Source organism: Scyliorhinus canicula, chromosome 14 (assembly GCF_902713615.1).
Source record: "Scyliorhinus canicula chromosome 14, sScyCan1.1, whole genome shotgun sequence".
Classification (NCBI taxonomy): domain Eukaryota; kingdom Metazoa; phylum Chordata; class Chondrichthyes; order Carcharhiniformes; family Scyliorhinidae; genus Scyliorhinus; species Scyliorhinus canicula.
The window spans coordinates 143,695,997-143,984,354 of record NC_052159.1 but is presented as its reverse complement, the minus strand read 5'-3'; the positions used below and the strand labels follow the sequence as shown (position 1 = coordinate 143,984,354).

Sequence of the window (288,358 nt, the reverse complement as noted above, 5' to 3'; positions counted from 1 at the left end):
CTTGTACTGATCTCCTCAGGCAAAATTTCACCCGCTCCAATTTAATGAACCCCGCCATATCCGAGATCCAGGCCTCCACGCTTGGGGGCCTCACATCCTTCCACTGGAGCAAGATCCTCCGCCGGGCTACTAGGGACGCAAAGGCCAGGACGCAAATGCAGCACCTTGAACTGTATGAGGCTCAGCCTCACACAGGAAGAGGAGGAATTCACTCTCTCCAGGGCATCCGCCCACGTCCCCTCCTCAATCTCCTCCCCCAGCTCCTCTTCCCACTTCCCCTTCAGTTCCTCCACCGAGGCCTCGTCTACCTCCTGCATTACCCGGTATATGTCCGAGATCCTCCCTCCTCCGACCCACACCCCAGAGAACACCCTATCCCGCACCCCTCGCGGGGGCAGCAAGGGGAACCCCTCCACCTGCTGCCTGGCACACGCCCTCACCTGGATGTACCTAAACATGTTCCCCGGGGGGAGCCCAAACTTCCCCTCCAACTCCCCCAAGCTCACGAACCTCCCCTCCACAAACAGGACCCTCAACCTCCTAACCCCTGCCCTGTGCCAGCCCAGAAATCCGCCATCAATCCTCCCTGGGACAAACCGATGGTTCCCCCGTATCGGGGCCTCCATTGAGCCCCCCATTTCTCCCCTGTGCCGTCTCCATTGCCCCCAGATTTTGAGGGTAGCCGCCACCACCGGGCTCGTGGTATACCTCGTTGGAGGGAGCGGCAACGGCGCCGTTACTAGCGCTTCCAGGCTCGTGCCCACACAAGACTGCGCCTCCATCCTCTTCCACGCTGCCCCCTCCTCGTCCATTGCCTACTTACGCACCATCGCTGCGTTGGCCGCCCAGTAGTACCCACAGAGGTTGGGCAACGCCAGCCCCCCCCTATCCCTACCTCGCTCCAGGAACACTCTTCGAACCCTCGGAGTCCCATGCGCCCACACAAATCCCGTGATACTGCTGTTGACCCTCCTGAAAAATGAAATGAAAATCGCTTATTGTCACGAGTAGGCTTCAATGAAGTTACTGTGAAAAGCCCCTAGTCGCCACATTCCGGCGCCTGTCCGGGGAGGCTGGTACGGGAAAAGGCCTTTGGGATAAGGATGGGGAGGCACTGGAACAAGAACAAAAACCTCGGGAGCACCGTCATCTTGATGGACTGCACCCTCCCCGCCAGTGACAGCGGTAACATATCCCATCTCTTAAACTCCTCCTCCATCTGCTCCACCAATCTTGTGAGGTTGAGCTTGTGCAGGGCCCCCCAGCTTCCCGCCACCTGGACCCCTAGGTACCTGAAGCTCTCCCTGCCTGCTTCAATGGGAGCCTACCAATCCCCTCCTCTTGATCCCCCGGATGCACCACAAACACCTCACTCTTGCCCAGGTTCAGCTTATACCCCGAGAAACCCCCGAATTCCCCATGAATCCTCATCACCTCCGGCATCCCCCCCACCGGGTCCGCCACATATAGCAACAGGTCGTCCGCGTACAGCGACACTCGATGCTCCTCCCCACCCCGCACCAGGCCCCTCCAGTTCCCTGACTCCCTCAGTGCCATGGCCAGAGGCTCAATCGCCAACGCGAAGAGCAAGGGGGACAGGGGGCACCCCTGTCTCGTCCCCCAATGCAGCCGAAAGCACTCCGACCTCCTCCTATTCGTGGCTACACTTGCCATCGGGGCCTCGTAGAGCAGCCTCTCCAACACCTCTCCAACACCTCCCACAAATACTCCCACTCAACCCTATCAAAGGCCTTCTCCGCGTCCAACGCCACCACTATCTCCGCCTCCCCTTCCACCGCCGGCATCATAATGACATTGAGGAGTCTTCGCACATTTGTGTTCAGCTGCCTTCCCTTCACAAACCCCGTCTGGTCCTCATGTATGACCCCCGGCACACAATCCTCTATTCTAGTGGCCAGGATCTTTGCCAGCAGCTTAGCATCGGCGTTCAACAGCGAAATCGGCCTATATGATCCACACTGCAGAGGGTCCTTGTCCCGCTTCAGGATCAAGGAAATCAGCGTCCGTGACATAGTTGGGGGCAGAGCCCCCCCCCCCCATCCCTTGCCTCGTTGAAGGTCCAGACCAACAGGGGGCCCAACAGGTCCAAATACTTTTTATAGAATTCAGCCGGAAACCCGTCCGGCCCCGGCGCCTTCCCCGACTGCATGCTCCATATCCCTTTGACCACCTCCTCCAGCTCGATCGTCGCCCCTAGTCCCTCCACCTGCTCCTTTTCCACCCTCGGGAATCGCAACTTGTCCAGGAAGCGCCCCATTCCACCCTCCTCCACCGGGGGTTCAGACCGGTACAGTTCCCCATAGAAGTCCCTGAAGACCCCATTGACCTCTACCCCCCTCCGCACCACCTTCTCAGCTCTATCCGTCACTCCCCCAATCTCCCTAGACGCGTCTCGCTTCCGGAGCTGGTGCACCAGCATCCTGCTCGCCTTCTCCCCATGTTTGTACACCGCCCCCTGTGCTTTCCTCCACTGGGCTTCCGCCTTTCTGGTCGTCAGTAGGTCAAATCTGGCCTGAAGGCTACGCCTCTCCCCCAGCAATCCCTCCTCCGGGGCCTCCGCATATCTCCTATCCACCTGCACATCTCCCCTATCAGTCTTTCCCTTTCCCTCTGCTCCCCCCTCTCCCTATGGGTTCGGATGGAGATCAATTCCCCCCTCATCACCGCCTTCAATGCCTCCCAGACCGTCCCCACTCGAACCTCCCCGTTATCATTGGCCTCGAGGTACCTCTCGATACACCCCCGAACCTTCCCGCCACCTCCTCATCTGCCAACAGCCCCACCTCCATGCGCCAGAGCGGGCGAAGGTCCCTCTCTTCCCCCAGCCCGAGGTCCATCCAGTGCGGGGCATGATCCGAAATGGCAATGGCGGAGTATTCCACATCCTCCACCCTCGACACCAGCCCCCTGCTCAGGACAAAAAAATCAATCCTCGAGTAGGCCTTATGTACATGGGAGAAAAACGAGTATTCCCTGGCCCTTGGCCTCGCAAACCTCCAGGGGTCCACCCCCCCCATCTGGTCCATGAATCCCCTCAGCACCTTAGCCGCCGCCGACCTCCTACCCGTCCGGGACTTGGATCGATCCAATGGGGGATCCAGTGCTGTGTTAAAGTCCCCCCCCCCATGATCAGGCCCCCTGCCTCCAGGTCCGGAATGCGGCCCAACATACGCCGTATAAACCCCGCATCGTCCCAATTTGGGGCATAGACATTCACCAACTCCACCCGCTCCCCCTGCAGCTTGCCACTCACCATCACGTACCTCCCGCCACTGTCAGCCACCACCTTCAACGCCTCAAACGACACCTTCTTCCCCACCAGGAGCAGGTGGAGGGACTAGGGGCGCCGATCGAGCTGGAGGAGGTGGTCAAAGGGATAGGGAGCATGCAGTCGGGGAAGGCGCCGGGGCCGGACGGGTTTCCGGCGGAATTCTATAAAAAGTATTTGGGCCTGTTGGGCCCCCTGTTGGTCCGGACCTTTAACGAGGCAAGGGAGGGGGGCGGCTCTGCCCCCAACTATGTTTCCCTGTCTCGTTCTTCTGCCCTCAATTCATGCCAGGCGGCAGATGGAGGGGTTCCCCTTGTTGCCCCCACGTGGGGTACGGGACAGGGTGCTCTCGGGGGTGTGGGTCGGAGGAGGGAGGATTTCGGACATATACCGGGTGATGCAGGAGGTAGACGAGGCCTCAGTGGAGGAACTGAAGGGTAAATAGGAAGAGGAGCTGGGTGAGGAGATTGAGGAGCAGACGTGGGTGGATGCCCTGGAGAGAGTGAATTCCTCCTCTTCCTGTGTGAGGCTTAGCCTCATACAGTTCAAGGTGCTGCATAGGGCCCACATGACTGGGTCGAGGATGAGCAGGTTTTTCGGGGGAGAGGACAGGTGTGCTAGGTGCTCGGGGAGCCCAGCGAACCACGCCCATATGTTTGGGCGTGCCCAGCGTTGGGGGAGTTTTGGAAGGGGGTAGCAAGGACGGTGTCGAGGGTGGTGGGATCCAGGGTCGAGCCAGGCTGGGGACTCGCAATTTTTGGGGTTGCAGTGGAGCCGGGAGTGGCAGGAGGCGATAGAGGCCGTGTTCTGGCCTTTGCGTCCCTAGTAGCCTGGCGAGGATCTTGCTCCAATGGAAGGATGCGAGGCCCCCAAGCGTGGAGGCCTGGATCTCTGATATGGCGGGGTTCAGTAAATTGGAGAGGGTGAAATTTGCCCTGAGGGGATCAGTACAAGGGTTTTTTCAGGCGGTGGCAGCCTTTTCTGGACTTCCTGGCGGAAATGGTAGGGAAATAGGCCGACAGCAGACAGCAACCCGTGAGGTGTGGGTGGGGGGGGCCTCAAGGGTAAGGATTGGGGGGAGGGAGAACTGTGCACATGGGTTTGTGGAGGGTGCTATCTCTTTCCCTTTCATTGTCTGGGTGCTCTTTTGTTTTTTTGTTTTTGTTTTTTGTTTTTGTTCTTTCCTTTTGTTTGAAGTTGCTCTTGAAGCTGGGGGGGTATTGTTCATGGGGTGTTACCGCGGTTGTTTGTTAATAGAGTTAAGGTGTTTATATTTTGTGTTTTGTAAAAATTTCAATAAAAATTATTTTTAAAAAAAATTATTCTCTCCTTGCTCAATCATTTCAGGTTTGTCCATTTTATGCAGATACTTCAATATGTTCCTTCCACCTTTTACTGATTAAATCAGGGTTTGTTAATAAAACTCCTATCTCACCCTATTGCTGTTGTTTTCAGTTTTTAATGCTGAATGGCATTAATCTCCTTTGCTTTTGCATTCATCAAGTCTACCCGTCCTAGTCGATCCAACTCTTTGTGTACATCAAACTGCTCTTTTAATCATTGTTCTCATGTCTTTATTCGAGTGTCTGTATTTTAATTTTCCTTCTTCAGTATTGATGTTCTTCAATTTTCTCCTTCTATCTTTTGCAACAATGCAGTTGTCGCTGATGTTTTCCTGATCCTTTTTCCTCATACAATATACCCATACCATACCCATACCCATACAATATACCCTTGACAGATTCTTTATTCTGTTGTGAAACTAATACGGACCTTGTTGAGCTGAGCGGTCAGTGAAAGTACAGAATTTGGCTTTAGAGTGTCAGTTAGGACTAGCAGGAAGGGTGCCGAAACATAGGCAGACTAACACAGCCTTACAAGAGAGCTCCAATTGTGCAAAGTGCTGAGCTAAAAATTAGCAAATAGCAAATGGCTGCAAGCTCAAAGTAACCTGCCTTGTTCCATATTCAAAACAAATGGGCAGAGAGGATGTGGGGATGGGGTTAACCTCATGCATTTCAACAGCACAAACAATGACACAGGATAACCTAATTAAGAAACAGTAAGAAGTCTTACAACACCAGGTTAAAGTCCAACACTAGAATTCAGAGCACTGCTCCTTTCTCAGGTGAATGAAGAGCTATGTTCCAGAAACATATATATTGACAAAGTCAAAGATGCAAGACAATGCTTTGAATGCAAGCATTTGCAGGTAATTAAGTCTTTACAGATCCAGAGATAGGGGTAACCCCAGGTTAAAGAGGTGTGAATTGTCTCAAGCCAGGACCGTTGGTAGGATTTCGCAAGCCCAGGCCACATGGTGGGGGATGAATGTAATACGACCCCCGGCGGGGGGTTGGAGAATCCCCGCCTTAGTCTCAAAATCGGAGAATCCAGTCCCATGTCTGTCATAATATACACCAGTATATCATGGTGCAGACACACACTGATGGACACACACAGGGACCAATCAACATATACCAACACCGCAGCCAATCACCAGTTAGAATACACACACTATAAAGGCAGAGGGCACCACGGTTCCGGTTCATTCTGGGTGCTGCCTCTGAGTGTAACAAAAACTCATCCAGCCCAGCACAGACTCACAACACGTGCTGAGAGAATCAACTGGTTCGGACAAGGCTTAGGTCTCTAGTTTAAATTAGCATTATTTAGACCCACAGTCATCGTGTGTTAGTTAGTTAGAAGTTAGTTAATAAAATTGAGTTGAACCTTCATCATGGTTGGAAGTGTCTGTTCATCTCTCAAGTCCACACTAGCCAACACTTCAATGTCTTTATTTTGATGAAAGGTTTACGGAGCTGAATGGATGTTGTTTGGGGCCATCAGGCTATGTAACAGTGGCCTCCTCCGATTCTTAATTAAGATGTGGAGATGCCGGCATTGGACTGGGGTGAGTACAGTAAGAAGTCTTACAACACCATGTTTGTTTTGAATCCCTAGCTTTCGGAGCACAGCTCCTTCCTCAGGTGAATGAAGAGTTGGGTTCCAGAAACAAATATATAGACAGAGTCAAAGATGCAATACGATAATTTGAATGCGAGTCTTGCAGGTAATTAAGTCTACAGGTCCAGACGGAGCAACTGGAGAGAGGGATAATCACAGGTTAAAGAGGTGTGAAGTGTCTCAAGCCAGGACAGCTGGTAGGATTTCACAAGCCCAGGCCAGATGGGGGGGGGGGGGGGGGGGGGGTGGGGGGGGGGGGGGGGGGGGGGGTGGGGGGGGTGAATGTAATGCAACATGAATCCAAGTACCCGGTTGAGGCCATACCCATGTGTGCGGAACTTGGCTATAAGTTTCGGCTCGACGATTTTGCATTGTCGCTCATCCTGAAGTCCGCCTTGGAGAACGCTTACCCGAAGATCAGAGGCTGAATGCCCTTGACTGCTGAAGTGTTTTCCAACTGGAAGGGACCATTCCGGCCTGGTGATTGCGCATGATGTCCATTCATCCGTTGTCGCTGTGTCTGCATGGTCTCGCCAATGTACCACACTTCAGGACATCCTTTCTTGCAGCGTATGAAGTAGACAACGTTGGCTGAGTCGCACGAGTATGTACCACGTACCTGGTGGGTGGTGTTCTCCTGTGTAATGGTGGTACCCATGTTGATGATCTGGCACGTCTTGCAGAGATTGCCATGGCATGGGTCGTGTGGTGACTTGGTCGCTGTTCTGAAGGCTGGGTAGTTTGCTGCAAACAATGGTTTGTTTGAGGTTGCGCGGTTGTTTGAAGGCAAGTAGTGGGGATGACCCTAGCAAGGTGTTTGTCTTCATTGATGACGTGTTGAAGGCTGCAAAGAAGATGTTGTAGTTTCTCCGCTCCGGGGAAGTACCGGGCGACGAAGGGTACTCTGTCGGTTGTATCCCATATTTGTCTTCTGAGGAGGTCAGTGCGTTTTTTTGCTGTGGCACGTTGGAACTGTTGATCGATGAATCGAGTGCCATATCCCGTTCATACGAGCGCATCTTTCAGCGTGGGCTTGCAGAATCACTGAAACGACTACAGGATGACATCAATAAGTTCCATCCCACCATCAGACTCACCATGGACTACTTTCCAGAATCGGTTGCATTCTTGGACACACTCATCTCCATCAAGGACGGTCACCTCAGCAATTCGCTTTACCGCAAGCCCACGGATATCCTCACGATGCTCCACTTCTCCAGCTTCCACCCTAAACACATTAAAGAAGCCATCCCCTTTGGACAAGTCATCCATATACACAAGACCTGCTCAGACGAGGAGGAGCGTAACGGATATCTACAGACGCTGAAAGATGCCCTCGTACAAAGGGATATGCCGCTCGACTCATTGCATGACAATTCCAATGCACCACAGCAAAGAACCGCACCGACCTCCTCAGAAGTCAAACACGGGATACAACCGACAGAGTACCCTTCGTCGTCCAGTACTTCCCCAAGGTGGCCTTCAGGACGCGCGACAACGCCGAATCGCCGAGCTGAAACTGATAGCCAAGTTCCGCACACGTGGGTATGGCCTCAACGCCAGAGTGGTTGGTGCCGGTATTCCCTCCGGCGTGGGAATTTAGTTCCCACAAGGGAGGATCCCACCCTCAGTGCTGATGCCAGCATCAAAGCGATGGGGTTTTTAGTCCTGAAATTCCTGCAAGAAAGTTAAACAAATTCATAGCCCTGGAGGGGGCGAGCAGGGACCCAGAGTGAATCTCGCAGCTTTTGCTGCAGATTCAGGCCCCCGCACCTCCGGCTGCGTCGTGCTCCATGGCGGACTCAGACCGCGGAGACAGACCCAAGAAAGAGAACCCCCGATCGGCCGAGTGCCCAACCCTCAAACCCCGCACATTAATTGCCGGCCACCTATAAGGTCCCCCCCTGGTCTCCAGACTGAGTCCGTAGCCGCCGCGCGAGCATTCCGATCGGCAGTAGCAGGTTAGTTCCACGCCGTCGATAACTCGTCCAGTCGTGGGTGGAGGATTGCTGAGCGGGCATCTGGCAATGGCCCTCCGGTGGCGCGGCCTACTCCTCGGTGATGGCCCGGAGAATCGCCAAACCGGCGCCGGCCCCAAGTACGGCATGAAACTGGATTCCCCACCCTCGCGCCGGCTGCCATTTTGCCGTCAGGTGCGGAGAATCCAACCCGTGTACTTTGCTATCTCTGGACAATCAATGCAAAGCCTCTGTAATGCAATTACCGTACATAGAAACATACATAGAAAATAGAAGCAGGAGGAGGCCATTCATTATGATCATGACTGATCATCCAACTCAATAGCCTAATCTGGCCATTTCTATTTCCCGAAACAAAGCGCCTGACTATGGGAAATCTGCTATAAACATGTAGACCAATGAATATAGGCCTTTTCAAAATCAGGTCGCCTCGGCACAAGAAATTGGAATTGACAAATAAATTTTAATTTATACGAGTTAATATTCTGAAACATTTTGAGGAAAATGTATTTGACATTTAAGGGGGTTCTAGGAAAATTAAAGGTGCACACACTCAGCATAAATTGGGTCCACAGATAAAAAAAAAGGGGATCTCCTTTAAGGAAAATGTGAATTAACTATTAAAAAAATTGTCAACCCAACAACACTTATTTGGATTTAGACAATTCTGTGGAGTGGGAGGTGCAGTGTAATTCAGAAAGTTACTTTTGAAAAATTATGATGTCATCTAAGGCAATGAACAAAACCAGCAAGACATGTTGATGCCTGGAATCAAACAAAACTGTTTTGATTTCTGTTTTAAAAGATAGTATGAGAATATTGTCATCGACTGTAACATTTGTCCAGGGCTCTGAGTGGGAGGATGGTAACTCGTGGGGTGTGTAAATCTGAATAAGAAAGAGGAAATGAATTGAGGGCAGAAGAACGAGACAGGGAAACACAGTCGCAGCATGCTTGTCAAAGTGAGGAAGTATAAGTAATACCCGAACAAGCAGGGCTCGTCCCAGGTGGACCCCATGAGGCTATTATGACAAGGGATATGTGTATACACGAAGGGCAAGGAGAAATGGAAACACTGATTCAGTTAAAAGGGTATAACGCTAACAAAACAAGTGATCCTAACTCCACAGGTATGTCACAGAGGACGACAGGATGGGAGTTGACTTCTGGGCTCATGCATCCCAATAATTGCAGTAGAAATACCAACCTCTGGTGACCACCTTAATTCACAGAATGATAAGAATGAAAATGCTCGGGCTAATAAACCTAACGGCTGGGACACCTGTTGCGATCAGGCCCGACCCTGGACAATTACCGTTGGATAGCCATGCGGCCTACAGGGGGCTCAGGAAGCCCGCCATTGTGCTGTGACCTTTGCCAACCTAATGCTGTTAGCTGGAACTGATAATAAAACATAAAAACTGTGCTCACTTTGAACCTAAGTGGAGAAGCATCTGGATTGCCCAGAATTGGTTCTCTGCATGTGTAATAAAACCACTGGAACATTGCTATTGGACGTGAAAATATTATATCAGAGTATTCGCTTGGACCCTTCATCAGGAAACTTAGTTCCCGATGCACCTCGGACTTTCTGCGCATTGCGCAGACTGGGAGAGGAGTGCACATGGACAGTTCATCATCCTTACATTCTTCATGGCCAGGACAGTCCCTGCATATTGGGAGAATAGAAGAAGGGTGCAAAAACCCAGGCCAGACGACCAGGGGCTACGCAGAGAGACGTCCCAAGAAGTGTCCCAGAGGCAGAGACAAGAGACAAAGGACAGAAAGGGGTCCCAGAGAAACAGGCTCCATTTAGAGAAAGGGCTGCAGGGAGCAGACTTTCAGTGAAGTGATACTTCGGAGTGTCCCTGTTAGTTGAATAGGATTCAAGAAAAGCTCTGAAGATCCGAGATGGCAGCTGAAGGTTGGAGACTCTGTGCTGTGGGGCAAAGGTACCCCTTTGGAGCAGGTTGTTCTGCTCAGTGAGGCTGAAAGGCATAAATTTTGCATGTACGTTGATGCTTCTGTGTATTGAACAATCCAGGGGAACACAACCCTGGAAGGCGAGTTCGAAACCCTGTGAGGTTGGCCATCGTTGAGAGAATGCAAGGGTGGGATCTTTCAAGGTGAAGCTTGGAAATCCACGTGAGAGAGACAAAGCTTCAGCGAGATTGGCTGACTCACAACGTTTCTAACGTCTGCGTGGGTTGTTGAGAAATCCAGGGAATCCGTTCTGATCACATCTGTCATTTATTTTATAGCGTGGTGTATCCGAGCACCATTTGACTGTTCATTCACATGTACATCATATTTAGCCTGAATATAAGAACATAAATTAAATATTGAAAAAAGTTTTACCTGCCAAGGCACACGTGGTTATGGACCAAGTGTTGGAAAATAGGACTGGAATAGTTAGGTGGTTGTTTCTGACCAGCGATGATGCTGAAGGGCCTTTTCTGTGCTGTAGACATCTATGACTCTATAACACACGGATATTTAATTTCTCCTCTTCTATTTTTTGCTTTTGATTCTCCAACTTTCCTTTCCTGTTCATTGTTCGTATATTGTTCGTATGGGCAGCACGGTAGCACAAGTAATTAGCACTGTGGCTTCACAGCGCCAGGGTCCCAGGTTCGATTCCCTGCTGGGTCACTGTCTGTGCTGAGTCTGCACGTTCTCCCCATGTCTGCATGGGTTTCCTCCGGGTGCTCCGGTTTCCTCCCACAGTCCAAAGACGTGCGGGTTAGGTGGATTGGCCATGATAAATTGCCCTTAGTGCCCAAAAAGGTCAGGAGGGGTTATTGGGTTACAGGGATAGGGTGGAAGTGAGGGCTTAACTGGGTCGGTGCAGACTCGATGGGCTGAATGGCCTCCTTCTGCACTGTATGTTCTATGTTCTATTCCATGATCCTGTTTGTTTGATACTGACGAGCTTGTATGTATAAGGATTTTGCTTAACCAATGTGATACAAATTCCTGGACCAGAGTGTTACCCACAGCAGACCTCACACATGTCAGATCTGACAGTGAGAATGATCAGAGCAAAGGCTGATTTTACTTCGAAGATGGGAGAAATAACAAGTATGCATCAGGCTAAAAGTGTCAATATTGCTGTGTTTGTTGTCGGGTGAGCAGAAGAGTTTCCCTGACTTGTTAAAAATAAATTTAGAGTACCGAATTTTTTTTTTCTATTAAGCAGCAATTTTAGTGTGTCTAATCCACGTAGCTTGCACATCTTTTTGGGTTGTGGGGACGAAGCCAATGCAGACATGGGGAGATTGCGCAAACTCCACACGGACAGTGACCCGGGGCCGTGATCGAACCCGGGTTCTCAGTGCCATGAGACAACAGTGCTAACCACTGTGCCATCATGCTGTCTCGGTTTCCCCTGACCTTACTGAACTTCCATTCCAAACACTTTGAATAGCCTGAACAGCATTTCCCTCAAAGGTGAGAGGAGTGGGCAGCACGGTGGCCTAGTGGTTAGCACAGCTGTCTCACGGTGCTGAGGTCCCAGGTTCGATCCCGGCTCTGGGTCTCTGTCCGTGTGGAGTTTGCACATTCTCCCCGTGTCTGCGTGGGTTTCGCCCCCACAACCCAAAAATGTGCAGAGTAGGTGGATTGGCCACGCTAAATTGCCCCTTAATTGGAAAAAATTATTGGGTAATCTAAATTTTTTTAAAAGGTGAGAGGAGTGCTATTTAAGTAACCTTGGTGAGTTGTTAAGTTCCATTCTGTGGCTCACACGCGAAGCAGCCACAGGTGATGGAGGGAATGGATACTGAGTCCAGAGACAGAGGCACCGATTGAGTGACATGCTCTGTCTTGGATCGTTTGAGCCACTTGAATGTTGTTGTTGCGGACCAATCCCTCACATCCTTGACTTTTCTCTATCAGCGTGTCTGCTAAGTTAAGAGAGAGTACCTAATATTAGTATCATTCTAACAACTCCACCTTCTCTTTAAATGTTCGTTTTTGATGGACATTGATGGAAAGACATTTTTCAATTTTTTTTTTTGAAAATCTGTATTATAACGATGATAATTTTAATCAAAGAAGTCATTTTATAATTATTGCCGATCTTATTCATAACATGTAAAAAAAAGTTGGTTCTCATTATAAATCTGATGAACATGCAACTTACCACGGCCAATGGCTAAGCTCTTCAAAGATCACATGAAAGATTGTATTCACCAATTAAAATGGAAATTTGAATCACTTCAATAGCTAGGAGCAACACTGATCCTTAATATTTTAATCAAACTATTTAACGAAAGTAACGTCATCGGCGACCTTCGTATTCAGAAAATTAAGGCCACGGCTTGGTGTCTGGTGTCCATCGTAACAAGTCAGGTTGCGAATCAGATTTGTACTCGCAATTTACCTCTGCTCTTGCTCTGCAAAGATGCGCAAGAATCGTTGAAGCTTTATAAAATTCAGGACCATTAGAAACCCCACAGTCAGCCAGGGTTAACGTCACACGTAAGTACCATATTTGGAGCAGAAAAACAGCCTACAGATTAAACCTCACAATGGTATTTTCAATATGGGACAGGGATGGCATCTGCTGAAGGATCATTTGTGCCCAAGTTAAGAGGCGATACTTCCCTCTTTGTTAGAAAATCTTATAAACAATTAGATCTGAGGTTGATGGTCTTTAAACTCCCTCAGGAACAAAAGGATGAAGCTTTGTCGCCTAGCAATCAGATATTCGGGCATCTTCTACATCCGTGATTAGTACCACTTGGATGATAAATGGAAAGACTTGAATTTACATCTGACTGAACAAAATGTGTTTGTCATTTCTGTAATTTGCATCTGTTAATGCTTACATTAAAGGATCAATGATTCTAGATGCACTAATTGCGTGTTTGTGATGGTTCTGAACAAAATTAACATATGAAAAACAGAGGACTTTTTCATACCACGTGACACTAATAAGGACCATGAAAGAAATACAACACATGTTTGTAGAAAACAATACAGTGAATTCTACCTGGCTGCTCTCTCAGTTTACAGCCTCACTTGTTGGGGGCAAAGTGAGAAAACACTGGACAGTTGTGACTGACATAGATTGATGAGTCTTGAAGCAGGGGGCACAGTCTCGGAATAAGGGGCAGGCCATTTAGGACTGAGATGTGGAGGAGTTTCTTCAAACTTAGAGGGTAGTGAATGGAATTCTGTGCCCCAGAGGGCAATGGAATCTCAAGCCTTGAGTATGTTCAAGACTGAGATTGACAGATTTCTACACATTAGAACATCAAGGGATATGGGGATGGTGCAGGAAAATGGGGTAGAAATAGAAGGTCAGCCATGATCTCATTGAATGGTGAAGCAGGCTCAAAGGGCTGAATGGCCTACCCCGGCTCCTATTTATTATGTTGCATATGCTAATCTCCACATTGTTTAAGAATATTTCTGTTGGAAGATCTACAAATCCCTGCCAAGCTGTATAAACATTGCTTGAAAGTCCCCTCCCTCTGACACTTTCTGGTGGATTGCACAGCTCACCTTTTTAGTTCTGATTGGTTAGTTATTCTCAGCTGACATATCTATGACTGCTGCTTATTTCCAGTGGCGTTGAAATGTTTCCGTCTGGTCTTCAGGTGACCCTTTGTTTTCCTGCGGTTTGCGATGGGGGGGGGTTTGGTCGGGTGTTTCTCATTGGCTCTTTGTGAGATCCAGACCTGTATTCACCGGAATCTACCGGTCGCGTTGCGCCTGAAAAGCAGGGTGGCCCGGCGTGCGCAACCAGTACATGCAGGGAGATCCCACTTCCGGGATCTACCTTGTTCGCCACGCCTCGCGGGATCTAACAGGATCTCGTGAGACCGCCGCAATGTGAAACCTGCCCATTGTGAACGGGATCACTTTCTGGCAAATCTGCATATTAGATTGAGACAGCTAGTCTCACTATGGAAGCATTCCAGAGATCTCCCCAAGGTGTGGGAGTGAACCCCTCAACTTGGAGACCTCAGGCGAGCGCCATTCAGTGCTGGTCCCCACATAGGGGGACCAGACTAAACGGCACTCATGGGGGTCTCCCAAGGGATTGAAGGCTGCACTGAGTTCCGGTAAGCGGGGCTTCGCAGTGCAGAAAACGGGGCTAAGTATGGCTTCGTTGGGGAGATCCCCTCTGAGGCCCCCGATCTACCCAGATGGGCGTTAGATAGTGGGCGGTTTCTTGCCACTCTGAGCTCCGAGAAACACCCGGCTAATCTCGCGCTGTGAGAATTTACCTCATTCAGGTAGATCGAGCCCTTAGTCATTTTTTGGGGCTGGGAGAGTCTCTCACCAGTCAAGCCCACACTTCAAACTTTTTCTGCAGTGGAAATCTTTGGGTGGGGCGATACGCTGGCACAGTGGTTAGCAGTGCTGCTTCACAAATCCAGGGACCCGGGTTCAATTCCGGCATCAGGTGACTTTTCTGTGTGGAGTTTGCACTTTCTCCCCATCTCTGCGTGGGTTTCCTCTGGGTGCTCCGGTTTCCTCCCATGGTTCAAAGGTGTGCAGGTTAAGTGGATTGGCCATGCTAAACTTACCCCTTAGTGTCCAAATGTTAGGTGGGGTTACGGGAATAGGGTGGAGGTGTGGCCTTAAGTAGGGTGCTCTTTCAAGGGCTGGTGTAGACTCGATGGTCCGAATGGCCTCCTTCTGCACTGTAAATTCTATGATTCTAAACCTGCCGGCCCGACCGGCTCCTCAGAATCGGGAACTGTTTTGAAAGGATGTCCTGATCTCAAAGTGAATTGAGGGTCCTCTCACCCACAGACAATGTGACCCTGGCAGATATGGCCCAACCTTCAACCCCCAGAAGCAACCTCCCCTCATCAAAAAAAGTTAGCTTGAGCCCCTCCATCACCCAGGCATGAGGGTGACCCTGCCTCACACCCATCCATTTTTATGGGCACCGGAGCATCACCTCCCTGTTATGGGGTGGCTGAGGTTCCTCTCACCTTTACAGCCCCCTTTCAACCCCCCCCCCCTTTGAAGACCCAATCCCTTTATTCCCCCCAGCCTTCATAATGTCCCTTAATACCCCTTTCACCCCCACCACCTTCAAGCCCCGTTCACCCCTCCTTTCATGGGCATGGCCCCCCTCAGATCCCACCCCTTGGCAGTGCCAATGTGGCACCCTGGCACTGCCCCTGACATCATGGAAGTGCCAACCTTGTATTCTGGCAGTGCCAAGTTGCCACTGCCAGGATACCATGTTGACACTACCAGGGTGCCCGGGTGCCATAGGGCAGTGCCATGCCTTGTCCCTGACTATCTGGAGGCTCCAATAGCCTCCAAGTCCCCCTGAGGGGCCATCATGCTTGGCCTCCGCTTGTGGAGACCAGTACTAATCGCGCCAATGCTGACTTGTGCCACCAGGGGCTGGTTTCGCACACTGGGCTAAATCGCTGGCATTGAAAGCAGACCAAGGCAGGCCAGCAGCACGGTTCAATTCCCGTACCAGCCTCCCCAAACAGGCGCCAGAATGTGGCGACTAGGGGATTTTCACAGTAACTTCATTGAAGCCTACTCGTGACAATAAGCAATTTTCTTTTCTCCTGATGCCATTGAACTTTTTTCTTTTAACCCCAGGTGTGGCAGATCTAGGGCACTACAATTACTTGGTTTGGAAGCCAAGAAGACAATAGTGGGAAGGGAAGGGTGAATTCAGAGACTTTTTTCAAGCTCATGTATGGAATCTTTTCCCTTCGTTGCTTATTGAAAGACATCTTGTGGTGGTGTTGTAGCACGCTTACCTCTGGGCCAGGAGCCCTGGGCTCAAGTCCAACACCAAGACTTGCTGGCCACGGAAGGAGCGTTCATAACACGGTTTAACAGGCTGATAATCGGCTCAGGAATCCTTTCCCAACTATTCCCCAAAGGAAAAATCTGTGTGTGAAATAATACTTATTTCTTAATTTCCTTACAAGCACGCCACCTGGCAGCCTTTTAGTGCAACTCGTCACAGTAATTTGTCACCTGCAACTATTACTGTGCCCATTATAAAATACTTTCTCATTTTCCAGGTAACTGAGAGCAGGAGCTCGAGCAGAAAAGTACAGAGGGCTGGATTCTCCGCCCCGCCGCGTCGCACTTCTATTTCATCCCACCGGCAGGATGGTCTGTTACGCTGGCTGGTCAATGTGGTTTCCCATTGTGGGGCAGCCCTGTACCATTGGGAAACCCCAGGGCTGCTGGCAAAACGGAGCATCCCAGCGGCGGAGATTCCAGCCCTTGATGTTAAGGTGGCCGACTGTGGTGAAATGTATTCCTGGAGGTGTCATCACCTGACCACCCCCCCCCCCCCCCCCCCCCCTGCCGCCACCCCGTCCACCACCCACCAACCCCGGAAGTCTACAAGGAATCCTGCGCAGGATTTTTTGACATCACCAGCAGAGGGTGGAATGAAGCCGTCAGCGGGCATTAACTCAATTAAAATTTAAGTTAAATTCTGTCCTGCATGTGTGAAGTCCCTGAGAACATTATTAAGGGGCGCAGAGTAGCAAAGAGACGTGAGGAGGGTACTCATTGGAGTACAGGCCTCCTCCACACTGTGTGAAGTCGCATTATTACAATTACACGGCTCTTTCTGGAGACGTTTGCCTGCCTGGTTGACACTCTTTAACCGTAAAGCTGAAGAATGTAATTGTTTCATTGAGAACTTCCTGTCACAGAGGATGCTTGTGGCCAATCCACACCCAACAACTTGCTCTGAAAACCCTGCACACACTCCAAAGCTGTGACCAATTCCACCTTGATGTGGAGATGCCGGCGTTGGACTGGAGTGAGCACAGTAAGAAATCTTACAACACCAGGTTAATGTCCAACAGGTTTGTTTCAAACAGTAGCTTTCAGAGCACTGCTCCTTCCTCAGGTATTCCACCTTAGCAGCTCAGGCAAACCACAACTCTAAAAGAATCAACAACATTCTAAATAAATCAACCCACGACATTTTGAAAAATTGATTGATTTTCCTATCTGCCAAAATCAGTGAATCCTTAAAAAAATTTCACAATCCGGATTTCGATACATATCTTTGCCAAAACCTAATCCATTCTTCCTTGGGCCAGAATCTTTCCCCCTGCCCACTTTAGCCACAGGGGTGAACATACAAGATCAAGAGGAAATTAAAAAACAATAAGTCTCAAGCTATTCGAAAAGGGAAGGAAGTAGAAGTCGTTTAATGCGTGTTGTATATTGGGTACATTTCTTTCAAAGTTCCTGCACTTGGGGCAAATATTTTTATTGTTCTTTCACGGGATGTAGGGAAGGCCCCTCCCTAATTGCCCTTGAGAAAATGCACTGGTGATACCATCTTCCCACTGCAGTCGTAAAATCCATGGGATACCTCCAGCGCAGGAAGTCATTTGGCCCATCAAGTCTGCAACAACCTTCCGAAAAAGCACCCCACCCTGGGCTACACCCTCACCCCATTCCCGTAACCGGCACATCCTTGGACACTAAGGGGCAATTTAGCACGGCCAAACCACCTAACCGGCACATCTTTGGACTGCGGGAGGAAACCAGAGCTACCCCATGCAGACACAGGGAGAACATGCAAACTCCACAAAGTCACCCAAGTGCGGAATTGAACCCGGGACCCTGGCGCTGTGAGGCAGCAGTGCTAACCACTGTGCCACCCATGTGGTGTATAGTGCCAAGCGAGTTCCAGGAGGAATTAAGTGATATAGTTCCAAGTCGGATAGTGTGTGACTTGGAGAGGAAGCTTGCAGGTGATAGTATTGCCCCTCCCCTGCCCTTCTGGTTGGCACAGGTCAGCAGTTTGGAAGGTGCTGTCGAAGGGAGCTGCTCCAGTGCATCTTGTAGATGGCAAACAAACCTTAAGAGAAATGTCCCCAGCCCTTACAAGGAACTAGAGTCCCTCCAGAGCCGGAAAAGACCCACACATGAATTTTACAGTCAAAAAAAGGGGGCAGATTGTAAATATATTGAATTCACAAGAGGGGCAAACAGATCATTATTATCGAGGTTCTGTTTTTTTTATCTCACACTCGCCCCGTTTCTCAATTGTTTCAAATCTCAGATAAATGTGGGCATTTCGCTATTTGCAATAATAAAAGAGTGAAGAGGGCGGAACGTACAACAGGCATTGAACATTAACCAGCAGGCCATCCATGTGACTCGGGCTCGGAAACAGGAACCAGCATCATCCTGTAACAAGGCTGGGGGGCTGGTGTTCAGACACATCAGCCGAGCTGAGGTCGCTGGAGGATGGGGATCAGCCGCTGGAGCGTCGCTTGCCTCTGGCTGGCTTTGCAGCGAGTCCCCAGCGCCAGTGCGGCGAGCCGGGCAGCCATACCGCAGTCATGGCCAGTGCCTTACAGGTAAGGCTGGCATTGCTTCCAAGCTCTGTGCAATGCGGAAGTGCTCCTTCCAGGGCAACTGGGGCCATCGAAAATAAGTTGCAGATTTGGAAACTAAACATTACTAAAAGCACAAACAAATTTTATTTCTAGTGATCTGTAGTGTGGGCTAAATGGTGGCGTTTCAATGTAAAATGTGAAGCCCTATCACTCCCTTGGCCTTTATAAGTTCAATTTCTTCATTTAAAAAAAAAGAAGAAACTTTATGTGGTGTCCTAAAAGTAAACATACTAAGGCGTTTTATAAAAGAAAAATAGATGGCCAAATGTTTGTTCAAAGGGGCAGAACTCCAGGGCCACAAAGAGTTAGCGGTGGGCCAGTGATTGCAACTGGACATGTTAAACAGTAAATGCTGCAAACATTCAGTTGGTCTGTCGGCATCTTGTGGGGTTTGTGTTTCAGGGTGAGGGATTTTTTTTTGCCTGATCTGAAACACACTCTGTTTACGTTTCGGAATCTTTACAACTGGATTTCCATTTAAAGAGGAGACATTTAACTTTTAAAATCCAAAGTAAAAGCTCAGCCAGTTACAATGCTGCAAAAAAAAAAGCCTGAGGTGGCAGTGAACGGTGTGACTGGCACAAGGTGCTTCTTTGAACCAACTATTTCATAGATTTCTTAGAATTTACAGTGCAGAAGGAGGCTATTCGGCCCATCGAGTCTGCACCGGCTCTTGGAAAGAGCACCCTACCTAAGCCCACACCTCCACCCTATCTCTGTAACCCCAGCTAACCTTTTTTGGACACTAAGGGCAATTTATCATGGCCATTCCACCTAACCTGCACATCTTTGGACTGTGGGAGGAAACCGGAGCACCCGGAGGAAACCCGCGCAGACACAGGGAGAACATGCAGACTCCGCACAGACAGTGACCCAAGCAAGGAATCTAATCTGGGACTCTAGAGCTGTGAAGCAACTGTGCTAACCACTGTGCTAATATAATGCGTTTCTCTCTCTCGTGTTGGGGTGAAAGGTGGATATATTGTCGGAGTACATTTATTTTTCCCCGTTGAGCTGCATCTTATTGAGGAATATCAATTGTGCTTTCGTGATCATAATTACTGACGTGTTCTGTAATGTTTTTCCTCCCAAGTCTTGTTTCTAAAGATTAACAAAAGTCCTTTGTTCGGTCAGCTCCCTGACAACAATTAGAGTTTAAGCCGGTCTGTTCATAACCTTTAAGTTTAATTTGATTCTGAGATGATTTCCTGACCTCTTATTCATGCCATCGCTCCATCACGAGCAATGCTTATTCCCACCTCCATAACCATCACCTGACCTCAGCCTCTCCCCGCTCCATTCTACTGTTCCAATTGTCATTAATGCCTTTGCTATCTCTGGACTTGACCATTCCAATGTGCCCCTGGCTGGTCTCCCACATTCTACTCTTCATAACCTTGAGGTCATCCAAAATTCTGTTGCCTATGTCTTGCCTCGTAGCATGTCCCTTTGTTATATCGTCCCTGTGCTCCATAAGGTGCAGAAGTGGACCATTCTGCCCATCCAGTCTGCTCCACCATTCAATGAGATCACGACTGGACTGATCTGATGTGATAATCCACAACTCCACTTTCCCTCCTTATCTCCATAACCTTTGATTCCCTTAGTGAGAAAAATCTGCTCCTTCCTCAGGTGAATGGAGCAGTTGGTTCCAGTGGGCTCCATTCGCCTGAGGAATATCAATTGTGCTCTCATGTTGGACTTTAACCTCGTGTTGTAAGACTTCTTACTGTGCTCACCCCAGTCCAACGCCGGCATCTCCACATCTTCTAAACTCCATGAGGATAGACCACACCTCCTTACTCTCGCCTCATAAGAAAATCCCTCCACTCCCGGGATCAAGTGAACCTTCTCTGGACTGCCTCCAATGCCGCTATATATTTCCTTGGATAAGGAGACGAAAACGGTTCACAGTGTTCCAGCTGTGGCCTAACTCGTGCCTTGTGTAGTTTTAGCTGGAATTTCTTATTTTTACACTCCATTCCCTTTGAAATAAAGACCAACATTCCATTTGCCTTCCCAAATACCTGCTGAACTTGCATGCTTACTTTTTATGATTTATGCTCGAGGATCCCCAAATCCCTCCTGTGCTGTAGTTTACTGCCGGCTTTCTCCATTTAAATAACATTCGGCTCCTTTATTCTTCTTACCAGAGTGCACAACTTCACATTTTTTTACATTAAATTCCACCTGCCAAGTTTTGCCCCAGAGGAATGTCACAAACAGGTTCTTAGGGGCTTTTCACAGTAACTTCATTGAAGACTACTTGTGACAATAAGCAATTATTATTATTATTATTACACCAGGAATTGGAAAATAATTCCTTCTAGAAAAGTCAGGTGCAAGTTTCTTTGTTAAACTCCCAAAATATGTAGGAGTACAGAGGAAAATGAAATCGAGGGAAAGAAAAATGATCTAATTTTACCAAATTGGATTCAAAAGTACAGCATCCTAAAAGTTAAAATGCAATAAGGGAAGTTTGTAAATGACAAACATCATATTCCACCTGCTGTAACTCACGTAACTTGTCTATATCCCTCTGTCAACTTCATTTTAAATAGTCTTCCATAATTTCCAACCTCAGGCCTCATTCATCCCTACCTCAGTAATCACCTCCAGCCCCACAACTTTCTGAGATATTGGCTCTCCTCTAATTCAAACCTCCCCGGGGAGTTAATCTGAAGCTTGGAGTCCAGGTGATTGAAGGCATGGCCACCAATGATGGATCTATTACAATTTGGGATTCACTTCACCAAAACTCAGACTGTGGGTAAAACTGTCAGGCAGAGGAGAAAGAGGGGGCTTGACAACACCACACAGCCCATGAATTGGTGAGGAAAAACCTCTGCCTTTGTGGATGGTTCACTAATTTTTCACATTGCTTCAAGGGTTTTTAGAAGAGAGCCATTTCAGATCACAAAAAGCTAGAAGTTCTCAATCAATTGCTTGCAGTTGGCCAGAGGGTTGTGCCAAATTTGGATGTATTCCTGGAGGTATCATCACAGGGCCTTTTTGTGATCGCTTCATCCAGTCAAAACAGTCCACGTCTGCAATAACTAACTAACAAAACGTTTTAAAAATTGGAAACTAATCCTTTTGTGCCCTCTAATTTGAGTGTTCAGGAGATTAAGCTTTAATCAGTGGACCTCCAGGAGAGTTGGCAATCTTATTTTGCCACAGGATTGCACAGTGGTTAGCACTGCTGCCTCACAGCCACAGGTCCCGGCTTGGGTCACTGTCTGTTTGGAGTCTACATGTTCTCCCCGTGTCTGCGTGGGTTTCCTCCGGGGGCACCGGTTTCCTCCCACAGTCCAAAGATGTGCTGTTAGGTAATTTGGACATTCTGAATTCTCCCTCAGTGTACCCGAACAGGCGTCAGAATGTGGCGACTAGGGGATTTTTACAGTAACATCATTGCAGTGTTAATGTAAGCCTACTTGTGACAGTAAAGATTATTATTATTCCTGATCACCTACCTCTTTTTATGCTGGATCTACGGACAATGGATTTTTCAACGTCCTTTCCCTTAGAAGCGTTCTTGTAAAAATTATTTTACATTACAATACTTGCCTATCAAGTTTTGACTTGCTGTTTGATGGCATCTTACTCAATTCCTTGTTGGGATGTTTATCTTTTCAGGCGATTTGATCACCGGCCTGAACCTGATCCATTCTGCCAGCCCATCTACCCATTCTGCCCCACCGGCTCTCCCGATGGAGAGATTCCTCCGATGAAAGACCGTGACATTATAGAGGTTTATCGGCTTCAGACTCCCGTTTGGGAGTTCAAATACGGAGATCTGCTTGGGCATTTTGTGAGTTTTTACTTCATGAAATGTCTTAAATTAAGAAAGAAAAAGTTATTTTTTGTAATGACCTGACAACTGTACTCCACGTGAATCTGCATGGCTATTCAGCACATATTTTGCAGCTGTCAGACAAGAGTAAGTTTTATATTGTTATTTAATTCCAATATGTGGAGATGCTGGCGTTGGACTGGGGTGAGGACAGTAAGAAGTCTTACAACACCAGGTTAAAGTCCAACAGGTTTGTTTCAAACACTAGCTTTCGGAGCACTGCTCCTTCCTCAGGTGATAGATTATGAGAGTAAAGTAGCTCAAAATATAAAAACAGATAGGAAAATGTTTCTATAAATATATGAAACGAAGAGTAGCTAAGGTAGACATTAGACCTTTGGAGGATGAGAAGGGGGATTTAATAATGGGAAATGAGGAAATGGCCGAGGCATTGAGCAGGTATTTTGTGTCGGCCTTCACAGTGGAAGACACACATAACATGCCAAAAACTGTTGGCAAGGAGGCTATGGCAGGTTAGGACCTAGAAACGATCATTATCACTAAGGAGTTCATGTTAGGCAAGCTAATGGGGCTAAAGGTAGACATGTCTCCTGGCCCTGATGGAATGCATCTAGGGTACGAAAAGAGGTGGCGGGGGAAATAGCAAATGCGCTTGTGGTAATTTACCAAAATTCGCTACACTCTCGGGCAGTTCCGGCAGATTGGAAAACAGCAAATGTGACGCCACTGTTTAAAAAAGGTGGACAAAACGGAGAAAACTAAAAGCTGGTTAGCTAACTTCTCTAGTGGGGAAAATGCTTGAATCTGTCATTAAGGAAGAAATAGTGAGACATCTGGCTAGAAATTGTCCCATTGGGCACACAGAATGGATTCATGAAAGGCAGGTCACGTTTGACCAATTCAGTGGAATTCTTTGAAGACGTTGCAAGCGCGATGGACAATGGGGAACCGGTGGATGTAGTGTATCTGGATTTCCAGAAGGCATGCGACAAGGTGCCGCACAAAAGGCTGCTGCATAAGATAAAGGTGCATGGCGTTACGAGTACTGTATTGGCATGGATAGAGGATTGGTTAACTGACAGAAAGTAAAGAGTGGGGATAAATGGGTGTTTTTCTGGTTGGCGATCAGTGGTAGGTGTGCGCCTAGGGTTAAGTGTTGGGACCGCAATTGGTCACAATTTGCATAGATGATCTGAAGTTTGGGACCAAGTGTAATGTGTCAAAGTTCGCAGATGACACTAAGATGAGTGGTAGAGCAAAGTGTGCAGAGGACACAAAGTCTGCAGAGGGATATAGATAGTCCAAGTGAGTGGGCAAGGGTCTGGCAGATGGAGTTCAATGTGTATAAATGTGAAGCCATCTATTTTGGTAGGAATAACTGCAAAATGGACTATTATTTAAATAGTAAACAATTGCAGCATGTTGCTGTGCAGAGGGACCTGGGTGTCCTTGTGAGTGAATCGCAAAAAGTTGGTTTGCAGGTGTAGCAAATAATTATGAAGGCAAATGGAATTTTGTCCTTCATTGCTAGAGGGATGGAGTTTAAAAGCAGGAAGCTTATGTTGCAGCTGTATAGGGTGTTGGTGAGGCCACACCTGGAGTATTGTGTACAGTTTTGGTCTCCTTGCATGAGAAAGGATGTACTAACAGAGGAGATTCACTAGGTTGATTCCGGAGTTGAGAGAATTAACTTATGAGGAAAGACTAAGTAGACTGGGACTATACTCATTAGAATTTAGAAGAATGAGGGGGGATCTTATAGAAACATAAAATTATGAAGGGAATAGATAGGGTAGAAGCAGGGAGGTTGTTTCCACTGGTGGGTGAAACTAGAACTTGGGGACATAGCCTCAAAATAAGGAGTAGATTTAGGACTGAGTTGAGGAGGAACTTCTTCACCCAAAGGGTCATGAATCTGTGGAATTCCCTGCCCAATGAAGCAGTCGAGGCTACCTCGTTAATTAAGGCAAAGATAAGGGTGGCATGTGGCACAGTGATTAGCACTGCAGCCTACGGCGCTGAGGACCCGGGTTCGAATCCCGACCCTTGGTCACTGTCCGTATGGAATTTGCACATTATCCCCATGTCTGCGTGGGTTTCCCCCCCACAACCCAAAAGATGTATAGGATAGGTGGATTGGCCATGCTAAATTGCCCCTTAATTGGAAAAATAATTGGGTACTGTCAAATTTTTTTTAAATGAAGGCAAAGATAGATTTTTGAATAGTAAAGGAATTAAAGGTTATGGTAAGCGGGCGGCTAAGCGGAGCTGAGTTCACAAAAAGATCAGCCATGATCTTATTGAATGGCGGAGCAGCCTCGAGGGGCCAGATGGCTTATTCCTGCTCCTCGGTCTCATGTATTATTTAAGATTTATATTAACGATGAGATGCTAATTGATTTGTCTCTTTCCTCCCCCCCCCCCCCCCCCCCCCCCCCCCGATCACAGCGTATCATGCATGATGCAATTGGTTTCCGGAACACTATGACAGGCAAAAACTACACCATGGAATGGTACGAACTCTTTCAGCTTGGGAACTGCACCTTCCCACATCTGCGACCTGGAATTGAGGCTCCTTTCTGGTGCAATCAGGGAGCTGCCTGTTTCTTCGAGGGTATAGATGACTCGCACTGGAAAGAAAATGGTTCCTTAGTAAAAGTATCTGAAATAACCGGTAAGCTTGTTCGCTAACAAACCGTAATGTGGAAAGATCAATTGGCTGTTCAGAAGGTTACTTAAATTAACCTACACTTGAAAGGATTCACGCGATTAAAGGATGACATTTTAGAACAGGCTCATTAGCATACAGAAAGTTAATGTGCAGCTTAAAGGCAATAGAAGGTCGACAAAATGTTTTAAAATGTAAGCATAATTCAGTTTAGACCCCAGATCCATTTATTACAATAAAACTGCCATTTGAATCATCCTGTTTGGAACCCACTTCTTGGCAGAATCATAGATGTGTATAGCGTAGAAACCGGCCCTCCGGCCCAGCTTACCCATGCCACCCAGTTTCTATCACTAAGCTACTCCCATTTCCTCGATTTCAAATGCTTTTCCTCAACTTTTCTTTTTTTTAATTAAAAAAAAAAGTGTACAGTTGTTAATATTTATCTTGAACTCCACTTTTCCTACCAGTTGATGTTGAGGGAAAAGCATTTGAAATCGAGGAAGTGGGACTAGCTTAGTTTTAGAAACTGGGCAGTATGGATAAGCTGGACCGAAGGGCCTGTTTCCAAGCTGTAAACATCTATCACTCTCTGAGGTTCCTCCCCCACCCCCGTCCTTTGAATCTCACAAAGCCCCTGATAATTGCCAAGGACATTGGCAAAAAGTGCAGTTTTGTCCCTTGTTGGTCTGGAACACACCCCGAAGGTGCACAACTGGATGGTGGCGAGAATCCTGTACTTTTGTCACTCTTACGGCTAACCTCCGATCAATTCTGGAAGGGGTTCATTGTAGGGTGGCCTCTACAGTTCACCGGGGAAGATTTCCTGTTTCGCGTGCTAAGTTGGAGCTTTACGGTGTGAATTAAGCTGCTTACAATGAGTTTGTTTGTGCATGGGTTGTTTATCTGTTCTGTGGGAATACCGACAGCAGAGCACAGGTAATTATATCAAACTGTTAATGGAACTAAGATAAATTCTGCTCTTCTATGTTGAATGCCTGAAAGGTCCGTTCTTGCAGTGCAGTAGAGTGGAGCCAGATTTTATATACAGTTGTGTCTAGTATCCAGATAATCTTTTATTGTCACAAGTATGAACTTACTGTGAAAAGCCCCCAGTCGCCACATTCCAGCGCCTGTTCGGGTACGCAGATGGAGAATTCAGAATTCTCAGCCAGTATGGTAATTGAACCCGCCCTGCTGGCCTTGTTCTGCATTACAAACTAGCTGTCTAGCCCACTGAGCTAAACCAGCCCTGTCTACAGATACAGCAATCCTGTAGAAAATCTTAAACCAAAGGAATATGCATGATTTTGGTTGAATGATTTAAGTCTCGTTACAAATCACATGCCCAAGTAGCTGCTTAAGCTCTGATCTTGCAATTTAATATCTTGTTAAACGTTTAGATTTCTCTCTTGAGCATCTAGGAATATGCATAATCTTAGGAAGCTTGTTCCAGCATCATGTGTAACACGTTTTCTTTATCTGTGCTCAGGTGCAATATTCAACAAATTGGCCCAGTGGGTGAAGGAGGATAACAGGACTGGTATATATTACGAGACATGGACTGTTCAATCTGATCCTTCACCAAATGCTACAGTGTGGTTCAAATCTTATGATTGTTCAACTTTCGTATTGAGAGCTTACCAGACACTGTTTGAGTTGGGCGCTGTCTTTAAGAGCCCTATACAAACCAACTATACTAGAATATTCCTGTATAGTGGTGAGCCAACCTACCTTGGGAACGACACAACTATCTTCGGGCCACACAGTAACAAAACTCGGGGAGAAGAAATTACTTCTTTTTATTTTCCATTTAGACCACCGCATTCCGTGAAAGAACTGATATCAAGTCTGTTGGAAATAATTGATAAGGTTGTATTGGAGAAAACCTTTTACCTTTACTTCAATTTTGAGTATTGGTATTTGCCAATGAAACAGCCCTATGTAAGAATAACATATGAGGAAATACCTCTGCCATCTAAATGATACAAATCAACCGTTACTTAGCAACACATGCAGGAGAGAAAACAATTTTTGTATATTATTCATCTGTAACATTGCCTACTTTTGTAAGTGCAATCATTTTAATATTTTATTGTGATATCCACTCCCCCAGTTGTAGCAGTTAAGGCTGATTGATTAACTTTATCAAATGGAGCTGCATAAGCATCTACTTCCAAACAGGATTAGACTTTACCGTGTCATATATAAACTGTGCGGGTGTTAAGTACACAGTGAGGCGACGCTGCTGGAGCTGGACTAGAGAGGGAGAGGAATACCATTGTGAATAATGTTTTGGGAATAATGATGTTTTGAGAATGGACTGAAGACATTCCCACCTTTTGTTGTACGCTGACTGGGTTGGACATGGTATCAACCAGCATGAATTCCCAAATAAAGATGCAGCTGCTTTGCATTGGCTCAAGATTCAGAAGGTAATCCACACTGAATAGACACAATTAGTTTGGCCCAATGAACTTTGACTTGTACAGGATAGTATAATGTTCACCTATACTAATCTATACCATCCTTCTGTAACTATGTTAACTGTTGAATACTTCGCTGATTTACATTATTATACATTGTTTGAGCTTCGAAGGTTAAAACTTCCAAAGTTGCCTACAGTTATTCAAGCAGTTGGTCCTACACAGCACTAAAATGCAATTTTTTTTTTACAGTGGGTTCCTTTCTACAATGCAAATATCGCACAAATTGATTAACCTTCTGTGTCGTTAAGTGAACTGACTAAGTACAGAATAAATGTATTTTCTATGAGTCAGGGTCTTTTATTTATTGCGAGCATTCCAGTTGTGACCAGAGTAATTACTTTACTTTATTCTATATTTAACGATAACATATAACGAGGGCTTCGATAAGAGCATGCCTGCACGCTGGTTCACTCACACTTCTCAAATTCCTTTGTGTAGATCTAGCTGCAGAGGGAAGGAAGGGTGTGTATGGCGCACTCTTTCCCCCCCCCCCCCCCCCAGTGTAGAGTGTTTACTTCCACCCTTTGCCACAGTCCATACTTCATTACTATTGGGCCGCGTCCACTGAAAGTACCGAACAATTGTAGGTGTTGTCTTCTATGTTTCAATAGGGGCTGCTTCCCACTTTCAACATGTGTCCCTCCACATGTTGGAAGAGGTTAAGATGGTTCATCATGAGATGGGTTGGATAAGACGTTAAGTGAGAGGCTGTATTTGCACATTCTCCACGTGTCTGCGTGGGGTCTCACCCCCACAACCAAAACGATGTGCAGTGTAGGTAGATTGGCCATGCTAAATTGCCCCTTAATTGGGGAAAAAAAATAATTCGGTACTCCAAATTTATTTTAAAAAGTGAGAGGCTAGCGCAGCACGGTGGCCTAGTGGTTAGCACAACCACCTCACGGCGCTGAGGTCCCAGGTTCGATCCCGGCTCTGGGTCACTGTCCGTGTGGAGTTTGCATATTCTCCCCGTGTCTGCGTAAGTTTCACCTCCACAACCCAAAAACGTGCAGAGTAGCTGGATTGGCCACGCTAAATTGCCCCTTAATTGGAAAAAATAATTGGGTAATCTAAATTTATTTTGAAAAAAGTAAGAGGCTGTAGTTCCTTGTTAGATTCCTGGCCAGAGAGCCGGGAGTCTTCCTTTTCACGAATGACGTATTAGGTGGGACACATTTGATAAATAAGGTGAAAGGCATCTCACAATCATTTAATCCTCCCTAATACTTTTAAAATAAATTGAGAGTGCCCAATTCTTTTATTTCCAATTAAGGGGCAATGTAGCGTGGCCAATACACCTAAACTGCACATCTTTGGGTTGTTGGGGTGAAACCCACGCAGACATGGGGAGAATGTGCAAACATCACACGGACAGTGACCCGGGGCCTGGATCGAACCCGGGTCCTTGGCGCCCTGAGGCAGCAGTGCTAACCACTGCGCTGCCCAATCCCCGCTAATATCAAATGAGTATTATTGTTTCTCAACTACAAACCTTATAAGTAACAGTTTTAGAAGATAATCTAACCAGTGTAATCACAATTTCAGTAAGTCTGTACCCAAATCTACCAGTCGAGTTTTAGCCTTGGTCGAGTGTCAATTCGTAACACAATTCCACCGATGTTTCTGAAAGCTGATTCTTACAATGATGCTACAATGACTTTCAGTTCAGTTCAAATTTTCTCAATTGAGATGCTTTTGGTATATATGAAGTGAACAGCAGTCATTTGAAACCATTGATTGTCCTCTTGTGGTAATTATTGGAACACCATTTCAGTTGAAATTAGTATAATTCAGTAAGTAACCATCAGGCACCAGTGACCATGTTCCAGATAATAATTGATGACACCACTCAATTACGGTTATCCATGGGCGATTTTACATTTGGGTTTGTGAAAATGTTTTTATGTGACAACTCGGGCATAACTTTGCACTGCGGGTGTTTTTTTCCAATGGTGCTTCAAGTAGAAACTTTGCTCGATGCTGATTACTCAGGCAGTGAAACGTCTTGCTCTGAAACATGTCAATGTTCGTCACCTTTTCTGCATCAGCACCTTTTCTATGACCAAATGTTACTCGCGAAAGTAAATCTAGATCACAAATAATTATTTTCTTAATTTGTCCACAGGACGCGTTGTCCTTATTGCTTTTCAACTGAATGTCTTGCTGGGCCCATTTCACCTCTTTAAACATCAAAGGTATCTGGATGGATACCTGAATAGAATTTCATAGAATTTACAGTGCAGAAGGAGGCCATTTGGCCCATACCGGCTCTTGGAAAGAGCACCCTACCCAAGCCCACACCTCCACCCCACCCCCATAACCCAGTAACCCCACCCAACACTAAGTGCAATTTCGGACACTAAGGGCAATTTAGCATGGCCAATCCACCTAACTTGCACATCTTTGGACTGTGGGAGGAAACCGGAGCACCCGGAGGAAACCCACGCACACACGGGGAGAACATGCAGACTCCGCACAGACAGTGACCCAAGCCGGGAATTGAACCTGGGACCCTGGAGCTGTGAAGCAATTGTGCTAACCACTATGCTACCGGGGGGATACAGACCTAGTAAGGGAGAAGGTTTTCTTTTCTTAGGGCATCATGATCGGCATGCTTGGAGGGCCGAAGGGCCTGTAGCAGTGCTGTACCTTTCTTTGTTCCTTGACATGTAGCATGATAGATTTCCTTAGTGAACCAGATGGGTTCCAGACTTAGGGGGCTGGATTCTCCGATTCTGGGGCGATGTCGCCACGCTAGGGTGGGCCTCCCTGAAGCCATCGCGCCCCGTGGGATATACCCAAGTCCAACAAGGCATCAGAATCAGAACTCTGCCTAAAAGGGGCAGAATGGTAGTACAGCGGTTAGCACTGGTGCTTCACAGCTCCAGGGTCCCAGGTTCGATTCCCGGCTTGGGTCACTGTCTGTGCGGAGTCTGCATGTTCTCCCCGTGTGTGCGTGGGTTTCCTCCGGGCGCTCCCGTTTCCTCCCACAGTCCAAAGATGTGCAGGTTAGGTGGATTGGCCATGATAAATTGCCCTTAGTGTCCAGAAAGGTTACGTGGGGTTACTGGGTTACGGGGATAGGGTGGAGGAGTGGGCTTGAGTGGGGTTTTCCTTCCAAGGGCCGGTGCAGACTCGATGGGCCGAATGGCCCCCTTCTGCCCTGTAAATTCTATGACCAAATGGCACTCGCTAAAGTAGATCTTAAACTGACTTCAGGCCTACCTACCTGGTTTCTGTCAGCCTCCCTCGATCTGTAAGCCTCTCCAGGGGGGAGGCTACAGCCGGGTGCCAATCAGTACTGGTCCACAAGAAGATGGGGATGGGTGGGGCTCACTTCGACATGGGGGCACCCTTTCAAAATGGCGGCCCGATCTAGGAGTTCAGCTCCCTGTGCCGGAAAAAATTCTAAGCGTGGGCTATACCGGTGAGAAACTCCTGAGGGCTCAAAAAAGTGACTAAATGTCATTGGATAGCGATGGGGAACTCCCTTAAAAATCTGCCCGCCACAAATGAACGTAGAAATGTTTACATTGAATTCCGCCTTTAGAATTAGACTTCTAACTCCAGATTTTTATTGAATTCAAACTTCATCCCTTGCGATGGTGGGATTCGAACCCTAATCACCAGAACATTGCTGTGGGTCTCTGAATTTCTAGTCCAGTGACTATGCTGCTGCCATCACCCCATGATACATCCAATGGTTATCCAATATTATTCTGACTGCCAAATCTCTGCAGCACATCAAATTAGCTACTCAACATTACCCATAATAGTGTTCAGTGGGTTGTAAAGAAGACGGAATGCTTCGCAACCCTTCATGACCGATAAAAATTAGATTAATTTTTGTGACTTTGCATCGCTGACTGGCACACAGCAGTACGAACAGATAGCTTCAGAGCTCTCCCAGCTATCCAGCTGCCTGTCATCATTTTTAACAACCAATTATAAGGTCATTTAACTTCAACATCACTGGAAGCTCACAAAGCTTTTAATCAAGTTATGCATTTACGGGCTCCTGAAAGCAATATAACGTCACTGCAATGGAGATAGTTGTGCTCCATTCCTCGTAGGGTATTTTACCTGGGTCAACTTAATTGAATCTTGAAGACACGCATGGTGAGACGTCTTTAATTGTCCCTGAATGCAACAATTGCAGCCCGAGGTACAATAAAATTGATGGGGGCTTCTAAATTATTGATACATTACAGTCTGGAGCTCGGCTAATTAATTGAGACAAGTTTATTACGCTTTATCCACACTATCTGTGATTTTGAAATCCAGTACTGGGAACATGTTTGCTAATCTCAGTGTAAATTCAAAGGAGACTGACGCATCGGAAATTTCCTGATCTGAACCGTAAGTGCAAGAAATGTGTGTTCCCTGCCTCTTTCGATGAGGATGAACAGCAGGATGTCTGGGTGGGCATCCTATCCAAGACCAGCAGCTATTAGCCATCCCTAACACTCTCGAGAAGTGCTTTCTTCAACAGCTGCAGTCCATCCTGAGTTGTTAGGGAGGGGCAAATTCTAGGATTTTGACCCGGTAACAGTGAAGAAATGACAATATAGATCCAAGCCTGAAAGAGGAGAACTTTCATGTGGTGGTGTTCCCATTTGTCTGCTGTTCTTGTGCTGCTAAGTGAGAGGGATCACTAATTTGGAAGGTGCTGTCTATGGAACCTTGGGGAGTTGCTGCAGTGGATTGTGTAGATTAAGCTTGTCCAACATGTGGCCTGAGGGCTGAATGCAGCCTGTGAAGCCCCCCCATGTGGTCCCCACGGCCAGGTTTCAAAGTGCTGTTCAAACAGGTAAGTTTGAATGGAAGTACCTGCATGGAGCGGCCCTCCAATCACAGACCACTTCTTTCCCATGTTTGCTGTTCATGGGCTCATAACACCCACAACGCGGGTGAGAATTGGTGGCTGGAAGAACAGTGAGCATCAGCGCCATTGGCTTTGAGCCGTGGAGAGCAAAAAAGGCCCAAGAAGCTGAGTGTCAGGGTGATGAGAGCCAAAGAGCCCAGGGAGTCAAGGAGCAGGACTCAGGAGTGGAGGGCTGTGGAGCTGAGGAACAGGGCCCCAAGAAGCTGAACATCAGGGAGGTAAAGGAGTGGGGCCTGGGAAACAAGGAGCAGTGCTGGGGGTCGAAGCCCAGGGAGCAGAAATGCCAGGGTGTAGGGCCCAGGCAACAAAGGGTCCAGTGAACTGGGACCAGGAGCAGCGATGCCAGGGCACAAGTCCAGGGAGCAGAAACTCCAGAGTCCAAGGAGCAGAGATGCCAGGGCCCAGGGAGCAGAGATGCCAGGGAACAGGGCCTAGGGAGCAGAAGTGCCGTGAAACAGGGTCCAGGCAGGCCAGGGTAGAGCATGAGTCAGCAAGAATTGGAATTTTGAAATGTGAGCCCCCCTCATATAAAAAGGTTGGACAACACTGTTGTAGATGCTACACAGTGCTGCCACCATGTGGTGGTGGACGAAGTGAATGTTGAAGGTGATGGATGTGCTGCTTTGCCCTGGGTGGTGTTTAGCTTCTGGAGTGTTGTTGGAGCTGCACTCATCCAGACTATGGAGAGTATTCCATCACTCTCCTGACTTGTGCCTTGTAGATGGTGGACACACTTTAGGGAGTCAGAAGGCGAGTTACTCTCCACACAATTCGCAGCCTCTTACCTGTACTGAATTTACATGGCTGCTCCAATTAAGGTTTATAGTGGAACCTGAGCTGCTGTTAGTGGGAAATTTAGCGATGGCAGAGGGAGACAGTTAGATTCTCTCTTGTTGAGAGATGGTCTTTGTCAGCAGCGCCGGCCCTAGGGTTGCTGGCGCCCCGGGCAAGCTGAACTTCGGCGCCCTTGGGGGGCGGGGCCGAGGCCAAGGGGGGGGGGGGGCGGGGGGGGGGAGCGAGAGGGGGGGCGAGGGCCGAGGGGGGGGGGCGCCGAGGGGGGGGGGCGCCGAGGGGTGGGGGGGCCGAGGGGGGGGGCCGAGGGGGGGGCGGGTGGAGCGGACCGAGCGGGGGGGGCGGACCGAGCGGGGGGGGCAGATCGGGGGGGGGGGGGGGCGCCCTGAGGGAGGGCGGCCACCGCGCATGCGCTGGTTGGCACCGGCCCAACTGCGCATGCGCGGGACCCGAGTCTCTGGCGCCCCCTAGCACATGGCGCCCCGGGCGACTGCCCGAGTTGCCGGTACCTTGAGCCGGCCCTGATTGTCAGGCCTTATGGAGGAAAGGTAATTGAAGCAGCTGGAAGTTGTTGAGACTACAACAGTACCCTGAGGAGTCTCTGTAGCCATATCATGGGACTGCATTGATTGGTCTCCAACAGTCAAAAGCATTTTCCATGTTGGCTGGCAAGACTTCAGCAAGTGGAGAGTTTTGGAAAACATCAACTTCAATTCTGCTCTGGCTCCTTGATGGTCAAATGCTGCCTTGATGTTAAGGGCAGTCATACTCCACTCACTTCTATAATTCAGCTCTCCTCATAGAATCCCTACAGTGCAGAAGGAGGCCATTCGGCCCACTGAGTTTACACCAACTCTCTGAAAGAGCACCTCATCTCGGCCCATTCCCCTACCCTATCCTTTCAACCCATCTTGGGGCAATTTAGCCTCGCCAATCCACCTGACCTGCACATCTTTGGTCCATGGGAGGAAGCCAGAGCGCCCGGCGGAAACCCACACAGACACGGGAAGAATGTGCAAACTCCACCCAATGACCCAGGGTCGGAATCAAACCCGCTATGAGGCAGGCAGCAGTGCTAACCACTGTGCCTCTCCTGTCCACGTTTAGACAAAGGCAGTAATGAGGTCAGGAGTCAAATAGCCCCAGCAGAACCCTAACTGAGCATCGGGGAATATATTTTGCTGAGTAAATGTGGTTTGAAGTCACTGTCACCGTCCCTCGCATTGCCAATGAGTAGGAGTAAACTGATTAGACAGTAAGTTACCCGATTGTTCAGTTTTTGGCAGACCGGACACACTTCAAGTAGATGTCAGTGTTGGAGCTGTGCTAGAATAGCTTTGGTTAATTCTGGAGTAGAAGTCTTCTGTACTACAACCAGGTTGTGTGAAGGGCCCATAGCCTTTGCGGTATCCAGTGCATGCAGCAGTTTCTTGACATCGTGTGGCATCTGTGAGGCCGGGAACTTGAGATGGAGGCAAGTTGGATCATTCACCCAGTACCTCTGGCTGAAGATGGGTTGGCTTTTGCAAAATTGACAGGAAATTCAGAACCATCATGACAACCAATTACCACCTTTTACTGCAGTGCATTTCCACGAGTACAAATCAGCTCCTTTTAAAGAACAGCACTTATAGCTCTGATCTATCAATTTAGTGTTCTGAATAGCATGACTGAGCAGCTTGGTTGATCTGCTGGATCAGACAAGTAACAATGGAGGTCTGACCTTCCACCTATGTTAATGATTTCCTGGCGCTTGGGTCACAAAATGAAACAGCTCAATACGTCGGAGCTGCTTGCAGGATTTCATGCCTTCATTAATAATACAGTAAGAAGTCTTACAACACCAGGTTAAAGTCCAACAGGTTTGTTTCAAACATGAGCTTTCGGAGCACTGCTCCTTCCTCAGGTGAGGTTCCTTCCTCAGGCTCCTTTCTTCACCTGAGGAAGGAGCAATGCTCCGAAAGCTAGTGTTGTAAAACTTCTTACTGTGCTTACCCCAGTCCAACGCCGGCATCTCCACATCATCGGCATTAATAATAATTGACGTAGTCCCTTACAATTACATATTCCCCATTTAACCTCCCAATTTAACATATTATTTAAGTATTATCTAGCTGAGCTACCAATTCCCTGCAAGGACCATATGGAGCTTTGTTAAATTTTAGCTCATGTGGTTTGTAATTTAATAGTCTGGATTGTTAATCTGAATTACAGGTGAGCGAGCATACTGTGATTACCACCAAGTGAAGACGCAAACCAGTCTCTGCAACACAGCTCGTGAAGTATTCCATTATCCAATATACAACAGAATAGCTACTTTGAATTAAAACAATAATCTTCCTTTTTAAAAATATATTTGCTCTGACAATATTGTTATGTATCAGAGTAACACCATTGGGTGGTGTAATGTCACACCTTGCGCAATGTTGTGGGAGCGCTTCGTCGGCTTTTGTGGAGTTCACCATTGTACCCTGTTTTTTAAAACATTTAGAGTACCCAACTAATTTTTTCCAATTAAAGGGCAATTTAGCGTGTTCAATCCACCTACCCTGCACATCTTTGGGTTGTGAGGGTGAAACCCACGCAGAGACGGGGAGAATGTGCAAACTCCACACGGACAGTGACCCAGAGCCAGGATCGAACCTGGGACCTCGGCGCCGTGAGACTGCAGTGCTAACCACTGTGCCACCGTGCTGCCCTTATTGTACCCTGTTTAAGCAGCATCTTGTGAATAAACCCCTTGCACAAAGTTATGCAAACTCGACTTGTGCCACCTCTGATTCTCTTTGCGGCTACAACAAAGAACACAACCAAAGAAAAACTGGCCACGATATCTGGGCTGAAAAAAGTTGAAAAACAACTTGCAATGTGGGTTTTGTAAGCCAGAAGAAGGAATAGTTGACGGAGATCCAGGCAATCGCGAGAAATATTGTCGACTTCCGAGGCAAAAAGCATCATGGTTGCAAGTAAAAACATATCTCAAGTAATATTTTAACACCGTAACATTTGTAGCAGGGCATCGGTGAATCATCTGGTCGATCGTGACAGCCGCTCGTGCAAGTAAAAGGATTTTTTAAAAAAGCTATCATACAACTGAGTTACTGTGGGCTTACTTCAAATGGAGGATCAAAGCTTTCAGTACACTCACCATTGTAGTGGGTCGAGCTGCAGAGGCCACGCATGAGGCACTGAAACGAGCCGCAGGAACACGAACCTACAAGGCTGCCGACTCTGAGACCTACTGTCCAGGAATTGACAGCGGGGCACAGAAACAGCTAGTCTGCTTGTGCGCTGAGAGTTTGCTTTGAACAGAAAGAAACTAAAAGACAGGGGAGGCAGGCTGAAGACTGAGTGACACAAATTAGGGAGCTGCAATCCAAAAATGGCGGGAATAAAAAGGCGTCATGGACGCGTTTGATGAGGAGCAGGAGACGTGGAACTCTTATGAGGAAAGGTTCCAGTCGTTACTTAAAGCCAATCAGAACCAGCAGGTGCGCACTGCGACCTTTCTCAACTCATTTGTGAGCAAAACATTCATGCTACTACAAAATTAGTACACTTGGCTAAATCTGGAGAAAAGTTGTACAATGAGTTAATGACTGTCGTGAAAGAACATTTCTCTCATAGAACAATAGAATCCCTACAGAACAGAAGGAGGCCACTCGGTCCATCGAGTCTGCACTGACCACTCCCCCACCCTATCTCCGTAACTCCACCCAACCTGCAAATGACTGGACACTAAGGGACAATTGAACATGGCCAATCCAGCTAACCTGCACACCTTTGGACTGTAGGAAGAAACCGGAACACCCGGAGGAACCACACACAGACACGGGGCCATCCATGATTAATAGCTGAAAGATTCCATTTTCACCATCATTCACAGGAGGAAGGAGAAAACATTTCACAATTGGTTATGAATTTGGCCAGGCTTTGGATGATACACTTTGTGACCAATTAGTTTGCGGCCTTAGGAATGAAGCCATCCAAAGAAAATTGTTGACTGAAGGTGCGTTAACCCCAAAATCTGCAATAGAAATTGCAACATCTATGGAACTTGCTGCGAGAGAAGCTTCGCTGATGGAGATCGAGCTAAAGTCCATAAGATGGAGTCTGTGAGAACAGGTCCACCAAGATCCTACCATGTCATCACTGCACAAAGTGGGACTATGGCTGGAGATTGTTGGGAGCGAGGAGAACAAATGAAAAAATTGTGGTAAAGTTGGTCACATTGCCACGGGTCCAGCACAAAATAAGTGTATCAAGAAAAATATTGGAAATTCTGCAGAGCGGGTTTACCAGTTAAGTGATCCAACTGAAGACTCACCGAGTACCAAAGTGTCAAATCTGTGCAATGCTATCTGGATGACATTTTGATCACAGGTTTGAACTATGAAGAGCATGTAAATAACCTAGAAGCCACTCTTGAAAAACTGCAACTACGTAATCTCAGGGTCAAGAAAGAGAAGTGAAAATTCTTCAAATCTTCTCTTCACTATCTTCGACTCATTGTTGATCGAGATGGTCTTCACAAAGAACCTAAGATGATGTCGGAGATCCTGGATGCTCCATGACCACAGGTGACCCACCCAGTTAATCGCTTCTAGGATTATTTAATACTGTGGAATTTGTATTGCACTCAGCAACAATGCTGAAGCCATTACATACGTTGCTTTGTAACAAACAAGCTTGGCTCAGGACGAAAGATTGTGAAGGTGCTTACCAAAATGTAGGGGCTGGTTTAGCTCATTGAGCTAAATCGCTGGCTTTTAAAGCAGACCAAGCAGGCCAGCAGCACGGTTCGATTCCCGTACTAGCTTCCCCGGACAGGTGCCGGAATGTGGCGACTAGGGGCTTTTCACAGTAACTTCATTGAAGCCTACTCGTGACAATAAGCGATTTTCATTTCATTTTTCAAATGTTAAAAAAAAATACAAGAATAAAGTTATTGAACCATACCTTTTTTTTTAAACTTAGAGTGAGCAATTTAGTGTGTTCAATCCACCTACCTTGCACATCTTTGGGTTGTGGGGGCGAAACCCACGCAGACACGGTGAGAATGTGCAAACTCCACACGGACAGTGACCCAGAGCCGGGATCGAACCTGGGACCTTGGCGCCGTGAGGCAGCAGGGCTAACCCACTGCGTCACCGTGCTGCCCCTATTGAACCATAATAACCCAAAACTGAAGCTGCAGATTGCTTGTGACGCATCACCCTATGGGGTAGGTGCAGTTGCCTTGCATATAATGCCTTCAGGTGAAGAGCGACCCGTAGCATTTGCTTCCAGGATACTGACTAGCACGGAGTCCAAACATGCTCAAATTGAGAAAGTCGCTGTCAGCATTATATTTGGTATTCGAAGGTTCCATTATTTATTTGGCTGTCAATTTACTCTATTGACTGACCATCACCCCTGAAGAATCCATGTCTATCATGCAGGACCAGTCGAAGGGCACGCTATTTTGGTCATGGTTGATGCGCAAAGTGGCCGTCGGTTTCTATCATGAAATCGACTACTTCGAAACAGAGCAGAAAGGCTTGACAAGGTCTTTGAAAGATTTGAGTGAACTGAACAACTTGTGAGCGATAATGGTACGCAGTTCACACTTGTTGAATTTGAGGCCATGAAGGGCGTGGCATCCGCCATATCAGATCTGCCCCCTACCAACGGCTTAGCTGAATTTTGTCCAATTGCTCAAGCATGCAGTGAAGGTTTTGAGGGATAAAGACTCTCTACCTAAACACATTAATAGCTTTTATGACATACAGAAGCACTGCACATTCCACAACGCAAACCTCACTGGCTATACTGATGTTAAAAACGAAACGCCATACACTGTTCGAACTTTTGACTCCCACTTCACCTTCAGTCAAGTTACAACATCAGACACAAGGGACTAGCAGGAAACAACATTCCAAAAACAAAGTCTTTGACAGTGGGCAACGTATTCTTGCAAGAAGCTACACCGTGGGTGAAAAACAGACTCCAGCAATTGTACTAGCCAAACCGGGTCTGAATTCACATCTTGTGCAAACTGACGAGCGAATTTGGCATCGCCACCCCGATCAATTATTTTCTGCATGTAGTGAGTGTACAGAATCTGTACCAGATGTTTACACCACAGAATTTAGACAGCGACATGCCATGTTTGAGGACTACAATTGCCAAGATTATGGAACCTGTTATGACAGTCATCCTCACAACTAGAGACAGTTCCAGAGTTGGTTTTGTCAGATGTAACACCAACCAATGTACAGGAAGACACTGCTAGTACCCCTAGGAAAAGTTCCTAAATGTTGTGTTCTGCCAAAAAGAGACAGACCAACCCAAAAGACCGTCTTACTAATCTCACATATATCCATAACATAACAGTGCTGGTTTGGCATCATGTGCTGGATCTGTGTTAAAGAGTTTGATTAAGTAAAACTGCCAGGGACAATAAAGGGGTAAAGTGCCCCAAGGCCTTTTTCAAAGCGCTGGACAAACTCATCATGGCGTTCGTATGGGGGGGTAAAAATGCTAGGATCCCAAAGAAGGTCTTACAAAAAACAAAAACCAGGGGAGGGTTAGCCCTCCCGAATCTACAATTCTACCACTGGGCAGCAACAGCCGAGCGAGTAAGGGGATGGATCCAGGAGCCAGAAGCTGAGTGGGTGCGTGCGGAGGAGGCCTCCTGCATGGGAACCTCCCTCCGGGCCCTCGCCACGGCAGCACTCCCATCCCCACCCAAAAAACACTCCAGCAGCCCAGTGGTGACAGCCACCCTCCAATCCTGGAACCAACTGCGGCAGCAACTTGGCCTGACCAAAATGTCGAACAGGGCTCCCATCTGCAACAACCATAGGTTCAAACCAGCACTGACCGACGCCACCTTCAAAAGGTGGAGGCAGGACGGGGGGACACTGACAGTCAGGGACCTATACACGGACGACAGGATCGCAACACTGGACGAACTGACAGAGAAATTTCAGCTAGCTGGGGGGAACGAGCTACGGTACCTGCAGCTCAAAAACTTCCTACGAAAGGAGACAAGGACGTACCCACAACCGCCACGACAGACACTACTGGAAGACCTACTGGACGCAAGTATCCTAGAGAAAGGGAACTGTAGTGACATGTATGACCGACTGGTAGATAGGGACGACACCGTACTGGACGCAACAAGGAGGAAATGGGAGGACGACCTGGGGATGGAGATCGGGTGGGGACTCTGGAGCGAAGCACTGCATAGGGTCAACTCCACCTCCACGTGCGCAAGGCTCAGCCTGACGCAACTAAAAGTGGTACATAGAGCCCACTTAACAAGAACCCGTATGAGTAGGTTCTTCCCGGAGGTGGAAGACAGATGTGAACGGTGCCAAAGAGGCCCGGCCAACCACGCCCACACGTTCTGGTCTTGCCCCAGACTCGTGGAGTACTGGACAGCCTTCTTCGAGGTAATGTCCAAAGTGGTGGGAGTGAGGGTGGAGCCATGCCCGATAGTGGCGGTCTTCGGGGTTTCAGAACAGCCAGATCTATTCCTGGGGAGGAGGGCAGACGCCCTTGCCTTTGCCTCCCTGATCGCCCGCCGTAGAATCCTGTTTGGCTGGCGGTCAGCAGCACCGCCCAGAGCTGCGGACTGGCTGTCCGACCTCTCGGAATCTCTCCAAATGGAGAAAATCAAATTTGCCATCCGAGGGTCGGACGACGGCTTCCACAGAACGTGGGAGCCATTCATGCAACTGTTCCGGGACCTATTTGTGGCCAATGTACAAGAGGAAGAATAGTCGGGGGAAGGTAGCGGGAGGGGGGGGGGGGGGGGCTACAGGTTCGTTACGGGGGTTCGATGGCTAGCTAAGGCCCAAAACCAAACTAAATAAACATGTTGAGGGGGGGGGGGGGGGGGGGGGCGCAGTTACTACTACGAAGATGCTTACCTGTAAATATGTATGTTAATTTTTGCGTGTTTGTTTTTTTTCTTTTTTCTTTCTCCTAACAATTTGTAATTTGTTCAATATAAAATATGAAAACTGAATAAAAACATTTATAAAAAAAAAAGGGGTAAAGTGGGAGGGGTGTTATTTATCACAGTTACACCATTGGCTAGAGTAATGTCACATGTTACACAATAACATCACTGGAGCATTTCATGGGTTTTTGTGGAGTTCACCATTGTTCCCTGTTTGAGCAGCACCCTGTAAATAAACCCCTTGCACCATGTCAATGTGTATCACCTCTGATTCTTTCTCTTTGCGGCCACGTGAAAGGACATAATAAACACAGAGGATAGTTCTACAAATTTATGTTGGTAGGGATTATAACGAATGGGGAAAAAAAAATCACAAGCTGCGCACTCGGTGTTTACAGACGCCCTCGGTGAGCGTCACTAAATGTCAGGTTGTGGAATAGCTCCTGATATTAGATAACAGACTTAATTTTATAACATCAAACATCTGCTCTGTTTTTATAAGTTTCATAAGTTCTACGATAGGATGGTCAATTGTATACCCGTTGCAAAAGTTATACAGGGAATATGTAATTTCACTAACGGCAAATGCAATGTTAGCATGCATGTTGTGAATACAAGAGCAGGGATATACTGCTGAGGCTGTATAAAGCTCTGGTTAGACCCCATTTGGAGTATTGAGAGCAGTTTTGGGCCCTTATCTAAGGAAGGATGTGCTGGCCTTGGAAAGGGCCCAGAGGTTGACACGAATATCCCTGCCGTGTTTGCTTGGGTTTCGCCCCAACAACCCAAAGATGTGCAGGGTAGGTGGATTGGCTACGCTAAATTGCCCCATAAGTGGAAAAAATGGATTGGGTACTCTAAATTTATTTTTTAAAATGAATGGTCCCTGGAATGAGGAGCTCGTCATTGGAGGAGTGGTTGAGGATTCTGGGTCTGAACTCGGTGGGAGTTTCGATGGATGAGGGGGGGGATCTTATTGGAACTTACCGGATACCGAGGGGCCTAGTTAATGTGGAGAAGCTGTTTCCACTGGTCGGAAAAAATAAAATACGAGGGTCACAGTCTCGTACTGAAGGCACAGTCCTTTAAAACAGAGGAGGAATTTCTTCAGCCAGAGGGTGGTGAAACCGTGGAACTCTTCGCTGCAGAAGGATGTAGAGGCCAAATCAGTGTGTCTTTAAGACAGAAGTAGATAGGTTCTTGATTAATATGGGATCAAGGATTATGGGGAGAAGGCAGGAGAATGGAGATGAGAAACATATCAGCCATGATTGAATGGCGGAGTGATTCAATGGGCCAAATGGCCTAATTCTGCTCCTATGTCTTATATGAAAAGAAATTACAAAAGGTAGCGCAGCCAGAATTTAAATGTGAAAATTTTGGATGATTTTCAAAAGTAGAACTACAAGTTTACCCAAGTGCTGCTACATTATATCAGATATATTCATGATAGCATCCCAAAAAGAACTGCATCATTACAAGTGTGGCAAGGTTGGGTCAACATCAAATGGGACAGAGTTACGGTTTTGGCCGCAATCGATCATCCAGGCAAAAACTGCCCTCGAAATTGCACTACTTTTATAGCCTGAATTTTGTTACTCGGAACTTGTTTGCACTGCAGCAAACTTAAAAAACCCATGAACCAGCAGAATTGAGCAGCATTTTAGAATGCAATTGTTCATTTTCCTTTCTTGTGTTAAAAGTATTCTGTTCTATTTAAGAGTCGTAACCTGTTGGTAGTTATTATTAATGCAGCTGACAATGGATTTCTCACAAATAACCATTTTTAGTGAACATGTAGTCTATCTACTAAGGAGCATTCCGATTTCAAATAACCAATTGATTTTAATGAACAATATCGAACCATTTGCTAGTTCCACTGGCGTTGTCAAGTTTTAATGAATGATGCTACTTCAAAAGCCTCAATAGGTGTCCATTGATGCACTTGCGCCCAAAAATAATTTTAAGGGCCTTCTTGAGGGCCCACACAAATAGGCACAATTAGCTGTGCTCATTAACTGCATCTGGGTGGATTGCCAGTTCATAGCACTTATTTTAAACTAGCACAAAAAGATTGCTGAAACTCAATTTGAATTGGCCATAATTTGCGTTTGAAATCTTTCACAGTGCTTTGGTTGATTTGAGTCACGCTGTGCTAAATAAAATCCCAAATAGAACCTAATAGAAACTCATGGTTAAAGTTTTACACAGAACAACAATCTGCAACATGTTGGGTCAAATGCATTGGTCTTATAAACCAGGGTCACCAGTTCAATTCTCGCTGGAGTCTGTGAATAAAATATACCCCTGCTGTTATTCAGCCATGCAAATAGATGTTGATATCCTCCGTGCTACAGTTGATAATAGTCTTGATTTTGATGGTTGTTGGCTTCACGTCCCACTTCAGAACTTGAATACAAAAATGTAGGCTGCCACTCTAATGCAGCAGAGGCGGCATCGTCTTCTAGTGAGTGGGCGAGGGACGGAGGTAGTGATGAGCACAGCTGCCTTCCAAGCAGTTGACCAGAGTTCGATACCCGGTCATTGCAGTTTGTGTGATTTCTCTTGCACCCAACGATTGACCTTTCAGTCCTTCTACTCGTGGCCATTTCTCCACAAATCACTAAATGCACTTAAGGCTTGAGAAAGCTTCATCAACCACGAGATATTCTGCCATCCCAAGATATTGCTGAATGAAATAACTGAAGGCTTTTAGTGTTTTCTGTCAGGGGTAACAAAACAGTGGATAAATCCCATTATTTGGCAAGCTGTGACGTTTTGATTTATATCACAATGCAAAATTAGAGATTAAAATATTACACATCAATAAAATATACTCTGCACATTAGGTTACACAATAAAAATGACATCACAATTGAGACTGGCCAGCATAACGCTGGGCATGGATGTGTGTTGAAATAGATTCACATCGATGCCAACCAAAACATTAATCGACTCAAACATACTCTGAATGTACAATCTTCTTGCCCAATTAGAACAGAATAGACAAGAAGCTGAGGCATATGTTTGATATTCTATCCTGAGCATGTAGTTCACCTGTAATTGTTTCTTGATCCTTTTCAGTTCAACATGGGAGATCAATTGTAAATCAGGAGGCTTCTAAATGTGCTCTTAACATTCGGTGTGCTATGAAACAACTCACTGACTGGAGGGGGCTAAGCAATGTAACCACTGCAGCTGCATCATACCATCCCTGAAACAAGTCAATGAACATTGAGTATTTGACATTCTCCACTGAGCAGTACACAACATGAGGAAGCAGTGCATTATTTAAGTTATTCCATGTATGAGTAAAATGTTTGCCAACTATTCCTCACTGCAGAGAGCAGTTCCCCCATCAAACAAGTAGCTTTCAAATGTTGCACAAAGTTTAGGCACAATTATGATAGTTAGTTGCAACATAAATTCGAGAAACTCTTCAGTTATATCTTGCTTAAGTGCAAGCCCATAACTTTATCTGTAGCACAATTCAAATTCCAGGTTCAGGATCAACTTTCTCAATTGAGTGATTCTTCAGTTACAAGCCGGTCCTTCGTTTTGGTTGCAGGCCTGTTCCTCTATCCATTGTCTTAATGTCTTCATTGGTTGCAACTAAGGATTTTGTAAATACGAAGGCCAATGAACAGGACAGTTCCTTTGTTTAATTTTATGTTTGCAAAGAACTTGCAAATGGCCCAACATCTCAAATGCATTGAAAATAGTGACCAACGATGGTTGGGAAATAATGGAACCAATAATCCACTAAATAGGAAGATTGGAATTTACACATGTCACTAATACAGCAAATGTCAGCAATTACATTTTGTATCAGTTTGCCAAGATGTACTGACTCCCGCAAAAGTATTAAGACTTCCTTCCTGCCCAAAAATAACACACGGCTGATTTGCTTGGAGGAAAATCTACTTTTGTCATTGTAGTGTGCACAAAGATAACGAAGGAACATTGAGATGCACTGTTTAGTACTTTAATAAACATGTTTCGTCTACGCAAAAGTCCTACTTATATATGGTAAGTTTACAGCATACATGGCAATTTCAACCACTGCAATTTAAAAAAAAACTTAAAACTTGTATGACAAATAGACGAAGCCTGATATTTTTCCTTAGCAGAGATGGATGTTGCTTTGAGGCAACCGTGCAAAGATTGACTTTCTGATTTTACATTAGAAGTGAGAAATGATATTGCCCCAGAAACATAAAGGTAATTCTTCAAAGTTACCTGGGCCTGCTTTGCAGAAGTGAACACATCATTAGCACAAAGCACTTTTCCCAATTAATGATTCAACTCCTGTTTCTGGCTAAAACGCAAATGGTATTTCCACAGGCTTCACGAGGCTTATATATGCGCACATTATGTGACTGAATGATTTCCCATTCACACAACATTTTTCACTGTATAAAAATGTACAGCGGTTTTATTGACATATACATTCCATATGTTTACAGCTGCAAGATAGGAGGCACACCCAGTATTGCACTTCATTAAAATTTCAGGCTCAAACATAACCCTTAGAAGTTTAAATGAAAATTGCAGTGTAACGTAGCAACTTTGTAATACACCTAACACTGATACCATATATACATTATGATATTCATAGACAACAAGCCCTAACACATCCTCAACAGTCTATCAAATGAACAAGAATATACTCTCAACCCGTGACGTGGTTACAATTTCCAAGAATACTGTACAGGGTTACCCAAAAGTCGTACTCTGTGTACTTGCAGCAATTCTTCAATTGTGTAATTTGGAAGCTGTCCTTGTCCATACATCTCAATTCGCTTTTAGAAAAAGCATCTTCTGTCAAGGTACCGTGTCGGTGTGTGATGCCTTACAGCCGAGGATTACAACGGCAGCATGCAAACACTTCACAAGTTTAAAGCCTTTTGAAAAAACTGGAGTCATTTACAGCAATAAGTATGTGCACAAAAATAAAAGTTATTTTCTGTGCACAGCGTTGTTCGTTCATTCAAATGATAGTGCTTCAATCCAATTTGCTGACGTCAGTTCAGCAACTGAAGAGATTAAAAGGCTGGAAAATCCAAAGGAGCTTCTCTGCTGCATGTTTAGAACGTATGAGCATTTCTGCAAACTCCGCAACCCAGAGCAAATTCCTCACCAGTGGTTGGATGGACAACGTGAAGAGGACATTCTGCTCCCTCAAGCTGTTTTCCTTTCGGACCTAGAGAAGAACGGATGAAATACAATTGAGAGTCAGATAGGTAACTATTTATGTAAAATTTGAAGGCTGAGGGTTGAAGCTATTTCAAATGCTCTTGGACTAGGTAGATAATGCCACCTCACGGCTGTCTTTTCAACTTTGGTTTCCATCACTATTTACTGTTTAATCTTTTCTTTTATTCATACTTATGGACATTGTTTCTCTGCCCTTTTTCGCTGTGGATCTTCCTAAGCTGTAATGTCATTAGGTGCTTCATCATTTCTGCACTGAAATCAGAACCCCTACATTATTTACGTAGACTGCTTCTTTCCTGGTTCTCAGACCTGCGATGTTAAGAAAGCCCCTTCCTTCCCTCCGACAATCTACAGGCTTCCAAAACTTAATCTTAGACATCACTTAATCCAATCTTTTCTCCCACTCCTTCGCAAGCTTAATGTTGACTCTTTACCAGTCTCCCACTAATTTAAAAAAACAAAAATCAGGATTCTTAATTTTCAATACTTTCCATAATAAATGTGATCAAAGATACTGAAAGATGTCATGTTAAACTGGCATAGAACCTTAGTTAGATACACTTCCAGTACGGTGTACAGTTCTGGTCTCCATATTAAGCAAAGCTACTTTGCTCATTGTTAGAATGAGCAACTTGCTACCACAAGAGTAGCTGTGGTGAATAGCATAAATGCAGTTAAGGAGAAGCCAGAAAAGCACAGAACGGTGAAAGGAATAGAGAGATAAATTAATGGAATTATATGCAGAGGGACAAGGGGAAACTTGTGTCGGAGGGAAAGCATATGGACACAGTGTGTCAAATGGCCTGTTTTATGTGCTGTAAATATTTTGTATGACACATGGGACAGGTTTTAAAACCTAATGCAGAAGCCCAAAATCAGAGTAATTATTTTCTGCAAAAAAAATCCAAAGGGTTTTAAAATACCTTGCATCATCTTTGAGCATATTATGTTGTGGAGTAAGCCGTTACTCTGAACAGAGGAGAACAAATAAATACCTGCAGGACAGTGGGGGAGTTCTTCTTTAGGAATACTCGTCATTCTCTGGAAGTCATCATGGCAAGCATTACAGAAGTGTGTTGTTCCAAAGCAAAAGAACACAGCCACGGAGCAGCAATACCGACACTTATACTCCAGGAAGTCTGTACCATGTTTGGGACACATCTGTTGAGGTATATCGATATATCACTATGGTATCACTAACAAATTGCATAATTACAAGACTGAAAATTGTAACTTCAATTTATTGATTTGTTTGGTACTGGCCACGGGATATGTATTGCTGCTTTTGAAAATGAAAGATCTGGCATCTCCCTGGTTTTATAGGGGGAAGTGAGGTGGTCTGCTTCTAGACCTCTGTCAAATGGCACTATTAATCCAACCTCTTAGCTTCAAGTAGTGCCTATCCCAAGCTCATCACACACCGCATTATGGTTCAGGGGAGATTGTACCATTTCAAGATTTCTCTTCCCCACTAACCACCCACCAACCCAGGGCTGGTTTAGCACAGGGCTAAATAGCTGGCTTTTGAAGCAGACCAAGGCAGGCCAGCAGCGCGGGTTCAATTCCCGTACCAGCCTCCCTGAATAAGCGCCAGCATGTGGCGACTAGGGGCTTTTCACAGTAATTTCATTTGAAGCCTACTTGTGACAGCAAGTGATTTTCTTTTCATTTCATCACATACAGACCATAAATCGAGTAGAATTTTGTTCATCCTTAATAAAACTCATTAAGCGATGGCTTATGATGTATTCCTTCCAATTATTATCTAATAAGTTAACTTCCAAACGAAGTAAACAACCTCGATAAAAGGTGGATGGCAAATATTCAGCCTGGAGCCCAGTTATCAGTGGCGTACCGCAGGGATCAGTTCTGGGTCCTCTGCTGTTTGTGATTTTCATTAACGACTTGGATGAGGGAGTTGAAGGGTGGGTCAGTAAATTTGCAGATGATACGAAGATTGGTGGAGTTGTGGATAGTGAGGAGGGCTGTTGTCGGCTTCAAAGAGACATAGATAGAATGCAGAGCTGGGCTGAGAAAGTGGCAGATGGAGTTTAACCCTGACAAGTGTGAGGTTGTCCATTTTGGAAGGACAAATCTGAATGCGGAATACAGGGTTAATGGTAGGGTTCTTGGCAATGTGGAGGAGCAGAGAGATCTTGGGGTCTATGTTCATAGTTCTTTGAAAGTTGCCACTCAAGTGGATAGAGCTGTGAAGAAGGCCTATGGTGTGCTAGCGTTCATTAGCAGGGGATTGAATTTAAGAGTCGTGAGGTGATGATGCAGCTGTACAAAACCTTGGTGAGGCCACATTTGGAGTACTGTGTGCAGTTCTGGTCATCTCATTTTAGGAAGGATGTGGAAGCTTTGGAAAAGGTGCAAAGGAGATTTACCAGGATGTTGCCTGGAATGGAGAGTAGGTCATACGAGGAAAGGTTGAGGGTGCTAGGCCTTTTCTCATTAGAACGGAGAAGGATGAGGGGCGACTTGATAGAGGTTTATAAGATGATCAGGGGAATAGATAGAGTAGACAGTCAGAGACTTTTTCCCCAGGTGGAACACACCATTACAAGGGGACATAAATTTAAGATAAATGGTGGAAGATATAGAGGGGATGTCAGAGGTAGGTTCTTTACCCAGAGAGTAGTGGGGGCATGGAATGCACTGCCTGTGGTAGTAGTCGAGTCGGAAAATTTATGGACCTTCACAGCGGCTATTGGATAGGTACTTGGATTAGGGTAGAATAAGGGAGTGTAGGTTAACTTCTTAAGGGCAGCACGGTAGCATTGTGGATAGCACAATTGCTTCACAGCTCCAGGGTCCCAAGTTCGATTTCGACTTGGGGTCACTGTCTGTGTGGAGTCTGCACATCCTCCCCGTGACTGCGTGGGTTTCCTCCGGGTACTCCGGTTTCCTCCCACAGTCCAAGATTGCAGGTTGGGTGGATTGGCCATGAAAAATTGTCCAAAATTCTATGATTAACCTAGGACAAAAGTTCGGCGCAACATCGTGGGCCGAAGGGCCTGTTCTGTGCTGTATTTCTCTATATCTATAAAAGCAAGAACAGAAAATACTGGGCACTCGCAGCAGGTCTGCCAGAATCTGTGGTGAGAGAAGGGAGCTCACGAATCGTGTCTGGGTGACTCTGTCAAAGCTGGAGAGAACTGGAAATAGGGTCAAATTTAGACTTTTTGAGGGGGCGTGGAGAGGTGGGGCTGGATAGGGGAGCCAGCAATAGGTAAACAACCTAAATGATATCACCATCACAAAATCTCCAGCATGAGTAAACAAAGAATACCTGTGGCTCGAGAGACATCTGAGCAAGCTCCACAGATCAATTCCCGTGGGTCATAGTCGTCACCCTGCCCTGCTTCAGCATCACATCGTGCTTCACCACCGAAATAAGCCTACATGAGACACAAATTATTTTTGCAGCTAGTCCTTTAATGTATGAAAAAATAGAAGCCTTTCAAGTCCAGTATACAATTAAGACTAGAGATACGGTCACTAAGTAGGGATATGGTTTTGCAAGTGAAAAGCCTGGACTTATCCATTTCTCAAAGGCACAGAATGCATGCTCATCCTCTCCTAATAAATCCTAAAAACATTATGACTGCTTAAGGTGATTGCGCAACGTTGGCTCAAGAATGTCACAAACCACAAGCTTGCAAAATATTGTACGGCAAATGTGACCAAATTTTGTTTAAATTGCACTAAATATTTCGGTTATAGGATTAGCTCCATTGATGCTTCTGCTTAAAATGTTGACATGGCCAAATGTGAAGCCGGGGAATCACCCCTCCCTCACGAAGTAGTGAACTTTTGAAGAACACTACAGAACTCCAGAACATAGAAATTAAACTACAATGAATTCCAGTAAAACCAACTAATGGTAAGTGAGAAAGAAAATTATTCTGGTGTTGAGATTAGCTGTTGCTAATCTCTACATGCATCAGATATGCCGCTCCAGTATGTTTTAAAAAAAACGAAAGCAATCTGCAATGAGGTTATGATCCAAAATTACTAACGTCAAAAGTATTTAACATTACCACACACAAAGTGACACGTTCCTTATTAAAAAAAATTTTTTCCAATTAAGGGGCAATTTAGAATGGCCAATCCACCTACCCAGCACATCTTTGGGTTGTAGGGGTGAGGCCCACGCAGACACGGGGAGAATGTGCAAACTCCACCCAGACAGTGACCTGGGGCTGGGATCGAACCTGGATCCTCAGCGCCGTAGGCAGCAGCGCTAACCATTGGGCCTGTGTGTTTAGCTCACAGGGCTAATCGCTGGCTTTGAAAGCAAACCAAAGCAAGCCAGCAGCACGGTTCAATTCCCGTAACAGCCTCCCCGAACAGGCGCCGGAATGTGGCGACTAGGGGCTTTTCACAGTAACTTCATTTGAAGCCTACTCGTGACAATAAGCGATTTTCATTTCATTTCATTTCCGTGCCGCCTTGTCACACGGTAGGGCCTGTTCTGTGCTGTATTTTCTATGTTCTACGTTCCTTTATGGGTGCATCTTTGTTACATTACAATACAAGCTTAAAGCTTGCTGGTTTCTCTGTGTTCATCGAATGTGGGCTTTTCCACCATCCCACAGAAGTTCCTCCTACAGCTCCCTGTATACCTATATAAGATCATGGATAGCGAATAACACTCAGAGAGGAAGTCCAAGGCAGAACCATTTCCTGAAAAAGGAAATATCAGGCAGACTCTTTATTCCGACTAAAAATGTAAAACACAGGCCTCAAAATCATCAGCCAAACATGACTCTTCAAATGCGGGCCTACCTTTTTACACTTGTAGCAAACGTAGTAAGCATATCTATTCATTGCAAATCCAGCAGGATCATTGTAAAAGCGAACACCGGGTGTAGTGATGGCATCACTTTTGTGTAAGCCTTCATATTCTAGCCTCATTAGAGCCTTCTTTCTTACGTCTTCGTAAAGGTCTTTGATAGGGTCAAGTAAATCTTTTTAATACTAGATGATTATTTTGTTCTGGAATTACATAAAAATGTGAAGTTTTTCTCAAATTCGTCACTTGTTGATATAGTGCCACAAAGACTCATCCAGGGGATAACGAAATCAGCCCGAAGGATTCTCAACCTTACATATTGGACAGGCCATAAATCCAAAGTTATTCTTGGGCCAAGCCACTGATTTTCAAGAACTCGTCTGCAGCAATGTAGGTGGAAAACATGACTACATTCCAACTAAAGAGAGCAAAACACATGAATCAATCATTTGTTGGGGCTGAGGGATGTCAGAGCTACAAAATGTACCACAAATTTCTTCTAGTAAAATTGTATAAAATGATGGTAATCAGATCGAGATCGGTAAATGGTACCAGAATATTGAAACCTTACGTTCTTGGCTTGTACATTCTTAATGGTCAGGTAAAAGTGTTGGATTATGCTCTCGGATTTGACACAGCGGCAGGGACATAAGTGAGTCAGTGCTGCCAGTAGTTTTGGAAATAACTACTTTGCTGAAAGTGCAGACTTCAACCTGTTCCAATTAGAAACTGTTTTCGTGGGTGAAATGTTGCATTTATGTAGCATTTTCACACAGTTAAATCTCCCTAAGGCACTTGTCCCAGAAGCATTCTCAGTCACAATCTGACACCAAGCCACATGTGATGATATTTGGACAGGTGACCAAAAGCTTGGTCAATGGCGCAAGGTTCAAGGAGCATCCAGAAGAAGGAAAGATGAGAAGGCAGAAGTATGGGGAGCCAGAGTTTAGTACAGCTAAAGGAACAGAGTGTAACGTAAGGAAGTGTTGTTGCAACTGTACAAGGCATTGGTGAGACCGCACTTGGAGTATCGTGCACAGTTTTGGTCCGCTTATTTGAGGAAAGATAGAACATAGTGCCGAAGGAAGCCATTCGGCCCATCGAGTCTGCACCGACTCACTTCCCCCCTATCCCCGTAACCCATTAACCCCTCCTAACCTTTTTTGGTCACTAAGGGCAATTTATCATGGCCAATCCACCTAACCTGCACGTCTTTGGACTGTGGGAGGAAACCGGAGCACCTGGAGGAAACCCATGCAGACACAGGGAGAGCATGCAGACTCCGCACAGGCAGTGACCCAGCAGGCAATCGAACCCGGGACCCTGGCGCTGTGAAGCCACAGTGCTAGTCACTTGTGCTACCGTGCTGCCCCTTTTTCTTTTTCAAATTAAATGTAGTGGCATTGGAGGAAGTTCAAAGGAGGTTCACTAGATTGATTCCAGAGATGAGGGGTTTGTCTTAAGAAGAGAGTTTGAGCAGATTAGGCCTATACACTCGCAAATTTAGAAGAATGAGGGGAGATAAAATTGAGATATACAAGATAATAAAAATTATGGATAAAGTAGATGTGGAGCAGATGCTTCCTCTTATGAGCATTCCAGAACGAGGTCATAGTCTCAGGATAAGGGGTTGCAAATTTAAAACAGAGATGAGGAGAAACTACTTCTCCCAAAGGGTCGTGAAGCTGGGGAATTTGCGACCCAAAGTGCGGTGGATGCTGGGACAATGTGAGTAAATTTAAGGAAGAGTTAGACAGATGTTTAATTTGTAATAGGTTGAAGGGTTATGGAGAACGGGCAGGATGGTGGAGTTGAGGCCATGATGAGATCAGCCATGACCGTACTGAATGGTGGATCAGGCACGAGAGGATAAATTGTCTACTCCTCGTGAGGATAAATTGTCTACTCCTGCTCCTTGTTCTTATGTTCCAAGAAATAACTATTTTGTCTAATTCCACGTTCCAGCTCTTGGTCTGTAGATCTGTAGGTAACACCTCGAGCATAAATCTGGGTATTCTTGATTAATAAGGGGATTGGGGTTACGGGGAGAAAGCAGGAGAATGGGGATGAGGAACATTTCAGCCATGATCGAATGGCAGAGCGGAATAGATGGGCCGAAAGGCCTAATTCTGCTCCTAAATCTTGTGGTCCTAAGGTGTGGAAGGCATGGCTACCAATGTTGGACTGACGAAAATTGGAGAAGGGAAAAACGGCAGGATTCGGGGCATACAGATACCTTTGAGGAAGATACTTTTAAAAATCAAGATGTTGCCAGATTATAAATTAGTAGGTTTAGAAGAGCACATGATCGGATGAATGGGACGTGATGGGAGCTAGGATACGGGGGCAGCAGAGTTTTTGATAAGCTCAAGTATACAGCAAGAGTTTTCCACTGTGCTTTTTGAACAAGGGAATGCTAATTTGGCAAAATTATAAGTAGGCCGCTGCTATCTGTGCAAGAGCTCTTACAAAAAACACTTTAATAAGGGTTTAAAAAAAATCAATCTTCATGTGGCAAGAGTATCTAAACAAGCAAAATTTATTTTTAAATGCTTGGAAATTGTAAATGAGATTAATCTCCATAAATGATATGACCTACCTGGACTGCAGGAGCTGCTGAAAGTGCCTCAGTAAAACATATCATACACATCATCGGCATCTTGCTTAAGACACTTTGTTTTTGTCACAGCTATGTAAACAAGGTAAACAGTGCTCTTCGCCTTTAACCCCGCCGCAGGGATGGCCGCAGGAATGGGTTTTGCTGCAAGCTGTTTTAGAATACTCCTGGTTTCAAAATGATTAAAAGAAACACTCATCACCATGAGAACAAACATTTCACAAAAAGAAACAGACATGAAACAAACTTAAAAATACATCATATGGCCAATTACTCAAAGCGAGAGGTTTGGGTCATCTGTGGTCGACAACATTCTGCACGAGACACTGTTTCACTCACCTGGCAGTCTGTATCAGAGCACACGCTACCCACTGCCGACAGCTCTGTTCCATTTCTTGATCCACAGAAGCGGCATGCTTCAGAACTGCTCGACGCAGGTTTGCCTTAAATGAAGAAATTTGATTTAAAGAAAATCTTTGCCAACTGCTTCGTGTTTTTGGCGAAATAAGTCCTATTTTATATTCTTCATTTACACCGATGGAAATTCACTATCCCCACTTGTATGTTTCCTGTATACGAGGAAATTACATACAGTGGCTTTAACGGATGGCTTCGTTCACACAAGTACGCAGATTAAAACCCACAGAAATGATCAAAGTCACAGAAACATCACTACTGAGTTTACCAGTCAACTCGACTTGAAAACCTACCGTAGATCACAGCTGCCTAAACAATGCTGAGCTTTTTCCGCCACATGTTTTAGTTTTGCATGCGGGAAAAAGAAAGAGCACATGTATAGCGTATGTTCTCTTCCACATTCTTCCTTCAAAAGTCTTCTTTGCTCTTCAGATACAGTGCAGTCTCCAGGATGAGCTTCTTTAAAGCTGCCTTGCACAATATTGTTTCTTATTAATGGCACTCTCCAATTGGATGTCCCGCATGATTCCCAAGTTGAGCCGGAGTGTGCCAGGTCTTAGGTAAGTTAGGTAGCAGACAATCTCGGAAAAGGGTCGCACATTAATGTCACCCTGCATAACGTTGCGTTTTCCAGGAACCAAATAACCACATGAAATGAAGACGTTCTGTATTGAAAAGTCTGCCAGCTCACAAAGATAGATATGCTCTCCCTTTAAATCTGAATATATGCGTATGGTAGCTCACCACTCATGACATTTTGAAATACACCTCTAGTTCTTTCAAGAGAGGAATACCCAAATTAAATTACTGCAAAGGAGCAGACATAAAATGGATAGGTTGGATGTTCTGTGCTACACTTAGACATGAAATACACTGATGATCAGCAATCTAATGTTCTTCCTTAATAGTCAACCCCCACAAACAAACCTAGAAAAGCAGCTTGATGAATCTGGACGAAAGCTGAGTGATCCAATTTCTTCATGTCTCAAAAGAACAAAAGGCAAACTTTCAATTGTAACAAAACTGAAAATAAGCCATTCCATTTCTCTTCACAAAATGGTTGTGAAAAATGTGAGGTGCCCCTTTCACTGAACTTGGCTTCCTTGGTCAAAATATAAAGAAATATTTTTTGCAATTGTTGACTTGACTTTGAATCAAGTCCAGAATTACAATGACGCTCCTGTTATTGTTCATAGTCAATAATTCCCAAAATACTTGGTAAAGCAGACAGCTTGTATGCTGTCCTGACTCTGAGGAAACACTAGCACTTGCACTGCAGAATGTCTTGAGCATCTATGTCCAGTGTAATCACATCCAAGTGCTGCAAAAATCTGCAAAGCGTTCTGGTGAATTACTGCATTGAGAATCTTGCAGCATTGTGTGAAGATTCAAGTGAACTTCGCCCCACATCCTTGATAATTATAAAATGCACCTGCAGGATTCCTGGTCATCCAATATATTGTTCCAGGAATATAAACAATTAGTTTTATGGTCTGGGGGGTACAGGCAATGTCTCTAAAAAGAAGACTTCTGCATTTTGCCTGATATTGGTAGACCACAAATGAAGTCTGGGCAAACAGAGTTCTTGACATTCGTATAGCAGCTGGCATCAGCTTATCCAAAATCATGAACGGTGTATGAGGGGGTGAGGCAAAAACCAGGAGAAAGTGCACCAAGCTGTTCAACGACTAGACCAATAAGACCATAAGCATCAACAACCACATTCCCAGTTATGGACCCCCACAGTACTAAATCGAGGTAATGTGTCCTGATATGCATATCCTACCCTTCTATCACCAACACACAATTGGCCCTTCATAGGAGATGGGAAGGGACCGTTGGAGGCTTTGGATCAAATTATTATTTAAGAGCAATCAACTCCTCAATCTCCTGTTTACCCAAAGGATGGTAACTAACAACCGCAACAATTCTAAAACTCACATTTTCATGGACATTGTGGGCTGAAAATTGGGAGTTAGGAAAGATGAGAATAGCTCTTCAGAAGGATATATTACCCTCTGTTTGTAAGAGGTGACTGCATGAGAATGGTACCTGGCCTCAATTACTCTACCGGTATCAATCATATATTCGCAATTACTTTCAACATTGAAGCAGCTACTTTTTAAAAATTTTTTATAATTTAGAATAGCCAATTATTTTATTTTCCAATTAAGGGGCAATTTAGCGTGGACCTATCCACCTAACCTGCACATCTTTGGGTTGTGGGGGTAAAACCACTGCAGGACATGGGGAGAATGTGCAACTCCACCACGGACAGTGACCCAGGGCCGGGAATTGAACCGGGTCCTCAGCGCCGTAGTCCCGTGCTTTTTTGAAAAATGTATTTGATTACGGACATGTATCAAAACAGGTTTACAGTGAACAAACACCCCGGAAAACATGTTTCCCTACAATCTGTAGAGAAATAGTCTGTACAGAGTTTTCCTCTTTTTCACCCCCCACCGCCGACAAACAGCCTCTCAAACACGGTCACAAACACCCCCCACCTTTCCTCAAACCCCCTGAACCCTGATATCTGCAGATATCTGAACTCACTCTCCCACGGCAGCTCGACCCTCTCCCTTAGCTCCTCTAGACTGGCGAACTTCTTCCAATACAGATCCCTCACCTTGACCAGCCCCACTTCCCTCCACCTCTTGTATACAGTATCCATCCCTCCCGGCTCAAGCTCATGATTCTCGCACAGCGGTGTTCGCACTGACATCCCTTCCATCCTAAAATGCTTCCTCAACTGATTCCATATCTTCAGTGGACTGCACCACCGGGCCCCTTGAATACCTACTTGGAGCCATTGGCAACGCTGCTGTCACCATAGCCCTCAAATGTAGTCCCAGTGCTAACCACTGCACCACATGCCGTCCCTGACGCAGCTACTTTAACCAAGATCAAGGTTTGCATCGGTAGAAATAAATCAATTGTGGAGTTAGTGAATGACCAAACGTTTCATCAAGTTTAGTGCCAAGGTCAATTGATGTACATGCGTATATGAACAAAGAAAACCATCTACTTAAAAATGTTAGTCAGGTCAATCTATACAAGAGATGCTTTGTACGTAACTAGTGATGCCTGGATCTACCTAGCTGAAAATTGTTTCAGGTAACATTTCCACTTTCCAATGGAAACTGGTCCAATGGCATTGCAAAGATATTTCAATGCCCATAATTTTGAATTCTTCCTTGGCAGTGTCCCAATCACAGTACAGTATAATAGGCTTTGAGGTGAATGTAAAAAAAGAAAGAAATGTCATGTTGAGCTGCCATTGTTTTACTGGCTACAGCCAACTTGCTAAACACTTCCAAAAGCCATTGGCACAGATATCCGGCACAGTACAAGTAAATGGTTTTCACAGTCTAGGTAAGCAGACAGCTAGCTTCAATATTGTGCCATCTGTTGCAAGGACTAACAGTTACAATGCACTGTAAGGCTGGCATTTGTAGTGTCAAAAGTATAGGCAGCTGCTGTCTGAAACTTGGTTGCTCTTGTATACCTGCACTGTAACGCTAATGTATCGGAACTGTGATTATAGAGTGGCACAGAGGAGAATGTCCTTGCGAGGCGAGTACAAATTTGAATATTAACAGAGAATGGAAACCAAAAAACACAAGGAAGAATAGTTCAACTATAATAATGCTGGTACAACCAGCTTAAATATAAGGTTTTCAATTCTCACCCGTATGCTCCCTGAACTCTACCATTGCTTTCATGGTTTTTGAGTCTGCAAGGGCCATAAGCCAGAAGAGCTTGGTTCTTCCACAGCCTTCATGAAGGTCCACTTTAATTGCTTCTTCCTCCTCTTTAAACACCTACAGTTTTCAGAACATTGTACATCAGATTATTTCAGTGAGAATTTTTGGGGGATAAATTGTCATATTTGGAAACATTTTCTTTAGAAATTCACAACTTTTATTAGAACCTGAAAGAGCTTAACCCCCAACCCCCCCCCCCCCCCCCCCCCCCCCTTACATTTCAGGTGCTGAAACTGATTCACTTTCGACAAGAGAAAAGAAAAAGGAACTGAGAGTTACAGTGAGCGGAACTGAAATTCATAACATTCAAATACATTTACGAATTGTTTTTAAATGCCATCTGATTTGCTTCCAGCACGTGTAACCCAAGTTATTGAAGTTCAAAACTGCAGAGAGCTTTAACTACCTTGCAGAAGCAAGTAAATTTTGACTCTGAAACTTCTGCTTATGTTAGGCTCAAATCATTCTGCTCATGCATGTAGGAAATTACTGAAATAAAAAGATTCCACCCACCCCGCTCCTCCACTTTTCGAAACAAAATCAGGAATTTGTTCAAAACATTCTACAAGTACTGGTGAGATAGCCTCTCTGAAATTCTCATTCTTTTGCCCACAACAGACGGCAACAAAGGATATGACATTTGCAGCATAAGAAATACTTTGTTAACTGCTAACTATTTATACACTGAGTTTAGAGCTTCTCAACATAATTATTTCACTTCTTAGTTCCCCCTTCTCTGTTCCGCATCAGTCCTTGCCCAGGATGGAGTAGTTTTTTTTTGTAAATTGTGCAAACGCTTATTTGTTTGAGCGGATTAGGATTCTAAAGGCATTTTTTTCTACATTCGCAAAAGATTTCTTCCAAACAGATCGAAAACTGATTAAAACTCAAAAATACTTAGGGCGATCTAATGGCCACGCTGCGCCAGAAAAGCAGCTGGCCACTGTGCAGCATGGCCGATTAAAGCCGGGAGACCCCGCTCTGGGATCTAACCGGCTCACAATGTGATGTACCCGTGCGATGTAAATCCCGCCCAGTGTGGGCGGGATCACTTTTTGGCAAATCTGCATATTAAAGAGAGACAGCTCACCTCACTTTAATGTGCAGACTCCCGAGGTACCCGAGACTTGGGGATTTGTCCCCTTCACCTCGGAGACCTCGGGCTACCGTTTGGTACTGGTCTCCACAAACGGGGACCTGACGGAACGGCACACATGGGAGTCTCCCTGGGGATCAGAGGCCCCCAGCTGCATGCCCTTTGGGCAGGGTGGTACCCTGCTACTGCTGGTGCACCTGGGCACCCCAAGTGCCAGCTGGGTGCCAGCCTGGCAATGCTAAGGTGCCAAGCTGGCATTTTGTGCGTGCGCACAATAGGGCGGGAGGTGCCCTGCCTGGGCATTTGGGGATAGGGGAATCCTCCCATGCTTTTGGGCAGTGGGGCGGGGTTGTCAGGGGTCGCTTCGGGGGCCTCAGAGATCGCGATACCATTTCAAAATGGCGTCCCGATCTCTCGCCTGACTGGGGAGTTCCAGTGAGCGTAAATCCTCGGTGTGCAAAACGTGCTATGTGGAGTCTTAGCTGCGCTTTCCCCCTGAGGCCTCTTGTACAACGCAAGTTGCTGTGAGAATTGAATCCTTGCCTGTCTTTGATGTGTTCTTGTTCTTCTATGGAGATGGAGGAAACGGTCACAGTCTGTGCAAAGATTCCCACACACATTGCAGTGGATAATTGCTGGAGTCTCACCATCGTCATGGTTGTCGCACATAGGCTAAGGAAAAAAAAACTATTAACTTGGGCACCAATGAAGAAAAACAATGCAGAAGGTAAAGTGTTTAGTTAAGTGCACTCTTCTGATGGTTCGAATAAATCACAATAAGATACAACAGAATAGAATGTTTCACTGAACAGGCACATTTATTGGTTGATCTTCACCAAAAGATTGCAGCTTTTAAAATATTAAATTTCCACAGGCAGAATAATGTTCAGTAAGAAGTCTTACAACCAGGTTAAAGTCCACCAGGTTTGTTTCAAACACTAGCTTTTAGAACACTGCTCCTTCCTCAGGTGAATGAGAAAGGAGCAGTGCTCCAAAAGCTAGTGTTTGTAACAAACCTGTTGGGACTTTAACCTGGTGTTGTAAGACTTCTTATGGTGCTCACACCAGTCCAACGCCGGCATCTCCACATCAAGAATAATGTTCAGCTATCCAATAATGTTTATTTTTAAGCTCAATGTTTATTTTCCACATAAACCAAATTACAAAACAATCTGTAAACTGGAGTCAAATAAAAATGTTTGCTTGTTCCATCTCTGCAAAATACAAGATTGACAAAGGTGGCACAGTGATTAGCACTGCTGCCTCATAACACCAGGGACCCGGGTTTGATTCTAGCGTTGGGTGACTGACTAGATTTTGCACGTACTCCCAGTGTCTGCATGGCTCTCCTCCATTAGGAAGCGACCATTAAAAAAGCAAGACATTAATGACATAATTGCAATATGCTCCCTTTGATCAAGGGAGGTGATTAGGTGAACCCCACCCTCCACTGGCCCACATTCATTTGATTTGGCTATATTTAATATTATCTGGCTCAACACGCTGACTATCAAGTCTACTGAGACTACCAAGTCTCTTCCCTAGTAATTTCAACATCAATTGTGTAATAGGTTGTTTATTTTTCGTTTTCCCCTAATGCTTGTATTAATTCTGTCTGCCACAGATCTGCACAAATATGATGCTGCCCAACTCACAAATTCTTAACCTATTTTCTCCAATTGCAATTAATCTCCGAGTTTGACATCAATAAATATACATCGATGCATTGAGTTTGCGCCCAGCTCAGCAATGTAAACAATGGTGGGGTCCTGACATGTTCACAATCCCGTCCCTTACCATTTGCTTTTGCTGGCCATCCTTTCCCATCCATCTGCCGGAGGAAAGCCTATCAACATGGTCTTGATCCAGCACACACAAAGAAGCCAGAGCTAGCCATAACTGTGGAGCAAAAAGATAACCAGAGACAGTTAAGATCTTATCCAACTTCCATGTGCATCCACTTGTTAACTCATTTTATTCTGTTTCAAATATGCTTTACATATAAAATACCATTACCCTCGTTGTTGTGGTGCATTGAATAGGCACTCTGTATTCTTCCTCCATTTTTGTTAGGGCAATAATTGTTTCAGCAATAGCATTTTTTGTGACACGAGACCAGGCTTCTGATAGATGCCCCTAAAAAAAACAATTCTACAAATTAAACAATGTCATCCAAACACACGATAGTTCAAAGAAAGTGGATGCAACTATCTTCTTACTGGATATCAAAATCTTTATATTGTAATTTTTCCCATTGGGTGGTCGGTATCTTCCACTTCGGCAGTAAGTTATTTAGTCAGATTATTTCTTAAAGAGGCCAGCGACACATCAAATGTTGGAAATATGCAGTCGGTCATCTGTTTGCTCATTTCCAACAAACTTGGCTCCCATAAGCATCTCAACTCAAAAATAATATCAACCCTCTCAAAACACAGTAAATTAAACTCTGAACTTCTGATGTTAAAAGGTATAGGTCCAAATCTTCTGGTCCTCGGACCGTCAGAGACCGGGCATACAACCCAAGCTGCATGCCTGGACACCGCGGGGAGTCCTTACATGCTGAACTACACGGGAATTGCCTGGAAATTTTCAACTGCTGGTGTGCAGTTCCCTGCTCCCCAGGACCCTCTGTGAATGCCCGAGTAGAACACCGAGTAGAATCGGAGACTTCACACAGTTCCGATGTACTAACCTGAACAGCTACCCAAGAAATATTAGGCAGATTAAATAGTCTAAATCCTGGGTAACTCCACAACTGACCCCCCAATCACCCACACTAAACCCTGACGACACCCAGAAGGGGTAACTGAAGGGGTTAAATTTATTGCAGTTGCAAGAACCTCAACTAAACTTCTGGGACTGCAGAAAAATAAGGAAACAAAAGGCAAAGAGGAACTTTGATCGCCCACCAGAGTGCCGTAAACTGATAACAGTCAAGGACCCACAAATGGATGCCTGTTTGTGTTATTTAATGATTGGATAGTTTGGGATAGTCTAATTAGGTGCCTTTGTTGTGATTGGATATTATAACATGGAAAATATGTAGAGATTGTAACTGGTTAAATATACTCACGTGACATAAATGAAGTAACCAGAACTACTAACTGTAATCAGATATTGATTACGTCAGAACAAATGGATACTTTTGATTGATATATGCAAATTACTTCAGATAAGCTAAGGTATAATTACTGTGGCAATGTATCATTCTGGAAGTCTGTGAGCCACTGGCTGGTGACAGGCTTCCCTGCTATAGCTTGAATAAAGATCTTGAACGAGAACTCAGTATTGTCTGGTCATTCACTCGTGGGGAACGAAGTGTGTGGCAGCTGGATAGTTGTGAAGCTCCTCAACACCCCTCAACTCCCAACCCCACTTCACCACCCCTTGAACCCCCAACCACCCCAGCTGCTCACCACCCACCAGACAACCCCACTAGAGCAGACCACCATGCACTTACCATCCCACTCACCTGACCAGCCCCCACCTTTATCTTCCTGTATGTAAGGCATTTTGACTTGACAACAAGACTGCTCTACTATCGATAATATTTAGTATTTCAATAAAGTAGCAACGCCAGATGATTATAACTTACTGCTGCCATGTCCTTTATTAGTTTAATTATTATTTCTGAGATCTGTGGGGGTGTGGAGCCTTTCATCCACCAGTGGCTTTCACCTCGTCGAATAGAGCTGTGGAAAGGAACAATAAACCATTAGGAAAATTGTTTTGTCATTTTATTTTCAACTCATTATAAAAATGTTTTGCAATTAATACACAAATGGGTATCTCAACTCCTATTTAGCAATGACAAGAATCCACTTGAGTGAAAAATAGATTACCCACCCAACGTGAAATATTCCCTCCAGAACCCAACCGAGCTGGATTCTCTGTTTCAGCGGCTAAGTGCCAGCTGAAATGGAGAACTCGCAGGCATTTTACGATGCCAAAATCAACACCGAGTCCTCAGATTCTTGGACCGGTGAGGGGATAGCAGAGGCGCCGGGTGAAACTCCCAGCTCCCGCGCCAAAACCAGCCGGAGAATGGCTGGGTCCCTGGCCACGCATGCGCACGGCGACGACCTGCAGCAGTCGCGCCGTAAAATGAGGCGCCAGGTGTGCGTGGACCCAACCCGCCAAATATGGCCTCACAGGTCACCCCCAGCCAGCGGCACGGCTCCAGGCCGAGTGTGGAGGCGCTGGACACAGTCCGCAGCCGCCACGCAGTGGTCCCGATCGCTCAGACCACACGTCAACCGTGCAGTCATGAACTCAGCCCACTGGAGTGGAGCATCGTGGGAGGACTTTCTGATAACGTGGCAACGCCGTTCCAACGGCGTGCAGCGCACGACACGATAACGCCATTTTGGAGGGAGCAGAGACTCAAAAACTGACGTCAAACCAGCGCCGGAAGGGATTCTCCGCCTTATCGCTGATTACGATATTGGCATTGGGCAGCGGACAATCCCGTATACCAAATTTGTAACAACTACATGAACATTGCTATGAAAGAAGCAGCACACCTGAATTATTTTAAGAGCATTTTACAATGTATGAAGTCCCTCATAACTTATCAGGCTAATTTTCAGTCTTGGTGCCAGCTCTGATCAGAAACTCAAGATATTTGTAAGAATCAAACTATCCTATATGAAAGCTCAAATTAAAGACAGTCCTGAACTATACTGGCTTGCTAATAATATTTGTGAGATTAGCAGTTGGAATTAGGGGCAAAGAGACCAGCTGAATGGTATAAGTAATGGCAGCCCTGGCTGTATTTTGTTCACCAGACAAGGAATGCAGAGGACAACTCTCACGTTCCTACTGCAGCTTGGGTGAGAGAAGTCATATCAAAACTGGGATTGGCTGCATTTTTGGCTTAGTAAGAAGATTGCCTTTACCTGGGAACCATGCAGGTGTTTAAATCAGTAGCCTATATACTAATTATGGAGAGGAGCTGGTGTTCAAGTTGCTTACATTATGGAAAGTGCAGATTAGAATAGAATTTCTACAGTGCAGGCCATTCGGCCCATCATGTCTGCCCCCCCCCCCCCCCCCCCCAAAGAGCACTCTACCTAGGCCCATGCCCCCACCACATCCACATAACCCCACCTAATCTTTTGGACACTAAGGGGCAATTTAGCATGGCTAATCCACCTAACCTGCACATCTTTGGACTGTGGGAGGAAATCGGAGCACCCGGAGGAAACCCATGCAGCTCCACACAGACAGTGACCCAAGGTTGGAACTGAACCTGGGTCCCCTGGCGCTGTGATGCAGCAGAGAACCTGGGCTGGATTCTCCCAAAATGAGGCTATGTCCCAGTGTGTAAAAAAGCTGGCGTGTCACTCTGGAGTTTCCTATAAAAAAGATCAGTCGATTCACTCACCTGCAGGGGGCTAGCAGGGACCCAGAGTGATTCATGCACTTCCGGTTTTGAGTTCGCGCACGCGCAAAGTGGCGGCCTCCAGCAGCTGCGCCATGGTGGACTCGGACCACAGAGGCAGATGAGAAATGTAGGCCCCCCCCGATCGGCCTCGCGCCTGAAGATCCGAACGCCCCGATCTGTCCCCCGGTCGCCTATAAGGCCCCCCTCCGGTGTCTGATCTCCCCACCAGGGCAGCCGCAGACTGAGTCTGCAGCCGCCAGGCGAGCTTCCCGAAAGGCAATATTAGAACCACGCCGTCGGGAACTCGGCCAGTCGGGAGCAGAGAATCCTGTATCTGAATCTTTATATCCTGGAACTGAATTTTAAAAAGGAAGTGTTTTCTGAGATCAGGTCATCACTGAGTGTCTTATGAAAATGTCTAGTTTACCAGATGTCTCTGTGCAACAGAATGCACAATGCATATTACTACTAGACCAACACAGCTAATGATTGATCAACAAAATCTAATCATTTGTATTTTCTAGCAACTGATTATGGAGTAGAGTAAAAATTCCATATGAACTAATTTTCTAATATAATGCTGCAATTTACCTAACTAGCATGATCATAATTTTCTGAAATAACAAGTGGGGATATAAAATACAATCATTTTAGTGTTAAAACAATGAAAGTATTTATGTCATTTTTAGTTCCACTAAGAATGAAGTAACAACTTAACGATTCTTACCCAGAGTTGAAGACTGAAGGTAATGTGACAGTGGTTACACCCTTCCCAGCAACTGTGCCAGGAAAACTACTCCCTTTGGCTTTCAGCTGCACAGTGAGGGCTTTGGAAATGCATCCCAAGAACATGTCCAAAATTCCCAATTTATTCAATCTCCTTTCTCGTGGAGTGAATGATGTCGCTGATATCCGCCGAGGAAAGATGATTCACGCCTATTATACTGGCAAGACGCAACGGCGTTACCTCTGGCAAAAACACGGCGCAGTAAAGATGCTCACCTGCAAACATGATAGGTTTGAATTCCAGATGGCTGCTAAATCTATTGCTTCAATTACAGCAGATAATCAAAAAGCATGCAAAAAAATCTAGGTTTTGTTGGTGCTTAAAATTAGAATATTTGGTAACAAATAATTTTCTGCTTCAGTGAAGTTAAATTGATAGAAAAAAAATTGACACCAGCCTGTCTTTGAACTCTCGGTGAAGCAGTATGCAGCAAAGAGAAGAGGTCTTGCAATAACGTGAGCTGCTGGGCCAAATATTGTCTTTCCTACGTTGGAACCACTCAAAGCCAGTACCATAGAGAGCAATTCAAAACAGTATGCATCCGAAGAAGCATCCTCATCGTTTGGTTGAGAATTTGCATTTTCCTTGCTGGATATGGCATGTTCCCATTCTTCTCGTACTCGGGTGGCTTCCATGCGTATGGCTTGAACTATGTGTGCACATACCTGTTTAGAGAGATGATCAGAAGGTTTCAAAGATTGGATCAAGTACGAAGCAGGAGAGTAATTAGAGAGGCTGGGAGAGGTAGCGAAAACATAGCAGATGGATTGGAATGGGGAATTGTGAAGTTATTCATTTTGGTACGAAAATAGAAAAGCACATCATTTAAATGGTGAAGGGCTGGGGAATATTAGTATTCCAAAGAACTCGGGTGTCCTTGTACAGGAATCCCAGAAAGTTTAAGAGGCAGGTACAGCAAGTAATTAGGAAGGCAAATGGCATGTCATACTCCCATCCCTTTGTAATAAAGGTTAAGAATAACAAAGTCTTACTTGAATTATATAGGATCTTGGTGAGACCACACCAGCAGGAGTGTAAAAGTTTAGTCTCCTCACTTAAGGACATCCTTGCCTTAGTGGGAGAGCAGATTGTCGCACAATGAGAGATTGACTAGACAAGAATTATATTCCCAAGAGTTCAGAAGAATGAGATAACATCTCGTGAGAACACAACATCTTAAAGGGCTTGACAGTCTGATGCAGGAAACCGTTCCCCTGGCTAGGGAATCTACAACTGCAGATCACAGTCTCAGAATAAGTAGTCAACTATTTAGGACAGCGATAATGAGACAATTCTTTTACTTGGTAATACGAACTTGAATATTGCTGAAAAAGGGAAACATGTTTCCAAATCTTGACACTGGTCAGACAGCCCAAGACTGTCAAATTTTACTGTATAGAACATAGAAAATACAGCACAGAACAGGCCCTGTGGCCCACGATATTGTGCCGAACTTAGTCCTAGATTAAGAACAAATCAATCTACACCCAGCATTCTACCGTAATCCATGTACCTATCCAATAGCCGCTTGAAGGTCACTAATGTTTCCGACTCAACTACTTCCACAGGCAGTGCATTCCAAGCCCCCATTACTCTCTGGGTAAAGAACCTACCTGACATACCCCCTATATCTTCCACCATTCACCTTAAATTTATGTCCCCTTGTAATGGTTTGTTCCACCCGAGGAAAAAGTCTGACTGTCTACTCTATATATTCCCGATCATCTTATAAATCTCTAGAACTGAGAAGGATGAGAGGCGACTTGATAATGAGAAAAGGCGTAGCACCTCAACCTTTCCCCGTAAGACCTACTCTCCATTCCAAGCAACATCCTGGTAAATCTCCTTTGCACCTTTTCCAAAGCTTCCACATCCTTCCTAAAATGAGGCGACCAGAACTGCACAAACTACTCCAAATGTGGCCGTACCAAGGTTTTGTACAACTGCATCATCACCTCACGGCTCTTAAATTCAATCCCTTTGCTAATGAACGCTAGCACACCACAGGCCTTCTGCACAGCTCTATCCACAGCAACTTTCAAAGATCTATGAACATAGACCCCAAGATCTCACTGCTCCTCCACATTGCCAAGAACCCTACCGTTAACCCTGTATTCCGCATTCATATTTGTCCTTCCAAAATGGACAACCTCACACTTTTCAGGATTAAACTCCATCTGCCACTTCTCAGCCAAGCTCTGCATCCTATCTATGTCTCTTTGCAGCCGACAACAGCTCTCCTCACTATCCAGAACTCCTCCAATCTTCGTATCGTCTGCAAATTTACTGAACCCCCCTTCAACTCCCTCATCCAAGTCATTAATGAAAATCACAAACAGGAGAGGACCCAGAACTGATCCCTGCAGTAAGCCACTGGAACTGGGCTCCAGGCTGAATATTTGCCATCCACCACCACTCTCTGACTTCTATCGGTTAACCAGTTCATTATCCAACTAGCCAAATTCCCCACTATCCCATGCCTCCTTACTTTCTGCATAAGCCTACCATGGGGGACCTTATCAAATGCCTCACTAAAATCCATGTACATTACATCCACTGCTTTACCTTCATCCACGTTCTTGGTCACCCTCCTCAAAGAATTCAATAAGACTTGAGGCAAGACCTACCTCTCACAAATCCATGCTGACTATCCCTAATCAGGCAGTATCTTTCCAGATGCTCAGAAATCCTATCCCTCAGTACCCTTTCCATTACTTTGCCTACCACCGAAGAAAGACTAACTGGCCTGTAATTCCCAGGGTTATCCCTATTCCATTTTTTTGAACAGGGGCATAACATTCGCCACTCTCCAATCCCCTGGTACCACCCCTGTTGATAGTGAGGACGAAAAGACCATTGCCAACGGCTCTGCAATTTCATCTCTTGCTTCCCATAGAATCCTTGGATACATCCCGTCAGGCCCAAAATGCCCAACACATCTTCCTTCCTCACAAGTATCGTCCTCAAGCTTACCAGTCTGTTTCACACTGTCCTCTCCAACAATATGGCCCCTCTCATTCATAAATACTTAAGAAAGTACTCGGTCAAGACCTCTCCTATCTCTTCAGACTCAACCCCAATCTCCCGCTACTGTCCTTGATCGTACCGACCCTCCGCTCTGCATTGGCTGAGGGCATTGCCATAGGAAAGCACAGGGAACTATCGCTCCCCAAGCATTTAAAAAAAAACAGATTTGTTTTATTTTATTTTCTCACAATACAGAAACAAAAGATTAAATAGTATCAGAGTTATAATTGTACACATATTAATCATCAGTGCTGTTATCAGGAATATAAAAGAAACATGGACAGCACGGTGGTGCAGTGGTAGCACTGCAGTCTCACGGCGCCGAGGTCCCAGATTCGATCCCGGCTCTGGGTCACTGTCCGTGGTGAGGTTGCACATCTCCCCGTGTTTGCGTGGGTTTCACCCCCAAACCCAAAGATGTGCAAGGTAGGTGGATTGAACATGCTAAATTGCCCCTTAATTGGGAAAAAAATGAATTGGGTACTCTAATTTATTAAAACAAGGAATATAAAAGAACATATTAACAAAAGGCACTTTTGTTTAGAGAATCAAGTTACATGTCCAGACAAGTGTTTATGTGGCAGATAAACAAGAATTTGACGGTAAATAGACCGTATAAGAGTTACTTCCTTATGTAGAGTCTCAAGCTTCCTGATACACAAATAAGGCTTGAACATTCCTTTGGTTTAGAGAATGGGTCTCTGCGTACGAATATATGTTGCATATAATCCTACGCTAGGACTGGTTTCCCAGCAACAAAAGGATCGTGTTCAAGCTTGAATCACCCATAAAGCTTGGAAAGTCTATCCTTCCCCGTTGCTTACTCTATAGTACTGTCTCAGCCAATCAGACTCAGATTGCCAACCAATCAGCATTCCTTTCTCCTGTAGCATAAATTGTTGTGATTGTTTGAAATTCGGCATTCTTGCGTTTCTCCTGGCGAGTGTAAACCAAAAAGCTTCGGCAACATGTCTCTCTTTTCAGCTGATAAATTTCTTCACTCAAAGGGTTGGGTATCATTGGAATTCCCAAATCCAGAGAGCTGAGAATGTTCGGTTGAGCATTTCCAAGACAGAATTTTTTGGATACAGGAATAGTGCAGGAAGATAGAGCTAAGATAGAAATCAGCCATGATACTGTTGAATGGTAGAGGCTCAAAAGGCCATGGTCTATTCTTGCTCCTATTTGTTACTTTAATTTCTGATATATTTAAATCATGAAATTTGATTTTAAATGAAGTGGGTGGAATTGAAGAGTTGATCCATATTTTGATTAGGGGGCTGTGAAGTGCTTTGAAACATATGTCTATGTTAATGGTGCTAAGTATAAGTATAGTTCTGTGGAAGTTTTAGTTATTGGCCCTTGGAAGAATTTCAATTTGATCAGCAGCACAATTCCGTGGTTACCCCCTGTTCTGATTAGCATGGAGCACTTATAATCTGCAGCAGCTTAAATATTCACTGCTCTCCAGGGCTTTCCAAATCTCTTTAGCCTGGGGTTACCCCTATCTCTGGATCTGTAATGAATTGATTACCCGCAAATGCTCGCATTCCAAGCATTGTCTGGCATCTCTGACTTTGTCATATAAATGTTTCTGGAATATACCTCTTCATTCACCTGAGGAAGGAGCAGCGCTCTGAAAGCTCGTGTTTGAAACAAACCTGTTGGACTTTAACCTGGTGTTGTAAGACTTCTTACTGTTCCAAATCTTAGGTTGTGAATATAGCAGAATTGGGAAATTTCAAATCTGTAGGCCTGCTTCATCCATTATTGGATACTTTAATATTTATTACAATAGAATCTTTCAATTAAGTTGAAAAGACACGATTATATAAATCTAGCCAATGTTCTCCGAGGGTTTTGCTCAGCCACCACCACCTCAGCTGATCAGTGTCTGATATTACTTTGTATTCAAATTTTAAACTTTGTTTGTTGCATACAAGCTTTATATTAGGCTATATTTTCTCAGAGGAGATAGATACAGTTCTGATTTTTAAAAAACGGATTCAAGGGATATGGGGAACAGGTAGGAAGGTGGCTTTGAGACAAGGAAGAGATCAGCAATGATCTGATTAAATGGCAGAGCAGGCTCAAAGGGCGAAACTGCCTACTTCTGCTCCTAATTCCTAGGTTCTCTTGGCTGCAGAAAATCATGTTCCTTTGAAGGACAACTGAACCATCCATGTTGGCATTGTCATGGGAGTGTCCCTTTAAGAAATGTTTCTGTCTGAACACATGGCTTCAGTGATGTAATTGTGTGTGCGCGCTGGGCTGTAGCTATGGGTTTTACTTTCGCTTTGAGTTTTGGACAGGTTTGAATTGCACAGGTTTAAACAAGTGTTTCTCTTGTCTTCATTTTAAAAACTGTTTCCAGACTACTTGGCAACTTGAAATAGATAATTGCTTTCTGGAAGGAATTCAATCCTTGTTTTAAAAGGGGAACAGAGTATCAATAACAGTCTTATACCAGTAAAAATGTTGTGTGCTGGGCCACACTTTTGAAAAAGGGTTTCTGGTTTTACTTGAATTTTGTTATTAAATGGAACAGTTAAGGGGGAATTCATTAATGGTTATATAGGTTACCGTAGCTGTGTGGGGTCTTTATGTTTGTAGTTGATAAAAATTCTTACTGTGTGCGCTTGTACAAATGTGAACTAGATTCGTAGAATAAAGTTTGTTTCTTGATTAAAAGCGCCTAAGAACTCTGTTGAATAATACCTGAAAGGCAGGTTCTTGTGCTCATCGCAACCAAAATCAAGAAAGAATTATAGGTCAGGTGAACTCCACAATATACTTTGGTGTTTTCCAAACCCTGGCCCATAACAGCATCAATATATTAAGAGAAAGACTTTAATTCACAGTGTAGGGGGTCAAGGATGGCCCAAAACCTGCCTGTAGCCAGACGACTAACCCCCTTGGATTGAAAATATTTTTATCCTGAGTATATGAAATAATTAAATACATAACAGTACATGTATTGCTTTGAAAACCAAGTCATTTATTCTTGTACTTGAAGTGAAGTCAGCTGAAGCAGATAGGAAGATGAATAATATGCTAACTTCCCAACAGTTTATGATACGAGATGAATAATTGTTGCAAGCTTACTTGCAATTTTTTCTGAATATTCAATGGCAGCACAATGCTGGGTAACTAATAAGCAATATCTATTATGGAAGAAACAACAGCTTGAAGTAGGCTGCAAATAAATCACAGAACTGTGAAAACAACGCAATACATAAAATGGCTCTTGCATGAAAAATAAATATTATTCATGTCAAACCTGTTTCTGGAGATTGGTTAGCTTGCTTCTGCTAAATATGATTCCAACCATGTGTTCCTTCAAATCAGCATCAGATGCCTTCATCAAAACAAGATGAAAAATAATCACTTTTAAGAATGGTAGTTATTTAAAATAAATATAAACCGAACAGATAACTTTTGTTGTACCTTTTCTTCTCCCTCTGGTGAAGACAAAATAGTCTTATCTTCTTGTTCAGGTGTAGGTTCTGCATCACCACAAATCAGTTTACCAAACACCTGCAACAATTTTTCAAAGTTATCCACATGTTAAATGGCTTCATTTATTCAGTTAGTTTTACGAAATGAAGAACTCGGGCAATTTAGAAAATAACATCACTCGAATTAAAGAAGAAACCTTAAAACCACAGACAAGATACCTTCGCCAGGACGATGTTAGGGGTGGAAAAACTATAGTTATGAGGCCAGATCAAAACAGGAGATTTGGAGCAGAAAGGAAAAATTAGATTTTTAAAAAAGGTTTAAAACTATGAAGAATTGAGATTCGGAAAGGAGGGGCGAGATAATTTATTTTGCTTGCCATAATTAGACAAAAATAACGGAGGAAATGCTGGGTAAATGGCCAGGGTAGGTTTCAAGCAGCATCTTAAAAACAAGTGAGAGATGGTAAGTCAAAGAGGTTAGAGGAGATGGCTAAAAACTGGGAGTCAATGGTGAGGTGAAGAAAAACGAGGGGATGAAGTGTCATAATTGAAAGAGTGCAGAGATCTGTTTAGAAATGCTTCCTAACTTCACTTCTTCAAGGTCTGGCTCTGATTTTTACATTATGCCGCCAAGGCTCCCCGACCAACAGAAATAGTTTCTCCCTATCTGTTCCTTGAAATATCTTGAAAACTTCAGTTGAATTACCCTTAATCTTCTTAATTCCAAGGAATCCAGATCTAAATTATCCTTGCAATTAAGGCTGACAGCCCAGATATCATATGCTCCACCTCTTCCTCAGCCTATTTATCCTTCTCTATGCTGTGGGGCCCAGAACTGCTCTTGGTACTACTCCAAGTGCACTCTAACCAGGTCTTTGTACAGCTGGAGCAGGACTTCCATACCTTGTATTCAGTCTGCTAGATATAAAGGTCTGCATTCCCATTAGCCATCTGGCTATTATTAGTTCTGAACATTTTAATGACTTGTAACTGGACCGTCATGTCTTTTTGCACTTGGAATTTTACTTACAATTCTGCTGCACACGAGAATCCACACGCTCTTGTAAGTTGAAAATACTAAAGTTCTGACTTGGCACAGTCATATTTCACGTCATTATGACATCAGAGATGTGTATTTTGACAGTGGTCAGTGAAAGGCACGACTCCACAGACCAAAATAAGTACAACGTACCTGTTGATGTAATAAGCCGGAAAACCCGAAGCGGTCTCTGTTTCACAGTTCTTCTGCTGAGCAACACTTGCTGATACCTGTCCACCAATTTTGATGCTTTCACTTCTCTTTCCATCCTAAACCTTGACTTGTAGGACTCTTAGTGTGTTCTCACGACCCTTGAGTTCTATTTTATAATATGATTGTCTCCTCCAGGAAGTTCACTGGTTACCCATCCCATATGCCTGGAATCCACGTCAGTCTAAGATCAGGAAGAAAGAAAAGAAAGTGGATTCATATCTTTTCTTGAAAGAAAATTGGTAAATACATTAAGAGTTTAAGCCAATCAACTTGGGATTAAATTACATGAGGAAGAAATGTGCCTCTGTCAGACAAGCATGAATCATAAGAGTCAGAATCACTACAGTGCAGAATGAGGCCATTCGGGCCCATTGAATCTGCACTAACCCTCTGAAAGAGTAGAAAGAGTACTCCACTCTATCCCAATGACCTCTTTACCAAACCTTCACTTTTTTTTTTTTGGGACATTGAGGGGTGATTTAGCTTGACTAATCCATGTAACTGTACATATTTGGGATGAAGGGGGAAACGTGGAGCACCCGGAGGAAACACACGCGGACACGGGGAGCATGTGCAAACCACACAGACAGTCACCCAAGGCTGGAATTGAACCTGGGTTCCTGGACCTGTGAGTGCTAAACCACTGTGCCACCTATTGGAAGGTTTAAGATGCGTAAAAGAAAAGGTTATTCAGCTCACCAAGGTTTATTTTCCACAGTTCATGCATGGGGATATCATGAAAACCCTCCCCTCCAATTCAACATCTCTTACTGTCTGTCATGGGACTAAAATTGATCCACGAGCATTCCTGTAGTCTCAATCCCGATTTCTCACCACAGATTTTTTAAAATAAATTTAGAGTAACCAATTATTTTTTTTCTCCAATTAAGGGGCAAGTTAGCGTAGCCAATCCACCTAACCTGCACATCTTTGGGTTGTGGGGGTGAATCCCACGCAGACATGGGGAGAATGTGCAAACTCCACTACGGACAGTGACCTAGGGCCGGGATTCGAACCCGGGTCGTCAGTGCCGCAAACCCCAGTGCTAACCACTGCTGCCACATGCCCACCCCCGGATCATTTGACGCTGATGCTATTGTTATCTATATGGAGGAACTAACCAAGGTACTGAAGCACGGCTACGGAGCATTAGCAGTTTAAGATTACTGGCGGAAATAAATGCCAAGAAAGTTTGCAAATGACGTGATTCATACAACAAGGGGAAGGGGAGGAGAATATAACATACTATAATGAAATAAGCTTTGCTTCCAAGGAACAATTTCTTCCAAATTCTTACTTGTTTAATTCTGCTTAAGTCTTCAGTTGCTTTGCCAGAAAGAAAGTCATTTGAAGACACCTTTGTTCGGCACGGAGGGAACAAAGGGCATTTTTAGCGTAAACATGGTAGGTCAAGCACATTGCATCATAATTTCATGAACTCCTAACCACGCTCCATCACTCACCACTCAAGCATTTCACCAGAGGTAACTTATGCGAATTGCTAAATTTGTTTCAAACTGAAAGATTGCAAAGTATTAAGTTTTAAAATAATTAGCAAAAAAAATCTGGAGTTGGACACGAGTCCCTTCCCCCCTATCAGTGAGTTGTGATCATGGACTGCATGCGGCTGGTGAAAGCAATTCGATAGTAACAGACAAAAAAATAATTAAAAAATGAACGGTTGTGGTGAAAGAGGAAGAATGCGTGGACTAATTTTCACAGTAAATTCATGCAATGTTAATCTAAGCCTACTGTGACACTAAAGATTATTATAACTGGAAGCTCCTTCAGAGCTGGCACAGGTGTGATGCGGCAGAACTGCCACCGGTGCTGAAGAGACTGGAAATACACAGTGGATCTAATTCTGCTGCAAATCTCTCTCGATGCTGGGTCTATTGTTCGACCAGGACCTATAATCTCTGATAATTCATGCGCTAATTGCTATTTTAGTTCAGAATAAATACGAGGCTGCCAATGGAATACCTTTATTGTGGACTGACAGTAATATGAGAGGATAGAACTGTAAACCAAAGACACAATACATTTGTAATTCTTACCCCCCAATATCTCGATGAGTTGTCCACCTATGAACAGATACATAACGAGCACAAATTCCTTTCATGCAATTTATAGTTATTGCTCTTGGTTTTATTCTTGTCTTCATCTCCTGACTCCCAGAAGGTTTCTGTCGATCCATCTGTCAGGCTACCAATCATAGCTGGCCTGCTGGATGTCTTAATATCTACAATACCAGTGAGGTCCTTCAAGCATGTCACAGTACAAAGCTCCTGCTGCAAAAAGGGGGATGAAGAAACAAATGACTTTTCCCTCTATGGGACATAACATGCAAACATGTCAAGAGCAACAATCAGCTTCAAGTCATGCGCGATAAAACGTACTGACTTTCCTTGACAGGATCACATGGAGGAGGACAGGGGAGATGAGAAAGAATGACGTATCAGTGTAAGAAACAAATTGACAATACAGATATAATGTATTACCTAACCTAGGTATCATCTGCCTCGTAAGTTAAAAAGCAGTCAATATCCACACAGAAATTAACAGTTCATCAACAAAACAGACAACAACAAAAACCCACCACGACAAATATCCCTTTGGGAATATGACATTTTACAGGGGTCATGCAAGTCATTTGCTTTACTTGCTGCCTGAACCCTCTTGTGAAAGCTCAATATCAAAGATTCTAAATGAAATATCTGATATATCGAGATGTTACATACGACATAAGTGTACAAAATGAAATCTCACATATGGGCAAGATTAGCCAATAAAGAAAGAGTGTTTAAAGGTTTGGGCTGTATTTGAATAAAGGAAGCAGTACATCATGTTATACGCCAACATGTGAGCAATGGCTGCAGAATATCCCTCCGTGGTTCGTATATTTATCCAGAAATGCAGCAGAGCTGCAGATAAAACTTACCTGAATTAAATCTAGCATCTGTCTTTGCTATGATGGCTAATCCCAGGTGGGACAGTGAAAGATGCATCATAATGGCCTCAATGCCCAGCAGTTTCAGGAAGAGGAAGTAACCTCCTCGAGTGTTATCCAGTTTTCGAATGTATGTCTGGGTGGGGAGAAGACTGGTTGTTCAGCAATACGGTGGGTACGTTTAAGTGACAGCAATACTGTAGCAACCATTTCTGGTACAAGGCAGCGAGGGGAAAACCACTTACTAGGGTTCACTGTGTGGAAAGAAGTTAATCAGACCCACAACTCCCGTAGCCTCATTTGACACCACCACCTCGAAGTTCCCCTCAAAGTCACTCACCATGCTGACTTTGGAAATATATCGCTGTTCACTCACTGTCTGCTGGGTCAAAATCTGGAACTCCCTCCCCGAGGAGGGAGCACACAGGTGTACCTACGTGGACTGCAACGGTTCAAGAAGGCAGCTCATCACCACCTACTCAAGGGCAATTCGGGATGGGCAACAAATGCTGGCCTAACCTAAAATATATACACACAAAAATGAACTTTACCTGATTCATGGCTTCATAACCAGACTGCACACTGATGTTAAAGCTTTCTTCACTATCTCCATCATCAGATTTAGAGAGAATATTATTGATGTGGTGGAAAACGTTGCTCTGATGAAGGAACTGATGATCAGACTGCTTGAATTTCAGACTCCAGCATCTAGTGACAAAGCCAAACAGTAATAAAATAAATGCTTGTGATTTGAAGACTGTTGTCATATTGGGAACTTCAGAGGGGTGGGGGAGGAAGAGAAGTAAATAAAGTAATTTCTAGAGGGTCAAGGATTTGACTCATGTACTCAGACTGTGCGACCTACCCATCATGAAGCAACCTTCAAGCATTAAATATCACATTTGATCATGTTAAGTGGGTGCACGTTATAATTTCTGGAGAACATAAAAAATTGTGTGACTGCAATACACTGCACAATAATGAAGTCTGGAGCACTAAACTAATTAAATTAGAGAAACATACAACACAGACAAGGCATTCAGGTCCATTATGGCTGTGCTGGCTTTTTTGAACAGCTGTTCTAAGAGGCATCTTATGAATAGCGTCCTCAGGGGCTGGTTTAGCACAATGGGCTAAATAGCTGGCTCGTAATGCAGAACAAGGCAAGAGTGTGGGTTCAATTCCCTGTACCAGCCTCCCCGAACAGGTGCCGGAATGTGGCGACTAGGGGCTTTTCAGACTAACGCTAATTGAAGCCTACTTGTGACAATAAGCGATTATTATTATTATTATAAGGGATGCAGGCGGTATAAAACAAAAAGAAAGAAAAAAATTGGGATAAGTCAAATGGGTCATCCAGCATCTATGAACAGACAAGTTACAAGGTTCCAAATGCAAACTCTTTTTCCAAGCACAAGCTGTTTTGAAAATGGGCTCCACACCAAACTCCTAACTTGCCTCTCGAGTCATTGATGCGACTCATCACTGTGTTCTCCTGCATTTCAATTTTTGTTTCAGATTTCTAGCAATCTGGAGCAGATATTTTGCGTGCACACACTTGAACAAAAGTAAAATAAAAACTTGAGCAACATTGAATTCTGATTAATTCTATTTATAAAATGTTCGGATCACATCTTGTTTCAATTGTTTAGCTTGATAGTTTTGTTTCTCATAATTTCCCGTAAACCTTTGTGGGGGAGGGGACGAGAGCAAGAGCTTGTACATCTATATAAACATTTAAAAACTTTGCCAAAATTATAACATTTCGGAAATTTTAAGCCAAAAATAAGCCTCAAGCATCATCTTCGTGACATTCCCAAAGTCAGTGCGGCACACAATGATTTCTTTTTAAAGAACTTAGTTGGACTCCAGCGATCTGTGATTCCAACAATTCAAAACTTTTTTTCCGCAATCTTGATTAGATGAATATCCATCGTGAATTATGTTCTTTTTCTTCAAGTCATGTTTTTTGTTTAAAAAAGGAAAAGCTCCCAACCCAACCGTTCTTAAAGCTGTGCACAATTCCATGGGTGTCAGTAATCCAGTGGTACCTCATCCAAGTGGCTATTTTAGATCAACGTCAATTAAGTGATTCAACTATGAGGGAGCCAAGTCAAGCTGAATTCTCTCCTCATCTAAGCACCTGCACTTTCTGGGAATTTTCATTAGATAGTTAACAGAAGTGGAATATTTGCACATTTTCTCCTCCACAGGCTGCCTCATTGAGACCAATGGTCACACTTCCACCATTATGTAAACTAATGCCTTCTAACTCAAAGATCATGGAGGCCTCCTGCTCTGCAAGGCTTTTCATTATGTCACTTATAGTCTCATGAAGTACAACGTAGGAGGTTTATCCCCAGAATATTTGCAGGTAATGCAATTACAGGATTTAATGATGATTTAAGGGTGTAATACGTCAAAGTTACATTGGATGGGTAACTGTTTCTCAAGATCTATTAGGCATCGTTGGTCAAGTTGCATAAAAATGACTTACTATTTCTGACTGACGCAGCTTAAGAAACTAAATATTTTAGCAAATAGAACATAAAACATACAGTGCAGGAGGCCATTCGGCCCATCAAGTCTGCACCAACCCACTTAAGCCCTCACTTCCACCCTGCCCCCCTAACCCAATAACCCCTCCTAACCTTTTTGGACACTAAGGGCAATTTAGCGTGGCCAATCCACTTAACCTGCACGTCTTTGGACTGTCGGAGGAAACCGGAGCGCCCAGAGGATATCCACGCACACACGGGGGGAACGTGCAGACTCCACACAGACAGTCACCCAGCAGGGAATTGAACCTGGGACCCTGGTGCTGTGAAGTCAAAGTGCTAACCACTATGCTGCCCTAAATGTACAGTTGAAAAACAAAATCATGTATGCCCCATAACACAGCATTTTGGCAGATGAATTCAATGTTGTCAACTTAATCACTGCACCACTGCTATCCCATTGCTGGAAGACTGAAATTTGATAATTGTCATTCTCTTAATAATGTTGCAGTTTGTAAGATCTATTCTACTGCTTATACATGAGTTACAGCCTACCGTAGAGCCATCTGCTGCAGTGAACTGCCACTGGGAAGTGACATAATCAGGTCTGAAATAGTTTGCAGCAGGCGGTGGAACGTTTCAGGCAAGGATGAGCTGCTTCTCCAGCAATCACGATGTCAGACAGCGGGTGCTCACACACTCCACTGTCTCTTTCCTGTTGTACATCAAAAAATGACATTAGTGACTCATTTTATTAAAAACCCGTGCGAATTTAGCGACGTTGTTCATCGTATATTTGCATTATCATATCCTTGAAAGGGAAGGATTTGAGTGAAAAGTTCAATGCAGGTGATAAGTGCTGCAGCGATAAGGAATCAATACACAAGACTGTGGACGGGGAAGGTCTCGCTATTGGGGAAAATGGTGCCACAAACGTGACAAAAGGCATTGTAATTTTAACAGTGGAGTGCAATTCGTCAGTTGCAGTAAGTGAAATCACAATGGCGGTACACTGCACTCTACTGTAAATGCACGACTGATTGAACAAATCATGCTGAGATTGTACATTAGCCATTTTCCCAGTTATCACCATAGAAACATGTGCCAGGAGCATGATTAATTATCCATAATGGTAACTGGAGTTTGCCGATAACTGTTTTTGCACTGGACTACAGAACGATCACAGTAATCTAAACATATGGCAGTTGGCAAAATAGTACAGGCTTTCTGAAAGGCCTTTACTTGGGTGGAGCTCAGGTGGGAGGGCACTTTCACCTGCATGATGCATGCTGCTGTCCCTCATCTATTTTCCAGTGTCAGGTAATTTATATGTTAATGGTAATTGCCCATTGGGCCTTATCCAGGAGTGCAGAGGGAACAGGAATTAGAGGAGATTCAGGATTTAAAATCTTGCCAGCTGGGTAAGATAACCATATTAATTACGAATATTAGGTAGGAGCCCTGGGGAAAAACAAAAGTAATCACTAAATTAAGTGCACAATTAAAAGCTTGTATTAGAGCACTCAGAAGTGATGAAAAATAGCAGGGGCTCAAGTAGGACATTGATAGCATTTTTGCAAATATAATAAGGATGCACTCACTTAAATAGAACAGACATAGTTACAAAAAACAATTGCAGGCCTCAGCAAGAACCCTTTACAGCATTTGGACAAAAAACTGCTTGAATCAGGAAAGCTCTTTGAAAGCCTAGAACAGTCTGCCAGGGGTGAGCCTAGTCTAGCATACACCTTGAGAAGTGGCTGGGAGGCATCGTTTGCGTTCCTGTGCCCTTCTTTGGGCAGATACTTCTATTAAGGACGCACAAAAAGCCAAGGGTGGGATTCTCCGTTTGCCGACGCCAAAATTGGGAAAGGCGATTGGACGGAGAATCGATTTGTATAACAAGATCGCAGCAGGTGCTGATTTGACGTCAAATCGCAATGCTCTGGCACCTCGACAGCGGCGTCAATGTATTATGGAACGCATGTACAGTATACACAGTTTGCATATCATTAGCGGGCGCCACCCGGTATTCTCCGGGGCCACCGCGATTCCCCGCCTCCGATGGGCCGAGTTCCCGAAGGCATGGTTCACTTGTGCTTTTAAAAATTGTGAACCCGGCGTGTCCCCCAGGGCACCCTCTGGTCCCAGACAATCCATCAGCTGTATGGGCGCGCAGAGCCCAACCAGTGCCATCTTGTTGGCTGGGATGAGTGTGTCGGGGGAGTGTAATGTGTATGTGCGGCTGCAGTCTCCCAAATGTCAATCACGAACCCGGCGACTCCTGCACCATTTTTCATTGGAATCGATTGCATTCCACACGACACTAGTAATAGCCCCTTAATAGTGGCGGAATTGGTTCCGGTGTGGCGCCAGTTTTACTGCCATGAAAGCCCACGAATTCTGCGTTGGCGTCAATACTCAGTCTCAGAAATGGAGAATCCCGCCTCAAAAATCCAGCAACTTCTTGTTTGGAGCACATTTCTGGCACAGTCGTATCTGTTCGCTCTTGCCCAAATTCTGCTTTATTCCAGACACACAAACATCAGAAAGACTAAAATAATGGGTGGGATTTAATGGAAGAAAAGTTTAAAGTGTCATTTTGGGCGAGATTGGTGGGGTGTTTCATTGAGATTGAAGCCCGTATTTAACACCCATGAGCTTCTTGCCATCTGATTCGCAAGACTTGCGCCTCAGTGTTTCGCTGCTAACAAGGGTGAGCTGCTTTTAAATGCTCCCTCACCACTCACTCAATCAACACACAAGCGTGACAGCGCGTGGACCCGGTCTTCGCTTTGATGCCGCCGACCCGGCCAGGCTTCTCGATGCTGCGGATGTGAGTCGGGACATCCTATTTCACTGAGGGGACTCGGAGGACCAGCAGCAGGGTCACCAATAGCAGCTGAGGGGGCACTGGCAGCGGCTGTCATTGTGGGCATGTCCAGGAGGACCACCGTACCATATAGGAAGACGACTAACAATTTCCACTGAGCTGCAAGGGTAAGTTACCACCTCTCTCCTGGCATCAGTTCCGCTTGCCAGCTCTCAAACATCATCAGCCCTAGCCCTCAAGTTCCCAGAACCACCACCGAACCCCCCCCCCAACAAATCCACCTCGCATCCGCCCCACATCCAATCTTCGTGCTTGTTCCTCAGAAACCCCTGCCACCCATCAGGACAATCAGTGCGCACACATGCCACCTGCCATAGCCCACCCACCTCACCCCCGATCCATCAAGAGACTCACAAAGCCCTACTTTTTCCCTGCAGAAGATAGCCCATAATAAGTGGGAAAGAGCCAAAACTGGGGGTCGGAGTACCAGAAATCAATGTTCTTACCCTTTGAGAGGAACAGGCCCTGGAGATCTTGGGATTGACCAAGGTGAGAGCAGTCACCGACAGCAAGGCTGTCCTGCGCTGCAGATGTGAGGATTCACGGCCTTCTTCACGCAGATGACCGATCTCAAGTGAGTTGTTCCTATCAGACAAAAATGATCCTTCTCTCTCATGTCCATTCGCTCGCAGGATCTCCATCTGATCCTGCCGGGTCATCCGGAGTCATCCACCCCCTCCCCGAAGCCCAAAGAAATATCTCAGAGGAGAACTCTGAGTCCACCACCACCGCGACGTCATACCTTTCACCCCCACCTTCCGCCAGCAGAGACATACACCTCCATTATTGGACAGACTTCTGTGGCAATCTGGTGAGCACCACACAGTTGCTGATGCTGGAGGCAGGAACATCCAATGGAGCCAGCAATTGGAGGTCTGCTGGGATCCCAGGACTCTGCAGAGTCCCAGTCAGATGTCGAGCCTCTGGACAAGGTTCTCCCAGAGTTGATGAAGATGCGAGGACATGAGATTCAGGAGGGGATGTCAGTGACATTCCAGCAAGTGTGTAGCAAATTAGAGGAGTTCCAAAGGCTGCGGGCGCTGGAAATGATGCCGACAATGCTTGGCACCAAGTCCAACACTGCTAGGGTGGCGACTGCAGTGGATAGACTGGAGGACAAGGCCAGCATCTTGAGTGGTGCCCAAAGCATGGCTCAAACTGTGCCAACCATGGCGGAGGTACTAGGCATCAGGCCCCATTCACTGAGGGAAGTTTCCCAGAAACATGTGGACATTGCCAGGGCACTGCAGAGCATGGCCCAATCATTGAGAAGTATGGCTGAAGGTGCCAGCACTGCAGAGCGTGGCCCAGCGATTGGAGTATGGCTAATGGCGTTGACACCCATGGTGCCGACAACGGGATATGCCAGGACTGGCAGAGCCAGATGATGCAAAGGCCTCAGGAGCTCATTCCAGATGCCACTCCGTCCCATGGAGACCCCAGGGCCCTAAGAACACCATCAGGGAGGACCAAGTGCTGGATGCCAACCAGGGGCCTGCCAACAATGAGACAACGGCGGTCTGCAGTCCTTTGGAATCCCCCCCCCCCCCCTCTTGACACCAGCACATCTCAAGGGCAGAGGGCAGAACAGAGTGGCACAGCGATGGCAGTGAAATTGGTAAGTCGGCGGCGGCCCTCCGGCTCCAGGTCCTCCAGAGGTCTTCTGCCATGGGCATCAAAGACCACAGGGCGCAAAAAGCAGCAGGCTGCCTCCACCTCAGATGAGCATCCTGGGGACACACCTAGAGGTAGCAGTAGACCACGTTAAGATCAAGAAGTCTAAAGATCACAGAATGGACGCTTGGGGGAGAGGGGGTCACAAACTGTAGCTGGGGGAGGGGGGGGGGGGGGGTGGGTGGAAATGTCCAATGTTCACTATTAAAACAAATTACACCCGAGACATGTGAAGCCACTGTCACCTTAATCTTCACAACGGGCCTGTCTGCACCCCCACCCCGATGCCTTCGCTACCTGCACCCCCTGCCCACAGGCAGTGGTCCAAGATCAAATGCACCGATGCAGATCCTGTTCAGAGGATGGGTATGAGGTGCTGTCAGCAGAAAGACAGGAGTAAGACTTTAGCATAAATTGAGGAGCACCAGAGTTTACTCCACAGCGAGTAACCATCACTCTCCTGCCTTGTACTTTGACGAGCTGACAGTTCCAACACAGCTGGTGTCACATAGACCTGGGAGAGTGGAACAGGGTAGTCGGGGAATGGGGAAGGGAGAATGTGTTGACGGACAAAACCTCGTCCTATGAGAAGCGGGAGAGCACGAGGGCCTTCCTGGTCCTCAGGCATACGGACTCTTGCAGCTGCCTGTGATTCACCCTTCAGCTCCTCTCCCAACTCGTCCACCATCTGCTCCCGGTCCGGCTCGTCCTCCTCTGACGAGGACACATGTCCCTCCTCTTCCAGCATGTTATCCCACTGCTGTGCCAGGTTGTGGAGGGCACAATAGACCATTAGAAAGCAGGAGATCCTCTGGAGGGTGTACTGCAGTGCACAACCTGAGCAGCCCAGACATCAGAACTACATTTTGAGACGGCTGATGCACTTCTCAATGACGGTATGGGTGGCAACATGGGCTGTGTTATATTGGGTCTTCACCTCAGACTCTGGCCTCTGCACAGACACCATTAGTAGGAGCTCAGTGGGTACTCCTGATCCTCCAAGAGCCAATACGACATCCTGGGGTGGTTCTTGAAGACATCGAGGATCTCCAGGTGTCTTGCATGCTCCCTGGGAACTGCATAATCTGGAGGCAGTGGTCACATGAGTTGAACATTCATGGAGTAGAACCCCTACCTGTTGATGAAGGGCACTCCCTGATGCCCTGGTGCCCGCAAGGTAACATGCATGCCATTGATTACCCCCTGGACCTGGGGCACCCCGGCAATGGCAGAGAATCCTGCAGCCTAGGCATCTTGGTGGACTTGGTCCAGCTCAAGGTTGATATAGCCTCCTATCTGGGCATGTGCACATGTGGGCTGTAACTTGTGAAATGTTGCACAAGTCCCCGGTCGAGCCCTGGAATGAACCAGTTCCATAAAGGTTCAGGGCTGCAGTGACCTTCACAACCGCCGGGTGTGGGTATCCTCCCCCTCCACGGGGAGCTCAGTCCGCAAGAACATGGCACAGGGGCCGCACTATCTCTTTGTTGAGAGAGTCCCCTACGGCACATGTTGTCCATCATCTCTTTGAAAAGCCAACGACTTTAGTACACCATGGGCCGTCGCTGGTGGCCCACTCTGGGTTCCTCCTCAGCCTGATGGGTGGCACGGGTTTCAGGGTGTGCAGTGGCCCCTGCACATGGGGTGCTGCCTCCAGTCTGTGTCGATGTTGCCACCTTCTCAGGCATCTTCCTTTCTTCCTCTAGCTATTCTCAGGCACCAACAGGAGCAAGCAGCAAAGACAACCTGCAGCTGCGAAGTGCTCTCACAACAGCACGGCAGCATGGTGGTTAGCATAAATGCTTCACAGCTCCAGGGTCCCAGGTTCGATTCCCGGCTGGGTCACTGTCTGTGTGGAGTCTGCACGTCCTCCCCGTGTGTGCGTGGGTTTCCTCCGGGTGCTCCGGTTTCCTCCCACAGTCCAAAGATGTGCGGGTTAGGTGGATTGGCCATGCTAAATTGCCCGTAGTGTCCTAAAAAAGGTAAGGTTATGGGGGGGGGGGGGGTTGTTGGGTTACGGGTATGGGGTGGATATGTGGGTTTGAGTAGGGTGATCATTGCTCGGCACAACATTGAGGGCCGAAGGGCCTGTTCTGTGCTGTACTGTTCTGTGTACCAATTCCTTATTAGCAATAGCCTTCAGCTGTGAACTGGAGGCTGCTCACAGTCAAAGGGAGTTAAAGTGACCATCAACATATAACCAAGAACAGGGGTCAGTCCCCTGAACTTGAACGCTTCAGCCCCATCTCGCCAAGCCCAACCCACCTGATGTGCCAGGCCCCCCCTCCCCCAGGGCAGCAGCTCCATCGTCCTTGAGCTACATATCCGAAAATGGGAATCGCCGCTCACCTACTCAGTTCCCCACAGCAGCCATGGCACCAGCTTAACATTTTTGAAAAGTACTAAACGACACCTGTATGACTTCTCACTGGGGAGCCGGTTAATTCCTGGGAGGCTGCTATATTCGACTTTAATCTCGCGAATGAGATGGAAATTATTGCAAATTGGGGTTAATGATATGCTCGCCATATTTGGCCGTAATCCGGAACTCGCCTTCGGGAGCGGGCCAGTTAGATAGCAAACTGATTTGCGCCGGCCTTTCCCACTATTTAACCTGTGCCCTCAGATCTGAGCCTGGCGCAAAGCGGTGATTAAATCAAACCCCATGTGTCTAATTTCTTAAATCTTGTTTTAATAATACAGATAATCCAAACATAATTTCCTTTAGGATGAGACAAATGTTCTGAGGAACAGCAATCTTTAACCAACCTGTTCTATATTCTCTTTGTTCACCTTGTTATCATCAACTTCTTCATCTTCAGATTCCAAGGGAGCAGGAGTTAGGGATGCCACAAAATGCCACAGAATATCATGAAGAGCAGTAGTCTGAATTACGCTGCACAATAGCCAGTTGAAGGCCTGTTTAAATTGAAAAACAGCCACGAAACATTTAACCTTTACTCTCGAATCAAAATTTTCAAACTCATAATTTAAATCAAGTAGAACCAGTTCAATGCCTTAATCATTATTGTAGGTAATTCCTGACTATTTATCCACTGAATGACTAAGCAAGCAGATATTTGGGTGCTTAAAAATATATACATTGATTATTGGCACTGACCTCCATCGCATATACTCTGCAAGCAGATTTCCTTAGAGCATGTCTCATCGCCATTTCCAATCCTTCCAGATCATGGTGTTGTATGACGAACCCTAGGACAGGCCACTGGAAATTTCGTTCTCCTTTGGGCAACGAACTATGAGCCGAGATCAGGCGGGACAGTTCAGGGGATGGATGTCGAAGGAGAGATGATCCTACTTCTGTTAAAGAAGACCATTTAATAGCTAAAATATTTGAAAATAAATGAGGCATTGTGATATTAAAAAGTTAAAAGCTCTATTGTAAAATGCATGCTTTACTGAATCACACATATAATCCCTGTTCGGGAAAGGCCCCCCTCTATCGTTTCCAACAGAAAAAATAGCTTTGGGGATTCACCACGTCCTGGCAGATCCGTTTTCAAGTAGCAAATAGACAGGTTTCCATATTTCTGTAAATTTAGTAAGAAGTCTTACAACACCAGGTTAAAGTCCAACATGTTTGTTTCAAACACTAGCTTTCGGAGCACTGCTCCTTCCTCAGGGCAGCACAGTGGCGTAGTGGTTAGTGCTGCTGCCTCATGTTGCCGAGGTCGCAGGTTCAATCCCAGCTCTGGGTCACTGTCCGTGTGGAGTTTGCACATTCTCCCCGTGTTTACGTGGGTTTCGCCCCCACAACCCAAAGATGTACAGGGTAGGTAAATTGGCCACACTAAATTGCCCCTTAATTGGGAAAAATGAATTGGGTACTGTAATTTTATTTGAAAAAAGTATTCCAGGTAAAGACTTTCTACAGAGCACAGCCCATAATTTGCGCTAATGGCTCAGCAATTAGCACCTGCTATTTATTTTCAGTTGCCCATGCCCATTTAATTCCTGACATTTTGCCCTGTGGGCAGCTGGAAGGGGAGATGAAAAATTCAGTGAATAGGGCCTTAGCCAACCCGATTGATGGACTGTGCATTTAAATGAACAAGGACAGAGAAGGAAGTGTAGTTGTAGATTGGTGAATTCAATGTTAAAATCAGGTTCAAAAAGAGAAAGAGGGAAAAGAGAAACAATAAATAAAAACCCCCAACAATAATTTAAACCTAATAGAACGTGTCTTCACAGTTGTAATATAGTTATTTTTCACTGCCAAAGTTGTTGACTGGCTGTATTTAACACATCACGTTGTTAAAAAGATACAGCTTCACATGGAATGCAATCAAAAGCCTGTCTTTGCAAAGATAACAGCACAGTAGCACTTTAACACAAATACTCAATTCCCTTGCATTTGTCCTTCCCTAAAATTGCTGTTTGCACATTAATCACGGCAAGAACCATTATTATTGACAGCAAATTATGAGTCAATAAATGCTCTCCAGTGTTCAAGGACCCCCCCCCCCCCCCCTCCCATCCGAGGTGAAGCAGATTTAAGTGTACTTCTTCTAATTTAGTGGACTGTATTCTCTGTTCATACGGCACTCTCCTCTACATTGGGGAACCCAAACACAGATTCAGTGACCGACATCTTCCTTCAGTCTGCAAGCACGACCCAGAGGTTCTGGTGGCCTGCTGTTTTAATTCTTCATCTTGCACCCATACGGATATCACTTCTTTTTTTAATCTACTGCACTGTTCCAGTGAAGTCTAATGCAAGCTTGAGGAACTGCACCGTATCTTTCGATTAGGCACTTTACATTTTTCAGGACTAAACATGTTCAACTATTTCAACAAGAATCTAGGTGTCCATTTTGTTTCCTTTCCTTTTTTGATACTTCTTTTCTGATACACGCAGTCAGCAATACACCTGTTCTAGGCACACCTTTTGTTGCTTTTCTTGCCCCTTCACCTTTCTCTTTGACCCTGGAAGACAGACTGCTCTGTCATTCAATCTCTCCTGTCTTCCATCCTATCACAGGTCTTTCTTTTGCCCCTAATCACCTCTTGCTCAAAATCTATTACATTTAAAACTTTTCCAAGTTCGAATGAAAGCTCACAGGTCTGAATTTCACTTCACAGATGCTGCCATAATGTGAGTATTTTCAGCATTTTCTGCTTTTATTTCAGATTGCAGACATTAGCTTGTCTCCAGGATGTTAATGGCCATACCGAGCTATGATATGACCGTGAGTGCTTTTGAGACACAAAAAATAGAAATAAAGTAAAAATATTGCTGAAAACAATGCTATATGTCATCACCATCGTAGCCAGAGACGTCTCACCTGCATCACCACTGTTAACACGTCGCCTGGGAATAGCCTTCACACGAGCAGGTGAAATAGAGTGCTGTTTGTCATATTCTGATGCAACAACTGAGTATGATCGTTGGAAGACGCTACGCTTTGCTGTATCATTTTCCATTATAGGGCTTGTTTCAAGACTGTAAAAACAGGTAAAATGCATCATTCCACAGACTTGTGAAGAAAAGAGTTTTGTTTAACAACATTCATCTTTAATACTACACACTATAATAAGAGAATTGTTTATTCGAAGTACCTATGAGGCATTGATTTCAGGTTGGTTTCGGGCTCGTCAAATACATGAGGGCAGGCATCGGGCGTGACCGATATGTATGGCGCTGGTACAGAGGTGGAACGAAGGTATCTCATTTCATCTTGGAACAGGTGATCATCGTGGTAGCTGGTAAAGTTCTCTGAATGCTGTCTATGAGGCAGAGTTTCACAACTGTGAATTACAGTTAAATTGCAGCGGCAAAAGATTTTCACATGGTAATACCTAGTCAAATATATGCTACACCAGAGGATTGCAAGAGGCTTGCAAAGAACGTTGATTATATATTATTTTAAGCTTTGTACACACGGCAGCTTGCCCTTAGCTCTACTGCTATTTTTAAGAGCTTGTTGGATATACACTCCATTAAATTTACCACAGAAAATTAGGGCTAGAACTTAACAGTGCAAGTACCTTTCAACAACATAAGGATTGTTGATATGCAATGTTAATCAACCTTTCTGATTCACCAAGATAGCCCCACAGACAATGGCTTAAATGGTTAATTTACTTGTTTTGGGTGATCCATTCTTTATTAGTGCCGTGGCATCTTTAATACCCAACTCAACAAGTATATGGGTCTGGATTCACCAATCCTGAGGCTAAATGCTGACACCGGGGTGGGAACGAGGGCGTTTTATGACTGAGAAAACAGCGCAAAACGGCCACCGATCTGGTGGGAGGTTAGCAGGCATGCAGCGTAGAGCACCTGGCTCTAGCTGCGGACACGGCCGGAAAATTGCCGGGCCTGTATCCACGCATGCGCATGGCGGTGGCCTACAACGGCTGCGACATGTAACATGGCGCCGGCTGTGCGCGGATACGGCCTGCTAAATAGTGACCCCCTATGGCCACTCCAGGACCACCCCCACCAGTGGCCCCAGACCCCGCAAAAGCCCCCCCCGCTCGGGGATCGGCTCCCCCCCCTCCGACTGTGGCGGCGCTGGACTGAGTCCGCAGCCACCACGCCGAGTTCCCGGAAATAAATACCACACGCGGCCAACGGCGTCGGTAACTTGGCCTATCGGGGGCCGAGCATCGGGGGCCGAGCATCGGGGGCCGGGCTTCGGAGGTAGAGCATCAGGTAACGTCCTGAGGCCGTCCCAACGGCCTACTCCCACAGTACGTCGTTAGGAGGGGGCGGAGCATCACAAAAGCGGCACCACCCCGATTTCGGCAGCCAGACAGAACAGTTTTAGTTCAATACTATACTACGGTGTCAACCTAGATTGTGTGTGTACACCTCATGTCTTTAACATACACAAGTGCTATCAACTAATCTGAACTTGCACAATAGACAAAGTTGCATCAAGTCATCCTGTACTACAAACTTAATTCCTTAATTTGTTCTTGTATAATAGTATACTGTCCTGCCCATTAGCAGATTTTTACTGTGTAGAAACCATTGACATTGTTGAGCAAATCTGTCATGCTGTACCTTGCAAGAGTCTGTAGATAAAGGCATGGATATTTACTGGGTATCTCATCAGAGATGCCCTCTTTCAGACTTGGGAGATGTGAATGAAAAGGCCTTGGAGTATGGTAACAAAGAATATTTGGTTCGGCTGCACTACTCAGCGAGAGCAAGAACATAGCGTTTGCTTTAATCACTTGATGAGCTTCCATAGAGGGCAAGGCTCGTGGTGTCTTCACTTGCACCGGTTTTTTTCTGGCTTGTTTAACCTGAAAAAGAAAAGCACTAACATTGATAGAGTGCCTTTTCCCCAAATTAAAACAAAATGGAACTCAAAGCGTTTTTCTTTAAAACTCAAAAAGGTTAATAAAGTTTAACCAATATTCAGTATTGATTATCACATTTTATAAATAAAATCACACATTTGATAAATAAATCACCAAGGCAGAAATCTGAGTAATTTATTTCGATTCCAATCAAAGTAAAACAAAAAGTGGCAATAGAAGCATCTACATTACTTTTAAAAGCAAAAGGCTTCAAACAATCAATGTTCTACAAGATGCATACTTCAACTAAGAGAGTAGAATTCATCCAAGAGCACACTTAACATTTACTGGTAATCAAGGGCAGAGCACTGGCTTTTCTTCAAACTACTTTGAATGTTTTGGATTATCCAAAATAATTTGGATTATTTTCATTGGAGTGTGACAAACTGGTGCTTGGAAATAAAATCACGTATGCACCAAAAATATAACTTTATTCATCATTTCCGCATGCAGTACTTAAACATAGTCATATTTATGTAATGCAGGGTGCTAGGGAAAAGGGAAATATATATAATAATGTTATGGGCCAGGGAGAGAACCCCAAAGTGTATCATGGAGTTCACCTGACCCACAACTTTTAATAGATTGTGGTGTGGGGAACACACGGCCCACTCTACAGGTGTGGTACAGCAGAAATGGAAATGTATTTTTAAAAGCAAAACAATATTTATTCTATGAACTCAAGTTAACCTTTTTAAAACATACAGTGAACATCTTAGCAACCATCAATTCAAATACAATCCCCAAAGACTACAACACAAAGTAATCCTTTAAGCTTTCCTTTTAACATCCATAAGACTTAAAAACATAACCTTTAACAGAAGCACATCAGGTTAAATTCACTACTGAGAGCAGTTATTAGTTTTAAATCACCAAAGGATCGATTTACAGTTTTTAAGATTAGAGAGAGAGAGACTAATACCCCTTCTGGCTGTGATTGCAGCTATCCAGCTCTGAAAACAAAACTAAAATGTACCCTGCAGCAAATAGCCTAAAACAAAAGTAAAAAGCTGACAGACAGCCCAGCTCTACCCACACTCTGACATCACTGATAAATAGCCATTTCTTAAAGGTACGTTTCTTAAACACCCATTTCTTAAAGGTACTCTCAAATGACAATAATAATCTTTATTGTCACAAGTAGGCTTACATTAACACTGCAATGAAGTTACTGTGCAAACCCCCTAGTTGCCACATTTCGCCACCTGTTCGGGTACTTTGAAAGAGAATTCAGAATATCCAATTCACCTAACAGCACGTCTTTCGGGACTTGTGGGAGGAAACCGGAGCACCCGGAGGAAACCCACGCAGACACGGGGAAAACGTGTGTACACTGTCACACAGACAGTGACCCCAAGCCGGGAATCGAACCTGGGACCCTGGAGCTGTGAAGCAACAGTGCTACTCACTGTGCTACCATTATAAGTTCAGACACTAAGCATGCATCTCAGTTTTGTAGGATTGCAGAATGTGTACCAAGTCACTTCACTGTTTTTCCAATGATAAAATATTGTATGTGACAAAGTGTGATTCTGAAACAAAATATATACCAATTATACTTAAACTTGAATTATTGAACTTCAATGGAATTCATTCTTTTAACTTGAGTTGCACAGCTCTTCCGAAACCACCACGATCATATAGCTCATAAATGCTCCAGAGTCTTTCGCGTCTCAACACCATTGACGAGAGCTTTGACTAATGCCAGTTATGTTAGCATTCATAGCTAAATAGAATACTGTCAAACTGGAAATACTTTCATTTTTGGTTAGCGTTTAAGCTTCATGGTGGTGTTGAAAGCGTTATATTCGGTTATTTATTATTCTGATTAACTAGTTGCCAATATTGAAGGAGGACCACAACACACTTTCAGCATTGGGAGCTAGCTGTAGCTCTGACTAATGGAATGAAAGTCTTCCCTTGTTCAATTGGCTGCAAAGATTCCACGTGAAATTTTGCACGCTCAAATCAGCTCTTCATCAACTATAAACTGAAATTAATTTAACAAGTTGAAGAAAAAAAACAAGAAGAATGATGAATACATGGGAAAGATGTAGGCTTAGTTAATTCTGCTGAGGTTAATGTTTCAGATCTGTTGTTGAGGCAAGGTCAATACAGTATTAGTTTTACTCTGAAATCTAGCTTTCCCGCTGATTTGGATGCCTATGAAACAAAGCATTCCGCTTAGAATATTGATAGTTAGAGCAGGGACAGATTTGCATAGAATATACCCTTGCAGGGAATTCCCTTGCAGGGAAGAACTAAATCAGGTTCAAGGATTTGTATTTGTCAGGAAACTGGTCTTGAACCATTTGAAGAGTAATCTATTCAGCACAACACATTTTAAATTTATTATATCAAATGTGGAACATATACAGAATTGTGTTGATTCATAAGTTTTCTCAGAAACTGCAATTAGTGAGGCGAGTGCCTGAAAATCAGAGGATTACAATGCTCCATAAAGCTCAAACAACCCTCACCAAAAATGTTTGTAACTATTTCCACCCACCGAATCGAAACTAAACCCATGAAGAGCTCAAGCTATGCACTATGAAGCAACATGGTGAAATATTTCTCCGCAGTGTGCGGCGAAGATTGCCTTAATTGGGCATAGGAATTAATTTTGACTTGTGTACAATGGACTATGTACCTTTTCACGAGCTGCAGCTTGTTTCTCCCGAAGATATTTTTCTCTGCAACGATCACATACAAGATACCAAGTGCTTCCTCCAACACCTCCATCACCACAGTTCCCTGCCCAGCCGCCACAGAAGTGACCAATGCTATTATAGCCCTGTCCTCCAGCATAGCGACCACAACCTTTTGCAAATGAAAACAGACAGTGTTCAGTACAGTTCTTACAGATCCAACAAAAAGTTGATTGAACTTCATATTCTTCGGATATCAAATTTAACGGCAATCAAACTGTTTATATAGAATTAATGATAATCACAGGGCACATAGTAACAGGCATCAGGAGGACATAGATTGGTGAAGTGGGCAAAGCACATAGCAGATGAAATTTAACACTGATGTATTAAATACATTTGGTCATGACAATAAGAAAAAGCAATATGAGCTGAATTGTATGATTTTGAAGGGGGTGCAGGAACAGAGAGTCCTGGGGTTGTATGTACAGAAATCTTTGAAGATAGCCGGACAAGTTAGGAAAACTGTTGAAACAAAACGTGGGATCTTTGGTTTTATCAAGAGGCATCGAGTACAAAAGCGGAACCATTATTCTCACAAAAATCAAGGCTCAGTGCAGTGCTGAGGGACTGCTGTCCATTTGAGAGTTATCATCTGTTGGAGAAGCCATCTTTCAGAGAAGATATTAAACCAAAGTTCCATCTCCTGTTCTGCTGGATGTCAAAGATTCCTTGGCACAACTCTGAAGAGGAGTCGGGAAATTATTCCCAGTATCCTGGCCAATAATAGTCAATATACTGAAACAGATTATCTGGTCACTACCTCATTGTTTTTGTGGGAGATTGCTCAACAGTGATTACAATTCAAAAGTACTTAATTGACTGTAAAGCGCTTTGAAATGTCCTTAACGGATGGGAAAATAACTTTATAAACGCAATTTAAAACAAAAAAAATACTGGTTAAGCCTCAGTTGCAGCATTATGTTCAACGCTGGGCACAAAACCTCGAGATTTACTAAAATGGTACTAGGGATGAGGGACTGTTATGTGGCGAGATTGGAGAAGCTGGGGTATTCCTTGAGGCAGAGAGGATTGTGATAAGATTTGAAAGATGCAAAAGAATGGTTTCAATAGAATGGATGATGAGGAATTGGTTCTAGTGGCAGAAACCAGTAACCAGAGAGACAGAATTAAGGTGATTGACAAAGGAACCAGAAGTGATGAAAAAAACTGACCTTGATCATGACAAAAGAAGCACTGGATGAAGTGCAGAAAGGTGTCAGAGTAGATGGTCAACTGGTGAAGGTAGTGAGATGTGTGGAGGACTGGGCCCCAGTGGCTACTCTTCAAATGCTAATAGACAAAATGAATGAAGTGGTGAAAGTTTATGCAATGAAAATTAATGTAAAAATAGATGGGGGTCATGAAGATTTGAAGAAATAATAGTTGGAAAGCAGAGGTCAAAATAAATGGTCTGCAGCTGGAACAGGTATCACAATTTAGTTGCCGAGGAGCATCTTGTTAGAAGATGGTTACTCTCTCTCTTTCTTCTGGGACCGTGCCCTGAGAGAGCATTGACTACCATGGACCTCCATGTTAATCTTGCTCTGGAAGTGTGGTTCATTAGTGGTACATACATACACACTGCAAGACTCTTGAACAGAGATTACTTTTTGTCTACCTTGATCTCTTTTAGCATCAGCATCAGATTTTCTAAATCATGACTTAAAATGTGGCCCAGAAATTCCAACTGTCTGTTCCTTATATTGGTCAGCAGAATTCTTTTGATCTCAGATTTTCCTAGCACCGCTTCATTGGTCGTGTGACTTGTCCAAGATGTTGTTCTTCTTCGCCACAAAAAAACACAACATGGCAGCCTCAATTCTTCTCTGCATTGCTTCAGTGATCAGAGCTAGAACAGCAATGGCAAAGAATGCATTCTCCAAACAAAGAATTGTTCAGCATATGAGTGAGTGTATATCTTAAGAAGGGAATGATTAAGACTGAGATATAAAGTGTCTCATCACAAAAAAGTTGAAATGTGGAGCTTGGGAAAAAGCAGATAACTAAAGATTACAAAGTTGTAAAAATGTGGTTCTGGAGCAGAAGGGAGTGGGCCAATTGGAGAGAACACAAGAACAATGAAGATTTTCTCAGGATTGTGGGGGAGGAAAGATCATACATACGAACATATGAATTAGTAGCAGTAATATGCCATTTGCCTGCTTGAACCTGCATTGCTATTCAATAAGATCACTGTTGATCTGACTGTGGCCATAACACCACATTGTGCCTACCCTGATAACCTTTGACTGCCTTGTTAGTCAAGAATCTATCTATGCCGTAAAAACATTCATTGACTCTGCCTCCACCACTCTCTGGGAAAGAGAATTCCATAGATTCTTGACTTACAATAGAAAGTAGAATCATAGAATTTACAATGCAGAAGGAGGCCATTCCGCCCATCGAGACTGCACCGGCCCTTGGAAAGAGCACACCATTTAAGCCCACACCTCCACCCTATCTCCGTAATCTCACATAACCTTTTTGGACAACAAGGGTAATTTAGCATGGTCAATTCACCGAACCTACACACCTTTAGACTGTGGAGGGAAACTGGAGCACCCAGAGGAACCCACGTAGACACGGGTACAATGTGCTGACTCCGCACAGTGACCCAAGCCAGTAATCAAACCTGAACCCTGGAGCTGTGAAGCAACAGTGCTAACCACTGTGCTACAGTACTGCCCATCTTATCATCTGTGTGTTAAATGGGACACCCCAAAAATGTGTCCCCTAGTTCTAGTCTCTCCCAAATGAAAACATCCTTTCAGCATCCACCCTGTCATGCCCCCTTAGGAGCTTAGAAGTTTCAATAAGGTCACCTCTCAAACTTCTAAACTCCAGTGAATACAAGCCCAGCGTGTCCAACCTTTCCTCATAAGATAACCCCTACGCCCCTGGTATCAGTCGAGTGAACCCTCTCTGTACTGCTTCTAACACATTTAAATCTTTTCTTAAATAAGGAGACCAAAGTTAGTATTTAGGTGCAGCAAGTACCTGTACAACTATAGCAAAATATCCCTACTTTTGTATTTGATTCTCCTTGCAATAAAACAATATCCACTTGCTTACCTAATTACTTGCTGCACCTGAATGGCCGTTGGGAGGGGTGGCAATCAGGGCCAGAGAAGGCATTTCCTGTGGGGCTGGGGGGGGGGAAAACAATCTGGCCCTTCTTGGCCAACTTACCATGAAGAGCCAGCAGCTTGGTTCAGCTACCAGCATTTCTGCAGTTCAAGCCTAATCCACACACACTGTTCAAGTCAGTGCGATGACTTTAATATGCAAGTTAGTCCCCTCCCTGCTGTTTTTGGGGAGTTATTTCTGCATTTTTAAAAAGGGATGATGGGGGCGGAGAGAGAGAGAGAGAGAAAGAGAGTGAGAGAGATGCTGGGTTGCACTATCCTTATATTTTACATCGTCCACCACATCACCACCGCCCCAGGCCCGTTTGTCAGGGGTTAAAATCAAGGCCCCAATATGAAATGCTTTCTTGAGTTACTAGAGGACTGTCTCCCCAACCTCTGTGCGACACTTTTACTGGGCCTGGACTTCCAATGTAACCTCCAGAGCCTCACCCTCAAATTCGGCAGACCCTTACCACCATTCACCATTTGCGGCCTCACAACCCTCAAGGTTGACCCTCCCTCTCTCTTTGCCAATCTGGCTGCAGATTGCAAACCCGTCGCCACCCGGAGCAGATGGTACAGCACCCAGGACAAGACCTTCATCAGGTCCGAAGTCCAGCGGTTGCTTAGGGATGGTATTATCGAGGCCAGCAATATCCCCTGGAGAGCTCAAGTGGTGGTGGTTAAAACTGGGGAGAAACACAGGATGGTCATGGACTACAGCCAGACCATCAACCGGTACACGCAGCTCGACGCGTACCCCCTCCCTCGCATATCTGATATGGTCAATCAGATTGCACAGTTCCGGGTCTTCTCAACAATTGACCTGAAATCCGCCTACCACCAGCTCCCCATTCGTAAATCAGACCGTTCCTACACTGCCTTCGAGGCGGACGGTCGCCTCTATCAATTCCTTAGGGTTCCCTTCGGCGTCACTAACGGGGTCTCGGTCTTTCAACGAGAAATGGACCGAATGGTTGACTGGTACGGATTGCGGGCCACGTTTCCGTACTTAGATGTCACCATCTGCGGCCACGACCAGCAGGACCATGACGCCAACCGTGCCAAATTTCTCCACACCGCATCTCTCCTCAATCTAACTTATAACAAGAAGTGCGTATTCAGCCGTTTCCACCTGTACGTTCTCCCCAGCCTCTTTTATACCGTTTCGTGTTCCTGTGTGCAATTGTTAGCGCATCAATTTATTAACATGAGATTTCCCTAATCATGGACATCAGAATAAAACCCGACCGCCTGCAGCTGGATCCGCAATCGCCGAACGCCAGGAAAGACTTTAACACTGGCTGGCTGTCTTCGAGGCCTACATCACCTCCGCGGACCCTGCACCATCGGAGGCTCAGAAGGTACTTCTTCTTTACTCCAGGCTGAGCTCCAGCGTGTTCCCGCTGATACAGGACACGCCAACCTATGCCCGTGCTATGGAACTGCTCAAAGAAAATTATGTCGAGTTGACGAACACTCTGTTTGCGAGGTATGTACTCTCCACTCGCGTCCAGCAACCGGGTGAGTCGATTGAGGACTTTTGGAAGTAAATGTCAGCAAGAATCAGAACCTTCAGAAGGCAAGAATGCAGAGCAGCCAGAATAAAAAGCCAGTTGAAAATGAGAAACACAATCAAAAGCTCCTGTTGAATTTAAGGTTAGGGTTCAGTCTGAGCATCCTAAAATTGCAGAAGTGAAGCAGCTATACTCAAATGAATGAATCTTGAAACATATTGGCAACTGATCGAAAAAGAGCAAAAACTGATCCAAGTATTATACACAAAACGGATGACAATTTGCCATTTTTGTTCATTTAAAATTCAGCAGCCTTTTGAGGTGAACCCAAAAACCAAGGTGTACTAATGCAACTACACTGTGGAGATAACTAAAAGATAATTTACTTAAGCTGTAGATACATATGATCTTTTTAACTGGGATGAGTAAGAAATAAATTAAGTTACCTGGATGAACTTGTCTCATGTGATATGTTACAGGATATTGATGGGATTCACCACACAGCTCACATATAGTGTCTTTCTCAGGGCCTCCCATTGCGAGCTGCGCCATTTCTCCAAAAAGGTTTCCTCTGGGTCTTGCCTCTGCTTTGTCTTTTTTCTTCTTCTCTTTCTTACCCTTTTTGTTATCTTTTTCATTCTCTTTTTTCTTCAGGATAGCACTTGAACCAGGGCTGGGAAAGATCATGTTCTGAGTGGCTGCTTTTATGGTTGCCAGTGAGATATCCTCCCAAAAGGCAACAAGGTGCTGCAAAGTAAGAGGCAAAGAGGACCTGCTCTTCATAGAATGAAGGCTCAAAGTTTCATAGGCTGTTGAATCTGCTTTTCCATCTTCATTTTTCTCAGGCAGTGGGGGTTCTTTGAGCATTGAGAGCACCTTATTTTTATTAATACTGCCCATTTTAGATATGTCTGGACCATGAGGAGAAATATTAAACATATTTAGAGCAGATGATATTTCCAATGAATGCCTGTTCTTCAGTTTAGTCTCTCTCTCTTCGATGCCTTGCTGGCTGTGAAGGCTGCTTCTCATTGGTGCATATTCTTTACTGAGGTCAGGGTTGAACTTCAAGAAAGATGAACACGCCATTGCATCGTGGACAACCCCTTCATGCCATAGGAAAGATGCAAACACTGCACGGGCACATTCTGCGACAGAAGGAGACATTGCTTGTTTTGGTGGCTCAACAGATGAATTACTCTCGTCCTTGAAAATAGTTCCCATTTTCTCCTTCTTGGGTCTAGTGTGTCTGCCAGGACTCTTACGACTCATCTTAGGGGATGATCTAGTTTCTTGTTCTTCTTTGGGTGGAGCCTTTCCAATGCTGAAATGGACCTTTGGAGAGGAGTCTTCAGAGTTTTGCATTTCAGCTATCTTTTCAGAGACTGCATCTGAATTACTGGTTGTTGTCAGAGTACTAGACGTACAAATCGCAACTATCTCACTGTGAAGATTTTCTTGCACTACCTGGGGGGATGGTGTTCTGTTCTCTGTGTTGGCTGCAGTTTTTGCCTCCTTGGGTAGTAGTTTTGGTTTAGGTGAAGTTGACCGCCCTCGTAAAGGTTCCACGAGAGGAACCTTTTTCTTACGAACTGTATCCGGGTCCAAAGTATACGAGTCAGATTTTGATCTCTCGCGTGGTGGATCCAACCTAATTTTTGCCGTTGTGTTGGCTTTATGAATTAGAGGAGAAGATGGCCTCGGAGAATTGGGACTTGATGGGCTGCTTTTCCCAGATGATAACTTCTGCTTTGACAACGCTGACCGTGATCCTGGTGTTGGTGACTCCGCTCTTAGCCCAGCAGCAGTCTTCTCATCCGTTTTTAGTGACTGCAGTGTGTTATGATTTGGAGAAAGGGATCTACTGTGAGAGTCTGATCGCAATTTGGCAGTGTCTGATTTAAGCATGAGGGATTCACTTGCAGACAGATTTTCTGCATTTTTTGTCTTTGTCTGTTCTGCAGCAGCCTTACTGATCCGACCTTCCATTTTTTGTAAGCGATTTTCAGTTTTATGTTTACAGGACAAATCAAAGTTTCCAGGTGGTCTTCCAGTTACTACAACATTTCCTTTATCACCTGAAAATCACATTTCGAAGAGATGGTCAGTCATTTATATACTTTATATTCAGAATAAAAAGAAGCTATTTCATTATATTTCCCAATGTTCAGCAGCAAAGATGGATGGAATTGCAGCACTATTCCTCAGATATGGTATTTTAAATAAGTAAATTAAATATACAGGTTATTTCCCACCTCCCTTATAACAGTAAGGAATAGGATGTTTCTCAGTCCACACTTCATAAATAATGCGCTGTTCTTTTGGTTCAAGACTACAGCAGCAAAGAAAAACCAATAAAAGGGGTGCAGTCATTGTTAACATTATAATGAAAATAAACAAAAATACAACTATGAACATTAAGCTAGTTATCATAATGATTGATTAAAAAGGTCAGAATCACTGCAAAACTGGTAAAGTATATTTTTCCAATGCTATTTTCCCATCTAATTTCCAAATAAATCCAGTCACAAAACTGCAGATTTCCTTTACAATGTTACCCAGAAGATTGGACTTAGCTAAGTGACCACAGGAATATTTTTAAAGACAGAAGGTAAAAACCTTCCATGTTTGTAGCCCTTCTGATCCTTGGAAACAAACATTGGATGAAGCTCAGTGTCTTCCATTTTAAGTTTAACAAATGAGTCTCAGTCTGCATAACTGTACGTCAAAAAAAGATTGCCATGGTTAGGCTAATGTATTACTCCCAATTCCATAAGTCGCATACAAAATTGGTAAACTGGTCCCCAGTTTTAACTGGAGAAGTAACGGGATTTTTCAGTATAAAATATATTTAACTGCACAGCTTGTTCAATAAACAATCGTTGGCTTGCCCCAAAATTTTCAAAAGGAGTACATTTGGTAGTTTTGTTCATTAGCTCCAGAAAAATTCTATATTGATCAATTTCTAAATCAAGAATGCCCTCAAGAGTCTCAAGAACTTTGTGTGAAAATACAGTTCAGCTCTTCAGTACAAACTAGTGAAATAATTAGCTCCAAAATGTTTTAGAAGGAACCAGTGTATGAAACAATAAATAATTCTGCACGGTAAACACGGACCATGAAGTGCAAAAAAATTAAATATACGTCAATATGAATTTATAAGCAAGAGCAAAAGCAGCACTGTTGTCCTCTGCAGGGGTCCAACAATCATATAATCAGACTTTTTTTTTCATCATTACATGCATACCCACCCTTTGACTTCAGAGACACAGAACAGACACCTGACCCAGGGCCTGCGGAGCTATTACTTTTGTATGCATGCTCACGTGATGCAAGGCTGCGGGATGAAGTGTCTACAGAGGAAGACAGTGGCAGATAAGCAGCAGAGATTCAATGACAGAAACGCTTCAGCAGCAAGAATAAGCAAAGAAGCTATTTACAGGTACATTTACAAGTTAGAATAAAACAAACTTAGCTGTATGCTTTGAAATTAGATAAAACTTGGGAGGTTTTGTTTCTGTTTTGACTTCTGACAATTCAGCACATGTTGCCATTTTGTCAGTGCTAATGCAATGGAACCAACCATTTGTTTTGAAAAAAAAACTTTGATAATAGTAAGGAGCATCCCGGTCTGCACAAGTTACTATCAAGTAACAAAATGCTGTAAAATCTTCATCAAAAGACAAGTGCTTCATAAATTAGTGTACAAAATTAAATTTACCACAGTACTCTATTGATGGAAGAGAGTCTACAGAACAACAATAGTAAAGCAACAGGATGGAATATGATAGGCAGGTGAGACAGACAGACTTACTCAGAAGCTGTGGTTGAGACTGCGGCAAGGAAAGGGGCTGTCCAAACACAAATGGGCTGTGAACAAGGGAAGAGGAAGGCTTTGCAGCTTGACCAAAGACGCTAGAAGCTGGAAGGAAAGGCTGTGACTGAATGGTATTCAGTATGGCACTCAGCTGGTCACCTGTAGCAGGCAAAATTAAGACTATGTTTGGTTCCTTAACTCCCTCAATTGATATTTTCTAATGATATTTCATTGGCATGAAAGTCTGAGGAACATGAAGCTAATTTTCAAACCACCCCACAATTATCCAGCAAGTTGAAAACATGCATAGTGAATGAATCACACATATAATCTGGCCTCAATTGTTGGATACCTGCTTTTAAAGCATGTGTGAGACAATTCTTCACGGCTAGGGTAAGCGGGCAATCATTTCTAAACTATAGGGAGTATATTGCAGTAACATAATTCCTATAATGTGGAGATGCCGGAGTTGGTCTGGGGTAAGCACAGTAAGAAGTCTTACAACACCAGGTTAAAGTCCAACAGGTTTGTTTCAAACACGAGCTTTCGGAGCGCTGCTCCTTCCTCAGGTGATAATTCCTATAAATCTGGAAGACTACCTTTCAAAATATATACGCTCACAAGTAGCAATATTCTTGAACTGTTATCATCTTTGCCTTGAAAGCTGAGTTCTACATAAAGTTCAGCATGGATTCCACCCGTTTTGCTCTTTTGAGGTGCAATATTAAGCACCAAGTATCCCTGGTCAAATCGGTTTTTATAATCTTGTAAACAGAATTTATGAACATCCATGAAAAGTACTATTATTGGAGTATTCTGCCATGGGAAGATTCATAAACCTTGGGTTGATTTCAATGAAAAACAGATACTAATGTTTCCCAAATCTCCACAGTAGCCAGTTTCAGAACTAGGATCTGCTTTGTTTGCCAATTCTCAGACGTGCGTCTCTCTTCTGACTAACCTGCTAATTCAGAGGACCTGCAGTTATTGGGCACAAGACAGCCTCTTTCAAAGTCCTTGCTATTTTTCTTTCAGAGGTCCGTTATAATGAATCATCGAATGGTGATAACCGAGGAAGAGGCCACTTGGCTCGTCCTGTCTCTGCAAGGTCTCTACAAGGATTTGGCTAGTCTCACTCCCTAGCCTTTCTCCATAGCTCTACAAATTCCATCTTCAGGTGCTTTTCCCTTTTGAAAGTGCAGAGTCTACCTGCCTCCACCAGACTCTCAGGCAGTGCATTCTAAATTCTTACCACCTGCTATGTAAAAAAGGTTTTACTCATGTCACTTTTGCTAACCACCTTAAATGTGTTCTCTGGTTCCTTACACTGACGGGAACAGTCCCTCGAGATCTACTCTATCTTGACCCCTCAACTTTGAACACCTCAGTCAAATCTCCTCTCAACCGGTTCTCTCGGAATTGTTCCAGCTTCGCTAATCTATCCAGTTAACAAATTCCTCATTCATGGAACTATTTTCATCAATCTTTTCTGAATCTGCTCTAAATCCTTCAGTGTGGTGCCCAGAATTGGATGGAATATTTCAGTTGAAGCCGAACTAGAGGTTTTTAAAGCTTCATAATTATTTCCTTGGTTTTGTCCTCTTTGCCTCTATTTATAAAGCCCACGATCCTGTTTGCCTTTTTAACCACTTTCTCAACCTGCCCTGCCACATTCGACAATTTATGCACAAATAGTCCTACACCCAATTTTAGAACTGTGTCCTTTAGTTTATTCTCTCCTTGTTTTTCCTACCAAAAGTTGCATTAAATTTCATGACTGAAGAGTTCTTAAAAATCTTTTTGCCGATTCATTTCAAGCAAAACTATCCTATCTTTTAATCTCCCTTTCCAGTGCCTTCAGCATTCATGGTTATCCTTGCTGAGTAATGTGCAACTTTCAAGTCAGCTTGGCTTAGCAGTGGCACTTTCATCCAAGTCGGAGGCTGTAGATTCAAGCTCCACTCCACTTGAGCACATGATCTCAGTTGACACCGCAGTGAAGGAGTGGTGCATTAGCCACTTGTCGTTCAAATCAAACACAAAAGCGAGGCTCACTGACAAAAGTCAGTGACGCAAACTGCTGATTTTTGACACAACGTAACACCCCACACTTTGGTTGACAAACAATCCAAAAACTATACTCAAATACAGGTAACTGACCACTGATCCGAAGACGTTTGTCAAACCTTTGAAGGCTGCAAGAAAATTGTTGAGGATTTGACCATAGGAGAGTCTAATTTAAATACATAGAGCATAGATTTGTCAGGGTGCTAACAACTGAATCAGAAAGATCTGTGCTCCAAAAGAACAGTGGATCTCAATTTTCTTTACTCCCCCCCCCCCCCCCCCAGGCTGTAGAGCCTCTATACCAATTCTAGTTTGCCATCACTGACATACAGTACTGATATTCAGTTTGATATAGCATCTATTCAGGGAAAATGCTTCACCACAGAAGTTTCCAAGAAACTCCTGGTTAACAATTATTTCCAGGGAAACCGAGGAATGTCCACATTCTCAACCTCTCAAGGAGGAGACACCATTCAGAATTAGCCTCCTGGAAAGGATAATTCCCAGAGATTATTAGTGGCAAACCCTCACTAGTGGGGAGGGTTGCCCTCCCCGGATCAAAGATTGCCATTGAGGCAGATTCGGGATCTGCAGATCTTAAGGCAGGTAGGGCATTTGTTGTCATGTGGGAGTGAGAAATTATGTAATACAAGATTGCACTACAGACGAAATTGAGATTTCCACAAATTGCTGAGAAATGGAATACTCAAACATGGTGGAAAGTTCAGTGGTCGACATTCACCATGGTGCGTAAGAGAGGTATAAATGGGGATAGACACAAATTGACTGCTGCCACAGAAAGGCAATCCTGCTCATAACATGGAAGCAAAAATTTGATTAAAATTTGTTGTTTTATAAAGACTGTATACAAATAGTGTATTTTGACATTTCCCAAGTTGTGGATGAATTGCAAAAATGGGAGCACATCCTTCAGTAAAACTACGTGAAGCAAATGTTGTTTGTATTTCGAAAGAAGAGCTTAGAGTAGAGGATTGGACAAGAACCTCACACTAATTGTGACCAAAAACAAAACCTCTCTCTTGCCATTTGTGAAACTCATTCAGCACTAAAGGAAAGCCAGTTGTTCAAGAGCCTTGGTTGAACTTAAAAAAATTACTCCATCATTGGGGCATCCTGAACCATGTACACAGACAGATTTACTAGGAGAAACCCTGCCTGAATTGTATGTAGCTGTAACCTTGATTCCCTAGCCCAAGCACTGGCTGCAGTGCACATCCATAGATCCCAGAAACATTTGGCTCCTTTGCAGTCAAGAGATAACATCACTGCTGCGTGGCTGAAGATTCACTTCTGAAGTCATTGTGCAAAAGGCTTTTCTGGTTAAATCCTGGCTTGTAATTGGCTGCAGTGCCCTGTGGCCCCTAAAGAACAGCTGGCCGAAATAATCTATTCCCCACCACCGCCTTCATTTTGGAGAGCGCCTCAAGAGCGGCAATTTATACAGAATCTGATACCTGGTGTGCAAGGTGATTATTCTGCACAATGGCTTTGCCAAGCTTCTGCTGTTTCAGGACAACGACTGAAAAATCACGTAAAAAAGCTTGAAGCATTTCAGAAGCTGCTGGACATAGGCTAGATACTTTGGTTCAGAGGATCTGTAGGCTGGTCTTTAACATAACCTCCTTGCACTTACTAGCGGTTGGTGTGAAAGAGACCCTCCTCCTTCATACCTAAAAACAACCTGAGGGATTTTAAGATGCCCGACACCTGGGGAAGCATCTCACGAAACCTTTGGACCAGGCAAAAGAGGTAAAACCAAGAATGGGATTAACGAACCATTGATCTCCGAATAAAAGATGAAGAAAAACTCGATAGAAAAAAAATGCTTCCAGGTTCCATTAGGGCCTGAGCAGCTCTTGAATTTTAAACCACACCACCCTAAAAGGAAGTGTGAAACAGGGTTTCACTGCTTCTCTGCAAATAAAAAGGGGAACAATAAGAATTCCAAGTATTGTTGAGCAATCAACCGTACGATTTCCTGCAGAGCTCACAGTGGCCAGTTTTAAAGCTGTACTAGTCTGAAAATGTGTCAGTTAAGACCCTTGCTGCATTAGGAATGGCGTTGAGGTCATTAACTAGGGAAAGGAACAAAATCTACTTGAAGGAACTTGGGGGGAAAAAATTAACAGAGCAAAAAGGCAGCATGCTGGGATGCAAAAAGGTTACACAAATGTTTGATAGATAATTTACGCACGACTGAGGTACTCAATCTTGATGAATGCACAGCTAGCTGGTTGAATTATGTTGTACTTAAACTATTTTCCATAAATAGGAGACAAAGGTAGAACCTTTACATTACAGTTCATTCATTCTGGAAGTCAACGAACAGTCATTTTTCGGCAAAGTGATTAGACTGCTAAAACGTGTCACTATAAATGTGCCAAGTGAAAATGTGGACTGTTCAAGAATGTTTTATTCAAATGCAAAATGAATGACGCTGCAAGAATGATCCATAAGCTACATTATTCAAATTATAAGTTGGGCGTTGAGCACTGCGTTGTACTCCACCAATTTTACAATTTTTCCGGGCAAATGAAGCTCAACAGATTCCATTGAATTAGCAAAGAAACAAGCTTTGTTTTGGAAAGAGAATGGAAAATGTTAACTTGTTACAGTTGTTAAGCAGTATTTCTTCCTAGCTGTATTTTAACTCAGCAACCCCCCCCCCCCCCCCCCCCCCCCAATCTATACTCCATAACATTGCCAACCACAACATTCCCCACTTACCAGGCTCCGTAAAGGACTCTAAATCAAGGTCTGCATTCATTTCATCTTTAAAAAAGAGAAAATTGGGATATATTCAGCATAAAACCTCATTAATTCAATGCTGTCAATTTACTAATGGCTAAATTGCTTTTTTTTAAAAAGCACAAAATGGAAGCAACTGAACTGAATGAGAAACACGTCAACAATTTGACTCAAAGCACTTGTATAGGAATAAGACACCACTGAATTTTCAACATTTGCCTTGAAATGTGCTATGGCAAATGTTAAAGGCTCTGAAGGAATGCTCCTTTATGCTGGTTAATATCGAGGCAGGAAGCCTCATTATTTCATACCCTCATTCCAAGTAATTTCCTGTTTCAAGAGAAGGGGCAACAGGATTTCATTTTTTTTCCCCCATAGAATTTACAGTGCAGAAAGAGGCCATTCGGCCCATCGAGTTTGCACCAGCTCTTGGAAAGAGCACCTTACCCAAGGTCAACACCTCCACCCTATAACCCAGTAACCCCACCCAACACTAAGGGAAATTTTGGACACTATGGGCAATTTATCATGGCCAGTCCACCTACCCTGCACATCTTTGGACTGTGGGAGGAAACCGGAGCACCCGGATGAAACCCACGCACACACGAGGAGGATGTGCAGACTCCGCACAGACAGTGACCCAAGCCGGAATCGAACCTGGGACCCTGGAGCTGTGAAGCATTTGTGCTAACCACAATGCTACCGTGCTGCCCCGATTTTCAACAGCAATGAACTTTGATTTATCTTTTCCCTGGAACTGAACACAAGGGCTTGGATTTCCTGATTGGTACAACACCAGTTTAACACCTGTGGTAATTTGAGGCCAGCGTTAAAACACTTTTAGGATAAAACTAAACACCTTACTAACATGGTGAAAATTTAGGTGCCGGCAATAAGTGACAGGAATCCACTTTGATGCCAGCCGTTGCATGTCAAATAGAAATAATGGTGCATATTAAGTATGGCTGATTTACCCTGGCCCTACAGTATTGAACTACACTATTATTTTCCGTAGTCATTAATTTATGACATTAATGCCATTCACTTTCCAATCCCTCACCTAAAAAAATGGATAAGGAGAATGCTAATCACAACATTTTATGCCCAATGTAGCAAAAACCTCTTTAAGAATGATGTCTAATACATACATTGCATTCGTACAGTCATCTTAAACTACATTGAAACAGTTGAGGCCACCCTTAACATTTCAAAGTTCTTGAGTCTTCGAGGGGCTGATTTAGCACAGTGGACTAAACAGCTGGCTTGAGGCCAGCAGCGTGGGTTCAATTCCCGTACCAGCCTTCCCGAACGGACGCCGGAATGTGGCAACTAGGGGCTTTTCACAGTAACTTAATTGAAGCCTACTTGTGACAATAAGCGATTATTATTATTATATTTAAAGAATCGTTTCGCTTTTTGCATTTCTGAATCATTGCAACCAAGATACATGAACATTCTTCCAATAAATTGTCCTGGCGTGGGCAGCATGGCGGCGCAGTGGTTAGCATTGCTGCCTCCCGGCACCATGATTCCAGGTTCGATCCTGGCTCTGGGTCACTGACCCTGTAGAGTTTGCACATTCTCCCTGTGTTTGCGTGGGTTTTGCCCCCACAACCCAAAGATGTGCAGGGTCGGTGGATTGGCCATGCTAAATTTCCCTTTAATTGAAAAAAAATGAATTAGGTACTCTAAAAAATTTTTTTTTTTTTAATTGTCCTGGGGGCGCACGGTACTCCAAGACTCGTAAATAATTCAAAGAGTGGCGCAAAGGATTTACCACTGAATGGTAGGGCACAGGAGGAATGACAACATCAACCACTGGATGAGCTAAACCGAGATATCTTCAATAAGGAGTAGTGGAAAATAATTTACAGCTTTTGGACACTCAGATGCCTGATTGCAGTTACAGAAAAGTCAACTGTTTACACAACTTGTCAGTTTTTAAAACAATAATTCCACCAACACAGAAAAATCCAAGAAATGGATCTCTGAAATGACAGCCAGCAGGTGGCAGAGTATAAAAGTGAAGAGAAGCCAATTGGTGAAAAAAAAACCTGAAACCAACATTAACCGAAATTGCCGTGCATGTCTATTCCTCTTGTGCCAAAATCATTTTGCTTCAACCTTTTAAGGTTCACACTAGGGTACATCCTTCCATCTTTTTAAGTTACAAAGCAACTTGTATTTATGCAGATTCTTTGCCTTTAATACATTAAAATGTCCCAAGGTTCTTCAAAGGAGCATTATAAAGCAAAAGTCCATCACAGAGCCACATCAGGTGATAGATTTAGGGCAGGCAACCAAAAGCTTGTACAGAGGGATAGGTTCTAAGGAGCATCTTCAAGGTGAGAGAGATAGGGAGGCAGAGAGGTTATATGACGAAATTCCAGTGCTTAAAAGGTTTTATATCAATAAGCATATTTGTAGAAAGATTTTGGCATTCCTGTGTGTTACAGAAATGCCGACTGCATTTAATGATGTCAAAAAGGAGCAGGATCAGAGAAATTTTATTTCTAAACATTCCTATTAATTAGCTTAAAAGCACTGAAAATAAGCTTAGGCTAGTGCACAATAAAATCAAGACAGTGCAACGTTCACAGTATATGGATTCCCTCCAATTAATTAAACAGATGTTTACATACCTTTGGCATTTGCAAGGCTGTAGTCAAATCCTTGAGAGTTATTGCCACTCGCACTCCTGTTGAAGGCAGGAGCTGTAAAAGGACTGGAAGGAGGTGTCTGAGGTGCCTGATCGAATAGTAGTTGTTCTGTGAAGGAAAACTATTTTAACCGTTTTTGCAAAAAATGTGAATTTAATGAGAATAGCTCACCTCATGTTGAAAACTGCACTTGCATTTGTGGTCAAAATTCATTAAGCGTCATGCTGACTAAAACAGAGGTTTTCTGCAGCATTTCATCTCCCTCAAAAAAACGTTTGGGGTTACAAAAAGATTTAGAGGCATGAGCTTTTCAGTTTCTGTTAGAATTAATCCAGAATACCTTCTGGCTGGAAGGGTGGTGGATAAAGAGGAGAAAAGAACAAAGCAACAGAACAATCCAATTTGTGCTTAAGGGCCCTAGGCCTTTTGACAGATCGATGAGCTTTGAAACAACTTTAATGGTGAATTCATATTGGGAAAGTGTTTTGCATTTGAGGCCAAAAAACAATTTTATAAATTTGGTTTGCACTCTTGGTAACATATTTACTCAGTGAGACATACCTGAAGGCAGCATGTCCTGACTTGAACAAATTAGGACAATCTTGAAATAAAACCTGTCGATTCTTTACCCATTTATAATTACCCATTCATATTATTAAAAAAAAACAAGTGGTAAACAAATTACATCACTTCACCTGGCAGGCAGCAATGCAAGCTGAGGGATGTTCTCTAAATAGAAGAAATCCACACTTCACAGCCTTAAATTTTGGTAACAACCAAGATGAAGAACTGTAACAAGTTACCAATTGCAGGGTCGGTTCTCCAAAGGTGCCCATTGCATAGCTATGGATGGTTCTGCTGCCTACTCTATCATGGTCAGACATCCTTAAACAGTGGCAGATCCATTACTCTAGTGTTTTGGTGCCTTCAAGCAACTCTTTCAAAAGAATAGAAGACTCTGCACTCATAACATGCCCATTAAGATATGCAGACCTAAAATACTGGATTTGAATTCAACGATTAAATCGCTGTTTATAGCACACATTCCCACAACATCTCTGTCCAAAGTAAAACACTGAGTTTATCCTCCTCCAGAGGTCAAGTAGGGCAGGAGTGTTAGCTTCGCTTCCAGACTCACCCAGCCCCAACCTAGCACCTTGCTATGTGTCATTGCAGGGAGATATTAGGAACTTGTGTCCAGAAACGGGGCCCAAGATGCAACAGGCAATTTAGGGGTTTAAAAAGACTGCTAGCAGCCGAGTCAGAGGGATACGGCCACAGCCTAGTTACCCTTTCCCATTCAGACATAACCTTGTTAGAGGGAATACATAGGATGCCCAGGTTCAGCCAGTATGATCCACTCAAAATATATAGTAATTTGGGACAACTTTCTCAACCTGCCCTGCCACATTCTATCCTATCAGAGTCTGATGACCTATTTGTCCGTCAAGGGATTTTGTATAAACGGGAGTGGGCAACCAGCCAAGATAATGATAAAGGATTCAAGTGAGGCCACCTCAGGGGAGAACCTTTGTTTGAGGGGGTGGGCAGAGCTTAGAGGGAGAGGAAGAAATGCTTTTTTGAACAGTTACACAAAACAGGCTGTGGAAACCAACCAGGGAGATTATGTAAGTTGCCACTGAGGCAGGCTTTGGAAAAGAGTTCAGAATGAATACCCCTACCAGAAGGAAAGTTGCTTCGTAAAGTATTGCCTTTGAAGGCCTGTGAAAGTGGTATGAGAGTTGCATATTCTGTTACAGTGTTGTCTAATGGGAACTAGTGCCTTAAGGGTAAGAAACTGCATGTTATTGGTTAGTGTTAGAGCTGAAGTAAACATTTCAATATTGTTTTCTTTTCTTTTAATAAAGTTTATTTATAAAATAACCAAGCCCTATTTCTTATATTATCACTCCTAGGATGAATCGATCTTTCCGCACCGCATCAAAAGTTTAAAAAGTTATGGCCTCTTGTCCAGCCTCTTAGCCATTGTTGAGGGCAGAACAGGCGTCCCTAACAAATGTGACTGACCAAATAGGTATGGTGTGTTCTTGGTGGGGTCCCCATTGCTAAAGGAAGGCTGTCACTGATCTGATGGGAAATGCTGGCAGTTCTGCTGCAGTACTAGGGCAGCTGAAGGGACAACAGCATCCTGACGCCTCATGAGATCCAATTTGTACATTTATGTGCAAGATCACAATGAAGAACAGTTTAACCTTTCAATTGAAAATATATTTTCAAAATAGTACTGTGGCCAGAACGTTTCTGAATGAAGCGACTGAATGAATTATGAGCACTTACCTTCTTCATGTCTTAGGTACTGGTTACCACCTCGGTCTCTGGCCAAGGACCAGGCCTCACCATCACCGCTTTCACAGAATTCCACCATACTGTTCTTATCAAGCTGGATCCACGTACCCTCATGATTTGCCACCTATTACACAAATGACACTTTTTGTCCCGCTCCACATTTAACAGCAGAGTTTGGGTGTCTGCAGAGTTGAGGGCGTTTAAATATTTAACATCTCAGAATTTAAAATTCCTTAGCTGTTGCAGCTCGCAATTATTTGGAAAATCCTTTCTTAAACCTACAAAATGGTTACAATGAGATATAAATAAAAATACTGAATACTTAACTAAATAAATTTGGATCGTGATAGTTTATTGATTTTCTCAAATTTTAACCATTGACTGCTTAAAGGCTACTCTGAATTTAAACACAATGGGCTGGAATTTGCTGGAGCAGGGCATTTCATTGCATGATGGGTTAGTTCAGACTTCTTCCTGCAATCTTTAGCTCAAAATGTTTTTGCCCTGCAAGTTGCTGGAAGTGTGAGCTGATGATGTGTTCAAGGGATCTTGCCTTCGCTGACTGGCTCAGTAATTACTGTCCATCCCTAATTGCCCTTGACTGACTGAGTCAGTGGGCCATTTCAGAGAGGATTTAAGAGTCAACCACATTGCTGTGGATCTGGGGTCACATGTGGGCCAGACCAGGTGAGAATGGCAGAGTTCCTTCTCAAAAGGACATGAGTAAACCAGATGGGTTTTTACAACAATTGACAATGGTTTCATGGTCATCATTAGACTTTTAATTCAAATTCCACCTGCCATGGTAGAATTCAAACCCAGGTTCTCAGAGCCTGGTCCAGTGACAATACCACTGCAACACTGCCTTTCCTTAATTACTATGAAAGGATTCCGAAATAAACAGAGTAAGGACAGAAAAAAAAGAGGATGAATTCAGTACCAAATTAGGTACAGGAAGAGAAATAAAGGGAGGGAAAGAGAGAAAGAGCAAAAGTAGAAGAAAACAAAATTGAAAATTTGACATTTTTAAAAGCTCCAACAAATCACAACCCAAAGGACAGACACTTCACACTTTTAATTGTTAACTTTTTGGGTCTAAGAGATTGATTGGCGGTAATGTTCCCCTGCAGGCTGGAAATGCGCAGTCAAGCAGTGACCTGGAAGGTACTGCATAGGCTACTCAAGATGTTTTGACATCTAAGATACTTGCTGGAATTCTCCGGTCGTTGCGATTCACTTTTCCCCCAGGCAACGTACCCATGCCCGCAGAGTTCCCGGCGGCATCGGGTGGTTACAATGGGAAATCCCATTGACAAACAGCGGGAAGGCAGAATCCCTCCGCCAGTGAGCGGCGCGCCACCGATAAACACTCGGCTGGGTTACGGGAGAATCACCCCCACGTGAAAAAATGTAAAGGTCATGCCCACACTGAAATAAAGTGGTTGTACACAAAGATTTGAGGGGGGACAATGGTTGGCAGCCATTAATTATTATACAAATGACACCTCTGTCCCTTTTTATACATAACAATAAATTTTGGGTGTCTGCACAGTCGAGATTGTTTAAATATTTTACATTGCTACCTTTTCTATCATTTCTACCTGTCTTCAGCTCTGAGACCTCAAACGTCAACTCAAGCTTCTCTCCGCAGATGCTGTCTGACCCAGCATTTCCTGTTCTCAGCAATTATTCTTTAAACGGGTATCTACACTATTATTGGGCTTAACTATGTGGCGAGTGCAGTGGGCAATTAAGTACGGAACTGCAGGAAATTCCTGGAGATTGGGCACAAGATGCCTTTCTCGCAATTCAACGGTTACGTCTTCCTTGTCACGGGTTGCTGGCTGATTTGTGCATCGACAATGGTTTGCACCATTCACGTGCCGTTATTTTCTTTGCAAATTCCAGCCCAATAGATTTTTTAAGATTGTGATCTGTTAGAATTGTTTTTCATGTACACACCATTCTTAAATACTTCTTAAAATACCACAGTTAGAAATAATAAAGATTTGCGATAACAAAAATTTGATCAGAGTAACTACAGGATTTGAAATGTGTGAATTATAGTTTTCACTGTTGCACTTGCTTACTGCAACTACTAAATTTAGAATAAATTTGACACAGTTACATACACAAAAATGTCAGATTCTGCAAAGTAATTTCAGTAAAATCTATCTTATAACACAATTTAGATACCTAGTTTTGGCATTCAAATTATAAAAGGAACAGCCAGAAGACAAGAGATGATTGCAGCAATTTGTATAATACACAGGAATAGAAGATTGTATTAATGTGTCATTTAAAGAATGTGATTAACGTGATTTATAATCAGTTAAGAAAAGTAGTTTCTGAAGGGTAGAGTACATAAAAGTAAATCAAAGCAACAGGTCATATTGAATCATAGGATTTTGCAGTTCATAAGCAGAGTATGCACCTGCAGATCACCAAATTTGGTAAGCATGGTATAAAAGCTTCTACGGTTTGTCATAGTACCCAAAGGCATCAATGTCTATTTTCTTTAAATGAAGAAATTATACCAATACCAGATGTCCTCCTATAATATTATGCAAAAGCTTGAGAAGACATCAGTTTTGCAGCATTTGCTCTAATGTGTTGATTGGTACCTGCAATAACACACTTTCGTGAATCCATACCTCGCCTAATGCCTTGACTCTGTTCCCAAGAACTAACATTCCAATGGGGATACCTCTAAGGTTAGGGCAGCTCCTGATGTTGTGCCCTGAAGGCCCAGTCTTCACTACCTTATATACTCCTGGTCCGCCTTGCAGGAACATCTTTTCCTGCTCTTTCAACACTACTTCATGGGACCGACGTGAATTTACTTCTCTGAAGTAATCATCAGTGATGGATTTAGGCTCCTGGAAACAAAAGCAGATATATTTATTGTGCTAAAGCATTTGAATGTATTTTTTTTTAAAGCAGGTGTATATCATAACACAAATTCTGGGATCCATGATTTGAAGCAATGTGAATAGCATTTACACCACAAAGCATTAGAAGAAAGTCTGTTCTGTAGGGTAGAAATTAACTCTCTTTGCTATTCACATGCAAACACAAAATAAACCTGAATATCTAGAGTCAGAAAGAAACCATGTGGCACAGCAAAGTACCCTAGGATCCCACTAATTGTTTCTAAATTGTCGGATTGTTCACCTGACATCCACTGCTGGATAAGTCGAAATTTCTTCCAACTAAATACTGTGAAGGTCAAAGTCATTGTCTTCAGTCTCGTCTCTGCCACTGAATTCAGCCCTCTCCCTGAAACTATTTTCAACCTGCGCATATTTGGCCCCAAAATGGGCTTTCAACCATATATGCCTGCCATCATCACATTGCCCAACTCTGCATTAGCCCATTTGCTGCTGAAATTCTCATTTATGCCTTTGCCATCTCTCAACTATTCCAACTGACTCCTGCTGGGTATTTTACACCCTCTTACCAAGACCTGTTCACCCCTATACGAGCTAAGCTAAAGTGGCTCCCAATGGCCATTTTTAAATTCTCTTCCCAGTTTCAAATCCCTCCATAGCCTTGTTCCTCCCAATTTCTAATCTCTTCCAGGCGTCCAACTCTCTAAGCTGTCTGCAATCCTCCAATTCTGGTCTCTTGAGTATCTCTAATTTTAATTGCTTCACTGATGGTGTCTATGTGTTTTCAACTGCCAAGGATCTAAGTGCTTTGGAGTTGGGTGGAAAAACAGGGAATTCAAGTGGTGCAGTATAAGGGGATAAGTAGTAATTAAACTTATCATCAGGTCTTAAGTTGGGCAATCAAAAGCTGCTCTTTTGGGTAGTTACATTCCTGAACAGGAATCAGCTGAGTTGCACATAATTGTAGCTAGTAAATTGTCCAACTGGTTGAATCTAGTTTCCAGAGCATTGGAATTTGAGGCCTATAAATGGGGAAGCCACTCAGTGCTGCTTGTCTGCACTGCGAGTGCTATTTGGTAAGAAGAGAGTGCTTTGGAGTTGGGTGAAAAATTAATTAGTTCTAGATATGGCAGTTAGAGGGGTAAAATGCTTCACTTGTGAGATGTTGGAGGTCCGTAAAGCTTCCAGCATTCCGGACAACTACACCTGCAGGATGTGCATCCAATTGTAGCTCCAGGGTCCAGGATTTTTCTGAACAGGCAGGGGGCATTCTGAAGGGGGAGGGTAAACAGCCAGATGTCGTGGCACACCTTGGTACTAACCACATAGGCAGAAAGAGTGACGAGGTCCTGCAGCAGGATTTCAGGGAGTTAGGTAGAAAGTTAAAAAACAGAACTAGGGTTATAATCTCGGGACTACTCCCTGTGCCACATGCAAGTGAAGCTAGAAATAGGAAGATAGTACAGCTAAACATGTGGCTCAACAGCTGGTGTAGGAGAGAGGGTTTCAGATATCTGGACTGTTGAGATCTCATCCGGGGCAGGTGGGACCTGTACCAAAAGGACGGGTTGCATCTAAACTGGAGGGCCATAAATATCCTGGCTGAGAGGATTGCTAGTGTCACTCGAGAGATTTTAAACTAGTGTGGCAGTGGGTGGGAAATGGAGCAATAGGTCAGAAGGTGAAATATCCGAGGAAGATGTTGCAAAATACAGCGGGACTGGTGATCTGAAATGCATTTATTTCAATGCGAGAAGTATAACAAGAAAGGCAGATGAACTTAGAGCTTGGATTAGTATTTGGAATGATGTTGTTGTTGCCGTTACAGAGACTTGGTTGAGGTGGAAACACGATTGGCAGCTGCAAGTTCCAGGATTTAGATGTTTCAGGCAGAATAGAGGGGATGTAAAACGAGTGGGGGAATTGCACTACTGGTTAAGGAGAGTATCACAACTGTACTGCGGGAGGACACCTCAGAAAGCTCATATAGCGAGGCAATATGGGTAGAGTTCAGAAATAGAAAGGGTGCAGTCCAATGTTTATTGCAGCCTCCCAACAGCCAGCGCAATATAGAGGAGCAGATATGTAGGCAGATTTCAGAAAGGTGTAAAAGCAACAGGATTGTTGTGGTGGATGATTTTAAATTCCCCAATATTGACTGGGACTCACCTAGTGCGAGGGACTTGGATGGGGCAGAGTTTGTAAGGAGCATCCAGGAGGGCTTCTTGAAACATTATGTAGATAGTCCAACTACAGAAGGGACCATGCTGGATCTGGCATTGGAGAATGAGCCCGGCTAGATGGTCGAAGTTTCAGCAGGGGACATTTCGGAAGTGACAGAATTCAGTAAGTTTTAAGGTACTGTTGGATAAAGGCAACAGCAGTCCTCGGGTGAAGTCCCCTCTGGTTCTTGACCCTTAAAACAATGAGAACAATTTATCTCTAGTTACTAAGGCTCATCAACGTTTGGAGCGCCGATATCCATTTCCTCTCAATCTTCTCTAAGAACCCCAGCATCATAATCTGTCAAGATAAACCAAGTACTTCATCCTTGAGATCATTCTAGAGTGTGTACCCAGAATTGGACACAATATCCCAGCTGAGGACAACCTGCATTTTATAAAGGTTCATCATAACTTTGTTCTTGTACTCTATGCCTCTATTTATAAAGCTCAGGATCCCATATGCTTTTTAAAAAAATAACTACTTTCTCAGTCTGCCCTGCCACCTTCAACAATGTGTACATATTCCCCCAGGTGTCTCTGTTCCTCTGCCCCATTGGAATTGTACTCTGTGATGTATATTGCTTTGCCTCATTCCTCTTATCAAAATGTAGAACTTCACACTTATCTGCTAGCTTCTTTGACTAAAAGCATCTATAGCTATTATAGCAACACAATTTTATGACCAACTCCTTTCCAGAAAGTTAGTTGCACCACTTCATAATACATGTAATGAGTAAGTAGCTAACATCTTGGAGATGACAATATTATGGATATCCAGAAACTTTGGGTGAAATTTTTACAGCGGGGGTGGGCCACAAAATGCAAGGAGCCATTCAAAGCTGCATTCACTTTTGCGGGACAGGAAAATCCTGCCAGCGGGAAAGGCGAGATAATTGCGGCTTTTATGCTGTGCTTGTATATCAAGGAACAAAAATCTGACGTGAAAACCATGATCAAAGTCATATTGTACAAAACAAATGTCAAGATTATCAATATGTAGGTGTATCATGAACTTATTTTTAGCAAGGTTGATTTTTTTTAAAAACCATTTATAATCTTTAATTTGTTTAAAAAGTAAAAGATACTTTCTTTGAGAAGCCAAACATTAACCACTCATGTTTAAACTTACCTGATACCATTCAGTCTTGGAAATCCATGAAAGGATATCCACCTCCCTGACGCCTTTGCTAGCATTAAAGACAATCTAATTAACAAAGTTTAAGACAAACTTGGATAGGATCCCAACTAAGATGCCAGGATATTTTGATGAAATTTGCTAATTTATTTAAAGCTTTCATCATGTTCATGCCAAAACATTCAGTCCTTTTTAATTGAAATGTTCACATTATATGCCTGATCAGGGAACAAATCCTAGCCAGTGAATCGAACAGAAATCCAACCAGCCGTATATCTGGCTTCCATCTGTTCTCAACTGGTTTACTAAGTAAGGTAGCATGACTGAAGAAATTTAATGGCACATTCTTCATCTTGGAGCAAAGCGTCACCCTCCTGTAGAGTAAGCAACCAATAGCACCGGTATCCAAAACTATTGTGGCAAATCACCTATCCACCCTCCCATTTGATTAAAGATCAAAAATGCTGCAAAAGCAAAGAGATGAGATAAAACAGGGCAAATAGAAAAGACAGGTTGAAAATATAAATATTGTGAAATAAAAATTCAATTATCAGCATTTACTTTTATCAGTATACAAAGCAAAATTATGAACCATTTTTTTCTTGCCAACTCAGAATCTGCTAGATAATGTCAGTTTTGCAATATGCCACGGGTGGAGGAATTTCTTCGCTCAAAAGGGTTGAGTCTTTGGAACTCCTTGCCACAGAGAGCTGTGGAGGCAGAGTCCTTGTGCATATTTAAGGTTAATATCAATAGATTCATATCAGTGAGGGAATCAAGTGTTAGGGGGAAAGGGCAGCAAAGTGGACATGAGGAATGTCGGATCAGTCATGATTCTATTGAATTGTGGAGCAGGCTCAATTGGCCAAATGGCCTACTCCTGTTCCTATTTCTTAAGGCCTGTGTGTATGGCAACTGAAAGCTCTAGATAGATCTCGATGTTACATAGCTTGCTTATCTTGTCTGATCGGCTCAAGCTCACACTCAACAGAAAGCTGAGTTTTTCATTCAAAGAAACAAAACCAGAACCAATCACATCTGTAAGAATGGTTGTTTAGAAGGCAGCATGGTGGCACAGTGGCTAGCACTGCTGCCTCACGGCGCCGAGGTCCCAGGTTCGATCCCAGCTCCGGGTCACTGTCCGTGTGGAGTTTGCACATCCTCCCCGTGTTTGTGTGGGTTTTGCCCCCACAACCCAAAGATGTGCAGGCTAGGTGGATTGGTCACGCTAAAATTGCCCGTTAATTGGAAAAAATGAATTGGGCACTCTAAATTTGAAAAAAAAAAGATTGTTTAGAGCCCTCGCAGCATTCATCTTGGCTTCCCAAGTACTCCATTCTAAACCCTGATACTTAATGCCTTAACATTAATTTTTCATAAAGAAATAATTTTTAAAGGGAGGAAGACATAAGGGAATCACAAAACATACCTCATTCCTAAAACAAGCTTTTCACTGCATGGACATGCACCATTCTCAAAAGGCCTGGATGAATCTGTTGTATTTCTTTTGCCCAGGCCTTAACACTGCTTCATTCAAGCATGTGGCCTTCCGGGCATGCTAACATCCTGCATCCCACCATCCCTCAAACATATTTGGGCTTCACATTCTAACCTCAACCAGGCTGCTGCCAAGAGGGCCCAAGGTCTCACCTTTCTTACTTCTGTGGGCCTAATCCTGTGTACCAACAGCCTCTGTCGGAGTTCTCGGAAGTCCCAGGTCACTCAACCTTTCAGATCGGATCCATCATCTGCAATTCCAGTCTCAACCTCTCCTGTTCACTACTTTATGTGAGCAAATCCAAAGGGAAAACCCCTCCTTCACACCCAAGTCCAATCTTGCTTTTCCAACCCTTTCACCCAAGTCCAATCTCACATTCCCAATAGCTCCTGGTTTCCTAACTTTGCCTTTCCCATGTGTGTTCACATAACTTCAAGACAATGAGTTCCAGAAGATCCAGTATCCAACTCCAAACTTCTTGTTGAGTGTTCTGATCTTTGAAAAGTATAAACTACAAATTGAATACATCACGAAAGAGGTCAGAGCTAAGTTGAGAGATTGGGGAAACCTGGACATGGATACAGCAGAAACATGTACACAAAAAATGAGACAAATAGAAAAGGGAAGAGAAGTATGCAAGAGAAAGGAGAACAGAATAGCTAAGTTGGATGAATCAACAAATCAGTCACAAGAGGTACAATTTTAATTCGACTTTTCTCCATGAACGGCGTGGGAGATAATTAGAATTCCAAAAATTGTCAATCATTCAAACTTAGTGAACATAGTAGATTTGAGTAGTACATCATCTTCAATTATTCATGGTTGACAATAAAAAAGGACAAGTTTTTTGTTTTGTGTTACTAGGTGCGAGATGAGTCAACTTCAATGGTGACGATTCAGGGAGGAAGAAAATAATACAGGGTAGAATACTTCAGAGTTTAAAAATTATTCAGAGAAGCTTTGAAAAAACAGACAAGAAAAGGTTAAGATGGAAAGATAAATTTTAGGCTATTGAGGAGAGCTACCAATCAAATGGCAATAGGTTTTCATGGTATCCAATGCAGAAGTGGAAGAAATGTTCTGCAAGAATATAATTTTTTGGCAAAGACAAATTACGTATTTTTCAGTCCACTAATTTCAGCACAGCAATATCACTTATTCAGCAAATCATATACCTCAAATAAACTGAAGAGAATACAAGGTGAGAAAACTGTAAGAGATTCAATATCGTCAAACTTAAACATGAACTTGGTGCATTAGCATCCATATGGCCGTTAACACAAGTCACAATTGGTGTACGACGTATCACGCGATACGAACTATGCACAAATTCAATAATTATTTTATTTAGAACAGAAATGTTTAAAAACACAAGTTAAACATTTTCTTTGCAATACACATATTAAAAAAGGCAGTTATTTCATTGCTCCCCTTCCAGGAAAGTTACACTATACTGGAAACGTCAAGGTGAAATCTATGCCCCCATCAAAAGCAACTTCTATTTGAATGTCCTTATGGATGAAAGCAAATGTGAAAGCAATTTGCACAAAGTAAATAATATTCAGGAAAAAACCTCTCAGTAATGCACATAATTGTTTGAAACAAACTGTTGAAATTTAAATTAAATTCTTGCTGATAAAATGAATAAAGCACAATATTGTACAACACTGAATGTACTAAACTAGTACCTCTCTTTTGACTTTTACTTGACAAAACCAATTACAATGTAAACCTCAAATCTGTCATTTTTGCATTGCACATGACACAATCTTCCTCTAATCTTGCAACACAGAAGTGCCAATATTAACAAAGAAAGTCATATGACATGCACACTAGATACCTGTAATTGGACTGCTGGTAACAAACCAGAATAAATGTGACTTCCTTGAGAAAATCATAATCAACAGTAGTAGTGTTTAACTTTCACTTCAAAACACCCCTGTGTTGCTCGATTCCATTAACCCGTATGCTGCCATTGGTGAACAATTTGTGAGTTTAGATATTCTTACTAACAATAGTGTGTTTTACTGAAGATTGCTTTACTGCATGAAAGCACAGTTTAATTTCTTAGATGTTAGGATAAATTAATTCAATTCGTGTGCGAACAAAAATTAGTTGCAAAAAATACACTACATGCACACACAGCATAAACATTTACAAAAATGCAAGATAAACTATATTAATTTTGTCTGTGGCGGATTTAAAGCTGAACAGGGACACAGCTCAAATTTTTTTGCTTCTAAAATAATTCAGCTTATATTACAGTATGATATTGCCAAAAGTTATCAAAATGAATTGCAAGTATTTTTATTTCACAAAAGACTTTAACTAGTTGAAAATACTTGATTTCATTCCTCTTGGCATTCTTTTGCACTCCTGCCATGAATATTGGTACAGGTTAATAGCCCAAGCTGCAGGTTACTAAAAGCCCCATCAGGGTTAACTGCTGCTAATACACTTATTCAAATATATTGCGCTGCTCTTTATTATTTCTGTTTTAATTTCTGGATTGCATCTTTTCTTCCTTTTTAATTTCACAGAACATGAAGCCATTCTACAAATAAGACTTTGCAGTGGAAACACATATAACTGGGGGCATATGCTTTAATATTGTACTTATCCATGATTTATCCTCTTCTATGACTGTCAGGAAAGATGTGGCACGGCTGATAATACACCACAGTACAAGACCATATAATACTAGTCTTGGGAAGGAAGGGGAACAAGGGAAGAAGAGGGAGAGGATACACTGCCTTTTTTAATCATTTTAAATACAGTCCAAAGCCATTTGCAATCCTATGTATCGATTATCATGCAAATATCCAATGAGTACTTTTCCCATCAAATAGCAATGTATTATTTACACTGTAATTCTGGGAGCAAACCAGTTAAGGCAGTTAGGGCAGCACGGTAGCATTGTGGATAGCACAATCGCTTCACAGCTCCAGGGTCCCAGGTTCGATTCCGGCTTGGGTCACTATCTGTGCGGAGTCTGCACATTCTCCCCGTGTGTGCGTGGGTTTCCTCCGGGTGCTCCGGTTTCCTCCCACAGTCCAAAGATGTGCGGATTAGGTGGATTGGCCATGATAAATTGCCCTTTGTGTCCAAAATTGCCCTGAGTGTTGGGTGGGGTTACTGAGTTATGGGGATAGGGTGGAAGTGTTGGCCTTGGGTAGGGGGCTCTTTCCAGGAGCCCGTGCAGACTCGATGGGCCGAATGGCCTCCTTCTGCACTGTAGATTCTATGCAAGTCTATGTAAACAGTGATGAGTTTGTGGGGCAAATTAAGAATTTTACCCGAAACTTAAAAGTCTTTATTACCCACCAGACCTAGTAACGATAAACTGTACTCTTCCCGCACTCCTCCTTCCATGATTAACATATCTTCAACACAAAATATTGCCCAACCCTTAAATGGGATGCTGCACTAAAGTAGTCTCTATGAGACCACTCCCTGCAGTATAAAAGGTATTGTACAATGAAGCAGTGATTTGGTTGGCCAGCTGATCAAATATTTCCTTGAAAATATTTAGTCCCAGTGTAGCCACTATTACAGCCACTGGTATGTATTCAACACATCATGTCTCTTCATCACTGCTAAACGTCAGAACTTGAATAAGCAGTTTATATTAATGAACCGTGAAATCATTTTCCTTCTCTATTCTACTAAGCAATGTCAGTATTCGTGCTAAGTGTTATCTGGTTAAATATTGCATTAGTTTTGTGCAGCATTAATTCTCCTGTGTTTTAAAACAAAAAAGTCCCTTGATGGAGAGAACATTCTGTCCTTTCCATCAATGAGCTTTATGTCTCATTGAAGCATAGCTTCCCAAATGAGCGCTCTCTTTGCTTCGGAACTAAAGAAATTACGGTATCATCCAAATTGTAACAGTTAAAAGTTAAGGCTGAAAGATACAAGCAAATAAATTTTAATTAATGCAGATTTTAGTAAATAGTGTGAAACAGTGCTCACAGACAGCAAAGGGGTTAAATTGCCATAACAGGCATTTCTTATCATTGGCACCTTTACTTACATCAACAGGGACCAGAAGGCTCTTGCCCAGGTGTTGGTTAAAAGAGAGGCACCAGGCTTCAGTGTAACCATTCATGTTGGGTACATACTTCTTTACAGTCTCATCATTCAGTCTTAGCCATACACCATCATCATTGTGGATCTATGGGAAACAAGCAACAAAAACGAGCCATGCCCTCCTGTAACTGCCCCAGAGCTAAAAAGGACTATGAGGCTCCAGCCTAGAGAGAAGGTGGGTATCAGAGGCTACATTTTAGCTTTTAGTGAATTGAAGAACAATCTTCTTTACATGAATGGCAGACTGATAAGCAAAACAAAGCTGGGGTCAAATCTTTCATTCTACAAATAAATGCTAATCTCACTTCTGCTCAAACTGGCCTGAATAGATGTGAGGAAAGAAACCCATAAGGATGGTAACATGGTACATAGAAACCAGTAATGACAGTATAAAGGAAGGTCAAGGAAATAAATTGCAACACACACTTGTTGCACAATGCACTCTGGTAACTTTGTAATTTGCCCTCACTGCTGACATAAGATTAATGCTTTCATTCAGTTTTAATGTACTTTGAACAAGCACAATTCACCGTACTTGCTGAATGCATTAAAAAAAACTTCTAAAACCCCACGATGTGTAATTGTTTCCATTGATCCAAAATGCTAGAACTCACTACCCAACTTTGGTTCTTCCAATTCTAACCTAATCTGAATAAAATACTTCATTTAGTCTGGAGGAAGTTGGAAAAAGTATCAGTGTTGCTGCATATGCAATATGTGAAAGAAAGTCTTCCATTGCGATGGCGGTTAAGATAAATGTGTGGAAGGCTCCGTTTTAATGAAGAGTCCAATTGTGTTTCTACTATTCTATTCTTCACCTGTGTATATCATTGCCAATATCTAGATCACCCATTTATATTTGGAATTAATTTCTATACAATAGAATGTGACAAGTTTGAAATCTTTCAAATGAAAGATTTCTTCTCAGTGCCATTACTAGGTGCTGATAACACATATACATCTGAAGACCTACAAAACCAAAACATTCCTATTCTGCATGAATATACAATGAATTACTGTTTTTAGTACAGACCTTGCCTGCAGTCAAAACAGAATCTAGAATCCAAGTGATAAGCACTTCCGCTCACAATTGCATCAATTTATCTAAACTCAAAAATTGCACCCGATTTTTTTATTGGATGACTGTACAAATGGACAGAAACGTTGACAATATTCTCTCAAGTAGATAAGAGATGTTCCAGGATTTTTTAAAAATTTAGGCCACTTTAAATACATATCACAACAATCACATATGAAGTGATATATTGCAAAGCCTGCATGTCAGCAAATTCTTAACGATGCCCACTTGCAGCATTTCCAGACTGCAGCCTCAAAGTTACTTGCATGTGTGTCAAAGCAAATCAAAAATGAAACTGCATATACAATCTAACTGTTCCTGCAAAAATTACTGAAGCTTGTGATGTACAGGCTGCTAACTTTAATATACTATTGCTGATGAATGTTAACTCTTTAAAAATACTTCCCCGACATTTATGCAGAACTTTTTTAAATTCCTGGTCTACGACACCTCCTCTTAAGTAATATTTTTTTTACCTCATCATTGAAAGTGATGGTTCCATTGACCTTCACTATGCCTATCTGCTCACTCTGAAGAGAGGGATGGCTACGTATACGAAGCCCTGCACTGTCCTTTGTCACAAATTTGCGGACCTGAGAGAAGTAATGAAACAGCAAGACAAAGATATAAGAAAAAAGTTGTTCAGATTAAAAGCAATAGATTAAACAGGTAAAACAGCTGAGGATTAAAAAGTTGACACTGACAGAGAGAGATTTATTTGCTTCAAGGAGGAGTTACAGGACATTGGCTAATTCTCCGATTCGATAAAAAATTTGCTCCAAGGACATGATTGGTCCAATCGAGATCTAGCAAGACAAACTGATACCCTTGCATACAAAAGCAATACCTTCATGCTTCAAGTTGCATGTAGAAGTGGTCATCAAAATTTGTTAACTTCATACAGGCAGGAACCAAACAGTACACAAGCATCACAAATTACCAAAGTTTGCAAAGAGAGCACAGCCATGAATAGAATATGTGGATACAGTTATAATGCAGGAGTTATGATTTGACAACCTTTCTTATTGCCAATACTAAAATAGAGTGAACACAAAAATCATCTTCTGTTGTTCACAATACCTTCACAATGAGAAAAACCGAAGTGCCAGCAATCTTATTGCAGCAAAACCCAGTTATGCTGTTATTTTATTTGATAATTCATACGCAACAACATACTTTGTTTGGTTGCGGTTCAGCCTTTGGTTTGACCATTTGAGATCCTGGTGGTATCATCCCTTTTGGTGGGTCTTTCACTTCCACTTCTAGGCCCGCATCTGTCAAATGAGAAGAAACAACAAACTTCAACGGCCAAACATACTACACATCAGGAAGAATTCGAAAACTACAAGTCACTCTTTTTAAAAATCTAGGTATTGCAGTAAGAGGATGTGGAATTTGGAAATACAGACTTAAAAATGGTTTAGAAAAGCAAGTGATTTAATATAACGAAAGACAACACCATCGAATCAGCAGATAATCAACGCAAAAGTCGTAAACTGGAAGCAATATCCTCAGTGAAGAATCAGGGGTGGGTTTCTCCGTCCCACTGTGCCAGTGTTCTGGTGTGGCATGCCGTGGAGATTTGCCGTTTCGCCGATTGGTCAATAGAGTTTCCCATTATGGGGTAGCCCCACACCATCGGGAAACCCCCGGGCTGCCGGCAAAACGGAGAATCCAGACGGCGGAGAATTCAGCCCCAGGTTTTCATGCTATACATCACAGAAAATTAATTACTGCCGATCTAAAAATAGATCCAAAATTGCAAAACGAAAAATCGGCCTCAAAGGAATGCTGTATTTTACTGGACCACACAGTGCTTCAAACTTCCAAAGTTCTGTTGGTGGGAAACTTAATGCAACAATCTCAAGATGCAGCATCAAAATAAATGGGTAAAAAGCAAGCTGAAAGTAGTTTCAAATTCATCTAAAGGCCACTAAGGAAATTGTCTTGCATTCCTGTACTGTATTCCTAGATTGTGATTTGCCTGTAGCTATGAACGTAACACAACAAATTTACCTGTTTCGATCCCATCTATTGTGACATGGATACTGTAAAGACCTACAGCTCCAGGTGTCCAGTTTGCACTGTAGGTTCCATCATTATTAGCCCGAATTAACATATTTTCACTTGGCCTGAAAAAGTTAACCAATAAATCAGTCAATAAAGCCATTAATTTTGGAGGCACTTTGGACCAATATTCTTTGGTTTAAATTTGTTGTCTTAATTTTACCTTTTAGGGGTGGGAGATGCAAATCGAAGTTCTTCAAAAGAATAGTTTTCATATGCCTGTGTGAAGAGCAATATAACATGATATCTACAAAGTATGTAATAAAATGGTTCAAAGGGCGGCACAAGGCGCAATGGTTAGCACTGGGACTGCGGCACTGAGGACCCGGGTTCGAATCCCGGCCCTGGGTCACTGTCCATGTGGAGTTTGCACATTCTCCACATGTCTGCGTGGGTTTCACCCCATAACCCAAAAGCTGTGCAGGTTAGGTGGATTGGCCACGCTAAATTACCCCTTAATTGGAGAAAAAAATAATTGGGTACTCTAAATTTATATTAAAAAAATAAGATGGTTCAAAACTACTAATAAATCAAACTGCCCAGAGTCAGGTCACGCAGGCAAAAACATGTTCACACCAACTCACAAAACACTAGCTTTCCATTTTAAACCAGGCCAGAGAACCAAACCTAAAGGGATAATTACTCTGCATCTCACTGGAGCCAGTTACCTGGGCGCAGATCAGTTTTGGATACCTGTTGATGAGGAAACGGTTTGTGGTGATATCAAAATATTGACAAATTATATAACTACCTTCATCATAGTGATTGCAGTATATCGAGCTTCTTTTACTATCATTGGTTCGTAAGATGCTTCCAATTTGGGAGATGGCAATCCACCAAATGTCATATCCATACTTGAAACAGAAATTGGTGGACTGCCAGGAATACGATGCAGTTTTTTAGTGTTCTCCTGCTGCACAGATTTCTTTTGAGAAAGAGGAACAGCTTTCACCTCGACCTGTTAAAAGAAAAATGACCAAAATTACAAATTTCAATTATTTGCTCAAATTCCAACCTGGCACAGTTTTCATCAGGGGAGCTCCTCATTTTGCATAATGAATTCCAATAGAGGCGAATGCATTGTAGTTTATATTACACTGTTCCCATACATTGAATTGAACATCCAGGACGAAAAATAAAGAGAGAAATAAAACTGGGCACCATCTTAAACGTTGTTTTCCTCCAGTGTTGTGCAGCACAAGAAGCACCGGTGAGCTGCATTTATTAAAAAGCAAGAGCTGTTGTGGCAATCAAGTTGGAAGCTCACATACAAGGCCAATTAATTATGGCATACTAAATTTCCAAACTATAACATATAATTCACTCTCCCACCGAAAGATAGATGACAATTTATTTTTCAAACAACCAGACCCCACATAATGCTCCAAAAATCTACCCGATTACTGGGCATATTAGTTTTTAATTCAACTCGCGATGATCAGAGAATGCAAAAAATCTGAGTCGTCAAGTCAGACACAGAATCCAGGTCCCCCCCCACCCCCCATCACAAATTCACCATGCCCTGGCCCTCCTCAGTTCTGATCCTGGTTTTAAGAGACATTTCAGATATCTTCACTTAATGCTGATCTTATTTTTAAAGAATAAAAGTTAAAAAACAAAAGGACTGATGTAAATCTGCTAATTTAATATAAATGCAAATGTTTCTCAAAGCAGGATATTTGCAAATCCTACACGATTTAAAAATTAATGTTATCCCTTTGAATGAGAGGTCACAAAGGTTTATCCAAGACTGTCCTGGATAAATACATGGGCGGCATGGTAGCACAGTGGACAGCAATGTTGCTTCACAGCTCCAGGGCCCCAGATTCGATAGCCGGCTTGGGTCACTGTCTGTGTGGAGTCTGCACGTTCTCCCAGTGTCTGTGTGGGTTTCCTCCGGAGTAGCTCCGGTTTCCGCCCACAAGTCCGAAAAGACATGCTGTTAGGTAATTTGGACATTCTGAATTCTCCCTCTGTGTACCCGAACAGGCACCAGAATGTGGCGACTAGTTTTTCACAGTAACTTCATTGCAGTGTTAATGTAAGCCTACTTGTGACAATAAAGATTATTATTATAAAGAATTGTTAACTGATGTGCAAGTTGCACATAACCATGAACAGCTATAATTACATTATCTTTCATTGTAAACTCCAACAGTGGTGCATGAGTCAGCCACTCATCTTTACAATACTCATTTCATGAAAAGAAAAAAACCCAGGTGCTTGAAGAGAAACACCATTTGCGAATCTTCAAGCATCATTGGCTCACAGGACCTGCAGAAAATTCTCACTATTGAAATTAGGAATTTCTGTTTAGGTCCAAGGTGTTTTCCCATTCCCTTGTATCATCCGGGTAGCATTTTCCAATTCTTATCAATATATGTGGATTTTTAAAAACATATGTAACTTTGTGTACTCAAAACATTATTAAATTAGGTTTGTGCTTTGATCATCCTGTTTCCAGATTACTTTATACCTTCAGGTTTGGTACATGCACTACATCTCCATATTGGTCCTTAGTCTGAACGGTGATGGTAGCAGGCCAGCCGCATCTGATGTAGTCCTTATTCAATATCAAGGAGGTTTTCTGAGGATCTGCATAAGAATCTGGTTGAAGCCACCTAACGCCATAAAAGAAGTAGTAACAGAATTTGCAAATAAACTTTAACAATGGCACCATATCCACCATAGTATTTTATGCATTAAATCTATGTATTACCTTGCAAGTCGTCCACCACTAGACCCAGATAAGCAGGCAATGAAGTCCTCTAGGAAGGAATGCTCATTGCTCTGCAGTTGGAGGGGAAGATTACCTTCTAGTGCCTCCAAGATAGTCGGTGAATGCGACAAAGCCAGGCCCTTTCCTAATAAACCAGCATGATTTTTACAGATCTGGTAAAAGGAAGACACAGGTGAGTAAGGTTGAGAAAAATGATCAGTAATTTAAATATAGCAACTGAGAACACACCTGTAGAGCTGATTCTTCAAGAATTTCAAGATCCTCCTCTAGTTCATTGCCTATTCAAACAAAGATGATTTAATAGAACAGCAGTACAATATTTCTTGCATAATTAGCTTTCATTATTACTCTTGGCTAAGCTGAAAGACATTAAAACACAATCAATATCTGCTAAGGCCTATTATCCACCAATAATCTCTACCGGATCCAGAAAAACAGTATAGTCAAAACGTTGTGCAAAACCCATATTTTTGACCGACAAAGTAAGCGTCCATACCAACAGGGAGTGCAAGGTCTTTTTTCATTAGTGACGCCGCACACATACTTCCAAGGTATGCCAATTCCTTTTCCAATTGTAGGATTCCCTGCAAAACAGACATTTTTGACAGTTGTCTTGGTTTCAGCAAATATCCAACTTGAAGAAGATTTACCATGGGAGTAATAATAATTGGAGAGAAATAAGGATCAGCAAAGTTGGCGGTTTACTTCGCCAAAGAGCTGGTGTAACCTTCAGAAGGTTTAGGAAAACTGAGTTTAGAAGGTAAATGATGAAATGAAACTCCTGCCAAAAAAACAGATTTTAATTACAGATCTTGGAAATTTTGGACGGCCACAATATGCAACAGAAGTAGGTAACATTTTGCCCTGTATGAATGGACACATGCGGAGACAGGAAGGAAGATGCATGTGCACTTCTTGATTCAGAAGGCTGCCGAATAGGGTTAACAATACTATTTGAAGATAATCCTAGAGGTTTGGCCAGATGGGATCCGACCATGGCCACCTGCCTTCCGATCCTCATCCCACATTCCATATACTCCATCTAAAGATTGGTGGATTGAAGCTTATTTGTCACAGTTTTAACGTGCCACTTTTATCTTGTACCATCAAAGTTATTTGGGTCACTCAATTAACTGTCTCTTTTTTTTTTTTGGAAGTAGCAGTACAGATTGGAAAATCTTCCATTAGTTCACTGGTCTATTTGTGTTAGGCATGGAGGAATATTCAGTAAAAGGTATGTTTTGCAATTTAAGCAAATAAATTCTGGTTTGTTTTTTTAAAAACATTTCCTACTTTGATTAGTATTCTCCATTCATTTCAATGCAGCATTTACGGATGAAATAATTAAAGTTTGATTTCTTTTAGATGAAATGTTAAGGATTTGGCCAACTCAATTACAGAATGCGTTCTCATAGACGATATTCCATCAGGTACACTTTGAAAAATTACCTCATCAGGTCCAGGACTGAATTCGTAACCCACAGCAACACATTTGAAACCGTAAAAACAGGACTTCTCATCTTTCACATAGTCTGATGCTGTCTCCAAAGAGAAAATCACATCGTTTCCTAGAAAAATCACATTCAAGTCCAAATCTCAAAATCTAATTTTGCAAAGTAAAATCCATGACTGCTTACATGTATTAAAACTCAATTAAATAGTACAGTTTCCACAAAACAGTAATCCTCTTTTCTTCCCCACACACCCACCATCTTAATTATATTCTTAGGGCACAGTTCTACTGAAGGTAACATTTGGTTTTGATGGAGTAGAAGGCTTTTCAATATTCAATTTCTCAAACTTTTTCATTTTTGTAAAATAATGTAGGGAATGTTATTTCAATATCTTAATGAAGGCAAATATTAAAATACTACATTCATATCCAATTCTTGGAAGACGTGTCACCTCAACTGCTGAGATCAATGAAGGTGATACAAGGAGTGTAGAGTAATCATGACTGTGTTATACAGTTATAAAATAATGTGATAAACCAAGTAAAAGGATGCATTGAATGTTAATATTTGACAAAATTGGAATTTGGGAAAGTGTATGGGTAGGTATTAACATGCTACATACGAAGCACTTGCTTTGTTCACTTTTTAAAAAACATTTCCCTGTTATTCACCATTCCAGTTTCAGTTTTTAAAATATTGCTTTGTACTCTCCAACTTTCACCCTAATCTCTAAGATATCTGATTTTCCTTTCATTCGACCCATGCATGGTGGCCCAAATTCTTTATCAGAACATGGTGCATCCAGTGGAGACAAGGCTTTGACAAGGGATAGTCAAAGATGTCAAATGAAAAAGCTCTCAAAAACTACTAGGTCCGATTGGACTGAAGTTTCTATTGTTGGCCACAGAGATGTCAGTCAAGCGTGATTAAATGATATTTCAGACCAGCCAAGGTCACAAAAGTAGCCTCTGCTTGTGGTGTAGGGCTTGGAGAACCAGTCAAATTGCAACTGAATTTATTGACGTATTGTTTTCCTATTAATGAGAAGGCCTATGAGGCTCTATCATATCACGGCAATGATTCAACTGTTTTTTTCCTGCGACTCGCAGTGGGAGTTTTATTACCCATCCATTACAAACTAAGCAGGGCCCATATGAAAGATAAAACAAAGCGTGCATCTGTTAAAAAAGAAATGCAAAATTTTCTTCCCATACCTGGCAAAACAAGGACTGTTGTAGGCCATCCAGTAGAACCAGAAAACTTTTTCAATTCTATCCACGAATTAAGACCATCATGACTTGTATTTTTAGGCCCAAATCCAGAGCTTTGGAAAGTTTTATTTGGAATCAGCAAACGGAGCACATCCTCTGGCTGGGCAGTACCACACAATGGGTCAAACTCAATAGTCATCCATCTGACACAATCTGGAAAAGTTACCTAGGTAAGAAACAAGCACTATTATATTGATGTTTGAAACAACAGGTATTTGAAGGATCTCGGGATACGAGTTTTAGTCCAACCCAAATGAATAGGATTACTGCCTCCATAAGGATTTTAGTTAAAATATATTTGAGCAATCTTATAATTTTCTTCTAACTGTAATTAAGCACAACTTTCACAGGTCAGATGAATGACGGTAAAACTATCATACTCCGCAAAGCACGAAAAGGGATATTTAGCACATCAAGCCCATTCTTATATAATATCAGGCAATCTGCTCTTTTACATTAGTTAACCTTTATGATCATATGACCCAAGAGTCTACATTTATTCTTTCAGTCAATCCAAGACATGCTAAGCAAATTCTCAGGTCTAACTGTACATCCTGTACCAAGCACTTTAGCTGTATTTTTACATTTCCAAAACCTCATCAGGTCAGCAACTATTACATTTGACACTTAAGAATGTGAGGAATCAGAGCAGCAGGAGGCCATGTGACCATTCAAGCTCAGTCCATATTAACTATGATCACTGCTGATCTTCTACCATAATTCCACTTCCCCCACCTATCCTCATGTCCTTTGATTTCTCTGATGCCCAAAAGTCGATCAATTGCAATGTTGCATATACTTGATGCTCAAACATCCAGAGGGCTCTGGGGGTAGAGAATTCCAAACCCACTTAGTGAAGAAATTGCCCATCGTCACTCTAAATGGCCCAATCTCTTATCCTGAGACTATGGCCCTTAATTTTAGACTCTCTTAGCATCCAAAAATAAATCAGTTAGGTCTGTTCTTATAAATCTCATTTTTTTTAAAAACATCAATAAAAAAATTCTCAATCCACTTACCAGATATTTATCAAGGGGGGTCACCAATACAAGGGACAAAGAAGTTTAATCAATATTGATAAATTTGCTGCTATGGGCTCAAAAGATCTGATATTATGCACACCCATTGGACAGAGTTTTTTGTTTAGAAGATTAGTTTTTACTTTTGAAATCACACGTCTGCAGTACATTCCTTTCGCACATACCTTCAATTGGCTGATACAAGCTGGTTTATAAGGATGATCACTCTCCACCACAGCGTAATGGCTAGAAGTAGTACAAGCAGAAAGACCTTGATCAGGCTGATTCCCTGTTGCACTGTCTGTGGACTGATTAGGATTGAAGGCGGGCGGAGCATACTTTTGGTTTAATGTTGCGACTGGAGGCAACAGCTCTTGTACGAGACCAAAAACTTCAACTGCAGCCTATTCAAAAAAAAACCATGCAGCAAAACTCAGATAATTTAGAGAATAAAAATAAGCACATAATGATAAAATCGTTGATTATGCTATTAAAAAAATCATGACTTACCTTTGGGACGTTCGCAGCCACTGGTGCAATGTAAGCCAAAATAAGCGGAAGCAGCATGGATAACAGACTGGAAGAGCTGAGTAGTTCTGGAATATCCTCAGCTAGATAAAAATATAAATCACTATCCATTCTCAGTTTGTGAATAAAACGTAACAATTTGCTGATTTTAACACAAGTAAACAGCATTATGTAAAAAGGCATTTATGAACTCGGAGGCTTTCTGGTTTCTCCGCAGCCTATCTCAGTTTCCTGATAAGTGGCACATATAATGGCCATGGTTACTATTTCTACTGCAATGCCACATCCAAATCAAAAGTAAGTTTGCCATTAAAGGTGAGGTTTGCTAATCTCTTTGCCAAAGCACTGTTAAAAGCTATTCAGAACTGTTGTGCAGCTTATGAGTATACAATTACAGGGACATGCATGTTCACAGGTATCCCAAGTCACAGAGTTTATTTTAATCTCATCAAGAGAGACAACATCTCACTTTTGAATCTGTCCTGACAATTTTAGGGAACAGAGCATTATCATTTTTAGAACACTGGATTTCCCCCAAAACTATGTTGGCACTCTCAACAGCACCAAAATAAAATAACTGTCTGAAATGTCTTCTCATGCATAGAGTGGTCATGGAGAGGATGTTTCCACTTGTAGGAAAAACTAGAACCAGAGGACACCACTTCAGACTAAAGGGACGATCCTTTAAAACAGAGATGAGGAAGAATTTCTTCAGCCAGAGGGTGGTGAATCTGTGGAACTCTTTGCCGCAGAAGGTTGTGGATGCCAAATCACTGAGTGTCTTTAAGACAGAGATAGATAGGTTCTTGATTAATAAGGGGATCAGGGGTTATGGGGAGAAGGCAGGAGAATGGGGATGAGAAAATATCAGCCATGATTGAATGGCGGAGCAGACTCGATGGGCCGAGTGGCCAAATTCTGCTCCCATGTCTTATGGTCTTCAGGGGAGTCTTGAAAAATACATGAATTGGATGGAAATGGAGAGATACAGACCCCGGAAGTGTAGAAGGGTTTTGGTTAGATGGGCGGCATGGTCGGCGCAGGCTTGGAGGGCTGAAGGGCCTGTTCCTGTACTGTACTTTTCTTTCAATGATAAATGTGTATCACTTTGCTATGCACTCGATGAAATTAAGCTCAACAAGACTGGCGACAACACTTTAACAAAGAGCAATCAAGCAGCTGCCAAACTCATTTTCCTCAGATCAATTCACCCATCGTGCTCAGGTCACATATTTTCACCTTATAAACCAATGGCAAACTTTTCAAGTTACTGATTTTAAAAACTGCATACGCACCATCTACAGCCAGGGCTCTGTGCAACAAATCCTTAGCCGCACGAACAACTGCAGAAACAACAGAAAGGGCTCGGCTGCAATTTTTATCTTCCTCGTTGGCTTTGCTAAGCAGCTGAGATTGTAGATCTCCATCGAACTCACTTCTAAAAGTAAATGAACACATGTTACTGGTGTGAAACACTTCATTGGATTTGATTCTCTGCACCTTGTAATTACCAAATCTATTTAACATGAATCCTTCTCTACAAACCAGAAGACAGCCAGTCAATGCACTGAAGAGGACTTACTGCATTTAGTATAGCCAAAAAAATTCCTGCATGCTTTATTTTAACGTGGTGATTACAGCTGATTTAAAACCAAAGTTTACCAGACAAAATGTGACTGATTGTTCAAAGGGAGTAAATAAAGTTTCAGGAAAAATTATTTTCTCAACATTATCACAGCAAGTATGATTGGGCTCCAAAATGAATTTATCAGAGATCAATCTAGGCTTTGAGGTCTCAGGTCTTATTCCCAGTGGCATAGCTGATCGGAGTCCTATGGCAATATCTTAAAATTTGTGATGGTGCTGCTGGGCTAGGGAGAGAAACATCCACTTGCATTCCTGCTCCTAATTGCTAATCAGCCATTCAAACTGTAAACGCACGCGCATGGATATCAATTAAAGAGGTCTTTGCCATTGTTTTACTGTTCCACTGCCTTTCTGAAAAATCAGCCAGAACTTTCACCATCTAACAGGAAGATCAAAGCACCAGGAAGATCAAAGCACCATGAATATCAAACCTGACCTCTATTCCCTCAGCTGCTTTTCCGGCCCAACGCCCTTGCAGTCTGCCTTGTCCAATCCTTAGCTAAACTTTGGACCCTACTAAAAAAGAAGTGCCCATTTCCATCTCAGATATTGCCCCCTTCCATCCATACCTCAGCCAATCACTCCTGAAACTTTCAACCATCCCTTTGCCATCTCACTGTTCTATTTATCTAAACATCTCGACAAACTCCCGAGCAGCACCGAATAAAAATGTCACTCATCTGGAACTTCACCATCTGTATCATAAACTGTACTCAGGTTATCATCCAGTACCCATCCTTCGCCCAAGGCATCAAGATAGAAATTCTCACCGACTAATCACACCATGGTCTCTTTCCACCTTTCCCGCTGCAGTTTTCTTCATTCCACCTTTCCCGCTGCAGTTTTCTTCATCCCATCTTTCCCATTCAGCTTTTGTGTTCATACATCCTCACTCCATTCCACCATTGCATCACAGAATTATTATGGTCCATAAAGAGCCCATCGTGCCAACACTGGCTCTCCAAATGAGCAATTCACTTATTGCCATTCTCCCACCTTCTCCCCATAACACTGCACATTCTTTCTTTTCAGCTGACAGTCTAATTTCCTTCTGGATGCTTCAATTGAACCTGCCTCCAGCACACCCTCAGACAGTGCCATTCAGAGAACCTTCAACTTCATGCTCCCTGTAATTCTTGACCTATAACGCTCTTACTCCATCTCATCCACCTTGAAAATCTTTCTAGGTCTTTAGTTACCTCATAACTCTTCTCCTTATTCCTGTGGTAGGGCTTGGACATAAGGTTTCCATGGATAAATAGCCTGTCAGCACAAGATAAGCGATCACAAATGATGGGCACTGGAGCAATACTGTCTTGTGTTTATGGAAACATATGCAAAGCCAAGTGTCAACTTCTTCAGGAAATTGAACAAAAGGATTCATCCCCTTCAACCACAACTCTTCACTCCTTCCAGCGATTATGAACACTGTCATAGCATGTAAACTACAGTGGAGATTTTATGTTAAATATTCAGATATGCAAAGTTTTTAGTGGGATGAATTTAAAACTTCTCAACCTTATCCGGCATTCAGACACAAGCCACTTTTACCACCACTGGATAGAAACTAAGACAACTATGGTAATTATTCATTTTACCGACTGATGGACTGTATCCTTATCACTACCTAGTCAGCTAACGAAGTGCAGATAAAGGATAAAAGTTGACACCTTTCAGTACTTTGTCAGTGTTACTTTGTGACTTAGATAGGGTAACATCACCACCATTGGGTTCAGAATACTTGCTTTATTACAGTGAGAAAACGTTAAGGTGGGGGTTGGTGATTATTAAGGGGATCAGGGGTCATGGGGAGGAGACAGGAGAATGGGGATGAGAAACGATCAGCCACGAATGAATGGCGGAGTGGACTCGATGGGCCAAATGACTTAATTCTGCTTCGATGTCCTAAAGTCTTATGGTGGGGACTGGGGGAAGAACCAATACAAACAAAAGGAAGTGTAAATACTAAACACATACCTCATTAGTAAACAAACAAATATAAAGGGATCAGCTTTAGATACAAAGGGCAAATAAAGGTGCAAATAATAGTGAAAAGATGCTGGCGAGGTCCACGAGTCATATTATAAAAAATACTGAGGAATTTTCTTTTTATTCCGTCTTGACAGTATTTTGCCCTGTCTCATTGTCTTATTTTATCTCCTATTCCCATTTTGATCTTTCTCTTTGATTTCCCATAAAACTCAATTCAAGCTTCAGGAAAAGTATTTCAATTTTCTGCTGGACATTAAGCAGGCCCCTAAGTCTGGATATTGCCATTAGTAACTTCAGATTCTAATTTCGCCCTCCATTTTTTTTTCATAGCAGGGTTCTGTGATTTGGGAAGGGAGAGAGGTCAGATTAACATTTGATTCAAGAATTCTTCGTCAGGGCTCAGCATTGCAGAGGTTTGGGTATTTGATGAGAACCCACTACTTTTCCTTCACCTATAGTTGACAGATTTGCAACTTTGGGCATGCACTTTCTAATTTAATATCAGATCCTCTGCATTTGCAGATATTCCCCATTATTTCTCATGTTTTTACAAAAACCTCTCTAGCATCCTTTTATTCTCCCCTCCGATACTTTCAGACTCTTTTGTCCTTCCTACTCATCCGCAGTATCTTACTAATAATTATTTTGCAGCGATCCTCTGTTCAGCAGAATGTAAATCATTTGGACAGTAACTCACTCTGATTAGTGTACGTTAGTTCTCTTGTCCCACATTCTTTTTTTCCAATCTTACTAAAATAGGTCACTCTTAACCTTCAGTCTGATAAAGTGTAGACATCTGAAATGTCACAAACCTTTCCTCTTTATGGATACTAATTAGCCCACTCTGTATTTCCATCTCCATGATTTTAATTAGGATGATTTAATGACTTTGCAATTAAAGCATTATACTTAGCTCGAGGGAATAGGTGGTGCAGCATTGGCACACTGGTCATTTACATTTACTGCCTGGTTTGGATCCAGTCAACCAAGACTGATGGTTTCTTCTCTAACTGCTATTCAGAAAGGTTTTCTGCAAATTGAGATTGGTGGACAACAGTGCTTCATTAGGATGGGCTCATGAGCACATTGTTCCTGGTTCAGTGATAACTGGCAAAATGTATTCTCTGTAAATGGATTGTACCAAGCTCCCAACTGAAGAAATACCTTCCTCGTGCTATAAACTGTTCAGCAGAAGCTTTTATTTAGGTATTAAAGAGGCACACTGGGGCACTGAAAAGATAAGCTTTTTAATCACAAAGACAAGAGTTTAAATCATAACATTCTAGCTGGGTTTCTTTCATAAGACAAGACAATGTGTTTCTCATCCAGCTGCTTTTTTCTGCCATAAAATGGTGATTTAAAATATCAGCAAGCTGAATCATATAGCACAAATTACTGCATCTTTTACTCATTCTTGAATAGGTTTTTTCATGTTTTGGTGTATGTTAAAATGCACTGGGACGATAATATTACTCTATAATATATGCAACAGCTACAGGTATTTCTTGGTAGATGGAATACCTTTAATAAATATTTCATAAACATAAAGGCACTGAATTATTACATCACTTGACCAGGAAAGCTTAATTAAAAATGGAAGTGCATATTCTTACCTATAATAAAGTACCTGCGGGATCTGACCTCGAGTTTGATTAGTTCCGTTACTGCTGAGGCTACAAGTACTAAAAGTGAAGGTTACACCATCTGGACATTGAATCGTAGTTATCCCTCCATCTCCATTTGCAGTGCGACTTCCATAGTTCCTCAGACGTACTGCATATTTTACATTTTCCTGGAATTGCAATAAATTCAGTGGGCATTACACAGAAACCCAAAAGCTAGGAAATTTATAATAATTTCTCAGTAGTTTAGATCTGCATTTGCTTCTATGACACAAGTGCTGGCCCATTGAATCTATATGCTACATAGCCCAGACATGTTATTTAAACTTTTCAGAGCCAAGGATGAATTGCATATAAATTGCTTCCTACCTTTAGAGGGACTGCTTTATCCAGTCTTATTTCTGCTGTGTCACTGGAGGAGTCATCGGTGCTGTAAGTCCCTTTCACTAGTTCTAAGGAAGTCCACCTGTGAGAATGTGCTGTATCACCAGTGTGCTCACTCTGCCAAAACAATATTTGATTATATAATCAAAGGGCTGTAGAATTCCTCAGAATAACATTTACTCAAAAACGTCAACAATTCATTATTACAAGTTTAAAATAGAAGTAATAAACCTACGTCATCCACCAACACTTCCAGCTCATATTCATGAATGCCACCACCTCCGTATACATGGTACCCGACCACAACTACCCCAGGTTTGTCTACGGAGAAGCAAATTGCATCTGGTGACCCATTACCGGTGTTCCAACTTCGTCCTTGACTGGTTTTGGCAAATCGGTTTGGTGTGGCTTTAACAGAATGGAGGGAACTCAATCCATCAACCTGTGAAAGCAAAGATGGTGCTCAAATGACTAAACTTTAACTAAATACAAGTTTCGCTAGTCTACATTGTTTACAACACAAAAGCAGGCCATGGAATATCAAACATTGCTCATCCTAAAATAGCTTTGTATCAACGTCACTTTCCTCTTTGATGGATTTGGTTTTTATTCTTAATATTACAATAGCTAGGGGGCAGCATGGTGGCACAGTGGTTAGCATTGTTGTCTACGGCGCTGAGGACCCGGGTTCGAATCCCGGCCCTGGGTCACTGTCCGTGTGGAGTTTGCACATTCTCCCCGTGTCTGCGTAGGTTTCGCCCCCACAACCCAAAAGATGTGCAGGACAGGTGGATTGGCCACACTAAATTGCCCCTTAATTAGAAAAAATAATTGGGTATGCTAAATTAAAAAAAATATATATATATATTACAAGAGCTGGAGGATAAACCGATGCATTACAGGAACTTGGAAGATTAATCGGGTCCTGACGTACTGGAAAATATTCTTCCTCACTTTTTTGGTTCATTGTCTGCCTGCCATCTCTGACTTGCATCTTCAGCAATGTGGGTGTAGTGTAGGACAAGTCATTTCTTCCCCTCAAATATATATTGTAACATTTCATTCATTTTTAAAATTTCTCTTTACAATTACAGCATGGCCTGTGATGTATCCAATGACAGTGGCTATTTCATAAGGCATCTTTATACGGACGTTGGTGCAGGCAGATGTTTAATGCTACATCCGAGTGGGACTTGAACTAATAACCTTCTGATTTAGCAACAATGCTATCAACTGAGTCATGGGTGGCACTGAGTACACAACAGAGTTAACAGGTTACTGAAAGAAATATTTTCAGGCACAAGTACACAGAATTGACAAGCTGAACAATACATTTTAAATATAGATCAGTAAAATCAAAAAGGCACGCTCTGAGTAGGTCAGCGCAGGTCTGGACCCTTACCTCAGATCCCAGTGCTGACGCAGTGAGTTCACTCACTATACTGGCAAGGAGACCACAGGTATTGGACACTAGAAGAGGAGAGAAGAGTTCTACCTCTCTTCTGAGAGTCTTTCGAACTGGAAGCACCACAATGACCAACATTTTTTCCAGCACTTCTCGAAAACTAGTCATACTTGTAATATTTTCTTCACTCTAGGGGAAAATAAATCATGATTTTATTCCATATCCAATTAATTTTTACTATTTGTTCAAGCTCTTTTCAACAAAACACTTCAAGTTTCAGTATCCAAAGAGAAAATGTTGGAAAATCTCAGCGGGTCTGGCAGCATCTGTAGGGAGAGAAAAGACCTAATGTTTCAAATCCAGATGACCCTTTGTCAAACTTTGACAAAGGGTCCTCTGACTCAAAACGTTAGCTCTTTTCTCTCCCTACAGATGCTGCCAGACCTGCTGAGATTTTCCAGCATTTTCTCTTTGGTTTCAGATTCCAGCATCCGCAGTAATTTTCTTTTATCAAGTTTCAGTATTCCATGTTAACTATGTGGTATTTTAATAAGAGGTCATAGTACATGGACCCTTTAAAATTTCAGTCGTACAGCCAACTATACTTTTTTCAGAACTGTAAAAGAGGTGGATCTTTGGAAAATCTTTGATTGGGTTTCTGTGAATCTGATTCCTGTTTCAAACTCAGGTTGTGTTGGGCAACTTCTGGAATTGTTGCACGAGTGGTGAGGCAGGAAACTAACTTTTTCAATTTCACATTATTCATCAAAATGGACAACCAACGTCAGCAATTCTGCAACAGTATTAAGGAGAAAGTATGATCCACCACAATTTTGTACTGACACTTTCGTTGGTGTCAATGGAGGGAGACTTATTTATGCATCAACATAGACTGCTCAACTGGCTAGTGCAAACTTCAACCAACGGGAAACTCTGAAATACAAGCGACAAAAACTTGCTTGCTTGTTCTCACCTGGCTGAGCTTCTCCATATGAGCCACTAATAGGGCAAATCTGTGAACCATAGCCGATTCATTCTCTGTGCTACTCTGCTTCACCATAGACCGAAGCAGCACCTCACCATCATAGGCAATGGGAAGGATTGTTGTTAGCTTGACTGAAGAGTGGCACAGTGCAGACATGACTGCTGCAAGTAACCGACTACTTGACGTCTTGAAGTTCGCTTCCTGTATGTCCTAATAAGAAAACAGAGATTTATTGCCAAACATGTCATTCTTAAAAATACAGGAAATGTCCCTGTCTGCTGAAGACAAGGCTGCAGGTGTTTAATTTAAGATCAATTTTCATGATCTACCTGTCCTCTAATCTGGGGGCTGTCCCACTCAACTGGCTAAATGAGGAGAAACAAGGAAGGAGGATTGCGTGGTTGACAGCAGAAAGGTAAAAGGACGAAGAGTGCACCACGGTCACAGCCAGTGTCACTTGTAACTTTATGAGGGCAAATCAATGTCCTGGCAGTGTGAAAACCGGACTGAAAAAGTTCAAATATGAAGCTGTGGGAAAGATGGATAGGCAGTTGGGAGGCAAAACACATTAAAGGACGTGAGTGTGAAAGAAGATTGGATATGGGCTGTATTTTGCCAGGACAAAGGGTTCAAGGGAGAATTTTGAGAAAGGAGCTGAAGACGGTAGTTCTGAAAGGGACGGAAACAGTATGCGAGAACAGGAGACTGTTTAAAATATCAGGTAGAATGAGAACCAGGCAGTAAAATTGGCTGGTCAGCTGTTTAATGGAAAAAGAATTGAGAAAGCAGAATGTGGGTCTCATGCAGGGGCATGGAAATGGCATGAGGGAAAATAATAATAATAGTAATCTTTACTATTGTCCCAAGTAGGCTTGCAATAATACTGCAATTAAGTTACTGTGAAAAGACCCTAGTCGCCACACTCCGGCGCCTGTTCGGGTACACTGAGGGAGAATTCAGAATGTCCAAATTACCTAACAACACATCTTTCGGGACTTGTGGGAGGAAACTGGAGCACCCGGAGGAAACCTACGCAGACAGAGGGAGAATGTGCAGACTCTGCACAGACAGTGACCAAAGTCGGAAATTGAACCTGGGACCCTGGCGCAGTGAAGGAACAGTGCTAAAAATAGAGAAACTAGGAAGATACAGGTTAATTCAATAAACTTGGGGAAAGTAAGGCTCCGTGAGCAAGGGATAAGTGGTGATGCAGCAGAATGGTGGCAATAATGAAGTTCAAGGGCTCTTCACACTCGTAGGTCAAAGTGGAGAGGGCAAGACAGATGGGTTAAATGGAGATGGCTGGTATTGTGGAAAAATGCCAAAGATGATCTTTCACTTCAGGATGAGCCAGGGATAGTGAACTATGGCACTGGAGAAGAGGGCCTGGTAGTGCTTGATATGATCCAGTCAGGTCTGGCAATGAAGTGTGCCCAACAAAAACTTTTAAATGTACCACCCTAAGACTTAGGGAAGGAAAGGCTACGGCTGCACTAAACTCAAGTTACCATGTTTACAAAAACGGGTGAAGAAAGTACCAATAGATTCCTACTTCACCCTTCGGTGAACTAATTTGAGACCACACAACTAATTTGAGACCACACAACTAATTTGAGACCACACAACTAATTTGAGACAGTTCTTGTCCAGCTTGAAGTACAGCTGGTAAAACAAAAACCAAACCCTGGGCTGCAAATTGCACACTCCCTTGAACTACAGAACTCTATTCTATAGCAAATACTTTGCTTTATTAGCCAAGTACAAGTGGGTGCACCCACTTTCTCATAACACTGAAGTCTCAATAACAAGACCTATAGAATGCCCAGGAGGTCAGGCAGTTTTTCCCCTCCCCCAAATCTGTTGGCTCTTGTTATACTTCACATGGTGTCAAGCGCAAACAATACAAGGCTCCCTATCACTGGCTATCTCACACATTTAGTTTAGTGCATTCAGAGATAAGGATTCAATTCAGAGTTTTCTGTCACTTGTACATTCGTAAATTTACTGTACTTCAATGGAAAACATTAGCGACAGAAAGATTTAAAACCAAAATTCAAACTTCTGAACAGACACACACGCATATACAAAAATACAATGAAAGTCAATAGGTCTCCATTACAAGGGAGACTGATCAAATTTAGCTTTCAGTGCAACAGAAAATCATCAGATTTTATTCCAGTAAAAATAAACCTGTTATTTTAATTAAATTCAGAGAGACTAAAAGTCAGAAAAATTAAACTTCTATTAAAACATCAGCATAATAATCAATCTTCTCTCCAACTTACCTGGTCTAGGCAATTAAGAAGGTCACAAAGACAAGCCCACTGCAATCCCGGGGTAGGATAAAAAGAATGAAAGCAGGCTGTAAATGTGTTGTGGCATTCTTGAAGAACTGCTTCTAACAGAGTCTTAGGTTGTGAATGGTAACCGTGAGGGTCATTGTCAAGCCTCAGCATACAATGATCGATTCCTTCTGATAAAATCTTTCTCAGGAGAGATCGGGTCTTTCCCACACATTCTGCCAGCTTGCTGGTTTCCTCCACCACTGCTTTAGCACCAGCTGCAATTGAAAATGAAAAGCAAATCAGCGTATTCTGTTTCACTTGCCATCAAATCAAAATTGTCACGTCCATTTTGGTTGAACTGGAGGACGGCGAATGCATACTAGGAATTATGCATCCGTGATCTGAAACAGTAGTGATCATTTTTTAAAACACTTGAAGCAAACGTGGTCAACCCATTATTTATAATTCATTACAAATAAAACAAAGCACCAGAGCCACAGTTTTGTTCAAAGAACAGCCAGTTACTAATGTTGTTTGCTCTCACACTAACACCACCAATTGTTCAGTTAACTGCTGAGTGCAGGTACTGTAAGGCACTTTGACTTAAGTAAAGCAGTCACTGCACAAAATTGGGAGAAAAATGAAAGGAGCAAAAGAAATGCATAAAACTGAAGAAACAAATGTTCAAACTGAAGATTAAAGTGCCATTTAAAAAAAAGAATATATAGTGCACAAACCGTAAAGGAGTGAAGACCAGATAGTGACCTTTCCCTCATTCTCTTTAAAGTGAAGAAATGTTTGGCATGTCAAATGTAAAAGCAGAAATTCCCAGCCAAAACATTTTATCTCAATGGCATGGGTTACCAAAAATATGAGGTAGGCATTATTTAAAAAAATATAACTAGCCAACATATTACTGCATTGAGCCTGTCAGAATACCACTTTAACCAATCAGATCTTGGACCAAGTTTGATCCTAGAATAATTTTAAAGACATTTTTAATTGGTTGAGTCCATAGAAAAGTTACAGCACAGAAGGAGGCCATTCAGCCCCCTTGTCCATGCCAGGTGAGGATACCCAGGTGCCTATTCTAATCCCACTTTCCTGCACCCGGTCCATAGCCCTGTAGCTCACAGCACTTAAGGTGCAGGTGCAGGTACCTTTTAAAAAGGGTTTAGGGTCTCTGCCTTCACCACCAACTCGGGCAGCGAATTCCATACTCCCACTACCCTCTGCGTAAAAAAGATCTTATTCATGTGCCCATTACATTTTCTGCCACTTGTTTTCAATCTATGTCCCCTGGTTCTAGAATTCTCCACCAAGGGAAATAATTTGATCCTGTCCACTCTTATCAGTTCCCCCTCATAATTTTGTACACCACAATTAAGTCACCCTTCAAGCCCTCTTTGTTCCAAGGAAAATAACTCCAACCTATCCAATCTCTCCTCGTATCTATTGGCTTCTGGTCTTGGCAGCATTCTTGCTGTCCTATCGCTTATCAGACTTATTAAGTAGTGTATTACTTTTTGTTTAAGCATAGTTAATTGCTACATACAAACATGATCCTCAAATGGACTGAATGAAATGCACTCTCTGAAACTCAGGTTGATCAGACACTAGGCCTCCATTGCACAATTTTGAGATCACAGATGACCAGAGGCTGGTTTCCACTTTCAGGGAGAGAGCTGACTGGTGGTGATTTAACTGGAGGATCCCCACACATCAGGCAACAGGCACAGTTGAGAAGGCGGGCCTTCAATGAATAACATCAGCTGGTACGGGAATTGAATCCGCGCTGTTGCCCTCGCTCTGCATCATGGCCCAGCTGCCTAGCCTTTTAGTAACACAATTGATATTTTATTAGAAAGTCACAAATCTTGTGTTAATTACGTTTTTGGGCCAACAGTACCTGACATGGGGTATATCTCACAGATGTAGACACGCAGCAGACGCAGGCAACAAGTACCAACAAATTTTAGTCGTTCCAAGTCCAGCAGAGTGGCTGTATATTGAAAACCTTTTAAGCCCTGCAGCTCCTCCACTCCCAATACCAGGGTTGTCCAACTCCATTGTAGAATGCTCAGCAATGATTCAAAACACTCCTATATTTAGAATTAATAGATTTAATAAACTGGTTACGTATTGCAAGTATATTTTTACAAACCTGGTTCTGCATGCGCACAATCTTTCTTTTTAGAATTAATTTTTAATACACATTACTATTCTGTGGCCAGCATTTCCAAGAGAATACCCAATTAAACATACAACTGAAACAGAAATTGGAGTATTTTCCAGCAAACCTTCCTTTAGCTAACAATCTTACAGGAATTTTGTTACAACAGATTTCAAACCTCTGAAGGACTGAGATTTTGTAGGACAAACTCGCACTGTTAATCTTGCTTCAAAACATGCCTCGTCACAGTATATCTGCATCACAATTGTACTCCCCATTTTCCTCCCAAACACAAATACATAGAACATGCATTGTAGAAGGCGGCCATTAGGCCCATTGAGTCTGCACCGACCCACTTAAGACCTCACTTCCACCCTATCTCCGTAACCCAAATAAACATTAAAATACACTCTTAGAGAGTTCTGCAGATGCAGTGAAAGGGTGGATCCATGATATCCAGCAATAGGTTGTGGGGGGGGGGGGGTAAAATTGTTGCCAAATGCAGAAAAGCAAGAGGCTTGAAAACTCCCCTTTTCACATGCCAAGCAAGTCAGACTGAGTCCATCACACGGCGCGGGGCCGTGCGGGACCAGAAGATCTTCGCTATCTGGCCTCAATGATTATTTGCAGGTTGAATGAATGCAGTGTGACCTTGTTTTTAAAGGAGTTCAATACCTTTCTCAACTTTATACCATTTCCAATTATTTATTCCATCAATTTCAACCAAATAGTCCCAAAATAATTACATTTTGATTAGTAAGCTGCAAAAAAAAATTGCATGACGCAATCTAGCAATAAAACTGCAGCTTGAAATTTCTACGTTGCTGCATGACTAAGAAATCTCTTAAGGATCAGTATTCACTTATGTTCTAAACTATTCTATTCTTTATAGTGAATTGGAACTTTTAAATTCAAATTTGTTCACTCACCACTGAGACAGTCCTTGCAAAAGATCGTCTCAAAATATGCACTGGCTCACTGGGTTGCTGCTTTCCTTTTCCCGAGTTTCCATCATTCGATGGTAACCTACACCCAAGAAAGTTAAATTCAATGTAATTCTAGCAAATGATTCAGCCAAATTATATTTGCAATAAAGATGAGAAGTATGCTTCGATCAATTGGTTATGATTTTTTAAAAACGGGTTTGTTAATAACTAACCTGTACAGCAACTGTGGTATTTGACCTGCATTCACATCTGTCCCATTGTTGGACTTCTTAGAACTTTTAAATTGGAAAACAACTCTGAAACAAGAACACGTATATTTAAAACACTCTCTTCAGCTTTTATTTTCTACTTCCACAACACATTAATTAACTAAGCTACTATATCATCTTTATAGCCCAAATTTGATTCAGCCTAAATTATATAGGATGCAAGTTTCCCTCTCTCTGTTGAAGGTGTGCTTGGCTTGAACTCGAGTGATCTCAACTTTACTTTCATTTGGAAATTGGCCCGTAGCACTAACTCGTTAAACAGCAAAAAAGATGGCTTACATGGAAAATGGAAGCCATGATGTGGAGATGTCGGCGTTGGACTGGGGTGAGCACAGTAAGAAGTCTTACAACACCAGGTTAAAGTCCAACAGGTTTGATTCAAATCACTAGCTTTCGGAGCACTGAGGAAGGAGCAGTGTTCCGAAAGTGAGTGATTTGAAACAAACCTATTGGACTTTAACCTGGTGATATAAGACTTCTTACCATGGAAAATGGAGATATTCACACTGTTTAGTGCTGAAGTAAAGGGAGTCTAACTCTCATTCTGGCCGCAATATGTTGAAATTTGGGAGAGCTCAATGTGAAGAGCGAACACAAGCTGCAAAGACATATCTCTCAAAAAACGAAAATCTTTACCAACAAACAGAAGTGGGACAAAGGATCTTACCCATCATCGGTGGTGATCGAGGCCTGACCGTGGGAGCCACAATCACTACTGGGCCCTGAAACCCTAGCCCAAGCCACATACCACCAGCCAGCCTGCAACACCACAGGTTCGTCAAACATCATGGCATATTTCTCTCTGAAAAAGACGAAGCGCGTTTGAACAGAATTCAGTATGAAACATATTCTTTACCTTGTTAAACTAGTTGATCTTCTCTGGCAAAGCTTTCAGATTAAGCAGAGTTAGTGGGGAGGGGATAAATGAAAATGCTACTCAGAAGTTCCTTCCATATTTTTTATAGTTTTCATTTTATATTCATAACTAATTAGCAAAACACATTAATTTGGGAAGCAGGAAAACAGAATTGTTTATAACAAAAATTTCTGTGCAGTGCATGCTGAGGAGCTGACATGCACAATGGAAGTGCCTTGGCTCTATTACTGGTAAGAAGCTGTATTTACAGGACAGCACATTGATTATAGGGATTTTGAATTACAAACGGTAGACAAGTTTAAAAGAGCAACAGCAACTTAGCAAAAATTTACACTGGATTCAAAAATGTTAATACATTTCTGACAGATGTTTCCGCTCAACAGAAAACGCATGAAATTGAAAAAATATAGTTTGGAAAACATATCACGTGTGCAAGACAGAGCTGCTAATTACTAAAGGGGAAAACCTACACAGAAAGTTGTCCATTTAACCAAATGATAAATTAAATATACAATCATTTTGTTATGCTCAAGTTAACAATATTTTCATATTATCACTAAGCACTCGAGATCCAATGCATTATTTATCAATTAGCACCAAATATTTAATTGGACTTTTTATAACACTCGATCTAAAATATCAGAGTGCTTCAGAAAAATGGAAAATGGTTGCTCTTCTGCCTCTAGATCATTTCTGTCATTGTTCTTCTGGATTTGTTAAGTTTCTGAATTTTAGATAACTGTCGGCAAGTTGTGGTGGATGGCCCATGATTCTAAGAGTTTGCACCAGGTTTATCAATCTCACGCGAGCAATCATTGCTGATTTTAGCTATCAAAATAAGACTATGCCTCAGAGGATCTTGAACATAACTGTGCTGTGTTTCATAATAATTCAATTAGTTATACAAATCATGAATAAACTGAACACATACAGTAGAAAGCCTTCTCTGCTCAAAATGAAAAAGTTGCAATCTAACACTAAGCTGTTCTGTGAATAACACTTCTTTAAATTTGCACAGCTCTTTCCTTAGCAGCTTTACCAAACATGGAAGTTAGTCAAGTCTATTGTGAGTTTATCCAATCAGCTCAATGCGGCCCCCAGACAACTCTCCAAACACACTTTACATCCCTCATTTGGGTCTGGTCCTATCAAAAGTAACAGTCATATCCATAGCCAAAGCAATTATGAAATCAATGGTTTGGCTCCTCTCTGAAACCGTTACCACAGGAACAGCCACACACCTTATAGTAGCTAGTAATTTGGGTAACGAGTAAGGCTTTTAAAACATGCAATGCATTATGAATGGAATTAAAGGAACCACTACCAGATAAAGGAAGGCAAAACTATTGAGATTTGCCAAAGTGGACAGTGAGCCAGAAGCAAAGGAATTTAGAAAAGGTCGAAAGAAAAAAGAAAATATGGTCAAAGAAATGCCTGGTGCCTGGGAGAAATACACTATGGTAGGAACTGCTTCTGAGACAGTAGATAGCATGGGTGAAATATTAACTCCTATTGGTGCTGTTAGGAAAACAAAGATAGGTTTCAGGGAATTATATTTGTTTTGGTAAACATTAGAAATAAGGTATAGTATTAAGTGTGGTAAAGTTTTAAGTATGTTTAATTTAATGTTTCCGTGTCTGGAAGGGTGAAACCTATAGTTAGATTCACGCTGGACAAAGGTGTTTGTATGTGTGAGGGTTGGGTAAGTTCCAACTGTGTTTCTATTGTGCTTAGAGAGGGCTTCGGCATGAAGAATAAATAGGCCAGCGGTGGTATGTGGCCATTGGTTAGCAACTGGGGTCTTCTAGGGTAAAGAAGCTTTTATGTTTTAGTTGAGTTAATTTGATTGCAGTTGGCAACTGGACATCGTGGAGTGAACATCTCAATCCTACAAGAAAGACTAGACAGGACGGGAGCTGCAAAGAGGCAGACTTCCTAAAGTACAAGTTACAATCTAGACAACCAGGGAATTACGACAGAAAGAACTCTTAAGACACCTGAAGTTAAGAGAACAGAGACCCAAGTCTGGGCATAGCGAGTTAAAATAATTGTGAGCAATTTTCACCTGAGGGAGGAGCAGTGCTCCGAAAGCTAGTGTTTGAAACAAACATGTTGGACTTTAATCTGGTGTTGCAAGACTTCTTACTGCACAGCAGTCAAGGCAAAGAAATCCTGAAGTGATTGGTGTAAAATCCTAGACTGGATTTACTATTAAAAGTAGAGTAGAAATTTGGTTTAAAAGGGACATTTGGAAAACCTGGTGTGGATTTCAGAATGCAAACTGCTAAGGGAAATCACAATTATGAGAGATGATTTTAAAGATTGTGTTTGGGAGTGAAGTTTGGAAATTCACACATGACATTTCATCTGGGGGAGGGGGGGGGGGGGGGGGGGGGGGGTGGATTCTGAGGAGATATCCACAAGCATTCACTTTGGGTTCAGGGTAGAGGGTGTATTTTCCCACAGTCCTCCTGTGAGGTTAAAAGGGACTGGGCGTTAATGAGACCACTGTAAATTACAATGTACTTTGTGCTCCTTGTTAATCCTAAAATCTGTTTGTAATTGCTAAACTAACGGTTGGATAAAGGCATATTGAATAATAATCCAATTTTCATGCATCATGCTGTTTTTTTTCTTGTTAAAATTAATTTGCAGTCCTGTGACTCTGTTCCTCCATGTGTTATAAAACAAATAATAGTTATGTGACGGGCTTCTGGGTTAGCCGATGGCGAAATCGGGATGTGCGATCGGGCGGACAATAGTAGCCGACGCCAAAATCGCGACAGGTGACGGTTTGTCGCTGAATCGCGATGCTCCATCACCTCGAAAACAACGTCAATTGAATGCATGCCTCTTGCATATCATTAGTGAACCCACCCGCGATTCACCGCCTCCGATGGGCTGAGTTCCCGACATCGCGGTACACATGTGCTTTCAAACATCGTGAACCTGGCGTGGTGGCTGCTGAGAGGACGTATGGACAGTGTCCAGCACCGTCATACTTCGCCGACAGTCGTGCCGCTGGCCGGGGGAGCTTTTGCCAGAGCCGGGGAGAGTAGTGTGGGGTGGCCAGGAGTTGAGCTGTGGGGTCGGGGTGGATGGGTACACAACACCATTACCGCAGCTGGCAAGGCAGCCATGCGGCTGCGAATGTCACTGACAGCCCACTTTTAACATAGAGGCCACTTAACAAGAACACGTATGAGTAGGTTCTTCCCAGAGGTTGGGATAGATGTGAACGGTGCTGAGGAGGCCCGGCCAACCATGCCCACATGTTCTGGTCTTGCCCCAGACTTGCAGGGTACTGGACAGCCTTCTTCGAGGTAATGTCCAAAGCGGTGGAGATGAGGGTGGAGCCATGCCCGAAAATGGCGGTCTTCGGGGTATCAGACCAACCAGGTCTATTCCTGGGGAGGAGGGCAGACACCCTTGCCTTTGCCTCCCTGATCACCCGCCGTAGAATCCTGTTCGGCTGGCGGTCAGCAGCACCACCCAAAGCTGCAGACTGGCTGTCCAACCTCTCAGAATCTCTCCAAATGGAGAAAATCAAATTCGCCATCTGAGGGTCAGACGACGGCTTCCATAGAACGTGGGAGCATGGGAGCCATTTACCCAATTGTTCCGGGACCTGTTTGTGGCCAATGAACAAGCAGAAAAATAGCCAGGTAGCCAAGAATCAGGGGAAAGTAGCCGAGGGGGGGGGGGGGGGGGGGGGAAGAGGGAGGAGACAGGGAGCAATAGAGGGGAAGAACCAGTAAGGTGGGGGGGGGGGGGGGGGGGGGGGGGGGGGGGGAGGGCAAGGGAATGACAGCCAGGAGGAGGGCACGGGGAACAATAACAAACTTGGCATCTACAGGAGCAGAGATTAGGAAAATCCGGGCGAAAGACAGGACGAACGTCTGAAGCGGAGGTGATCGCGAGATGACAATGGCAGTGAAAACCGTCCAGGAGAAGCAAGCAACAACACCAGATCCATTCGTGTATTGCCCTCTGTAATTGTTCTGTATTTGTTTCCCCGTCGCCCAACTTTATATGTACCCCCCCCCCCCCCCCCCCCAAACAGTTGTCTATTTATGCGTTAAAAACAATACTGCCAATTGTACAGAACTGCTGTTGTTTAGAATATCCAATTCATTTTTTCCAATTAAGGGGCAATTTAACGTGGCCAATCCACCTAACCTGCACATCTTTGGGTTGTGGGGGTGAAACCCACGCAGACACGGGGAGAATGTGCAAACTCCTCACAGACAGTGACCCAGGGCCGGGATTCGAACCCGGGTCCTCAGCGCCGTAGGCAGCAATGCTAACCATTGTGCCACCGTGCCGCCCAGAACTGCTGTTGTTGAGCTAGCACATAATACCCTACCAGTTATTGTATTCTAACTTTTTTTGCTGTTGTTGTTTGTTTTGATTTTTGTGCGTGTTCCCTTCTCTTCTATGTATGTATGTTTTCTAATGTGTGTACATAACGGTAAATATACTTTATTCAAAACCCCAATAAAAAACTTTTATAAAAAGAAGTGTGTGTGGGGAGTGTATGTTTAAGCGCGGTTGCAGCTTGTCAGCCCTGCGAGTATCCATCACGGACCCGGCAAATCCCGCACCGTTTTTCATGGGATTCAATGGTGTTCCACGCACCAGTAGCGGAATCGTGCAGGTGTGGCACTGATTTTCTTGGCATGGTAGTCCACGGATTCTCCGTTGGCGTCAACACTTAGTCGCAGAATCCGGCCCCTGGTCTTTTGAGCCATGGATCCATTTTGGGATCTCCCTGTCCAGTTGTATCATCAACTAAGATCATAATGTCTTGAAATGGGGCATGGACTAATCTATAGTCAGACGAACGAGGAATAGGAAGATACATTTGGTTGGGACAACATCATTCAAAAGGATCGCTAGATCCAATTTGCTGGACACAAGGAGCTCAGTGGGAACAGATGCAATGGGCTCTTTATCAACTGAAATTTGTGAGAGAATACAGTGTAAAAATATACAATTCAGCGTCAATAAATAGGAGGTGATACATTTTGGTAAAATAAATGAATAATTGTATGTTGAATTGGGGAAGCAAAGAACATAAAGATTTGGGGATTCTGGTTCCGAAGACATCAGAACTGTGGAGATTAACAAATGACTACAAATAAATGTTTATTATGAAGCGATTGGGCAGAGCAGATAGAAAGTTTCCAGGCATTGAGGAATCAAGGGATAAGGTTCAAGATTAACTGCAAGAGACTTAAATAGTAACTAGTCCGCTCTTGCTATTTCAAATAATTCAAGGACATTACGCCACTAGTTATTAAACTAGTCTGATGAATTAAAAATTCAGCAGGTATAGATTAACATGCACCTTGCAGCACAGTCGTATGCCAGGACATCAGTTTCTGCCAGCAGGTCACCATCAGTTTCATGATCTCCTCCATCAGGTCCCAGCTCAAACAACTAGTTTAAGAAAAAAAAAACAGTTTCAATACTTTATATTTTCAGTTTAGGCTGCTGAATGCCATTAAAAAAACATTGGGCGCGATTCTCCGCTCCCCACGTGGCGTGGGAGAATCGCGGGAGGGCACCCGACAAAATTTCCGCCCCCCTCGATTCCCCCCTCCCCCGGAAGAATCGCCGCTCGCCGTTTTTCACGGCGAACAGCGATTCTCCGACCCGAATGGGCCGAGTGGCCTGCCGTTCGCGCCCGTTTCACGACGGCGGCAAACACACCTGGTCGCTGCCGTCGTGAAACGGGAGTGAGAAGCCCGTTTGGGGCTTGTAGGTGGCCTAGAAAGGAAAGAGCACCACGACTGTGCTCGGGAGGGGACAGGCCCGCGATCAGTGCCCACCGATCGCCGGGCCGGCGTCCAAATCGGACGCACTATTTCCCCTCCGCTGCACGGCAAGATCAAGCCACCACGTCTTGCGGGGCGGCTGAGGGGAAAGACGGCAACCGCGCATGTGCGGGTTGGAGTCGGCCAACCTGCACATGCGCGGCTGACGTCATTAGACGCGCCGGCTGCGTCATTCTCGGCGCGACGCCCCCGCGGCCGAGATTTACGGAGCGCCGCTCCTAGCCCCACCGGGAGGGGAGAATAGGGGGCGAGGAGTGGCCTCCGAGGCCGTCGTAAAACTCGGCCGAGTTCACGACAGCCCTCCTGAGTTTTCCCTGGAGCGGAGAATTCCGCCCATTTTTGCGGCTTCTATGTTTGAACAGACCATAATTACTTCCAATTTTTTCTCCTTCTTCCTTAGTTAACGCCATAAAATCCAAACTATCCAATGAGGATTAAAAAAGGTGCCTTCTGTTGCACTAGATTTGTACTAATCCAGAACTAGCACTTTATGCCAAAATTTAGTATAGCTGCTATCCTTTTAATCAGAATGTAAGTCTACTGCTCCTGGCATAAAGAATATATTTGAACTGCATTTATTTATTGTTGTTTGTTCATTGGTTACGAGTTCCACCGACAAAGGCAGCATTTAAATCAACATCTCTAAATCAACGTCCTGGGGGTTACCATTGATCAGAAATTGAACTGGACCAGTCATATTAATATTGTGCCTACCAGGGCAGACAAAGGCTAGGAAACCGACAGCGAGTAACTCGCATCCTGAGCCCCCAAAGCCTGTCCACAATCTACAAGGCACAAGTCAGGATTGTAATGGAATACTCTCCTTGTCTGGATGAGTGCAGCTCCAACAACACAAGAGGATTGACAACATCCAGGACCGAGCGATTGCTCCCCCTTCCACAAACATTCAAACCCTCCACCACCGATGAACAGTGGCAACCATGTGCACCATCTACAAGTTGCACTGCAGGAACTCGCCAGGCTTCCTTAGACAGCATCTATCAACCCCACGACCACTACTATCTAGAAGGACAAGAGCAGCAGATACCTGGGAACCCCACCACTTAGAGGTTCCCCTCCAAGTCACTCTTCAATCTGACTTGGGAATATCGGCGTTCCTTCACTGTTGCTGGGGCAACATCCTGGAACTCCCTTTCTAACAGCGCAGTGGGTGTACTACACCTCGACGACTGCAGTGTATCAAGAAGGCAACTCACCACCGCCTTCTGAAGGGTAACTAGGGCTAGCTTAACCAGCGATGCCCACATCCCATAAATGAATTTTAAAAAAAAAGAACCACTGCAGTCCACACGGTATAGGCACATTCATAATGCCATTAGGGAGCGCGTTCCAGGATTTTGACCCAATAAAAGTGAAGGAACAGCATTATAGTTCCAAATTAGGTTGGTGTGTGACTTGGAGGGATGGTGGCGTTTCCATGCAACAGTTTCCCATGTCCCTCTAGCAAATGGAGGTCGAAGGTGATGTCAAAGGAGCAGCAGTGTCTGCCACTGTTTACCAGTGGTGCAGGGAATGAATATTTAAGGCTGGCAACTTTGTTCTGGATGGTGTTGAGCTTTTTGAGCGTTATTGGGAGCTACACTCATCCAGTCAAGTGGAAAGTATCCCTTCACATTTTTGACTTGTGCCTGCTACACAGAAATATGAATTTTTATTATTTTCATTGCCTGTTAATTCACCTTTATTTTTGCTGTGTATTCACCTCTGCCACCAAACAGACCAAGACCTCCAAGTAATATATCTGTGTCGGCACAAAAGCGGATGGCTTCCACAGAATGAGCAGAATACCCCCATCCACCTCCATGGCCTAAACATTAACAGCAGATACAAATATAGTTAATACAAATTACTTCTTAAAACTAAAACAATTTAACGAAATAAGGTATTTTAAAAATGTATATATAAAACTTACTTTCAAACCTATTAACCACACTGTAGTCTTCTTTGGAATATACTTTAGTAACTGCTTGGATCTCCTCCTCTGTATTAGTGACCCCCATTTTCAGATCCTGCATAACAGCCAATGTATCCAAACAACCTGTTTTTAATATTTGAAAAGAATTATTCAGGAAAATCCAAACACTTCACATTTTACATTCACTCAATATTTGACTGCGGTGTTTAGTCCGGACGATACATAACTAGAGTTTTATGATATTTTCACTTCCTCCACACAAAAATGGACAAGTAGAACACATTCATTCATAACATTTCTAAATTAAGTAATCATAAGCTATGGCACTACTTTAGTAAGCTGAATGCTCACATATTTTCACTGAATGAAAATCTATTTCAAGTGAAATGTGAAAATAATCAGCATCATTCAGCTCCGGCATGCAAGGTAGTTGTTTGGTCTGATTAATAGAGGCGTTGCCATGGAGAATGCACCTGATGACTGACAGTTAACTGCCAAAGCTTTGTTTAAATGACAACCAAGCAGGTTGTAATTGACCTAGAGAATAAACCAGAGAATGGCTGTCGCCTTATTTGTTCAGTTGAAACGGTACAATGTGTGCTCATGATTTCTGTCTGCAAAAAAGAGGACTCTGTGTATTAATATATGTAACCTCCAGTACTGGCGAGCGTGCCACACTGCGAGCCCGACCGACAGTCTTAAATTGGTTGTCAGAGTAGTTCTTAACACACTCAGCATGGCTTAGCAAATGTTGCCCAATTGCACAATTGTTGCCCAGTCGCACAATCATATCTCATGCTGAACACTGTTTTAAGTTTCGCAAGCGCGGGCTGGTTGGGTACAGTCAATATCTTACCTGTTGCAAACAGCCGAAGGGACATGCTGTTTGATATGATCTGCCAGTCTTTCGAACGTATGGCCTACATAACTACCATTATACCGTCACTGAAATTCATTTATCATACTTCTCATTTGTACGAGAGGCAGAAAGAACATATTTGGCTTGGCAACAGCGTCCAGTTAGTGGCCAACACCACGTTTGTTGTTACTACACAACAGTAAAGGGCTTAGCTTCACCTGTTGTTCAAAGTTTTGAGATACCTTACCCTTTCATGGTAATCTGAGGTAGACAGGACACTTATCAGGACTGAAAGTGGCAGTGTTAGACCCATTCAAGAGTTTGTGGAACAACAGGCAGTATTCTTCACAGGAAACCCACTATGGGAAGGGAACTCAGGGTACAATATGATACTGAAGGAATAATCCAGAATAAAGATACATCAGCATTGGCAGAAACTGAAGAGAATGGCCTTGATTTTGGAGCAATTGAAATTATAAATCATTCAGGATTTGAAGTCATACAGGCAGTAATAAAATATTGCATGTTTTGTACTGATGGTAGGAAAGGAAGCTAGAATGGGACATTGCCATCATATTTGAGGATTCTGACCCTTTGCTTGTAAATAACACAGATGGTGAGGGGCGGATTTTAAATGAAGGCTGGACCAAGAATGAGACCTGAAGAATGGTTACTTGGACAAGGAACAATTATTGCCTCCAACGGTATTCCAAAGCAAGCTAATGTCTTTAAAAGAACAAGTGGGAAAAATTTGGTTAAATTAAAAAGCAATCCCATGAAACTCCCAAAAAGAATGCCATTTTAAGACTTAGCACCTTTCTAAAATAGCTGCTGCAAGTCTGACGAGAAGATTCAATAAATGTGGAGACACAGGACATTTTTACTGTGTCTACGTGGGTTCCCTCCCATAGTCCAAGGATGTGCAGTTTAGGTGGATTGAATATGCGAAATTGTCCCCAGGTGGGGTTACAAGGATAGGGTGGGGGATTGGGCCAATGTTAGGGTGCTCTTTCAGAGGGTCAGTGCAGACTCGATGGGCCTATTGGCCTCCTTCTACACTGCAGGGCTTCTATGTACTAGTAATTTTCCATATAATCTCAGCAAGCTTATTACATTAATCGCACACTTAAGATTACATTTTTTATATTAATGCATGACACATCAGGCGGCATAAAACATGTCCAACAAACTCATTGGTGCTTAAACATGAAAATAACTTGGCAAAAACTTTTGAATGAATACATCGCATTGCATACGTGTGTACGTATAATTATCCAAGAATCCATACCTAGAATGTGCAAAGCTCCATGAGACCTGGTGGTATTTGCTTTGGATCCTGTTGGTAGAGCAAGTTCCGGGCTCAGGATACTACATCTGCTCTGCATATCTGACGCGGCAGGAAGCCTGGCATCTGCTGTAACTGCATTGTAACACCAAACTTCTTTCACACCTGGTATGAACCTTTGGAGAGAAAGAGAAGAGCCTGTTGACATTTTCAAAGATTGTTGCCATGTGAATTTGAAGACTAAATGTGACTCAAATTTTACTCCTTACCACATGCCCCATTTCTTCTCTAATTAGTGCTACTCTTAGGAACAGGCCATTCAGCTGTTGAAGCCTGCTCGTCATTCAATTAGATTAGTTGATCAGTACTCACCGTTGTTACATGTCCTTCAACATCCTTACCAAACAAAATGGCGAGTTGAAATTTATAATAACTCGATAGCCACAGTCTCTTGAGCGAGATTGTGTTGAACTATGAGATCAGACATGATCTGATTGAATGGCAGAGCAGGCTCAAAGGGCTGAACTGCCTGCTTCTGCTCCTAATTCCTATGTAACTGTCTTGACCACAGGATTAGCATTTCATGCATGAACCAGCAACATTCGGACATCTTTCATAAATTTAGGGATTTGTCCATTGGGCATTTGAAATGCAACTGAAAACAGGCATCGACAGTGGAATTTGTTTCATGTACTTGAAAAATCTGTTAATAAATCTGCTGCACACTGATCATTTTTTGAAAGAAAAACAAATTAAGGACTCCATAAAATTGGGATGATCATCTCAACATCGGTAGATAACAACCTCCATCTAGTCTACTGAAATATGGAAATAAAAGCCTCAAATAAAATCAAGGGATAATAATGGGTGACGGCCGCACGGGGGGGTGGGGGCCAACAACAGTGGAGTTAGGCCATGGAATTCAGCAAGGAAGTGTGTTCGAACGCAATTTAAACAAGGCTAACGGTCCATTGCCCAGTCTTGTGATCTTTATGGAAATGTTCAACTTGAATTCAAAGTAAAGCATCAAATCTTATTCTCACTGGGCCACAATAATGCTAACCTCACACAACCACTTAACAGTGTGTTTAGTTCTGTTTTCTCTTCACTTGTAAAAATCAAGGTTTTTCAGCTAATTTAGTTATAGACTGCAGGGAAATGGAAAAAAAATCACCTTTAATGTGGTCGGAAATGAAACTTCAGGACTTTACAGATGCAAAAGAGCCTCAAATTAGCACAAGCAGTTATGACAGCATAGCAGGTGCACTTCTCTGGGGATAAAATGTCTCTAGGAAGTTTTGAAGTTGTTCCAGATATTGATCTAATTGTAAGTCAAGTTTTTTTCCCCCCTACTGGGCTGGAGAAGGTGTCAATGTGTTACAACTATAGATTTAATACATCAAAAGGCTCATGCAAAAGAAAGGAGAAAGATCACACATATGAATTATGCAGGCTGCGAGACTAGACCCAATCCGCACTGTTCAAGGGGTGTGAATTACACTGTAAAACCTTAATCAAAAAGATCAAACTAACTTTTATAATATTACAGAATCACTCTGAAGCTTGAACAATGGAAACTCTGTCACTCTATTGTATTTGTCCTACAGGTATATGGTGACAAGCAAATTAACTCATTTTTACAACTGCACTTTGACTTTTTGTAGCATGCAGTAGCTCAATACCTGTATATAAACATATAATTTACTTTGTCCATCATGATTTTCGCTCTGAACTACAATATCTAGTTATGAGGAGAGGTTGGAGAAACTTGGTTTGTTCTCACTGGAACAACGGAGATTGAGGGGTGACCTGGTAGAAGTCTACAAGATTACGAGGGGCATGGACAGAATGGATAGTCAGAAACGTTTTCCCAGGGTGGAAGAATCAATTACTTGGGGGGCATAGTTTAAGGTGCAAGGTTTAAAGGAGACGTACGAGGCAAGTTTTTTTTTTACAGAGGGTGATGGGAGCCTGGAACTCGCTGCAGGGGGAGATAGTGGAAGCAGATACGATAGTGACTTTTAAGGGACGTCTTGACAAATACGTGAATAGGATGGGAAAAGAGGGATATAGTCCCCGGTTGGAAAGGGGCTTTTAGTTCAAACAAGCAGGATGGTCAGTGCAGGCTTGGCGGGCTGAAGGTGCTGGGCGCAATTCTACGCTCCCCAGGCCAGGTGGGAGAATCGCGGGAAGGCCGTTCTGGCACCCCCCGCGACTCTCCCACCCACCCCCGCAAAACGCCTCTCGGAGAATCGCGGGTCGCCGTGTTCTCCGGCCCGAATGGCCTGCCGTTCCTGACCTGTTCACGTCGGAGGCAACCACACCTGGTCGCTGCCGGCGTGAACATAGCGCGAAAGGTAAGTTTGGGGCCTGTGGGGGGCGGAGAGGGGATCGAGCACCACGGCCGTGCTCGGGAGGGGACTGGCCCGCAATTGGTGCCCACCGATCGTCGGGCCGGCGTCTCCAAGAGACGCACTCTTTCCCCTCTGCCGCCCCGCAAGATCAAGCCGCCATGTCTTGATCGGCCGAGTTTCACGAAACGCCGCTCCTAGCCTCCGGGCGGGGTAGGGGGAGGAGAAAGAGAGAGAATAGGGGGCGAGGAGCGGCCTCCGACGCCATCGTGAAACACTCCGGGTTTCACGACGGCGTCGGCCATTGCGGAGAATTCCGCCCCCTGTTCCTGCACTGTACTTTTCTTTTTTCTTTGTTCTATTCAGATTCAATAGAACAGAAAACAGGAACATCATGTGCAAGTTCAACACTTTAGTTTCCAGTGCATATTGTTGCAAGCAATTGTAGAAAACAATCTTTAAAATACAAGATTCTGTAAATATAACAAGTTAATGAGGGGGTAAAGCACTGGGACCTCTGAAATTCTCCATGGTAAACAAAAAAATGAATTAAACCATGCTCTTCAAATACCCATATTTCAGATATCTGCAAGTTAACACAAATATGCAGTTAAATAAAAACAGAAAATGTTGGAAAAACTCAGCAGGTCTGGCAGCATTTGTGGAGAGGGAAACAGGATTAAGGTTCGGGTCCGTATGACTCTTCATCAGAACACGGAGTTGTCTTAAAATCCCAAAAATGGTAGAAAATAATAATGGCCCGTAACTTCCTCAGAGTGGCAATCTCCGTCAGATTGCCACTCTGGATGAATTTACCCTCACTGTAATTCCAAAGCCACTGTCTCGCCCAACCTTCCTCACTTAGGCTGGTGAGACAGGAGGAGCGAAACAGGTCCCAGCTCAAAAGCAAGGAGTAACTGGGCAGCAGAGACGTAAGGAACACCGCCTTCTTATGTCACTAGCTGTCGTGAAGGAGATGGTTAAAGGGATAATTTAAAGGGAGCAAGTAAGTTTCAAAGGTAAGTGGTTCAGGCAATCGATGGGAGGAGATACAGAGCGGACTGGGAGGAGGTGCCGGCCGAGGGAAGACCAAATGGCAGAGGAGGCGGCCAGGGCAGACTGGACGGGAACAGGTGGGGTCCCCTGGGGGGAGTGGGGGTCATGTTTATGCAGGGTGTCCCTGCGAGGCTGCGTCTGGATGTTTAACTAGTTACTCTGGAGTTAGGAGTGATTTATTCCTCGAACTCTTTCAGAGTAACCACCACAGTAAAAGTGGCAGTATCATCCAAAGTTAGTGATTTAATTAGCTTCGGTGAGAGGAGGTTAGCACTTCAGGGCAATTGTTGGGAACCTCCTAGGGGGGTTTCCCAGCACTTCATTGGAATGTCCCCAAATGCAACATGGGGAACTCGGACGTTATGGCCCATTATCATTATGCTCAAAATTTTTACCGCAGGAGACCATTACAAGATTACCTCCAAATTACATCATACACCGGATCCAAGCAAACTCCAAATCCTCGTAAATCTTCTTGTTCTGAATCATTAAATGTCCTGCAGCTTCCATCCAGTTTATTGATTAACAGGCATTTAAAGGGTGGTGGCTCAGTTATGGATGCAGGTACCAAACCTGTTTGAACAAATCATTGATCAGGTTCCCAGAAGACATTTAACCATTTCATTACACCTCTTCAAAATGTTTCAGATTTTTAATACTACTCACAATCAAGACCTCATCCCTGTATTTCCCCCTTCAGAGCAAATTAACCTGGAGCTTAGTTCCTAGTCTACGTGGCTCAACATTGTACAGTGAATTTCTCTCTGGTTTGGCCCAGTACAAGATAATTCCACTTAAAAATGAAATTATTGAGGTTTGTGGTATATTATTCGGATTGTATTTATATGAAATCTAGCCTTGCTTCAACTTGCAATGAGGTCACTTCTGTTAATAGTTTTGAAAATTGACAACACATTTGAGTAACAAAGAAAGAAATCGATCTTGCCTATAATGCTTCTGCTGGCAAAGATTTCTGAAGTTGATAAAACGTGCGAATTAATAAGTGCTTCATCAATGCGGAGGAAGGTCTGGTCTCCACTTGCACCTATCCAGGTAGCCTTTCGACCATACTTTGATCCTATATTTGGCATAGCAGATGGTCTTGTGTTCCAGAAAGGTACATCCAAAATTGGTCTACCAAGCTGCCCTTTCTACAAAGGAAAGGAAACATTTCATTTTAACTTCCGCTACATTACCTTGATTAACAGCTTGCATTTATGTCGCTCCTTTAAAATAGAAAAACATCCCAAAGCATTATGTTCTAATTTTGATGGATGAGTTAGGTGTGGATGGCATTATGGAGGGTGAAGTAGGAACTCTTGGTACTAGAGAGAATATGAGGTCAGAAATTCAATTCAGGACTAAATAGAACAGTGTCTGGGAACAATGTGGTGTAATTTTAATAATCACTTTACACTTTCAAAATGTATACATTTTATCTGAAACTATTTCCTGGGTCAATTTTATAGTTAGCAACATGAATAATGCTCAAGAATAAACCGCTTTTCACAGACAGATGATACAATCGATCATGATAGGAAAGTCCAAAGATGCGCAGGTTAACTGGGGTTACGGGGATAGGACGGGGGAGTGGGCTTATGCAGGGTGCTCTTTCGGAGGGTCAGTGCAGAAGCAATGGGCTGAATGGTCTCCTTCTGCATGATTGCGCATTTTTATTTTGAAAACAAATAACCTTGTACGAAATGTTCATGGTCATTACTCAAGAAGGGGGTCATTTATTAAATGGCATGTAGGCTGTGGTTGTCATGACAGCCCGCATTTCAGAGTAGTACAAGTTTGAGGAAATTCTACGTGTTTATCTAATCTGAGATTGTGCAGCAGAAATTTATGTATGGCTTCAAAAACGTTCTATTTTCTTTCAGCGATATTGCATGGAAAATATTTTATTCCCATACAATCAATATTGAAAAAGTGCATAAAATAGCAAGCAAATCCTAAGAAATATATTCTTACAGAGAAGCTTCCAAATGTGAAGACTTGTCCATCTGCTAACAGTAGGGCTGTGTGGTTACTACCTGCAGTTACTTGGGTGCAAGGAGCTGGTAAGGCCTCTACCAATGTGGGCGCCCCTCTGAAACAAAAAAAATATATTTAGCAAAGTAACAAAACAAATCCCACAAAGACAATGCTTTCATTGTTTTATTAATTACCTTGAATTTACATCTCCATGTCCAAGTTGACCATGTTGTCCATATCCAAATGTATACACATCACCATTCTCCATCAGAATCACTGTAGATTATTTGGTAAACATTAAAACCCATGGAGTAATAATTTGAGTACCAATAACATATAAACATTTACTCTTCTGGAAAGAAAATGCAAATCATATTGACTAGCTCAAGTCTAAATAGTCACTTGTTAATTTCCAAACTTTTACAATTACTGGACATTAAAATTTCCTAGTTGGATTACAATTAAAAATAAACTTGGCTCCTCCAAGAAAGATCCAAGGAGTTTAGTCAGCCAGTAGCTGAGTCATACAGCCCATACAAAGCTGCAAGTGAAATCCTTAGTCTGTCCTAAAGACACAATTCAATAGTATCCTTGTATTATGGGAGTGGGCATGGGATGGGGAAAAAGAGAGGATGGTGGGGACCAGGGAGAGAAAAAGGGAGGAGGAAAGAAATAGTAGCAACGTGTTTAACTCCTTTTCACAATCCTGCTAAAATAGTTGGTCGAGTTGAATATGCATGGAGGTCAGGCAAAGCTAAGGCAGGATATTGCAGTGGTGTACACCATTAACAATTAGGGTCCCAACATGCGTCGAAGCTCAGTGATGAATAATAATCACATAGGAAGGGTTCCAAAGGAAGAACCATGGCCGGGATTCTCCCCTACCCGGCGGGACCGGGGGTCCCGGAGTGGCGGGAACCACTCCGGCGTTGGGCCTCCTCAAAGGTGTGGAATTCTCCACACCTTTAGAGGCTAGGCCCGCGCCGAAGTGGTTGGCGCCCCGCCGACCGACGCGAACGGCCTTTGGCACCCCGCCAGCCAGCGCGAATGGTTGACCGAAAGGCCTTCGCCGGCCAGCGTGAGTCCACGCATGCGCCGGAGCATCAGCTGACGTCACCCTGGCGCATGCGCCGTGGAGGGGGTCTCTTCAGCCTCTGCCATGGTGGAGGCCGTGGCGGCGGCGGAAGGAAAAGAGTGCCCCACGGCACAGGCCCGCCGATTGGTGGGCCCGATCGCGGGCCAGGCCACCGTGGGGGCACATCCCGGGGTCAGATTCCCCCCCACCCCCCAGGGCCCGCTCGCGCCGCCTGCTCCCGCCGGCACCAGAGGTGCTCTGATTCCCGTTGGCGGGAGAGGCCTGTCAGCGGCGGGACTTCGGCCCATCACGGGCCTAAGAATCGCCGCGGGGGGCCCACCGACTGGCGTGGCGCAATTCGCGCCCCCGCCGATTCCCGGGTGGCAGAGAATTCTGGCCACGGCTGGGGCGGGATTTACGCCCCATATTCCAGGAGATTCAGTGTGCTTCAGAGGGGAATGTATGGGGAGCAAACCAAAAAGTAAACCATGCTTTTAAATGGGGAGATGGGCCAAAATGGTCTTGTCTGGTAATGTACATTACTATCTCAAAGGTGATTGCACTTCAAAGTAACTCATTGGATGTGAAGCATTTTCAGATTTCCCAAGCACATGAAAGGCAGGCATGCAATTCTTTTTTCCCCCCCTCTATTCAAATCATCATAGAATGTGGCATACCTGAGTGATGGAATCCACAGCTAACCTGGATTGCTTGCAGCTCATAGTCAAGACATAGGGCACCTGGAGGGTATGTTGTAATCTTGCTGGTGTCTTTATCCCCCCTTTCTCCATTAGCATCTGAAAATAAATGCCCAAACACACAGTAATTCATGCATCAAAACACAGCAAATGGTCTAACAGTTGAGTCAATATTTACCGCAGATTTTTAACAGTAACACACAGCAACTTAGGTTTCATCATAAAGCCAAAACACACTTTTTGAAAATATAATGCAAATTTTAAAAATGCAGTCTTTGTCCGATTATTAAACCAATATTGTGGCTATGCATTATTTAGAGCTGCCAACCACTATTATTTTTTCTCCATTTGTTTAGTTTTTTCATTAGAAAGGTAGTAATGAAAAACTCACCGAAAGACAAATTTGTCAAAGAATTCTACAATGCAATTATATCAAAAACTGCAGCTACTTGGATAGTGATAGATTATTTGATTCTTTAGTAGAAAGGGCAACAGATATATGGAATTGTTCGGGTATTGTGTTCCCCTGGAGAAACATATAAAAGAGCTATTGATTGCTTAAATTAAGACACTTAAAAAAAAATACATCATTGGTATAGCTGTCCTCATTCTCTGAAAGTTCAAACCCCACATGCAAATAGGGGAATATACCAAAGCAGTAACCCTCCGAGAAGGTCTCACCATCCAGATCCTTTGATCAGTATGCTTTGGTCAGCTGTGTGTGAGACACATGCAGAACCCAGCATTTAGGAACATAGAAATCAAGCTACTTAAAAATCTAAACCTTGAGGGGTTTACAGACTCCCTCTCTGTAGGTATACATTCCACTTATTCAAGTTTGGGAATTTCAGATTCAGGTTGGCAAAACCAAAGTTTAAAATCACAAAAACAATAGAGTACAGAAATGGACCATTTGAGGGTGGCACGTGGCACAGTGGTTAGCCCTGCTGCCTACGGCACTGAGGACCTGGGTTCGGTCCCGGCCCCAGGTTAGTCGGTGTGGGGTTTGCACATTCTCCCCATGTCTGCATGGGTCTCACCCCCACAGCCCAAAGATGTGCTAAATTGCCCCTCAATTGGCAAAAAAATTGGGTACTCTAAATTCATAATAAATAAAAAGAAATAAGACTATTTGGTCTAAACTGGTCTATGCTTTACAAGAGTGTTTCTCTTACTTATCTTAAGGTCTCACATGGGAGATTGATAGTGAAGGCAAGAGCCCATGGGTTCCAAGGAAATTTGGCAAATTGGATCCAAAATTGGCTGATTGGCAGGAAGCAGAGGGTGATGGTCGAGGGGTGTTTTTCTGACTGGAAACCTGTATCCAGTAGGGTTTGCAGGGATCAGTGTTGGGGCTTTTGCTGTTTGTGCTTTATATAAATGATTTAGACATGAATGTAGGAGGGTTGATCAGTAAATTTGCGGATGATACGAAAATTGTTGGGGTGGTAAATAGTGGGGAGGACAGCCTTGGATTACAGGACAATATGGACGGGTCGGACATATAAGTAGCAAATGGAATTCAATCTGATCAGTAGCAAATGGAATTCAATCCAGATACATGTGAGGTGATGCATTTGAGCAGGACAAACAAGGCAAGGGAATATATGATAAACGGCAGGACTCTGGGAAGCACCAAGGATCAGAGTGATCTTGTTGTGCATGTACACCGGACCCTTACGGTAGCAGAGCAGATGGGCACAGTGGTTAAGACATATAGTACACTTGCCTTTATTAGCTGAGGCATAGAGTTAAGAGTAGGGAGATTATGCTGAAACTGTATAAAAGTTGTTTAGGCCATAGCTAGAGCATTGTGTGCAATTCTGAAATCCACATTACAGGAGGGATGTGCTAGCACTGGAAAGGGTGCAGAGGAGGTGTACCAGGACGATGCCTGGGCTGGAGAGTGTTAGTTATGAAGAGAGATTGGATAGACTTGGGTTATTTCCCTTGGAGAAGAGGAAACTGAGCGGGGACATGATTGAGATGTATAAAGTTATGAGGGGCATAGATAAGAGTAGACAGGAACAAACTTTTCCCCTTGGCGTAGGGGTCAATGACAAGGGGCATAGATTTAAGGTAATGGGCAGGAAGTTTAGAGGGGATGTGAGGGGGAACCTTTTTCACCCAAAGGGTGGTAGGAGCTTGGAATTCACTGCCTGAAAGGGTGGTTGAGGCGGAGACCCTCATAACATTTCAGAGGAATTCAGATTTGTACTTGCGGGCCCAGAGCACACAAAGCTATGGGCCAAGTGCTGGAAAATGGGATTAGAATGGTTAGCTGGTTGTTTTTGACCAGAGCAGACATGATAGGTCAAAGGGCCTTTTCCATGCGGTATGATTCTCTGACTCTATATCCTATTTATTTTTCCGCTTGTGTACTTACATAACTTCCTCATAAATGTATCTATGCTAATTGCCTCAACAACTCCATGCATGAGCAAGATATAAATTCTACTCACTCGCTGGGTATTTTTTCTGAATTTCCTACTGAATTTTTACGTGACTGTACTTATGACTCTAGTTTTGGATTCCCCAACAAGTAGAAAAATCTCTTACATAGGTAACGTTTGTGCCACACAAGTCCGAGGTAATAACCATTTCCAACAAGAGAAAATCTAATCACTGTCCCTCGACATTCAATGGCATTACCATCACTGAATCCCCCACTATCAACATCCTGGGGGCTACTCCATTGAGCAGAAACTGGAACTATTGTGGCTGCAAGAACAAGTCAGAGGTTGGGAATTCAGCAGTGAGTAACTCACCTCCTGACTCCTTAAATCCTGCCCACCATCTACAGGGCAGAAGTCAAGAGTGTGACGGAATACTCTCCATCTGCCTGGAGTTTTGCTCCAACAACACTCCAGAAATTCAACACCGTCCAGGACACAGCAAGTAGACTGACTGGCACCCAATCCAGCATTTTCAGAATTATTCCCTCCTTCACTAACCCACAGTGGCAGCAGTGGGTACCATTTACAAGATGCACTGCAGCAACTCACCAAGGCTCCTTCCACAGCACTTTCCAAACCTGTGCCTTTTACCACTTACAAGGACACAGAGAGCAGATCCATGGGAAGACCACCACCTGTGAGTTCCCTTCCCAGCCACACACCATCCTGGGTATTGGTAAAAACTTGCTGAAATAAGATTTCCTATTGACGATTTTGTGCCTCATCTAAAGGAAAGACTATACCACGTGCACATCAGCCAAGGTTTTCAATCAAAGGAAGGCGGGTTGGAGACCAAACTTAGAACTATTATCTCCTGGTGCAAGAAAAATGTAATCTGACAAAACAGATATATCAGGTTTGTGAACACAACCAGACACTATAGGATAGGTCCACCCATTCATAGATTTAGTTCACAGTCAACGGCAAAAGATCCCAGTATCCTTTATTTGCGGATGCTAACTTGTGCTATGCAACAGGGACAAAGAGTTTTATTTCTAATATCTAACACGTGAATTGTAAAATGCATAGTCAGATTTATTTTCCATTACATAACAAAGAGTGTTTTCTCCAGAAGAACAAGCTGCAGCCAAACAAAATTGTGGCTGTATTGAATTTTAACTTCATAAGCTATAAATAATGCAAATCAACACACAAAAAGCATCCGTGTGACATGGCTGTATGATTACTACCAATTACCAGAATCCTGTTCACTCAATCTCTCAACAGTTTAGAAATTTACTTTTTTTTTTAAAAAGAATCAGGATCTGAAAATAAAGCGTTGCCACTAGGATTTCAGCGATGCCATAACTCTGCATAAAATGTTCACATAATGGTTACTTCAAACTGTAGAAAGACACACAACAATACAATTATCTTTCCATATTTGTGTTATATCTGGGAGGTTCATATCAATACAAAGTGTGAGTGGTCACCTGTCACTCTAGTGGGAACAACTTGTGACTATGGTTTATTTGAAAGCATCATGCAATATTAAAGCGTAAGTGCAGTTGAAGCTTAAGTACAGTCAAAAGGTATATTAGTGCCAACATTAAAGAAGCCCAGTGACAACGCTAAAGTTAACAGTGCATTCAATCCTAAATCATTTTTAGCCCAGGAGAAAAAAGGATTGCTCAAACCAGAACTCAATGCAGTTGTATCCAAGTTAGTCAAATCAGCAAGTAATTACGTCAATGGTCAGTCTCTACATTTTCACTAAATACAAATTCATTCCTCTGGTTTGTTTTTAATTGCATATTCATTTAATTTAATCAGACCGACTACTTGCAATTAAATTATTGTGAGCAGAGTTCCGGTTCAAGAAGAAATTTCACACATTTAACCCTTTCTAGTCAAAGAAAAATGTATGTCCAAGATTCAAATCTTATGGGTAACTTGACCTTCCTGTTGCCCAACTCTGCAGAGGTCAATTGTGAGGCTTCAATACCGCACAAAGGAAGCAATTTAAAGGAGTTTGCTCGACACAAAATAACTGTTTCTGTCACAGTTGCTTCCCTTATGAGAGCATAAACCTTGTCAAATGGCTTTAGTAATTCAATAATTTCAATTGATTTTTGGTAGCCCAAGAAACCTCCCAATTTAAGTTTATGCTTCAAAAGAGAATTAGCAAAAAGAAACAAGATACATGATTAATTTAGCTTGTAAGTGAGGCCCAGATCCTACAAGTCACCATTTGTGGACCATTAGCTGAATTAAATTGCCCATCTCACTATTAATCATTAGATGGAGCGTTTAGGCAAAACCAGATGTTGATTGCGACACAAGTAACCACTTATAATCAAGACATGTTTGACTGGAAAGGATTAATAGCTTATTATCAAGACACAAGACAAAACAACTGGCAAGTTTTCTTTCGAATCAAGAAAGATTACAGAAAGCATAAATGCAATGCAATATGTTACATAATGTACAGCGACCTGTAAGCAGAGAAATAATTTAGCAGGAAATTATTCTCCCTTTCGTCAATGCAATAATCTCCATTCTTCAAAAATGGAATTGTAAAATTCAGAACAAAACAAGGCAAAAGAAAAATCTGAATAATAGCAAGAGACTTTCTTTTTGTACAAACTGAAGCAAACAAGCAATGTTTCAATTCAACCTAATCAAACTTAAACCAGAGTAGCTTTGTTTTCTCCTCGGGTTACTCAACGTTAAGACATGAAAAAGCAAAATCTGTTCTGTACAGTTGTCCACGTTAGACAGAGACTGAGCTGACAGAAGAATATGAATGGCAGGATAGGTTGCAGTCCTCCAGCCAGTAAGGAAGGATGACCAAGTACCTTTATGCTTGTCCCGTTTATGCTTTAGCTTTGATGGAAGGGGTCTTAGCCTGGCTATGGCCTGTTCTCGATGATTCAAATAAATGGGACCAGGAAATACAATGGGGCCTGAGGAGAAATAACTTGCACATGCATAGGAAAGCTCACAAATGAAATAACTTGTCAAAAGCAAAAAAAATATTGTTTGTCTATAATATAAAAATAAAATGGTATCGACTGTATTTGAGGCATTATGATTAAAGACTACATTAAAGGTAGCAATATAATAAAACTTTTTTAAAAATCAAGAAAAATAGACAACGAATGGCAGAGCGGTAACACAACAAATTATAAACATGATAAATTCCAAATAAATTTGATGTGCCCTTTAATGACTAAGCAACACAAAGCCTGAATAGATTCACAATTACAAATTCTGTGCAATAAAAACAGAAAATGCTGGATAAACTCAGCAGGTCTGGCAGCATCTGAGGAGAGAGAAACAGAGTTAACATTTTGAGTCCGGATGACTCTTCTTCTCAGCTAAGCAGATGAAGAACTGTGCTGGATTTTACACAGTTTAAGCGGGGGGGATGAAGCAAAATAGAAGGTATGGGATAGGTGGGAGCTAAAGCGAAATTTGACAAAGAAATCGTGGAACACAAGGCAAAAGGAGCGTTAATAGTATTATTAAATACTAAAGAAGGGGCTAGCAGTGGCATAGAGTTAAGTTGGCAGAATGTGTTAATGGTAGAACAAGGGTTAGCGCTCTGCTAAATTAAAACTTCAGAAGTGACAGATGACTCTGTGGGGGGGTTGGGAAAGTATGGATTAAGAAAGGGGTCAAGATAGAGAGTTCACGGTCTGAAGTTGTTGAACTCAATGTTAAGTCCAGAAGGCTGTAAAGTACCTAGTCGGAAGATGAAGGACTTGGGTTCAGTTTCTTTATTTCCTGTATCATTATTTAATAAAACGCACAATACAAAAACACAAGTGTAAAAATTTATTCAACTTATTTTTTGAGAAATTTGAGTTTTGCACATCTTGCAAAATAACAGATTTTCAATAATAAAAACCCCTACATTCAGATTATCGTCTTTCTGCTTTGAAACAAAGCCTGAACAAAATTCATTACACCCATTGCTCACACTAACCGTGATGACGACCTCCCTGGTAGTAAGATGTTAAGAGAATAAATAATGATGTTGGAAACCCATTTGTAACATGTGTGGCCTCAAAATGTTTTTAAACTTAGCTGAAAGCAGATCACAATCTTTTTTGTGAAAGATATTGCTAATGAAATCATTACTTCCGTGCCATAAGAAGCTTTTATGTTTTGTTACAAATAAATTAAACAGTATTTGAGTCATTCCTTCACCCAAAGAGGTGGCATTCGGTAAAAGAAATTGTCCACCTGAAGTGGTCACAGTTGGATAGGAAAATATACTCCCAACACTTCATCATACATGACAGAAGCTAGGGGGTTAGTTATTTCTTATACAGTTGGCAAAAGGAGTAGAATGCTGGAAAGCCAGTGTCGTTCGGAGGCTAGATCGGCCAAAGCGGGGGAAGAATGCAGGAGCAATCTGAATCAGGAATTGTTCAGGGAGGTTGACGCAGCTCTGGTGGCTCTTGATTACTTGTTGACCCAGCAGGCTGAGGGGAGTCTAAATTCGCAAAGCGAAAATTGTATGCACTTGGGAACAAGCCGAGTAAATACTTGGCTTTTTTGACTAAGAAGAGGGCCGATTCTAGGGCTATCCCCTCTGTGCGTGATTCTGGAGGTAGCAGACTAATTAAAATCAAAGATCTTAAGAGGGCATTTTGGGATTTTTGTATGCTGAACTGTATACGTTGGGCCAGTTTGGAGAATGAATTGACATGCATAGAGCGCTTCTTCTCTTCCCTCGAGCTTCCTACAGCTTCAGAGGATCAACAATTGGTCCTTAATGCTCCTGTCTCCAAAAGAGAGGTGGTTATGGCCATTAGGGAGCTCCAACCGGGCAAGGCCCCTGGGCCAGATGATTCTGGACGCGGGTTTTACTGGGAATTGAAGGATATGTTAATAGATCCATTAATTAGTATGTACTGTCATTCATTTGAGGCAGATCTTTTACCCACTGATGCTCCGGGAAACAAATATTTCCCTGATTTTGAAGGCAGGCAAAAACCCGGAGTATGCTTCCTATAGGCCAATACTGCTTCTGTATATGGATTCAAAATTCTCTAAAGTGTTGGTGCAATGTTTAGAGGGAATTCTCCTGTTCATCATTCGCGGGGACCAAACTAGGTTCATAAAAGGTCGGTTTTCTAGCAATAATGTCAAACGGTTACTGAATGTGATCCAAGTTTTCCAAAAGCGGATGTTAGATGGGCTAGTGATTTCCCTAGATGCAGAGAAAGCTTTTGATAGGGTGAAATGAAATTACTTGATTCATACGATGTGGAGATTGGGCCGGGTGAAGAACACGTTAAATGGATTCAGATGTTGTATCATAGGCCATTGGCGGTGGTGCTTACGAATGGTTATAGATCTGAGGATTTTGGCCTTCAGAAGGGGACTAGACAGTGCTGCCCCTTATTCCACTTGCTGTTTGCATTGGCCAGAGCTTCTAGTGAAGGCTATCAGGCGAGATTCTTTGATATTTGGGCGGCACTGTGAGAGGAAGCAGTTTAAGATCATGCTTTAAGCTAATGATGTGCTAGGGTTGTGTCGACGGCTGACATCTCAGTCCCCACTATTATGGGCATGGTAGATCAATTTAAAGAACAAAGAACCTTAAACCTATGTCCCCATGTAATTGACTTTTCCACCCTGGGAAAAAGAATCTGACCATCCACTCTGTCCATGCCACATGGCTTAAGGTGCAAAGGGGAAATTGAGAGGAGATGCGCATGGCAAGTTTTTTTACGCAGAGCGTGCCGAGTGCCTGGAATGCCCTGCCGGGGAGGTGGTGGATGCAGATACGATATTGACGTTTAAGAGGCATCTTGATGAATACATGAATAGGATGGGAATAGAATGATACTGACCCCGAAGTTCAGAAGGTTTTATTTTAGGCAGGCATCATGATCAGCACAGGCTAGGAGGGCCGAAGGACCTGTTCCTGTGCTATGCTGTTCTTTACTGTTGTTTGATGGGTTTGGAAGGTGCTGTCACAGGAGGCTTGGAGAGTTCCTGCAGTGCATTTGTCGACAGTACTGACTGCTGCCATTGTGCATCAGAGGTGCTGGGAGTGATGCTTGTGGATAGGGTGCGAACCAAACCTGCTGCTTTGTCCTGGATGGTGTCAACTTTCTTTAATATTGTTGAAGCTGTAGTCATCTACGCAAGTGGAGCGTATTCTATCACACTCCTGACTCGTGCTTGTAGATTGTGGACAGGCTTTGGAGTCAGACAGTGCGTTACTCGTTGCAGGATTCCTAGTCTCTTACCTGCTCTTCTGGCACAGTATTTATATGGCTAGACCAGTTCAGTTTCTGGCCAATGGTAAGCCCCAGGACTTTGTTACTGGGATAGTAACACCACTGAATGTCATGGGTTGATGGTCATTGCCTGCACTTGTGTGGCATAAATGTTACTTGATACTTGTCAGCCCAAACCTGGATATTGTCCAGTTCTTGCTACATATAGACATGGACTGTTCAGATTCTGAGTCACAAATAGTGCCGAACATTGTGAAAATATCAGCGATCATCCCCACTCTGACCTTAAGATGGAGGGAAAGTCAGTGATGAAGTGCCTAAAGATGATTTGGTCCAGAACACTCCCTAAGGAACTCCTGCAGTGGTGCCCTGGAACTGAGAAGATTACTTCCAACAACCACAACTATCTCCCTTTGTGCTAGGTGCGAAGTCCAAGTCATTGAAGCTATCAGGGCATGTCAAGCTAGCAGTTAATAAAGCATAAAACATTTTGGCTTTATTAATAGGGGCAGTGAGTACAAGAGCAATTAGGCCCTGTTGAACTTGTATAAGACACTAGTGAGGCTTCATCCGGAGTACTGCATCCAGTTCTGAGCGCCATACTTGAGGGTTCCTTCTGTGATTGGTTACCTTCTGAAAACAACATGTTGAGCTTTTGGTCACTTGTCCCTATATCTCCCAGGGCATCTTGGTGCCAAATTGTATTTGCCAATTGCTCCTGTGAAGTGATATCTAAGTGCAAGATATTGTTACTTGTGACTGAACCTTTTTGAAGGAGTACTTCTTAGGCCAGTTAAAATGTTTTTTTTTTTTAAATGTCATGCATTCTACACAAGAGTTTATGGTGGAATATAGGACTCGAACTAATTAAGCTGATTACACTACAAATGTTTAATCAGACCATGATGTGGAGATGCCGGCGTTGGACTGGGGTGAGCACCTTCACCTGAAGAAGGAGCCGTGCTCCGAAAGCTCGTGTTTGAAACAAACCTGTTGGACTTTAACCTGGTGTTGTAAGACTTCTTACTGTAATCAGACCAAGGTGCACAGCTTTAGAACTGAAAATCGTAGCGCAGCTCTGAGTAGTTCTTCCAAAATTATTCAGCATGACACTTCAAATTTAGATTTCTACACTACGCATGATTAATGGGAATCAACAGCCATCTAGAATATTTAATATGTGTAAAGATATTTTTTAAAACTTGTGTCTGAAAAACATCACTTCAGAAGGTTGTGAATCTATCACTTAAGCTTTTGCAAAAAAAACATACCTCTCACTTCTTCCAGCCTGTGCCTTCTGCTCAACCGCTGCCTTTTCTCTTCTTGTCTCAGTTGAATATGTTCTTCTATATTAACTCCTGGCGGGACAGGTCCTGCTGAAGAAATTACAATTATTTAATGATAAAAAATTGTGGGTACAGGAAACATGTTCATTAAACTATTCTTCCAATTTTCTCACTTTCATTAAACCCTGTAGCAATAAGGCGCATACACCCCAAATCCCTATTTATGAGAGGGCATTTTAAGAGCTAAAATTGTATTTATAGTCACCAATTTATTTTGGACAGAACACTGGGGATTTTTTTGAAAGTTTTCTTCCGCCTTTTAAAGCTAAGTAATATCTTCCACCCTGCAACAAACAGTTGAATGCAATGTTTTCTATTTTGTTGAGCAGAGTTGTCAATAATTTAATACTGTTGCTGTGCAATATTTCATAAGACAATTTTCTCTTAAAACGTTAAGATTGAATGTCTAAAATAAAATGAAGTCATCATCTAACAATGAATTGAAAATGCAGTTACTGCTGACCAACACTTGCAAATAAGTAGAGAATGTTACATCACAAATTGAAGCAGAAATTTCACATCAATTAAAGGCCAAGTCAGTGTGCATTTAAAAGGGAAAAGTATAATATGGATACCTCAGGGGAGAAAAAGGGGAATGCAAGTACAGCTGAGGTAGCAATCACGATAGGTTTGGTGTGCCAAAGTACCTCTACCATGCAATTTTTAAGATTCCAAATTATTTTTCACTGTATTACTTAACATTATATCCTTCAACACAAAGGGAAAGAGTTGTTTCAAATGGCAATTACTTCAGGTGCACTGCAGAAATTTACACGAGTTTCTCTAAACCTGATTAATCTGATAAACTGTAAGACAATGTCAAAGGAACCTATTTTCCTTCTGGTTGAAATTTAAATAGATGACACGAATTCTACTCATACACATTGCTGGATCTTGTTCTGACACCATGTTAAGCTCAGTTTCAAAAATGTTAAGCTTTTAAAAATGCTCACCTAAAAGAAGATCTAGAGGGATCATCTCTTTAACAGCGTCAAGAATTCCTCGTTGTCTCGCTTCTTGTCCATCCAGCTCTCGGGCACAGGCCTTACAGCAACCACAGAGCGCGCAACCAGACTCACCAGACCCACATCCACAAAGCCTAAAATAGACCATGATAAAAACATTTAATTGAAACACATTCTTACACATACCCTTGGTATTTATTACAATTACCTTTAAACTTGTGCTTTTTCCAAACAGAAATTACCACACAGATGTGGCACCCACAAGTTATAGAGATAAGATTTCCAACAAACCAAAGATGAATCAGCAAAAAGATAATGCAGCAGTCAGTAACACAGTGAAAACCACAGCAGTGTAATATGAGCTCACAAGTAATATTAGACAAAAATGCTGTAATGGTTGATGCGATTGATTTGGACTTTTCCAGAATTGGAACTTGATTATATATTTATTTTCTTGCCTTAAAGGATTAGAAAGAAAAATGAAAAAATCGACCTACAATCATACAATAAACTGAGAAATTGTATATAAATTGAGATGCACGCAGGACCAAATAGAGTAGACATTCGGACCAGAACAGGAATTAAAATTAGAGCAATAGTTCAGTTGGTGCACTGACTGAGGTCCACCTCTAATTATGGTAGCCGAGAGAGAAGAACTAACCACTAGGGCATTGTCCATTACCACTTTGATCAAATGATCTTGTTCCAATCTGTCTTGAGCACTTTGTTCTAAAACACACGTACTTTGATTGGAGTAGCAAGGGCTTGAAGCAAGACATTACAAAAACTAAAATCGAATGCCAAGATTCAGATTAATATAACGCTAAGCAACCATCTAAAACTACAACTGATTATCCTATTTCCAATTGAGTTGAAATGATTAAACTTCAGAAATTCTACATGAAGAAATATAACCTTGGGTCTCACTTTGATCAAAAATCATGATAATTAATTAGCTTCAGTTATTGAGTCTTAGTGTTTTGATGGACTTTACACCTGCTCCAAGTACCCACCATAAAGCTCTGGACCTGGGCAAACTGCTGAGCAGACTTGATTACATCCATAATTTTTGGAAGGAAGCAGAAACTACAGCGAGATGGCTAAAGAGTAAAAGTGAAGTGAATAATACGCTGAAGTTTACCATCTTAATAAATTATTTGTGCACTCGACCTTGATCTTTTGGGACTATAGAACGAGTAAATGACCAGGTTTAGTCACAGGAGCCTTAAGCGTTGTATTGATTCATTAACTCTAAAAGGTAGCTGTTTCCATCAGCCCTAGGACATGCACTCCCGTGCACAAGTACGGACCAAGTGCTAGAAAATGGGATTACAATAGATAGGTGCTTGCTGGCTAGCCTAGACACGATGCACCAAAGTGGCCCTTGCTGTGCTGCAAAGCTCTGTGTGTCTATGACTCTATATCAAAGGTAAAATTTCACTATCAATGGTATACTTCAAGTGTGGTAAAGGGAGTGGCATTACAGACCCCTTCAGACATCAATAATGTACGGAGTAGCTTTTAAAACTAGTTTGTGCCTAATCAAGTTTTTTGGGGTAGCCTCCATTTAATTAAAGAGCCCTTTAGGAAAGTTAATTCCAGAGTTTAATATGGAAGCCCACAGAAAACTGAAATTCTTAAGTCAGGCACAAGTAAGGATAATTAAATATTTGACTTGTTCTCTAGATTTCGAACATACAACAACAATAATGCAGGTTGTGTTCAGCTTAGGGTAATGGCAACTTCCACAGCACCTTGTGCTATAGTAGCTCCGACCTGACAAGTTTCTTCAGGCAAAGAAACCAGAGTTAGGTGCAAAGATAGCTTCTCTTGGACGGTACCTTGAGAGTATCTTGGTGCCTGGAAGAATAAGACACAATAATCTGAACAAAGCACGTTTTGCATAAACGGCCAGTTATTCTGACAGGACATGTCGGCAGCTTTAAAAACTCTTAACACACCTATCTGGGGGTGGGGAGTTGCATTTATTTATTTTAGAATTTTATCAACAAGAAAAATAAACACTTTTTGGGGAAGCATGACAAGGAAGCCATGGTGAGCTATGAGAGATAAAGGACCAAAGCTCTGTTCAGAATAAAACAGAATGAGAGGAAAATCACTGGACGAAAAGGCAGGGAAGAAAGAGGTTACTTTTTATTAAAAAGAATTTCAATGTGGTTTGCTTTCCTTCTTTCTTTACTCCCCCTTGCAAAATACATGAATCGTACCTGGCTTTGTATTTGAGTAAGAAAGATTTACAGTGACACCCTGAAGTGCAAAGATGAAAAAGCTCAAGCTTCCATGACTGACAATATCAAACAGTTAACCAGGATTCACTTTTTAAAGTAAAGTTAGTCTATAATTAAATAAAAATACAAGACCTCCACAAGATCAATAATGATGCTATCAGATTATCATATTTATGGCGGTTGATTAAAAATTGATATGGCAGTTTTGAAAAGCAGCTTCTGGCAGGCACAATAAAAGGATACTTTTATTTTAAACGTGTACATAATTAAGCTGACTGATCTACAGATCAAATTTTGAGGAAAGAATCATTGACCTAAAACATCAAATTATCTTTCTTCACAGATGCTGCCTATTCTGTTGAATGTTTCCGGCATTTTCTATTGTTATTTCAGATTTCCAGCATCCACAGTATTTTGCTTCTGTTACAGATTATAGAACAGTACAGCACAGAACAGGCCCTTCAGCCCTCGATGTTGTGCTGAGCAATGATCACCCTACTTAAACCCGCGTAACCCGTAAACCCGTAACCCAACAATCCCCCCCATTAACCTTACACTACGGGCAATTTAGCATGGCCAATCCACCTAACCCGCACATCTTTGGACTGTGGGAGGAAACCGGAGCACCCGGAGGAAACCCACGCACACACAGGGAGGACGTGCAGACTCCACACAGACAGTGACCCAGCCGGGAATCGAACCTGGGACCCTGGAGCTGTGAAGCATTGATGCTAACCACCATGCTACCATATTTACTAACTCTTTAGTACTTTGCTCAATTAATCAGTTGACGTTTTTGGCACGTTAACATACGGTTACTGGTTCAATATGAAACAACAGCACATTTTGAACCCACCCTCCAGGAACTCTGTCTGGTCGCCCACTGCTAACACAGCTGGCTCCGTAACCGGTGCAGTCTCCACACACAGTGCAGACCATGCACTGGTCCAGTTTCCACTTGTGCATTCCAGGGGGGCACATAATAGATTTCTCATCCTTTTCATCCAATTCCTCTTCCAAATCTTCATCCATTGCTGTTGCCATGTTTTCCACATTGAAACCTACTCAAAAAAATAAACACATGGGCTACTTCATTCAAAATCTGCCTGCCTAAGTTAATAATTTATTTAACATCCATTTATTTTAATTAAAACTGGCCACGTAGAAGACTATTCACACAATGTGAAAAAATGAAATCAGTCCAATTTGAGAAATATCCAAAAATGTCACCCTAACCCTGCCAGGATTATCATGTAGTGAGTTAGTCTTCATTAACATGCGTCTCGTGAATCTACAATGTTGGGCAGACACACAAATAGTACTGCTTGTAAATGGAACAGCATTAGATATTAGAGGACCTCAATGCCTTGCCAAATAGTAAAAGACATGGAAAATTGTTCTAACCCAGGGGTGGGCAAACTACGGCCCGCGGGCCGCATGCGGCCCACCAAAGGTATTTCTGCGGCCCACCAAGTCATTAAAAAAAAAAAATGTTTTTATTTTTTTTAAAAAATTTTTTTTAAGGTTAATGGTGGGGGGGGGGCTGTTGGGTTACTTACTGGTATAGGATGGATACGTTGACTTGAGTAGGGTGATCATTGCTCGGCACAAGGTCGAGGGCCGAAGGGCCTGTTCTGTGCTGTACTGTTCTATGTTCTATATGAGGCACCCAGAATCATAACCGGGTGAAGTAATTATTTTACTTAATATACTATGCGGCCCTTTCTGAATTGTGAATTTCTGAATGTGGCCCTTGCACGGAAACGTTTGCCCACCCCTGTTCTAACCATTCCAGCACAACAGCCAATGAGGAGTGTTTCAAAAAATTCAGTGAAGCATTAATTGGTTGCTTCAGTCAAAATGGCCATAGAGATAGCCAATATGGAAAATTAAAAAGCATGGGCTCAAATAGCATGAAAAATATTTGCCCTTCATTTAACACACCATGCCTGATGTTAAAGTTGGCACTGGGTACAAAAAGTGAACCTGAGCAAGCTGTTGAGCAGAAGGGTATAGAGGTTTGACACCTTGTAGATGGCAGAGAAACATATGACAGTACTTTCAAGTTGAAGTATTTCTGGCCATAGCCACTTGCTTTTTTTTTTTAAAAAAAATTATCACTTTGGAAGTAAGAGAGAGATATTTTCTTATACCGATGGCCTTCTTCAATTGCACTCAAAGCAATGGCAATGAAAACTTGCAGGCTAGTTTGAAACCAGACTAGGTCCAATCTGGAGGCAATCAGGTTCTGAAAAAAGCTTTAAAGCCCAGGTCTGCAGCATCCATGCCCGACTTAATTTTTCACATTTTGATACCTGCATTCAAATGAATCCAAAGCACTGCCATCATGGAAAATCAAACAGAGCGGCCTGGCATTTATCAATCACCCTGCACTGGCATGACCACGGGTCACAGAGGCTAAAGTGGATGCCCATAAAAGAAAAATGAAAATTCTCTCCTACTTTAAAAGTAGTGTGAAGGTCTGCACTCAAAACATTTAACCTCTTCTCGGATAGATCTTTGCAATTCTAATATTTCCGGTTCATGAATCGCTCATGTTTTTACAAGATAGCAGCAGACTTTTTAATACTCCTCGCAAGAGCCAGAATTCACTCAAAGAAAAAATATTTTCCAAAAGGTCGACTATGGAATGCTCCCAACAACAAACATGCAATTCAAAATAAAAGTACGAGTTGCTCCTCAATGAATACTTCTTACCTTTCCCACCTTGACAGAGTACACCAGTCTCCCTTCCACATTGTCCTTTATTGTTCACGCCAAATGTCCAAACCTCTCCATTCTTGGTCAATACACAGGCGTGAGCTTTCCCCATGGCTACTTGAGTCACAAAATGACCCTTCAACTCAGTCACAAGACCTATTTATAGATTTATATTAAAAACAGTTAGAACATGTGCTTAACCCAATTATGGATCACTTAAGAATATGTTTATCTATTTAGCTTAATTGCCATACAGTGCAAATAGGCACAATCTCAAAAGCAAGAACAACATCAGACAATACATACACAGAAATCACACTGTTTCGAGCGAGTCTTTTAAAAGTCACTACATTTTCAGCATTCACAACAAAATCAGGCAAAGCATTCGAAGTATTAACAATTCTATGTGAAAAAGAATATCAAGGTGTGAGCCAAATTTTTGTAGTTTATACAGATGACCGCGCAGAATACTGTACTTGTGAACAAAGAACTTTTCAGGCTTAGAGGTAGTACGGCCATGTATCAATTCACAAGCTCAAAAACCAATCTTCTCTTCTCTAAAGATCATAATCCAAGAATTCTTACAAGGAATGCCTTCCATTTTCCTGATGACACGTATTTGCACTCCCTCCATAAGCTGTATAAAAGTGTGGATTCCAAACTGTGTGCAGAATCCAGATATGGGCGTACTAGCTGCTTAGAGTTTAAGATAAACACTAACATCCCAACTCAAAAATGATGCATTCCGTGCTCGTAAAACATGTTCTTCCTGCTGCACTGCCTGAACCACATGATTCGTAAACTTGAAATTACTTGCAACTGTCACACCCAAATCCTTTTCAATGGTTAAATGTGCTCAAGGCTGGTCATAGATGTTTACAGCACGGAAACAGGCCCTTCGGCCCAGCTTGTCCGTGCCGCCCAGTTTCTATCCCTAGCTAGTCCCACTTGCCCGCATTTGGCCCACATCCCTCTATACCCACCTTGCCCATGTTAACTGTACAAGTGCGAAATGGTCATCGATCTGATGCTGTGAATTAGGATTGTGGCCAAAATGGAAAACTGAACATTGCCACATTAAAGGAAAGTTGCCACACCTTGGACTACTGCACCACAGTGAAGACTTCATTGTGGAAAAGTGTTTTCAAGAGCCCTGGATTATTTACGGAATGTACATAAACATTATGTATTAGCAATTTTAGAATACTAACCTGAGTTGTCACAGTAAACAGCATCTTTGCCAAACATGTACAGTTCTCCATCCTTTGTTGTGATAGCGCTGCTTCCATTGTTACACGCTGCATATACTGCTATTTTACTTTCTATTTTGATCATTTTCTTTGGCTTATAAGGCTTTGGTTGGCGTCTGCTTTTAGCTACAATTAAATAGAAAACCCAAGTCAATAGCTATACATTTCAATTTGTATTACACATGTTAATGTTTCATTGTGTTTGAAAAGGAAAACAATTCTGGAGATAATCAGCTCCTCCAAAGTATAGATGATGCTTTGCACTCATTTCATGTTCAAAATCTGTAACGTCCAAGCCTTCTCTAGGGAGGACAACTGCATCAAAATGATATGACTATCAGGTGAATCAGGTGTTTATGCAGTGCACCCAGCTGGAAGCATGTTTTCCCCAAGGTTAGGTGTTTGCGCATCAGTTTATAAGCCAGATTCAAGAGGCAACCTCCAATCAAATTAATGTGGCTGCACTACGGTGCAGCTATTTCTATTCTATCATTGACTGCTGGAAGGTAATCTCCTCTAAATGGGAAATCAGTGTTAAAAGTTGTGTCCCTATTTTGTTCCCTATTCCCCATCCCCTCAGGGCATGAGAGAGTAGGTTGAACAGTCTTTCCAACCACTCCTATGACAGTAATCCAGTTAAACAAACTAAAAAAGAAAACTTCTGAGAAACAGCAGCTAGATCAGTGACTTAGAAAGTAGGATATTTTTCTATTTGATTGACTTGACTTAGATAGGAACATTTTGAGATGCATGTATACACGAGGTACCAGGATGTAATATGTTTTTCTAGAAAGTATTTTGTTTTGCGTATTTGTAGATCTGGAGTTCAAAAACTTTATTCCTTGTAATGTTTAGAAAATAGAATAGAGTCTCAAATTTGAAGAGTGGAAACTTATTAAAAGGATTCTTTTGGAACTCTTCATAAATATCCATTATAGAGTTCCATCAAAATACTTCCATCAAATCTAACGGCACTAACTATTTTCATGATTGCTGTCATTCATAGCTAACGAACAGAACAATTTTACCCTGCTTTCGAGGAACAAGTGCTCTGAAATGGCTGTATAGATAGCTGACAGCCATTTCCAATCAGAATATTAGCAGACATAAAATGTCTTAATTAAATATGCCCACTTCCAAGCTTGTACCTGATTCACCATCCTCTCCTTTACTAGCCAAGCCAGTGAAGAAAACGCTTCCATCTTCAGCCACCATTAAGGCATGAGAGCCATCATGGCCCACAGAGAACTGTACAATCTTTGGTGATTTGGTGATGGATAGCTCAACCCATTTCCCTGCAGTCGGACCTCCTTGTTTGATTCCAAGGCTCTGATATTTACCAGTATAATACATCTAATGACAAAACAGGGAAAGTTATTTTTAAAAAACGGCAATTTAAACACACATATTCAATCACAATTCAATCAGAGTAGCAACAGCCATCATGATTTGTCTGCAAACCTGCAAAAAGCTAAACTTAAACTTTAAAATTGCAAATAAAAATGTAATTGGGCTTGAAGATGTTCATTTGTCACAAAAGATTAATGTTCCAAAACATAAACTCCATATTTTGGAATCAACAAAGTCAAAGTGTTCCCTTAGGCTGGTTTTTGCCCAGAAATAGTACAAATTTTATTTTGCTGTGACAATCAGTTTTACAGCATTTTCTGCTAAGTCTACTATCAGCCATGCAAGACCACAATAGAATACTGAGTTAGCAACATGAAATATTACCCACTTGTGATCAACTTCCTAGAATGAATGCATTTCAGCTTCAACTATGTCAATACCAGTTGTTTATAGATTAAGCTTTTCATCAAAAGTATGCAGATCACAAATTAGACATCCACCGTGTACATTTTGGCCTGGATTTTACAGTCAGTTTAACCACAGACTTTCTGGGCACTATTGTACTCCGACATGAGGTGAGTGGAGTGAAGCGCTCTCAACAGGGATTTTGCGGCCTGTCCTTAACGATTGCGTTCAAATCTCAGTTGGATGCATTCCTGTTTCTGAGGCTTGAGAAAAAATACCCAAGCTCATACTCCAGTGCTGCGCTGTAAGCATCGCCATCTTTCAGATTAAATGTTAAACCAAGGTCTTGCCTGTTCTCTCAGGTGGGCATAAAATATCCAGTGGTACTAATCTGAAGAACAATGAAGTTCTCATCAAAACAATGGCTAAAATGCATCCCACAAACAGCATCACTAAAAACAAATCATCTTGACATTATTACATTGCTGTTTGTGGGAGCTTGCTGTGATGAAATTAGCTCACATTACACAGTGCCCACACTTCAAAATACTTAATTACAACAAATCATTTAGGAATGGGCAGCACGGTAGCACAGTGGTTAGCACAGTTGCTGCACAGCTCCAGGATCCCAGGTTCGATACCGGCTTGGGTCACTGTGTGGGTTTCCTCCGGGTGCTCCGGTTTCCTCCACAGTCCAAAGATGTGCAGGTTAGGTGGATTGGCTATGCTAAATTGCCCTTAGTGTCCAAGAAGGTTAGGTGGGGTTACTGGGTTAGGTCTCAAGTGTGGGCTTAAGTGGGGTGCTCTTTCCAAGGGCTGGTGTAGCCTCAATGGGCCGAATGGCCTCCTTCTGCACTGTAAATTTTATGATTCTATGAATGCCTTAATTTCTGAAAGGCATGTTTATAAATGTGAATCTTTCTTTCCTTTACACTGAAGAATCAGTACCAGGTAAGGCAAAGGTATAACCACAGGCTGCTTTCCCCTTTGAGGGGGGTGACTTAACCTGGGGATTACTACACCGGAGGCAAGACGTAAGGTTGAAAAGGTGGCCTTCATGAATAACGTGTGTACCAACACATGCAGAGTTAAACCACCAAATAAGTAGAAAAATTTGGTATAATGCCAGATCTCATGCAGAAAGGGGAAAAAACATGAAAGAGAGATAAAAGAGGCAGAAAGAAAAAGTAAAATAAACTTCAAATCTCCAAAAACAATTAAAATCTGTAGAAAATTAACTCCACGTTTTTAAAGGTAAAATTGCAGCACCCGAAAGGCATTTTGGCAATAAGTACGGCTCATCACACCATTAAACATTTATTTACATTTGAATAGACAAACCTCAACGTGTTTTGGCATGGTTACCAGAGAAGTAAGTAAATGTTTCATAAATTAATTCATGCCATGTGGTCGTTGCCAGCAACACTAGCATTTAATAACCATCCCTAATTGCGCATGTGATAGTGATGATGAGCTGCCTTCTAGAACCATTGTTGACCATGCTGTAGGTACCAGGTCCTGCTATGGAGAGAGTTGCAGGATTTTGACCCAGTGACAGGAAAAGAACAGCGAGATACTTCCAAGTCAGGATGGGTGGGAACTTGCAGTTAAGTGTGTTTCCATTTTTTTATTCATTCATGGGATGTTGCTACCACTGGCTGGGCCAGCATTTGTTGCCCATCCCTAACTGCCCATGAGATGAGTGGCTTGCTGACCGTTTCAGAGGGTATTGAAGGGTCAACCACAGTGCTGTGAATTTGGAGTCAGCCAGACCAGGTAAGGATGGCAGATTTCCTTCCCTAAAGGATATTAGTGAACCAGGTGGGCTTTTACAACAATCAGCAATCATGTCATGGTCATGATTAGAGTTTAAATTCACATTCTGAAATAACATTTCACCATCTGCCATGGTGGAATTGGAACCGCTGAAGTTTAGGAGACTTGATTGAAACATCCTGAGGGGTCTTGACAGGATAGATATGGAAAGGATGTTTCCTCTTGTGGAAGAATCTAGAACAAGAAGTCATCATTTTAAAATAAGGGGTTACCCCCTTTAAGACAGATGGGGAGAGTTTTTCTCTTGAGGGTTAGGAATCTTTGGAACTCTTCCTCAAAAGTCTCTGGAAGCAGAGTCTTTGAATATTTTTAATGTACAGCTAGATGGATTCTTCATAAGCAAGGGGGTTGAAAACTATTAAAGGCAAGCGGGAATGTGGGGTTGAGGTTAGAATCAGATCAGCCATGATCGTAATGGCGAAGCAGACTTGAAGGGCCGAGAGAACTACTCCTGCTCCTAATTTCTATGTAATTCATAATGGTTGCATGACAGACGTATCAAAATTCTATGTAACGTTTATGCCTTAAATTAATAATACAGAAATCACAGGCAGTTACCAGACAAAGGGGAAAAAATATTAACTTGTTATCCAGGTACATTCCATCTTAGCTGGCTGCAGTAAAGTATCAAAACTGATTAAGCATTAATCATTAATTAACTGAAATACCAACTTCTTGAATTTTTAAAACTATAGTTAAGAAATAGAACAATTTCTCTACGTACCTTGCCATTCGCAGTTTTCATTAGTGCAAACTCTCTGCCAGCTCCTACAACCGCTGATTCCTCATCAAATCCTGTACCTGATAAAACATGGACACTCAGACTTCAAAATATTCAGATCATGCAGAAGGATTTAGATTTTTACATACATACACTTAATAGATTCTGGAAAATTAACAAGTATTGGCAACACAGCACCCACATTTTCGCACGAGGAGCTGCCATAAAATTTGTGATGCTGTGCATAGAGAAATGAATTAACACCTACGTTCGAATACAAGCATATTAACCATTCATTAACATTGCAGGTAGAAATTTCATGGTGCATTTTTTAAAATAAAAGATGTACAAAAGAGCGATGTCTTTACATGTCTTTCCATTCAGCAGTTTATCTATAAAAAATCATATTTAAAAGTTCCAACCACCAAAACTGGTTACACCTGTAGGTGGTGCTCTGATATGGGATTCTCAATGTTCGCGGTGCAGTGAATAGTGTGTGCTGTGGATGAACAGTGACTGATAATGGTCTCAGTGCAAAAAGCAATGGGCCACATGGTCGGGGTGATGCAGATCCACTTGCAGTGCAAAGAAACAAATGGCCCTTGGGGTGTGGTGGCAGAGAGGAGTATGAGGCAGAAGAGAGAAGCTAATGGAGCTTGGAAGAGACACGGAGGGGAAAAGAGGAGTGCAACATGGAGAAGGGCGAACAGGATTCAATGTAAAGGAAAGAAACAGGGTAAGAGCAAAAGAGCGAAGAGAAAACCAGATATCCATCATTGTCGCAGACCTGTGAGTATTCTGTCTGTATTCATGCTGTACAAAAACTAAGCAGGTACATTTAATTCTCGAAATGCAAGTTAAAAATGGATTTGAGAACTAATTATGAAAATAACGATCTACGATTACCTGGTCTGCATGAAAAGTACTAATTTCACTGAAGGGGAGAGAGAATCTTACTGACCAACGCGTGTAATGTGCTACTACATATATACGATAATATATATGTAGTAGCTAATACACTGAGGATTAATGATTTAAAAACAAACTAAGTACCCACACACTTACCTGCAGGCAAAATGGCATTACATGCAAACGTCGACTCTTAATGCATTTCCACACAAAGATTGCATGACACAGGAACATTTAGAAAATAAGATTGCAACACATTCAGCAACTTAATACTGTTTTCCAAATCTAAGCATTTGTTTCCTCATCACTTTTGCCCACCCATTTCTCTGACCCAGTCCTAAAGTAATTAACTCCTCAGCCTCCTTGAAAGCGTTCAATGGCTGACCTTCCGCCTGAGAACAAATTGGTTAACTCACCACTTGCCCTTTTTAAAAATAATTAAGACCAGAATTTATTGTCCATCTTCAATTGTCCTTGAGGTTGCAGTGGGTGAGATTTTTAAAATGTTTAACTTCTTGCCCATTTTTAGTGTGTGTGTGTGTGTGTGTGTGTGTGTGTGTGTGTGTGTGTGTGTGTGTGTGTGAACATAGAACATTACAGCGCAGTACAGGCCCTTTGGCCCACGATGTTGCGCCGTCCTGTGAAACCCCTCTAAAGTCCCTCTACACTATTCCCTTATCGTCCATATGCCTATCCAATGACCATTTGAATGCGTTTAGTGTTGGCGAGTCCACTACTGTTGCAGGCAGGGCATTCCACGCCCTTACTACTCTCCGAGTAAAGAACCTACCTCTGACATCTGTCCTATATCTATCTCCCCTCAATTTAAAGCTATGTCCCCTCGTGCTGGACATCACCATCCGAGGAAAAAGGCTCTCACTGTCCACCCTATCTAATCCTCTGATCATCTTGTATGCCTCAATTAAGTCACCTCTTAACCTTCTTCTCTCTAACGAAAACAGCCTCAAGTCCTTCAGCCTTTCCTCATATGATCTTCCCTCCATACCAGGAAACATTCTTTTAAATCTCCTCTGTACCCTTTCCAATGCTTCCACATCCTTCCTATAATGTGGCAATCAGAACTGCACACAATACTCCAAATGCGGCCGCACCAGAGTTTTGTACAACTGCAACATGACCTCATGGCTCCGAAACTCAATTCCTCTACCAATAAAAGCTAACACACCGTACGCCTTCTTAACAACCCTCTCAACCTGGGTGGCAACTTTCAGGGATCTATGGACATGGACACCGAGATATCTCTGCTCGTCCACACTACCAAGAATCTTACCATTAGCCCAGTACTCTGCCTTTCTGTTATTCCTTCCAAAATGAATCACCTCACACTTTTCTGCATTAAACTCCATTTGCCACCTGTCAGCCCAGCTCTGCAGCTTATCTATGTCCCTCTGTAACTTGTAACATCCTTCTGCACTGTCCACAACTCTACCGACTTTAGTGTCCTCTGCAAATTTACTCACCCATCCTTCTACGCCCTCCTCCAGGTCATTTATAAAAATGACAAACAGCAACGGCCCCAAAACAGATCCTTGTGGCACACCACTAGTAACTGGACACCAGTCAGAGCATTTCCCATCAACAACCACTCTTTGTCTTCTATCAGCTAGCCAATTTCTGATCCAAACCGCTAAATCACCCTGAATCCCATGCCTCTGTATTTTCTGCAATAGCCTACCGTGGGGAACCTTATCAAACGCTTTACTGAAATCCATATACACCACATCAACTGCTTTACCATCATCCACCTGTTTGGTCACCTTCTCGAAGAACTCAATGAGGTTTGTGAGGCACGACCTACCCTTCACAAAACCATGTTGACTATCTCTAATCAAATTATTCCTTTGCAGAGGATTATACATCCTATCTCTTATAAACCTTTCCAAGACTTTTCCCGCAACAGAAGTAAGGCTCACTGGCCTACAGTTACCGGGGTTATCTCTACTCCCCTTCTTGTACAAGGGGACAACATTTGCTATCCTCCAGTCCTCTGGCACTATTCCTGTAGACAAAGATGACTTAAAGATCAAAGCCAAAGGCTCAGCAATCTCCTCCCTAGCTTCCCAGAGAATCCTAGGATAAATCCCATCCGGCCCAGGGGACTTATCTATTTTCACACTTTCCAGAATCGCTAACACCTCCTCCTTATGAACCTCAAGCCCTTCTAGTCTAGTAGCCTGTATCTCAGTATTCTCCTCGACAAATTTGTCTTTTTCCTGTGTGAATACTGACGGAAAATACTCATTTAGCACCTCTCCTATCTCCTCGGACTCTACGCACAACTTCCCACTACTGTCCTTGACTGGCCCTACTCTTACCTTAGTCATTCTTTTATTCCTGACATACCTATAGAAAGCTTTAGGGTTATCCTTGATCCTACCTGCCAAAGACTTCTCATGTCCTCGCTTGGCTCCTCTTAGCTCTCTCTTTAGAGCAGGGGTGTCAAACTCAAATACACCGTGGGCCAAAATTAAAAAATCGGGACAAGTCGAGGGCCGGACTGGTTCAACGTTTTTTTGCAAAACTTATTGAAATAAACTTATTGAACCTGGAACTAATAAAGCTTAGGTTATTGCCTATAAAAACAACATTAAATATTAAATAAATAAAAAAATTAGCTGCATTTATTTCTTATTGCTTTATCTGGAGCTTTTCCAGAGTAATTTCTAATGAAAACATTTTTCCACAGGCCAACACTTTGTGATTCACACTATACCTGAATAAACTCGGCATCAGCCATATCATACGCCATAGGCGCTTCAATTGCTGGGGCCAGCTTTAATAGTAATTAGATATTATTAGGGCAGCACGGTGGCCTAGTGGTTAGCACAACCGCCTCACGGCGCTGAGGTCCCAGGTTCGATCCCGGCTCCGGGTCACTGTCCGTGTGGAGTTTGCACGTTCTCCCCGTGTCTGCGTGGGTTTCGCCCCCACAACCCAAAAATGTGCAGAGAGGTGGATTGGCCACGCTAAATTGCCCCTTAATTGGAAAAAATAATTGGCTAATCTAAATTTTTTTTAAAATTAAAATTTAAAAAAAAGTAATTAGATATTATCTCGCGGGCCAAAGATAATTCCACGGCCTCGAGTTTGACATATGCGCTTTAGAGCCTTCCTAGCTAACTTGTAACTCTCAAGCGACCCAACTGAACCATCACGTCTCATCTTCACATAAGCCTCCTTCTTCCTCTTGACAAGTGATTCAACTGCTTTAGTAACCCATGGTTCCCTCACTCGACCACTTCCTCCCTGCCTAACAAGTACACACTTATCAAGGACACGCAGTAGCTGTTCCTTGAAAATGCTCTACATTTCCATTGTGTCCATCCCCTGTAGTTTTCTTCTCCAGGTGATGCATCCTAAGTCTTGCCTCATCGCATCATAATTGCCTTTCCCCCAGCAATAACTCTTGCCCTGCGGTTTATACCTATCCCTTTCCATCGCTAAAGTAAACGTAACCGAATTGTGGTCACTATCACCAAAATGCTCACCTACCTCCAAATCTAACACCTGTCCTGGTTCATTACCCAGTACTAAATCCAATAGGGCCTCGCCTCTTGTTGGCCTATCTACATACTGCATCAGGAAACCCTCCTGCACACATTGGACAAAAACGGATCCATCTAAAGTACTCGAACTATAGTGTTTCCAGTCAATATTTGGAAAGTTAAAGACCCCATAACAACTACCCTGTTATTTTCGCTGCTATCCAGAATCATCTTTGCAATCCTTTCCTCTACAACTCTGGAACTTTTCAGAGGCCTATAGAAAAGCCCTAACAGGGTGATCTCTCCTTTCCTGTTTCTTAACTCAGCCCATACTACCTCAGTATTCGAGTCCTCATCAAATGTCCTCTCAGCCACCGTAATACTGTCCTTGACTAACAATGCCACCCCTCCCCCTCTCTTACCACCTTCCCTGAACTTACTGAAATATCTAAACCCCGGTACCTGCAACAACCATTCCTCGCCCTGCTCTATCCATGTCTCCGAAATGGCCACAACATCGAAGTCCCAGGTACTAACCCATGCCGCAAGCTCACCCACCTTATTCCGGATGCTCCTGGCATTGAAGTAGATGCACTTGAGACCACCTTCCTTCCTGCCGGTACACTCCTGCAACTTTGAAACCTTACTCATGACCTCACTACTCTCAGCATCTTGTGTACTGGAGCTACAATTCAGGTTCCCAATCCCCTGCTGAACTAGTTTAAACCTTCCCGAAGAGCATTAGCAAACCTCCCCCCGAGGATATTAGTACCCCTCTGGTCCAGGTGTAGACCATCCCGTTTGTAGAGGTCCCACCTACCCCAGAATGAGCCCCAATTCCAGGAATCTGAAACCCTCCCACCTGCACCATCCCTGCAGCCACGTGTTCAACTGCTCTCTCGCCCTATTCCGCGACTCGCTAGCACGTGGCACGGGTAACAACCCAGAGATAATAACTGTCTGTTCTAGCTCTAAGTTTCCACCCTAGCTCCCTGAATTCCTGCCTTACATCCCTATCCCTTTTCCTACCTATGTCGTTGGTACCTATGTGGACCATGACTTGGGGCTGCTCCCCCTCCCCCTTAAGGAACCCGAAAACACAATCTGAGACATCGCGGACCCTGGCACCTGGGAGGCAACACACCAACCCCGAGTCTCTCTCGTTCCCACAGAATCTCCTATCTATCCCCCTAACTATGGAGTCTCCAATGACTAATGCTCTACTCCTTTCCCCCCTTCCCTTCTGAGCAACAGGGACAGACTCTGTGCCAGAGACCTGTACCCCATGGCTGACCCCTGGTAAGTCCCCCCCCCCCCCAACAGTATCCAAAGCGGTATACCTGTTACTAAGGGGAACGGCCACAGGGGATCCCTGTACTGACTGCTTACCCCCAGCCCCTCTCACCATCACCCATCTATCTTTATTCTTTGGCGTAACTACCTCCCTGAAGCTTCTATCTATGACCCCCTCTGCCTCCCGAATGATCCGACGTTCATCCAGCTCCCTAACACGGTTTTTGAGGAGCTGGAGTTGGGTGCACTTCCCACAGATGAAATCAGCAGGGACACTGACGGCATCCCTCACCTCAAACATTCTGCAGGAGGAGCATTGTACTGCCTTCCCTGACATCACCTCTAGATTTAAAAAAAACAAGAAAAAGAAAGGAAGAGCTTACCTGATATTCCCTCAAACCCTGCTCCCGCTGAAGGGTAAGCAAATTTAAAGGCACTCACTCACCTTCACGACAGGCCCCTGCTCCCGCTTCCCAACGACAGTGGGTTTTTTTTTTGGTTAGAGGAGGTGGTAGGGGGGGAAACACTGACAAAGTGTTTCGGGTTTAACTGTCACTTGAGCCCCTCCACAAACCACCTTCAAATTAGGCTGACCGCACTGCAAGTATGCAAATTTCCCCGGAACAGCCAATCAGTAGCTCTGCTCTGCTGCCCTCTGCTGGATGCTTGCCTTCACTCAAACTCCTTGGGTCTCCTTCGCAGGTACACCTTCAAATTAGGCTGACCGCACTGCAAGTATGCAAATTTCCCTGGAACAGCCAATCAGTAGCTCTGCTCTGCTGCCCTCTGCTGGATGCTTGCCTTCACTCAAACTCCTCAGTCTCCTTCGCAGGTACACCTTCAAATTAGGCTGACCGCACTGCAAGTATGCAAATTTTCCCAGAACAGCCAATCAGTAGCTCTGCTGCCCTCTGCTGGATGCTTGCCTTCACTCAAACTCCTCGGGTCTCCTTCGCAGGTACACCTTCAAATTAGGCTGACCGCACTGCAAGTATGCAAATTTCCCTGGAACAGCCAATCAGTAGCTCTGCTCTGCTGCCCTCTGCTGTGTGTGTGTGTGTGTGTGTGTGTGTGTGTGTGTGTGTGTGTGGGGGGGGGGGTTTACTATTCCCCCCTAGGCCACTAGCAATACTAGCTACAAATCTCAGCGTCACCTGCTACATAAATATTTCAGGACACCGGGAGGAACTAGAGACAAATGATAGCACGAGTCATGCTAGCCATTGTTATATTTTAGATATCCAAGTCAATAGTTAAAAACCTAGTTTACTCATTACTGATTGTGTAGTTCGGTAGTACATGCCATTAATTAACACACTAAAGAGAGTTCACCCCAAAACTTCTTTTCCCCAAGCACTGAGCATCTGGGAACAAATGAGTCGAGGAAAAATGTTTATACCAAGTGATAAAAGCGCTTTATGTCTGTAAATAATTACATGCCATTAACACCTTATTAAAACAAGCAACAACAACAAAAAATCAAAATGCCTTACTAATAATGTGCAAGTCTTTTTCAAGGTCAAACAAGGAGAGCCCGCAAGCATGTAGACACTTCCTGGCTAGCTTGAGCTGCAGTTCCTGTTGAAGAACAGGCTCAGTGCTTGTTGCATATATCCGAACTACAAAACCATCCTACAAGGGAGAGATGACAAAAATATTGCTGATAACCTTGTGTAAACCTCATTAAACAATAATGCATGTACCAAATCACAACTGGACAGCACAGCCACCATAAAAATACTTTAATGCAAAAATAGTTTGTAAAGTTCAATGTTACAACTAAAATACTTGCATCTTTTGATGCTGTGATTTGATTGATGTATTCTCCATCCGTGAAGAGGATATTCTGTCCTTCTGTCGGGCAACCTGAAAACAGAAATTAATTTGTAATCTATGTTTCAACTTTACAAGTTGAAAACACTTCAGAAAACTTTGGAATTGAAGTTAACAGTTATGCACAAACAAGCCCCCTAGCTGCAATGAGCAGCTTAACTTTTGAGTTGTCCATTTGTTTAATATTCAACCCTTTAGTTTAGGCATATGTTTTGAAATTACTTTATACTTTATCCTGAAATTATTGCCAATCGCACATACATTGAACTGATCACCTCTCGTGCTTGAATCACACCGCTAAACATGAGTACACTTTGCTTCCAACAGCCTTGTAAATGAGAAATACACAGAAGTCTTCAAAAATCGTCTTCAAAGGAAATGGTCTTTAATTATCTTTTTTAAATTGTTACGGTATCAAATGAAGGATGGGGTTTGTTAAGAGTAAATATAGGAGGCCAGTAGATAGGGTGAAACTGTTTCCACTTGGAGGAGCGACAGTAGCCAGCAGATACGGATTTAAGGTATCTGGCAGAGATAAGAATTTTGCATGTTTATGTACAATGAGTTATGTCAGCCATGACTCAGTTGGTAGCAATCTCACCTAATTCATAAGGTTGTGTGTTCAAGTCCCACTCTAGGACTTGAGCATCAAACTTTAAAACTTAAACACTCCAGTACAGTACTGAGGGAGTACTGAATTGTCTTTCAGATGAATATGTTAAACTGAGGCTACCTGCTCTCTCAGCTGAAATTAAAAGCTCGCATGACACTATTTTGGGGAGTTATCCTGAGTCCCAACCAAAATGCAATCCCTCAATCAATATCATGAAATATTACCTGGTATTATCACATTGCTGTTTGGGGGAGCTTGCTGTGCTTCTTCTATTACCTCAGTGACTACACTTTAAAAGTACTTTATTGGCTGTAAAGTGCTTTGAGATGTCCTGTGGTCATGAAAGGTACTAAATAGAGCAGCACGGTGGCACAGTGGGTCAGCCCTGTTGCCTCACGGTGCCGAAGTCCCAGGTTCGAGCCCGGCTCTGGGTCACTATTCGTGTGTGGAGTTTGGACAGTCATTCTCCCAGTGTTTGCGCGGGTTTCGTCCCCACAACCCAAAAGATGTGCATGCTAGGTGGATTGGCCATGTCAAATTGCCCCTTAATTGGAAAAATTTAATTGGGTACTCTAAATTAAAAATAAAAATGAAAGGCACTAAATAACTCCAGTGATCTGGAATGCACTGCCTGAAAGGATGGCCATGGTCCGGAGCATTGGACTAAGGTAGGCACAGTAAGAAGTTTTACACCAGGTTAAACAGGTTTGTTTGGAATCACTAGCTTTCGGAAAAACCTGGTGTTGTCAGACTTCTTACTGAAAGGGTGGTGGAAGGAGATTGAATGATAATTTACAAAAGGTGATGGGATAGGTACTTGAAAAGGAAAGAAATTATAGGCTATTGGAAAAAGCAGGGAATGGGGCTAATTTGGAAAAGGCAGGGGAGTGGGACTAATAGCTGTTTATGAAGGTTAGTACAAGCAAGATGGGCCATATTGTCATCTCCTATGTTGCATGGCTCCATGAAAAAATATGGAACAGTTTGCATGAAAACTATCCACGATAATGCCTCTTTGCTCAGAAAATCAAAATATCCTAGAGAACCTTTTTGATTTTGGAATCAAACCATTTTGGGTGGGAGGGACGGAGTTATTTGGGGAAGAGTATCCTGTCAGATCAATGAACCTTTCACAAGCTAGATAGTCTCACTTTTAACAACAGTTGCCCACATCTTGCTACAGAACATCCCACATCCCAATGCATTACTTTTCAGTAAGTTGTTTCCCCAAGTTAACAAATCCTAAACTTTTACATCAAACCCATTCATCAGTTAAAGATCCTCCTTTACAACTTACAATGTTAATACCATTCCAACTATTATTCCATAACTCTATATACCTCTTCCCCAAATACAAATTACTTTATCATTCAGATCTACAGCAATTTATTACATACCTGGAAGATTAACTGTACTTTCTTGTTCCAATGTTTCTGGGTTTATGGACATTGCTGTCATATTATGATTATTTAAATCTCTATATAGTAAAGAACCCTGTTCAAACAGGCACAAAGAAAAGTTACAACATCTTTGGATGCTTTATCTTTTTGGCTAAAATTGTTCATTTCAGTAATTACAAAGAAGAACATAAGTTAACATTTCTAAGTAAATGTTTCTCACTCTAATGAAACCTCTGATTCCACACATCACAACTATCTTCCGACTGAAACTCCATTGTGATTAGATATTGTGCAATGATCCTTAAATATTATTCTTTACTGCTTTAGCACTGGAATCTTTTAGCATACAATTAATGCATCTCACTGTGTTGAAAATACCTTCCATCATGTAATTTCCAAAGACTTAAAATTAGAGGCCCAGAAACAATTCAACAATACAAACTAAACTTCAAAGAACACATGTAAAATGAAATGTGCAATCCGATTATCGGCATTTATTGCAAAGTGCAAATAAACAAAATTAATTCCACTGCTGTCATACTTTCTCCTTTAATAAACCGGTTAAGTCACAAGTTCCTCTCCCGTCACCATTAATAAAACACCACAATTGATTGGCTGAAATTAGTATTCCATTAACAGTGCAGGATTGAATTAACTTCAGATTTTTCTTGATTTCAGTTAATGAAGCCATAGCAGATAATTAAACAGCTTTTAAAACTGATATCTTACCTGTGCAAACCCCAGCCATGACTTTCTATCCTTCCTAGTCCTTATGCGGGAAGTTGAGTTGTACACATGGCCCTTTGAAAAATACATCAGATATGTAGAATCTTGACTGCATTTATGTAAAGCTAAATTGCACATTACACTTTTTCATATGCATCAGATAAATGTTTGACTTTCTTTCCTTCTGTACTTTAAAGACCCCATTTATCTGCCCGCCTTTTCCTCTCTCCTCCCATGCAGAATATGAGTCAAGCTAAGGCTTTGACCTGGCCACAGAAATGCTAGTTTTCCCAAGCGCAGGTCAGTGCTGTCTCCTGTCATATGTGCTTGTGGTTGTCCACGCCACATGCTCCCCAGCTCCATTGCAACATGCAGGCCATCCCTTTCCTACTGTCAGGTCAGGAGAGCCCAAGCAGGACGACTAGAATGGGAATGGGCTGACAACATAATGCACAATGTAAACACTTTCCTTTTTTTGATTAAGTTAATTTATGCAAGTCCCAGAATTATTACATACATTGCCCATAACTTACCTTGAATCTAACTATTTGCACAAAAATAGGCCAGGCAAGATCCATGTGCAAGTGGTCATCAATATTTTTTTTTACTGTTAATGCTTTACCATAAAATGATTGAAGTCTTTGCCTTGTTTAACTCGGGTGTCTTATTTTTATAATGATACTGAGCATATGCTTAAAGGCTAAAATAAATTATTCAAAGCCTAGCTCCTGCTCAGTAGTGATTTTGCAACAACTTTTACTCAAATTTAATTATACATGTTTTTTTAAAAATAGCTTTTAATTCATCTAGTATAATTCAACTATTTCCCCCAAATCATGGCACCATACCATATTTCTTTCCACTTATAAAAACTTCCTCATTACTCTCTCAAATGACACCTTCTATCGCCTCTCCTTATTCCTGTTCAGTGGTAGTTTCCCCAGCTCCCTCCTTCATAAAGCACCCAGGGGATTTTCATAGGTTTTCACATTGTAACAGGTGCCATGCAAGTATGTGTTGATGCATTTAACTTTGCGTAATCCAGAATTTATGTTGCATCTAACATAAAGCATAGTGTGATGGGAAAAATGTGCGATTACCCTCAACCCTTCCTTTTTCTCATTTTACGGCATTATTTTCATATTGTACATAAAATGTTTCAGCTTCCTCAGCCAAAAAAGCCTGCAGCCAGCAAAGATTATTTGACAATTCTTCTAAAATAGTTTATGCAGCCATATTTCCTTGCTCACTTACTGCTGTGGCCCACCGCAAAAAGGTTCATTCTGCTATCAGTGGCTAAGAATCTTATTCACTGAAGGGAAACTAATTTAATAGCTGAAGGAAATTCAAACAGTACAGAGATGCTGACCCTGCAAATAAACTCAGATCAGAATGAAGATTAAAAATAATTCTGCCTTGTGGTCACAGAAGGCACTGGATCCTAGAAGAGTATTTCAAGTACAGTTCAGAGAGATGCTGAAAATCTGACTAGTTTATCAGGTTCTTTCCTCTATAAAGCAGAATTTTTGAAAACGTGATAGGGTGCTGCCAGATACAATTACGATAAAGTCAGGTCTCAAAATCTGGTAGCAATCGTTGGGAACATAAAAGCAGAATAATTAATACGGCACCATCAAACAGGGCACATAGTTCCGCAGTGTAGTACATGTTTAAATCCTTGAATATTAAGCTTCCTGCTGTGATCCACTGTCTGATCACCAGCACAACTGTCTACTACCACACATGACTTTCAGTATATCCAATCATTGCATGCAAACCATACAGCAAGATAATAACTCGTATGGCATGTGCATGGCATTACTTCCCTGCATTACCCCATTCCAACTTTTAAAAAAAAGATCAATAGCATTTTAAATCACCATGTAACAATTAAACACAAATAAAATATGGTTATAGCCAAATCATTAATATAGGCCTTCATCATCAATTGGATTATTTATAGAAGTTATACAAATCTACAGCTTTATCAAGTAAGTCTTTTGCACTATTCATATCACAACAGAGCTCCTCCAAATAAACAACTTCCAAATGTCATTTTAGCTAAATAACAGACGATAGCAGCAAGCACAAGAGTTCAGAAATACACTGGGAAAGATCAAGACTAACAACTGAATTAAAATTATCATTGGCTGTTTCGAATGAGAAATCCTTTAAAGCACAAATTACTACTCTTACTGTCTCTCTGACCGTGAAAAGGACTAAAATCCAAGATTAAATAACCAAATACCCACACACCTTCTTTGCAGTGCAAAATGATCCAGACATTGGTTTGTCAAAGTACAGGTCCACGCACAAGACCACTCATCCAGATAATTTAAAAAAGCCTCAACATCCGCATTACACCAACAGCAAGAGTACAATTGGCACCAATCCTGCAGTATAAACGCTATCCAATAAAAAACCCTCTGGGTTGGTGTTTCATTCACTTACTGCCAAGCATTAATACCAAGTGAAAACAAAAACTAAACAGCACATTAAATCGTGTTGTGATTTTGTTGTTTGGCTGCAGTCTAGCTAAGCTGTCAGTGCAGCAGTGCAATTGTACCATTACTGAACTACGTGAACCTTCCCCTTCTAAAGTCCGTGCAATTTTCCACTGTTGACACAATACTAATAGAACAAATGTGACATAAGAAAGTGACTTTAGTCCAAACCCAGAGCGCAGGGTGTGAGATGTAGCACTTGGCGGAAAACATTGCAAAGATGGAGTGAAGTGAAGTCATAGATGGATTTCTAGAAGACAAGGATTTTGAAATCAACATCTTGGGGACAAAGAGCTAAGCAAAGTAAGCCAAGACTGAAACAACTTTCATTTAACTATAACAAAACATCCTGAGGCAACTTACTGAAGCATTATCGAACAAAACATGACACTGAGCAACCGGGGAAGATATTAGGACAGGTGACCAAAAGCTCGGTCAAAAAGATGGGTTCGAAAGAGCATCTTCAAAGTCCCTCCACATTTTAGAGGGATAGTTCCAGAGTTTATCATATATCCAGTACACTGGTCAATCAATATAGTACTGGGGAGATCATACAAGATACTCACTGCATTGGTCAATGGCCCCAAAGACAGAAAATATTCCATGAGTTCAATGTAAACAAATTAAAAATTACTTTACCAAATTTATTTGCAGGTTGATACAGCAATAGGAGCTCATTTATAAAGAGCCTTTAACAGTTTAGCGCATTAAAGGCAGGAAAACACAAAGAGGTTTGGGGAGGGAATTATGGTGCATTATATCCAGCTGGCTGAAGCACATTGGGACAAAGGGAGAAAACAGATTCACGACAGGTCAGCATTGGAGTAACGTGGAGCATGACTGCACAGCTGGAGAAGGTTAGATACAGGGAGAATGAGGCCAATGGGAGTCAAACACAACAGTAATAACTTTAAAATCAAGATGTTGGTTACCGGAAGTCAATGTGAAGTCATGGAACAGAGGACTGATGGGCAAACAGGACTTGGCACACGTTAGGAGAAGGTCAGAGATTTGAATGAACTAAATTTAACGGAGGGTGGAAGAATGGGAGGCTGGCTGGCCAGGAGGGCACTGGAATGTTCAAGTATGAAAAGAGTAATGCACAAGACAATCCTGTGAGGCAAAGACAATCAGTATGGCATATTTAAAAACCTTTGTACCTAAATGCATGCAATTTTTCAAATAAGGCCAATGAGCTGAAGACACAAATAGAGACAAATGGGTATGACCTGGTGAGGATTAATGAAACATGGGTGCAGGACGACGGGACTGGGAGTTGAATGTCCAAGAGTACTCAGTATTCCAAAAGGATAGACAGGATGGAACAGGAGTTGCTTTATTGGTTAAGGATGACATTATGGACATCCAGTGGCGGCCATGGTGTGAGTGATCGCACATTTTCTGGCTACCACTCATGGTGGTTTTTTCGGACCTTTTCCCCGGTTAACGGGTGGCTGTGAGGAGGCAAAAAGGTGCGGGAGAGTGAGTAGAAGAGATAGACACACTGGTGTATGGAGCTGACAGCCAGAAGGTTAGTGGAGGGATGGGGGTAGGGGTTGTTCTTTTGGGGGGGGGGGGGGGGGGGGGGGGGGGGACTAGGTGGAGGGGGAAATGTACTACTGACAGGGGTAGGGCTTTTAAAATGCAATGGGAGGAGGTGGTGTTGGAGGGGAGAGAGGGGGAGAGAGAGAGAGAGAGAGAGAGAGAGAGAGAGGGGGGGGGGGGGAGATGGGTTGGGCAAGTATTTTATTCGCGATTCAACTCTAAAACAAAGGTGGTGGCGATTTTGATCAATTAGCGGGTGACGTTTGAAGTGGGAAGTATAGTGGCAGACTCTGGGGAAGGTAATTTATAGTGAGCCGTAAACTGGAAGGGCTGCAGGTGGTGTAAGTGAACATGTATGCCCTAAATTGGAACTATGTTGAATTTATGAGGAGGGTGCTGGAGAGGATCCCTGACCTGGACTCTCATCGGTTAATTATGGGTTACTCCCATGTACACAAGGTGTACTCCTGAATAGACGTTTTGGTGTTTCACAAGATGTTGTTGGCAGGAGTGGTTGATATTGAATATTCGGCAATAGTGGTGTCAGACCATGCAACACGCTGGGTGGACCTACAAGTGAGCAAAGGGGGAGGCCCAGCACCCATAATGGAGGCTGGATGTGGGACTGTTGGCGGAGGAAGAGGTATGCGAGTGGGTGAGAAAGGCCATTCAGGGATATGTGGAGATTAATGGCACAGGGAGGTTTCAGCAGGTACGGTTTGGGAGGCACTGAAGGCAGTGGTCAAGGGGGGAGTTTATTTAAATTCAGGCACAAAGGGAGAAGGCAGAGATAGAAAGGATAGTGGAGGAAATCCTGCAGGTGGACAGGAGATGTGCGGAGGCCCCGGAGGCGGGGCTGATAAAGGAACGGCAGAAGCTGCAGATGTAGTTTGGGCAATTATCTACAGGTACGGCAGCGGAGCAGTTGAGAAGGGTGAGAGGGGCGGTATACGAGTATGGGGAGAAGGCGAGCATGATGCTAATGCACCAGTTGAGGAAGGAGGAGGCGGCGAAGGAAACTGGGAAAATGAAGGACACAGGTGGGAATCCAGCCCCTCCACTGCTTCACCAGCCCAGTTGGGGCCCCCAGGTCCTCCACCAATTCCTCATCTACCTTCGGGAACTCCAACCTTTCCAGAAACTGCCTCATCCCCTTCTCCCTGGCTGTGTGTTCCGACTCGTATAACTTACTATAGAAGTCCCCATTCACCTGCCAGGCCCAAAATAATCTGTTCTCACCCGGTTCCTCCGCATACTCACCACCGGTGCCTGATACAACAACGGGACCCAGGGGCTGGAGGCGATGCAATTGGGTAAGGCCCTGGATCCGGACGGGTACCCGGTGGAATTCTACAAGAAGTTCTCTGGGGTATTGGGACCGCTGTTGGTGAGAGTTTTCAATGAGACAAAGGAACTGGGGTACTCCCCCCGACATTGTCCCAGGCATCAATCTCTCTCATTCTGAAGCGACATAGGGATCGGGAACAATATGGGTCATATGGACCTAATTCCCTGCTGAATGTAAATGCCAAGCTACTGGCGAAGATATTGGCCTCAAGGATCGTGTCCGAGGGGTAATGGGGAGGACCAGACTGGGTTCATTAAGGGGAGGCATCTGGAGGCCAACAGGAAGTTACTTAATGTGATCATGATGCCTCCAGAGGGACGCGAGGTAGAGGCGGTGGTGGCCATGGACATGGAGAAGGCGTTTGATCGAGTGGAGTGGGAATACTTGTGGGAGGTCCTGGGGTGGTTTAGGTTTGGGCAGGGATTTGTTGGCTGGGTCCCGTTGTTGTATCAGGCACCGGTGGTGAGTATGTGGAGGAACCGGGTGAGAACAGATTATTTTAGGTTACACCAGGGGACAGGCAGGGGTGCCCACTTTCCCCACTGCTGTTTACCCTGGCTATAGAGCTGTTGGCAATGGTACTGGGAACGTTGAGGGGCTGGTAGTGGATAGTACGGGGGGAGTAGGAGCAGCTGCATAAGCTGAACCTGGGTCGGTTGGTAGAACAGTGATGGGGGACCTTCGGAGGTGGGTGCGCTCCCATTGTCATTGGCCGGGCGGATGCAGGCAGTGAAAATGACAGTCCCAGTTTGTTTGTCTTTCAGAGCCTTCTAATTTGTATCTCAAGGCATTCTTTAAAAAAGTAAATGCAGTGATCTCGGGATTTGTTTGGGCGGGTAAAACCCTGCGGGCGAAGAAGGTGCTGCTGGAGCGGGGCATGGGAGCTGGCTCTTCCAAATTTTATAAATTATTATTGGGCGGTGAATATTGCGATAGTCAGGGAGTGGGTAGTGGGGGAACGGTCAGTGTGGGAGCGGGTGGAGGCGGCCTCATGTAGGGGCACGAGTTTGGGGGCACTGTTAACGGCACCTCTGCCATTCCCGCTGGCCAGATACTCCACAAGCCCGGTAGTAGTGGCAGCCCTGACGGTGTAGGGACAGTGGAGGCAGCATATGGGGTTGGAGTGGGCATCGGTGTGGGCACCGCTATGCGGTAATCATCGGTTCGCTCTGGGGGGGCTGGATGGGGGGGTTCCGGAGGTGGTAGCAGGCGGGAATTGATTTGGAGATCTTTTTTATTGATGAGGGCTTCCCGAGCTCAGAGGAGCTGGAGGAAGAGTTTGAGTTGCCAGGTTGGAATGGGTTCCAAAATCTACAAATTAGGGATTTTGTGCGGAGACAAGTTTCGACTTTCCTGTACCTGCCGCACTGGGGGCTACAGGATAAGGTGGTGTCGAGAACAGGAGTAGGCATGGGGAAGGTTTCAGAGATCTACTAGGAACTGATGGAGTGGGACGGAGCCCCGATAGGGGGAGGTGAAGAGAAAGTGGGAAGAGCAGCTGGGTAGGGAGATGGAGGCCAGATGATGGGAGGAGGCCTTGAGGTGAGTCAATGCAATCTCGTCGTGTGTCAGGCTCAGCCTGATTTAATTTAAGGTAGCTCCACAGGGCACACATGACTATGGCCCGGATGAGCAGGTTCTTTGAGGGGGTGGAGGATAGGTGTGGGCACTGTGCGGGGGGTGGTCCTTGCTCACCATGTCCGTATGTTTTGGGCATGTCGAGGTTGAGGGGTTTGCTGATATCATGTCAGAAGTTTTAAAGCCGAGTCCAGAGGTAGCGATCTTTGTTGTGTCGGAAGATCCGGGAGCCCAGGCGGTGAGAGGCCTAGTCCTGGCTTTTGCCTCCTTGGTGGCCCGGAGACGGATCCTACTAGGATGGAGGGACTCGGTGCCCCCAAAGTCAGGGGTATGGGTTATTGACAAGGCGGAGTTCAAAAAAATTTAATTTATAATTCCTTGGAAGCAGTAATTTACATGCCCCCGAGAAATACTTCCAAAGTGGGGCATCGTATAAATCAAGAAATAACGGGGGCTTTTGAGGAGGGCACAACGGTAATCATGGGTGATTTAAACAGGCATATTTACTGGATTAATCAAATTGGCATGGGTAGCCTCAAGGGAGGTTTCATAGAGTGCACGAGGGATTGTTTCTGAGAGCAATATGTTAAGGAGCAAATCAGGGAGCAGGCTATTTTAGATTAAGTATTATGTATCAAAGGGTTGATAAATAGTCTTGTCCTTAAGAATCCTCTTGGAAGGAGTGTTCACAACATGCTAGACTTTCAAATTCAGATTGAGTGAGAGAAGACATGCATAGCAGTGGCGTTGGACAGATGTAATTATACAGGGATGAGGAAAGAGTTGACCCAAGTAGACTGGGCACAAATAATTGAAGGTTGGACAGTTGAGGAAGAAGGCAGATGTTCAGGGAGATATTAAATACCTCTCAATTAAAGTATATACCTGAGAGGAAGAGGAATTGTGAAAGGGAGAAAAACGTTCCATGACTAAACAAGGAAGTCAAAAAGACAATGGCAAAAACTAGGGCATACCATATTGCAAAAGATAGTGGTAAGCTGGAGGATTTGGAGAACTTTAAGGTTCAGCAAAAGGCTACTAAAAATAAAATAAAAAAGAGCATAGACGAACTACGAAAGGAAACTAGCAGAAAACATAAACACTGACAGAAAAAGATTTTATAAGTATATAAAGACGAAGATAATAGCTAAAGTAAATTTTGTCCCCGACAACCATGCTGCTGTGGTCATAATGCGGAACGCAGAGATAACAGCGGCACTGAACTAATATTTTCCCTCTGTCTTCACAGTAGGGGATAATAACATTTTTTCAAAAACTGCAGTTAATGCAGAGGAACGTGGTGTAATATCACTAGGGAGATGGTATTGAATAAACTAATGGAATTAAAGTCAGAAAGTCTCCGGAACCTGATGGCCTGCACCTAGGGTATTGAGGGAGTTGGCAGCAGAGATAGAAGATGGCTTGGTTATGATATTTCAAAGTCCCTGGGTTCTGGAAGAGTCTCAGAGGATTGGAAACACACTAACTGTAACACCTTGTTCAAAAAGGCAGTTGAGGCAAAAAATAGTAAACTATAGACCAGTTAGCTTGACCTCTGTGGTGGGGAAGTTGCTGGAATCAATCATTGAGGAGGAGATGACTGAACATTTGGTAATACAAAGCTCCATCCACCATTGTCAGCATGGTTCTATGAAGGATAAGTCATGCTTGACAAACTTGCCTGAGCTCTTTAAGGACATAACCAGCAAGGTGAATAATGGGGAACCAGTGGATGTGGTATATCTAGACTTCTAGAAGGCTTCTGACAAGGTGCAGCATAAAAGACTGACCCAGAAGGTGAGATCGCAGGGGTTTGGGGGTAGAGTATGAAATTGGATTGTGGATTGGCTGACTGACAATTGCAACAAAACTTCGCTAGCGACACGCATAGGGTGGAGAATTTGCGGAACTTGCTGCCCCATGGTGCGGTGGAGTCATAGAATAGAATCAAGTCAGAGTCATTAAAGAATCTATACAAATGATCTGCAAGCAGGGACAGAGTGCAACGTGGCACAATGTGCAGGTGACACTAAAATAGGTGGGAAAATAAGCAGTGAAGAGTGAATACAGACGGATATAGATAGGTAAGGAGATTGGGCCAAAATTTGGCAGATGTTCATTTTGGCCAAGAAATAGAAAGCCAAATGATCCAAATGGAAAGCAGATTCAAAATGCATCTGGACAGAGGGATTTGGGTGTTTTTGTTCATGACTCACAGTCTGTATGCAAATACAGTATGCAATTAAAAAGGCAAATGGTACAGCAACACGGTGGTGCAGTGGTTAGCACTGCTGCCTCATGACACTGAGGACCCGGGTTCGATTCCACCCCCAGGTCACTGTCCGCATGGAGTTTGAATATTCTCTCCGTGTCTGCGTGGGTCTCACCACCACAACCCAAAGATGTGCAAACTAGCTGGATTAGCCACGCTAAATTGTCCCTTAATTGGGGAAAAAAAGAATTGGGTACTCTCCTTCAATTTATTTTAAATAATGCAAATGGTAAGTTAGCGTTTATTGCAAAAGGACTAGAGTATCAAAGTAGAGAAGTGTTGTTGCGATTGTATAGGGTGTTGGTGAGACCACATCTGGAGTAGTGTGTCCAGTTTTGGTCTCCTTATTTGAGGATGGATGTGGTGGCATTGGAAGCAGTTCAGAGGAGGTTCACCAGATTGATTCCGGGGATGAAAGGGTTGACGTATGAGGAGAGAACAGTTTGGGCTTATACTCGCTAGAGTTTAGAAGAATGAGAGGGGATCTGATCGAGGTATATAAAATACTAATAGAGATTGATAAAGTAAGCATAGACCAAATATTCCCCTTGTGGGACAATCTAGAATGAGGTCGTAGATATAGGTTAAGAACGGAGATGAGGGGGAACTACTTCTACCGAGGGTGGTGAATTTGTGGAACTCGCTGCCCACAGTACAGTGGAGTCGCAGAATAGAATAGTATCATAGAGTCGGAGTCACTAAATGGTTTTTAGAAGGAGACAAATATATTTCTGCAAAAAAAAGAAAACGGGATTAAGTGATATGGCGAACAGGTAGGGAGGTAGTTTTGAGATCAGGAAGAGATTCAGCCGCGATCTGATTGAATGGCAGAGCAGGCTCATGGGGCTGAATTGCCTACTTCTGCTCCAAGTTCCTATATCCCTATGTTTCATCATGTCTGTAGCAGTGCTTCCAAAAATCATCTAGTTAGTCGATTTCTCCAGCTGTTTCCTTATATCACTGCATTTTCTTTCCTTGTTTTATTAAGTACTTATCCAATTCCTTTTTTAAAATCTACTAATGTACAGCTAGCAGTACATATCGAATCCCAACGACTCGCTACAAACAAAAATGCTTTTCCTCACATCACCTGCTGTTTTCTTTGCCAATCACCCTAAATCTGTGCCCTCTGCTTATCAACACTCCAACCATTGGAAAGTTTATTTTTATTTACTCAATTTAAACCTTCGATGAATTTTAATAGCTTTATTGTATCTCTTATCGTGGTGTTCCCTGCCCTCAAGGGGAACCACCCTCACTTATCCAGTCGCTCCAGATGACTAATCATTCATCCTTGAAACCATGTAATCTCTAAAGCTACCACACTATTCCGAAAGTGTGATGGGTCCAGGTTTGGACACCGTATTCCAGTTGGGGCTGTTCTTTTGTTCTGCCAAGTCTTTATACTTTATACCTCTATTTATAAACCTTAGGGTCCCATATGCATTGTTAACCTGTTATGCCAACTTCAAAGACATGTGCACAAACACCTTCTGTTCCTGCACTGCCTTTAAAATTGTATCACTTAGCTTATATTGCTTTAGATTGTAGTGGGTGTACCTACACCAACATGGACTACAGTGGTACCAGGCGGCGGCTCACCACCACTTTCTCAAGGGCAATTAGGGATGGGCAACAAATGCTGGTCTAGTCAGCGAAGCCCACATCCCATAAAACGAATAAAAGTAAAGATTGTTTTCCTCATTCGTCCTGCCAAAACACATCAACAGCAAATGTCAAAATTCTGACCTGTATCCCAAGTCCAGGTCAATAACATATATCAAAAACAGCAGTGGTGATAGCGACCATGGGGAAATACCATTATATGAAAATGAAATGAAAAAATGAAATGAAAATCGCTAATTGTCACAAGTAGGCTTCAAATGAAGTTACTGTGAAAAGCCCCTATTCGCTACATTCTGCCGCCTGTTCGGGGAGGCTGGTACAGGAATTGAACCGTGCTGCTGGCCTGCCTTGGTCTGCTTTCAAAGGCAGCAATTTAGCCCTGCGCTAAACCAGCCCCTCGCTAAGACTGCAAAAACAGCCCTTCATCGCAACTGTTTTCTATCCCTTAGCTGACTTTATATGCAATCAGCTGTTGTCCATTTTGCTTCATCTTTTCATCTTGATTGTGAATGGTTAGGGATAGTTTAAGTAATTTATATTTGTATTATGGGCATTCGAAATACAATACAAGTTTACACTTAATTTGTGTTTCTATATTTGTGTGCTGCAAAAGAGCCAAAACTTCAGTTAGGTTTATGTTAAAGAACGGCCTGTCCTATTATTTAGTTTCACTTCAAACTTTACTTGCATTGTAATCAAGGATGTATGACATAAAAGCAAAATACAGGCTTTAAAAAACTGAAATAATTGCTTAGCAACCAGAGAAGTACTGAAACTGCCAATACAGACAGGACAACAAAGCAAGTGGAAAAAAGCAAGTCCCAGAAGATAAAGAACATAGCGTTCCAGAAACCAGGGAATGAAAAGAGGCGCCCCAGGAAGACCAAAATCAATGGGACAAAGAACCTGCATCTGAACCAAATTACTGTTCGTTGAAGTTAAGAAAAGGGACAGAGAGAGGCCTCCCAGTTAAAGACAGAGCTGCAAGGTACAGACGTAGAGAGATCAGACATTGGAAGTAATCTGAAGGTTGGTGATCTTAATACAGCCTTTGAAGCAGTAGTGTTCTGCAGGCATGGCAGAGTACCTAAGAGAGCTTGAATGCACATGGATGTCTGGGCCAAAAGAATACCAAAAGAATGAGTTGAAACCCTGGAGGTGGAGGCAACTGAGAGAAAGCCTTGTCTGGGAGAAGATTTCAAAATTTGTTCTTTAAAAGTGGTGATTGGAAACCCTTTTAGTGGAAGCCAGAGTTACAGTGAAACCAATTGGCTCACAATCTGGGGGATATTGATGAGAAATGCAAAGACGTTGTGTTAGGTGGCATCTGTCACTTGATTTAAAAGTGTGTATGTGATATTTTGCCTGTTGGTTTACATAGACTGTGTACGTACTGAGAACATTAGCATACAAGATAAACTGTAACTCGTGTTATCCTTATAAATCTGTATATATCCATAAAGGTAGCTGGGATGAAGCAGTAGTGCATTATAGATAACATTTTCTTGTTTAATAAATAATTTATCCTTCTGTTAAATGTTAATTAGCAATCCTCCGACTGTTTATCCATGTCTCTGAACAAAAAAATAAAAGTTAGTCTACTTAGCTGGGATTGTAACACCATTTTACTATATCTATTATGCGATACTTTGTCAGACACCTTTTGGATGCCCAATATAAATAACATCAGCTGCACTATCCTCATCCACCTTCTTACTTCATCATTTCAACTAAGTTAGTCAAACACAATTCATGCTGGTGTTAGGATACTGGACCAGATCCCAACGTTTGTTAGGATACTGGACAAGAACACCAAACAACTTTCTTTTTAATTTGTAAAACTGTGAGGAAAGGTTCTTCACCCAGGAGTGATGACTCTGACCAATAGGTATATTTTATGTTCAAACAAACTTTAATTTAAACATCAAATTAACCACATTAGCATCAAATAAAATAGCTTTACAATCATCAGTTAAACAGTTCTTCAACAAATGAAAAAACTTTAACTTACTATCTAGACCTGCTACTAACTACAATGAAGCAACCCAATACAGTTCAAATGCCACTTGTAAATAAAGTTAACAAAGCAGGTTAACTTGATCAGCTATGTAGAGACTTGAGAGAAAGACCCTTTCAGGAGCAGAACCAGTACCAGCTCAACCTAGCTGCATTCGGCAAAACAACTGCTGTCCAACTTAAAATCCTTCTGTCTCGTCAAGACTCTCATTCTCTGGCAAACTGCAAACTACAGACAGACTTGGTTTCTCATATCAATTATATCATCTGTATAATAATAATCTTTATTAGTGTCACAAGTAGGCTTACATTAACTCACTAAGATATCACGTGTTCTGTTTAGCTAGGATGAAAATGACCCCCTCATTAATTATCTACTCTCCAAAGAATCTCCATCAATCATAACAATATCCCTCTATATCCCATTAGCCCTCTATATGGAAACAAGTAAATGGTTAGAATCAATCATGACCTCATCTTTTACGACTTCTAAATTATAGCTTTAGCTGACAGTTTGGATACCTTAACCTAGGTTCTTTAATAATATTACTGCAACAAATATATACCGTTACCCTGGTTTTTAATAACATTACTGCCACAAGTATAAAATATAATCTATAACAATTTCTACAATCATACTGGCTTTCCTTTCTTTGTCCACACTTGCTCACATCACACTTCATTTCCCCCTAAATTATTTCTAAAAGCTTCTCTACCACCAGCATTGAACTGACTACCCTTTAATTGCCATGTTTATCCTTTTAAAAGACAAGGGTGCAACATTTGCAATCCTCCAGGCATCACCCCTGTATTTAAGAATAGAAGGATTATGGCCAGCACCTCTGCAATTTCTACAGTTACTTCCCCCAGCAGATGGGGGGGGGGGGGGGGGGGGGGGGGGGAAGATGTATCCCATCCTGACCAGCTGACTTTTCCACCAAGTGCTGCCAGTCTTTCAAATACCTCTATTTTTATCTCATTCAATATCCTGACAACCTCCTTGTTCACTGTAGCTTTGGCAAAATCTTCTTCCTTGGTAAACACTACGCAAAGTTCTCATTTCGTACCTTTGCCATGCCTTCAGGCTTCACTTTCACCAACTGAATCTCTGAACGTGCCAACAGAAATTATCTAATGTTTCTTGAGCTATTGTTTAGAGACAATGTAAAGGAGATCAGCCTAGTCTGACAATCCAAATATTAATGTTTCAATTAAGCTGTTCCAGCCACAAACCACTTTGCCTTAATTTCTGAATGAAGGTATTGACACCAAGTAAATCATTTCAGGAGAAATATTTTTCACTGAAGAAGCAAAAAAGGTCTGGCCAATTAAGAATACTAAAACAAAGGAATTGTCACAAATAGACAGCTAGCTGCAGCAGTTGTTAAATCTAATCCGAAATATTAGGCAACTTGGAATCTGCGCTCTGCTTTTGCCCATGGAAAACTTACTGTTACAAAAGGTGGCATCATATAAGAGGTCACAGCTGTGATTTCCACCTAGTTCCCTTCCCTGTCATGCGAGGGTCATCGTAATACCCAAGAGTCTCATATGATCAAATGGCTATAAACACACAAATCGTGAAGTTGGCGATGCACTACCAGGTACAATCTGCAAAACCTCTGTATGCTACAAAAACATTGATTGGTACTGGGAATACGTAGCAGCTACCAGAAGTGGGAAAACCCTGTGCAGTTCTGCATCCATTGACACATTGAATAGGCGTTCCCGAGGTTGATTGCTGCGTACCCAAAGTCAAATGTTACCTTATTAAAGGCCACAACCCTAACAATATTTTTAAACAACTTGCTTACTTTCAAATACACAAAACAAGGAAAAGTTTTCACAACCTTCTGACCTTGAAATAACATGAAGTCAACCGAGACACAGGAGAAGAACAATTTCTACGTTTATTAAGAAACAGCTGGCTTAACTTTCTCTTCAATATGGCTACAAACACCACAAACCCCCAGAGCTGCAGGGCATATCCAGAAATCAAACCAACTCATGTGCAGAATTTCAAATCAAAGTGATAAACTAATTATACAGCTCTACAACAAGAACATTGGCAAAACTGAGCAACTTAATAATAATAATAATCTTTATTAGTGTCATAAGCAGGCTGACAGGATACAGTAATGTACTAATACAGAATAGCAATCCTGATGTTTAGGAGGAACTTCGTCACCCAAAGGGTTGTGAATCTACGGAATTCCTTGCCCAGTGAAGCAGTTGAGGCTCCTTCATTAAATGTTTTTAAGATACAGATAGTTTTTTGAAGAATAAAGGGATTAAGGATTATGGTGTTCGGGCCGGAAAGTGGAGCTGAGTCCACTATAGATCAGCCATGATCTCATTGAATGGCGGAGCAGGCTCGAGGGGCCAGATGGCCTACTCCTGCTCCTAGTTCTTATGTTCTTATGTTGGAGGTGAGAATGGGAAATAATTAAATTGAATTTGATTGAACAATCTAGGCTGGCACGAGTACAAATGAACTTGCAAACTGCTCGACATGTCTATCATTCAATACACAACTGGCTCATTAATGTTCTTCAGGAAACAGAACCAACATCCCTACCTCATCTGGCCAAAGCAATCCCAACCCTGCATTACATGGCTTACTCTGAAAGCCCTATGAAATAGTCTGCTAAATCAATCAGGTGTACAAACAATTGCTATGAATCAGGGCAACCAGGCAAGGGAAATACAATGGTACAATCATAAACTAGAGCTGTGTTTCAAGAAGCAATAGTTTAAAGCAAACAGATTATGGTGAGACAAAAAGAACCAGCCAGGCAACAACACATGCTTTAGCTTCAACATCAAATTTCTGAGGAAGACGTGGCCATTTATTGGTGACATATCAAACAATTATTTTCCAATATATAGACACGACTTTAAAACAGTTTGTAACAGCACTATTATAAAGATGTTTACTCACCCTCACTGTCCCACTGTAACCAGAACCAATTTTGTACAAGCCGTCTTTAGCCAAAAGATACAGGAATGAGCCATCACTCTGCAGTAGACACCAATCATCTTCATCTGTAAATACCTCTTTTAGCATCCATTTGTGCATTAAAGCTACTTTCTTTATTCCATTAGTGAACCAGTCCTGTATTTGAATTTTTCCAACTAAGACTGCTTGCACACTCCTTTGCAGAGCATTTAGAATGGTTGGCACCTAAAAGCAAGTAAAACTGACATTTTAAATTGAGCTATCACACAACAATGCTTACAAGGTTGAATGACTAACTGGATAAGTACTTCTGAATATCAAGCTGCAGTAACTTCATTTGATACAGGATATTTATTGGATATTCACCATATATTATCAGCATCTTCAGTGGGCATAAAATTTCATGAAGAGTCAGGCCAAGGAAATATGCTGTCCATTTGATTAGCCTACCAAATGCTTCCAATGATTTGTACCCTCACAAATATGTAAATGGTGAAGCACACTGGAGTAAATTACTGGCTTGTAATGCAGAATAGGCAGCAGCGCGGGTTCAATTCCCGCACCAGCCTACCCAAACAGGCGCCGGAATGTGGCATCTAGGGACTTTTTACAGTAACTTCATTGAAGCCTACTTGTGACAATAAGCGATTATTAAATAGGTTTTCTTTCTGAAATATGTATCAAATAATTTATACTAAAGCCCACCCAACTCACATCAATAAATTCAACCACCCAGAATAACCCGAATGATGAAGAACTTAGTCTCTTTATAGGGTATTTCACAGAATAGAACATTCCGCCATTCTTCAGAGGTTACTTTGATGTAAATAAGTGGCCATGGATATTTGGTTGAAAGATTATTCTTAGGATCAAAAATGACACCAAGGTTGCAAACAACCTCATTCAGTCTCAAACCTGTTGCCAGGGCGAGGGATGGGAGTTGGTAATTGGGGAACGGAATTACGGAGGAGTACCAAAGGCACTGGCTTCAATCTTCCCGATATTAAATTGGAGTTAATTTCTGGTCATCCCGTACTGGATGCCAGAAGAGGCAAGTGTGACAATTTGGAGACAGCAGAGGGTGAAGGCAGGTGGTGATGAGGTAAAGCTGGATGCTGTCAGAATACATTTAGAAAGTGACATTGTGTTTTAAGATGATGACGCAAAGGGGCAGCAAGTAGATCAGAAATAATAATAATCTTTACTGCTACAAGTAGAATTACATTAACACTGCAATGCAGTTACTGTGAAAATCCCCTATTCGCCACATTCCGTCGCCTGTTCGGGTACACGAAGGGAGAATTCAGAATGTCCAAATTACCTAAAAGCACATCTTTCGGGACTTGTGGGAAGAAACCGGAGCACCCGGAGGAAACCCACGCAGACACAGGGAGAAGGTGCAAGCTCCACACAGACAGTGACCCAAGCCGGGAATCAAACCTGGAACCCTAGTGCTGTGAAGCAACAGTGCTAACCACTGTGCTACCGTGCCACCCAGTAGGAACCTGATCAAGGATAGATCCCTGGGAAATGCTAGAGGTAACTGCGTGGGAAGTAAAACTACTGATGGTAATTCTCTGGCTAAACTTAGGTAAGAGTGGAACCAGGCATGTGCAGTCCCATCTAACTGCATGACAGTGGAGAGGCATTGTAGAATGGTGTGATCAAAAGGTTTACTTACTTATATTTATCAAGTTAACTGAATTAACCATGTGAAACAATTTTTAAAAAAATTTAATACCCCTTTCATTTAAAGAATATGTGGTATAATTTAAACCCTATCCCAGAGATCTGTACAAGTGTGAACATGACCATTATGATGGCTCCCATTATTACAAAACATTAAGAGATGTTGGACATACAGACATACAAATTAGGAGTAGTCCACTCAGATCCCTCGAGCCTGTTCGCCAATTCAATAAGATCATGGCTGACCTGACTGTAACTTCAATCGCACATTCCTGCCTGCCCTCAAAAACCATGCACCCCTTGTGAATCAAGAACGTATCAAGCTCTGCTTTAAGAATATTCAAATACTGTGCTCCACTGCTTTTTGAGGAAGAGAGTTCCAGAGTCTCACGACCCACTGAGAAAAAAATTCTCCTCATCTCGGTCTTAAGTCTTTGACCTTTTTTTTTTTTAAAACAGTGATACCTAGTTCTGGAGTTTCCAACCAGAAACATCCTCTCCACATCCACCCTGTCAATACCCCTCAGGATCTTAAAGGATTTGATCTTTACCCTGCGAAACTCCAATTGATACAAACGTCACCTCTCCGGCCTCTTCTTATAAGACAACCCGTCCATTCCTGGTATTGGTCCAGTAAACCTTCCCTGAACTGCTTCGAATGCATTTACAATATTTCCTCAAATAAGGAGACCAGTACTGTACTCAATATTCCATGCAATCTCACCACTGCCCTGTACCAGTATCCTTGCCTTTTGTGATTCATGCCCAAGAGCACTCAAGATCCCTTTGCATCTCAAGAGCTCGGCAACCTCTCACCATTTAGATAAGCTTTTTTATTCTTCTGCCAAAATGAACAATTTCATATTTGCCCACATTGTACTCTATTTGCCAGATTTGTGCCCTCATTAAACCTATCTCAGCCCTTTGTAGCCTCCTTACATCGTCTTCAATTTATTTTCCTACCTATCTTTGTACTGTCAGCAAACATGGGGCCTCACGGTAGCATGGTGGTTAGCATCAATGCTTCACAGCTCCAGGGTCCCAGGTTCGATTCCCGGCTGGGTCACTGTCTGTGTGGAGTCTGCACGTCCTCCCCGTGTGTGCGTGGGTTTCCTCCGGGTGCTCCGGTTTCCTCCCACAGTCCAAAGATGTGCGGGTTAGGTGGATTGGCCATGCTAAATTGCCCGTAGTGTAAGGTTAATGAGGGGATTGTTGGGTTACGGGTATACGGGTTACGTGGGTTTAAGTGGGGTGGTCGTTGCTCGGCACAACGTCGAGGGCCGAGGGGCCTGTTCTGTGCTGTACTGTTCTATGTTCTATGTTCATCCAAGTCATTTATATAAATTGTAAAATGTTGAGGCTCCAACGCTGATCCGTCAGACACACCGTTCGTCACATCTTGTCAGCCAAAAAAACCCGTATATGCCAATTGTTTCCTGTTAACTAGCCAATCTTCAATCTATGCCAATAGGTTAGCCCCTACACGATCAGTTTTTATTTTCTGCAATAACCTTTGATGTGGCACCTTATCAGGTATTCTGCAAGGAACATTGCTCCAAGGATCAAATACACAAAAAAACAATCCAATTTATGTATTCGAGCCAGGAATTCAATACGAGAGGACTGCATGGAATTCAGTTTGGTAAATTTAAATTAGAACTATTCTTGAGCACTTGTCTAGCTCTTTGAATAATATTTTGAAACCCAAACTAAGCATCACCTAATTACATCTGATCGTAATATGTCCTTTTACAGTATCTTCATAATAATCTTTATTATTGTCACAAGTAGGCCGACATTAACACTGCCATGAAGTTACTGTGAAAATCCCCACATCGCCACATTCCGGCGCCTGTTCGGGTACACAGCACAGAGGGAGAATTCGGATTGTCCAATTCACCTAACAAGCATGTCTTTCAGGACTTGTGGGAGGAAAGCGGAGCACCCGGAGGAAACTCACGCAGACACGGGGAGAACGTGCAGACTCCGCACAGACAGTGACCCAAGCCGGGAATCGAACCTGGGACCCTGGAGCTGTGAAGCAACAGTGCTAACCACTGTGCTACCGTGCCACCCCATTATGATCCTTTGCTTTTTATCTTCACTTTGCAGCAAAACAAATCCTACACATTAGTGTTGTAATATCAACATCAAAATGATATCCCATCTTGAATATTGATGTTATGTGCTGCATGCAAACCTGCAAATTATCCAAGCGGATCTTGGCTAATCTGCACCTCAACTCCTATTTACCCACCTTTTCGCCATATCCCTTGAGCACCCTCACCCAACAGAAATTTACCAAACTAGCATTTACGGGCAGCACGGTAGCATGGTGCATAGCGTCAATGCTTCACAGCTCCAGGGTCCCAGGTTCAGTTCCTGGCTGGGTCACTGTCTGTGCGGAGTCTGCACATCCTCCCCGTGTGTGCGTGGGTTTCCTCCGGGTGCCCCGGTTTCCTCCCACAGTCCAAAGATGTGCGGGTTAGGTGGATTGGTCATGGTAAATTGCCCGTAATGTCCTAAAAAGTAAGGTTAAGGGGGGGGTTGTTGGGTTACGGGTATAGGGTGGATACGTGGGTTTGAGTAGGGTGATCATTGCTCGGCACAACATCGAGGGCCGAAGGGCCTGTTCTGTGCTGTACTGTTCTATGTTCTATGTTCGAGTCGTGAAACTTCCAATTGATGCAGCATTCATATCGTCTTTCGGAGGACAGCATTTAAAATTCGGTAGAATGATAAAGGACAGCCAAAGGAAATTGGGAAAAAAATCTTTTCAAACAAAATTAAGTTACCTGAATAGGTTGGCAAGCATGGCTGCCATTACTGGTAAGAATTGCTGACACGGCCTGTAGAATCTTGCCCGTATCTCCCCACGCAACTACCAGACTGAAGAGGCAGGCACAGGATAAAGCAGTCAGTGACTGGCTGATATTGTCTGCCATTCCAGTGCTTCTTATTGTTGTCTCTAACAATAAATGGAAGAGAGATTCTGTGGACAAAATCACATTCACCATCAGTGAAGACTCATATTACTCAGATATAAATGGCTCAATTCATCATTGCCATTTTTCAGAGTCAAATGCATACTCAATCTGGATCTCAGAAATACTAATTTGAGGGTAACCTTTGCCCTCCCTTCCCACATCTTTAAATTATTCTCACAAGCCTACCACAGAAAAGGACCAAAGAAACAGAAAAGACACCTGCTCTAAAATGTCCAATAAAACAGAGTTTATGCAAGCGTAGACTCTCTCCTTTGTAAGCAAGCATCCATGGACAAATCCATCCGCCCAAACCAGGGAAGTTGGAAGCTATAATTCACGTGTTAACAATTCCACACTGCCGATCAGAAATAAAATGTATATCGTCTCTGATTTTTGAAAGGCAATTTTCCTAATTTTACTCATTTGGAAATCAATGTTAACCTGTGCCATTCAAGACGGAGGTAATTTTAAAAACACTGGAAAAAAAAAACTTGTTTCTCAAAACCAAGCTTTTGCAACTGGCAGCTCCCTGGATCGTGGTCAGCATCAAAGCTAGCCTCTGACCTCAAAGGGAGGTGGCTACAAAGATCTAGCCTCTCTGCACAATGGATTTCAATTTTCCCCGAAGTTGATTTGTGTTTGATGCAAAAAAGTCAAGGGAGTCTGCAGAAGTCTTGCAACAGCGATATCATCAACCAGTTAAACAGCCAATCTCAATGGAGCATCCTCAGACAGCAAACTAGGAAGTAAAATGCACTGGTAATCCTTCACTTTTATTCAATTTCACCAAGAGCAAAATAAATTATTGCGGCGTACTTATTGGAGGTTGAAACAGCAAACATCAAAAAATTTTAAAACTTGGAATTTGACCAGAATAGCACACATATATATATAGCATTTGTTTTTCCAAGGCCAAACAGGGTCTTCAACAATAGTTATAACTTTGTGCATCATTAAAACCCCAGTTGTACCTCATTGATAAGGGTGACTTTTTGGGAGTTTTCAATCGGGATATCGAGGAGTGAAAGGAGAACCTCAGGCAAGTTCAGTGATTTGTAGTTGATTACAGTCTGGGGACATAAAACAGCACACAACAGGGAATCATGGAGAGCAACTTCCACATTCACTGCAAATGTGTGAACTTCAAATGTTACTGCCAATTCAAGGAGTAGCAATGGTGAAAACTGAGAAATTCACCATCATTTTGACCACATAATCCAGACCATTAATTGAAGCATTTATATGGCATGAAGAATAAAACTTTCTACATTTTTTCACCAAAAATATGCGTTATACAATTTTAGATGACTAACTGACTCTTCAATTAACTCTTCCAAACTCTGTCATTTTCTTCCTTCTTTGCCATTGCATTACATGCATTGAATATCACAGCAACTTAATAAATCACCAACTTCAGCTCTACTGCAATACTTCATTCATCAAGCCTAATACTCAAACGTGTCTCAATTCCGATAGGTTTACGAAGACCCCATTTGAACTACTTCCAGGACATCCAATGGCGGCCATTGGTGGTCGTACATTTGGAGGCTCCCGCTCAAGAAGGATTTTGTTGGTCCTTCCCGACCTGCAAGGGGGTCTTTTTAAGGCGAAAGGTGTGTGAGTGCTCAGGGAAGGTAATACTCCTCTGGTGTGTCTGGTGCATGGATCAGAGGACGAGAAGTGCTACAAGAAAGAGAGAGCAGTTGGAGCAGGGCAGTACTTGTGACGCGTCACAAGTCAAGATGGCGGAGGGCAAGGAGGCAGTGCTGCCCGCCCAGTATTGACAGAGCAATTGGTGGAGTTTTAAAATAATAAATTCCTGCAGCAGAGGAAGGAGGCTGTAGAGGACCTGGTCACGGTGGTGGAGCCGCTCAGGGCAGCAATTGAGAAAGTGAGGCAGCGGCTGGAGGCTTAGAGCCTGGCGATACAGAAGGTTGAGGAGGCACTGGGGTAGCATGAGGAGCAGATGGCCTCGCTGGCAGCGGAGTTGGGGATGGTGGTGGACAACCAGAAGAGGCTGAGAGAGAAGTTGGAGGACCTGGAGAATCTCTCCAGACGACAGAATTTAATGATAGCCGGGATGGCCAAGGGTATCGAGGGAGCAGACGTCGCCAAGTATGTGGCAGGGATTTTGGAGCAGTTGATGAGGGAGAAGGCCTTTAATCGGCTCCTTGAGGTGGATCGGACACGCTGAGGAGGCCACAGGTGGGGGAGCCGCCGAGGGCGATGGTGGTGCAGTTGCACTGTTTCTTAGACAAGGAAAAGATTTTTCAGACCGGGAGGTGCACCTGAAAAGGGAGTAAGCTGCGAATCTATCAGGACCTGGATACGGAGCTGGCGAAGAGGAAAGGAGAGGAGGCAGTAAAGTTTGGGGTTTTGTACCCTGCCCGCTTATGGGTGACTTATCAGAAGAAAGAGTTGTATTTTCACTCACCGGAGGCAATGGACTTTATAAGGGACCATGGACTAGAACATAGAACAGTACAGCACAGAACAGTGCCGAGCCATGATCACCCTACTCAAACCCACGTATCCACCCTATACCCGTAACCCAACAACCCCCCCCCCCCATTAACCTTACTTTTTTTTTTAAGGACACTACGGGCAATTTAGCATGGCCAATCCACCTAACCCGCACATCTTTGGACTGTGGGAGGAAACCGGAGCACCCGGAGGAAACCCACGCACACAGGGGGAGGACGTGCAGACTCCACACAGACAGTGACCCAGCCGGGAATCGAACCTGGGACCCTGGAGCTGTGAAGCATTTATGCTAACCACCATGCTACCCTGCTGCCCCTCAGTGAGGACACTGAACTTTGGAGAGCTTTGGGATTTTGGTAAATATTTGGGGTGGGTATTTTGGGTGGCTTTTGACAGGGGAGTGGTGATGACGAGTGTTTTTTTTAGTTGTTCTTTATTTGTTGGTGGCTTGGTGGAGGTGGGTGGGGAGGTTACAGGCCTTGGTTGGGGGCCACCATGCTAGCTGGGCAGGCTAGTTAACGGAAATGAAGTGGGGGTATTGCCAGGAGGAATGTGTTAGAGGTGGGAATGGGGCCAGGTGGGGTTGATTTTTGTTTGGAGGGGGGGGGGGGGGGGGGGGGGGGGGGGGGCAGAAGAAAGGTGGGTTGCTGACATGGGTGGCTGGTGTGCCACAGTTGGGAAGGGAGAGATGGTGGTAGACATCCAAGGGTGGGCCTGGAGGGGCACTTGACTAGGGCTGGGGGCTGGCCTAGGAAGGGTTATGGCTGATTGGCAGGGGAGGGGAGCAGAGAGCCTCCAGACCAGGCCATTTCCCAAGGTGGAGGAGGGGACGATGCAGGGCTTGGAGGCCCCGATTGGGCTGCGGGGGGTGATGGATGGCATGAGGGCGATGAAGGCGGGGAAGGCCCCGTGTTCGGATGGGTTCCCTGTGGCGTTTTATGAGGTTTAGGGCGGAGCTGAGGTCACTGCTGGTGAGGGCGTATGAGGTGAGCGAGAGAGAGGAACTCAGCCCAACTTTGTCACCGGCTTCCATCTCCCTGATTCTGAAAAAGGATAAGGACCAGGAGCAGTGCGGGTCAGACCGCCTGGTACCGTTGTTGAATGTTGATGCCAAGTTATTGGCGAAGATGCTTGCATTACAGATTGAGGACTGTGTTCCGGGTTGTTTGGAGAGGATCAGATGGGTTTTCTGAAAGGAAAGCGGTTGTCAGCAAATGTCGGAGGTTATTGAATGTGATTATGATGCCTTTGGGGTCGGGGGGGGGGGGGGGGAATCATGGGGGTTTTGGCGGAATTTGGCCGGTGTTCAGGGAATAAATTGCATATGGGAAAGAGTGAGGTGTTCCCGATCAATGTTAGGGGGCAGGAAAGGAAGTTAGGGGCGCTGCCATTTTGGGTGGTGAGGACAAGCTGTCGATATCTCTGTATCCAGGTGGCACAGCCCTGAGGGCAGCTGCATAGGCTGGTGGAAGGATGAAGACGGAATTTAGGAGGTGGGATGTTTTGCCGTTGTCATTGGCAGGGCGGGTGCAGAGAGTTAAAATGACGGTGCTGCCTAGGTATCTATTAGTTTTTCAGAACGTCCCCATCTTTGTCCCTAAAAGCCCTTGTGACGGGCTTTTCTGGAGGGCGGGGTTGTTGCCGAATTTGATACGTTATTATTGGGCTGCAAACATTACAATGGTGAAGGAACGGGCTGTGGAAGAGAGGTCAGTTTTGGGGAGGGGTGGAGGCGGCATCATGTAGGGGAACGTGGGTGAGGGCTTTGTTGTTGATGCCTCTGCCGTCCTCAATGGTCAGGTATTCAGTTAGTTCAGTGGTGGTGTCGGCTCGGAGGGTGGGGGGGGGGGCAGCATTTGGGATTAGAGGTCTTTGTGGACGTCTATTTGTGATAACCATAGGTTTGTACCAGTGAACCTGGATGTGAGGTGCGACAGGTAGGGATTGTGTACTTCAGGGTCATGTTTTTAGGGGGCAAATTTGTGGCACTGGAGGTGTTGGAGGAATTGTTGATTTGCCCAAGCAGAATGGGTTTAAGTACCTGCAGGTTGGGGATTTTGTGGGGTGAGAGGTGCCACCTTTCCCAGGGTTGCACCTCTGGTGCTGCAAGATAAGCTTCTGTCGGAGGACGAAATAGGGGAGGGGTAGGTTTTTGGATATTTACAAAAAACTGATGGGAGTGGGAGGACGCCCGGGTGGAGGATATTAAGTATAAGTGGGAGGAAGAGTTGGGAGAGGAGCTGCAGGCTGCGAATTGGGCTGAGGTTTTAAGGAGGGTGAATGCATTCTCATCATGTGTGAGGTTAAGCCTCATCCTGTTTAAAGTGGTGCATAAGACCCACCATAAGGTGGCAAGGATGCGCAGGTTTTTTGAGGGGATGGAGGATGGTTGTGGGTGGGGGCGTAAATCACGTCCACATGTTTTGGGCAGGTCCAAGACTGAGGGAGTTCTGGCAAAGGTTCTCGGATGTTATGTCTGAGGTTCCCGGGGTGAGGGTGGCCCCATGTTCAGAGGTGGCAATATTTGGGGTGTCGGAAGACCCAGGAGACGAAGGCCAATACAGCAGCCACCCTGATAGCCCGGAGACGGATTTTGCTATATTGGAGGGATTCTGAACTGCCAAAGGCAAGGGTGTGGACGAGTAACCTGGCAGAATTCCTGCAGCTAAAGAAGATCAAGTTCTCTCTAGGGGGGGTTGTGGATGGTTTCACTTAGAAGTGGAAACCATTCATCAATTTCTTCAAGGAGGATTGACGTGTCAGTGGAGGAGTAAGAGGGTTTAAAAAGGGGGAATCGGGACATGGTTGAGAGTCAGAGTCAGAAGGGCTGAAGGGTTGGGGTTGGTGTTATGGTCTTTTGTTGCTTTTTGTTTGTTTTTTTGATATTTTATATATTTAGATTTTGTTGAAACACCTTGAATAATAATAATAGCCAGCATGAATACCAACAGTGATGGAAGGAAAAGACAAGTGGTGAAAAACAAATGCATATACAGCCAACCACTCCTTAAGTGAGGGTTACGTCTAACTGTATAGTACAGTCTTATCAAACAATTGAATTAATGCCTGGCTTGTTAAACAGTTTATTAAAATGTTCCGTCTCTCAACAGATCCAAATTTAGCTTATTAACCTTAATCTTACCTAGAACATCGGGTGGTTCTGACTGGAGACCTTCTGGTTGCTGTCCCTGGAGCATGTCAAGTAGAGCCTGTAAACTTCGCAGACACAATGAAGGATGAGAGAACCGTGTCTCTTTTATAAGCTCAAACACGCCACAGAGTCCTATTCCTATGATCTGTTAATACAAGAATTTATACAATTGTGCACTGATGAGTAACAATGAATATATGTCAGCTATGTTTAACTTTCCTATGGGAGGAAAATCCATTATCTTGCTACAATTCAAACTATTGTACATTATGAATGGATCTCTCCAGGCATTGTTTATTATAAAAGTCTTCTCTCTGACTTGCAAAAGATCGAAGGAACTCATGCACTGTGTGGTATGATGATAGTGTACTAAAAGGAAACAGAGTCTCTTTGAAGCAACAAGGTAAAGTTGTTGCTGTAGGTTATTTTAATGGCCGTATTGTAAAACATATCTTTTTTTTAGAATGAGCATGTTAAACAATATTTCCAATAGAGATATTAGGCTTATTGGAAAACCAGAAGTGGCAGATGAAAGCAAACACCACGTTGGGAATCACTTCATTGGCTCCTCTACACATTTCTCTCTGCTTACTAAATGCTAAACATTAGCTGGAAGTACTGATTATTAGTTCCCATTACAATTGGCCATGAGTTAGTGTGTTCCACAGTTGTTCAACTGCAATTTGGCACTGCCTTCTACATATAAAATTTCAATGATTCAAAGGCATTTTTGATTTTCCATTGTGTTTGGTAAATTAGATATTAAATATAAAAAGCTTGAAAATAATATCTTCAGCCAATTCGGAATTGAATTAAGGTTCTGACAGATCACTGCCCAGGGGCAGAATCTTAAAATTACTTGTTTAGCTAAAAAAATAAATTCTCCCTCACCTTCCTTCCCCGTACATGATCTTTCAGTTTAATCAGGAAACCTAATGAAAGATGGCTGACATGAAACATGAAATCTGTTTCACGCATGGCCTGAGCAGAGTACTTTCAGCATTTTTGGTTTATCCTTTAGATTTCCAGCAAGCACCGCGTTTTTCTTTTGTAACTGAATTTTAGCTGCTTACCTTGGGTAGTTTAATTGGAGGCTCCCTCGACTCCTCCTCCTCATCACTGTCTGACTCTCCACTCTGGATAGAATTCTTTGAGGCCAAAGTCAGGGAGGCTTCTTTCCGTTGCCATTCCAAGACACACTGCCGTACATTGCAGTAAACATTGAAGACCGAGGGGTTGCTGTGGACCTTGATATCTGGAATAGGCGATGCGTTTTCCAAATTCTCAGTCTGGAGGAGAAGCCATAATTCAGATTCCTACCTCATCAGTAGTAACAAAAATTCTTTAACAAATTTTATTACTCATCACTCATGCTTATCAAGAGCATAAAAATCATGAGCAGCAATCAACATAGATCATGCTTCACAAATGCATTGAATATGACACAACCACGCAGGATAAAACGTAGTTGGGATTGTCGGTGAGTATTTGGCAATTTCTGTACAAAGTCATCAAAATGGCTGTGCTGTAACTATTAATTGTGCCTAAATAGCCCTATCAAAAACTGCCATACAGTTAGAAAAACAGTAGCCGAATACACTCTGATTGACAATAAAGAGCAACCTAGCTCTGCAGTGTTAGGTCACTTGGCTTTTATATTGTTCGTAATGTAGCCACCGAAGTTGGCCACTTCCCGACTCAAAATGGCGATTTACAAAGCACGCAGGGAAAATTGGACACTTTAAGAAAGACAAGCAGGTTGCAGAATCTCCCTGTGTATTCTGTCTGCAAAGAAAGCAGACAGCACCGAAACCAGCAGTTTGCATATTAATGAAGCAATCCCCGGGAACAATAGAGACAACGATTAGCTACATTGGGACATTCTATAGCAGGTCAGACTTCCCGGCGCCAATGGGAGTCTGAAACAAAGGAGACAAACAAGCCAGGAAGAGCCACCCCGCGATCAAGGGACAGCCTCAGTATTGGGGGGATTCATACCAATCGATTGATATGAGATCCAATTGATTGACAGTAAGCTCGGGGTCCGCCCAAAAGGGCGCAAAGTCCCTGGGACCTATAAAAGTCAGGTCCCAAGTCCAGTTCGCTCTCTTAGCCGGCCCTCCCAGCAGAACACCTCAGCAGCTCTCGACAAACTTGACCGTAAGGAGGAGAGGCCTGGCCAATTGCTGCACCACCAAGTGTCATACAACGCACGCTAGGAGATAGACACTCCTGACCCCTTAGTCCATACCAGCTGGAAGCCTGCAGATCCAGTACAGAGCAAGAGGCCATTGTTCCCTGATCCGGCAGGTTCCCTTATCCAGATAAGTATTGGCCTATTAGTGGTAGGAATAGTTTAGTCTTTTAGTATTATATGCATGAGTAGCGAATAACTGTGTATTAATAAACGTGTCTTGTTTTGAACCTTACTAATTGGTGTATTGAGTCATTGATCTGAACTTGAACTTGAACCTCGTGGTGGTATTATAAGGATACCTGGCGACTCTACAGCTAAGGAATAAAACAGAGCCAATTGAGTGTAAAGCACACTCACCAGAACAAGCAACAGTAAGCATTACAAAATATAGTCATGACACAGAATGAGAGAGGGAAAAAAGCGTACCAGAGAAAATAGTGAAAATGCTTGGGCTGAGGAGGCCCAGCAGAACTTCTGTATTCTAAGTTTTTATGATTGATGAAACTGATGATTCATATTGCGCACAGTGTATGAAAATGGAAACTACCCACTACTTTGCATGTGCGGAAGAGGCATCAAAACGTTAATGTTTTAATATAAAGGTTAATGATCTCTCCAATGCTTAATGGACACTACCAGCCAAATGGAAAATACTCCACATAAGAGTCATTCAAGATCTCGGTATTCTGAAAAGGAAAGAGCACTATATGCCCAATTAGGATTAACGGGTGAATCATTGCCTTCTGGAGTGTTGAATCAACCTTATAAATAAGACTGATGCTTAACCTTTCCAACTGTCATTAAAACGTAACTACAGAGAACAGATAAGGCCAGACCAACCATATATTTCCAATGTTACCTTGTCAACATTCTTAATTTCAAAATCTCATCCATTCATTCAGAGTACAAATTCCACCTCAGTATTAATTTAATTTGTAGGCAGTGGAATTTTTAATGAAATTAGGGCATTTATTCCTATTTTATTACTATATTGTTTCTCGCCATCTTCCAGAGTTCCTAAACATCAAGCTTCAAAAAATGAATAGAAAAAGAAAATTTTATTTAACAAAAATCAGGCTTTGCATCAAAAATAATGAACATGCATGACTCAACATTATTAAGGATGAATGCAGAGGACATCCACACATGCAGTCAAATATGGAAATCCAGAAGCCACTGTCCTGACATGTCCTGCTCGTCTTCAAGCTTCGCTAAACCTGTACCCCACTGCAAAATGTGGCTTTCATATGCACAAAGGACATGATGTCAAGCCATATACTACTAAACTGAAAATGCTAGGGTTCTGTATTCAAATGGAGGTGAATTTTTAACAGCCAAAGCCTTCTTAATTGCTGCCAAACCACCTCTCTGGAACGGAAAGTTCACATTTCCAAAAAGAAACCTCATCATTCATTAAGACTTTAATTATTGTGTGAGATTTTAAAAGACTTGCCACTTTCTATCTCACCTCTTTTGTAATCCCAAGTTTTATTTCCCTCGGTTTCATTTTCTTCAGCTTTTGAATTAAATACGGGCTCAGACTTTGTAACTCAGCATAAACTTTCAACGCGATTAAAGAGACACATCATCCCTGGCCTTACTCACAGGTCCCAGATCCCCTTTAGAGGATGCGGCAATATTCTAACTTTCTAATTTTCGCACCTTTAGAGAATGCGGCAATATTCTAACTTTCTAATATTTGCAAATCCCAATGCAGAAAAGCTGACAGAAAGTGTGTGGGAAAGTAAGTGTAATCAACAGTACCGCTGTTTCTTTACCAACAACTGCAAAATCTGGTCGCATGCAACATTTCATGACAGTTTAAAATCATCAAAAGGTTTTAAAAGTGTTCTGAGCACATAAGGTGGCCTTTTTTGGTAGGGTGGCATATTCGTTATTTTTTTCCTCTCCTATAAAACAGTTTGCTGCATCATTGTTTATTTATATTTGAGCATACTGTAGCATTAATGTGACTGTAAGGTACAATAGACCGGTTAGTCTGTAGTTGTTAAGTTATTCTAAGCAATAATGATGAAGGGCTTTGTTTGGGAAAGTCAAGAACTTTTAAATCTCATATCAATTGAGCTTCTTCTTATTTAAGAAAAAAGATGGGTCTTCTGTTCAGGTGTAAATAGCCCGAATGTATTTTTAATTATATATGCGAAGAACCATCCTAAAACTACAGAAAAATGCAGTACAGAAAAGGGGCATTTGGACCATCATGCCTGTGTTGGATCTTTGAAAAAGCTATCCAATTAGTCACATTAAACAGTTTTCATTCAAATATTTATCCAATTCCCTTTATAAAGTTATTATTGGATAAGCTTCCACCATCGTCTCAGGAGCGCATGCCAAATAACTCACTGCATAAAAAGGAAGTCACGTCAGCTCTGCTTCTTTTGCCAATCGCCTTAAATCTGGATCTGCTGGTTACTAATCCTCATGCCACTGAGAACCGTTTCTCATTCTCTATACAAAACCATTTATGACTTTGAACGCTTCTGTCAAACTCCTCTTAACCTTTTCCACTCAGTAACACAACTCCACCTTCTCCAGCCTTTTCACATAACTAAAGTCACTCATCCCTGATACCACTCCAATAAATGTAATCTACAACTTCTCCACGGCTTTGGTTTCCTTCCTTCACTGTAGTGCCCAGAATGGAGCACAATAATCCAGCTGAGGTCTGCCCAATGTATCAGAGAGGTTTTGCATAATTTCCTTGCTTTTGTACTTTATGCACTCTCCATAAAGCCAAGTTTCCCAAGCAGCCTTCTCAACCTGCCCAGTCACCTTTAAAGATGTGTACACATATATCCCAGGTTTCACTGTTGCTGCAGCTCCTTTAAAGCTGCACCAGTTTACATTGCCTGTGCCCATTCTTCCAATGAAAATATGCCGCTTCACACTTTTGTGCGTTAAATTTAATCTGTCAGGTCCATCCATTTCAAGTTCATCTTCTCCTGGTTTGTTACTATCATCCTCACGGTTTACTACATGAGCTTTGTAGCATTTGCCAACCTTGAAATTTTGGCCTGTATACCCAAGTATCAAAAGGAGTAGTGGTCCTACTAGTGGTCCCTGGGGAGTGCCACGACACAATTTTCCCCAGTCTGAAAAACATTTACCACTGCTCTCTGCTCCGTAGCCAATTTCGTATCCAGGTTGCATTGCACCACTCCATTCCTGTTGACTTTAATTTTTCTTACAAATCTATCATGTGCTAATTTGTCAGTAAAGAAGAGGGCGCTGGGGGGTTGAAAGGTTTAGGAAGAAATGTGGGGCCCAGGCAGTTGACGGATGTATTTTCATATTAAACATTACTAACCACGAACCATTCCCCAGCACCACAGTACATTTTCTTTCCTCTTTAAACTACCGAGCAAATAGATCTACTTGCCTTTGTTCGTGTTTTCACTTTGGACTTGGTCTTCTGCTTCCTTTTAAGTTTTTTCTTGCTCAAAGCTTTTTTATTTCTGAAATAGCAATGAACAATTTGTGAGCTAAAGATGTGTACATAATTTAATCCTTGCAGTCTTCACCTCAGAAAAAAATAACTGAGCAACTTAAAACCAATCTATTGGGAAAATTAACAAATATAAATTTGAAATTATCTAACTAATTTTGCTGATGATCTTATTGTACTAATATGTTTGCTGTGTTCACTATTAGGGCAGAGAGAATCACAAAATAGTTTACCTTGAAGTTTAGTAATTTGACACTTCAACAACATGCTGATAAATATCTACATTTTATGCACAAATAAATGTGCAGAGACGCTTTGCAAACATTTATCTACCTCAATATACATGAGCCAATAAAAGGCTTTAAAAGTCAAAGTGGTTTTTTGATAGATTGCAACTTTGAGCACTGCATTTTTTCTAATTCACAGTACAGTTGTAATTCTCATTGATTTCCAAGAGCAAGAGAACACCACAATTGTTTTAAGTAGACAAACAATTTGCCATACCTCATGGACAGTGCTGAGCCTGCATTCTAAAGTGCACGTATGCTCTGCTGTATTTGATTTACCCACAACTCCAGCCCCCACAGTGAGCCAGAGCAGTGCAAATAGGCTAAGCACAGTACTTTGGACCATTTCAACAACCTTTGGTCTTTCACGTTTGACAAAGGAGAACAATCTTTATGTTTGGATATGCAGTAGTGTGCTTGACAGCATAATATTATTTTACATTTTAGGTAGTACACGAACGTCGTGTCTGCAGCATGATCTGCTTCAAAATGGCATCAGTTGATTTTCTCCCAAAATTAATGTTGAAATTTTATAAACAAGAGCTCTCACTTGTTCTTGGACTCGGGGCCTTCTACAGGAAAATCAGGGCTTTCTTCACTGCAGATTCCACTGGTGAAACCAAGTGGAACAGTATTCAATGTACACTGTCCACGGATACAATTTACAGTACAATATATCATGACCCATAAAATCTACATCAGAAACACCTACTTTCATCACTGCAGCACTGCCAATCTCTGACACAGTCTCAACCCATCCACTGCTAAAACCCTGATCCACGTTTTGTTAGCTTCAGGTTGAACTATTTCAATGTTCTCCTGATCAGCCGCCCATCCCCCATTCTGCACAAATTTGAGCTCACCCAGAACTCTGCTGCCCATATCTTAACCTGCACCAAGTCCCACGCACCCAAAATCCCATGCTCACCGACCTACATTGGCTCCGAGTGCATCAAGAGCTCCAATTTAATATTCTCATTCTGGTGTTCAAACTCCTTAATGACCTTGTTCCTGCCTCATCTCCTTCCAGCTCCTCATCTCCTTCACAGCTTCCAAGCTCTACATTTCTCCAACTCCGGGCTCGACACACCCTGACTCCATTTGCCTCACCGCTGGTGACCATGTTTTCAACCATCCGGACTCGTGAAACCTCTTCAATTCGCTCTTCGCCTGCAAAACACTGCTTCAAACCTACTTCTAACGAATCTTCTAATTAAGCCCATTAATATCTCCTCCTTTCGCTCACTGTCAATTTTTATTCGATGCTTGGTGAAACGTCGTGGAAGAACGCTCCTATATTAAAGGCGCAATTTGTTGTACTCCATCCCATGTTTGCAAGCAGAAAAGATCTTCATACATTAGCTTTATCCAGGTGCACAGCCTGTGATCGTATTAGAGCTGGGGAACCTCACAAACGTTAAAATATATGTGGATGAGCACTTGAAATATAACATTCAAGGCTATGAGCCAAGTGTTGGAAAGTGGGATTAGTTTAGACTTACGTAGTTTTGTTGGTGCAGACTAAATGGGCCTAATGGCCTCTTCAGTACTCTATGACTCTCAGACTTTTTTTTGAAAAAAAAATTAATTGGTTTACAGACATAATAGGAACATTCTGCATTATCTCCACCTGGAGAGGCAAGGTTTGATCAGGGATAGTCAGCATGATTTAGTCAGAGGGAGGTCATGCCTAACACGGTGCCGAACGCAGTTCGGAGACGCAGTGGTTAGCACTGCTACCTCACAGCGACAGGGAGCCGAGTTCAATTCCGGCCTCGGGTAACTGTCTGGAGTTAGCACATTTTCCCCGTGTCTGCGTGGGTCTCCTCCGGGTGATCCGTTTTCCTCCCACAGTTCAGAAATGTGCAGGTTCGTTGGATTGGCCAGGCTAAATTGCCCCTTAGTGCCCAATAGGTTAGGTGGGGTCACCGGGGAAAGATAAGACGTAGCCTAGACAGGGTACTCTTTCCAAGGGTCGGTGCCGACTCAATGGTCTGAATGGTCTCCTCTGCTCTGTAGAGATTCTATGATCTGGCAATCCGTCTTCATTTCACTACCTCAAAACATCTCCAGCAGACAAACCTTGACTACTCTGTCTGTTCAGTTGCTTATAGAAAGGTTTACGGATACACAATTGTGGCATTGATATTGATTTGGTAAAGTGCACACCAAAGTGTACACCGTAGGGCAGCAGGGTAGCATAATCGTTAGCACAGTTGCGACACAGCTCGAGGGTCCCAAGTTTGATTCCCGGCTTGGGTCACTGTCTGTGCGGAGTCTGCACGTTCTCCCCATGTCTGCGTGGGTTTCCTCCCACAGTCCAAAGATGTGCAGTTTAGGTGGATTGGCCATGCTGAATGCCGTGTTCAAAAAGGTGGGGTGGGGTTATGGGGATAGGATGAAAGTGTGGGCTTGGGTAGGGTGCTCTTTCCAAGGGCCGGTGCAGACTCGATGAGCCAAATGGCCTCCTTCTGCACTGTAAATTCTATGAAAAAAACCTTTTCCAATTAGATTCAGGCATGGCTGTTGTTGCAATGAGGAAACATGCCCCTTAACATATTCTGCCATAGGCTTTAGGTTCAAGAAAATTGAGAACAAACCTACTTATGAAATATCTAATTAATTCTTCAATACACTTGATGCCATTTCATTACAAAATGTAACATTCTAGGCATATATTTTGATTCAGCAAAGGAAATTGTAGTTTTTATGCTGAGCTGAAGATTGTCATTAATGACTTAAAATTACATGGATTCACATTCCATCTATCCAATACCAAATTATCAAGGTTAAAAATAATATCGACAAGAGGGACCACAAATGCTTCTTTGAAAACAGCTCAGAGTGAAATACTAAAATACCAACACTAGGATAAGTAGCATAACAGGAATTTTATGGAAACAAATACACTTTACAGAAGGTCATCTCAAGTCCACTTAGCCCCATACATTTTGCTTTGAATCTGCTGAAAAATATATAACAAAATTCAATATTTCCCCTTATTAATGCTGTCAAATTACAGCAACTCATTGTAATTTACTGTACAACTTTACATCCCTGCATTATACATACCTGACCATTTGGGAAAACCTAATCTACCATTGCTGTATCAGTTCCACTGATTTTAGAAAATATATATTTATTTTGCTTTGTCCTTTCTACATCTTTTTGTGAAAAAGTTTGCCTTAGATTGAGACTCATTTCCTTGCTCCTCACTTTCTGGTCACCTATGACCCTCTACCAAAAAACAAATCAAGTAACTTGTTCTTCACATAAGCAAACAACGAAAAACGTCTTTTTTAGCTCTTAACTTTGTTGATGGCATCAATAACAACCACTTAATCAGCCAAAATAATTTCTGCATTAATGTTTCATCCTAAGAATAGTTCACTGTAACCACAGAATCATAGAATTTACAATGCAGAAGGAAATCATTCGGCCCATCAAGTCTGCACCGGACCTTGGAAAGAGTCCACTCAAGCCCACACCTCCACCCTAGCCTTGTAACCCAGTGACCCCACATAACCTTTTTTTCGACAACGAAGGGCAATTTAGCTTGGCCAATCCACCTAACCTGCACATCTCTGGACTGTGGGAGGAAACCCACGCAGACAAGGGGAGAACGTGCAGACTCCACCTAGACAGTTACCCAAGCCAAGAATCGAACCTGGGGCTCTGGAGCTGTGAAGCAACAGCGCTAACCACTGTGCGACCGTATCGCCCCACGGGGTAACATGGGGGAGATGGTGGCAGAAATTAGGAGGCCCTGGCTAATGGTTTGGGGACAAGGATTCAAATCCAACCACAGAAGCTGGTGAAAGTTAAGCTTAATTAATTTTTAAAACCAGAAATATAAAGCTAGTCTCAGGACCATGGCAACTATCAAAAGGTTTCCAATGTCCTTTAGAAAAGGAAGCCTGCCACCCTTACCTGGTCTGGGCTACCTGTGACTCCAGACACAAAGCAATGTAGTTGGGTCTCAACCACCCCCTAAAATGGCCTAGCAAAACCCAGCAACACTGGCATCCACCCTACAATGTGGAAAACTGCTCAGGAAAAGCAGGACAAATCCGACACGGCATTTATAGCACCCTCAGTCTAACCTTATATCACTAGTGGAAGGGGTCAACAGTGCTTTCAAGCAGCACTTAAACTTAACAATAATCTGCTCACTGACACTCAGTTTGGGTTCCGGCAGAGTCACTCAGCTCCTGGTGTTGGTTTGAACATGGACAAAAGAGCTAAACTCCAACGGCGAGGTGAAAGCAAATAACAATTGTGCCACACATGTACCAGGCAATAACCATCTTCGACATGAGAGAATCTGACTATTGCCCCTTGACATTAATTGGCATTACTATCGCTGAAGCCCCACCATCATCATGCTAGGACATTGACTAGAAATTGAACTAGACTAGTCATATAAATGCTGTGGCTACAAGAGCAATTCAGAGGCTAAGAATCCTGCTATGTGTAACTCACCTCATGACTCCCCAGGTCTGTCCACCATCTACAAGGCACAAGTCAGGACTGTGATGGAATAAATACTCTCCACTTTCCTGGACACCCCATCCACAAACATTAATTAATGTAAGGATGAGAAAACAAGGTTCAGTTAGGGCACTTAAGGGATACAAAATAGCTAGGAAGGAGCTCAAGAAAGGGCTTAGGAGAGTTAGGAGGAGGCATTAGAAGTCCTTGGTGGGTAGGATCAACGAAAACCGCAAGGCTTTTTACACTGATGTGAGGAATAAAAGAATGACCACGGTGAAGTTAGGGCCAGTCAAGGACAGTAGTAGGAACGTGTGCATGGAGTCTGAAGATATAGGAGGCCCTAAATGAATACTTTTCTTCAGTGTTCACAAAGGAGAGGGGCCATGTTGTTGAGGGGGATAGTAGGCTGGTAGGCTGGAGGAGGTAGATATTCAAAAGGAAGATGTGTTAGAAATTTTGAGACGCCTGAGGATAGATAAGTCCCCTGGGCCTGATGGGATATATCCTAGGATTCTTTGGAAGGCGAGGGATGAGATTGCAGAGCTTTTGGCTTTGATCTTTATGTCCTCACTGTCTACAGGAATAGTGCCAGAAGACTGGAGAGAGGTGCATGCTGTCCCCTTGTTCAAGAAAGGGAATAAGTATAACCCTGGGAATTATAGGCCGGTTCGTCTCACTTCGGTCATAGGTAAATTATTGGAAAGGGTCCTGAGGGATAGGATTTCTGATCATTTGGAAAGATACAGCTTAATCCAGGATAGTCAGCAGGGATTTGTGAGGGGCAAGTCTTGCCTCACAAGTTTGATTATATTCTTTGAGGAGGTAACTAAGTACATGGATGAAGGTAGAACAGTTGATGTCGTATACATGGATTTTAGTAAGGCGTTTGATAAGGTGCCCCAAGGTCGGCTCGTGCAGCAAGTAAGGAAGCATGCCATAGAGGGAAATTTGGCCGATTGGATCAGTAACTGGCTATCACATAGAAGACAGAGGATGGTGGTAGATAGTAAATTTTCATCCTGGAGCCCAGTCACCAGCGGTGTACCACAGGGATTAGTGCTGGGTCCTCTGCTATTTGTGATTTTTATCAATGACTTGGATGATGGAGTTGAAAGTTGAAGGCTGGGCTAGTAAATTTGCTGATGATACCAAGATTGGTGGAGTAGTGGATAATGTGGAGGGCTGCTGTGGGCTGCAAAGAGACATTGATAGGATGCAGAGCTGGGCTAAAAAGTGGCAGATGGAGTTTAACCCTGATAAGTGTGAGGTGATTCATTTTGGTAGGACAAATTTGAATGTGGATTACAGGGTTAATGGCAGGGTTCTGAAGAATGTGAAGGAGCAGAGAGATCTCGGAGTTCATGTCCATAGATCTCTAAAAGTTGCCACCCAAGTGGATAGAGCCATGAAGAAAGCCTAGAGTGTGTTAGTATTTATTAACAGGGGGATTGAGTTTAAGAGCAGTGAGGTTATGCTGCAACTGTACAAGACCTTGGTTAGATCACATTTGGAGTATTGTGTGCCGTTCTGGTCACCTCATTATAGGAAGGCTGTGGAAGCATTGGAAAGGGTGCAAAGGAGATTTACCAGGATGCTGCCTGGATTGGAGGGTAGGTCTTATGAGGAAAGGTTGAGGGAGCTAGGGCTTTTCACATTGGAGCGAAGGAGGATGAGAGGTGACTTAATTGAGGTGTATAAGATGATGAGAGGGATAGAGAGAGTGGACGTTCAGTGACTTTTTCCTCGGGTGGATGTAGCTGTTACAAGGGGGCATAACTATGAGGTTCATCGTGGAAGATATAGGAGGGATGGCAGAGGCAGGTTCTTTACTCAGCGAGTGGTTGGGGTGTGGAACGCACTCCCAGCTATGGTCGTGGAGTCGGACACTTTAGGAACTTTCAAGCGATTATTGGATCGGCATATGGAGTACACTAGAATGATTGGGAGTAGGTTGATTTGATCTTAGTTTCACACTAGTTCGGTACAACATCGTGGGCCAAAGGGCCTGTACTATGCTGTACAGTTCTATGTTCTATGATTGAATAATTAGATTAGTGAAGAATTGAAGTATAATCCTGGAAACTAGGCACAGAAGTTACTTATGCCAATAGAACCCATTCCTTTCAGTAGTATGCAAGTGAAAATTTGCTCCTAATCACATTTGATTTTGTATAAACACCATCTAGTTACAGGAAATGATCCGGTTTGATCAAAATTTCTGTGAGAAATTCTGTACAGATAAAAGTCAATTTACAAACCTTTATATCACTGCCCACCTAATCGTTATTTTGCTAAGCAAACTAGATAATATTTACCAGAAGGTTAACTCAGTAAGCTGTTTAAACCCCAAATAAATCAGGCCAGTTTGCACTTATATTTATTTACTGATTTAATCCGGTTTTAATACTTGCGGGCCTGGAAATATGGAAAGATTTATTTCCTCACTGTTGCCAAATTGATGGCTAAATGCTAATTAGAAAAAATAAATTTCCATGTTAAAATCGGCAAGTTAATAGAAACGTGGAATTAAACTACAGCTCCCAAGGTGTCATGGTACCCATCTTCAAGTGAGCAAGGAACAAATTGAGCATGTCCTGGTGGCATAAAAACCCTTACATTTTAACGTCTTTATCAGGGAAATTTCTACAATTTTTACATGACGAGGAAAATACTGGGTGATGGTATTCTGGTTTAAAATAAAAAAAGTTCAGATGCAAATTGTTTCCCAGTTGCAAACATGCTACTTATCTACAGATTAGCTAGGATACAGTTAATTAATTCCGTTACAAGAAATTGTATAAGGCATGGTCCCTGTAGGAGCAATGGTGAATTTGAAGACCAGGCACAACTTCCGTAAGCCAAGTAAATTAAAGCCCCAAATAACCAAGACAGCTTCATTCCCTTAATAATTATCAATAGTTAATACCTTAATTATATGTTCATTGAAAGAATCTGAACTTTGCCAGTGAAACTAGTACATGAACCATGGGATTTTCTTTCATCTATAACTATAACTACCTGCTTCAAACAGCCTATTCTTTAAAACCAACCAAAGAAGTTTGTCAGGGACCATCCATGTATCATCTCAAAGTTAAGAAAATAACCTACTGCTAAAAGAACAAAACTTGAGTTTTTATTATTTTGCAACTTATATCATTTTTAAGCATCTCAATGTCAGTCTCTATGTAATCTTATGTTGGTGAATTTTCAAACTAAATTTCAGTTTTACACTGACCTACACAATGTGATGCTGACTGACCTTTGGAGGGACAAAGAGTGAGTTTGTGTGGTTTAAATAGTGTCAGTCCAGAGTCGACACTCCAGTGTCAGGTCCTTAGCCATTGTATACCTGCAGTCTGAATTTAAGTAATACAAAATTTGGTAGTTCAAGTCAGTAATCCCTTGTTTTCCAATCTCATAAATATGCACTTTCCTGGAAAATTAAAATTTTAGGTCTCAGCCGTGTCAACTCTCAGACATAAGGTTGTGAGTTCACAGCCTCATTTTAAACTTTAGCACAAAACATATGACAGCATTCAGAGCAATAGTGAGTGAATGCTACACTTGTTGCATGACATCTTTCACTTAAAATGTTGAACTATCTGCCCTTACAGGAGAGTGTAAAAATCTCCTAGCACTATTAAGTAGCCTGGCCAATATTAATCTCAACCAACATCTTACTTATATGCAAGTTGGTCAATGAATTTCTCACCAACAAAAGTGACTAAACATCAAAAAAGTGTTTCATTCTCAATGGTGTTCTTCAGAATATTTGGAGTGAAAAACTCGGCAAACACTCTATCCTGTTTATCCAGCTGACTCACCATGAAGCACAGCCATTATCCTTTGTTGATGCAACATAATTAGTTCTCTGACTAGATAAATTAGAAAACATTCCAGCCCAGAAGGAACTGCTGCATTTTCTTTGAAATATGTTCACCTTCTCACAATATAGATGATGAAGCCATTGCAGATGTCTACCGTTGAAAAGTCATTGAAAAGCCTTGACAACTTGGCTTCAATGTGTCAGGAATGTTATTACCCCAGTTGATATTTAGAAAATGAATGCAAATGGCTCAGGTCTCTATCATACAGCAGTGTGCTCAGAAAGCATATGGATACACCCATATCTTGGTGTCCACTTAGTCAATTAGCCAAACATGGTTGCCGCGTTTCTAACGCAGTCTTGGCTCCTAATGTGGAGACAAGTTATCCAATTCTATTTCCCATGCTATTAGTTTTGAATGGCCTGGTGGAGTCAACACGTCACATCACAAACACTCTGTTCTTTAGGCTGATTAGTTCAAATTCATTGTTAGTTTGCTAAAAACTGGACACAGCTGTTTAAACACCACTGCACAAGGAGCACCGATTGAATAATCCATGAAAAGATGTCTTATCAACTCGCGTTTCATTTTAATTTTTGGTTTTTGGCGTGCCCAAGTTTGAGTTTTCCATTTGATCATGTTTACCATAACAAACTTTCAGCATACAGAACAGCAGAGAGAATAAGCTACAGTGTGTTCTGCAAAAACATATCAATTTCACGTCACTTCTGAATTAAAGCTGTCAGATGGATTGCAACACTGCAGGATAATGGAGTGCATCACATCACTGCAAGATTCAAGTGCAAAGGATGCATGTTGGGCATCTTGAAAATCCTCACTATCCTTGCTTTCACGATCCAGGCATTCCCCAAATTCTGCCAAATGCTGGGGAGATACAAACTTTAAAATAATTTTTCAAAAAATGTAGATTACCCAATTCTTTTTTTTTTCAAATTAAGGGGCAATTTAGCGTGACCATTCCACCTCCCTTACACCACTTCTTTTTGGGTTGGGGGGTCAGACTCACGCAAACTCCACATGGACAGTGGGGGCAGGGATTGATCCCGGGCCCTCGGTACTGTGAGGCAACAATGCTAACCACTGCGTCACCCTGCTGCCGTACATTTGGAATAATATAAAAATATTTAATGGCAATGATTCTCAGTTGCCCAAATAGAGCAATTCAGGATCCTTCAATTCATCAAAGGTTGGAGTCAATCCTTCTGTCCTTAACTGGAGTCCATAAGGATTAACTTTGCATTAGTTGCATTTGGAAACTTTACTCACAGCAAACTCAAGGCTCACTAAAAGTCTGCCCACGTGAAGTCAAAACATTATAAAGCAGTGATCTACAAGTAGATTTCAATCACTGTGAGCTTGAATGGCTGAACCATTTACTAACAAAGTATTTGCTGAAAAGTTCCCCAAGTCCACTGTGGAAGCATAAATCCGAGTCACCCAGCCACCACTCAATCTTTCTTCAGAATACAAGTAGTTCAAGATAGGTCTAAATGGGTAGACTATAAAGCAGTGTACAGTCCCAAGTTTTTCTAAACCAAACGCACTTCCATTTGACACGAAAGACTCTACACATTTTTGCTCCCTACAGCTTGCCAGAAATAAATGATTGCAGCCCAGGTGGCGACTGTTGGCAGCTGTGTCAACTAATTCATAGGAGTACACAACAGATAATATGACAACATATACCTCCATTTTATGCTGTTACTCATCCACCATGAGGAACATTAATTCCACTTGATGACCTTGTAGTCATTATCCTTCATTTCCACCCCCCCCCCCCCCCCCCTTTTCTTCAACAACCCATCTAACCCATTTTTCCAGCTGACAGGGGGTACTTTTAAACTTAATTTGCCAAAGAACTCACTGGATCAGATGAAACACCAGTTTTACAGCCTCCCCAATATTCTTCACTGTTGATTTCAATAGGGAATGTGATGAATGTAAAAATTGTTATAAGTTATATTTTCTATCTGTTTTACTGGGTTAAGGTATATATTTGTTGCAGCAATATTATTAAAGAACCGAGATTAAGGTTCCCAGACTTGTCTGCTAAAGCTCTAAGTGTGGTATTCATTGATTTTCACCAATTACTTGGTTACAGATAAAGGTCTAAAGAAATTGTGTTTAGATTGGCTGGAGATTCCCTGAAGTGTAATCATTTATTTAGGGTGGGGGGGGAGAGAGATACTCAGTGGCTTACGGATCTTGTAATTGGTGGATGGTGCAATAGGTTGAGAAGATGTGTACTGGATCTGCTCGGGTAAGGATCTCTCTCTGGAAGTCTCTACACAGCTAAGAAAGTAACTGGTTTGTTAACTTTATTTACAAGTGGCATTTTAACTGTATTGTTTTGCATAGTTGGAGTTAGTAGTGGGTATAGATAGTGAGTTCGCGTTTTTCCTTTTGTTTAAGAACTGTGTATCTGATGATTGCAAAGCTATTTTCTTTGGTGTTAATGTGGTAATTCTGTGTTTAAATTAAAGTTTCTTTTAACATAAAAGCTACCAATGGTCAGTCATCACTTTCCTTTCCTCACAGTTTTACAAATTAAAACCATTTTTGGGAGGTTCTCGTCCGGTATCCCAACAAATATTGGGGTCTGGTCCAGTATCTGCACAAGAGTAATTAAAATATCAGGTGGGATATAAAGCCAGCTTTGCACCTGACCTCATCAGTTCTCGACAGGTGGGTTAAGTTAAGATTGCTCCCAAGGTTTCTTCTTCAGAAATGAATTCCATATCCTCACAACCCTCGTAAAATGATTCTCCTATTCTATCCCAAATCTCTTATTTAATATCTATGTCGCTTATTCTAGATCCCTCAACCACTGGAGACAGTTTCTACTGTCGCCAATAACATTTGTTTCAATGAAAACAGTTGCACTTTTTAATATGTATAACTGGCAGAATCCTATAGAATTAACATCATAGAAGGGCTCATTCTACTCAAACCCAAAAGAAAATCTACTTTGAAGAGGGGTCACTTGAAAGTGCTCAGAGGCAGAAATGCTGGGTAATTTATTGCAGGGAATAGGTACGTGAAAAGAAAAAGATTAGTGAAGACAAATCTAGGTCCATTACAGTCAGAAACACAGGAATTTATAATGGGGAACAAAGAAATGGCTGACTAATTAAATACATACTTTGGTTCTGCATTCACAAAGGAGGTCACAAATAACATACCAGAAATGTTGGGGAACACAAGGTTTAGTGAGAGGGAGGAACTGAAGGAGATCAGCACTGGTAGAAAAATGGTTTGGGAAAATTAATGGGATTGAAAGCTGATATATCCCCATGGCCTGATAATGTTCATCCCAGAGTGCTTAAGAAAGTGGTCATCTTCCAAGATTCTAAAGACTTTGGAACAGTTCCTACAGACTGGAGGATAGCTAATGTAACCTAATTAAAAAGGGAGGTAGAGAAAAAACAGGAACTATAGACCAGTAAGCCTGACGCCGGTAGTGGGGAATATTCTAGAAGCCATTATAAAGAATTTTATTGCAGAGCACTTGGAAAATAGGGGTAGGATCAGAATGATTCAGCATGGACTTATGGAAGGGAAATCATGCTTGACAAATCAAATGGAATTCTTGAGGATGTAACTGATGAAGTGGACGAGGGGGAGTCATATCTCCAAATTTGCAGATGACACTAAGCTGGCTGGGAAGGTGAGCTGTGATGAGGATGCAGAGATCCTTCGGTGTGATTTGGACAAGTTGAGCGAGTGGGCAAATGAATGGCAGATGCAGGAAATTTGGATAAGTGTGAGATTATCCACTTTGGTAGCAGAAACAGGAAGGCAGATTATCTAAATGGCCATAAATTAGGGGAGAGGAATGTGCAACGAAAGCTGGGTGTTCTCGTATACCAGTGCTGAAGGCAAGAATGTGGGAAAATGCTGGAAAATCTCAGCAAGTCTGGCAGCATCTATAGGGAGAGAAAAGAGCTAACACTTCGAGTCCAATTACTCTTTGTCAAAGCTGAAAGCCAAAGATTCCAGAACAGCAGTAATTTGCTTTTATAAGAATGCACGTGAAGTAGGCAATAAAGACGACAAACTATAGAATCATTGAATTTACAGTGCAGAAGGCGGCAATTCGGCCCATCGAGTCTGCACCGGCTCTTAGAAAGAGCACCCTACTTAAGCTCACACCTACATCCTATCCCCGTAACCCAGTAACGCCAACTCACCTTCTTGGACACTAAGGGCAATTTAGCATGGCCAATCCACCTAACCTGCACATCTTTGGACTGTGGGAGGAAACCAGAGCACTCGGAGGAAACCCAAAGGAATTGGGGGAAGGAGGAGGCGGAATTAGGCTACGAAACTGGATGAACAGCCATGATCATAATGAATGGCGAAAAGGCTCGAAGAGCTGCATGGCCTACTCCTGCTCCTATTTTCTATGACTCTATGCGAATTGTTAACTTCCTCACAGCCATCGGTTAACTCGGAACACAAAAAATATGCCAGTCATGGTTAGTGGAACTCAGTACAGTAAATGGGGAATTCCAAAACCAAAGAGTTTTAAAACCTGCAATTTATAAAGTTGTTGCACAAAGGAACATGAGCATTCTTAAAATTTCAAGTAGAACTCCACCACTCAACAACACTGCTCTGCACATAACGTGTTCTGTGTCTTTCCCAACTGGCAGAAATAACACACACACACATACTATAGCTAGACTGGAAGGTGTGTGACAGGTACATTTAAGGCACAAAGAAATGTCACACCATGCTTCCTTCTGTCTCCCAGGCAGGGAATCTCCAGGAATGCTGATGTATTGATCAAAATGCCCCACACAAAGTTTTAACTTTTCATTGTAAAGTCTTATGTTCTTGTATTTCTCTTTTCTGGCATCATGTCAAACAAATCTGTCAAGATAAATGAAACTATGGCTAAAGATTCCAAAATGTTAATAACTACAACATTAAAACATCCACAAAACAGACCTGGCACTTAATATGGTGGATCGTTAAAAATATATATACAATTGCTGTTTGGAACTATATAAAGACACAAAATAGTATTTAAAATAAAAATCAGCAACTATGCTCGTAGAAAGTAAATATGCCTGTACAAAACCAAGAAGGGCATGCTGCTACATTTTAGCATTCCATACCTACACACCCAGAATAACCCATCACACCGTAAAAACCTATGTACTAGAGTTATGAATTATATCCCCATCACAGATTGCAAAATGTCCAATCCTTGCAGCACATCTCTGCCAGTGCACCATGTTTTCCTTTGGTGCAAAGTACAAAAAACATAATATTGACCAGTTATAAGCAAGATGGTAAACTTCTGGGCATCCTGGTTATTACAAAACCCTTGAATCCATGGCTTTTACCTCAATAGGTCGCCTCAGCATAGTTTCCTACTTCAAATGTGTAACAAGTATTTATTTTAATATATTTTATTCCAAACATCATCAAACTCTTACATACAAAGGCTTAACTAATATCATACAGTTTGTCATTTTTATTTTAACAAAGTAAGAACAACCCTGAATCTCCTACCACCCCCACAACCCCACAATCCTCCCTCCCCTCCCAACTCCTAACTGCTGGCCACGAACAGGTCCTTAAAGGGAATGATGAACGGCATCCATGTGGAATGGAATCTTTCTTCCGATCCTCTCAGGGCATAATTAATCTTTCCCAAACACAGGAATTCTGCCAGGTCACTCAATCATTCCGAGGTCCACCGCCAACCTCAATCCAAGCAGGACTAACCCCCGAGCCACCAAGGAGGCAAAGATGTCAGCCTTCCACCCCTCAAGGAGCTCTGGAGAGTCTGACACCCCAACGTTCGCCACCAGCGGACACGGCTCTAGCCTTACCCCAATGATCTCCTACATGAACTCAAAAAATTAGACCCAGAACCCAACTACCTTGGGGCAAGACCAGAATGTGCGTGAGTGATTCACAGGCCCTCCTAAACAATGCTCACACCTATCCTTCACTATAGGGAAGACTCGCTCATACACATCTTAGTTAAGTGCACTCTATGTACTACTTGAAACTGGATTAGGCTCAACCTAGCGCAGGAGGAGGTAAAGTTCACCTCTGCAGGATATCACTCCACACTCCTCCCTCTAACCCTCGGCCCAGCTCTAATTCCCACTTTCCCTTCATCTCTTCTCGTGATGGTACCCCCGTCTCCAGCAAACACTTATCGGAGATCTTCCCTTGTCCCATCGTATTCCGTGTTAGCATCCTATCAGTGTGGGTCTCGGCAACTGAGGGAACGAGGACAACTCACTGCTCACCTGCAAACACATAAATGCACTCACCCTTGGGTGTTGAAATATTTCCTCCATCTCCTCTAGACCCCCAAAACTACCTTTCACAAACAAATCCCTGAACCTCTCAAGCCCTTTTCTCCTCCATATCCTGCACATAATGTCCAGCCCTCAGTGTGCAAACCTAGAATTATCACAAATTGGTGACAGTAAAGACATGTCCCTCACTCCAAACTGTTGTCTAAACTGTCTCTAAATTGTTAAAGATGGCTACCTTTTGGGTTTATACCAAAGATGCCACTACCACCGTGCTCATCTAGAGACTGACCAGGGAGAACAGAAGAGGGACCATAACCAACGCCCTTTGACAGAACCCTACACAAGAGGCCTCCTCCATCCGACCCCATCCCGCACCTCAAACCATCTTCACACTTTCCCAATGCTTGCCGCCCAGTAATAGAGGCTTGGCAGCGCCAACGCATCCGACTGTCACCCTCTCTGCAGGAAAGCTCTTCTATTCCTGGGAGTCTCACCCAGACAAAGGCAGAGATTTATCTACCAACCCCAGTGAAAAAAGATTTAGGGAGGAAGACTCTGGAACACGACTAGAAACCTCGGTAAAATGTTCATTTTGGCTGTTACCCACCAAGGTTAGTGGGAGGACGTCCCACCTCTTCAGGTCCAATTCATCTCTTTCACCAGATCAGTCAGGTTCAGTTCATGCAAGTGTTTAATCGTGAGCAGCCTCAATCCCCCAATACCTAAACTGCGTCCTGGCCAGTTTAAATGATAATCTCCACAGATCTGTTCTCTTCCCCAGGGGATTTACTGGGAAGATCTCACTCTTGCTCATATTCAATCTATATCCTGAAAAGCATACAACACTTTTCAACAGTTCCATAATTTCTCATATCTGTTGAAGATCAGAAACGTACAACAAATCACCTGCGTAAAGGGACCTCTGTGTTGCTGAACCCCCTCTCAATATCTTTCCATTCCCATGACAATCTAAGCACAATGGCCAACAGTTCAATCGCTAGCACAAACAATAGTGGAGACAGCGGGCATCCCCGTCTTGTGCCCGTATAGTCGGTAATATCCTGAGCTCACAGCACTGGTCCAGACACTAGCCATCGGGGCATTATATAACAGTTTCACTCAGGAAATAAAAGTAGGGCCAAACCCAAATCGTCCCACGACCTCAAAGAGATTGCTCCACTCCACAAGGTCAAAGACCTTCTGCGCATGGAAATGATTACCTCCGGCACCTGCGCAACAGAGGGCGACAACCACATTCAAAACCCTTGTGATGTTAGACGACAGCGGTCAACCCCTGACAAATCCTGTCTGGTCCTCAGAGATCACTCCTGGTAAGCATCCCTCCAAACGTTGCGCTAGCATTTTCGCATCAGTGTTTAATAGTGAAATTGGCCTGTTAGACCCACACAAAGGGGATCTTTATCCTTTTTCGGGATTAGAAAATCTTTTTGGGTCTCCGCCATCAACAAAACCTCAGTTCTAAAGAGGTAATCTGGTCGCAATGATCCGAGCTTCCTCTTCCATCTCACGGATCTTCGTGCCTTGTGCCTCCATCCGCCGCTGTACCCTCTCCAATCAATGCCTCCTCTGGAGCTAACAGAGAAATTGATGGAATTCCTTCTGGTAGAGTTACATAAACAAAGGCAGTTGATGGTGGAAGATGTTTCTGGAGCAATCGAGGAAGCGGTGCCCTCTTTGTGTAACCTTGGAGGCACAAAGATCTTGTTTTCCCCTCACCATAAGGTGCTGCCGTATCAGGTGCGGAGTTTTTACGAGTCTACTGCCTGGTTTTACCCCCTGCAGGCATTCCACATCGGAGGAGAGACTGGTAAGCATAAATTTGCTTCCTCTTTTTTTAAATTACACCCGTAAATTGGGTGCCAAGGGCCAAAAGCGTTTTGCTTAACGGAGCCGCTTTGTAAACGACCGCTTGCCGCAACCAAGTCGTAGCTAATAGTTTTCAAATATATATGTGATAGCAAGATATTTGTTTCAACATTACTCGATTGATTCTAGCTTCATCACACTGGCCGGGTTTTGGGGTTTTAATGATGGCGGAACTCTATTCATCGTCAATACTTTGTGAAACTGACGGCACAGGTGCAGTCAAACAAAACTCTACAAGATGCTATCTCTGCTTTCCCACTTCTCCACATCGTGTTCTTATCGAAGTCCTTGCCGGTGAAAATCAGTTAGAAATCACCGAATTATGGGGCGGCATGGTGGAGCAGTGGTTAGCACTGCTGCCTCGAGGCGCTGAGGGCCTGGGTTCGATTTTGCCCCCGCGTCACTGTCCGTGTGGAGTTTGCACATTCTCCCCATGTTTGTGCGGGTTAGGTGGATTGGCCACGCTACATTGCCCCTTAATTGGAAAAAAAATTGGGTACTCTAAATTCATTTTTTTTTAAAGAAACCCTGAATTAATGTGAACATCCACCTTTTCAGCTATTATTCTCACTGTAGAAATACTCAAAAAAAGTTTACACCTTGTTAAAAGAAGTTTGAGAGGTTTGATGATATTTAAGCTTCAGATACGAACCGAATCTCAAACGCATGAAACGCATGCCCCAATCTTCATCTCGCTGTATGAAATTATGAAATAAAAGTGGACAAAACCTGTTTATTACTTTCTAGTTCCTGAAACCTGCTTGATGGCATTAAAGTCACTGGCACCATAATCAGGAACAGTGAAATTTTCTTTTTGTTTTATTCGTTCATAGGATACGGGCATTTATTGGCCATCCCTAATTACCCTTGATGGGGTAACCACGAGTCAACCACATTGCCATGGGTCTGGGGTCACATGTAGGCCAGACGACTTAAGGACGGCAGATTTATTTCCCTAAAGGACATTAGTGAACCAGATGGGTTTTCATGACAATCGGCAATGGTTTAATTGTCATCATTAGACTTTTAATTCCAGATTATTTTATTGATTTCAAATTTCACCATCTGCAGTGGCGGGATTCGAACCAGGTTCCCAGAGCATTACCGTGGGTTTCTCGTTTACTAGTCCAGTGACAATACCACTATGCCACCAGCTCCCCATCCATGCCAAACACTTTTAGGATCAGCTTTCTTTTAGGTGTCAAAGTGAGTGCCTTCACCTTGCCACTCAACACAAAATTCAAGTTGTGATGATCTTAACAACAGCTCAACACACCTATCAGAACACTAATTTACACAAAGCTATTTCTGAACAATGACTTCATCCATCACTTTCTGTTTTGAAAGAGGGTGCCAATCAGGTGAGCAGAGTACCCTTGATAATAAACAAACTGGCGCAAAAGCCCTATTGTACATAATGTTCACTGAATGTTATAAAGATATTTAATCCTGATTGTTAAAGATATTAGGACTCTCGGTCACCATATTCACTGCTGGGTCGAGATTAAGTCAGCAGCATGTTTGCAGTGTGTTGGACCTCATGCTATCTTAAGGTGGGTTCCCACTTGTAATATATTTGCATGTGATGAATACTCATTAGTGTAAAGCTGTTTAAAGTTACATCCTCCCTTAAAGATAAAGTCAATGTTGCACAAGAAGCTCATGGCACCAGGTGAATAATCAGGTTATACGCACTGTCCGTGTGGAGTTTGCACATTCTCCCCGTGTCTGCGTGGGTTTCACCCCCACATCCCAAAAATGTGCAGAGTAGGTGGATTGACCACACTAAATTGTCCCTTAATTGGAAAAAATAATTGGGTAATCTAAATTTAAAAAAATATATATATATCAGGTTATACGGTGGCATGCAACAGTGGCTTTGTCAGTAGTGTCTTGAGGTCAGCAGGTTTTTTTTGGCTAAACTCTGCGGCACAAGTGAGGGGTGCGCGACAACAGCAGCTTACAAGGAGACTTGGGACCAAAAAGGGTGAGTGAGTGGGGTTCAGGGCCTTGGAAGAATAGAAGGGGGAACGACCTGGCATCCTGGCTGTGTTGGGGGTGTGAAAGTCTGTCAAAGAAAACAAATAAGGGGTTGAAAGGGCACTATCAGTACAGTCCACGTGTGGATCCATTCCAGGATGTTGGCTGGCAGAGTCCTTTCAGGGCTATCAATTCACCTGCAATATTTCAATTATTCTTGCTGAGTGTGACCTTTGACAATGTCCTTCTTATGCGTACGAGGGAGGGCTTGTTGAGCCTCCAACCACAAAATGACAAGTGCAACACTGGATATCAACATGAACATTCAGTAAGCAGTGAACACAGCACTGTTTCATCCACAATGAAGAAATATTCCTAACACCCCTGTAACAATCAGTACAGGCTAACCATGAGGCGTGCCAGTACATTTAGCTCTCTGATTAATCTAGTCCCAACAAATAGCGATGTTGCGCACATGAATAAAGTGAAACCAATGTGATGCAAAATAGTTATACGTGAAATTTAAATTTGAAAACATCTGTGCCATCTTAATGCTCTCAATAACTCTTATGCTAATGGCAATGGCGTTGGACAGGTAAGTTGTAACTGTCATGAAGAACCGTGCTGTTTGTCCAGGGGGCTCTTTTATAGCCTGCCCATACCAGCTGCATTGACAGCTGACAGGTGAGTTTCACCATGGAAAAGCTTCTCCACAATATGATAGCGTGTGTCTCTTATGCATGCCACCAACATTTTAATTTTTAATCAAAATTGTGTGGGAAGCAGCAAAACGAAAACGAGAAGTGGTACCCACTTCCCTTTGCAACGTTAGGAACAGCGCTACAGATAAATTCTGCCATGGTGTCTTGCAAGGATCTGGGTTGGGGCCTCAACTATTCACTATTGAAAATGAAAATGAAATGAAAATTGCTTATTGTCACGAGTAGGCTTCAATGAAGTTACTGTGAAAAGCCCCTAGTCGCCATATTCCGGCGCCTGTTCGGGGAGGCTGTTACGGGAATCGAACCGTGCTGCTGGCCTGCTTCCAAAGCCAGCGATTTAGCTCTGTATTAATGAGTTAAAAGCTGCATACCCAAATTTGCCAACAATGCAAAAATAGGCAATAATATAAACAGTGTAAATGAAAATGTAAAATTAAAAGATATTAATAAAGTGAATGGAGCAAAGAATGTGGCAAATGGGAGGTCATCCACTTGCAATTAACAGGGTGGAACAGGGTAATTTCTGATGAAAAGCTAGAAACAACTCTAGATAACAATGTACACCATGTCCACATATAGCAAGACATATTCCAGCTTGAGCTGATGAACGACAAGTAACCTTCACACCAAACAACAGTCAGGCAATGACCTTACCTAACATAAGAGTCTAACCATCTTCCCTTGATTCGACAATGTTATCATTGAATCTTCCACCATCACAAACTGTCCGACCAGAAACTGAGCTAGGCTAGCCATATAAATACTGTGGCTACAAGAGCAGGTCAAAGGCTGGGAATTTTGTGGCGAGTAACTCACCAAAGTCTGCCCACAATCTACAAGACACAAATCAGGAGTGTAACAGAATGCTCTCCACTTGCCTGAATGAGTGCAGTCCAACAGCACTCAAGAAGCTCAACAACATCCAGGACAAAGCAGCCTACCTGACTGGCATCCCATTCACCAACATAAGCATTAACTTCCACTGCCACCAGCGCACAGTGGCTACAGTGAGTACCACATACAAAATACACGACAGCTACTTCCTTTGAAAGCACCTTCGACCATGAGCTTTTTCTTGTTGCCCAGATGGGATCACCAGCATCTACAACTCCCTTCCAAGCTACATATCGATCAGAGTTTGGAATATAGTACTACAAATCGCTGGTCCTTCATCACTAAGTCAAAATCCTGGAACTCCCTCCCAGCACTCCGAGTATATCTACACAACATAGGATACAGCAGTTCAAAGTGGCAGCTCACCACCTTAGAAGAATAATTAGAGATGGGCAATAAATGCTGCCTTTGCCAGGAAAACATTTTTAAAAAGTGATAATCAATTTCTAAAAATTATTCCCATCATTAGCCAGAATATTTCAGTATTAGAGCGTATGTATGAGCAGCTACAAACCTGACATATCTGACAACTGCTACATTGCCCACAGTAACAAATTAATGTTTAAATTCTGGACAATGGATTGCTTTATCTGAAGGCACTTGTTTCTTGTAGAGGTTCCACAGGCACAGTTGTAGTTCCTGTATTCACCATCCCTGATATGCAACTATTTCATTTCCCGAATTAGACAGAAAAGATTTGCCACAGCACAAAATTCCCGTAAGAACCGTAAATTTCATTGACTACATTTATTCAAATAACTGGTATATATTTATTACATTTGAAGCACTTTTTAGATTAAAGTTATTTTACAAAAGTAATAAAAGAAAACACCAAAAGCCTAGAAGGTTAATGGCTATATTAGGGGCAGCACGGTAGCATAGTGGTTAGCATCAATGCTTCACGGCTCCAGGGTCCCAGGTTCGGTTCCCGGCTGGGTCACTGTCTGTGCGGAGTCTGCACGTCCTCCCCGTGTGTGCGTGGGTTTCCTCCGGGTGCTCCGGTTTCCTCCCACAGTCCAAAGATGTGCGGGTTAGGTGGATTGGCCATGCTAAATTGCCCGTAGTGTCCTAAAAAGTAAGGTTAAGGGGGAGTTGTTGGGTTACGGGTATAGGGTGGATACGTGAGTTTGAGTAGGGTGATCATTGCTCGGCACAACATCGAGGGCCGAAGGGCCTGTTCTGTGCTGTACTGTTCTAATTCTAAAAAAAAATCTCTTTATATAAAAAAAAGTAGATGCACATGGAGCAGACTTTCCAAACAGAAATTTTATTATTTGTGTGTGCAAGTTGAGGTTATCCTAAAGCAGTGTTTTTCAGACATTTGTTTTCACTGGACCCACTTTTGCCAACCAGATGACTTTCGCAACCCACCCCCCCGGTCAACCTACGTGAACCCACCTCACATTTACTTACCATTAATGCAAAAGTGGGAGCATGCTTGGTCCTCACAATCTCAGTCAAATCAGTTTCAAAGGAGAGGGCAATGTCACGTCAGGTGTAGACTTCAGCTAGTTCCTTTATGCTGTCTTCATCTTTATGAAAACCTCGCACATGTAGGTCGTCGTGAAGGGCAATAGCAACAAAATACTTGTTTTAATCAACTCTGAATACTGCTGGGAGATGCTACTCCAGAACGCTGACAGCCTCACGGGCTTTTGCCGTATTTTTAATGTGCTGTCACAGGTCAGTCTTTTAATTTGGAATCAGCTGTAAGTTACTGACTCTAGCATCTCGACCTCAAAAGGAATTTTTCACTCATCACTTTCTCTTTCAAAATCTGAAAATTCTGCTCGCATTTGCCAGTACTTCCCTGCATATAACGCACATGGGCTTTTGCATCTTTAATTGCACTGGCACAATTGACAAAACCATACCGCAAGAAATCATCTTTATACTGCTTTGCTCCAGAGTTAAGTTTCTTCTTTGTAGGCTGTCAACTAGAGGCCCTGGAGCTTTGTACAGAGCTAACACTAGTCCTGCTCGATGCTGCCCTGGGCAGCTCTCGCCAGCAGATTCTGTTGCGAGATCCTGTCCATTAGTTACACTACCTATTTGAGTCTCTGGTCATATCTTACTTTTAAGAAAACAAACCACCTTTACAGTCCTCTTGCCAGAATCTGGAAAATGGAATCAGCTCTGCTCCATGATTTGGTGCCAAAAACATGTGCATGGAGGGCAGTTGACATCAGGTGTACGTGCAAGGCGTATGATCTGCGCTCTGCTGCTGCTCCTGGCCTCAAGACTGCACACAGCCTCATTTATTTTCATTTAAAAGGCAGCAGTGCCCACCATTCTGTGTAAAAGCCGGAAGCAGCCGCTGGGCATATCTCCCGTGATCGGGACCATCGCGGAATGGCGCAACTGATCACTCCACAATCCACGCGCGGATCAGGACCCAGACTTTGAAAAATCCTGTCATAAAGAATTAATACAATGACAGCTTCAAGCATTGCATTCTCAAAGAGTATGTCATTTTATCACGCCAGCATGAACCATTTCCGCTTCCCACAAGAACCATACTGCAGTTAGAGATGCCAACCTCGTGCTAATTGGTGCCAAATGATTTTGGGGGGGGGGGGGGGGGGGGGGGGGGGGGGGGGGTTTCCTGACCCAGCCATGTGTCCTGGGAACTGATTGAGCCTGTCAGAACTTGAATTATGTAACTGAAACATCATGTCCTCACATATTTTGTTATTCTTTGCTACTCATCTTTGCTAAGACTTAAATAATGGGCAAAGCCACAGAATGGAATCCCGGAAACCAGACAAAAATGAAACTTGAATAATTCACCATAAATCTATGAGTTTTGTTTCTCTCAAGCATGTACCAAAATTTGTACAACCTGGTGTCAAAGTTATATAAGCTCGTACTAAAGTTCACAGAGAATTATGCAATCTCAATTAATCTTATGAACACCTGCAGTCAACTGAACACTACTTTTGAACTTCTGGCATAAACACATGCTCTAAAGTTTGGTCAACTGACCCTCAAGATGGCTTTTCCATGTCCACAAACATTTTATCTGCTGTGAAAATGAACACCTATCAACAAAATCAAGTTTTTTTTAAATCCCTATGACACTCAACAACCAGCAGACACTGTAGTATCTCAAGTTCTTCCAATTAGCAGATTGGCAAGGAAATTTCAAAGAAACAAATAAAAATGATACAGCACATTAATCATGCCCTAAAATTAGTCACTCAACTACCAACAATTCAATTGTCTTAATCTCAGTGATGCAAAGCCCAAAACATATCTAAGATTTTTAAGTATAGATCAACTCTTTGTGCTGTGCTCAACTTTCTGCCCCTCTATAAAGAGCAAGTGATGTTGTCCAAAAATTAGACATAGACATGGAATTTACAGTGCAGATGGAGGCCATCCGGCCCATCGAGTCTGCACCAGCCCTTGGATAGAGCACCCCATTTAAGACCACACTTCCACCCAGCATCCCCACCCAACCCCTTTGGACACCAAGGGCAATTTAGCATGGCCAATCCACCTAACCTGCACATATTTGGACTGTGGGAGGAAACCCATGCAGACACGAGGAGAACGTGCAGACTCCGCACAGACACTGACCCAAGACGGGAATCGAACCTGGGACCCTGAAGGAGTGAAAAGGCAGTGCTACCTACTGTGCTGCCGTGCCGCCCAGCACTGTGGTACCATGCTGCCCATTGGCATAAACATTAAGTTACAAATGAAACATTTATTCAAAGATTTAACATTTTAAATGGGCCATTCCCCACTTTACACACCGACAAATCTATTTGCAACATATACATGTGTATTCATTACCCAATTAAAAACCAGTGCAATACTGTGGGAGCACTGCACTGGGGTGTCATCTTTCAGATGAGACAGTAAACTAAAGTCTTTATATGCCTTCCAAAATGGACATAAAACACCCCGTGGCATTATTTCAGAGCAGGGTCGCTTTCCAGAGTCCTAACCAATATTTACCCCTCAATCAGAATCTCAAAAACAGATCTGATCATTACATCGCTGTGAGGGGCTTGCTCCGAGCACACTGACTACCATATTTCCTACATTACAACAGCGACTATACTTCAAGTACAGTCATTGGCTGTAAAGTGCTTAGTCCATCCTGATCATGAATGGCACGATAACCCACTCGCTAGTATCTGTTATAGAATCCCTACAGTGCAGGATGATATTCGGCCCATCAACTCTGCACAGACCCTCTGAAAAGAGCACCCTATCTGGGCACACCCCCTATCCCCGTAACCCCACCTAACCTGCACATCCCTGGACACGATGGGGCAATTTTTGCATTCTACCCATGTCCACTCCCCTGTTCATCCTGCCCTACCCCATAACATACCCTGAACACTAAAGAGTTATTTAGCATGGCCAATCCACCTAACCTGCACATCTTTAGTCTGTGGGAGCAAACCAGAGCACCCAGAGGAAACCCTTGCAGACACGGGGAGAACATACAAGCTCAACACAGGCAGCAACCCAAGGCCGAATTGAACCCGGGGTCCCTGGCACTGTGACACAGCAGTGCTAACCACTGTGCCATTGCGCAAGTCTTTATTTTTAAACATTTCAGTTAAGTTTGGTATCCAATGTTTCCAAAAGTTGGCTATTCTAGGGCTTACATATAAACCCAGTAATTAGGTAGTTAATCACTGAACAAAAATTGGTGTCATTTTATCCTGTTTTAAACAATGTGTAGCATAAGAATTATCAGTAACATCTATTAAAATGATCAAGTATTGTAGACTGTGTTTATAGAGCACAAGGTCAGATTCTCAATTTTCCACATTTTGTATACAAATTATAATAATTTACTACTATTTAATCATAGAAATGAAAACCATAACAATATTCTGCCATGGTAAAGCTTCTTCAATTGACAAACAAATGTCAAGAAGAATAAAATTTAATTATATTGCCATTTAGCATCAACACAAATATCATTTCTCATCACTGCACTGCAAGATAACAAATATCAAACAGTTATGTATTGAGGGCAGTTAACATTAGGTGTTATGATAGTCAAAGACAATCGCTTGCGTATATATCATCATAGATCACGTTTGTTGACTAACTTAAATTTATAACGCTTCTTTTTCAGTTATATTTTCGTGCTCACTGCAAAATTATTGATAGCTTATTTTTGAAGCTCAAAACGTCAGAGTATCAAGTATTGACCATCAGCTGATCATCATAGATTTTGCATGGACTGTACCTATCTCTGCATGACCATTGAAACTAATAGTAAGCAAATTAGATGAACATCTTTACTTGCAGTAAGTCATCTCAAGCCATTAACCCATTACATTAATTTTAAAGTTAAAAAGATACATGAGAGATAAGATGGAGCAAACTTATTGTAAGTAGATGTGATCTCCATCACCTTTATTTGGATTGATCTAGTTTTTGAAACCTTATTTGACAGTTTATAAAGTCAAACCCAAAACATTTTAGATATTCAGAACTTCTTGTCTCAAGATTTTGTTATTGGGCCCTGCTCACCCAGTAAGACAAGGGTCATTGCAGTTCATTAACTCACAGCATGGGTGTACAATTATCCATGTACATTTGACACTTGGCACATTAAGAACTGTAAATATACTTCGGATAGAATCACAGAACAATACGGTTAAATTAAAGGACAATTAAATGCCCTTTGTATACAAGTGAACACCTTTCAATCAATGAGAAAAGTACTTTAGCTGAAATCACAGGATTCTATTGAAAACTTCGTCCATCAATCGCAAATTGAACAGATGCTGCAAACACTGCAGATTCCACTACATGTACAGACTAAAGCACATATAACTAAACAGATGTTATTGCAAAATCTCAATGTGCTGCATCGTAAATACTTCATTTGCATGTTACTTGCATGGTAATAATCTCAATACCTCTGCATATCATACAAAACTTATTTTGATAACACCCAGGCAGAGATGCTAAGTAAAAAGGCAATAAACAAGAATGCAATGGCTCACATGTTGACAACAGCCTTGCAGTGAATGTCATTCTCCTTTGACATGCTAACAACATGTAATGCACAAGAGAGCACCATGAACTGGTTCCAACATTAATGATGAGAGATTGCAAGTCTTTTGCAGATATACAGGGCATAGCCTAATCATTGAACTGCAATATTTTCACCAAACTTCAACTAATTATAATTTTCTATTTAGCTGGTTTCATAATAAGTTACCTTTTACAAAGAGGATGTGGGTTTTCATTTATCAGATGCACCATAGTACTCCATGTTCAAAATGTGTTTTAACAGACTAGAATATTGAAAAAGACATGAACTGGTCGGTGACACAACCAATACAACCATGTACTGAGTGTCTACACTTGGCAGCTCAAACATGTATAACAAAAATACTTTCAAAGAACGTCCAGTAATTAGTTTTAACATCCTAACAATCTAACACTGTCTTCCTCTGCACTGCTGTGTTCTGTATTTTGCACCAATCACCCAACATAGACAAATAAATTCCAACACACAAGATGTAGTGTTAATACTGCTGATTATCACAATGAATATTAATGCCTTGCAAGAAGGTTGTTGTATGTGTCATTCAGCTGCATATCTCCACTGAATGCTCTAACCCCACAAATCTGTTATCTGCACTCATTCATTAACCCCCCCCCCCCCCCCCCCCGCAAAAAAAAAACGCATTGCTGAATAAGGAACGTGTTGGTACCAATGTGTTTCTACTCATTATTGCTGCTCAGTAAAACAATGCGATCACAGTGCAGTGGGCTCTGGGCATTCCTTGTCTGTTGCGTTCACTGCTGATTTGCAGTCGAATCATAAGGAGAAAAACAAAGCTCCACCCTGCAACGTCCAAATGGATTAGGTAATCCACGTACGGTGCGTTACCACATCATACTCCAAATAACAAAAAGATCCGTCATAGCAAGAGCGAATGCAGTATATGAATTTAAATTGCCTAGTATTAATGACTTTGTTCAAGATATACGATGTGCTGCTATTACATGAAAGCCAGTTCCATCGTTTCATTGTCCTGCACCATAGGTTTCGTTTTCACCGACGCGCGTGATTTACTGAACACCATTTCACAACATTATGAAAGCTTTATCCGACCTATTGTGTGCCTTAGGATCAGAGGAAGAGAAACCCATCGCCAAACGTCAACTGTAAATGGCTTTGACTGCATCCAGAACAGATCTGATGTTGTTTTTTAAATGTATTTCTACGATTGCGTCCGATCACTAACATCCACTGCTGTTTAAGAGGTGAAATGGGTCATGACCCTACATTTATTTACTCTGAACCACTGACAGCGACGGGCCTGGACTCAAATTTTGACGCTGACAGCCAGTTTCCACGAATCTCTCTCGAGTGTTGCTGTCACCTAAAGGTTTACTCAGCAGAGATGTGAAACAGCAATTGCAACCGAAGCTACAAATACAAACAAAAGCACAATCTTTATCCCACAGACACTTTGCATCATTCCGCAATATTAACCAAGAAACTTGGCATCACTGACTGAGCCCTCAAGGCAACGCCTCACATTTATTTTTCTTCAAGAACATGTCGTATACAGAAGCTACAAAAAGCTGTCAGTCACCCCGGGGCTTGGGCACCAAGGCTGAAGCAGAGACCCCAAATCCGGCCCCCACACACCCAGAGGTGAGGTATATCACCAGCTCCCTAGCTCAATACAAATCGACTTAAGACGCCATGCGTTTTGCCAACCAAGCCGACATCTGAACACGTTGTGCTGGGCCCCGCTAACTAAGCGCCCAGCAGCGTGTGTGTGTGTGTGCGCTTCGGTTTAAAACTGAAACATCAAACCCCATGTGCAAATATGTCCCAGTGATTATAAACCTTGACAAGCCCGGGGTTCTAACGCCGAGTAACCAGCACAACAAATAACAACTAATCCAAATCTCACTTGACATCATGCACGTTACACTGACAGAAGGGCAAACATTTTCATGTTTATAATCTTGCACAAGAGACAATAATTTATTGCAAAATAGTCCAGGGGAGATAGCAATTTCTGCACGTTCGTTGTGTGTGTGCCCTGTACCCTTTGTGCCCCCTGTGCGAGAGTCGGGCTTTACCTGCTGTGCTGGGTGTCCAGGGCGGCGGCGAAGAGCCGCTGGTACTTGTGGCCGAGCAGCTTCCCTGACAGCAGCTGGTGCTGGACCCGGCCGGCTCCAGCCTCCATCCCTCCAGCAGCAGCAGCAATCCGGGGATCGGGCGCCGGGAAGAAGAGGGAGTCGGTGTAGAGGGAGGAGGAGGTGGCGGCGGTAGGCGGGTAACCGGGCTCCATGTGCGGGGTGCAGGAGAAGAAGGAGGTGGAGGCGGCGCCGGCAGCACCGGGAGTGTGAGGAGATGGAGCCGAACACATCATCCTCCGGGCAGAGGGAGCTTTGGGGGGGGGGGGGGGTTGGAGTAGAGGTCGAGAGTGGGATGAGCGGCTTCTCACACCTCTCCCCACCGGCCCCCCACCCCGGGGCCCTCACGAGGATCCGAGGTGGGTGGGCGGCCGAGGGAAGAGAGTGAGGGCCCCCCTCCCCTCTCAAGCCCGGACAGGCTCCTCGCTCTCTCTCCTTCTCGCTTCTCAGACGGTCGCTCCGGATCTCCGCATCCTTCGCGGCCCCGAGGAGAAGGGCCCGTCCGCCCGCGATGAGAGGGGTGGGGCGGCGCGGGCGTGCGGTCAGGTCGCGGCGTTCAGCTGCCCGTTTCTCCGCTCCTCAGACTCCGAGCCGACGACGCTGCCATCTTGGATCCGCCGTTCTGACGGAGAGAGGGGGGAGAGCGCTGCACGCCGGGATAGGCTGGCCAGCCCCCGGAGGACCGGCGCGGTCCTCCCAGCCCCGCTGGCTGTGCGGGGCTGCCTTGCAGTGAGCAGGACCTTGCACCCAGCCCCACCCCTACCAATCACTTAGTCAGTGCAGGGGTGTGAAAGCAAGCCCACCCCCATGAAATCCACACAGTTAACATTCCCAACCCAGCGTTGACAAAGTCATCCGAGCTTCCGAATAGGCGGCACGGTAGCACAATGGTTAGCACTGTTGCTTCACAGCTCCAGGGTCCCAGGTTCGATTTCCGGCTTGGGTCACCGTCTCTGCGGAGTCTGCATGTTCTCCCCGTGTCTACGTGGGTTTCCTCCGGGAGCTCTGGTTTCCTCCCACAAGTCCTGAAAGACGTCTATTAGGTAATTTGGACATTCTGAATTCTCCCTCCGTGTACCTGAACAGGCGCCGGAATGTGGTGACTAGGGGCTTTTCACAATAACTTCATTGCAGTGTTAATGTAAGCCTACTTGTGACAATAAAGATTATGAAAAAGAAACATGAGCTCCTTTTTCTCGCCCCACAGATACTGTCAGACCTTGCTGAGATTGTCCAGTATTTTCTGTTTTTGTACCGACACCCTACCGTCCTATTATTTCTCAATGCCAAAACCTCCAGGGGTTTCAGGCACTCGGGTAATGTGCAAAATGACTCATTTGCTTGGAAGGAAAGTTTTATTTGAATCGATAGGGGTCAGAGTGGTAGGCAGGTGATAATTGACAGGGTGGCACAGTGGTCAGCACTGCTGCCTCACAGCGCCAGTGATCCGCGTTCAATTCCGCCCTTAGGAGACTGTGTGGAGTTTTGCACTTTCTCCCCGTGTCTGCCTGGGTTTCCTCCGGGTGCTCCGCCTTCTTCCCACAATCCAAAGGCGGATTGGTCATACTAAATTGCCCTTCATGTCCAAAGGTGTGAAGGTTAGGTAGGGGTAGTGAGCCTAGGTAGGGCACCCTTTCAGAGGATTGGTGCAGACTCGATGGGCTGGATGGACTGCTTCTGCACTGTACGGATTTTGTCTTTTTTACCTGATAGTCTGGTCATCATACTAATTTATTGTATTTTCTCCATACCATATAATTCTCATTACTCTAATGATCCTAGTTTGACTGATGATCTCTGTCTTTACCTTTCTCCTTTTATTTTTCATTGCAATTCTCTCCAAATCTACTGATCTTGCACAATTTCAAAATGTATTTATTTCTTGCTGCTCCAACCGCCATGGAAAAAAAAGCAATTCCTTCCTTCAATTGAATTTAATGTCTTGTTTTAAAATATGTTATGCGCCGTGAAATAAGCAGCTCCACGATTTTCCATGTTAATGCTTTCTGGTTACTGACTTGGAACATGGTGAATAATCTTCCTAATGTGTGAAACCCTGTCTCATCACAGCGTGTATTTGCATACTTGTTGACAGGAGACTGAAACAGAGAATCTATGTTCTGAAATAAAGACAGACGGTGCTGGAAGTCCTCAGCCGGGGTGGCAGCATCTGTGCAAAGAGAACAGTTAAAGTTTAAGATGGATGACCTCCAACTTTAGCTTTGCTTCTCTCTCCACAGATGCAGCCTGACCTGCAGAGTATTTCCAGCATTTTCCCTCTTTATTGCCGATTTACAGCCGATACGGTACTTTGCTTTTGTAATAATGTAAATGCAGTTTTGAGACGGGGTATGAAATAAATCATGTAGAGAGGGGGAGTGTTCGTTGGAGCTCGGATGGAAGTAAATAAACTGCAAGAATGTTATTGTCCAGTTCAGTCTCGACAGGACACTTGTTTCATCCCACTCTTGAGAAATTAAGGACGGAATTCTCTGGGCCAGAATCTTCCAGTCCCATCAAAATGTTGACCCCTGCTAAGGGTTCTCCAGTGGCATGATGGGCAGGACATGCAAATTGCCATTGAATTTGGTAGGACTGGAAGATCCTGCTTGTGGTCAATGGTGAGCCATCGGCGCCAGGGGAACAATCTCCCGAGGGGCGGGGGAGGGGGGGGGGGGGCTGCTGGGAAATTCAGGCCTAAGTCTCCAGACCCCAGAACATGGTATTAAATATTGATGAAACGTCTCCATATCCGGCTGGTATTTTTTAGCAACTAAGGTAACTTAGATGACCACTAATCTAGCAGGTGTACACTGATGGGGCAATTGGCGCCATTGTGCCGTAATGCCTGATGGTAAAAGAGGACAATGGGCAACATTGTGCCGTAAGACATGATGGTAAAAGAAGCCAACAGATTGGTCTGTGTGAAAAATGGCAGCTTAAGCAGAATTACTGTTGTGGGACAATAACTTGTAACTGGACGTTTCACTGGTAACACTTTGTTTTGGAATATCGACAACAAGGCTTGCTCTCTCCAAGGTCAAATAATGCCTAAAAGCTAAAGGATTGTTTAACTTGCCTTTGCCTGCCTGATTGCCCGCCGTAGAATCCTGTTCGGCTGGCGGTCAGCAGCACCACCCAAAGCTGCAGACTGGCTGTCCGACCTCTCAGAATCTCTCGAAATGGAGAAAATCAAATTCGCCATCCGAGGGTCAGACAACGACTTCCACAGAACGTGGGAGCCATTCACCCAATTGTTCCGGGACCTGTTTGTGGCCAACGAACAAGCAGAAGAATAGCCAGGTAGCCAAGAAATGGGAAAGTAGCCAAAGCATGAGAGGGAGAGATAGACCGGGAGAGTGGGGGAGGGACAGCTAAATCTAAGAGGAAGGAAAGGTGAACCACAGGGCGGGGGGAGGAGGGTAGAAGCGGGGAGGGGGGGGGGGGGTAGAGGGAAGAGACAGGGAACAATAGAGGAGAGCCAGGGAGGGGGAGGGGGGAGGCAGGGAAACTTTAACAAACTTGGCTTCCACAGGAACAGAGAAAAAGGGGAAGACGGGAGGGGCGCAGAAGCGGAAGTGCGCACGAGACGACAACATCAGCGAACTCCGTCCGGGAGAAGCAAGGGACAACACCACGAACGGATGCCTACATATGTGTGTAAACAAGTTTGCCAAGTGTACAGAGCTGCTGCTGTTGAGCGGGGGCATAATACCGTCTGCTGACTTCTCACGAAAAATTAAAACGTCAGCAGCAGCAGCGATCCATGGGAGGCTGGGAGGGGGGGTGGGGTGAGTGCCCTGATGGGAGGGGGTGGGAGGACTGAGGCGTATGGGGTAACATCTAGTTGATTGCTGATGTATATTCTCTTTCCGCACTATGTTAATGTTCACTAATTTGCTGTGTTAAGATTATTACTATTTATTATGAAAAATGTTGCAAAACCTTAATTAAAAAAAACAGCAGCAGCAACCCAGGGGAGGGGGAGGGGGTGCTGATTTATTTTCCTTTTTGTAAGGGGTGCATGCTCTATCCTGTTTTGAATTCGGTGTTAATTTGCTAAACTGTTTATCATTTAGAGGGTTAAGCTGTTTTGTTTTGTTGGCATGTTGCCCTTCTTTCTTTGTATTATTTTCCCTTTTGGAGTGTTTTGTAAACTTATTGAAAAACTTTGAATAAATACATTTTTTAAAAAAGGATTGTTTGACTAAAACCTTATAAAACACAACAGCTTCTGAGATTTCGCATGCGATAAATCCGGGGATCAACCGTCGCGAGATCAGACCTGAGTTCGAAAGCTCACAATGGACTCCGAAGCGGGCCTGGCCAACTTCTCTCTATCCGGGTAGTATATTTTTGTTCAAGCTGCGAGTCTTAAAACTTATGTAACTGTTTGAATAAACACATAGCTAAGATTAGAGTTGAATAATAAAAGCTGTATTTAAAGATAAATCAAACAGTGAGTATTCAGTTTGTCTGCTTTCATCAGTTGATGTCAGCAGAGGCACCAGCAACACTAAACTGTATTTTGTAGCGCATAATAGGAATGTTTATGTAAAAAATACTAACAGGTATGAACAGTCTGAATTTATTTCACAATTATTGGTTTTGGGTAAGTGTGAAACTCCAGTGAAATAACATGGAAACTCACTTCCTCTGGAATGTGCCTTTGCAAAGAAGGCCTGTAAATAGATACAGTGGTTTTAATCAAGGTCCATCGAGGGAAGCACCAGAGCACAGGCTTTTGCGCACTATGGCAACAGTAGGCCTTAGTTCCTAAATTCCAGCATTCTTTGCGACTGCACTGTGATGGGATCAAGAATTCCACCCCTCCCCCCACGCTGTGTACCCCTTTAAACTGCTCCAAATTTACAAACAATATTCTTAATATTGTTACAATCCCAGCTGATATTACCATTGGACACGTCCAAAGATTCCAGGGTGGAACCTTTTATTTTTTGTTCAGCAGCATGAGCAGAGTCACAGGAGTCTGCTATTTAACTTGAACAAAAGGGTAAAATGTTTATTAAACAAGAAAAAATAAGTATAGTACCCCATTCCTTCACCCCATACCTTTACAAATATATACACAGTTGTAAAAATAACATAAGCCACAAAGTGTATTTTATACTCTAATATTCACAGTGAGTGCACCATCCAAGTAAACCAATAGACAAACTGTGGTCAGACATACCACACTCTGAAACAAGAGACAGATGCCACTCAATCTGTCTTCTACAGATTTCTTATCAATTCTCCCTGACGCTTGTCACTCTGTGAACCAACTGGTCTCACTGGAATTCTGTCTTCCAGGGTTTCCAATCTTTGCTGTTGAAGAACATGACCTGAAGCCTTCTCCCAAGTGATGCTTTCTCTTGCACATCTTCACCAAGGATCCACTTCCAGGATTTCAACCGCTCTCTCCAATGACCCTCTGCCCTGGAGTGCCACATGCATTCAAGTTTTTCCATCTACACAATCTCTCAGATACCCAGCTGTGTGAACAGAACACCATTGTTTCACTGGCTGTATTAAGTTGTCATCAATCGTTGAGTCACCTTGGGTCTCCGGCTTCCCGCAAGCCTGCATTGTTTTCTGTCAGCTTTCTGCAGCTTTGTTTTTTTTTTAAGTCTCTCTCTCTCTGCTCCTCAATCTTAACTTCACTGAACAGTTAATTTATTTCAAGATTCCTGTTCTCTCTCCTGTTATGGGAGCGGCGTTTTCAGAACCCCGAAATGTATCATGGAGTTCAACCAACCTCTCCCTTTAATGTATTGTTGCTTTTGAAGCACACGTCTTGGTCTCCAGGTGTGGTATTACAATTATGGACACGTGGGTTTTAAACACAAAGCAATGTTTATTCCATGAATTCAACTTAACCTTCTTAAATAAACATTGGATCCCTTACACCCCTTACTTCAAAGATAACCCCCAAAAATAATACAACACTAAATAATCCCTCAAAATGTTCCTTCAAACCTCCAAAAGAATTAACACCTTTAAACAGAAACACATCAGGTTAAAGACATTACTATTATGAGTTTAAATCACCCAAATAATTCAGAGATAGTCTTTCCTGGCAGAGATCACAGCAGATCCAGCTCACTGCAAACACAGACACACCCAAGCTCTTTTTCTCACAACTGAAACTAAAACTCCCAAAAAGCAGAAGTGAGCTCAGCTCAGCTACCCCCACCCTCTGACATCACTTCAGTAATATGAGCTGCTCCATTTCTTGAAGGTACATTGCTTAAACATCCATTTCTTAAAGGTACTCTCACATGACAGTCCGTTTGGCTCAAATATCTTTGTGGAACTTGCTTCTGCTCCGCTACCCAGTTTTATGACCTTTCTGTTCTTTAGTTTGGGACATATTTTCTGTGCCTGTGCATTGTTATGCCTAATCTGGCAGTTTCTGTGGAATGCTACTTCCAACTGGACTGAAACTTCTTTTGCCGTCTCTGTGGACAACTGCCTAGTTTCTTATTCCCCCCCCCCCCCCCCCCCCCCCCCCCCCGTGTTTGCTTTAAAGGAGGCCAGGCAACCAACCAATGAAAGAACAAGAGCCGGGCCTTGACAGACTGGCTAAAGCCAGCAGCAGTCAGCCAGGAGCACACGCAGTCATCGAGGCTCGAAGCCTGGCTCCCCAAGCGGGAAGGTGAGCAGTCGAAAGGTGCGACTGACAGGCAGGTGCAGTGTGGCTTTCGGGGAGGAGTGGCATTACTCAATCAGGGCTGAGAGTGAGGCTGGGCAACTAGACCAGCGAGGGCTAGAGCAGAGGCCAGGCTAGATAACATTGTGTGAGCTGAGGGTGTGCGGGGTCAGGAGGGCATGAACATCATTGGGGATGGTGTTTGACATCATGTGGGGCATATCTTGATGTAATTTTGAGTTGGCTGCCATGTCACCAGAAGGTGGGACATGACATTGGGGGGGCAAGTCCAAAAAGTGTAAGTTACCCCAACCTGGACTGAAAGGAATAGAAGAGAAGGAAAGAAAATAGAAGGGTGCAAATAGAAGAGAGGAATGAAAAAAGGCAGGAAGGGTGAGAGAGGGTGGGAGGCTTACATATATAGAGTTCCTTTAACAATGTCGCAGACAATTAAGTACTTTAGAAGTGTAACAACTGTTGTAGAGGACACATTGGCTAATTTGCATGCAGCAAGCTCCCACAAACAGCAAAGATCAAATGATCTGTTTCAGAGATGTTGGTTGAGGGGTAAGTATTGACCCAGATACTAGGGAGAACTCTCCTCCTCTTTAAAGTTGTGTCATGAACCTTTTTACATCAGACAGAACAGGCAGGGCCTGGGTTTAAGTTTTCATGTTAAAGGTGACACCTACATCGGTGCAGCATTCCCTCAATCAGGCAGTGGACTCTCTCTGCTGTGAGACTTGAGAGCAGCACCTTCTGACTCAAAAATAGCAGCTTACACTCGTAGACTGTCCATCTGCAGAAGTCCGATCTCACCCAATGTTTCTAACACTGAAAGCACTCTCTCTCTCTCAAGCCATTTAGTAGTCGAAGCTATGACTCCAAGAAGTGGGCATTATCAAGACCAAATAGAGATGGCCATTAAATGCAGCCTTGCCAGCATTGTTCAAATCCTGGGAGTAAATTAAATGAAATGATTACTTTTTTGTGTCTCAATCCAGAGTTGAGCCGTCAGTTTCATCAGCATTTCCATTTGTCACAAATCTGATAACATTCAGTCATATACCTCTCCATCCCTCAGCTCCTCGCTCCCTGATGACCCCGAATTCATAGCACCCATTCACAGCTTCCTATGTTTATTCGGCGACTGTAAGTCCTGACAACTTCCCAATATTATAACGGAAAAGCACAAAAGCGGTCCTCAAGAGTCACATAATAGCCTTTACCATTACCAAAACTCATGAGAGGCTTCAAGCCAAGAGGGTCTTGAAATATGTGGTGGATGAGGTAGTGTTTAGTACAAAGATACTATGTAACCAGTGGTGAAAGTACCCTGATCCAGGCCAGGAGAGGGTAAATAATCCTGTGGGAGTTGAACAGATGTGTTTCCCTATACCAAGGTTAAATATTATTAGTTGGGTAACAAACCAATAAAAGTTTTAATACATCACCTTGTACAAACAAATACAGAAGAGAAATCTTGCATCAATTCTGAAATTATATGACCGTTTTCGGAATCCCTGTCACACAGATTACGTGATTTCTAATCAATTTCCCACCCGCTCATCTTGTGGAGGAAAATCCATAGGTGCGAGATGTCATGGGCTCACGTATCAAAGTCCAAAAAGCTATCGCAGGACTAACATCAGTGCCATTTGTATCTCCTTTGGTAAACCCTTCCCACATTTAGAAAAAGCACAAAAGCTCCAAAGCAGTAGATCAAAAAAGCAGTGATACATTTCCCTTCCAATGTGATTATAATAATATGTTGGTACATAACAACAGGTGATTGTACAATGATGTGTGCCACAGCAATATGAAAATATCCACCCCAGCTGTATCAATAGTTACTGAGAAGTTTTTCAATCGAGCAGAATGGAGTTTCTTACTTGCTGTTCAAAAGTAGATGGCCTTTAAAAATAACATACTTCCATCCTTTATGCAGTTTGAAAATGAATGATTATCACAAAGGCTTCCATTCCCGAATTACATGCATCAATTGCAATGGCAGGCATAGATGTTTGTAAGTACATCCACAAAACCTTCATGATGCTTCATGCAGTGTCTCATTTCCACTTCAACTAGAACCTAGAGCCAGGATAGCTGTTAGGTGACGAGGAACACCTATTATTCCTGCGGTTCATGCTGTCTTTTTATAGGACCACTCACGCTGCATAGAATGTGGCAGTGATGGATGTATAAGGAGAGAAGAATAATAATTGAGCAAGCCATTGGCAAGTTTGAAGGATGGTCCAGTGCCTGTGAGTGTCTTGAACTCTGCAGAAATACAGTACAGATAATTGTTTTAGCACATTGTGTTATTTACAACTCTGCGAATGGGGAAGAGCTGAAGGTGGATGTCCCAGAGGAGCACAGAGAGCCTGATGATGGCACTGTTAATACTGTGAAGCCTGGCTCAATGAAGTAGAGGAAACAGATCCAGTGACAATGGCTACTAGACACAAAAGAAGTAAACATGAAGCAATCCTTACATCTAATACTCTCATGGTACATGATAACCTTTACAAAACCATAATTTTGTTCTGTAACTATACGAATACTAGTCTTTATAAGACAATTCTGTTTTAAACTGACTCCTTAAATTCAAGGTACAAGAGAATCATTTAGAGAGGGCTATGAAGTCTTCCCAGACACAAGCCCATGTGATCTGGTTGACATGGAGACAAGGCCCAAGTCAAAACTTATTGAAAGTAAGGCACACGTTTTAACACTTGGATACAAAAGAGGATGCAGCTGGTCTTGCTACATACAGACTCAAAACTATACTTTGTGATGTCAGTCAGACAGAGAGATTTGGGAAAGAAGACTCAAAACAGGCTCTGCTGTGTGAAGCAGGGGGAATAAGGACTGTTATCAGGTTAAATACCAAGCAGAATGCTGGTGAGTTAGGATTCCCCTTTCAAAGCAACAAAGCTTCTGGGTAATTAACCACAAATAACTGCTATTGAGTGCCTTGCTGCTGGCAGTCCATTTGAATTTGCTCAGAATATTACACGAAAGGGATATTGTTTGAAAGGACACTAAAGAATCCACGTTAGTGACATAGGAAGAAGAAATCCTCTTAAAGCTGAGCGGAACTGGGGAACTTTAAACAAGACTGCATTTCTAACTGGGTGTGGTGTAATGCACAAATGTAGCATGGGGGTTTTGATTGTATTACTAAGTTAATAGAGAATATCACTTCAGTAATTTAGTGTATTCGTTGCCGACTAAGTAATGTTTGGCCAATGTTAACTTTAGTTTGTTTGTCACATGAAAGTTTTAAGCCATTAAATATTGTCATTTTTCTTTATGTTGGTCACTGGGAAATTCATATTGTTTTAAAAATTTGTCAGTCTCTTTGGCGATCATAACAAATTGGTTTTTGTGGAATAAGAATCCAGAGGCAGTAAAATAGGTACACTGACATTTCTCAGTGTTTAAATGAACAAGATTTTGCTTTACTTTTGGTGAAAAGTTAACATAATTACATCAATGCTAAACTGTTTCTGGTGTGAGACTATTAATGTCTTACTACAATTAGAACCATAAAATTCCAAAAGTGCAGAAGGAGGCCATTCAGACCATCACGGCTCTGACCCTCCGAAAGAACATCCTACCTAGGCCCATTCCTCTGCCCTATTCCCGTAGCCCCACCTAACCTACACATCCTTTGATACTAAGGGGCAATTTAGCAAGGTTAATCCACCTAACCTGCACATCTTTGGACTGTGGGAGGAAATCTGAGCACCCAGAGGAAACCCATGTTAACATGGGGAGAAAGTGGAAACTCCACACATGCAGTCACCCAAGGCCGGAATTGAACCCGGTCCCTGGACCGGTGAGGCAGCAGTGCTGAGCCACACTGCCGCCCATTAACAAAGATCAATTTGAAAACTGTGGCAGTGAATGTAGGAGTCAAGTTGAAAGTCAGGGAGGGAAAATCAGTAAAGTATTTGCTTACCACTTGAACCTTGAGGAAGAAAGGGCGGTCCTGATTGCACTCCAGTTGAATTACCGAGAATTCAATTACAAATGTAATAACGTAAATTCATGGGAGAGAGAAATTATCAATTTTAAACCAAAAGGAGACATGAAAAATTGAACTCAGATTCCAATAAGCAAAGGAGCAGATAAACCTTGAGTTTCAAACAGAAAGAGAAAAAGAAGAATTAGCAAGGAAAACGTTTGAAGTCCAGAGAGAAAAAGAAGCAAGGAAATTTGATCTTCACAAAGGAAAGCTGAGTTTACGTGAATGGTGGTTCACAGGGAAAATCTTGGCATTGATTCACATTTAATTCCTGGTTTTCATTTGCAGAGTATTCACTTATTGCCTAAATTCAGCGAGGAAAGGTTTGAAATTTATTTTATGTCATTTGACAAAATTGCTATGAAACTGCAATGGCTAATAGAAAGTTGGATGATTTTATTGTAGAGTGTGTTCCTGGGGATAGCTTTCAAAATGTGCTCATCTCTTTCAGACATAGTGATGCACAATCAATTGTACAAAGACTCAGATTGGGTACAACTGTGGCTTTATTGCAATAAGATGTGTGGCCTCCTACAGCAGCTGGCGAAATGGCAGCTGAATAGAGGACACACACATTTATACTCCTCTTCCTGGGCGGAGCCAGCAGGCAGGGGCTACCGGCGAACCTGTAATACAGGTCCTACCTTACATCACCTAATACAGGTGTAACAGTGGTTTACCACATTCAGCCCCTGTTAAAAATGAGTCCGGCGGGGGTGGTGTAGAACTATACACAGTAGAGAAAATTATGTACAGTGTTTTATGAGAAAAAAAGGAGGGAACAAAAATGTGTTCTGAAAGTCCGGTGCCAGTGAGAGGTTCAACCGGTCTGGTGCCTTGATGTTCCGCTGGGTGCGACGTAATGGTGGCGGCGATGTCGATGCTGGTGACGTCGGTGCCGGCCTGATGTTGGGTGACTCCGGGCCGAAATCCTCCTCATCCTGTTGCGTGGGCAGGGGAAGGAGAGATGGTCCTGGTGGGGTTAATGTTGGAAACGCCGGGGGAGGGGAGGATGGCGCTTGGCCGGGGAAGTGTGTATGGGTGGAACCTGCTGGATCGAGGTCCCTGAGGGAGACAGTATCTTGGCAGCCGTCGGGGTACGCCACATAGGCATACTGGGGGTTGGCATGGAGCAAGTGTACCCTGTCCACCAACGGGTCTGCCTCGTGGAGTTGGACATGCCTACGGAGCAGGACCGGTCTTGGAGCTGTGAGCCAAGTCAGGAGCGACACCACGGATGTGGACTTCCTGGGGAAGGCAAAAAAATATTCATGGGGTGTGTTATTCGTATCAGTGCACAGTAGTGACCGGATGGAGTGGAGTGCATCAGGGAGGAACTCCTGCCAGCGAGAGGCTGGGAGGTTCCTGGACCATGGGGCCAGCTGGACGGCCCCCCAAACCGTCCCGTTCTCCCTCTCTACCTGCCCATTTCCCCGGGGATTATAGCTGGTTGTGCTGTTGGAGGCAATACCCCTGCTGAGCAGGAACTGCGCAGTTGATCACTCATGAATGAGGATCTCCTGTCACTGTGGATGTAGGCGGGGAAACCGAACAGAGTGAAGATTGTGTTGAGGGCCTTGATGACGGTGGCGGACGTCATATCGGGGCATGGGATGGCGAAGGGGAACCTGGAGTACTCATCGACCACACTGAGAATATACGTGTTTTGGTCGGTGGAGAGGAGGGGCCCTTTGAAATCCACGCTGAGGCGTTCAAAGGGGCGGGAAGCCTTCACCAGGCATGCACGGTCCGGCCGGTAGAAGTGCGGCTTGCTCTCCGCACAGACCTGGCAGTCCCTGGTGACTGTCTGTACTTCCACAACGGAGTAGGGCAGATTGCGAACCTTGACAAGATGATACAACCATGTGACCCCTGGGTGACAAAGGCTGTCGTGTAGGGCCCGGAGTCGGTCTACTTGTGCGCTGGGACATGTGCCTCGGGATAGGGCATCTGGGGGCTCGTTGAGTTTGCCGGGGCGCTATAGAATCTCGTAATTATGGGTGGAGAGCTCGATTCTCCACCGCAAGATTTTATCATTCTTGATCTTGCCCCGCTGCGTGTTGTTGAACATGAAGGCTACTGACCGTTGGTCAGTGAGGAGAGTGAATCTCCTGCCGGCCAGGTAATGCCTCCAATGCCGCACAGCTTCAACGATAGCTTAGGCCTCTTTTTCGACGGACGAGTGCCGAATTTCTGAGGCATGAAGGGTGTGGGAAAAGAATGCCATGGGTCTGCCTGCCTGTTTGAGGGTGGCGGCAAGTGCGACGTCTGATGCGTCGCTTTCTACTTGGAAGGGCAGTGTCTCATCTACTGCGTGCATCCCGGCCTTGGCTATGTCTGCTCTGATACGGGCGAAGGCCTGTTGTGCCTCGGCTGTAAGGGGAAAATGGGTGGACTGAATGAGTGGGCGGGCCTTGTCCGCGTAGTTTGGGACCCACTGAGCGTATTACGAAAAGAACCCCAGGCAGCGTTTGAGGTCCTTGGGGCAGTGGGGAAGGGGGAGCTCCATGAGGGGGCACATGCGGTCGGGATTGGGCCCCAGAACTCTGTTCTGGACCACATAGCCGAGGCTGGCGAAGCGGGTCGTGCTGAACAGACACTTCTCCTTATTGGAGGTGAGGTTGAGGAGAGAGGCGCTGCGGAGGAATTTAGCAAGGTTGGCATCGCGGTCCTGCTGATCATGGCCGCAGATGGTGACGTTGTCTAGGTAGGGAAAGTGGCCCGCAAACCGTACCGGTCGATCATTCGGTCCATCTCCCTTTGGTAGACCGAGGCCCCGTTAGTGACGCCGAAGTGAACCCTGAGGAAATGATAGAGACGACTGTCCGCCTCGAAGGCAGTTTATGGATGGTCTGATTTACGAATGCGGGGCTCGTGGTAGGTGGGTTTTAGGACAATCGTCGAGAAGACCCGGTACTGCGCAATCTGATTGACCATATCAGATATGCGTGGGAGGGGGTACGCGTTGAGCTGCGTGTACCGATTGATGGCCTGGCTGTAGTCCATGACCATTCTATACTTCTCCCCAGTTTTAACGACTACCACTTGAGCTCTCCAGGGGCTGTTGCTGCCTCGATGATACCCTGCCGAAGCAGCCACTGGACCTCGGACCTGATGAAGGTCTTGTCCGGGGTGCTGTACCGTCTGCTCCTGGTGGCAACGGGTTTGTAATCCAAAGTTAGATTGGCAAAGAGGGAGTGGGGGTTGACCTTTAGGGTCACGAGGCTGCACACAGTGAGGGGTGGTAGGGGCCCGCTGAATTTGAGGGTGAGGCTCTGGAGGTTGCACTGGAAATCCAGGCTTAGTAATAGTGCTGCACAGAGATTAGGAAGGATGTAGAGGCAGAAGCCGCTGAATTCGATGCCCTGGACCGTGAGAGTGACCGTGCAGAACCCCCGGATTGGGACGGAATGGGATCTGGAGGCCAGGGGGATTCTTTGGTTGGCGAGGTGGACCACGAGGGAGCAGTGCCTTATCGTATCTGGGTGGATGAAACTTTCAGTGCTCCCGGAGTCCAGCAGGCAAGAGGTCACGTGGCCGTTGATTTTCACCGTAGTCGAAGCGGTGGCCAGGTTGTGTGGCCAGGACTGGTCGAGCGTCATCGAGGCGAGCTGTGGTTGATCATCACTGGTGTCAGAAGACGGAGAGCGTGGAGGGCCCCGTTCGTGGAATGTCGTCGGCGTCCATGCCTCGTGGGCAAGACAAGATGGCGACGACTGAAGATCCTGCGGGGGACAAAATGGCGGCACCCATGGGCTGCACGTTACTGGAGCTGAACAAGATGATGGCGCCCATGGGCCGCGTGTGGACTGAGGGCGGAAGGTGGCAGTGCTCACTGGCCGCACGTGGCCCCGGGGGGTTAAGATGGCAGTGCCCACTGGCCGGTTGCGGCCCCGGGGGGTGAAGATGGCGGCGCCCAATGTGCGTGTGTCAGGGGTGAAGGGGCAAACACGGCGACTGCGAGGGCCTGGCACACTGCGGCGAAGTGGCCCTTTTTGCTGCAAGCCTTGCAAATGGCGGTGCGAGCCGGGCAGCGTTGGCGAGGGTGCTTCTGCTGGCCGCAGAACTAACATTGGGGACCCCCAGGTGCGTGGATTGGCATGTGGCGCAGGCGTATTGGCTGGGTAAGGCCCCGGCTGGGGCGGCCGTTTGCGCGGTCCACAAGGGATAGGAGGGGTGTGCCATGCGGCCGGAGATGTAGGCCTGAGCGTTACGTGAGGCAACCGTCATGGAGAGCGCTAGCTTTTTAGTCTCCGCTAGGTCGAGCGTGGCCCCTTCGAGCAGTCTTTGGCGGATGAGGTCCAACCCAATCCCCGTTACAAAAGCATCGCGCATGAGGAGATTAGAATGTTCGGTGGCCGAGATGGCCTGACAGTCACAGTCCTAGATGTGTGGGATCAGGGCCCACCAGAAGTCTTCAATGGACTCACCAGGGCGTTGAGAGCGAGTGGCATGTACGTGCCTGGCAAAGAGAGAGTTCGCTTTCTGCGCGTAGTTCTCTTTGAGGAGCGCCATGGCGTCCGCGTAAGTCGGGACGTCCTGGATCAGCGGAAACACGCTGGAGCTCAATCTTGAGTACAGGATCTGTATCTTTTGAGCCTCCGTCGGTGTGTTGGTCGCTGAGTTTATCTAAGCCTCGAAGCAAGCTAGCCAGTGATTAAAGTCTCTTCTGGCGTTGGATGAATGCGGATCCAGCTGCAGTCGATCTGGTTTGATTCGGAAGTCCATCTTGTAGAAAATCTTACTGCAATAAATTGATGCACGATCAATTGTACAAAGACTCAGATTGGGTACAACTGTGGCTTTATTGCAGTCAGATGCGTGGCCTCCCACAGCAGCTGGCGAAATGGCAGCTGAATAGAGGACACCCATATTTATACTCCTCTTCCTGGGCGGAGCCAGCAGGCAGGGGCTACCGGCGAACCTGCAATACAGGTCCTACCTTACATCACCTAATACAGGTGTAACAGTGGTTTACCACACATAGTCCAGTGAATGTGATATCATGAGAATTGCTGTTCTTCATGCTTTCAAGTTAGAACTGGAGACGTACAGGCACACAGACATGAAGGTAGTAATTACAGCAAAAGACAGACATTTGTGGAACTTTGCTGTTGTTAATTGAATAATTTAAAATAATGTCCCTTTTGGGAAAAAGTCTCACATAGAAGACCATAATGTTCCTAAAATAAGAGCTGAGGCAATAATGGCTGATAATTATGAATTCTCTCACAAGCATGTGAGCTGCAGTAAGGCTTAATTGCCACCCCACACAGAGAATGGCGAGGTAAGAGTTTTTATCGTGAACTCTGGCTATAATATAGCAAAAATGTAAAGATAGCAAAAATGTAAAGACAAACAGTCCCCAGGGTAGTTAAAAAAAGACATTCTGGATGATAAGTATGTTTAACTTGTTATTTTTGCCATAATAGAGGGCAAGTAAAAGTGTATTGTTGGGAATTAAAAGGTAAACCAATAGCATTTGTAAGATTGTATAGTGTTTCTTCAGAAAATGGAGTACCAGTAAGTGGAGCTTATGACAAACCAATATCTTCAAATGTATTTGCTATAGTAGTAGATCAGAGCACAGAAAATTATGGGGGCTTTTTTTTTTAATGGTTATGTGATCCAATTTTTGTCCAGTAAAGTAGTTGTTATAATTAGATGCAGAGGACAATGTCAGTCATTGATGTTGGCAAGTGTGGTGAATGCGATTCACACGGTATTATAATCTGTATATATGTATCAATATTGTAAGTGCAGTTGCACTACCTGACCACCAGGGGGAATAGCTCTGGGAGTACGCAAGAGTTTGTAGTGGGCTCCTCCCTTGGTTCCGCCCATGACTCCTCCCCCTGGAGCTGCTGTATAAAGATCCGTGCCACAGGGTCAGCCAGCCAGTTCACCAAAAGTTCAACGGCTAACAGGCTGGCTCTGTTGTAAGTATATTATAATCGCTATTCTAATCCTACAAGCACGTGTCCGTAGAATTGTTGGTTCCAACAATTTAATATACTTCCGAAACAGTCGAAGTAAATCATGGAAGCAGCCCTCAAGCCCGGACGCCTAGAACTCGACCCGCAGGATGCAGAGGCTAAGGAAATTTTTTCCCACTGGCTGAGATGTTTTAAGGCCTACCTGGCAGAAGCCAGCACCGCCGGAACAACGGAGGAACAAAAACTCAGCCTACTGCACGCGAGGGTAAGCCACAGAATCTCCACACAGCTAAATCCGGCCGGTTCTTACACCGCAGCGCTGGCGATAGTGGACAAAATGTACGTTAGGCCCATTAACGAGGTTTATGCACGCCACGTGTTTATGACTCACCATCAGCGGCCTACAGAAACGCTAGCCGAGTTTGTACGGGAACTGAACAATCTTTCCAATGACTGTAATTATCAAGCCGTTACCGCGGCTGAACATAGGGAGCTTGCTGTGCGGGAATTTTTCGTAGCGGGCCTTAGATCTAACAATGTGCGCCAAAGATTGCTAGAAAAGGGGGCCCAGGACTTAGATACTACTGTGGAGGCTGCTACCCTATGAAAGTCTCCTTCCGCAGCCTCACGTCGTTTCCCACGGACCCCGCGACCTCATCGTGGACCCCCGACCAACAATTGCCCCAGGCCTGTGCCGCACGGCCCCCCAGCTACCGCACTGCCAAAGCCAGTTACTCTGCTGCCCCAGCCAGCTGCTCAGCTGCTCCAGCCAGCTACTCAGCTGCCCCAGCCTGCCATTTCTGTGGCCAAAGCCAGCACCCGTGGCAGCACTGCCCAGCCCGATCTGCGACCTGCAGCAGCTGCGGGAAGAAAGGCCACTATGCCAGAGTGTGCCTCGCGAAAAGGGACCCAGTTTTTAACTCCCCAGTAGAGAGAACAAATCGCTCCCAACACCAGCGGGCCCACGGGGCCCGAAACGCTGCGGCCTACGCCCTGACTCCGCCCCCTCCCACCACGTGCGATCCATGGGGGCCGCCATCTTGGCAAACACCCACCATGCGGCTGGCCACATGCGACTCATGGGGGTCGCCATCTTCCTCGCCGCTCACCACGTGCGATCCACGGGCCCCATCTGCATCAGCATGCTCAGAAAGCTCATCTGAAGACTGCGACTTCCCCGGGCACCCATCACGCGGCCCGCAACTCAGCGCAGCGATCCTGCATCAAGCTCGCCAGAACGTACCGGTATCTACTCGACCGGACGCCCACTCGGAAGACTACGACCTTCCCGGGCACTCATTACGCGGTCCTCAACTCAACACGGTCACCCTACATCAATCCCGCCCCAAGCACCTACGAAGTTCGATGGCGGAGGTCCAGATCAACGGGTACAGCACGCCATGCCTCTTTGACTCCGGGAGCACCGAGAGCTTTATACACCCAGAGCTGGTAAGACGCTGTTCGCTTCCTATTTTTCCTGTGAGTCAAACTATCGCCCTCGCTTCGGGCTCCCACTCAGTCCAAATCCAAGGACGCACCGTCGCTATGCTCACAATTCGAGGCGCTAGCTATTCAAAATTTAAACTTTATGTCCTGCCTGACCTCTGCGCGCCACTCTTATTAGGCCTGGATTTCCAGTGCAACCTCAAGAGCCTCGCCCTCAGCTTCGGTGGGCCCCTGCCCCCACTCACTATCTGCAGCCTAGCCACGCTGCGCATCGCCCCCCCCTCCTCTCTTCGCCAATCTCACTCCAGATTGCAAACCAGTAGCGACTCGCAGCAGGCGATACAGCCTACAGGATAGGGTCTTTATCCGATCGGAGGTCCGACGGCTGCTCAGTGAGGAGATCATAGAGGCCAGTAATAGTCCCTGGAGAGCTCAGGTGTTGGTCGTCAAGACCGGGGAAAAACTTTGCATGGTCGTCGACTATAGCCAGACCATAAATCGCTTTACGCTCCTAGACGCGTATCCCCTCCCCAGAATTGCAGACATGGTTAATCAGATCGCCCAATATCGGCTATTTTCCACAGTGGATCTGAAGTCTGCATACCACCAGCTCCCAATCCACCCGGACTACACGGCGTTCGAGGCCGATGGCCGCCTCTTCCATTTCCTCTGGGTTCCCTTCGGCGTCACTAACGGGGTTTCGGTGTTCCAACGAGCAATGGACCGAATGGTAGACCAGTACGGGCTGCGGGCCACGGTTCCGTATCTGGACAATGTTACCATCTGCGGCTATGACCAGCAGGACCACAACCTCCACCGTTTTCTCCAGACGGCACAGAAATTAAACCTCACTTACAACAAGGAGAAATGCGTTTTCCGCACAAACAGACTGGCCATCCTCGGCTACGCTGTGGAGAACGGAGCCCTGGGCCCAGACCCGGACCACATGCGCCCCCTCTTAGAACTCCCCCTCTCTCATTGCCCCAAGGCCCTCAAATGGTGCTTGGGGTTCTTTTCATACTACGCGCAGTGGGTCCCCAATATGCGGACAAAGCCCGCCCACTCTTTAAGGCCACACGATTTCCCCTGTCTGCTGAGGCGCGCCAGGCCTTCAGCTGCATCAAGGAGGACATCGCCAAGGCAGCCATGCGGGCGGTGGATGAATCCACTCCCTTTCAGGTTGAGAGCGACGCCTCAGATGTAGCTCTAGCAGCCGCTTTAAATCAGGCAGGGAGGCCCGTTGCATTTTTCCCCCGTACCCTATCCGCTTCAGAACTCCGACACTCCTCTGTCGAGAAGGAAGTGCAAGCCATCACTGGAGGCATTACCTCACAGGTAGGAGGTTCACCCTCATACCAACGATCAGTTACCTTTATGTTTGACAACTCGCAAAGGGGCAAAATAAAAAATGATAAAATCCTTCGGTGGAGGATCGAACTCTCCACCTATAGTTATGATATTAAATATCGACCGGGGAAGCTCAACGAGCCCTCGGATGCCCTATCCCGGGGGACATGCGCCAGCGCGCAGATCAGCCGTCTGAAAGCCATCCACGTGGACCTCTGCTATCCAGGAGTCATCCGGCTCGCCCACTACATCAGAGCCCGAAACCTGCCTTTCTCCGACGAGGAGGTAAAAGAGGTCACCAGGGACTGCTCGATCTGTGCAGAGTGCAAACCGCACTCTATAGACCAGACAGGGCCCACCTGGTCAAGGCTTCTAGGCCCTTTGAACGCCTTGCGAACGATTTCAAAGGGCCACTCCCCTCCACTAACAAGAACATTTATTTCCTCAACATCATCGATGAGTTCTCCCGATTCCCTTTTGCCATTCCATGCCCCGATATGACCTCCCACACAGTCATTAGGGCACTGCATAGTGTTTTCACCCTGTTCGGTTTCCCCAGCTACGTGCACAGCGACCGGGGTTCGTCCTTTATGAGCGACGAGCTGCGTCAGTACCTGCTCGACAAGGGCATCGCCTCGAGCAGGACTACCAGCTACAACCCCAGGGGGAACGGGCAGGTGGAGAGGGAGAACGCGACAGTCTGGAAGACTGTCCTACTGACCCTCCGGTCTAGAAAACTCCAAGTCTCCCAATGGCAAGAAGTCCTCCCAGACGCGCTCCACGCAATCAGATCCCTCTTCTGTACAGCTACAAATCAAACCCCTCATGAGCGGCTCTTCATTTTTTCTAGGGGCACTACCACGGGGGTCTCACTTCCGGCGTGGCTGAGGACACCAGGCCCGGTCCTCCTGAGGAAGCACGTCAGGGGGCACAAAACTGACCCCCTTGTTGAATAGGTGCGCCTCCTCCATTCCAACCCCCAGTAGGCATTTGTGGAGTTCCCGGATGGTCGCCAGGACACAGTATCCCTTCGGGACCTGGCACCCGCTGGATCCAGCCCCCCCTCCCCCCACTGAGGAATCCCTTACCCCGTTCCCTATGCTGCCGCCCCCTCGCGCCCCCGATTCCGCAAGCTCGCCCCACCGGTTCCACGCGGCAGCACCAGCCCGCCCCCAGCGCCCCCAGTCTCCGGTCGAGCCAGAGGTGTATGAAGTTTGGACAAGACCCACCCCGGAGTCTGCCATCGTACCCCAGCTCTCAACACCCACCCAGCCACCGCAAGAGGCTGCAACCCCGGTGCTCCACAGATCGAAACAAACAATTCACCCACCGGACAGACTAACTCTGTGAGCCACCACCCCTGCTGGACTCGATTTTTTCACAGGGGGTGAATGTGGTGAATGCGATTCACACGGTATTATAATCTGTATATATGTATCAATATTGTAAGTGCAGTTGCACTACCTGACCACCAGGGGGAGTAGCTCTGGGAGTACTCGAGGGTTTGTACTGGGCTCCTCCCTTGGCTCCGCCCAGGACTCCTCCCCCTGGAGCTGCTGTATAAAGATCCATGCCATATGGTCAGCCAGCCAGTTCACCGAAAGTTCAACAGCTAACCGGCTGGCTCTGTTGTAAGTATATTAAAACCGCTATTCTAATCCTACAAGCACGTGTCCGTAGAATTGTTGGTTCCAACAGCAAGTGATGTGAATTTTTCTCCAGAACATTTGCTAAATAATAGTGTGTTGATATGGCGTATTGAAGGAAATTGTTTACCCATTCCATTATGTAAAACTATTTTAAAGTGTTATTTCAAAATCAGTTGTCCTGTTATGAGGGCTTGTGCATGATTTATCTACTTAACGTGTATCATTTTATTTCAGGAGATCACCTGGCTGGGGATATGGTATTACCCTCTCCAGTGGTAGCGGAAAAGTCCTACAATACTGTTAAAATTGAAACTGTTCAAGAAAAATTGAGTAAAGTACAAAAATCCATTACTTTCTGTCATCTTACTAGGGAAATCACTGTTTCAATTAAAGATGTATCCAAAGAATTAGAAACTCAACCTGCTGATGTTAGAACCACAAATCATACAGTGCAGAAAGAGGCCATTCAGTCCGCACCGACCCTCTGTAAGACTCCTCTACCTCGGTCCACTCTGCTGCCCTTTCCTCATAACCCCAGCTAACCTGCACATCTTTGGACACTAATTTACCAATTTAGCCTTGCCAATCTACCTAACCTGCGCATCTTTGGACTGTGTGGGGAATCCGGAGTACCTGGAAGAAACCCACGCAGACACAGGGAGAAAGTGCAAACTCCACACTGTCACTAAGTGCCGAAATTGAATGGAGGTCCCTGGTGCTGTGAGGCAACAGCGCTAACCATGGTGCCACCATGCCATCCCTGTTAAAAGGACATTGGAGCATTGGACTGTCATGAGCGTGTCGCGTCTTTTCGTCCGACGTCTCTTCGTCCAACGACACTTCGTCCACGTCTTTTGAATTAAACATGCGGGCAGAACCAGAACAAGAGGTGACAACGCACATAGCAGCAATACTCAAAGCTAATAAATTAAAGCTTCGGGCGTTCCCGCCAGAAAAGAATAGTCAAAGCTTATGTTGAATGGAAAGAGAAAAAGTAAAAGGAATTGAAAATTTATGAACTGATTTGAAAGGAGCATCAAGATATATCATCTGATCTGTTGCAATTTGGACTCCATAAGGAACCCCAGAGTAGAAATTTCAGAGAGGAATATTCTTCACTGCAAAAAGGATAATCGCTAATTTAGAACGCAAACTAACAATGTCTATTTAACAATGGTTAATACTTAATGTTCCACGAGTAGAGGAGCAGAATGAAACACAGTTTTTCCCATGGAATTTGGGAACTTCTGAGACCTTCTTTTCTTCATGGATCCATGAATCTGCTCTCTTGACTCACAACGTTGTTCGAAGTCTGAAATTAAACAACTCAACTCTAATGTACCTCTTTGCAGCTTTATAGCTCCAACGCTAATTTCCCATTCTGCGGTGGCTGCATGTTTCACAGCTGCTGCTGAGCGCTCTGTCTCTCTAGCCTAAAGTAGCTTCTGGAAAATTACTGTTTACTTTTGCTTAACGCTTTAACCCCAATGTCAGATTCAAACACTGATTTTGATTTCCGACTTCAAACTCGAAACCGGGTGACAATTATGTTCGTCACTTCTGGATTCTTATGACAATACCTCATCTGTGACAATCACCCATCGACTGGCAACGCCGTAAGCCAATGTTCACTTCCTCGCAAATGCCTCACTATTAACTCCTAATTATCTTTCCTGGCAAGCATCCCCTTTGCAAGGATCCTCTAATAAATGCTATCCCCTGGCAAATGCAAAGACCCCTGGCAGGTGTTCTATTTTTATACGCTTTTTACAGGCAGCCTTTGCAACATTCAGCCCAAATCGTGTACACCTTGTCATCACAACTAATAACTGCGAACCGAATATTTGCAATACTTAACTAATGGGAAGAATGGTCATCAATATTAATAATAATAATCTTTATTGTCACAAGTAGGCTTATATCAACACTACAATGAAGTTACTGTGAAAAGCCCCTAGTCGCCACATTTCGTCACCTGTTCAGGGTACATGGAGGGAGAATTCAGAATGTCCAAATTACCTAACACATATAAATTAAGGCTCTCCATCATCAAGCTTATGTACAATGTGACAATTTAAGCCTGATACATGTCAACAAGGTGAAGTTTAACAGACTATTTACATAACCTTAACAAGGTTCTTAAAGCAGCTAAAGAGGATTTTAATTGGCAATGGAATAAACTGCTTAGACAAAAGGCAGAATTCAACACACTTCTCCTGGAAAAGAAAATCAAATGATTTAATCAGGAAAACAGACTTAAAAATAAAATTGTTTCTGAATTTAAACAGGATGATGACAATTCAATTGATACTTTCTTTACAGACTTCAGCATTAAAAGGCCTGCAGCATGAAGGAGAATGGAGTTCAGGAATTAACGCTTGAGCATACTTGGAGTGGCATGGTGGCACAGTGGTTAGCACTGCTGCCTCACAGCCCCAGGGTATCGGTCTGTGTGGAGTTCTCACTTTCTCCCCGTGTCTGCATGGAATTCTTTTGGGTGCTCTGGTTTCCTCCCACAGTCCAAAGATGTGCAGCTTAGGTGGATTGGTCATGCTAAATTCCCCTTAATGTCCAAAAGTTTTGGTGGGGTTACTGGGTTACGGGGATAGGGTGGAGGTGTGGGCTTAGATAGGGTGCTCTTTACAAGGGCCGGTGCAGACTCGATAAATGATTGGCCTTCTTCTGCACTGTAAATTCTACGATTCAATGATAACAGGATTGTTCAAAGACTCTGCTACAAGGTCAACACACTGGTGTCAATGTTGTTCTTGATTAAGTTAAATTGACCAAACCAAGAACTCTTTTTTTAACCGAGGACATGGAAAAGCTTTCAGACTGTGCAAAACGAGAAAGCAGATCTTCTGCAGCAAAGGATAGAAAGTGAAAGCGCCGGTAGTAAAGTGAACTATCATTTGCAAATGAGTTGTAACTCTAAAAACTCACACAAACTGAACATTAAATCATAACTGTCCCATGCAGCTGATTAGTAAGGTGTTGTCTTTTAATGTTTGATGGTGAAGTGTGGCAAAAGATGAAAGAAGGTGCCACGGTAACACCAGGGACCCGGGTTCAATTCCAGCCTCGGGTGACTGTATGGAGTTCACACTTTCTCCCCATGTCTGAGTGGGTTTCCTTCGGGTGTTCCGGTTTCCTCCACGGTCCAAAGATGTGCAGGTTAGGTCGATTGACCATGATAAATTGTCTCATAATGTCCAAGGATGGGTAAGTTAGGTGGAGCTGCAGGGATATGGTGGGGGAGTGGGTCGAGGTGGGATGCTCTTTCAGAGGGTCAGTGCAAACTCAATGGGCTGAAAGGCCTCCTTCTGCACTGTAGGAATTCTATTACCTGTATTGCATGTAGTTAGTGAATGAAATGTGAATGTGATAGTTTGATAGTGTTGCAGAAATATCATTACTACGCCAATAATTTTTCTTTTTTTATGGAGGAGGTGTTACGGACCCTGGACTTTAGACTATTATGTTTTAAACTGTCCCTTTTAATTCAAGGTAAGTGGAGTCATTTCGAGAGGGGGGTGTGACCTCTTATGAACTCTGTCTGAAGGCAAGCACATGTGACCTCGTTAAAACTGCCTGAAGATAAGCTCATGTGACCAAATTGCTATGGGGACTCGGGCACAGTCAAAACCTATTGAAAGTAAGTTGCAAATTTCAACAGAAAAACACAAAAGAAGAAGCTTCTGGCTTTTCTGTGCATAGATTCAGACTTGCGGATTCAGTTAACCAGAGAGAATTGAGGAAGAAGGCCAGAAACAGGTACTGCTATGCCAAGCAGAGGAAAAAATACTTTTTTATGTTGTCCACCAAGCAGAGTGCTGATCAGGATGGATTCTTCTCCCCCAACCCCCCCAGCCCCCCTCCCCCCACCCTCCCCCCTAGAAAGATCGCTAACTCTGCTGGGAAAGAGTCGATCATTAGCACTCCACAATGATACCCCGTATATTTCTGAATCCAGTTTACACTGACATCTTTAAATGATTTGCCATTGTCATTCAATGTCTCCATTATGACCCGGTTGACTTTTCTGGAGCACAAATCAAATGAGGGAAAGCTTGTAGCTGCTTATGGAGCAGCCATTTCCTTCAGACTGCTCCGCAATGAGTTTAACCCTTCAGACAATAGACACCACCACTCCCCCAGTCATCTGCTTTACATACCTTGGGAGATGCTTCTCAGAGTCTCCATTTATGTTTGAGGATTTGTGGGCATCCATCTTCTCAGGCCAGAATTTCTGAGATCATCTTCTATTTGCTCCGCAGCCAAGAGTTTACCTTTCTTTTCCATCTGCCTATCTATTTCAGGCTCCATTGCTAGATTTACACCCCTTGGCTTCCTTGTGCTCTGTGCCAATCCCTCATCCACACTTTCAGTCCCAGCGATTTGGTGTCTCCAGACTACCTTGGTAAGGAGAAGACTGGTGGATGAATGTTCAATGTTCCTAGAGAACGAGGGTATTATTCTTTATTGGTCATATTCATAATATTCATTTGAATGGTGGCCATTAACTGGAGATTCATTTGCGCCACAAAAAATGGACAGAGACTGAAATAGTGGTTGTTGGGTTAGGAGGTACATACTTGTAACATGCAAATCTGTCAATTAATGTGTATAAATATATGTAAAATTGGCTCCAGTTCTATTCTTCATCAACATGCTTTCTGAAGTATAACAGAGGGGAATGCATGGTTTTACTCATTAAACAACCACTGGGTCCTGGCTTGCAACCTCTTGAATTAAAAAAACAGGGAACGAAAGGTTTTGGGCTAGGTATGCAGGTGGAAATGGGACACAAACACAGCAGTCATGATCTTATTGAATGGTAGAGATGACCCGAGGGGCTGAATGGCTCCTAATTCACATGGCCGCATGTGTTCGTTTGTCGGTTCATCTGAATAGGGAAGTCCCACCTCTGTGTATATCATTTTGGACAACTTGTGGTCAAAAGGCCTCTCATAACAGGAGCGTTACTTGATCAACAAAAATTGTCCACCGTGACCCAATGCAGTGCATGACAAAATTTACCCTCTCAGCAATTTTACTGGTCCACAATTGTTTGGGCAGAGTCTTTACGCTTGATCGACAACCTAAAAACTTACGTTCCCTCCACCACCTCCCGACCATAGCTGCAATTTACAAGATGCACTGTCAGAATTGCCAAGGCTTCTTCAACAGCATGAACCCACGACCTGCACCATCTCAAAACACAAGGGTAAACTGTGCACGAGAACACCATCACATTCATGTTCCCCTCTGTTCTGTATTGGGAGCGACTTGCAAAGAGAGACAAACACCAAGATGGTCAGATCACATGTCTCATGACAATATCATGCATTTATTTGGCTTGCTCGTCACGCAAGAACATATTCCATTCTCCAAGTCATACACCATCAAGACTTGGAAATATTTTGCCGTTTAATGATTGTTGCGAGGACAAAATTCTGAAACTCGTTCCTCTTAACATTGTGGGAGTACCTTCATCAACAATGGTTCGAGTAGAAGACTCATCATCACATTCCCAAGGGCAGCTGGAGAGATGGGCAATAAATGCTGGCCTTGCCAATGCTGGACTTACACATTCTAAGAATTAATAAGTAAAGAACTGATAGCACTTGAACCTGACATCGGGTGCTCAAAATGTGAATTGTTGCCTTCTGCAATACTAGCATTTCTCACTCTAATGAACACAAATATGCTTTGCAAAGGACATTGTGCGACAAAATGTACAAAATGGTACTTCAAAAGGGACAAACAAAACGTTGAAATAGTTCTGATGCTGGATATCTGCAACAAAGAAAACAGAAAGTTTTGAAACCATGTGGGTCACTCCATATCTGGAGACTGTCAGAGTTTATTTTGCTGTTTACTGCATTGCTTAAATCACTGCCTATTTTCCTTTCAGCTGTTGCAAAGAAGACTTCTGCCCAAAGCATTAACTTGCCTACTTTCTCCACAGATGTTGATTGAACTGTTGCATTCTTTCAGCATTTACTATAATTGTAATGTATCCGGCCAGCCTCTCCTACATTTAGTGCCATCACAGAGCCTTCTTAGTTTATTATTTTAAAGTCATTGAAACATCTTGCATTCCCTTTGTCCACTTTGACTTGTCTGTTCTTAAATGTTTCAACCGTCAGTGGTGAGGCAGCAATTTCAGGAATGACTCAGGCAGTACGGATTACTGCACGGGGAAAGTGGATACGCATCAGCCTCGTAAACCATTGCCACTCAGGCACGGCACAGTTAGAAATCACCCAACAGGAGCAGGAGGAATTAACCCTGGGAATTTCTAAGGAAATGCAAATGCTGTCATCTAAAAGACAGTGAGACAGAACTAATCCCTCATGGAGCATAAACAGGCATGTTTTTCCTGAAAGAACGCTTGGGCAGGATTTTTCCAATGGCGGGATTTCCCACCCTGTCAATTGAAGATTTGGTGGGGAATGTATCCCTACACTTGTGTCCCACAGACTGTTAACATTCAGCGGAGTATTAATAGGCTAAGGGTGAGACTACAGCCCCCAATCTGGGGAGGACGTTCCACCGTAAATAACTGCCTGCCAAATAGATGGCCGCCAGCTCAAGTAGCAATGCCAGGCTCGAGTGGTTGCCACTGCTGGGACCACGTCCCCGAAGAAGAGGACGTAATGAAGCTGGAATGAAGCAATGCTTGGGGTATCAGTGGAGCCAAGCTCCAGAGGGAGGCGTGAGGGGGTTGTGGGACCAGCTTTGAGAGTCTGGCCGGATGTGGTGTGAGGGTGTGGGATGGTGAAGTGTTAAGGTGGGGGGGGAGGGGGGTGGGGGGGGCGACCATCATGTCTCCAACTGGCACTTGGGCTCCTCCAAAGGAGTTTTCACCACCCTCGGCTTCCCCGGTCGATATTTGATATCGTAATTGTAGGTGGAGAGTTCAATCCTCCACCGAAGAATTTTGTAATTTTTAATTTTGCCCCTTTGCGAGTTGTCGAACATGAAGGCGACCGACCGTTGGTCGGTAATGAGGGTGAACCTCCTACCTGCGAGGTAGTGCCTCCAGTGTCGGATAACCTCCACGATGGCTTGTGCTTCCTTCTCGACTGAGGAGTGTTGGAGTTCTGAAGCGGATAGGGTACGGGAGAAAAATGCAACAGGCCGTCCTGCTTGGTTTAAAGTGGCTGCTAGCGCTACCTCTGAGGCGTTGCTCTCAACCTGAAAAGGAGTGGATTCATCCACTGCCCGCATGGCTGCTTTGGCGATGTCGTCCCTGATGCAGCTGAAGGCCTGGCGCGCCTCAGCAGACAGGGGAAATAGTGTGGCCTTGAAGAGTGGGCGGGCTTTGTCCGCATATTGGGGGACCCACTGGGCATAGTACGAAAAGAGCCCCAAGCACCGCTTGAGGGCCTTAGGCCATGGGGGAGGGGGAGTTCTATGCATGCGGTCCGGGTCTGGGCCCAGGACTCTGTTCTCCACGACGTAGCCGAGGATGGCTAGTCTGTTTGTGCGGAACACACATTTCTCCTTGTTATATGTTAGGTTTAATTTTTGGGCCGTCTGGAGAAAACGGTGGAGGTTGGCGTCGTGGTCCTGCTGGTCATAGCCGCAGATGGTAACATTGTCCAGATTGAGCCGCATGACTGGTCTTCAGACAAAAATGTTGGAGAACAAATACTCCTCTAGCCACCACTCATATCCCGAAAATAATGCAGGCACCTTCAACCATCAAAATTCAGCCTCAGAGTTAGAGCCACTGCTCCGCAACTCGCTGCTCCAAAATAGCAAATTGGACAGATGGAGGGAATAGATGGCAAAGGAACCATACCAAAGACAGAGCACGTGAATGGGGAGATGCACAGCGGGGTCAGGAGAAAACAGACACGGAAGAGATCACAGACGCAACTAGAAAATGACAGAAAGATGCAAGGAGATAATCGGAGAGCAAGGTAAAGAGGTCAGAGGTAGAAGCAGAAAAGTGAACAAGAGTCAATAATCCAGAAGGGGATAGAATGAACGAGTGAATGGCAGGAAAGAGGGAACAAATGAATGGATAAACCATCAATACAAATGTAATAAGCACATGCCATACAGTTTGCATTACCATGGAAATGCCACAGTAGATCCACTGGCAATATTATAGAAATTATAGTTCTCAACATTGTCCGAAAGAGACACCACTGAACTGGAATGTGGGCCGGCTTATCCAGTTCAGCAAGATCTCCCTGTAATTTGTGAGGTCACATCATTGCTTACTCACTGACATCGATGTGGTAACAACTCCCATGTAATGCTGGAGTATTCCGTGGGATTAGTTTCATCAGATATATTTATTTCATTCACGTTTATTTATGTATTGGGAAAATGCAAGGATGCTTCAGTTGCAGCCAAGATTTGTTTTTGATAAATATGGAGCACCCAATTATTTTTTTTCCCAATGAATGGGCAATTTAGCGTGGCCAATCCACCTAACCTGCACATCTTTGGGTTGTGGGGGTGAAACCCATGCAGACATGGGGAAATGTGCGAACTCCACACGGACAGTGACCCAGGGCCAGGATTCGAACCCAGGTCCTCAGCACTGCAGTCCCAGTGCTATCCAGTGTGCCAAATGCTGCCCTAGCCGAGAAGATTAGCGGTGGCTTTTAACTGGGTGGAAGGAAGTAAGACGTGAATTTATATTGCGTCTTTCGCAACCACAACCCAGGCACTTTATAGTGAATGAAGTACTGATGAAATGTGGTCACGGTTGTTTTGGAAACACAGCAGCCAATGGGCATACAGCACACAAAAATCAATCTGAGAATGAACAGGGAATCTGCCTTTGTAATGTTGATTGAGGGGGAAACATTGACCAGTACGGCAGGAATAATTCCCCTACTCTTGTTAAAAAATAGTACTGTGCAATCTTTTATACTCACCTAAAGGGGCAGTCAAGGCCTTGGTTTCACTCCCATTCAAAGGTGACACCTCCAACAGAGCATTACTACCTCAGTAAGACACCGGAGTGTCAGCCTTGAATTTTTTGTGCTCAAGTGCGGACATGGGATTGAACACACAGTCTTTATAATTTAAGAGTGCTGCTGCCGAAGCCAGAGGTGATAATCATTATTCGTCATTAAACAAACAATTCAAAGGGCCAAAAAGAGGTCAAAATTCCAATGAGTCGAACTTTGAACAGTCATGACTGAAATGTAGCAGAGAAGAGAAAGATTGTTGATTATTGATGGGAAAACTGTCAACTGCCGGGAGAGTCATGTGAAAGTTTTACGGAGTAACATTTCTCTATCACCAGAGTCGCAAACCAATGAGGGAAAGTTGTTAGGAAAACAAAGGTAGCTTTAAGGGATTTCTAATTGTATTGGTAAACATTAGAAGGAAGGTATAATTTAGGTGGGTTTAATTGAGTGCTTCTGTGCCTGGATTGGTAAAACCTATAGTTAGATTCATGCTGGACAAAGGTGTTTGTATGTGTGGGGGTTGGTTAAGTTCCAATTGTGTTTCTATTGTGTTTAGAGCAGGCTACAGTGTGAGAAATAAATAAAAGGCAGAAGCATGTGGGCTTACTAACCAACTGGAGGTCCTTGTAAGGTAAAACACTTCTAAGTTTCAGTTTAGCTAATTTGATAGCAATTGGAGGCAGGATCTCGGAGAGTGAACATCTCTCAACTCTGCCAGAAGAAAGACTGGACAGGACAGGAGCTCCAAAGAGGCAGGCTTACTAAAGTACAAGTTACAATTCGGACAACCATGGAACTAGAACTGAAAGATTGTCTAAGAAGTCTGGAGTTAAGTGAACAAAGACTGAGGTATTGTTCAGTAGAATTCAAGGAAGAGTAATCAAGGTGTTCTGAGTTAAGGAGATAGTCGTAGTAGCTATATTTAAGGTGGGACAGCAGACTTCAAAGGTAGATGAAACATTCAATATCATTTTAATACTGTCTGGGAATCGAAGATTAAAGCCATTGTGAACAGTTTTCACAGCAGTTAAGACAAAGAAATCCTGAAAGGGTTTGTGTGGAATCCTGGACTGGATTCGCTACTAAAGGTGGAGCAGAAACTTTGTTTGAAAATGTCATTTGCAAAGCCTGGAATGGGTTTGGCTCCTTTGTTCTTAGTTTTAAC

The 288,358-nt window shown here is 43.4% G+C and overlaps 2 protein-coding genes and 1 long non-coding RNA gene across 3 annotated transcripts; 1 reads left to right on the top strand and 2 right to left on the bottom strand.

The window, feature by feature from the left end:
- The first annotated feature begins 18,383 nt into the window (after positions 1-18,383).
- On the top strand, positions 18,384-27,877 carry cln5 (CLN5 intracellular trafficking protein). The gene is made up of 4 exons (XM_038818767.1): positions 18,384-18,578; positions 22,257-22,431; positions 24,883-25,108; positions 26,595-27,877. Exons 1-4 carry the CDS (start codon positions 18,466-18,468, stop codon positions 27,086-27,088), a joined length of 1,008 nt encoding a protein of 335 aa, XP_038674695.1. The 5' UTR covers positions 18,384-18,465; the 3' UTR covers positions 27,089-27,877.
- A 17,311-nt stretch (positions 27,878-45,188) lies between these two features.
- Positions 45,189-257,802, bottom strand: mycbp2 (MYC binding protein 2). The gene is given in 96 exon segments (XM_038817780.1): positions 45,189-46,422; positions 47,432-47,601; positions 49,737-49,840; positions 51,231-51,440; positions 51,549-51,580; positions 51,583-51,655; positions 53,837-53,885; positions 53,887-53,907; positions 53,909-54,021; positions 54,194-54,297; positions 57,963-58,095; positions 59,678-59,806; positions 60,932-61,033; positions 61,151-61,270; positions 62,730-62,826; positions 65,248-65,400; positions 65,402-65,496; positions 65,498-65,517; positions 65,701-65,788; positions 65,790-65,972; positions 71,615-71,692; positions 71,782-71,875; positions 72,993-73,018; positions 73,020-73,162; positions 73,165-73,228; positions 74,345-74,412; positions 75,109-75,184; positions 75,186-75,335; positions 76,549-76,705; positions 79,051-79,141; positions 79,144-79,210; positions 85,832-85,981; positions 86,184-86,383; positions 88,369-88,526; positions 88,643-88,810; positions 90,096-90,340; positions 93,048-93,217; positions 98,200-99,831; positions 101,005-101,106; positions 101,568-101,729; positions 106,386-106,430; positions 109,049-109,174; positions 111,365-111,497; positions 114,028-114,252; positions 123,156-123,296; positions 124,766-124,882; positions 125,466-125,563; positions 126,306-126,421; positions 126,520-126,575; positions 127,108-127,314; positions 128,833-128,977; positions 129,076-129,248; positions 129,325-129,374; positions 129,593-129,680; positions 130,546-130,664; positions 131,765-131,987; positions 133,026-133,244; positions 133,351-133,451; positions 134,664-134,806; positions 138,621-138,799; positions 138,999-139,130; positions 139,249-139,455; positions 140,416-140,607; positions 141,392-141,613; positions 143,689-143,963; positions 145,598-145,790; positions 146,791-146,887; positions 147,021-147,104; positions 147,745-147,879; positions 153,305-153,396; positions 155,495-155,622; positions 155,728-155,853; positions 157,878-158,050; positions 161,701-161,854; positions 162,228-162,432; positions 163,256-163,373; positions 163,453-163,534; positions 165,011-165,130; positions 170,286-170,393; positions 174,962-175,066; positions 175,990-176,135; positions 179,107-179,311; positions 180,969-181,127; positions 182,183-182,347; positions 183,370-183,574; positions 186,537-186,613; positions 193,735-193,873; positions 194,034-194,107; positions 196,085-196,181; positions 196,817-196,888; positions 212,644-212,886; positions 217,146-217,342; positions 222,964-223,117; positions 224,046-224,261; positions 228,570-228,645; positions 257,129-257,802. Coding segments are annotated over 96 exon segments (14,283 nt in total). The 5' UTR covers positions 257,422-257,802; the 3' UTR covers positions 45,189-46,306.
- A 25,763-nt stretch (positions 257,803-283,565) lies between these two features.
- Positions 283,566-287,324, bottom strand: LOC119977115. Its single transcript, XR_005463121.1, has 2 exons — positions 287,155-287,324; positions 283,566-284,047 (listed from the first exon to the last, which is right to left on the bottom strand). It is a non-coding gene; the product is annotated as an uncharacterized LOC119977115 (long non-coding RNA).
- Positions 287,325-288,358: the final 1,034 nt, after the last annotated feature.

Bases quoted from the DNA above. Each gene is read 5' to 3' on its own strand.
- cln5 (XM_038818767.1), top strand. From the start codon at position 18,466: ATGGGGATCAGCCGCTGGAGCGTCGCTTGCCTCTGGCTGGCTTTGCAG. The intron at 18,579-22,256 runs GTAAGGCTGGCA...TTATCTTTTCAG, and splicing joins TCATGGCCAGTGCCTTACAG to GCGATTTGATCACCGGCCTG. The intron at 25,109-26,594 runs GTAAGCTTGTTC...ATCTGTGCTCAG, and splicing joins AAAAGTATCTGAAATAACCG to GTGCAATATTCAACAAATTG.